Raw genomic sequence first — 277,038 nt, 5'->3', positions numbered from 1 at the left:
TAACTTCATCAGGAGAGATTACCCCCGATCATAATTCCCCACTACAAAGACTAAACACTAGTCTATATGATCCTCCTTAAGAACTTCCCTATGAATGGCATGCCGATATCTCAAACTGGCTATTTCTCATGGTCTGGCTGTGGCCATAAAAAATAACAAATGCCTTCAAAGTAGCAGCAGTATGAAAGGGATTCCTTTCAACCTCTGTCACTAATCTGGCAACCTGCTATGGTATTGAAATTTTTCTTCTATCACTTTGGGCAAATATACCCAGATGTCAAGAATTCTGCATCCATCTCTGAGCTGTCCTTTTTGAAATGTGGAAACGCCTAGATGCTTTGGATGCTAAAAAACCAAGCTCAATCAATCACAGCCCGTATTACAGTTTCTTTCATTCCTTCACCACTTTTTGGAGCCATGCCAAACAGTCAACTGCAAACTACATGCAGAAATGACGTTGTGTATCTCGTAGAGTGTTTGCTTCTACCTAGGTCTTAAATCAATGACAAAGTATTCACAAGGAAACAAGTATAAATTTTAGAATTAAAAATTAATAATAATAATAATAATAATCGTATGGCCTCAGGTACTGTGTGTAGACATTTTAATTTAATATAAATACATGAGGGCTGTAAATAAAGTAGTGGCGCTGTTGTCGATGCGTAGTGTGCATTTGATGGTCAACCAGTTGGAAGTGTTGTTGCTGTGTGGCATTGAAGTGAGTGTTGATTTCACCGCCCTAAAGCATGTTTTCAAAAGGTGATCAGCGTTCGTGGATTAAAATCGAGGTTGCCCGTGGCAAAAATGCATCAGAATGTTATCGAGGATTACAGTATGTGAAGATTGTGGCAGATATCAAATGACTCATTCTTAAACACCATAGCTCATAGTACACAAGAACCTCGTTTATCCGGATTAAGTGGGACCAGAACTGATCCGGATTATCGAAAATCCTGATAATCCGGAAAAACGAAAAAACAAATACAGTACACGTTATATAATCTATTAACATAAGTTGTACAATAATCCCTTTTTTCAATTTTTCAATTGTACAAAAAAATATAAGAACACTTTTTGTACATTTACAACTTTGTTTTATGCACTAAAATAATATGCAAGTTTTTTCTGTTTTACATTTGTATAGCGTTTGCGTGCAGCATGATCACGAAGACGTTTTACTAGCAGTTCTGCCGGTGTGGTTTCAATCAAGGATTCTAAATAGGCTATCAGTTTGTCCAGCTGCATTGTTGCCTCTCTGTAAGTCATTGTTTCTTCTGATGGAGCACGGTTTCATTTTCAAATTCACCATCAGTGAATTAATTGCATTCAGAAGAGCGTGCGTTCGAATCCCACCTCGGCAGTCCTGGGAATGGTTTTCCACGGTGTTCCGTTTTCAATTCCAGGTGAACGCCGGGATGGTACCATTGATAGATCGTGGTCCAGTTACTTCCAAATCCTGTCCTTAACTATCCATGGCTGAAAAGACATTCAAGAAGAGTCGATGCCGTAAAAGAAATACTCTTCAAGTAAAAATAATTTTTTAATGATATTCGATCTGGATTAATGAGGGCCGGATAAACGAGGTTCTTGTGTACTTCTATTGCACATCTACAAACGCGTGCATTGTGTAACAGCACAGGGATCCAAAGTGGAATGTAGAATATATTCACTATTAAAGTGTGGGACACACTATTTTTCGATAGCTGTACAATTTTCCTAATCATACACATGGGAAACCTAAAACTTGGTTACTACATTTATACAGTAATAGAAAGAGGCAAAACAACTGTGTATAATGATAAAAGTTTCAATTTCAGCTATTAAGCTCACAGGATCTATTACTACAGCCAGAAAAGTGATATCATAATGAAGTAAAAGAGGCAACTGTTGCTCCCACTATAATGAGAAAATATGGTCTCAAGAGAGGCTGGCGTCTCCGAAAACCGTAAAAGAGTAGTTAGTGGGACGTAAAACAAATATTATTTATTATCAAAAGAGGCAAGTGATTGTTTCCTATAATGATCTTTTATTTTATGTCAAGCTATTGATTCTGAATTCTAAGAACAAACAGTAATTAAGGAGGTAACATGCATAAAACATAGAACTACATCCCTGATGGGGCCTTGGCCTACCAAGCGACCAATGCACAGCCCAAAGAGGACTGCAGATGATGGGGTGATACACTGTCAATGCAACGAATCCTCTTGGCTGTTATTCTTGATTTTCTAGACCAGGGTCACCATCTCACTGTCAGATAGCTCCTCAATCTAATCATGTAGGTAGAGAGGCCCTGAAACCAACCCTCAGGTTCAGGTAAAAATCAGGGCTGGTGACAAGGGAGGGGGCAGAGGGAGCAAATGTCCAGGGGCCCAGGATCGAGAATTATTTATTTTAATTTGTTAGCCAAAATAGGACTACTTTAGTCAGGTTTATGGAGATTTTTCTTCTTTGTGTCAGCTCAATACTATTTCACCCTTTCAGAACGTAATTTTCTTTCTGCTTCTGGAATCATTTAAGTAAATTTAAATGCCAATAAGAATACAAACTTTTGTTGTTTAAAAGGTGACAAAACAAATCAAGGTAGAGCATGTGTCAGTGCGCAGCAGAGAAATACGATGTTAGCATTGTTGTTGTTACCAAGTTTGTACTATATTTTCTGCAGTAAATGTGAAAGAATATGAACTAATTTTGCAGCAGAAAGGTTACTTCACAAATGTACTACAATGCTTGCTTCGAAAGATACACAAAAAATACACCAATTTTGAACCACTATATTTGTGGGGTCAATACAAAGAAAACTGCACAAATTTTGCACTAAAATGACACCAAGGTGATTCCACAAATGCACCCAAATCCTTGGTGTAATTTTGGAACATTTTTGAAGCAAATTTGGCTTAACAGTGGTGTTGACAATAAAGAAGCTTCAAAGAAAAACTTTGGTGTATTTTTGGTGCAATCTTGGTGCAGAAATTGTCTTATTAATGTACTTCATTTCTGGTGTAACCGTGGTCTAAAATGTCACTTCTCTTGCACCAACTTTGTTGGTCTAAAAAGGGTGTAATTTAATGTGGAAAAAATATGTGGGGCAGATGAAGATCTAAGTTCTCTGCGAAACAAAAATTTCACCTTATTTACTTGACATGGCATAGGCCCAAAAAGCCATGTCAATATGTGGTGTAATTATGGTGCAGTTTTGGTTCATTTTTCATTGTGTAAAATCGGTGCATCCATTGTCGCTTTTGCATCAATTTAGCACCACAAATACACCACGTTTGCACTGATAAAAGTTTTGCATCAATTTTACATCATTATTACACCAATTTTTGGTGCAAACTCTGCCACCAGCGGCTGATAATCAAGTAAGTTTTGGTTATAAAATAAGGTGCAAATTCACAGTTCTGGTTTAAATTAAGTGGGGGGGGGGCACATCTCAGTTGCCTAGGGGCCTGTGAATTCTTGTCACCGGACCTGGTAAAAACCCCTGATCTGGCCAGGAATTGAACCCGTGGCCTCCAGATGAGAGGCAGACACTACCCCTAAACCGCAGGGCCCGCCATGTAAAAGCTCACAAGTTGCAAAATTAAAATAACTGAGTTAGCACTGGTTTCTAAGCCTCCATTACAATAGTCATCCTTATGTACACTTAGAACCAAGCAAAACCTTATACATCTATCAGTCTGCTTTCATCAAAATGACAAAAATCTGCATACCCAATAGAAAGTTGTGAATTCAGTCATGTGATGTGCCACTGCTTTGTTGTTAATGCTCATTGCTTTTGCTGGATAAAAGTGAGAATGAAAGTGAAATATTAATGAGTGTAGAGAACCAAGATTCAAGAAAAAGACATAATAGGCCTATCACAGCTAAAATCGGTGAAATCTCACAGCTTTGCAGTCACATATAGGTTTTCTACAATTTCAGGTTTAGATATTATGGTATGTAAAATGTTTTCTTGTATTTTACCAAATTTTTGTTTGAGAGGGTTAGACAGATTTTGAAAGTGAGGCAAAAGTTTTGTTAAGAACAAAGGGAGGGACCATGTTAACCACAAGTCTGTGTAAAAAAGCTTCAGTTAGACAATTGACTGGAAACTTAACGAGTAGAAAGCAAAAAAAAAAAAAAAAAAAAAAAAAAAAAAAAAAAAAAAAATCTAAAAATATCTATTTGCATTGTGGCTTATCAATCAGAAAATTTTACAATGGCTCGGTGACCACTCCCAACTTACGAGTATTATCGGCAATGTTCCGCAAGATATTTTTTGGAGAGTTTAATACTGGATTCCGTTCACCTGCATGTGATGTTTGCGGGTATTACAGGGTGTCCACCAAATCCAGATTTTAAAATTCCCTGACATTTCCCTGTTTTCCAGACATTAAAACCAGTTTTTTCCCTGACACAAAATGACAAAAAACAAAATTATAAAGGAAGCATCAGTAATATTAAAATACATTTTAAAAAAGCAATTAATGTGCATATTAAATTTCAAAACTTGGAAGTTTAATTTAGTCTAATTAAATTAAGTTTGTTTTAATGTACTACCATTACTGCTTCAGCGAAGAAATTTCTTCATAGCTACCAATGACTGTCGAGCTTCTGCCATCACCCTCCGCTTCTTTTCTTCTAATTCTTTCAGCAACAAAGCAGCCTTTCTCTTATTATTATTATTAATTTTTTTTTTGCAAAGAATCTTCTACTTCCAATGCTTCACATTTCTTCTTTGGATTTTGAACATACAAAGCATGAGCACTCCTGTTCTTATTAATGGAGACATTTTCAATTCCACCACGGTTTGGGATAGCATCATATATTATTCTTTGTGCTACAAGGGATACTTGTAGCATGTTCTCGACTATAATTTCCTTATTAAAAGGAAAACCATGTTCAAGTGAAGCATTTCCATGAAACAATATTAGTATCATTTTGAGAAATGAAGCCCACTTTACTGTTTTCAAGTTTACTGTTGGAAAAACAGTGCGAAGCCAAAAATGATCTAACCTCTAGTCTTTAGAAGTCAAAGAATTCACTTCTTCATTCAAAGTATCATTCTCACAAACAGAAGTGAACCCCCTTTGTACATAATCGGCTTCATTATCCGAGATCCATTTGTTTTCAAAGGCATTTAAAGCTATCCTTAGCAGCCTGCTGCTTACAGGCTACTTGGCTACACTTAGATCGAAACAAGAAAATCATTTAGTCGGTTTATATGCCAGCGGTGAGCAGACCCAGCCAACAGCTGGAAACTGCAGATGATGATGATGACTATGATATGCCAGCGGTGACCTTTCCTGTAACTTCTGGCATAAAGCTACCATTCCTCTTAGACAATCTGTGCGAAACACTAACATATCTCTATCATTTAATCCAGGAGTGCCATGAAGTGCTGGTTTAGCAGCAGAACCTATGTAAATTTTAGATGCAGGCAGAAGATTTTCTTTACTGTCTAAATTTGTTTTAGACATTGTCTGAAGACTGCAGCAACTCAGACTTAACAAACCTTGTCATGACATTTATCATCAATAAAAGATTCATAAAGGAGTGATGCAAATGGAAGATCTGTCCGATACTTTTAGCATTTCTTTTACTGCCATTTTATATGAATTGTGCACAGTATGGAAGCCACAAGATCCAATGTTCAACAAAATAGGAGCATCTAGATCATCATTTAATAAATTACCAAAATTCTGAAGGAACTTTTTATTAACATTTGGACCATCCATTGAAATTTGTAAGTTTTTTTTAGATAGAGTCCTTGCTGTGCTTACAAAAAAACCATTTAACAAATTTGAGGAGGTAGAGTGACCAAGAAGCATGGAATCAAGAAGTTCATACTTCATTAGTATCAGGATTGAAACTATGAACTACAAGATCCATTTGGTCCATCTGAGAAACTTTATTCAGTGACTCGTCAAACCCAATGGTGAAATGTATGCACTTACTCAAGAACTTGTTTATGGAAATAGAGAGCTAAACCATGAGTGATTCTATACGCAACTTTTGTTCTGTGCAGTTGAACTTTCGAAGTTGTTTCAGAGTCTGGAAACATTACTGGAAACAAACGTACACTAGCTTCACTGGCACGTAAAGCATGGTGTTGCAAGACAGTATGCATGCACCATATAATCTCAGCTTTGGTTACTTGCTCTCTTGAAAGATAATTCTGTAGACATCTCGTCTCTGGTGAACCTTCTTTAATGGAAGAAGAAGTGAAGTCATATGTGATAAAGTTCGTTGTGGCAGCTGTGGCAGGCAGAGGGCAACTTGTGCGTGGCCAGGTATTATCTACTGAGTTTAAGTTTCTTGTTACTTCACTATCCGAATGTTCCTTTTTAAAATAACTTGAAAGGGATGACGAGAACTGGCTGAACTTGACACTACTGGCATGATCTTTCCTCCCATGTGAGTTTTTAATGCCTGCTTCCCCATGTTGCTAACAGTAAATGATGTTTTTACATATTATGCAATATGCTGAAAATTTGTCTTGAGGCATGGATTTCAACCATGTTCTGAAAATACCATCAAGCAGCCACCTTTCATTAAACAAAGTTTTCCTTGGCTTTGATGAAGATATTGTTACCTGCAAAAAGAAGAAAGATCTTTTAAATAGTCCTAAATTCTGCACAGCTTTCTTCAAAACTGACAGTTCGTAAAACCTGTGAGCATTGCCTCATCTGTGCTGCCAGCACTCTACTGCTTCAATAACAGCTGATGCAATATAACTGCGGCACACAGCCCTCGTAAAATGTAATACCGTACTACAAAAATCACACGCGAATCACTAGTGAAAACAAATTCGCAAATCCTGCTAAGATATTTCATGCACGTCCTAACAATATCCGATACAAACATTATTAATAAGAATAAAAGAAATAAATTATTCACGACTAATGACTGGCATAGGAAGGATGTTATATGGCTGATCGAGACCACGGTGCCAATTTTTGCTGAGTCACATTCTTGCCACTTGTCATTCATGGACTCTACTGACGTATGATAGACTAACTATATACTAACCAACACATGGATGTAAATACAATTCCATCTACACTGAACACTATTAAACCTATACCACACACACAGAGTGAGGTAGCTTAACCACATGATGATATAGACAATACAATTGTCAGCCAGGTTTCGAAATTGCACTCAACCGATATAAATCAATATGAATGGCAGCTTGGGATTGGCTGGATAGAGACCGAATACATCCAAACATACTTCACAAACTCAAAATCTCTTAACCAACAAACAACCTTCATCCTTTTTTTTTTTTTACATTGCACTGACACAGATAGGTCTTATGGCGACGATGGGACAGGAAATTCCTAGGAATGGGAAGGAAGCAGCTGTGGTCTTAATTAAGGTACAGCCCCAGCATTTGCCTGGAGTGAAAATGAGAAACCACGGAAAACCATCTTCAGGGCTGCCGACAGTGGGATTCGAACCCACTATCTCCCGAATGCGAGCTCACAGCTGCGCGCTCCTAACCGCACGGCCAACTCGCCCGGTAACCTTCATCTCACAATGTGATGTCACTATTTCAAATCTTGCTCTGTATTCACAAAATTTCACATGATATTACAAGCTACTAGTCGTGCCTCAAAACTTCCGAACCCCTCATACGAAAGACAGGTTGGAAACTCAACGTAGCGCAGCCCATATGGTGTTACGATGCACTACACATTTACATAAGGCTTACCTACGTCAGCGCATTTAATAATAATAATAATAATAATAATAATAATAATAATAATAATAATGATCATGAGCACTCGAATGAGTATTTAAGAGAATTTCACACTTTTCTGCATTCAGTCAGTGTTTTGTGTCTGTTTTTACATTTTACGAGGTAGTAACTATCGCACAAGTCATTACATAGTAAACAAACACAGTCATCCGTTGGGTTGTGGAATTTTGTCTATATGCATATATTGTTGTGGAAGCCATGCATTTAAGCGACTAGAAAAACTGAGAATGCAATACAGGCCAAATTCATCAAGCTCGCCATTCCTCAACAACACAGAATATTCAATAGTAAGCAGATCAAAACATTGAAAATTCGATCAATCTATCATATAGGCCTAGCTATTGATATTATTGCTTACTTCACATTCGAGATCACACTTTATTAACTTTTCATTACGATTTATTCCTGGCATAAAAGACATGCCCTAGAGCAGGGATGGCGAACCTATGCCACGTGTGTCACTAGGTGACACGCGGACACGATTTCGGTGGCACGCCACATGAACATAATAATATTTTATATATACGTCTCGTACTACAGACAGTGCATATCTTACAGCGTTTCACGTGTAAGAAATAAATATCGAAAATCTAAATACTAGCTCCGTTCGGACGTGCAATATGGCAACAATGCTACACTGATAGGTCTGAAAATCAAGTGAGATAGTGTCGTTTTCTGGTGGTTTTGTATACGGACATCGCAAATATGTTTTCGGTGCCGAAAAAGAACCAGAAACTTAACAAAGGTGGTGACCGTATTTTTCAAGAACTCTGGCCAAGGGAATTCGGACTGTTAAAAAGGGGTGTTGCCTGTGTTCGAAAACAGTTGTATCCCCCACATTTTATGTAAAGCGCAATTTTGAGACTGGTCATTCAAATGTTTGTTCCATTTCAAGTGAAGAAAGAAGAGAGTTCGTTACACAAAATATCCAACATTACACAAACTAGTTCTTTTGTATCATCTTTCCGGCCAAGAAATAATATCAGTGCGGCTGTTTCTATCTGTTTCACTGCATAGTACAACATGCATGTGAAACAGATTTCTGGCGGTGAGTTGTTGAAAGAAAGTTTCTTATTGACGTCCGACACATCATTTGAAAACTTCCCTAACAAACAACTATTAATTAACAATGTTAAAGGAATCCCAGCCAGCTGAACTGCTGACAAGGATTGAATAATAAAAATGAGTGAAGTTTCGGAGCAGTTGAAAGCTAATTTGGGTAACTCCCACATATATGCAGGATTGTTTGATGAAAGCATGAATGTGACCTTACAAACAAGGATAGCTTTTTTTTTTTTTAGATTTCCTTATGGAAATGTGATGAGGGAGAAATTAGTTTAATTGTTGAGCGTACAAACTACAACATGGGAAGATAATGAAGCTAATGGGGGAAGTGAAGTCCATTCGCAATATTAGTACTTTAGATTTTTATATCTAATTAATTTTTAACAATTTGTTTTACGTCGCACCGACACAGATAGGACTTGTGGCGACGATGGGATAGGCTTACGAGTGGGTAGGAAACCGCCGCGGCCCCACGGATAATGCAATCAAATGTATTTACAAGATATATTTCACCCGTTATGCAAATATGTATAATAAATAAATAAATTACTCAATAAATGAATAAGTAACGTATTATGAAACATAATCGGGAAATTGAAAGGAAGTTGCGATTGGGGGGGTGGAAGTTGTAGACATTCCGTAATGGAAATGGAAAACAACAAGTGGCACAGTCAACAGATGAGAATAATAAACCAGAGTTAAAATGGCACACTAGTTGGAAAAGGTTCGCCATCCCTGCCCTAGAGTAATGTTATAAAAACTGAAAAATGTGTTTATATTACATGGATCTGGCAGAAGAATGAATTTCCAGAATTTTTCCTGAATTCCCTGACATTTCCAGGTTTTCCAGTTATTTATTGAATTTCCTGACATTTCCCTGTTTTCCAGGTTTTCCATACGGGTGGACACCCTGTATTATGCCACGTTAGACAGTAAGAAAAAGACTGGATCAGCTATTGGTGTACCAGGAGGTACACCCACCTCTTTCATTCAAAAGAAGTGCCTTGGAGAATGCCATCTGATATATGAAGTTTGCAACAACAAATACAAGTTGATATTTAGAAATTTCATGATCCGTATTGAAGTGGGATTACAATAATTGAAATTATTAGGGGTCCTCCTATTCAATACAAAGACATTTATTAATGTGAATAGATCATATGTCGTTCACATGAGGTACTACACTCATGCTCAGAAATTAAGGATAATGCTGACACATGGTGAAACAACGCTATGGTGGGCGGTTTGTGGTTTTAAATCACCTCGGGGTATGTTCATGTGGTGCATTTGACCTGCAGTCGTCGCACGGTGGCTCTGGCAGCAGTCCAAATACGCAGAGGTGTGTTGGTGCATGTCAGAGTACGGTGCAGCGAGTAAGTGTGCAGATGTTTTCAGATGTGCTAATGGTGACTGTGTGGTGAAAATGGCTCAACGAACACATATTGATGACGTTATGAGGGGTAGAATAATAGGGTGACTGGAGGCCGGTCAAACACAGCAGGTCGTAGCACGGGCCCTCCGTGTTCCACAAAGTGTGATCTCAAGATTATGGCAACGATTCCAGCAGACAGGAAACGTGTCCAGGCACTACAGTACAGGACGTCTGCAGTGAACAACACCACAAGAAGACCGATATCTCACCATCAGTGCCCGCAGATGGCCATGGAGTACTGCAGGTAGCTTTGCTCGGGACCTTGCCACAGCCACTGGAACACTTGTCTCCAGACACAGTCTACAGACGACTGAACAGACATGGTTTATTCGCCCGGAGACCTGCAGGGTGCATTCCACTGACCCCTGTTCACAGGAGAGCCCGTAAAGCCTGGTGTCAAGAACACAGTACATGGTCATTGGAACAGTGGTCCCAGGTTATGTTCACGGACGAGTCCAGGTATAGTTTGAACAGTGATTCTAGTAGGGTTCTCATCTGGCGTAAACCAGGAACCAGATACCAACCCTGTAATGTCCTTGAAAGGGACCTGTATGGAGGTAGTGGTTTGATAGTGTGGGGTGGGATTATGATTGGTGCACGTACACACCTGCATGTCTTCGACAGAGGAACTGTAACAGATCAGGTGTATCGGGACGTCATTTTGCACCAGTATGTCCGCCTTTTCAGGGGTGCAGTGAGTCCCACCTTCCTCCTAATGGATGATAACGGACGGCCCCACCAAGCTGCCATCGTGGAGGAGTACCGTGAAACAGAAGATATCCAGTGAATGGAGTGGCCTGCCTGTTCTCCAGACTTAAACTCCATCGAGCACGCCTGGGATGCTCTCGGTCGACGTATCGCTGCATGTCTTCAAACCCCTAGGACACTTCAGGAGCTCCGACAGGCACTGGTGCAAGAATGGGAGGCTATACCCCACCAGCTGCTCGACCACCTGATCCAGAGTATGCCAATCCGTTGTGTGGCCTGTACGTGCGCATGGTGATCATATCCCATATTGATGTCGGGGTACATGCGCAGGAAACAGTGGCGTTTTGTAGCACACGATCACCAATACCGTGGACTTGCAGATATGTTTCGATTGTGTTCACTATGTGCCTATGCTATTAGCACCAGTTTTGTGTAGTGCCATGCTGTATGGCACCACAATATGCAATTATCCTTATTTTATGAACATGAGTGTAGTTTCGGCACCTCACTTGCGCTATCATCAACCAACAAGTCAAATCAGGCAAACACAAACAACTTTAAAACACACTATAACACCTGCATAGATGAATATTAAATAAAATATGGTACACGATGATATTGCACTTTAGTATAAAATCCTTTTAAAAATGATGGTGACTCCATTGTTTTGTACACATGGTGATTTGTCCAGCTTGTATAAGTCTTTCGTTCTTTAATCTTGTGAAAATACGCTGCCGAGTTTTAATGTCATGTGAAGTTGACACTTTGTTTAATCTTTGGTTTGGTTCCGAAAAAATATAAACATGCACGTGATGGACTTGGTTAGACCCAAAGAATAAATTCTCCAGCTTCGTCTGCTGATCACACAGGCTGCTCAAGGTTCTAAAACTCCATATTGAAATGAGAATTTATTCTTTGGGTCTAACTAAGTCCATCACATGCATGTTTATATTTTTTCGGAACCAAACCAAAGATTAAACAGTGTCAACTTCACATGACATTAAAACTCTGCAGCGTATTTTCACAAGATTAAAGAATGAAAGACTTATACAAGCTGGACAAACCACCACGTGTACAAAACAACTGAGTCACCATCATTTTTAAAAGGATTTTACACTAAAGTGCAATATCATCGTGTACCATATTTTATTTAATATTCATATATGCAGGTGTTATAGTGTGTTTTAAAGTTGTTTGTGTTTGCCTGATTTGACTCGCTGGCTGATGATGCACAAGTTAGGTGTCGAAACTAGTACCTCATGTGAACGACATGTGATCTATTCACATTAATAAATGTCTTTGTATTGAATAGGAGGACCCCTAACAATTTCAGTAGTTTGGACTTTTTTTCTACAGATGTCTCTACAAAAAACTGATGTTATGCCCTCTGGTGTGAAGAGAAATTATTAAAATTGTTAAGTAATTTTTTTATTTTAAGGTTTACTACACTGAGTTGATTATTCTTTGTTTTTGGCATGTTAAAGTTGACAACACTTCGATCTTTTCCCGCCAACTTAAGATGTTGGCCAATAGAAAATTTTGTATATTTATTTATCAGCCAATCAAACTATGTGTAGTATTTATTTAATTACGCAATAAGAATTAGGGGTGTGTCGGGCCTTAGCCCAGCGCTCTCTAGAACCTTCCTCTCAGGTATAAAAGCTGGCACATTTTTGACCAGGTGGTCTTATTCATCGCTCCAGTCTAGTGTGTGTGTTTACAAAGGAGCAGTGCATCAGCTCAAGGTAATGGTAGTTCGGATTTTATTAAGTGATGGTTTTCGAAAGCTAGCTCGAGGGGAAGGTTTCCAGTCTTTACTAATGTAATTTAATTTTCTAAAATGTAACTTTCAAACAAATCAAAAGAACTTAACCAAAATCAGGAAATAGAACCCTCTTGGGTTCCCTATCAACTTGATTTTGAGGCGACTTGTAATTTAAATACTCTCTCCATCTAGCCACCTCGGTAGTATAGGCTTAGCCTCTGTAACTTCGGGCCAGAAGCCTAAATAGGGTTTTAAGATTTTTTAATTGCAAATTTCAAGGAGTGCAAGTGTCCGCCTCCACATCTTTTTGAATTTTGGGCCAGTAACTTTAACCTGTTGTTTTTTAACATCAAAAACTTCCTTTTAAGGTCTGTATTGAATCGAGATTCATATAATAACAAGAGGAAGCAATAAGATCTACCTATTCAATACTAAAAATTATGTGATAGATTCTACATATCTGTTAAATCGTCACAATTCGTTTATTCAAACTTATGGTACCGGTTTTGACAAAAATGTTTGTCATCATCAGCCTAGGAAAAAATTATACAAAGACATTCAAAAATACATTGAAATATGACTCTTCTAATAAAACCGTATTAGTAATTTAAAAATTATTCATGTTAAGGCTAAAATTGTTTTTACAAATATTAGCTGATAGTCATTATTACATTGGTAGTCATTTATATAGTGAGGTGTACACCATAACAATTATAATTAAAAAGAAAGACATGCTAAAAGATTTTTTGTACTATATACCTTGTGGTAAAATACATAATTATCAATTTTTTTTCAGTCATAAATAAGTATAATATTTGTATTCATTAAACAGCTTGATTCATTTTAAAAATAAGTAGGCATTGTAGTCATATCTGATAGGCTCAAAGAAGGAACCAGATACTTAATCAAAAATCGTTCCTCAAAAATGTATGCAATGGAAGTGTCTGGAACATTCAACTTGGACTTAACAGAAATTAAAATTGAAATGTAATTATGTCCAATATAAACAGAATAGACTGATTAAGTCTATAAATCAATGGTAACTTGGTGTTAACAAACAGAGAACTTATTAAGAGTTCTTTATAACGTTTTGTTTCACTTATATGTCCACTAGTGTTGTAATAAGATATGATGTAAGTTGATTGCTGTAAAATAAGCGAGGTTCTTGTTTAAAAAAAAAAAAAAAAAAAAGTGCGTCGAGGTCGAACCTACAAGAAGAAGAATAAGATGCGAATTAGTGTTACGAGAAAAGAGAAGGGGAAATTGTTTTAAATGAATAGAAGACTCACCTTGGGTGCCAAGTTGATGGTAGTTAAGTTAGAGAGGAACTGACAGACTAGGATGACAAGTAACAGACCGCCAGAGAGAGCGGGGTATACTAGGTAGGAGGAGGGGAAGGCATAGTAGAGGAAGGACCGTGGTCGGGAAGGCACGGGCAGTGGTAATATGCGAGCATATTATGTATTATTTGAAAGATTGATCGATTTTTGGGTAATTTAAGATAATTCAATATTGTAATAAGTGTATCAAACAAAATTGTTGGTTTTTCAGATAAGTCGTTAAGATTAAGATTTGGATTATAATATTGGTCAAGTAAAATGTAGCATTGTTCAGTTAAATCAAGTAAGGGGCCCTTATTTATTATTTGTGCTTATAGTCGTTTACATGTTGATCCACCGCAGAGAATTTTCTGTATTTGATTACATTTACGTGTTCCATGTATCTTGATTTTAAATGATCTACCGGTCTGTCCCAAGATATGTACTGTCACTGTCATTACAATGGAATCTATAGACACCTGGCTTTTCGAAAGGATTAGAAGCGTTGATTAAATTAGAGTTGTGCAAAATATAAGTTTCTATTGTTGGTTCTAAAGGAAATCTTAATGTTCTGCTTCTTAAATATGTTTGTAACTTTATGAATATTGCAATTGAAGGTGAAAGTTGAGAAAACTTTAGATTTAGTTGTTTCTTTAAGTAAATTGGATTTTGGGGACTGCCTGAACTCGCTTATTATACGTTCTATAAAATTCTTATTGTAACCATTGTGAAATGTGATATTATGTATAGTGTTTAATTCTTTATCAAGGTCTGATTTCGACATAGGAATAGTATAGGCACATTGTACTAGGCTACTGTAGGTGGCACCTTTATGATTAAGAGTATGTACTGTACCGGTTACGATCTGTACATAAGTAATTTTTGAGCATAAGTTACGTTTATTTACCACGCGTAATGTTCCGAGCGCATGTGGTTTGTTTACCAGCAGCAAGGACCAGCTAGCGAGTGTGTGACGACTGTGAGCTGTGACGTAGCCACAGGGGCTAGCTAGACCGCCCGCTCGTCTCAACACGTGTTACCAGCCTTGATTGGTATTTTCTGGATTCCACGTCACTTGTTCTAGAGAGTTCGATTGAGAAAATTTTGAAATTTCTATAATAATTGTGCTAGCGAGTCGAGCGATATGTCGTCTTGTTTGGGATCACTTAAACGTCCCAATGCTCGAGTTTCAAGCAAATCCATCGAGGGATTCGGGAGATATTCAATCAAACCGTATTATGACGTAGACATCCCGGATTGAATAAAAAGGGGACCTACTGTAGCCTATACACACAGTCTCAGCTGAGTAGTCAGCGGGGACACTCTTGCTGCTACTATCATCGTGGAACTCTGTCATTATACAAGTGTAGGAAGACGATTCTTCCAAGTTTTATAAAGTGGACTCATAAGACTTCGAGCGTTGTAGAAATTTTTCTAAGTCTTCGTAATTGAACTTAGAATATTTACAAGGGTTCATTAAATGGACTTGTATTATTTACGTGTCTCCGAAGCTGGAATTTTTCTAAGTGTTCAATGAATGGACTTGTATTATTTACGTGTCTTCGAAGCTGGAATTTTTCTAAGTGTTCACTGAATGGACTTGTATTATTTACGTGTCTTCGAAGTTGAAACTTTTCTAAGTGTTCACTGAATGGACTTGTATTATTTACGTGTCTTCGAAGTTGGAATTTTTCTAAGTGTTAATTGAATGGACTTGTATTATTTACGTGCCGTCGAGACTGAAACTTTTCTAAGTGTTTGGACTTGTATTATTTACGTGCCTTCGAAGCTGGAATTTTTCTAAGTGTTCATTAAATGGACTTGTATTATTTTCATGTGTTCGAGATCAGAACTTTTCTACGTGATCATTGAATGGACTTGTATTATTTACGAGTATTCGAGATTGGAAATTTTCCAAGTGTTCGTAAAATGGACTTGTGTTATTTACGTGGAATATTTGCAACTGTTGAGGAACTCATTCTTCTAATAGACAGTGATTGATTAACATTGCTAGTGATGAACTTTAACTTTCCAACGGCTTTGAACAAAGTTAGGATTTCACTTGCATTTACTCAAAGACTTGTACATTTGCCAGTGTTGGTTTAAAAGACTTATAAATTTCGTCAGTGAATTTATTTATGTGAATGGACTTTTGTTTTCGTCAGTGGTCACCCAAAGACTTTATGAATTTCACCAGTGATTAACTTTAAATATATTCAGACTTCCAAGTGAATGGACTTGTGTTTTTTCGTTTGAGTTTAGGCAAAGACTTGCACCTTCGCCAGTAATGAACTTTGAGTTTAACTATAATTTCACAAGAAGGGACTTGTATTTTTCGTTGCCAAACGTTATTCAGAGACAAAGATTTTCCTAGTGATGAACTCTAAAATTAATAATACCACTCATATCATTTTAGGAGTGTTGGAAGTCTTGATGTACAATTATCAAGATCTCTGCTTATAAGTTGATCATCCAAGGTGTTCATGGACTCAGTGCTACTAGTGACCTTGGGAACAATCCTCTCAGTCTCATTGGGCTGAGGTAGTACATGACTATCTACAACATCGCCTGGATCATCGGGGTTCAACCCGGGCCTCAGAGTTCGAGACATCTCTACTTGCCGTCAATCCAGACAGTCCAGCTGCCTCTGTCTGGAGTATCTGGAGTCCCTGGAATCTTCTGGAACGTGCTTTAACCAGCTTGGCTTGGTGAGCTGGAGAACCCAAGTCATACTATTGGAATACGAGGAAGACAGTCCATTTCTACTTAGAGGTGATATACAAACTCATGACTTATTTGAATAAACTCTTATACAATCAAAGTTTTTCTGTAGATAGGACCCTACCTCCTGTACCAAGCCCTAGCTACAATTAATCCAGTTTTTCGCCCTGAGAACTCTATTTCATGCTACTTTGAAATTTAATCTGAGAGTCAGGCTCTTTTACTGGTACAGTACGGAGTCTTGTTTGATTGTTGTCGCAGTATGCGTAGGTTTTCTGTAAACTTTATATTTGAATGAGGATGGAAGCCTAGTGATAGTAAGATCTAAAAAACTGATGGCATTATTGACTTCAAATTCTAGTGTAAATTTAATATCTGGGTCGATGATATTAAAGAGTGCTAAAGTACATTGGTCCAAAATAATAAATGTGTCATCTACATATCTGGACCAAAAGTGTATGTTATTAAATGTTGCATCTTTATCTATTTTTGTGTGTTCTAAAAAATTCAAATATATTTCTGCTAAAATACCGGAAGCTAGTGGGTCTATAAAATTCTTATTGTAACCATTGTGACTCATGGCTAGTCCATCTTGTTTATATACTATCTTGTTGAATGTAAAGTAGTTATTATTGATTAAAGAGCTTCAAAATGGACATAAAATCAGATATTTCTAGCTGGCTTAGTTGACTATGGGTGTATACATTTCGAGGGATAATGTGTAAAAGTTTTTCGGTTTGATGCTTATATACATGTTAGTGATACCAAACGAATGTATAGAATGGTATGGTTGAAGTTTAAAATTATCCAGTTGTTTAATGAGTTCTAACTAATGTATTCTTAATGGATTTATTTGACTGAAAGGTATAATGTTTTTAAAGAAATTGTTGGATGAATTGTGCTGCTTTTTATAAGGAACTTGGTCTAAAGTTTACAATTGGGTGTATAGGGACACCAGTTTTATGAATTTTAGGCTGTGCTTTGACGGTGGGTAATCCTGGGTTCATATTAAAAAGTTTATTTTTTCAATGTCGGTAAGAAGAAAGGATGTATTTTTGAGTGCCTGCTTAAGCTGACATTGAATGGCTTGGGTTGGGTCTTTTTTAATTACTGTAAAGATACTATCTGAGAAACACGTTTTTGTTTTAGAGGCGTAGTATATTTGGTCCATTATTACGGTGGTATTACCTTTATCTGCCTTTGTAACAATGATTTGTGTATTTTTCATTTTATTCTTGAGTTGAATGATCTTTTTTCTGTCTTCAAGTTGTGATTTAGTTATGTTCAGAGTAGGTGATACGAAGGTTTTCTTTAGTTGTTTCTTAACTTTGTGTCCAAGTTCATCCCGAGTGTCAGTCCACACTGTGAAAACGGTTTATATTATTTTAATCTAATGTAAAAATTTAGATTGTGCCTTGGAGAGGCTTGATGGTAATAAGTTTTGGAGAGTAGAATCCTAGAGAGTTAATTGTGTGGAGCAAAGATGCTCTTTTGAGATTTGTAACGAGAGCTTCTGGGGTTTTCTAATACTGTTACTTGAGCTGACAAGCTAACCTTTATCTATCCAATTGTTATTTGGTGTTGTTCACCTAAGAAACAAAATAATAAAATTTTAGAGTTTTAAATTAGACTTTGATCTTTTCTCTGTCCACCCATTCATGCCCGCACCTTCTTACACCTCTGTGCTCCACGGAAAGCCCGTAACAATTATAATAGGAGGACGCTATCCTGGGCATAGAAGCAAAGTGTAATTTAGAAAAAAAAACAAAAACCGTATTTTGATGAAAAAGAAGAATGTACCAAACAGAACATTTTTTGGTGAAAAATTGAGAATTTGGTTGGTTTAATAGTCTTATTTGTGAAAGAGAGACCAAAATCTCTATAAAAAGAAATCTATGGAAAGAATGCAGGAAGTGAGAAACAATAGGGTGGAATTCTGGTATATGAATATATCTCTAAGGCTATGGACCTACAGATATTTTTTATGTGGACAAAAAAGGAGTATTTTACATTGATGAAGTCAAGTACTGTTCAGGTACAAAATAAGGAAGGAATGATACATCATCAGTGATGGAAATGAGAAACTTCTCCCATTAATAATCAGAAGATTAAAAAGAAACTCTCTGTGATTTTGAACAACTATTAATATAGGCCTATCACTTTAATAAAACATTTGTGGAATAACATGTGCAATTATTTAATTAATGAATATTGTCTTAACATTTCACACACATTTTAAAATATTAAATGTTTGAATGATCAGTATGTTAAATTGTGTAATTGTGTAAATACTGTATATCTTGTAACACACTCATCTGAAAAAAAAAATTGCGTACCATGTATGAATCACATGAGTATAATGAAGGTTGACACAAAGTATCGCCATAAGCTGATGTGTCTTATTTCTGTGTAATGCTGAGTACTTACGTGGAAGTGCCACTAGGGGGCGTACGTGCTCCTCCCTCATTCATAGATACAAGACATCGAATAAGGCCTTAGTAGCAGTGTGAGCAGTATGAGCCACTGAGCTAAGATGAGTGAACATGCAACATGCCCTGATGGTTCATTTGATCAGCTAGATGAGTTTCAGAGAGGCTGCATCGTCAGAGTAAGAGAAGCACATTTGACATTTCGGCACACTGTTCACCAGTTGGACCATTCCGACTTTGCTGTGCATTGGTGCTGGACGGAGTGGGAACATGAGAGTATATGCACGTCGAGATGGTTCTGGCTGACTCTGGCAGACAATTAGCAGGGAGGATCGTTTCAACACGTGACAAGCTGTAAGCAGTCCACGGGCACAGCTCCGCACCATCCAGGGGCATGTCATGGCAGGTGGCCTGTGTTCACCCGTACCATATCCGGGCAGCTAGCAGAGCACAATCTGTCACTGCAGTGTCCTTTACGATGTCTACCATTACGACCTAAGCATTGCAGAGCACGTTTAAACTCTTACCAGGAACTGGCAGCATGGCAGCTTGTGGCTTAGAGACGACTGGTATTCAGCAGTGAATCACAGATATAGATGACCACTGAATTAAAGTATGGAGGTGTCCTGGCCAGAGCAGGGATCTATGCTTCATTGCTGAGTGGCACATCGCCTCGAGAGGTGTTATGGTGCGGGGTGCCATTTTCTACTATTCCCGCACTGCACTGGTGGTGACTGAAGGAACCACGACGATGCAGTGAGCTTGGCCTCACACAGCATGGGTATCTCTGGCCTGTCTTTGTGATGTCAACATACTTCCTTTGCCAGCAAGGTGTCCAGTCCTGTCACCCACTGAGAATTATTGGGACCAGTTGGAGGGCAACTTCAGCCAATGTCAACTGTGGTAGATTTGGAGGGTCAGTTGTGCCAGGATTTTCCTCAGGAGAACATACAACGTCTGTATGCCTCCATGCCCGACCATATCACTGCCTGTCTCCGTACTAAGGGTGGTTCAACATCATACTACATTCAACCTCAAAGTGTTTTTTTACACTGCAATAAACGCTTGGAGTGGTAATATTCTCAAGTTTTCTTCATATTACCATGTCCCTGAATTTACTTGTATACCCCTGTGATGGCTCTTTCATGATGTGCAATTTCTAGTAATAATGTTATTGTTTTTATGTTCCACTGACTACTTTTGATGGTTTTTGGAGACGTCGAGGTGTCTGAATTTCATCCTGCAGGGGTTCTTTCACATGCCAGTAAATCTACTGATACGAGGCTATTTGAGCACCTTCAAATACCACCAGACTGAGCCAGGATCAAACCTGCCAAGTTGAGGTCAGAAGGCCAATTCATGAAATGTTGATACATAATTTGCATTTGAAATTGAATAATTAAACTGACATTATCCACACTTCTGAAGACCATTTCTCTGGTTATAGCAGCTATTTCAGTAAATGACCTTTTATGTTCAACTACTATTACAAAACATCAAAGTATAACACCACTTGACATATTTCGAGTACTGTAATCAATTTTCACATAATCAATTTTAACATTAATAACATTAATAATTAAATATGGTGGTATTATCCCATTTCTACAGGGTGTATATAATATCATTTCGTGTGGTATACTGTCTCACCTCTATAGAGTAACACCAAAGTCAGGAAGACTAGGAAGGAGGATAAGAACATATCAAAGCATGAACATGAGAGGCTGGTGTGTGTGTGCACAGGCAGCAACAGTCTTGTCTAGAGAGAAGTGGAATGGGCAGTTAACTATAAGAGAGCTGATCTATGAAAGAGCAGGATGTAAGTAAATGAAGCCTGTCTTCCCTTTTTTTCTTTGTCTTTTCGTGTATCCATATTTGTCTTTGTCTCTCCTTTGTGTCACTAGGGGGTGGAGACGGACTTGTTGGGGTGCTGGGAGGGGGTGGATCTGAAAGCTCAGGAATTAGTGAGGGGAGAGTATTTTTTTTGCTAGTTGCTTTACGTCGCATCGACACAGATAGGTCTTATGGCGACGAGACAAGAAAGGCCTAGGAATGGAAAGGAAGCGGCCGTGGCTTTAATTAAGGTACAGCCCCAGCATTTGCCTGCTGTGAAAGTGGGAAACCATGGAAAACCATCTTCAGGGCTGTCGACAGTGGGGTTTGAACCCACTATCTCCTGGATGCGAGCTCACAGCTGCACGCTCCTAACCGCACGGCCAACTTGCCCGGCGGGGAGAGTATCTATGAGGATGTGGAGCTTGCCAATGTCTTTTAATGTTTGTCCTTATCTATACATTCCCTTGCACTGTCTGCACAGATCTGCCATTCCGTATGTTTCTATGCTCCCTGGTATCCTATTTTCAATCACTTGTTTGTTCCATTTACAATACTTGTATTTGACCTGTCATTGTGTTTCTCCTCTTTGTATGTTCCTAGCTTTTTGTCTAAGGTATTTGTTTGTGCACTTGACACTAAATACAGTACATATGATTTATTTTTACATTATAGTCTAAGTTAAAAGGAGAGGATTTTTTCTCCTCCTGATTCTTAAGTACCATGTAATTAAAATACTACAACTCTGCAAGAAGAAAACATGGTCATTTAGACAGATATACTTGAATTTTACCTTTCTTATACCTGGTGCATAGAAGGAAAATACGGTTCCTCTAAGGAGATACGTTCCAGACACCTTAACATGTAACAAGATATATGTATTCTATTTGAAAGCTATGTTGCCTATATGCTGATTTTATTTATATTTCTGATGTTTCTATGGAGGATTACAAAACTTTATACAGAACACAGAGAGGAAATGTAAAATGAAGTAACAGAAAGAAAATGAAAAATCAGTTTATTTATGTGAAACAATAATGTATCTCTTCTTGGGAGAACACAGCACAGGTTAATATAGGTATTTTCTAACATTATTTCCAGTTTCTTTCCATTAAAGTACTATGCAACAGTATGTGCATGCCTGGTTTGGTTATATCGGTATTTTTAAAGCATAAAAAAGTTCTAACAAGATAATTACTGGTTCTTATGATTGTAGTCTGGATTGGAGGAGTATTAGACAGACACTGTCACCAATCTAGTTATGTTACAATAAATAACAAAGGCCAACAGAGGCCAGTGATGCAGGTACTTGGTACAAGATTACATACATAGCTTAAATTTACAAGTCAAAACCTTTTTATATACATCTATAAACAACGAAGACAGGAAGATGAGACGGCTCTGTATGACCTTATGCAATTAAAATTATAAATTCTTGATATGTATTTAAAAGTGACATCCATCAAAAATTTACATTGAGTTACTAATCTCAAGAACAAGAAGACACAACCACCAAAACTAGCAACTTGGTTCATTTATCTCAGATTTAAATTCTTCAAAAGAAAATTCATTAAGATGTATTTTTTTCACTGCATGAAAGACTAAGACTTCAACATTTATATGAATCTTAAAAGTTCTTTGAGAAGATGTGAACCATTTGAGATCTATTAGGCCTTACAACAAGCAAATACATTTCTCTTCATGAAATAATGCAAATATTTTGTAGAATATTGTATGAATAATTTTATGTGCCTATCCTACAACATTTATCAGCCTAAGTGGTGTCAAATGAAAATGACTGCACATGGTAGCTGAAGCCATACTGATAGGTAGCCAAAGCCATATGATTAAAATTACAATGGATTGTTTTTATTGATAAACATATTTGTAAGAGAGTAAAAACTGCCAAAACATTTTAATTTAATTTAAACTGTTCCTAGGTTTCTTAAAGCATCTTTGGCCTTCTCTTAAATTTGATCGACTTTTAATAACAGGTACTTCTAACTCTCTAGGAATGTTATTCTATGTGAAGAATAAGAACTTCCAAGAGATCTAGGATGCTGTCAAACAGTTAATTCAGTACATTCAACTATCTGTTACAGTCCAGTTCTGCATGCACTGAGTCTTAATGCCCAATTATTTAAACTAGTCTAGAGATCAATACACTATATCACAAATAAATATAATTTAAGGATAACAACATCAGATGGAATAAAGATACATTTACGAATCTTTGCATACTTGGGTATTATTCATTTTACTCTATCTTTATAGCTTTTGGAATTTCTCACAACAGCAATATGAAAACCTACCATATGTTGTGTGAGAAAACTGTCGAGAATAACATTTGAATCACAACACGTAACATAATGCTGATTTGTGAAAATGAAGATGGTTTTGAGCATAACAGTTCAGTAAAATTGAGGTAACAAGACATTGTATATGTTAAATGTATATCCTACTCAAACTGCATTACAATATGAAAACTGGAAGCACCATTTAGCATTAAGAAGTACACATTTCTTTCCATTAATTCTTTCGAGTTGATGTATTCATGACAAGGGAACAGAAAGAGAACAGAAACTTACCAGATAGCTTGTGCTGATATGTCACATACTAAACAAAAATTAGATGAATACAAACTTTTCAGTATAATCTTTACAGGCTCCTACTCAGTAAATTGCTATTTGCCATCCATTTCCTTAGCATGCATATTTTGCTCTTGTTAGCTTTCAAACCAGACTTTTCACAGCAGTGATGATTTTAACTGGTAAGTATAAATCCAATATCTTATTAAAAGACTTTCAGATATAGCCTACAGTGAAATATCACTAACACATTTTTCATGGAAATGTGGTTCTTTCTTTAGGTGCCAACTATATTCTCTGGTTTTCATGCTTCGTATATTTCGGTTACACATTTCTCATTTTTTTAACACTTGTACATCCTATACTTGTCCCCAGTCATATACAAATTTACTTATACATTGAAGGATAGGTATTTACAAGGTTGAAAGATCGGTATTTACAAGGAGGATTGTCACTATCAGAAGACTGATGTGACAAAAATTTTGTTACATAAAACACTGTGCATCATAATTGCTTTGGATCAGGTATTTAGACAAATTAGGAAGAGAGACACTCTTACATATCATCCCCTATCTAGCAAACTAGTGAAAATGACAAAATAGCCAATTTGCAGTTAAAATCTAGATTTTACTATTTATGTAAGATCTATCCTCTGCAAAATCTCATATCTGCAGCTCGTCTTGTATGGCTAACACAAACAGCCAACCATAAAAATATAAAAATGGATTTTATCACAACTTGTTTCAGTTCTTGCAATAAATTGACAATATGCACTTTCATTAGTTCGCTAGAGGGAGGATAATATCTAAGATAATCTATTTCAGGTAATCAGTTTATCATATGTACATTACAGAGTTAACAACATATGCATTATGAATGGGAAAAAAGGAAAGGGTATGAGCACTACAGAGAGGCATAGTCATAGTTGAAAATCTAAGAAACGTTTTCTTGTGGTGAAAGAATTGGAGTAACGTTCCTTCAACTTTAAATATCGTTGTATCTGAAAGAAACGAGATAAAAAAGAAAAAACAATGGAAAATGGTTGGGATATATGGTTTGAAGAAAATAAGAATTCACGGTGGGAAATATGGTTTTTTTTTTTTTTTTTTTTTGCAAGGGGCTTTACGTCGCACCAACACAGATAGGTCTTACGGCGACGATGGGATAGGAAAGGCCTAGGAGTTGGAAGGAAGCGGCCGTGGCCTTAATTAAGGTACAGCCCCAGCATTTGCCTGGTGTGAAAATGGGAAACCACGGAAAACCATCTTCAGGGCTGCCGATAGTGGGATTCGAACCTACTATCTCCCGGATGCAAGCTCACAGCCGCGCGCCTCTACGCGCACGGCCAACTCGCCCGGTAATATGAATGTTTAAATGAGGGCCAACTGAAGTTGTTTGAACAATGTAGGGCTGATAACATCCCAAATGGTGGATCCCTGCTATGTGAAAAAGCTATTGAATCAGAATCTAGGCTAATATGAACGTTTTTGGGCCTCACCCGGCTACAAAAGTTCAAGCTAGAGGATGGTATTTGCAGCGCGCACGCGTGTGTATGTATGTATGTGTGTGGCTGCAAAACCTGCCACCTACATACATCCAGCAATGCTTAACACCCAGCTTTCTACATTACCAACAATCCAGTCAAATTATTATGTGGCCAATGCAATACGTTCAAAACCCATAACATGGATTCTCCGGTCCTTATTCACATCTGGCCCCAGTATACCACATTTGATAATTGTTTCACAGTTTAAATCCTTAAACATTTACCCCCATCTTCTCACCCTCTTGCCCTTAGAGATTACCAAGTTGGACCTCAACTGGTGCTCAGGTCTAGAAAAGCACTCAACCTTAATATCAGATAACAACTCCTTTTAATTCCATTCTCTTATCACACCTATTTACAATAACATCTCTTTGTCAATACAGATCACACTATTTATTCCTATTCCATCCTCTACTAGTGAACAGTGGATGAAAAATTTGGTAAGTCACTGCTCTCCATCTGTTTCTTATACTGTAAAAACCTTGTTAATTCTAAGTTGTTGGGACGCAAAAATCGGACTTCGAATTATGTGATTTTGAATTAACTGCCAACACGTACTTCGGAAATGCCAACCCTTGCGGCGTCACAATATATTCTATGACCCGTTACTGCATGCAATTAACCTTGATTCACAGTTTAAAGCTCTCAAATGCCTTGGAAAAAACTATTTCCAAAATGTATCCAACAAGGTGCATTTACAGTATTCAAATAATGCACTTGGATAACTCACCGGCAAACATAACCTCACGTAATGAAATCAAAAGAAAGAAAGAAAATACGATTCAAAGGCGACGATATATCTATACTGGCTCCCCTGTGCAAGTGCTTTATTCATTGGATTACTGTACTGTATGCATTTTACATGCCTTGTGCCTGCATGGAAAGTACCCGATGCCTTTAAAACATCGCGGCTTATCGAACTTTCCTATGACGAGGGGAGAAAGTCTCTCGCTTCTGTCTACATTACAACAACAGCACAGTGACTATACGTGTACGATTTCCCACCATGGCACTTCTAAGACCCATTAATGCATGCAATCACCTAGATTCTCAGTTTAAACTTTTCAAAGGCCGTGAAAAACACTATTCCAGAAATGTATCCAACAAGGTGTATTTACATTATTCAAATAATGCACTTGTATAAAACAATGGCAAACATAACCTCAAGCAACGAAAGGAAGAAAAACATGATTCAAAGGCGAAGAAAAATTATGCTGGCTCCCCTGTGCAAATTACTGTAATTGGATTACTGTAATGTTTGCATTTTTAGATGCCTTGTACTGGCAAAGAAATTGCCCGACGCCTTTAAAACATTGTGGCTTTTCGAACTTTCCTATGATGGGGAAGGAAGTCTCTCGCTTCCGTGTTAAAACCATGTCAGTTTGGCCGCAGCATTTAAAAAAATAAAACAAACAATGCAGTTTCATCGGCAATGACAATAATTTTTGGTGCGTATGAATTGATTATAGGCTATAAGCCACGCTTTTTCGCTAACTATCGGCATCGCCAGTGTTCGCGGATTCTACCTCTCCGCACACTGCCTGCTACGTGATATTGTGGCATGCCTTAAAACACCGAATAAAAATTAATTACGATTCCGCTCGAACGTAGCAGATATGAACCACACTGTAGACACGCCGAAGTAGGTGAAAGTGCACAAAGTTACCCCTACACGTTCCAGAAGACGCGTTCTTTCATGATGCGGAGAAATTTTGAATTTAAATTACACTGTAAAATACTATTTTTTTTTTCAAAATGTAAAGGCAGTTTCAAATTAAAAGTCTGAATTTCGGTAACGGGATGAACATTGTTCTTCGAATTACGAATTATCGAAGTTCTACTGTACATATATAAAGATTAAAAAGGATTTATTTTGATCGTGAAAGATGAAAGTTTTAATTACTGTGTTGGACAGAAAATACTTCATGGAGACCACTGTAAGTACTGAGGTGTTACTATGCATAAGGAAAGATTTTAACTGGTGTAATTACATTAACTAGGTTGTAAATTAAGGTTAGAGAACTCTTCATACAGTTATGAAGGTATTTAGGGGTTGTAATAAGAAAGTAAAGGAAAAGACATTAAGTCACCAGTAATTAGAGTATGGTTCCTCTGTATGGGACTCTCACCAGGAATGCTTGATTCAAGAACTGGAAACAATCCAAAGGAAAGTACCACTATTTGTTCAGAGTAATTTTCGACAAAAGAGTATTGTTACAAAAATGTTACAAACTTCAGGATGAAAAGACTTGGGAGTAAGGAGACCAGCAGTTTGATTAAGTGGTATGTTCTGTGTTATCAATGGAGATAGAATGGAATGACATTACTAGGTGAATAAACTTGAATGGAAGTTTTAAAAGAAGGATAGGTAAACAACTGACGAGGAATTTGCCGTCTGGGCATCTGGTGGTGACATGATGATGAAATATAGAAACAATGAAAATAGTAATTTCAGGAGCTACTGAATGAAGAGAACTCTGCAAACATTTTAAAGAAAATCAAGGCCTTGTACATCCTGTGACTTATGAAGAGGTAGAAAGGGCCATGAATAGAATGTATGAATTGTCCCTGTTCTAGTTTTAATGAGTGTGATTTCTACCAAGCGAGTGCCTTGGACAAGTTGAATTTGGGTTAGCCTCTAGCGACGAGGTCATATAACACCTGTGGTATTCCGTTTCTTTTTTTTTTTGCTATTTGCTTTACGTCGCACCGACACAGATAGGTCTTATGGCGACGATGGGACAGGGAAGGGCTAGGAGTGGGAAGAAAGCGGCCGTGGCCTTAATTAAGGTACAGCCCCAGCATTTGCCTGGTGTGAAAATGGGAAACCACGGAAAACCATCTTCAGGGCTGCCGACAGTGGGATTCGAACCTACTATCTCCCGAATACTGGATACTGGCCGCACTTAAGCAACTGCAGCTATCGAGCTCGGTCCGTTTCTTTTTAATGGCATGTATGTTTTATATATAAATGGGAATGAACAGCTGTTACTATGCCATGAATGAAGAAACCGTGTTTGTTTTAAAAGTTGATTACATTTATTAGTGAGGAAATTACATTCTTTCTAGACAGTTTTGTATGATGTCTTATGTAGCCAATGGCAAGTGACTTCCACTCTCTACGTCAAGCATGTGGGAAGTCGCATGAGAACAATCTCGCTCTTTATCTTGCTGTGCTAGCAAGAATAGTTAAGTAGCCACTCTGCTGATAAAATCCGATCCATGGGTAGTGGAACAAACACAGATTCTTTTCAGTTTTCAGATAATCAAAGAGAACGTTTCCTGCATTTTGGAGACACCATGGAAATATGATCTTCAAATGTTGAACTCATGGTGGAATGACAAACTGTGCCTTCATCTGTGAAATGGAAATGCCCAAGTTGATGTGATGCCTTAGCCTGATGATGAAACCCCACGGAGGTGTGGAGGACATCACAAATTGAACCACGACACCTTCCATCAGTAGAAATTTAACTTATTTGGGGGCAAATGCCTCGCCTGTTAACTTGATCTCGTTTTGTAGCTTGTAGTTTATTAGAATGTTCTGTACGAATGATAGATTTCTCTCTATTTTCGCCTTTTCTTAGTAGGTTGATGCAGATTTTCGTTGTATTTCATCAAGTGCAATATGCGTAATTGTGTTCACTGCCATTCGAGTCCTCAAGGATGGATATTTTCTTGATTCAATGTAATAACAATAATAATAATAATAATAATAATAATAATGATGTGATCTACTAATCTCATGCCCTTCTGCTAAATTAATGCGATTTAAAAGTGTGTTGAAGCCATGTTGAATTTTATTGGATGTTTGCACATATAAGGTTGTTTAAGTAGACACGTTTTTCTTTGCGTTTCCCTTTACTAGGAAAGCATAGCAAATAAATGTGGTAATAAGAATAAGATAATATGGAATTATTTACGCTTATGTTAAAGCAGAGATAATTACATGAAGTAATAACAAATGGAGATTTCGTTATGGAGCGACATTGAGATTTAGGATGTGCTCAGGATTGACTGTTATTACAGTCATTCATGCTATTGTAATATTAGAGATAGGCCATTGAGCCTTATTTGTGACTATGCAAAGCATTAATGAGCACACGTGAATTGGTGGTTGCAATTTATGATAGTTAGGTACTTATTTTGTACCCCATTATTTTGATATAATATTTGACGCCATTCTGAAATAGTTGGAAATACAAATCAGAAGCATGTTCTTTTGCTTCACCATTCATTCATTCATTCATTCATTCATTCATTTTCATGGCTTACTTCATGTAGTTTCTAAAGGATTTTAATGATTAGTCCAAATAAGTGACATATACCAGTCACAAATTAAGGTAGAAGCTTCCAGGGTAAATTAGAGACCATATTTTAGACTCATCAACTCTGACAAAACCTGTTGAGATATTATCCCCATGAATAACAATAACAATAACAATAATAATAATAATAATAATAATAATAATAATAATAATAATAATAATAATAATAATAATAATAATAATAATAATAATAATGGACACATATGTGTAAATAATTATGTAAATTAACAGGATCCTTAGTGTTTGATTCAGTAGTGAGTTGTAACTCTTTGTGCATGTTTCCTTTCCAGCACAATGTTATGTGACATCTTGTCAGTCATTTTCTGCAATGACTATCGTGTTGATTGTATTTTTGTGCACTGATGTATTGATTCTGTCCAGTGTTGTGAATTTTGATCTTCAGAAATTGAGAGATGATTAAATGCATCATTATTATTTTAAATTAGCTTTGCTTTCAGCAAACAGTTCCGGAGGGGTTATATGCCTGTACTACTCAGAAATTCAAAATCATGGTGCTCTTAGACAGTAAAATGTAAATTGATGATGATGATGATGCTTGATTTTTTAAGGGGCCTAACATCTAGGTCATCGGCCCCTGATGGTACAAAATGAGACGAAATGCAATGAAAAAATAAAATCCCAAATCCTCCACTGACCAGAATTCAAAGCGTGAGGACGAAAAATGAACGGAAGGATATGAATTTAAAACAACCAGTGGAGCTGAGCCGCAATGCCTGTCTCAGAAACTGACGGAAAACAATAGTAATACTGACCAAGGGACTGCTTCTATAGTTCAATACTGAATCGGTGATGCTTGTAAGCTAAAGGGGTCCAAAATATAGGTTATCGGCCTCTCATAATGGTACTTATCGCTTGGAAAATAGAACCATGGTATTTGTCATGGTACGGTACTAATCAAAAGTATCGTAGACTCACGGTATTCCACACATTATGGTACTACTCACGGGTTATGAAACTCGCACATGTAATACAGACCTATGGTGTTCCGCACATAGCAGCGCCATTTACAAGCAACGCAAATCTATGGTTTTCATCACATAAGTGTACTAACCACAGGGACTCATACTATCCCGTGGTGTTCCTTATATAGTGGGTAATAATAATAATAATAATAATAATAATAATAATAATAATTGTACCGGGCGGTACACCTCTATGTCGCAATTTTAAATCTTCCGCCAATAAAGTACTTCTCTACCGGAGAAACTCGGAACTTTAACAACTGAATTAATTCAACAGTTCCTCAGAAGATGCCACTGTGTGTATTTTGATTTGTTTTTGTTCTTTTGGTGGATCAAGAAGTGTGGACATTCTCTCATAGATGTCACTGCCTAAAAAAACTAGGATCATGTACCCTGGTGCGAAGGAATGAACTTTCTCCAAGAAATTTTGTATTCAAAAGTTTTTGTCTTCACTAAATTTTGTTCTTTCATTTGTGGGTTGGCAACATTAAGCTTTCTTTCTGCCAGTTTTGAATTTAGCCAATCAGTAATTTCTGTAATTTTCCTCCAATCATAGCTTTCTTCTTCGAATTTCCATGTGTAACTCTTAGCTACCCAATAAAGTTGAGTGGGTGTGTCTTTATTATTCATGAAAGGTCTTGAATCTTCCACGAGGGTTTAAAACTGCTGATTTTCTCGGCTCTTCGCCACTCGAACAACATCTAGCTCTGTGTGTGAATATGTAGCAGGGGGCAGGAAGCGCCCTTTCTTCTGGCAGCAGTTCTTCAACAAGGTAATGGTGGTTTAACATCTTTATTTCTTGCCAGCTCAGCAGTTTATCTCTCGGGGCAGGTCTGAAAACTTTAATATGTAAACTATCCTTTGAAACATGTAAATCTTTCCGGTCTTTTCATATAACTTTAACTGTAAATAGGGGATAGAGAGTGCCTTACCCTCTCAAGCTCCCCTTCATCTTGAATTTGAGGTGACTACGTTTTTGTAACCGTTCTTCTATTCCTTCTTAATGTGTTAAATTTATCCTGTATTCGTGTCACCTCCATAGTATGGGAATAGCCCCTGCTTATCGGCAAGCGCCACTTAGGTTTTAACAAGCTTCATGTAGGAGTGCAAGGTTACGCCTCCACTCATCTTGGTATTGTGGGGCCATTTAATTAATCTGTTCTTTTCCACGAAGGCCCAGTAGATTGGGTACGAGATACCCCTGTTTATATTTGTAAGTTGTGCCTTGATGGCAGTGAATTCTGAAGTCTAGGTAAAGCCTTTAATAGGCTTGAAAAATTGAGAGCGGGTTAGCTCTTTTCTCTTGTGGTAAACGTGCCTCAGAGAGGCTTGAGATTTAAAGGTGGGAGCAAACGCTCCATTGTCTTGAGGGAATTTCTGCCCTTTGGTAAGATGTCGATTGTAAGCTGAGTGCTCAGGAATTGTTAAAATTAGGGCTTGTGGCCCAGATTGTCAAAGTCTATCTAAATCTTGGCTTTCTTGATCTTGTACCTGATTTAACTTGTTGTTATTTGTTGTTTGTTCAAAGTCTATATCAATCTGTTAAGTTTGGCTGTTCTGAAAATATAACCTTTATTTAAATTTTAATTCATCTTTCAAACTTGTAGTTAGACCCATTCCAGCCCGCACCTTCTTTCACCTCTGCTGATCCACCAAAACCTCGGAATAATAATAATAATAATAATAATAATAATAATAATAATAATAATAATAATAATAATAATAATAATAATAATAATAATAATAATGTTATTTGTTTTACGTCCCACTAACAACTTTTTAAGGTCTTCGGAGATGTCGAGGTGCCGGAATTTAGTCCCGCAGGAGTTCTTTTACGTGCCAGTAAATCTACCGACACGGGGCTGTCTTATTTGAGCACCTTCCTGAGCCAGGATCGAACCTGCCAAGTTGGGGTTAGAAGGCCAGCGCCTTAACCGTCTGAGCCACTCAGCCTGGTTGGGTACTAATCATAGGCAAGCCAGAACCCTGATGTCGCTCATATAGTGCTACTAATCACAGGTACCGCAAAAGCCTGACCGCACGGTGCTCCTGTGTGCTACTAATCACAAACCTATTTGGTATCTAACATAGTGGTTCTATGCGCAAGTAATAGCGACCCATGGTGTTCCCTGCGTGGTGGTACTAATCACAAGTAGTTTCATGGTTCTAATCCAATCATCCCTTGGTCGCCCCTTTTGACAGGCAGAGGATACCGTGGGTGTATTCTTCGTCTGCGTCCCCCACCCACAGGGGGAAAATGTAAATTAAGGGAGTTTTTATCAGAGGGTTGAATGCAAAGAACAATAAAATTTAAATGATCAAATTAGTGATATGGGAGAATTAAGTTTCACTTGAAGTATCAATCTATTCTGAAGAGGGGGAAAATGAAGCAATTAATAAATCACTCTCTGAAGGTTTCAGATAATGAGAAGAAAGAAATCTACGGAAATTACAAGTGACTGCATTTTCAGAACTGCACTAACCTTATATGTAAAGAAAATGTATGTGAATTGCAAACATTCAATGGATCAGATATTGGAAACAGGCTTCATTTAGGCCACATTTGTGCAAATATCGTACATTTCATTAGTAAACATATGTAATCTTTCCTATAGAGGTATATCATTGATTACCGTTGTGATTTCAGCTTTTCAGATTGACGAAAGCACTAATCTAGCAAATAAATTGTGCTTAATTGTCTAGGTTCATTTAATCTACAATGGTTCACCGTGCAACAATTTTTATGATATAGTAGAGTTAAATACATTAACAGGAAAAGCCATTCCTGACAGTATTATGTCTTGTTTTGACATGAATTTTTGATTCCCATATCATCATCATCAATGTCCCACTCCAGCCGCCTGTGTGTGGTTAACAAGCCTCCTCCACTCCTTTCTGTCCTTCCACTTTTCCTGCTCCATTACTTCCACCACATCCAATCCAGCTTCTCTGTCCTTCCAAATCTGATCCATCCACCTTCTTCACAGTCTTTCAACTTGTCCCATTCCCCTTAATTCTCTTTCCAATTCCATTCTTGCTACCCGTTCCTTTCCCATTCTTTTCACATATCCGAACCATCTCAGTCTTGCTTTCTGTATGTTCTCTGTACTAACGGTTCTATATTTAGCTCTTCTCTGATTTTAATATTTTGAATTCTATCTCTTCTTGTCTTTCTAACCGATGTTCTTAAAAATTTCATTTCTACTGCTTGGATCTTACTATCTCGTCTCTTATTAGTTCCAGTATTTCTAGCCCGTTTGTTACAACTGGCATGAAATACTGTTTATATAATGTTAATTTCATTCCCTTGGGTCCCATAAAAGCTCTCTGACTTGATAAAATGTTGTACCTTTACTTAGTCCGTTATTAATTTCAGGGTTGATTTCATTACTTCCATTAATAATACTACCCAGATATCTAAACTGTTCTACATTCTCTAACCGTTCTCCATCTATGTTCACTTGGTTTCTCTTTTTCTCTTTTTTACAGTGCATGACTACAGTTTTCTTTTTACTCATTACCATTCCAAACTCCTTCAGATTTTCATTCCAAATGTCCAGTTTCCTTTGTACTTCCTTTTCTCCCTTTCCCCAAATCACCACATTGTCTGCAAATACCAAAGCATTCACTTCATTAACACCGATACTCTGTTTTACACGATTTATGATTTTATTCATCAATATAATAAACAGTAATGGCGACAGTGCACTTCCTTGCTTTGAGACTCTTTTTTGTATAAAATGTTTCAGAGTCACCACTCCCCACTTGTACACTGCTTTTCCTCTCATGATACAACATTTTTATCTTGTTAATTAATGATTTTGGTACATTCCTTTTCAGTAGGCATTCTCATACACGTTTTCTCTTAACTGTATCATAAGCTTTTTCCAAATCCATAAATATGAAGATGATTTCCTTGTTCCTTTCGAGATGTTTTCCAATTATCGTTCACACTGTAAATACCAAATCTATTGTTGATCTATTCGGTCTAAAGCCATAGGGCCGATTGCAGAAACGATGACTAGTTTTAAGCCTTAGGCATCGTCTACCTAAACAACGTCTAAATCATTCATGGTCTTCCATTGCATAAACAATGTTCAGTCGATGTTTAACTAGACATCCCTTAAAGTTTCAATTTTGGTTTGAAAATGGAGACTGAAGTATCTTTCATGTAACTCTTTGCTTGTCGCAACCAATGAAATTCGTCGGTGCGCGCGCCGAACGCCAGTCAGCTGTTTGTCTTCCTACACATTACTCAAATATGGCTGAGCTTGACTGGCCCACAGATAAGAGTATCGCTTTCGGTGCAAATTAAATCTCATAATATTATCGACACTAAAGCGACACGCCACCGTACGGGGAAATGTAGCTTTCATTATAATGTTGTTACAGTGAGTGTAATCTACTCATAAATACGGTAGCTTCGACGAAGGGAAGATGAAGCAATAGTAATGTGTAACCGAGTGTGTTGTACGGGCCATATAGATGTAGCTTGCATTCTGGAGACCGTAGATTCGAAACGCATCATCGACAGCCGTGAAGATTGTTTTCCGTAGTTTCCCCATTTTTACACCAGGCAAATACTAGGGCTATTATGGCCACGGCTCTTCTTCTCCAATCCTCTTTAAACGATAATCACAACCACTTGCCTTTTCCTATCTGATAGTTACCGAAAACCTATGCGATTATATATGTAAAAATCCCATACAACCTACTTTTTAGTTTTCACTATTATGCGTGTTTACTTGGCAGTAAATATAAGTGAATCTCTCCCGGTTGATGTATGTGACAGCCCTCAGACGATTGGGACACGTAATTGTGATATGTATGTAGTCGAAGTGACCTATAATTCCATGGAAATTACCCCATGTATATAATAAAATATATCGATTGCCAAGAATTGTATTCAAGTTGACAGTTACCGGCCTGTCACTTTGTCAGTCTCAAGAAACAAGTCTCTCGTAAAGCGGAACCTTATTTTTTTATTATCTCCCCGTGCATGTGAAACGAATTGCTGCGATTTAGCAGCGGGCGACCCACAGAGAGGCCGTCGGACTAACCTTTCTTCCCGGAATCGTCTCAACATGATAATACAAATTACATATTTCACGGTACATAACCTCTGATTGTGATTCACTCCTGTCATTTGAGGTTAAACAGTGCTCTCGGCAGTGTTTAAACATGACCGGTTGAACATCGGTTTTAGACAGTGTCTAAGTGATAAATAACGTCTCTGCAATGCGGCAGCCATACTTAGGCATTGTTTAACCGTAGACATCGTCTAAATGCCGTTTCTGCAATCGGCCCATAATGTTCTTCCTCTAACTGTGTTTCTATTATATCCCTACTTTCTCCATTACTTTTAACCCATGTACCTCTATAATTTTCACAATTCTTCCTATTTCCTTTTTTGAACAGTGGTACAATGCTTCCTTGTTGCCAATCTTCAGGTATCCTTTCACCATTCCATATGGCATTGAGGGCTCTGTATAGCCACTGTAGTCCAATGCTTCCTGCTGCCTTAATCATATCAGCATTGAATTTGTCTTTTCCACTTGCTTTACCTTTGGTCATTGCTTTCACTGCCCTTTCAAGTTCCAACCATGTTATCGAGTTCTCTTCTTCTTTATCCGTCTATTATTTCCATTTTCTTATGTCGTTCTTTCTCTGAGCAGTCATCCTCATTTTAAAGTTTTTCAAAATACTTTGCCATCACCTTCTGAAGACCCTTTTCGTTGTGTACTATGGATCTGTCTTCTCTCTCTAATGCCTTGATTTATTCTTTTCGATTTTAATACTCTGTATAATAGTTTCTCATTTCCTCGACTATCTTGCTCAATTTTGTTGGTAAACTCTCCCCAACATTTCTCCTTTTCTTCCTTGATACTCCTCTTTACTTGTAGTTTCAATCTTTTGTATTCCACATGTAACCTTTCTATATTATTTTCATCCCTCTGATATGTTTTTTGCTTTTCCTTATACAGTCGAACCTCCCTTCTGCGGACACCATCAGTTCCGAGGAAAAATGTCCGTTACGAGAGGTGTCCGCTAAAACAAGTTTGTAAAAATAATCGAACTTTTTAACGGCAAAGAACATCCACCTTAAATCTAAGCATATATATCTTTATTTTATTATTCTAAGTCATTTCTGTGTTAGTATTTCACAGAGAGTTATTATAAGTGATTTTACATCATTTACAAACATTACAGCTTCGTGAAGTAATCCTCATGTTTAACAGACAACTGAAATGCTACGGTATTTCTGTCTCACTAATTATCGCCTGTACTGTCTTTTCCTTCTCAAATTGACTACCTGAGCTCGACCTTATCAGCGACAATCCAAGTTATGAATAGAATGATGCAAGAATGGAAGAAAATTCCCAGGTAACTTGTGAGTTAACAGTCTCTGGCAGCATTTCTGAGCAATTAAGAATTCTCGAAATAGGCTTACACACCACTAGGTAGAACTGCATTCCGATGAACCTTCTCCCCCCTTGCACTCGAAATACTACAAACACTCAAAAGGGATTTCCTTATGTCTGAAGAATGGTTTTAAAAGAGAGGATGACATGTGGTCCGGCGTAATAAATTGTCCTGCAACGTGTAAAGTGTCCGCTTAAGTCAAGTAGGCGGGACAAATGGCGATGTCCACTGTCCGGAGTTCGAGGTGTCCGCTTAAATGAGGCCAATTTAACTTGTCTTATGTAAAATAAAATCGGTTCCCAGGAACATTGTCCGTATAGGGAGGTGTCCGCTGAATAAGGGTGTCCGTTAGGGCAGGTTCTACTGTACATTTCTTCCTTCTCCTTGTTCGTTTCTTTTATTTCTTTTTTCATTTTGTCTGTCCACCACCCTGTCTCCTTTCCCTTAACTTTTGGCTTCCCGCATACCTCAATGGCTGCTTCCACAAATGTCTGTCTTAAATTGTCCCACTCTTCTTCTCCACTTCGTATTTCTGTGTTAGGCAACTTCCTTTTTATACAATCTTGGAATGCTATTCTTTTATCCTCCTCTTTCAATTCCCAAATCCTGATCTTTGGTTTATTCTTCAGTACAATTTTAGGGATTTTTACTTGTTTTAATTCCACAATTAATAATCTATGATCACCTTCCATACTTTCACTGGGGATAATCTTCGTATTCATGATGTATCTTCCCCATTCTCGGTCTGTTGTTATAAAATCGATGAGCGTTCCATACTGTCCATCCCAACTATATCAGCTGATCTTATGGCTATTCCTCTACATAAACCATGTGTTCTTTATTATCAGGTTATTTCTGATACAAAAGTCCAACGGTTTCTCTCCATCTTCATTTCTATTGCCATACCCATGTGGGCCCAGAAAATTCTCATACCCCATTCTATCAGTTCCCACATGAACATTCAGATCACCCCAGTGAAAGTTTAATGGGGCTTATGGTTCCAATCTGTAGCTAGCTTCAGGTAGTTCCCGTCGGAAATTTTAGATGGCGCTGGAGGTCATTCACAACGTGTAGATAGTTGTAGCTAGGTTCTGTAGATGGCACCCAAGTAGGCATGAAATGAGCGATATTAATAATTAAAGGCAGTTTGCCTCAAAGTAAAGTATTTCAAGTCTAACCTCAATCAGTGGGCCCTTCTGACAAAGAATTGGGCCTATCACGTCAAGTATTATGATATAATATTGCTGAATTGCATTGAATCCGACTTTACCCAATCGATTAACCTTGTTCGAACTAATATTGATTTTAAGCGATAGTTCCCATGATGCTACAGTATTTGTTTTGTTTGCATTCCAAGTGCCCGTGTCCATATGCTTGTGCTGTAAATATTTGTTCCTATTGCTTGTTGATTATAAATATATCTGCACTAGTCCTCCTGAAATCCTGTATTTCCTGTTTGAGTACACCTCAGGGGCTGAAAGCTGAATGGTTCTACTAATGTATTTCTATATATTTTCTCTGCATTTAATTGTGTTATTTTTATTTTCATGTGGTACTTTGATATTGATGTGATACCCCATTCTCTTGCATATGGTGTGGTCTGCTGTCTTGCTTTTGAAGGGATTTCTGATTTGTTATAGTATCAGCTGTGTGTTCGGTGTGTCAATCATTCATTTGAAGTTAAAGCTGCTTTGAGGTGTGAGGTTATGTTCTCTATAACATAGTATGCCATATGAACTAGGGGTATCAGTTCATTATTTACAACATAGTAAGTATTTGAAAATAAAAACATATGAATTACAATGTATTGGGCATGGAAGTAGTAAAACTGCATTATAATTGACGGAAGGATTGGGAGGGAGGGAGGGAGCTGTAAGCATAACCGTCACTGTGCCGGATGTTGCTTCTCTGCGCTATCTGTTGATAATAACAGTAACGTATTGCACAAAATGCGCACTGTGGCGCGGTATCTCAAATTTCAGACTGAAATTACTAGTGCCTAGTGGCTTGGTACCGAAATTCATCATTGAGTTACGTCTCTATTCTATTCTCTTTGATTCAGATCTCCCATTATCATGATCCCATCTCCAACAATATGTGTTTCCAGTTCATTGAAGAACTCTTCTTTTTCTTCCACGCTACATCCTGTCTGTGGAGCATACACCTGTACTTTCTTCAGTAAGAAAGTCTTGGATCTGGATTAAAAATACTGTCGTGTGTTTGTAGAACTCGGAACAGACTTGTCTGTCTTGCTTCTTTTTTTTTTGCTAGTGGCTTTACGTCGTGCCGACACAGATAGGTCTTATGGCGACGATGGGATAGGAAAGGCCTAGGAGTTGGAAGGAAGCGCGGCCGTGGCCTTAATTAAGGTACAGCCCCAGAATTTGCCTGGTGTGAAACTGGGAAACCACGAAAAACCATCTTTAGGGCTGCCGACAGTGGGATTAGAACCCACTGTCTCCCGGATGCAAGCTCACAGCCGCGTGCCTCTGACCGCACGGCCAACTCGCCCAGTGTGTTGTTTCAATCAACTTGAAAACATGTGAACCAGCCGAAATAAAACCTAATGACAAATTATATACATAATGACATGAAATGCTTGGCACTTTAAGAAAGTTCTTGCATCTGGGTTAAAATACTGCTGTGAGTTTGTAGAACACGGAACAAACCTGTTGGTCTTGTTTCTTTTCTTTTTTTTGCTAGTTGCTTTACGTCGCACCGACACAATAGGTCTTATGGCGACGATGGGAGAGGAAAGGCCTAGGAATGGGAAGAAAGCGGCCGTGTCCTTAATTAAGGTACAGCCCCAGCATTTGCCTGGAGTGAAAATGGGAAACCACGAAAAACCATCTTCAGGACTGCCGACAGTGGGGTTTGAACCCACTATCTCCTGGATGTGAGCTCACAGCTGCGCGCTCCTAACTGCACGGCCAACTCGCCGGTGTGGCCTTGTTTCAATCTACTTGAAAATATATGAACTAGTTAAAATAGACACATTGACATGAAACGCTTGGCAATTTAAGAAAGTTCTTGGAACTGTGTTCAAATTACTGCCGTACATTTGTAGAACACGGAACAGACTTGTCTGTCTTGTTTCAATCAACTTGAAACTAGTTGAAATAAAACAGTTTGACAATGAAATATATGACAAATATAGATATTGCTTTAGATCACGTCGGTCCTGTTTCAATCAACTTGAAAACATGTGAACCAGTTGAAATAAAATCTAATGACAAATTATATACACAAAGACATGAAACGCTTGGCACTATAAGAAAGTTCTTGGATCTGGGTTAAAAATACTGCCGTGTGTTTGTAGAACACAGAACAGACTTGTTGGTCTTGTTTCAATCTACTTGAAAATATATGAACTATTTGAAATACAGTGGAAGCTCGATTATACGTTCTCGGAAACTACGTTTTTCCGTATTATCCGTTCAAATTACGAGGTCCCGCAAGCATCCTAATTAAATCACGTTGTAAAAATTCCGTATTATCCGTTCCTCGAAAAAACGATATCCCGTATCAACCGTTCAGAAATTTCAGTCCCATCAACGCTATATCCTCGATCATGCGTTTTTCAAGAAACTGTATCTCACGAAAGGACGGCTACGACATACTTGTGGATCTTGGTGTTAACGTCCAGTCATTGCGGTATTTTGAGGAAGCGGAAAAGCGATTGGCGGTGAACTTGCATAAGGGACCATCTTAGCATCACATTCGGGTGGTATTGTTTAGAGAATTGAAATCATAAAGCAGAGTGTCCACAACAATTGGAAGGAGACAGAGCGCATTTCGACAGCTCTACTTGAAGACGTAACGAGTTTCGTCAAATGCTCGTACTTGCAAAGCGTCTACATTATGTCCAGGGTTAGATGTTAACTACCCCCCCAGTGTATCGCCGAACAGGTTTTCGGCACTTCCCTCAGGGCACTGTATAGTCACTGAGCTTTCAGGCAGGAATCTATACTGCTCCTCCTAACTAACAAAAATTTAGTATTTTAATATTATCGTATACGATTACATTTGATTGAAATAATAACATTAAGTTATTTATTAGACCACCTAATCAATACAAAATCGTCTTGGATGATTTACATAAATTTGTTAACTAATAGTGGTACATGTTTCGCCTTCCCTGAAGGCATCATCAGCCATAGTCTTAACCTTAAATTAAAAATAAGCGTCTAAATAACATGTAATAATGAAATGAATTTTAAAATCTTGAAGAGATTTGAAGTAAAATAACATTAAAAATAACAATGATGGTTTAAAAATACAATGTGATGAGATATAATAGTGGAAGTATTAACAAAATTAACATAAGAAGGCTGCTAAAATAAGTGCAATGGATAAAACAACAGATTGTTATACAACAAGTAGTAAGATTGCATAAAAATAAATTTGATAGTCTGGCGGTTATAATTAGACGATGGCGAAAAATCGTATATAATCAAAGTAAAGAAGAGAGAATAAAAGTCAAAGTTAGTCGAGCGATCCGAAGTTAATCATGATCTTGAAGATAAAAGATGAAAGTCAGAGGCATATGGTGAGTTGTAGAACACGTTGAGGATATGAAGTTGTAGAATAGAAGTTGAAGAACAGTTTCAAATAGGATCTCTATGGACCATCTCAAAATTTGAAGTAATGCTCAAATGTTGTAAATTGTGAGTTTGTAGATATTCTAGTTGAAAAAGCATATAATAGTGGAATCATTTGACGGTGACAAAGATAGCTTGTAACGTTATGAGTTAGAAGTATTTGCAACAGTCGACTTCTTGCTACGTGTGTTATAAAGCCATGGGAGGTTTTGGGATTGCATATTACTGTTTTGGTCCTAATGTAAGACTAGGAATTTCATGTTATTCTGTTAAAATCGCAGTCGTTTTATTTGCGCACGTTACATGTAAAAACCTTTGCATCATTTCGCACTCGTACCGAGTCGGACAGCAGAGCGCGTTTTCCAGCTGAGCTCCAGGTCGCGAATAACCGTGAATTCGGAAGTTTTGATGATACTTTTTCTCTTTCCAATTTAATCGTGATTGGTGATGAACATAATTGAATATAATGCATTCGAAAACTTGAGAATCTATACTTACATTTGAAACAATATTCTCAAGTTCAACATAACCTTTAAAAGTCGATGTAGGTCGTAGGCCTAATTTGCGCGGTACAAGATTTCAACAAACTGACTACGAACAGTATACCGGTGATCAAATTGCAATGGAAGATTTAAAGAAAAAGGATTTTGCCATCATGTTGGGCGCTTTTGTATCCAATGTGCTTTATTTTATTAGATTAGAGAATTAAAAAATACTTGTGGTCGATTGTTTGGCTTGATGTTATTAGGTTTTTCGAATAGTTTGACCGATTAAAGTTGCTGGACTGAAAAGACGTTTTCAGAGAAAACCGACGAAGTTTCCCCGGTAAAACTGAATGTAAAGTTGCGAGAATTTTAAGTCGCGTACCGGTAATTAGTGTTTGAAGCCGGCCCCGTGGTCGAACTTGCCTGCCTCTCACATGGAGGACCCAGGTTCGATTCCCGGCCAGGTCAAGCATTTTTGCCTGGATATGAGGGCTGGTTCCAGGTTCACTCGTTCTACGATTACCTTTAATTGAGGCGCTATTTAATGGTGAGATGGCGACCCCGGTCTAGAGAGCCAGGAATAACGGCCGAGAGGATTCGTCACACTGACCATGCGTCGCCTCGTAATCTGCAGGCGTTCGGACCGAGCAGCGGTCGCTTGGTAGGCGGAAGGCCCATTGGGGGTGTAGTTTGGTTTGGTTTAGAGGTGTTTGTAAGATTTTAAGTATACATATTTCTTTTTTTTTTTTTTTTTTTTTTGTGATGTTTAGCCAAATTGTTCATGGTTCATTCATTCCCGAATTTTCCGTTTTCCTGTGTTGTACGGTTTTTTTACGAGGGTCCCTCCAAAAACGGAGGATCGAGGTTCCACTGTATACACACTGACATGAAATGCTTGGCACTTTAAGAAAGTTCTTGGATCTGGGTTAAAATTACTGCCATGTGTTTGTAGAACATGGAACAGACTTGTCAGTCTTGTTCAATCAACTTGAAAATATATGAATTAGTTGAAATAAAAACTTGCTTGACAATGAAACATATGACAAATATAGACATTGCTTTGCTCTAGGTCACGTAATCTTGCAGTGCTTTTGTATAGTGTGGTCTTGTTGGTTTTATGGAGAGCTGATGTTAAGATTAATTGGTAGATTAAATTAGCTGAGGGGCTGAGGGAATATCCTTCGTTATGGACCATCTGCTTTTGAAGCTGAAACTGTCATCTACTATTATTGTTGATGTAGAATTGATGATGGTATGGCCTTGGTTTATGGCACCGTGTCATTGAAGGTGGAAAAAGAAAAAGAAAGAAAAAGAAAATAAATGAGGAACTTATGTGTGTGTTCAGGTTTGATTTAAAGTGATTTGAATGGTACTTAGTCACCCTTGCTCCTGCTCGCATTGACCTACCGTTAGAAGAGTCGGATGCGCTCTGTTCGACTGTGTTTGTGTGTGTGGTGCTTATTGTTGGCTAGGAGACGGGGGCGGGGAGAGGGGAAGGCAGGGCGGTGGCTTGCTTGAGGAGTGGAGGGGGGTGTGCGAGAGTGGGGGGAGTGATACGTTGTCACACCGTTTTGCCTATGTATGTCTTGAGGATGAGGGGATGGATGGCCTCGTAAAGAATGTTTGTTTTTTCGGTGGATTCGTTCAGATTATGATTAAAATTGACTATTAATTACTCAAATAAAAACTATCCAAGAGGGATATGGAATCACTTGACAAGTTATTTTTTGACAAGAGTGCATTTTATGTCGTGTATGTGTAGGTATAGTGAAAGCTGTATCTACCGTATCAAATGAGAGGAGAATATTAAAAAGTGTGAAAAATACAAGAGAACCAATATAAAAACCTTTATAACTTGGGTTTATAAGATAACAACAGTGTAGGGAAAGGTGTGAAAAACACCAGATAACAAATATGAAAACATTTGCACTGGGGCCCATAAAAGTATCAACATTTTGTTGTAGATCACACCATTTCTAAAACAAATGTTAGTTGAATCCTAATATTTTGGACCAGTGGGTCATTAAACATTGTTTTCTGGTCACACTCATCGACCAGGTTACTCTGGACCATGTGCAAGAGAATAACCTTGGCTGCCATTTTGAATGCTAAACAACTTCGACCTACTTGAGTCGAAACTTGCAGGTGTGAGTTTAAATATTCACACCACCTCTACATGCTTAAAGATTCAGATGCCAGTACACTTCCTGAAGGATTTTAATTTTATCTTCATTAGTAAGCAATTTCAAGATCTTTTCTGTATCCATAACTAGATTATCACAAGACAAATATGTAGCATGCTAATCAACTTCACACGATTATGTTCCTAATCTGTACGTAGGCTATAACGCGATATTCACTACCATTTACTGTACCACTCAACACAGATTCAATTTCTAAATGGAATGCAAAATACAAGCACATACAGGTCACTTGGGTTATTCAGCAATCTCACTGCTAACCAGTAAGCAAAACTGAACTTTTCTGAGGCTAACGGCTTGTTCCCCGAAGGTGCAACTTACCTCGTGAAGTTCAGGAATTGATAGCCAATTCCTGTTACTGCGCAACTTTCCATGACCGGTCTCCTGTGGCGAGGGCTCTAATCTGTGTTTGAAATTATGGTCCTTTCACACACAATGGATGACTAACATTTTCAGGGCTAGGAAAAATGTGATCATACTGTGACCTTATCGGTCATGTACATATTTATTTATTAATTATTTGGCAGTGAAAAACCTTTGTAAAGCTCCCTCGTACTTGTTACAAAAAGTTGCATTTGGTTGCACATGCTTACACAACCTTTGTAACCTGCTAAACACCACTCCGTCTTAACTAAAAGGATACACAGATAGAGAGAGAGGGAAGAAAATCTCAAGCCAGAAAAATCGATAATGATACCGTCACCCGTTGAAAAAATGGCCGAACACGATGTTGCCAGCTCGCGAATCGCATTATTATGATGAGATTTCGAGACATGCATAGTATTTAATATGAGAAACCTCGGGATGTTATATGATTTAATTATAGACATCTGCCAAAATTCTAATTCTTTATAATATATTAACGTGTGGAAGAATACGCAATCGTTGCATTATATAACAAGCTAAGCGTCCCTTGTACGCAGCACCTTCATGGAAGACATTGTAGGGGCATTATTTTGATAATTAATTTTAAATAAATGGCCGAACATTTCAGGTTCCGCACATAACCAGACTACTTAAGAATCTGAGTCACACGTTTGAGTGTATTACCGATGTCATACGACACGTGGAACTATTAATTAAAAAAAAGTAGTGGGGACTATCCATTGTCTCTTGCATGGAAGGGGGAAAGTTTATAAAAGGAACCGCGATGATGACAACCCATCCACTTTACGCGAAGGATCCAAAGCAGAACCACGGTTTGATGGTGTTCTGATCTATTCAGTGTTTCAGACTGTAAATGTACAGTTTATATCTTCGAGAATATTGTAATTGTCTACAAACAACAGTATTTAAAAACAGGTTGAAATAATGTGATCGCAAGAACGGTATAATTGTAATTTTTTAAGTGATGCAACAAGTATTAATTTCATTATAGTGCTATTAATTGTATTGTGTGTGTTAAAGTGACGCAACAAGTCTTAATCTCATAAAACTGTTATAAGTGTAGAAGATAACCATTGGAATATGAACGTGCTCAGCGGGAGTAGCAACGGACATGAACCCGTGACCAACGTCAACACCATGGAAGCTTAAAAGGAAAGAATAAGGGTCTTACCCGGGACCCGAACCTTGGATTGTTACGACATGATGATAAGTACTAAAATGAAATAATTTTTTTAATAAATGCGCGGTTATTCATTATGCAGATCACGTAAATTAGGTTAGACATGTAAATTGCATGTATTTTTTTTAATTAGAAAGAGAACTTGTGAGTGGTCTTCATATTTATTTATGTTCATTTCATGGAATTTATAGTCTACTCCATGGGCTTAAATATATATATAATTAACGTAATGCATGTATTTGACGTGATGATAAAATATTAGTTAGTTTGAGAGTGCTTAGATTAGGTAAATGTAATAGATAGTGGATTTGTTTTTGGCACTGAGCCGAGCCGTAATTTTGTATAATTTATTTATGTGATATCCAAGCTTATTATGATAATGCATGGTGATTATGCTTGTAAAAGTGGATTATCGAATGTTAACATTAGGATAGCAAGGCACTCTTATTTTCATGTAATTCGCATGATGATATATTTGTAGATGGCTGTATTAATTATATGCGTAACTTGTGACATGCCTAGACATCGAACAGACGCCTTCCTATTGAGATTAGCGTTTTCCTTTAATGTCGAATAATTTCCCTTTCTGAATATGAGAATATCCTTATGGATATGTTTAAAATCCATATTTGATTTTATTGATTTGATTTTAAAATGTAGGAAAAACCTAGGCTGTATTCTGTAATCGGATGGAATCGAAGCTGGTCATTCTGAGTGGATGGATGTGAATATGAGACAATGAACAGTGGATTGATATTGTATTATATAATTGTGGCAGGACAGTGAATTTATAAGCCAGTGGAGCTTTGGAAATATGATATGAGAATATATAATGAAATAAGATTATTTAACAAATATGTGTTCCAAGGGAAACGATTTGCTTTCACCTTGAGATGTTGAAAGGATATTTCTGCCACACTGGGCCATTATTAGCGAGCGCTTTGACGTCCAGAGATTTACGATGAGGGGAGAGTGAAAAGGGTTTGGCTCTTGTAGAGGGTTACCGTATGCTGTATTGTTCGAGCTATTCCACTTAGAATGAAAGCTGTACAACACCGATTATTGTTTAAAGGGTTCTTTGACTTTTTCATGTATGATCTTATAATAATATTTAACTAACTGGAATGCCAGTATTATCATTTATTTGTTGACCATATGATTAATTAAGAAAGGCAGTTTTATTAGTCCCGTTTGTCGACGCCATCTTCGATATCATTGGTTCGAGTTTTGAGGCAACCATGGATTTTTGTTGTCACATTTTTTTTTTATATACAGCCAATTGCATGTGTATATTATTATTGATTATTTTTCATATTGTGTACATATTTTCCTTTTTTATACATTCTTTTAGTCGTGTTTCACTCTTTATGTGGATGACAAATCGAGTTTTATTTTCGTAATTATTGTCATTGGATCCATTGGGATGTGGGTTCGATTTCTGGACCCGACATCAGTCATTTTATTTTGATTAGGATTATAGCGACTAGCATTCATTTATTCTTTGTTTATTTTTGTAATATAATTAATTTAGCTAGGTGACCACTTCAAGTTATCTTCAATTTATTTTGTTGTATAAATAATTGCTTCTTCTGATAGTGAAGAAAGTTCGTAATGATAACCGTCGCATTTATAAGGATATTTCTGATTTTTTTTATTTGAAAAGTATGTTATACAAATGATGATGTAATATTTATCATCATGTCGGGAAGAAGATAGAAGTAAAGGAGAAATAAATTTTTTTTTTGACACTTTACAATTTGTATTTAGTCCATTGGACATTGCATATTCAACATTGATATACTATAAATATTCAGGATCAACCTTTAATTAATTTGATTTATCAAGGCTCAATAAATAGGTATTTAAACTTTTGTTTGCCTGTCATTTTGCCGAATAACATTGTATCCCAGGTTTCCTTCCGTTCATTTATGCCTTTAAGCTAGTTATGTGTTATTTTCTTTGATCTTCTGCCGCGAACGTACCATGGCCTTGGGAGGTCGGTGGCTTGATTCTTTGGAACGGAAGGGTGCAGTAGACCCTTGCACGGTCGGAAGAGCATTTGCTCACCCATCATTCTGAATTTTTTTGTTCCTTCCTGATGAGGTGACATTTGACTATAGACTAAAAAGGTCCCTTTCCATCAGGCGCTTTGGCGTATGGTGTTATATGGCGATATCCCGATTTTTTTGGGATTATCATGCAGTCATTTGGTTCTATGCGGCAAATGGCGCGGGGTGGAAAGGTAGCAATACTAAACAGTAAAAGCAAAAATTCGTGATACAAAAAATGAGGTATTTTTACATAGATTTAATAGGATGGGAATCCAGACTTCAAATTTATGACGTACTATGTGAGAAAACATGCTAATAAGGAACGCACTAATGAGGTTTACTGTACTTCTCAAACCAACTAGGGGCCGATGACCTTGATGTTGGGCCCCTTTAAACAACAAGCATCATAATCAAACCAACTACTATAGTCAAAGGATATGACAGTTTTAACTTCCTTACGGAAAAAGCTTGAAGATAACACATTAACACCAGTTAGTAGCCTCTTATTATATAAATTCCATCTTCTTATCTTATAACTGAACCTAACATTAACTGCGACATGTTAGAAACACATAGCAAGTTGGAACATCACTTCTCAAAATAAATACTCCAACAGAGAACAGTTGAAAAGGTATTCAAAACAGAGCCTTCCTGATTTCTGGTGTTGTGATAGGCCAAACATTTTAGCTAAATTTAATTCGGGATACACATGTTATGGCTGTGCGTGACTGCACCTCATTTCTAACAACTCATTAGTTGATACATTTAGAACATAGGATACCTTCACAAACGGTTCACTTCTAACACAAAGACTTCACCTGGTTGATAACATGGTAATTTCATATAGTTTGTAGAAGTTAAGAAAACTTCAGAACAGGGCCAGTGAAAACAAATTATTTTAACAAGAGGATGAGGCCTTTAATGAGAGTGCTAAAAAACAACCACCAACCAATCTCACTAAAGTTAATGACTAGGGTAATAAATCCTGAAAACCACACCTTTTCTACAAGAAGTCTTTAATATCGTTCCAGCAGAAAAGGTATCAAGAGTTACAGACTTCATTTCTCATTTAGAGCTACTGTAAAACATATGTTGTGTTTCTGGATGAGGAAATCGTTGAGAGTTGCTAGGAGTTACCTGGGAACTTTCAGCAGGCTCACCAGATTCGGACAGTTTCATGAACGTGAGCTCATTTCCACTCCACATTGAGTAGAGATGAGATCGTACTTCCTGAAAAGAAAGAAAAAAAGACTCAGCAATGAAATATTTTTTATTTTAGAGTATCTAACAGTCAGCAATGGTATGAGTACAAAAGGTTTACTGAATAACGTAGGCCTCCAAAATAAATATATATATATATACTGTATATCAGTCAGGAAAAATTATAGTCAATCTAGTGAGAGTGGAATAAAAATATAAGAACAAATTTAAAGAAACCTAAATCTGAATTGCATTTGGATAGGTAGAGACCCTGAAAAATAGTGAATAAGTTAATGGAAAAGCAGTGTAAAAAACTTTGTCAAAGCAAGTTAAAATTATTCAATTTTTGGATGCAGCGGTAAATAAACAAATGCCATTTATGCTAAAGCGATCATCATCATCGTTAACCAACTCCAGTTGCCCGGGTGTGGTATATGAACCCATTACATCTTTGTTTATCCATGAACCACTCTTCTCTCATAACCTTTTCCCAATCTTGTCCTCTTTCCTCGACATCTTTCTTTACGAAAGTGGTCCATTTTTCTCTGGGTCCGCCCACTGATCCTTTTTCTTTTACTTACCTTTCATATTCCCTTCCTGCAGTTCTGCTGGCACTCATCCTTTTTACATGGCCAAACCACTTCAGCCTTGCCTTCTGGAGCTTTTGTAGTCAGGAGTCTCCTGTTCCCACATCCTCTCAAATTTGTTCCTTCCTGACCTTGTCCATCCTAGTCTTCTGGATCATGGTGTTTAGGAACTTCATTTCTGCAGTTTCGAGTTTTGAGTTGTCGTGATTTATTAACGTGGTAGTTTCCAGACTATATGTAAGGATGAGGTTATAATAGGATTTATATAGTGTCATCCTAGCTTCCAGCAGACTTCTTTATCTCACAGTAATTTTCGTACTTGGTGGTAAAATTGTGTTGCTTTGCTAATTCGACTGTCCACCTCATATTTCACAAAGCCATCTTTTGATACTATACTACCCAAGTACTTCAAATTTAGAACTGTGAGAATATTCCCATAAGAAGAAATTGTATGTTCACTGTCCACATTAGAACACGGCATCCACAGTGCCTTCACACAATATTCAACAAATGCACTGCAGTCTCCTTTAATGCTCAGTAATGAATGAATAAATGAATGGAATAGAACACCCTTCTTTCCCGGTCATGGATGACCACCAACTAGGGAGAGAGTATTCATTTATTATATTTTAATTGTAAGTCAAAACAGAATGCAATATGAAATTTATTACATGTTTTCATTTATTGTAATCATAATTAATACATACAGTTAGTTTTTATAATACATAGTATTAAAGTTAATCCAACTGAGAAAAAGTTACAAAATTATTGAAGCATAATTTACTAATATACTGTATGTCACATAAATACTTCTTGGACGTATCTTTAATTAAGGATTACATAAACTTAGCCTTTCGCCTGCTCTTCACCTTTCTGGCCGTTGTTTTTCACAAGTGACCGAAGACAAAGGTAGCCTGAAAGTAGCACCTGACTGTCGAGATTCTTCAGAATTTTAGTACTGGTTGCTGTCTCGCTCACAGATGTTTTACTGTTGCTGGCAATACTCTTCACACCAAACAGTTTGTCCATGCTTGTAGTTATCACACAAGCATTGTACATCATCATTAGCCTGGTCAACTTTGCTTTACAGAGGCCACCCAGATTTCCAAACAACTGCCTGATCTCACCAATCTTTAGCACTAATTTAAGTTCATTAATGGCAGCAGTTATCCAAGGACCAAATACCGTATAATCTTGAATACCACCCACCACCGAATAAGACCCGCACCTTTAGTTTGAAAGAACAAAATTTAAAAAAAATGTGAAGTCAAAATTATTTACAATCTTTACTAACATACATCAAATGATTAGAAAATACAAATAAAAGTTAACAAAAATTTCCAGAACGATATCCAACGAGTTCCTTTGCGATCTTTAATGCCCTTAGCTGACACATTTCGGTTGACACACCATATCCCAATTCCTGCCTTTCTGTCACATATTTATAAAGTTTTTTTTCAATTTCTGGAAACTGCACACTTCGTCTACGAAAAGCTCTACGATCACCACTACATGTTAATAGTACATTTTTCTTCTTTCTCCAATCGCGAATACATGACTCGTCAATATCGTATTTCCTACCGGCGGCACGATTTCCAATAATTTTGCCTGGTGTGAAAATGGGAAGCCACGGTAAACCATCTTCAGGGTTGCCAATAGTGGGGTTTGAACCCAATATCTCCCGGATCCAGTTACCAAATAGTCTAGAAACATGCATACAAGCTAACTGAAATATTAGCAAACTACAAGCAGTGGGGATGAAGTTCTTAAGAACTATGATTCAGAAAACAAGGAGGGACAAAATAAGAAATGACTAGATAAGCCGTCTTGTCCAAGCGAAAATCCCGTTAGTGAGATCTGTGCTGAAGCCAGGCTGAAATGGTTTGGTCATGTCACAAAAATGGACTCACAAAGAAGAGCGAGTGTGTGGTTTGTGACGGAACCCGAAGGCAAAAGATGAAGAGGTTGGCCAATGAAGAGTTAGATTGATCAGATTAGAAATGATCTAGCTGGACGAGGTCTAGATTTGCAGCAGGTTATGGAAGAAGACATCTTCATGGACAGAAATAAATGGAGAGCGCTCATTCACTGCACCCGGAAAACTGCAGTTGGTTCAAGATGTTGATGGTGATCACCACCACCACCACCACCACCACAAACTGGTGTTAAATGTCAAATGATACCAAAATGGGATGATTTTATGACAAGCATTATCAGTTGTATATAGAACTTTTCACTTCCTAGCCCACCAGTAGTCTGCAGCAGAATGGAATTAGTCAGTTTGCCTAACTGAAAACCAATAATGCATAGTCTGTAAGATTCTGCTGTATTCAAAATTGTTAGGTACGGAGATCCACCTATTCAATACAAGAAGTAGTGATCATTAAAAAGTCATCACATATACATTTTTATTTGGGACCGGTTTCGGCAACAGGGTTTGCCATCATCACCCTATGAATTAAGACAAAGACATTGGACATAGAGCACATTACATTTCTTCAAATTATTAACAATACTTTTTTTAAATGTTTAAAAGGTTTCTTTCTATATTCAATCTGAATGATAAAAACCTTTGTACACATGTAAAGTAATTCAGTTCAGGCACGTACATTTAAAAAAAGTATTGTTAATAATTTTAAGGAATGTAATGTACGCTATGTCCAATGACTTTGTCTTAATTCCTAGGCTGATGATGGCATACCGTATTGCCGAAACCAGTCCCAAATAAAAATAAATATGTGATGACTTTGTAATTATCACTATTTCTTGTATTGAATAGGTGGATCACCATACCTAACAATTTTGAATGTAAATTTCGATTCAATACGGAACCTAAAAATGAAATTTTTGACACTAGATTGTGTTGTGTCATAAAGACACCAACCTTGTTACAACGTAACTGTTTTTTTTTTGTTAAAGGATTAACATCTCACTAACTCAGACTGGTTTTTGGCAATGATGGGGCAGGAAGAAAGCACCTGTGCTCTTAATTACAAAACAATCCCAGCACTTGCCTGGTGTGAAAATAGGAAACCATGGAAAACCATCTTCACGACTGTCAGGGGTGAGGTTTGAACGCATGATCTCCTGAATATCTTGTAATGATCTCCTGAATGCTGGCCTATAGCTACATGCATACCATGCAGCCAACTTGCTTGGTAAACCCTTGTTTATGGTGGTACTACTACTACTACTACTACTACTACTACTACTACTACTACTACTACTACTACTACTACAGCAACAACATAACTTACTGCTCCTCCTTCTGATCCAGTGGTTGATCGACTATGCAGAGAGTGGCTGGATGAAGAATCTGTTGAAGAGCTGCTCTTTCTCGATGCCAATGTTGCAGGATCAAGAGTAGGAGGATATAGGTCATACCCTCGATCACTTCCAGGGGTTTGAGTTTCTGGTTCACTCCATCTTCAAAAAGAAAAAAGAAAAAAAAAAAATTAAAATTCCAGATTATAAAATTTAATACTGTACAACAGGTTTATATTTGAAACAAAAACTTTACGTGTAAGAATGAGAAGTATGAGTGTGCCAGCTGGTTTGCTGAGTGTGCTGAAGAGGAGAATTGCTGCCCTGTCGAGTAGATCCGCTGGCATTTCTGTCTTCTACTGCTCCACCTTCTGAAGGAGGTCCATCATAAGAACAACTTGTAAGTGTTACCCCTGGAAAGACAATAACAAAACAGTTATTACAGATAAAGATAAAGAAACCTCCGCCTTATAATGACCATATACTGTATTTTCATTTTGATATTACGTATTTTTACATAAGAAGAAGAAGGAGAAGAAGAAGAAGAAGAAGAAGAAGAAGAAGAAGAAGTTATAGCGGAGGTGGTGTTATGTAATATATATATATTGAGCGATATTGAGAAAACAAAAATTTTTCAACAGCTGAAATTCTTTCCAGTTATAGCTCGTTATCTCTTCTTTACAAGAAAAATACAGTGAACCTCTCACAACCACAAATTTTGTACTTTTAAAAGAAAATTGTGTGTCTGCAGCTTTGTTGTAGGTGGTTACCAACCAGCACAAAATAACACAGAGATAGCAACATGTACTGCAATGCATTCGCTTGCTGAGGCCAAGATTTGTGCCTGTCGCCATATAAGTAGCCAACGAGCATGAAATGAGATACTATAGAGCACTTCGCCAATGTGCTGCCAGAAATGAAGCAAATGGGCACGCATGGATGACATATCGCCTGGACCACAATATTATAGACTGGTATGATTTGAGTTTATTGAGATGTTGAAAGGAATTGCAACAAAAAGGAAGGTATCATTTAGGAAATAAATCAGAAATCTACATATAAATGACAGAACATTTAAAATTATTACAGATTAGCTGCTGATATATTGAACTACCTAAAATGACTTCTAATGCCCGTCCCAGTCAATTTTTATTTTTTTCTTTGCAGCCAAATGAGAATTCAGTTTTTCCCCCCGAAAGTATCACGACAAGTTATCATCAGCATAAGTTGTAGTAGCAATCAATACGGAGATGAAGCTAATAGACTATGGAAGTTATCATCAACCAACAGGTTCTGAGGATTCTGAAAGGGACAAAACAGTATACATTGGAATTGACTACGTACAAGGAGATTATATTTTAAGTAATATATTATCCTGTTGAATTTCCTAGCTCTCTTCATCCTTGAGGCATACCACATCACAATATAGACATAAAAGTTGGATGCGTCATAATATTCTTCTTCACAACCTAAATATTACTGCTGGTTTGTACAAAGGAATGAGTTTGACTGTGGTAAAGCTAGACAAAAATATTGTTAGTGCAAAAATTCCGATGGGCTCAGATTCAGACATGAACAGATAGAACAAATATGGAAATTCTGACATAATAATCGTTCTTAAATGGAGGCAATTTCCTCTTAATTTAGCCTTCTCTGTCACAGTCAACAACACACAAAGGCACAAATTTTACGTAGGCTCGGGATAAATCTCTCCACTCCAGTGTTTACCCAAGAATAACTATACACTCAACTCTCGAGTAACTGGGATAATATAGGGTTAAGGCTTTCCAGATAAGTAAAATCGTGGTTAACCCGCAAAAAGTTAAAAATAGAATAGGCGTACTGAAAGTACAGTTAAAATGATAATAAATGATACTACTGTATTGTTTTCTATTAACTTACCCAATATATTGCATCACACTTAGCACAAGTAATAAATGGAAAAAATAAACACAGTACTTTTCGTTGAAACTTTTTTTTTTTTTTTGCTAGGGGCTTTACGTCGCACCGACACAGATAGGTCTTATGGCGACGATGGGATAGGAAAGGCCTAGGAGTTGGAAGGAAGCGGCCATGGCCTTAATTAAGGTACAGCCCCAGCATTTGCCTGGTGTGAAAATGGGAAACCACGGAAAACCATTTTCAGGGCTGCCGATAGTGGGATTCGAACCTACTATCTCCCGGATGCAAGCTCACAGCCGCGCGCCTCTACACGCACGGCCAACTCGCCTGGTTTCGTTGAAACTAATAAGGTAAAGAAAAATATTCAGACTACCTTTACTGTTTCTGAAAATAATCAGTCATGGTTTTCTACTTTTGTGCCGAGAAACACTTTCTTTATTTTGCTTTTCAAGTTTCTCACAACAAGTTTTTCGGTGATGAGAGCACCATCCTGGCCCTCGATGTACTCCAGCAATGATTCGATATTTGCCAAGGCAGCCATGTGCGTAACTATTTATTATGTTCGTGTGGCGCGAGCAGCTGTTTCCCCCTCCTCATCACTTTCATTTCCTGCTCCCTCCCTGCCCTTTACTTTGTCAACAATCTGTTTGCCTGTCTGCTCTTCGCAGCCTTGGTCGTTCTGGTCACAATCGAACAATGGACGAATATTGTCTTCGTCAACTTCCTTTCCATCTGGGACAGTTTTTACGGCTTCAGTAACTGTACTAACTGTATCGGCTTCATAAAATCCGAGAAATCTTCAGAAATATCAGAAATACGAGGGTCGAGTCATAAGTTATGGCCACTAATTGTTTTCTCGCAAACAGGAGACAACACGGAAAATCTAAGATATGCATTTGGAAATATAGGGCATATACTTATGCATAGTACCTGAAGACAAATTCTGACTGCAGGAGATTCTCGTAGGAAAGTGACAGAACACAGGCCATTAGACTAAGTACAAAGGACAGGTCCCCACTGGTTACAGACCTTCAAAATAATCACCCTAGGTTTCCACTGTGTGTTGCCAGCAGTGGGGCAGGCGCTGAGTACCATTCGCTGCATGTGTATCACTAACGTGTGACACCTCTCTCCGAAATGCTGTTACGATGTCCTTTTTGTTAGCAAACCGCTGTCCACGTAACGGCTTCTTGACTTTGGGGATTAGATCATAGTCACATGGGCTCAGATCAGGCGAATAAGGCAGGTGTGGAAGAACCTCCCATCGCCACCGCTGTAAGCGACGCTGAACAATGGCTGCTGTGTGAGCTGTCGCGTTATCGTGTAGGAGTATGGCGTTGTCCAAAAGATCTGGACACCACTGTTCTATAGAGCATGGCATGCACACCTAATGCTTCCAGCAGCTCTGCATGGCACTGGCGTGCATTTCTACCATGGAGAACTGCTATTTTAATATACGATCGTTGCTCCTGCTTGTTGACTTCCATTTTGTGACGCTCTCACTCACATACTGAACTTGGGGGCATGCTTAGACCCACACTGTTGTTTACATACACCATTTAGTGGCATCATACGCAAGTACATACCGTACGTTTCCAAGTGCATATGTTACATTTTCCGTGTTGTCTCCTGTTCGCGGAAAAAAAAAAATAGTTGCTATGACTTATGACTCGACCTACGCATCTGGGATGATGTTTTCCCAAGACCGCACATTTGTCAATGATTTTGTTTTTTCCCAAGCCAAATTAATCTCGTAAATATCATCGAGAATTGTAAATTTTTTCCAAAAAGTTTTGAGATCATTGCCCTCTTCAATTTCTTTTAAGTGCAGATATTATGCCCTGGTCCATAGGCTGGATTATTGCAGTGACATTGGGAGGCAAAATTTTTGCATAAATGTTGACATCTGCTGATTTTAAAACAGTTTGATTTGGGTGCGAGGGTACATTATCAAAAGAATGGCTTTTTCCCAGAGTCCATTTGACTTTATTTACGAAAACTTTGGGGATGAAGTTATTGTCAAACCACAGTTTAAAAATCTCACTATTCATCCAAGCAGACTTAGTTCTTGTATACAACAGGCAAACTTTTGGCCTCTGTACCTTTGAAAGAGCGAGGGTTTCTTGCTTTTCCAATGACGAGTAAAGGTAATTTATGAGTGCCCATTGCGTTCGCACAGGTCATAATTGTCATCCTTTCTTTAGATGCTTTATTGTCATGTTGAGACGATTCCGGGAAGAAAGGTTAGTCCGATGGCCTCTCAGTAGGTTTTCCGCTGCAAAATCGCAGCAATTCATTTGAAATGTACGGGGAGGTAGAGCTTAAAATACGATTTCGCTATTCAAGAGACTTGTTTCTTGAGACTGACAAAGGGGCAGTTCGATAACTGTCAACCTGACTACAATTCTTGTCAACCGATATATTTTATTACACATGGGATGATTTCCATGGAATTATAGGTCACTTTGACTACATACATGTCAGAATTACTTGTCTCAATCATCAGAGGGCTGTCACATAAATCAACTGGGAGGGATTCACTTATATTTACTGCCAAGTAAGCACACATAATAGTGACAACTAAAAAGTAGATTGTATGTGGATTTTTTAAAATTTGTCACGCTAATTCAGATAAGTTTTCGGCAACTATGAGATAAAACTCAGAAACAATATTAGGTTTTGGTCCACCCAATCAATACACATCACTTTACAAGTGAAAACTGCAGTATTTAATATAAAAACATATTAAATATATTTTGGGATATGTTTAGTTTCTATTTGAGACTTCATAAGCCATAAAATCACGTGGTAGATTACAAAAAATGTTCAGAAATTGAAAAAAAGGAAGAATCCAATGTCTTGTTAAGGACTATTTGAGATATGCAAAAGATACCGTATTTACTCGCGTATTAGACCCTTTTTTTCCCCACTTTTTTTTTGGCTATTTGCTATTTGCTTTAACGTCGCACTGACACAGATAGGTCTTATGGCGACGATGGGATAGGAAAGGCCTAGGAGTTGGAAGGAAGCGGCCGTGGCCTTAATTATGGTACAGCCCCGGCATTTGCTTGGTGAGAAAATGCGAAACCACGGAAAACCATCTTCAAGGCTGTCGACAGTGGGACTCGAACCCACTATCTCCCGATTACTGGATACTGGCCGCACTTAAGCGACTGCAGCTATCGAGCTCGGTTTTTCCCACTTTTACAGCCAAAAATAATAAAGGGGGATCCAACATGCGATAACATCAAAATTTTGTGCAGCGAACACATGACTTCTAGGTTATAAAGAGCTATAAATTGTATGTGTAAACATTCTATACTAATATTTAACAAAGAATGTATTTAAGTTATACTAGCTATTTTCGTCGGTAGGCAGTGTTTCTAAACGTAAAAAGACAAAAAAAAGTAAACACGAATTTTAGGCCTACGGTACGTATAAAAGTCCGTTTTAGTTACTCATATCACGTCATTCGTTACATCTCATTAGTTCCTCTGGTGAGGATGACGTCAGGAAGGGCATACGGCCGTAAAAACTTGCTACGAAGATTCGTCTCACTTCATACTCGATCCCGTAGAAGAAAGGGTATCGTGTTATCATATAATTAAATATCGATACAAAAGAACTTAATGGCCAGTAATTTGTCTCTGTCAGTTCAGCAATAGGCCAACCACACAGTAAACCTGATCACTGCTTTCATTTGAATTATCGCCTTGCGCCGCCAACTTCCCTGCCTTGCTACCGGCGTGTCGGCATTGTAAGTGACGTCATCTTCACTGCTATCTCTCGTCAGCCATATCTTCACTGCTATCTCTCGTCAGCCATGCTTCATTGTTCATTCTCTTCGAGCCATGCACTGCAATCAAGAGCATGCGAGGTCCTGTCTTTCTGAACCTTTTAAAAATAATTTCGTTACCGACTACAGAGTCTGAACAGTGTAAATCTATTCCCAGACGGTCTCTGATATTCCCAGTTGGTGTATATGTAGCAGAAGCCACTCCTTCCGAATAAAGCCGTACTGTAGAAGGCATGCCAAACCATCAGCTGATAACTAGCGTATGTTACAAGTTGTACTTCCGAATGTAATACATAGTAACTGTTAACATTCTTTTGATAACTGCAGCTGTTGAAAACACAGACCCTTATTTTTGAGTATATTTCATGCTTGTTCTCTACATTTATCACGTCAGGATTTGCGTAAACAGCTATCCATGAGATAAGACAGACCACATTGTTTAGGTTAGGTATATTATCGCCCTGATAGTGCCAAAAGTTTGACGGAAAAAATAAAAATAAATAACAGGAAAATATACACCATTTATGGATATGTACAGGTGTAGCGGTAATGAGTTTTATTATCATAATGTTTAATTTTGTATGTTCGTTGTCTCTTTTTTTATTAACGCATACCCTAGTATGTTTTGTTTGGTGTCTCCAAAAATCGTTTAAAGTACGTCGGGACATAAAATTATTATTATTTGTTAGGTACGTTGGCGAGTAAAACGATCATTTGAATTGGATAGCTTTTATCACGTTTTAAACGTACTTCTCTCCAAATATATACCTATAATGGCCCAAGTTACGAGATATTATACGACCACTTTGTTATTGATCTCGCCTGCTGTATAAATAGCAACAACCGCAAATATTTCTCAACTAAAGTAAACTAGTTTCCTCATCCCGAGGTGATACAGCTCTTTTTAGACACACGCCTAGTGGAGGGGAGTTACAAGTACCGCTTTTATTGCATATCAGCCTTCCTGCCATTCGTAAATCTCTGGCAGTACAGTACTGGGAATTGAAGTCAGACCCCCAAAAACAGCAACTAATTGTGCTAGCCATTATGCTGGCGGACATTATTAACTACAAAACAAAGACATTATAGCATGACTGATGCAAGCTTGCAATGTGCGGGTTGGACACGAAGCTAGGCATATTCATCTATTTGTGCGACGTCATCAGAGCTGCAGTAGACGTACGCTACAGAGGCTGACATTTCTTAACTACGAAACACAGATGTACCGCACGGATTCGACGCGTTTTTCATTGCGTAGGTCGTACGGACTAAACTAATCACAAATTTGTGCAATGTCATCAGAGCTGCAATAAGACTTGTACCCGCTTCGAAGTGGAATTGTCATCGTTCTCTGACGAATTATGTGTGCGCGCGTGCCACGCGCGCGCCCCATATTCATGGCTTAAATCTTATGAATATTCCATGTTTTTATATTAGTTTTCACTTGTAAAGTGATGTGTATTGATTGGGTGGACCAAAACCTAACATTATTTCTTAGTTTTAACTGTATCAATACGGATTTATATGATGAAGTTCGTAAACTGTACTAACTATGAGATAGGAAAAGGCAAGTGGTGGTGATGGTGGTGGTGACTATTGTTTAAAGAGGAGAACTGTGGAAGAAGAACCATGGCCATAATAACAGCCCTAGTATTTGCCTGGTGTAAAAATAGGGAAACTATCGAAAACAATCTTCAGGGCTGCCGATGATGCGTTTCGAACCTATGATCTCCAGAATGCAAGCTACATCTGTATGGCCCGTACAACTTATTCGGTTACGTTACACAGTACTATTGTTTCATCTTCCCTTTGCCGAAGCTATTTACGAGTATAGTACACTCACCATAACAACACTATAATCAAAACCACATTTCCTCCTGCGGTGGCGTCGCTTTAGTGTCAATAATATTATATTTAATTTCCACTGAAAGCGATATTCTTATCTGTGGGCAAGTCATGCTCATAGATATATCAGAGTAATGTGTAGGAAGACAACAGCTGACTAGCGTTCAGCGCGCGCACCGATGAATTTCATTGGTTGCGACAAGCAAAGAGTTACGTGAAAGATACTTCTATCTCCATTTTCTAACCAATATTGAAACGTTAAACGATGTTTAGTTAAACACCGGCTGAACATTGTTTATGCAATGGAAGACCGTGCACAACTTAGACGTTGTTTAGGTAGACGTTTAGGCTTAAAACTAGTCATTGTTTCTGCAATCGGCCAACTATGTTCCTCGCCCTTGTAAAGCAGTAAATCATTATTCATATGACTAAAAGCAGACTTTCCTCACTTACAAAATCTATTAAGCTATGAACTTGCTCGAATCTTTTTTGTTCCTTGATGTTGTAGTTGATTTCTTGTTGATTTACTGTAGTGTTCTGAGACATTGTTCCTTCTTGTATAATGACAACTAGGGATCTCCCCTGCTGGTATGCGGGCAATAGAAAGAACAAGGAAACAAGTCTAGAGATCTTTCTTTTCTTCAATTATACTGAATTCAACAATGGGACAGGAAAGGGCTAGGAGTGGGAAGGAAGCGGCCATGGCCTTAATTAAGGTACACCCCCAGCATTTGGCCGGTGTGAAAATGGGAAACCATAGAAAATCATCTTCAGAGCTGCCGACAGTGGGGTTTGAACTCAACATCTCCCAAATGCAGACTCACAGCTGCGCGCCCATAACCTCATGGCCAACTTGCTCTGTCAAGTGGAATTCTCAGGGCCAAAAGAGGAGAGGAAGACATAAGATGATATGGAGAAGATCAGTAGAGATATAGACTGAGCAGCTTGGGTAGACATGGAGAAAGTTGAAACACATGACACATCACAGAACCATGTGACATAACCTTATCTCAGCCCTATGCTTCACAACAGGAGTTTAAGGAATTAAGTCAAGTCAAGTTTGAGATTGGTGCACCCATTAATTTTTTAATAGAAGTTTAAACTCAAGTATTCAAACCTGTGAATCTGACAGTAGGTGGATCCTTGATGGATGCCACTCGATTTCTGAATGGCTCAGTAACAACAGCAGCCCAGTGGACACAGCTTGTGGAGTTGGTTACAGAAAACCAAGTGAGTTCATGTGGTATCCAGTCAAATACCTTTTCAAGATCTAGAAAAGACTGTCAATCTCTTCTCCAAATGCTTCTCTACCTGCAGACAGGCAGCATAGATTACATTATAGTTCCACGTCTCCTCATGAAGCCACACTGCTTTGGTGAGATGGTGACGATGCAGTGCAGACACGCGTTAATTACACGCTCAAGGATCTTCATCACATGACACAGAAAACAGATAGGACAGTAGTTTGAGTTATCATTGACATCACTTTTCCCTCTTCAGACAGGTGCTGTGATACTGGTCTGCCAGGTGGATGGGCTTTTCCTCTAAGAATTTACTGAAAAATGTTGCAAGCAATTCAGCTCTGTGTTGTCCCACTTTCTTCCACATTTTACCATAGCAACATTGAGTTCAGTTGCCTTGTCATTTTTCATGGCATGGATGACAACCTCCACGGCAGCTCTACAGGATGAACGGATGTGGGTATTCTTTGTAACAGATTGCATCAAAATAAATGCTTCCGTAGGTAGTTGGAGCAACTGTCCTTGTTCATCCGTAACGCGCAAAACATAAGCTATGTCTTGTGTAGAATGATGACGAGATTAACTAACCTGTACATGCGATTTGAATCCACAGGTCTGTCTAATTGCTTGTAAAGGTTGTTTTGCTGCAGATTTAAGTCAATGGTACCAGTTTTGATATTCATCCATCCTGGAATGGAGCCACTTCTTGAGCTTTACAGCATTCTGGACATTTTCATTTAACCATCACACCTGTATGTCTACAAAGGTTCTAACTTTGTGATTCCCAACACATACTGCAACATATGAAAAAGAAACTCACAATATGTAGTCCAATCTCTTGAAAATATTCCTATTCATGAAAGGCAATGAAAACTAAAATACAGAAGAAAATACAGAAGAGGATCAAGAAAATAGAGATGAAATAAGAGAGATCTGGTAACCCTAGCGAGGCTTCATACAAGTGAGCTATTGCACTGTACTGTAGGGAGGCTCATATCATCGCCATATATCTCTTTTATTTTATGTTAAGACTGGTTACAGAATTTTATTTTATATAGCCAGTCTTAACTTCAATTCTATTGTTTATTTTCTTCAATATATTTGTGTGATTTGCTTTAAGGCTAATGACCTTCAGTTAGGTCGAAACTAGTCCCTGAACATAAAAGTAATGTGAAACATTGTACAATTTGTATTGAAAAGGTGGACCTTAATAATAAAAGATATAAATACTATTGCAAACAGGGTATATGCAAGATGGGGTGAGAAACAATGCAACATGATGCATGTTCTCCTCCAACTTTAATTAACTAACAGTAGTAATGTACTGGACCAAATTTATTGGCTTACTATCCTCCTCATTATCACCCCAGTTACTTCCCTGAGTTTTGCATAAGAGGAGAGACTCACCCTGTGTATGTTATAGTGAAAATTGAAAAATCCGAGAAGGTTAACCGTTCCTAGTGATTGCCGAGGTTCACTACTCCTCTCAGTGTCATGCTGAATATACCAATCTCATATACTGAGATAATTAACAATCATTAGAAAGGGCAGACTACAGCCAGTATATGGCAACGTTTTCTACTAAGGTTTAGGGCATGCTGAAGGAACTAAGAATGACATTTAAGGGAAAAATTGAACTATTGTTATATTACTATTTTTTAAAAATATTTTAAAGCCTGATTTTATCGAATCAGTTTTATCAGTTTTATCAACTGAACAATGAATACATAAATGCAGTCCGAGACGGTGCAACTCACAGCAAGATTTCTCTCTTTGAGCAGGGCACCTGTAATCAGTCCAGACCTTAAGGGATTAATAGTGCTAAGGACGTCCGAAGCCTGCTGCAAGCAGAACAATAAAAGCAGGACTAGCTATGAACTCAGGGCATAGTTTGAAATGGCCGTACACTCTTAAACTGCAGGATAATGTAGCCCCTGTGAGGGGTCTCCACAGAAGTCAGGATGGTACCCAGTGCAGATACTGCAACAAGATTGAAATACACATGTTCTTGGCTCCTTCCAGTATGGAGATGATCTGAGGATTACTAGGCATCATCTGACCAAGAGAAAACTAGTGTCAGCCCTGGCCATCAAAAACAATGATGTCCACAAGGAAGTCCACTGTGTTGCAAAAAACGAAAGTGATCAGAGTTGATATCCTTGCAATTGATACCAACACAGATCAGCTACTGTTAGTGGGCAAGAAAAAGGATGATTTACAAGCCCAACAATAATTATTTCAAACATATGAACATCACAGGCTTGGAGCTTCTGGTGGCAGCAAGAAAACAGTTCTCAAATTCCTTTGTGATTTTTGTGCCTGCTTTGGTGTAAGTAAATAAGTTGTTGAGGATGCTAGTCTTTTGGCTGAAGGGCTTACTTTAGATTTTTAGAAATTATTTTCACACTTCACATCAGTAGACAATCTAAACTAGACTAAATGTTTTGTCTGTAACCATAATCATGCACTTTAATTAAGACTTCTTTGTATGGTATGCTGTTTTGCAACGGCAACCCATAAATTGGGAAATAATTGAATTAAACATATAAATTTAATCTCTGTTAGAGATTCTGAAATTTTAACTAAACAAATCATGACTATTATTTGGACAATTTCCAGTTTGGGTTTCAAAAAGAGGAGTCCACAAGAGACGCAGCCAGTTGTTTTCAGATCTTAGCAGAATGGCTAATTGACCTGAACCACACCCTAACAGGCGTTTTATTGTTTATGAGAAAGCATTTGACCGAGTAGCCAGGGACAAATTGTTTCCATTATTGGAGAAGATTGGCTGCCCCAGGAAAGAAATCAAACTGGTGGCAGATCTAGACAAGAGGCAAGCAGAAGTAGCCAGAACTGGTGATAGCTACTCAGACTCTGAAAGAATCTACAATAACGTCCGCTAAGGATGCATAATATTGAATAGGCGGAAACTTTAGCTTTTGTTTTATATTATATTGCTCTTCAATACGGAATAATATGAAATTTATTACCTATGATCAAGGATGCATACTGTCACTAGAATTTTTCAATATTATTACTCATGCAATCCTAAATGAGCTCTTGGAAGGAACAAGTATGGGTCTAAAAGTAGCAAGCCGAGTTGTACACACAATAAAATTTGCATTCGATCAAGTAACTAGCAGGGAGTACTTTTTTTTTTTTTGCTTTACGTCGCACCGACACAGATAGGTCTTATGGCGACGATGGGACAGGAAAGGCCTAGGAATGGGAAGGAAGTGGCCGTGGCCTTAATTAAGGTACAGCCCCAGCATTTGCCTGGTGTGAAAATGGGAAACCATGAAAAACCATCTTCAAGGTTGCCGACAGTGGGGATTGAACTTACTATCTCTCACATGCGAGCTTACAGCTGTGCGCCCCTAACCGCATGGCCAACTCGCCTGATAAGCAGGTAGTCCTAGTAGCCTCAAAAAGATGATAATAACTACTTTTACGGTTTTTGGAGACTCTTGAGGTGCTGGAATTTAATCTCACAGGAGTTCCTTTACATGCCAGTAAAGGCCACCACACACAGAAAGCTAAGCTAAGCTAAGCTAAGCTAAGCTAAGCTAAGCTAAGCTACGCGGTGTTGTGAAAAATATTGCTCCCAATGCATTTAAGTACGATGACACACACACACAGGCCGCTATACTAAGCTAAGCTAAGCTAAGCTAGACAGATCGCTCCTAGGCAGGCGATTTTCTTGGCTGTAGCTGGCCTGGCGCATGGACTTTTCATTTCTGAGCAGTTGGTCTGGCGGGCTATCGAGTGTGTTTAGTCGTGTCGTCTGAGTCTCTTCTGGTAGTACTTCGATATTTTAATACAATGGATAACGGGCCAAAAGAAGAACGACTAATTGAGGAGGTGAAAAGATATCCCTGCCTTTATGATACGTCATCAAATTGCTACAGAGACTTGATAAGAAAAAAAACTGTTGGCAGGAAATAAGTTCAGTACTTCAAATTGTTTGTAAGTAGGCTACCATTTATAAATTAGCTGTATAATCACAATTTTGACAGTTCTAATTGTTTGAGAAGAATACATTTTTTACATGGCTTTCCGCACATCATTTACAATTTAGCAGATACAGTTGAAGTGCTATTCTGCAACTGTAGGCCATATTCTTAAATATATCAACAGTTATTAAGAAGGTGAAAGGTAAAATAATAGCATATATATATATTTTTTTGCTATTGGCTTTACGTCGCACCGACACAGATGGGTCTTATGGCGACGATGGGACAGGAAAGGGCTAGGACTGGGAAGGAAGCGACCATGGCCTTAATTAAGGTACAGCCCCGGCATTTGCATGGTGTGAAAATGAGAAACCACGGAAAACCATCTTCAGGGCTGCCGACAGTGGGATTCAAACCCACTATCTCCCGAATACTGGATACTGGCCGCAGCTATCGAGCTCGGTAGCATATATTGTTTTAGGTAAAGAACTTAAAACCTTATGAAAAAGACTGAGAGGCTGTTTTAGGGAGGCGCTAACGAGACAAGGAGTAAAAGTGGATAGGAAGGGAAAAAATGAAGGAGTGGAAATTCCACAAACAAATGGAATTCCTTCTGCCTTATATTTCTACAAGAAGGTGAGCTGTCATTTTAACACAGTATAACTAATATTTAAAATATTTTTAAAATATTAGAAATTGATAAAATTACAAGTGAATGTACTGTATATGTTGAGTGTATAATTTAAAACGCATGTAATTCATTCAAGGTTATAAGACAATAAGAACGTCTCGATTTATGTTTTGGAGCTAAGACATAAACATTTCACTAATAAAATGAACAGCATGAATAACTGCGTGTGAAGCACAAGGACTAGGACAGTTCAATATGCTTATTTTCCATAACGAGGTCTCCATGTGTCATTTCTTAATATACGTTTGGATGTGTATTAACAGCTTAATTTTCCTCACAGCACACATTCAAACATTGACACGCAGGAAACATATCGACCTCAAGAGATAACTGAAGTGGCCACCCAGATGACTGTGAGAGTCCGGAATGTGATGACCTACACTTCTTATCACATATATCTGATTCATCATCTGTTCCGTCCGCCCCCACACCTACACAATCTCAGCCAATCGAACCCCTTCGAAAAAAAGAAAAATCATGCCACCAAGCAGTAGTGCAGAGAGAGTAACTGATTATTTACAACAGCGAGACAATGAAAAGTGCTGCCTAGCATAGTTTAGCTTAGCTTTTTATTCGTGTCATAGCACACCACAGCTTGGCATTGCTTAGCGTAGCCTTAAATCTACCGACACAAGGCTGACATGTTCGAACATCCTCAAATACCACTGGACTGAATCAGGATTGAACTTGCCAATGAAAAAGATTTTCATATGGATACGTGAAGTGTATCATGAAAACATACTTCATGCGCCCATAGAGAAATTATAACCTCCTTGCTATAAATTTACATGGGAATAGCCTTTCCAAAATTTAACTAAATGTGAGAAAATATAAAGTATCCTCCGTAATCAGTGATAAACTCTGCCATATCTAGAGGTGTATTACATTCTTACTTAATTTCATTATATAACATTAAAATTAAGCAGTCATTTACTTCAGCCTTTATTTCTAACGAATTAAAAACTGCTATCACCCATGTTATTTACGTATTTATAATGAAAATATATTCTCCTCTTTCACTTCTATTTTTTTTACGGACCAGCCGTCAACGGGTATTACTAATCGACTTCAACATCGCCTTTGAATGTTGATGAGAAAGCTCACAAGTGCACACAGCGAGAAAACTATACCAAAGATGATCGAATGCATTATTTGGCAAACGTTTGTTTTTTAATACAAACAGCGTCACCTAACCTAACTTAACTGTATATGTACCATGAAAACAAATATCAAGCATCAGTAAAAGAAATGATAACCTTCTGGCGATAAATTTACATGGGAATAGCCTTTCCGAAATGTTACCAGTGATGCGCTCTGTCATATCTTGAGGTGTATCACATTCTTACTTAATTTCAGTATATAGTATTAAAATTAAGCAATCATTTACTTTAGCCTTTATTTCTAACGTGTTAAACTCTGCTATCGACCACGTTATTTACCTATTTATTACGAAAACATGTTCTCCTCTTATAATTTTCTTTATGGAACAGCAGTCGACGGGTATTACTAGTCAACTCTGACATCACCTTTGAATGTTGACGAAAGAACTCGCAATTGCATGTGGCGAGAAAACTATACCGAAGATGATAGATTGCATTCTTTGGCAAACGTTTCAGGTTTCTTATTCAAACAGGGTCATTCAACCTAACTTAACCGTATATGCATCAAGAAAACGTGTATCAAGTGCCAGTAGAGGAAATGATAACCTCTTTGCTATAAATTTACATGGGAATAGCCTTCCCGAAATGTTACCAGATGCAAGAAAATATAATCTGACCTCTAAAACCAATGACGCACTCTGCCATATCTTGAGGTGTATCCCATTCTTACTTAATTTCAGTATATAGTATTAAAATTAAGCAGTCGTTTTTACTGCAGCCTTTATTTTTAACGAGTTAACAAATATTGGACATGTTATTTACGGATTTACTACAAAAACATGTTCTCCTCTTTCATCTCAATTTTTCTTTATGGAACAGCAGACGGCGGGTATTATTAATCAACTCCGACATCATCTTCACATGTCTACAAGAGAGCTCGCTTGTGGACATAGCGAGGACACTTGAAGATGATCGATCGCATGCAATATAAACATTGGGGTGCATAAATATCGGTAACGGAAAAAAAATGCACACGCTTAATTGCTCGCAATAACAGATGCGCCAGCAATAGGGATCTTGCTATAACCGAAGGATAATACGCAACTTAATATATGCATTTTCAAGAGAGATAAAAAAACTTTCGTTATAACGGGGTTTTTGTTATGTGCCGTACTCGCTATAGCAGACTTCTACTGTATTTGTTTGGTCAGTCAGATTATATGATGGTGAAATGTAAACAATTAACTCCACCCTGACAGGTCGTATTCAGGCATTTGAGATTTGATGTTGGATAAGGTGCCTGCTTAAGACCTGTTGGACAGATTGAATCACAAACGTGCAAGTACTTAATTGAGTTGGTGAAGAAATAATAATTCTTAACCAACAGTGCAAATACAACTTGTCTGGACTGGACGCTCGCAGTGATATGGAGGCTTCCTAGAGGACATAATGGAAGACAGGCTGTAGGGATAGAAACAGCAAGAAGATCACATCTCACTTTTATAGATTACTGTAGCAAGAAGTGAGAGTACAGACATTTGGGCAACAAAAGCAAAGGGCTCTCTTCCTTTAAAGTTGGAGAGCTATCATCAAGGGAGCAAATCAGTCAAATGGTTTTAAACATTGAGAATGAATGAATGAATGAATGAACAAACAGATATAAATTTATATAATAAAGTAATTACATTATAGTAATGAATATAGATAAGCGAAAATAAGGCTTAAATCCTTTTCAACAGAACTCAAGAGTGCACAAATTTGTAATGGTGGTTTCACCATTCACTGTTTTTATTGATCAGGGTTTCGTGACGCAAAAAAAGTTTGAGAATCACTGGACTTATGAATAAATCTTGTTCGTAAGAACACACACCACTGAAGAGAATGATTAATTACTCACACATCCAGCCAACCCATAACACAATCGTCACCACTTAATTACATGTAAGACGTTCTTTCAACTACAGCACTGTAAGTCTTCAGAGGCCCTGGAGTGCAGGGAATCTTCTCTGAAAACAGATTCATTAATGTGGTAGTAAATCTGCTACTATGGGGCTCTTAACCCTTTATAGGTTGCTGGTAAATATATTTACCACTTGGGTTGCCATAGAAACTGTTCAGATGATAATACCCTAAGTGGCAGCAACTGTCTGCTTTCTAGTCTAGTAACACTCTCTGGTAAGAATATTTACCACTTTATTCGAAACTCGCGCTTCACGGCTAGTTGAATTGTTCCACTTCCAGAAGTGGTAAATATGTTTACCAGAGAGCGCCACTTGAACTTAACTCGTGTAAGCATTGTGTTGACCGTAAAATACAGATTTTTAAGCGAGATACTAGATTTCCCTGATTTATATAGGGTAAAAATATATATATTTGAATATTTTGATTTTGTGAACATAGATTGTATAATTTGTGGTTAATTTAGAAATATTTTATCAAAATTATCATTGGTCTACACATGAAGTACCAAGAAAGACGAAATAATGTGCTCGTTTTGCATATTGATAACGTACTCATTTTCAATGCAATTGGTAATATGAATATCGGAAAATAGACTTCGGAGCTTCTAGTTATGTTTTACACATGCCTTTTCCTACAATATTTTGGCCAACATGTTATATTCACTAATATGAAAATATACAGCAAGAATGTAACCTTATGGATGTACGTTTTATCAGTCACAAGATGCATTAGCTTCCCAGATTATGAAAAATGGATTTATATCCAAACAACACTTCATGTGTATTTTGGAAAAACATTTAGTCCATCTGTATGGTATTCAGTTTCTCTGAGTTCAGGGGTGTTTACAGATAATAATAATAATAATAATAATAATAATAATAATAATAATAATAATAATAATAATAATAATAATAATAATAATAATATTTTAAAAATAAATTTGCAGGGTAATTATGCATGTAAGAATAACTGCCTCATGTAGTGGCTGACACTCCCATAGGGGAGCAGGTGACAAATCAGACTTTTATTGGGGGGATAAATCCCAAAATTCCCCTCACTCCCCTATGTAGGCCTACTTGCCTGCCTGAATGCATATTTAATTCTTCTTTCCAGTTCAGTCCTGGATATTACTGTTGTAATTACAAGTCTGAAAGATTTTGACTTCTTCATTTATTTACATTCAAACTGTGTAGGCTTTCTTATATAGAATTATGTTTAAAAATAATAAATGGAAGATGTAAAACATAGATGTAGCCTGTGTTCTAGGTCAGTCTTTTCTGCCCACGACCCCATGATTCTAGTGCAATTTTCAGAGCCAGTGTGACATTTATAATTATATGTACCTCTTGTTTCATGCTTCCCATCTCCATTTTGCACCTATTATTTGCAAAACACTGTGGAAAGTTGTCATGTACGCAAAGTGGTAAATATATTTACCAGTGCACACACAGTGGGAAAAAAATCCTAAATGCTCTCTGGTAAAAATACTTACCACCCCATATCGCATAATCAAAAAATGCACTGACTCAGATTTTGGTCAAAACCTAAACAGTAGACCCCAATGACATGGTATTTAACCAAATAAGTAATATATTTTGTTCCCCAGTGTTTTGCCCTACAAAGGGTTAAATGGAAACACACTGCCTGAATTTAATCATGTTAACTTGAACATATCAAGCGAATGCTTAACAAACCACACTATGAAGCTGGTCAGCTAATGTGACTGCTAACAACAATTACACATGTATGGCCTGGTATGAGAACCAAGAAAGTAATTTTCTGACTAGTAGAGAACAAAAGTGCATTTGCCATCTTGAGAGAGGAGTTTGCTATGCCACTATCTTTAAACTGTATACTTAAAACATACAAGTTCATGCAGTAAAACAACTTAAATAAAAAAGTTAATGGACAGAAGAGCAGCAAAAAATATTGTAGTTTTATGTATATATCCAGTACCTGGCAAGTGTTGACTGGGGTGGTAGAGTTGTGTGGAATGGCTGAAGCCTGGCCGGCAAGACAACAGCTGAATAACTTCTTGTAACTCTTCTTGACTAGCAAGAGAAGTATGCCAAACGGAATCTGGAGCAGAAGACAGTATTTCCCAACACTGCTATAGAAATAAAATCAATATTTAAATTGAAGCAAATACAAATCATCATGACTTTTTATATTATTTCATCATCACCACCAGTAGTCTCATACAAATTATAAAATAGTTATGAGTAAATAGAAAAAGTAATAACTACCGTGAAAGCATCAATCAATAAACGGTACAATGAATATTATTATTATTGTTATTATTACAAAATTTTGCTAGAAATAACAGTAGAAGTCCGCTATAGCGAGTATGGCATATAACGAGAACCCTGTTATAATGTCAGATTTTTTCTGTCCCTTCAAAGAAACCTATATCTAACTGTGTATTATCCTTCGGTTACAGCGAGAGCCTCAACACTGACACATCTGTTATTACAAGCGATTAAGCGTGCACAATATTTTCCGGTACCGATATTTATGCACCCAGCCATTATATCGTATGCGATCGATCATCTTCGGTATAGTTTCCTCGCTGCGTGCACTAGCAAGCTCTCTCGTCGGCATTCAAAGGCGATGTCGGAGTCTGTTAGTAATACCCGTTGACTGCTGTTCCGTAAAGAAAAGTGAAAGGGGAGAACATGATTTCGTAATAAGTGCGTTAAATAAAGTGTCCGACAGCAGTTGTTAAATTGAAATAATAAATATGGTAGTTCAACCTATTCAATACAAGGTCAAGTCCACACAATATCAGTTGAAGAGGCGATATAAAAATGACGGGGGGTAGGCACTGTTCAATTTAGACAAAGTGGAATGTAAGTTACTTAAAAAAAGTAATGCGTAATCTTCCGAGCATCAGCACGGCACACGCAATGTTTGACACTGTCACACAATGTTCACGAAAAGCAGAGAACAGTTAAATGAGCCAGACTGCATACACCCTCTGGCACAAAGTCACAACACAATCCAAATATGAAGATCTAAAGTCATGAAGAAGCCGAAGACGAGCAGCTCAACCGAAGTAACTTGCAAGCTTCAGAAGATCGGCGCGATGTTTACAACGTCAAGTGCTGTAGTTTCATACGCGACGGAGATTGAAGGATAGATTATTGATCAAGTATTTGCTTAGTTCACGAAAATGTACCTATATATATATATACTTATAATACGATTCAATGTAATTGAATACGTAATTATGATCTTGAAGATTTTTAGAACAGTTGACGAGAAAAAACAATAGTAAATAGAAAAAAATGGTAAAAAGCGCAATACCGGAAACAAATGAAAACGTGTATGCACAGTGCGCTATTTCTTTAATATAAAAATTCAGGTCGTGATTGAAGTAGTCAAAGTTGGCGGACGCAAGGCATGAAATTAAATTTGAAAGTGAGGGCCCAAAATGAAGGTGGCAATGCAGTTTTTTTTTAAATATGAAAAATTCAGGTCGTGATTGAAGTAGTCAAAGTTGGCGGACGCAAGGCATGAAATTGAATTTGAAAGTGAGGGCCCAAATGAAGGTGGCAATGCAGTTTTTATTTTTTTAATAGGGGTGAAGAGAAAAATAGGATAAATTAATAAAGAAAGAAGATTAGTGGATAAGAAAAGATTAAAAGGGTTTAAAGTTGAGAGATGGTGAGAAAGGATAAGATAGGGATGAAGGAGGGGTAGTTTAGGGTGGGTTACTGGAGGTATAAAATGTGGGTAGGAACTTTGTAAGGCATGGTTTTGAAATTTAGAATTTTTAAGAAGAATTAGGAAGTCAAACAGGATGTTGGGTTTTTCAGAAATGTCCTTTAAGTTGAAATTGGGGTTGAAGTATTGGTCAAGGTGAATAAATCAATTTTCAGTAGTGTTTAAGAGGGGGCCTTTGTTAATGATTTTAAGTATTATTATGTCTTTTTCAATATTGGTGAAATTGTGCTTGGAGTCATGTATATGTTGTCCTATGGCGGAGAATCTATTGTATTTAATGGCGTTGATATGTTCGGAGTATCTGACGTTGAAGTTGTGGCCTGTTTGATCGATGTACAAGGAGCTGCAGTTGTTACATTTGAATCTGTATACTCCAGATTTTGAAAAAGCATTCGATTTATTTAGTGATTTAGAGTTGTGTAATATATCAAAATTTCTGTTATTGGTTCTAAAGGAAATTTTCATGTTATGTTTTTAAAGAATAGTTATTTTATAAGCTTCTTGAGTGAAAGTGAAAGTGGAAAATGCAGTGGGTTTGGTTTTGTCTTTAAATAAAGTAGTTTTAGGACGGTGTTTGAATTTGTTGATGATACTGTTTATGAAGGAGATGTTATAGCCATTGAATTTAGCGATGTTACGGATGGTGTTTAATTCATTATTTAAATCTTTTTTAGACATAGGGGTGTTAAAGGCACGGAAAATTAGGCTGTTGTAAGTAGCACGTTTATGTGCTTGAGGGTGCGAAGAATCTTGTCGTATTGTAGTTGCAGTTTGGGTTGGTTTTCTGAAAATTTTGTAAGATAAAGAAGAAGGATGTCTAGTAATGGTTAAGTCTAGAAAATTAAGAGTTTTGTTGTGTTCTGATTCGAGGGTGAATTTAATGTTAGAGTCAATGTTGTTGAGGAGAAGTAGTGTAGAGGCTGCGTTGGTTGATTCTTTGTTTAAAATTACTAATGTGTCATCGACATATCTGGCCCAAAGGAGGATGTTAGAGAAATTACTATCATTATTAATTTTTGTGTTTTCTAAGAAGTCGAGGTAAATTTCAGCTAGAGTGCCTGAAGCTGGTGAGCCCATAGCTAAACCATCTTGCTGATAAATGGTGTTGTCAAAGGTAAAATAATTATTGTTGAGAACCAATTTTAAGATTGACATGAAGTCTTGAATTTCTAGTTTACTCAGATTACTGAATTTGTTTAAGTTGTTGTTTATTATGGGGAATAATTTGGAAATTGGAATACTAGGGTACATGTTTACGATGTCAAAAGAATGGAGAGAAAAGTTTGGTTGGATGTCAAAGTTCTTTAATTTGTCGATTAATTCAGAAGTGTTTTTGATAGATTTGTTAGATAAAAATTGAAAGCTTTTTAGTAAAAATGTTTGGATGAATTTAGAAGTATTGTATAAGGGACTGGGTCTGTAATTGATTATTGGAAGGATGGGAATGTTCGTTTTATGAATTTTTGGGAGGGCTTTGGCAGTGGGTAGGCCTGGGTTCATGTTTATTAATTTAGTTTTTTCTTGATCGGTGAGGAGAAAGGAAGTGTTTTTTAAGGTTTGTTTGAGTAAGCGTTGGATTTTATTGGTTGGGTAATTTTTACCATAGAAAAAGAAGAGTCATTGAAGAAATTTTTTGTTATAGCTATGTAGTCAGTTTTTTCCATTATGACGGTGGTGTTGCCTTTATCAGATTTGGTGATAATGAGGTTATTGTCATTGATTTTCTTTTTAAGATCTAAAATGAGTTTGTTGTCATTAATTAATTTATTAAAATTAATATTATTATTATTATTATTATTTTTAGGAGAACTGTTTTTGTTATTATTAATAATTTTGTGTGGCTATATCTATTATTTTACCTTTGACAACACCATTTATCAACAAGATGGTTTAGCTATGGGCTCACCAGCTTCAGGCATTCTAGCTGAAATTTACCTCGACTTCTTAGAAAACACAAAAATTAATAATGATACTAATTTCTCTAACATCCTCTTTTGGGCCAGATATGTCGATGACACGAAGAATCAACCAACGCAGCCTCTACACTACTTCTCCTCAACAACATGGACTCTAACATTAAATTCACCCTCAAATCAGAACACAACAAAACATGCATCAACACACATTTGCGTATTTGGACTGCTGCCAGCGTCACCGTGCGACCACCGCAGGTCAAATGCACCACATGATCATACCCTGAGGTGATTTAAAACTGCAAACCGCCCACCATCGTTGTTTCACCATGTATCAGCATTATCCTTAATTTCTGAGTAGTATGAGTGTATATATAGGTACATTTTCGTGAACTAAGCAAATACTTGATCAATAATCTATCCTTCAATCTCCGTCAGCGTATGAAACTACAGCACTTGACGTTGTAAACACCGCGCCGATCTTCTGAAGCTTGCGAGTTACTTTGGTTGTGCTGCTCGTCTTCGGCTTCTTCATGACTTTAGATCTTCATATTTATATTGTGTTGTGACTTTGTGCCTGATGGTGTATGCAGTCTGGCTCATTTAACTTTTCTCTGCTTTTCGTGAACATTGTGTGACAGTGCCAAACATTGCGTGTGCCGTGCTGACGCTCGGAAGATTACGCATTACTTCTTTTAAGTAACTTACATTCCACTTCGTCTAAATTGAACAGTGCCTACCCCCGTCATTTTTATATCGCCTCTTCAACTGATATTGTGTGGACTTGACCTTTAACTTCTTTCTTACTTATGCATTGTTTTTCGAGTTATAATCGGCTGATGATGACCCAGACTGGGGTCGAAACGGGTACCATTTCCATTTTTAATTAAATAAGAATGTAATCTCTACATCTCTTATTTACTTGTATTGAATAGGTTGAACTACCATATTTATTATTTCAATTTAACTGTGATAATTTTCAATACGGAACAATGACATTTTTATCTTTAAAAGCAGTTGTTAACTCGTTAAAAATAAAGGCTGAAGTAAACGATTGCTTAATTTTAATGCTAAATACTGCAGTTAAGTAGAATGGTATACACCTCAAGATATGGCAGAGTGCATCAATGATTTTCAGACGTTAGTTTATATTTTCACGTGTCAGGTTAAATTTCGGAAAAGCTATTATCATGTGAATTTATAGAGAGGTTATCACTTTTCTACCGGCGCTTGATATATGTTTTATGATACAAACGTGGTTAAATTAGGTTAGCTGATGCTGTACGAATAACAGAGCTGAAGTGTTTGCCACTGTTGTGACTCTCGTGTCGACGTGTGAAGGTGATGTTAGAATCAATTAGTAATACCTGTCAACTGCCGTTTCGCACAGAAAGTCAGAAATGAAAGAGGACATCATGTTTTCGTAATAAATATGTAAATAACGTGATCGATAGCAGTTGTTAAACCGTTAGAAATAAAGGCTAAGTAAAGGATGGCTTCATTTTAATACTCTACACTGAAATTCAGTAAGAATGCGATACACCTCAAGATATAACAGAGCGCATCACTGATTTCAGAGGTTAGATTGTATTTTCTTGCGTCTGGTTAAATTTCATTAAGGCTATTCCCATATAAATTTATAGCGAGAAGGTTATCACTTTTCTACTGGTGCTTGATATATCTTTTTATGGTACATATGTGGCTGTTAGGTTACATGACGCTGTTAGAATAAGTAAGCTGAAGCGTTTGCCACAAATGCGACCTTTGGTATAATTTTCTCGCTAAGTGTACATGCGAGCTCTCTTGTCGACATTCGAAGGTGATGTCAGAGTCGATTAGTAATACGTGTCGACTGCTATTCCATAAAGAAAGAAAGAAAGAAAGAAGAGAACATGTTTTTGTAACAAATACGTAAATAACGTGGTCAATAGCAGTTGTGAACTCGTTAGAAATAAAGGCTAAGTAAACAATCGCTTAATTTTAATCTACACTGAAATTAAGTTTAGTTTATATTTTCTTGCGTCGTGTTAAATTTTGGAGAGGCAATTCCCATGTAAATTTTTAGCGAGATGTTATCATTTCTCTACTGGCACTCGGAATATGTTTTCATGATATGTACAGTACAGTCTACTAAGTTCGGTGACGCTGTTTGAATAAGAAAACAAACATTTGCCATAAAATGTGATCGAACAGTATTGTTTCATAATACCAATATAAATGGTCCGTTATTGGACATTTAGCTGGAAAGTTTATAATGTCCAATAACGGACCATTTATATTGGTATTATAAATTTACTCATTCGGGACAAATATTTCAGGTTCCCTATGGAAATCAACATCTGTATCAGTATTGTTTTCTTGCCATGTACACTTGCGAGCTCTCTCGTTGACATTCGAAAGTGATGTCGGAGTCGATTTGTAATACCCGTTGACTGCCATTCTCTAAAAAGAAATTCAAAATGAAAGAGGATACCATGTTTTCGTAATCAATGTATAAATGACATGGCTGATAGCAGTTAACTCATTTGAAATAAAGGCTGAAGCAAATATTATATACTGAAATTAAGTAAGAATGTGATTCACCTCAAGATATGACAATACATCACTGATTTTAGAGGATAGTTTATATTTTCTTGCATCTAGTTAAATTTTGGAATATTCCCATGTAAATTCATAGCAAGGTGGTTATAATTTCACTATGTGCGCTTCAAATGTTTTCATGATGCTTATACGGTTAGGTTAAGTGACGTTTGAAGAAGAAAACTGAAACGTTTGCCACAGAGGCCTCTGGAGTGATACTACCATTTTTTTACATTGATGTTAAACATACACTTTCACGTAGTATTGGATTTCAAAAAATAAGAAACGAGTAAGCTGCTGTGTGGATATCATCCGCGAAAAACCAAGTTTTGAACAAACTGATAGCTGTTTCATACCAATTTTAATGTGTAATGTGTAAGGGAGAAAAGGAAGTACAAAGGAGACTGAACATTTGGAATGAAAATCTGAAGGAGTTTGGAATGGTAATTAGTAAACAGAAAACTGTAGTCATGCACTGTGAAAAAGAGAAACCAAGTGAACATAGATGGAGAACGGTTAGAGCATGTACAACAGTTTACATATCTGGGTAGCATTGTTAATGGAAGTAATGAAATCAACCCTGAAATTAATAACAGACTAAGTAAAGGTACAACATTTTATCATCAAGTCAGAGATCTTTTATGGGATGACAAAGTATCCAAGAGAACGAAATTAACATTATATAAACAGTATTTCATACCAATTGTAACATACAGACTAGAAACGCTGGTAACTAATACGAGACAAGATAGTAAGATCCAAGCAGTAGAAATGAAATTTTTAAGAACATCGGTTAAAAAGATAAGAAGAGATAGAATTCCAAATATTAAAATCAGAGAAGAGCTAAATATAGAACTGTTAGTACAGAACATACATAAAGCAAGACTGAGATGGTTCGGACATGTAAAAAGAATGGGAAAGGAACGGGTAGCAAGAAGGGAATTGGAAAGTGAAGTTAAGGGAAAGAGACCAGTTGGAAGACTGAGAAGAAGGTGGATGGATCAGATTTGGAAGGACATTAGAGAAGATGGATTGGATGTGGTGGAAGTAATGGGCCAGGAAAAGTGGAAGGGCAGAAAGGAGTGGAGGAGACTTGTTTAACCACACCTGGGCGACTGGAGTGGGACATTGATGATGATGATGAAGAAGATGGTTTTCCCCTGACTTTTACGAAAAAATCGGATATAACGACAATCCGCTATACAGAGTAAATTTTTTGCTGTTATGAATTCTCGCTATAATGGACTTCTACAGTAATTTGTAAACTAACTGGCACCACCCAGGGTGTAGAGCCAAATGTACTCCATACATCTGCCTTGGCATTGTGCTTCTCAGCAGCAGAATACTCGGCACCAGTTTTGGCGGAATTCTGCATGTTAGACAGACGGATGTAGCTCTGAATGAGACTGGACGCAGCATGAAAGGATGTCTGAGACCAACTCCTATCTGTAAAATATATCAAATCACGGGAATAGCACAACCACATATTCGGAGAAGAACAGCTGTGGAAAATGAGAAGAAGAAGAAGAAGAAGAAGAAGCGGGAATTTGATCCGACATATCTCCTGTACAGATACAAACGAGAGCTTCCAAAACTAAGATCAAGAAAGAGCTTCCTGCAGTCAATGATGGCTATTACATCATCACATAGAAAAACGTCAACTCCAACTATGGCGAGATTCGTTGCCTGAAGAGCACTGGGAAAATGTTAAGGTGATACCCATAGCAGGCTATCATTTGCTGTATACTATATGGAAGGCGTTAAGTAGGCTGAGAACTGGAGTGCCCTGATGCAAGGTGAATCTGCAGAAATGGGAATACATCACTGAAGAGAGCGTTGCGAGTGTGGTGACTTACAGGATCCACAACATCTGTTGATCTGCAGAAACCTGCCTGAAAGTTGCAGCATGAACGATTTAATTTCTGCTAATGATAAGGCCATCAAAACTGCTGAATTTTGGTCCTCACATTCCATTTAGTAATGTAGTTTATATACTTACAGATTTCTCTATTTAACTATGTAAAATTGATATCACGGACACGTACTGGGGGTACACCTTCATCGTCTAGTTGAACTGCGCACTTTCTAGAAGGCCATTTGTGCGGTGAATCCTAAACTATGTATCTGAAGATACTTGGACATTTGATCTTTAGATGCCTCTACTATCGGCCTATGTGTCCCCTCTGGCAGGATGACGGACAATTTTTAAGGGAATTTTCAATCGTGTTAAACCTTAAGTGTTCGTAATTTTTTGAAATGTGCTAAGGTTACTAGTACTTCTATGGCTTCTTCTTCCTTAAGTTATTAATCAATCAGGAATTTCTGTGTATATATTTCTAGCCATTTAAAATTAAGGGGTGTGGACGGACATTCTGCCTAGCTCGAGAGTTCTGGAACTTTCCCCTCCGAGTTGCTATAAAAGCTGGGCGCTTTAGGGCCATATTGTCATCTTCATCGCTCCGGTCTAGTGTGTGTGTGCAGCGTAATAGGAGGCAGAGGCAGCCTTGCCGTCGTCGGAAGGCCGAACAACTCAAGGTAATGGCAGGCATCTCTTAACATGTAATAGATCCAGACAGTTAACTTGAGGGGAAGGTCTGAAACTTCTTTTCTTAATGTAAAATTCTAAAGTTTCTGTTTAAATGCAAAATTTTCGGCAAGTCTGAGGACTCTGTTGAAATCCTTGCTCAGAAATATGTAAATTCAGGGAATAAAGAGTGTTCACCCTCTATTAATTCCCACTCAATTGGTATGGGGGTGACTTAAGTTTTTCTAAAACTCTAAATTCTGCAAACTATTTTGGTACTTAATATTTCGCATCTAGCCACCTCTCTGTAGTATAGGCTTGGCCTCTGCAACTTCGGGCCATAAGCTCATGTAGGATTTTAAGTGTCTTTCAAAAGGAGTGCAAGTGTTTTGCCTACTAGCATTTTGTTCATGGCCAATCGTTTTGAACCTTTTATTTTGTACATTAAGGCCATTTAGAATGGGCTCTCCTTGCCCCTGATTAAAGTGTCATTATTAATATACGAGTGTGTAACAGACTGTCAGGCAGAAATGACAGTAAACAGAGTTTTTAAAAAATTATCTCGTATAAAATTTGGCAAGAAATTTGTGCCTCTGACATGGTGGACTGTAGTCAATTTTGGAGCCCAGTCTTCTAGAATCTGAGTGGAGCAAACATGCCCTTGTCATAGTGTACCTTTAGAGCTACAAAGCTCATTCGTTGTTAACTATTGTGTCGATCTTCTCCATCGTACCTGATTTTTGACTTTAAGCCATTGTTATTGTGGGAGCTGATGAGCTCATATTTGTTATTTGTTGTTGGTTCAGATTTTCTAACCACCAAATTGAAAAAATAGAAAAGGAAAGAAATATAATTTCAAAATTTAGCACTTTAACGTATGCTCTGATCTTTTCTCTGTCCATCCATTCACACCAGCACCTTCTTACACCTTTGTGAATCACGGAAATCCCGTAACAACAATAATAATTATTAACTTCTGGCACTGGCAGTTGCTTCATAACAATTCTACATATGTTTACACATATATTTATCTTGCCATCCAGCAGGATCTGAAGGTTAGCAACAGTCCAGAATTTAATAAACACTACAAAATATAATGAATAACTATGAACTCTTAAAACTTGTAAATGATTTCTTACCAGGTGTAGTGGAACGGCTTCTATCTTGAGAACTGGTAGAAGGAACAGCTAACTTGGAAGTGGGATTAAGTCGGCCATGCCAAGCAGTATGACTCTCAGCCAATCTCGAGCTCTCCCAAGGCATGGACCAACGACGCATGGTGCTATCATTTGACTCCCCTCCCATTTCAGCAGCTGCAGCTTCCGACCAGCGGCGCTGCGGACCTTGCAAGGAACACAGGGGGAAGTGAAGAGGGCTACGAACAGGACGGTGAGACCCTGGAGTAGTAGGAGGAGGAACTGGAGAGTAGAGACGTGCAAAACATTGCTGGAGAACTCCCACACTGCAGTCTGGATCATGACGAGAAGGAGTGAGTTCACCAGTCTGACAGCAGTTGGAAGAGGCCATTGCTCCAAAAAATTCACAGCAAGCCACACAGAACTGATACTGAAGATTAATGAAAGTCATCAGACTTCCACACACAACCTGCTGAAATAAAAATATAAAGAATTGTTCAATAGGGGTTAATTTTAAAAGAGAATTTTGGTACATATCGTTGTTGTGCCTGCAAAAACCGCTATGTGATAAAGTTCAGCTTAGAACTTTGGTTGGTAAGATTATATCACTTAAGGTTCAATACTGTGTGAATATTGTCAAAAAATTCTCACTCTTGATGATATATATACTGTGGGTCAGTATTTCTCCTACAATACTATCACATGGTGGTTTTTTGCAGGTGCAACTGCAATTTATTATTATTAACAGCAGAGAGACAAATTTGTGAGAGGAATCATTTATTCTATAATCAAGAAAAGGTGTTCTGACACTTGAGAGAGAAATCCCAGAATGCTAACTGGTAATCACCCCACTTGTGTACAGTACTACTTAGGTCCATTATGAGAAAATCATTACTTTAGCTGCATGTACTAAGAGCAAGTGGCTAAAATATTGAGCAGTACTACTAAAAAATCAACAATGGAGTTACCAGTAAGATTTTGTTATATTCTGTAAGATAAGCTCAAGGAGTTTGGACTCCATTTCCTTTGCCAACGTCTTCATCCCAACTCAAATCTCTACTTTCTTTAAGGCAATCTGTAAATAGTTATAGAGGAAATGGAGCCTCTAGAACAGAGAATCTGAAACATATTCAGGAAAACATAATGTATTGAAAAATTAGATTTGTTATTTTTTCCTTAACCCTCTTCGAGCCAAGAGCTGATCTGGTCGGCTGCTCCCCATCAGCTGGAAGAGGCCAGAGCTCCGCCTCCACTCTACTACTGTAAAGTGCCAGGCCGTTTTCAGTGGAAATACATGTATTTAAAAATTCGCGTATATCTACCGGTGTATAGCAAATTCCGGCATGAAATTTTCTACATATCGACTACGTAGAATAAGAAACTGATTTGGAGTGATATAAAGTGTCAAAAACGTTTTATTGTTGATTTATAGTTGTCGATAACGTTTATTTTTAGGAAGAGAAAAATATTTTCGCAATTTCTCTCTCAATATCTACTTTGAAAAAATAATTTACGATACAAAAGAATATACGTAATTATGTATAATGTATTTCTAAATACAATTGTATAGAATAACTAATTTGAACGAGAAAAATAAAAACGTAAAAAATAAAAATTCAAACATATGTCACTAATAAAAACAAGACAATTTTACTCACCGATAAAATTCGCGTGTATGTATCGATGTTTGGCAAATACTGACAACAAATTTTCTACGTGCGGACAACAGAGTATTAAAATAATTCTGAATTATTAAATAAGTAAAAAATAGTAGTTGATATTATAGTTTTTGTTTTCACAAAAAAATAGTTTCTCGTTTTTGGTTGTAGTATATATTAGAAAAATAAGTTTACAACACAACAGAATTTACGAAATTAAGAAATGTATGGCACTAAAGCCGTGATTTTCTTTGACCTACTAAGCGACCGCTGCTCAGTTCGGTACCTGCAGTTTACGAGGTGAATCATGGTCAGTGAGACGGATCCTCTCAGTAATTATTCTTGGTTTTCCAGACCGGAGTCGCCCTCTCACCCTCAGATATCTCCTCAATTGCAATCATTTAGGGTCACTTAGATTGAGTGAACCTCGAACCAACCCTCAGGATTAGGCGAAAATTCTTGACCTGAACGGGAATCGAACCCATGACCTCCGGGTGAGAGGCAGGCACGCTACACTTGGCCCGCGGTGACCGGCATTTAGATAATGATAGATATGTGACTATAAGGTTTAGGAGAGAGCAAGTGAAAAGTAAATTGAAGTGTGATATGGGCGGAGAATCAGACGGTAGGGCATGTTTAGGTCCTTCAAGGAGACAGGAGGTTGAGGAATGTTATCGGGTTCATTGGGACAAATTTCCACAAAATGTTCCTCAGAGACATCATCATCATCATCATCATCATATTCGTTATCACTAGTTTCTTCTACCACCATATTCAGAGTAGCTTTAGTGGTGTTAGACACAATTAAACGTCTCTTCTTTAGCTGCAGTGATTCCGCGGACGTGTCCGGTATAATTTCGTCGCTACTCTCTGAACTAAATTCCCTATCGCTATACGATAAATCATCAGCGTTAACTTCGCACTGTTCTAAATACTGCATTAATTTATTGTCATCAACACCTGCTGAAAAATTATCACGTGAACAACATTTCCTGTCACAAATCCACTCACTGCAAGGAGCAATCTCTTACTGACCGGTTAGCGGTATTTGTAAACACAGGAAACGACTCTTGTGAAAGGTATAACACCCTCTTGGAATTGCCAAAGCAAGGCCAGTTAACACAATAACCTATAGCCCCTTTACTACAGGTTGTAACAAAAGTATGCACGTCACTGTAGGTTGCCTCAAAATTACGTATATCACAGAATTTTAAGCCGGCCAATGTAATCGGCTCTGGCAACTTCTGACTGGATTGTTAACGGCCGACCAGATCGGCTCTGGCAATTTAAAGGACAGATGCTCGCACTACCGCCTGGCACCAAGAGAGTTAAGCATTACTGGTAGACCATACCGTTTGCATGAGCAAAGCAAACATGTTCAAACATTATTTCTTTTTAATAAAAAACACACACACACACCCTCCCCCTTCATTATGGTTTGATACAAACAATGCAGAGTCAGGTCCTACATATACTATAGTCAAACCTACTACTCCTCTTCCCTCCACTAACTCTGGTGATGTAATGAAACAATGGGAAATTACAATGCGAATGTAATAACAGATGAAACAACTGACCAGATTGACAGTATTTGTTCAGAAATTAGTTCCTTTTTTCTGTACATCGATGAACACAATACCGGGGCTACAGCATCCAGCAGCGAAATATTTTGACATGTTTAAGAGAAGGGTTGGTAATCAACACTTCACCCACTCACAGAGCTCTAACCTGGCACAAAGGTTAAAGAGCAAGAAAGAGACAAGGTAAAAGAAATCATCATCATCATCATCATCATCATCATCATTTTCCAGCTCCATTTTCCTGGGTGTGGTGTAAAAGCGCTTACCACTTCTTCCTGTCAAAGTATAGTTTCTGCTCCCCTATGTCCTCCCTCTTGACATTCTTCTTGCTGACCTCCGATTTCACTGTATCTATCCATCAATTCCTTGGCCAATAAAAACAGGAAAATAGTTGTAAGAAATATTATGAACAGTGAATTGTACCTTAACTGCCTGGCACCAACAAACAAAGTTTAATATTTTTATGAAATATTTGGTCCTGTTAGTGAGATGACACTGATAATCCCTGAAGATGGTTTTCTGTGGTTTCCCATTTTTATACCGGCAAATGCTGAGGCTGTACCTTCAATCAATCAATCAATACTGATCTGCATTTAGGGCAGTCGCCCAGGTGGCAGATTCCCTATCTGTTGCTTTCCTAGCCTTATCCGAAATGATTTCAAAGAAATTGGAAATTTATTGAACATCTCCCTTGGTAAGTTATTCCAATCCCTAACTCCCCTTCCTATAAATGAATATTTGCCCCAATTTGTCCTCTTGAATTCCAACTTTATCTTCATATTGTGATCTTTCCTACTTTTATAGACGCCATTCAAACCTATTCGTCTACTAATGTCATTCCACGCCATCTCTCCGCTGACAGCTCGGAACATACCACTTAGTCGAGCAGCTCTTCTTCTTTCTCTCAATTCTTCCCAACCCAAACATTGCAACATTTTTGTAACGCTACTCTTTTGTCGGAAATCACCCAGAACAAATCGAGCTGCTTTTCTTTGGATTTTTTCCAGTTCTTGAATCAGGTAATCCTGGTGAGGGTCCCATACACTGGAACCATACTCTAGTTGGGGTCTTACCAGAGACTTATATGCACTCTCCTTTACATCCTTACTACAACCCCTAAACACCCTCATAACCATGTGCAGAGATCGGTACCCTTTATTTACAATCCCATTTATGTGATTACCCCAGTGAAGATCTTTCCTTATATTAACACCTAGATACTTACAATGATCCCCAAAAGGAACTTTCACCCCATCAACGCAGTAATTAAAACTGAGAGGACTTTTCCTATTTGTGAAACTCACAACCTGACTTTTAGCCCCGTTTATCAACATACCATTGCCAACTGTCCATCTCACAATATTTTCGAGGTCACGTTGCAGTTGCTCACAATCTTGAAACTTATTTATCACTCTATAGAGAATAACATCATCCGCAAAAAGCCTTACCTCCGATTCCACTCCTTTACTCATATCATTTATATATATAAGAAAACATAAAGGTCCGATAACACTGCCCTGAGGAACTCCCCTCTCAACTATTACAGGGTCAGACAAAGCTTCACCCACTCTAACTCTCTGAGATCTATTTTCTAGAAATATAGCAACCCATTCAGTCACTCTTTTGTCTAGTCCAATTGCACTCATTTTTGCCAGTAGTCTCCCATGATCCACCCTATCAAATGCTTTAGACATGTCAATCGCGATACAGTCCATTTGACCTCCAGAATCCAAGATATCTGCTATATCTTGCTGGAATCCTACAAGTTGAGCTTCAGTGGAATAACCTTTCCTAAAACCGAATTGCCTTCTATCGAACCAGTTATTAATTTCACAAACATGTCTAATATAATCAGAAAGAATGCCTTCCCAAAGCTTACATACAATGCATGTCAAACTTACTGGCCTGTAATTTTCAGCTTTATGTCTATCACCCTTTCCGTTATACACAGGAGCTACTATAGCAACTCTCCATTCATCTGGTATAGCTCCTTCGGTCAAACAATAATCAAATAAGTACTTCAGATATGGTACTATATCCCAACCCATTGTCTTTAGTATATCCCCAGAAATCTGATCAATTCCGGCCGCTTTTCTAGTTTTCAACTTTTGTATCTTATTGTAAATGTCATTGTTATCATATGTAAATTTTATTACTTCTTTGGCCTTAGTCTCTTCCTCTATCTCGACATTATCCTTGTAACCAACAATCTTTACATACTGCTGACTGAATACTTCTGCCTTTTGAAGATCCTCACATACACACTCCCCTTGTTCATTAATTATTCCTGGAATGTCCTTCTTGGAACCTGTTTCTGCCTTAAAATACCTATACATACCCTTCCATTTTTCACTAAAATTTGTATGACTGCCAATTATGCTTGCCATCATGTTATCCTTAGCTGCCTTCTTTGCTAGATTCAATTTTCTAGTAAGTTCCTTCAATTTCTCCTTACTTCCACACCCATTTCTAACTCTATTTCTTTCCAGTCTGCACCTCCTTCTTAGTCTCTTTATTTCTCTATTATAATAAGGTTGGTCTTTACCATTCCTTACCACCCTTAAAGGTACAAACCTGTTTCCGCATTCCTCAACAATTTCTTTAAACCCATCCCAGAGTCTGTTTACATTCTTATTTACCGTTTTCCACCGATCATAGTTACTTTTTAGAAACTGCCTCATACCTGCTTTATCAGCCATATGGTACTGCCTAACAGTCCTACTTTTAAGACCTTCTTTTCTATCACATTTATTTTTAACTACCACAAAAACAGCTTCATGATCACTAATACCATCTATTACTTCAGTTTCCCTATAGAGCTCATCTGGTTTTATCAGCACCACATCCAAAATATTTTTCCCTCTGGTTGGTTCCATCACTTTCTGAATCAGCTGTCCTTCCCATATTAACTTATTTGCCATTTGTTGGTCATGCTTCCTGTCGTTCGCATTTCCTTCCCAATTGACATCTGGCAAATTCAGATCTCCCGCTACAATCACATTTCTTTCCATGTCATTTCCCACATAGCTGACTATCCTATCAAATAATTCCGAATCCGCATCAGTGCTACCCTTTCCCGATCTGTACACTCCAAATATATCAAGTTGCCTGTTATCTTTAGAAATGAGCCTTACACCTAGAATTTCATGTGTCTCATCTGTAACTTTTTCGTAGCTTACAAATTCTTCTTTCACCAGAATGAAAACTCCCCCTCCCACCTTTCCTATCCTATCTCTACGATACACACTCCAGTGCCGTGAGAAAATTTCTGCATCCATTATATCATTTCTCAGCCATGATTCAACTCCTATTACAATATCTGGTAAATATATATCTATTAAATTACTTAATTCTATTCCTTTCTTTACAATACTTCTACAGTTCAACACTAACAATTTTATGTCATCCCTACTTGATTTCCAGTTCCCTGTTCCCTTATCACCGCTCCCTAGGCCATCCCGTTTCCCTGAATGTACCTCCCTATTACCCTTCCAAACAAATTTCCTAACTTATACGTACCACTGCGGTTTAAATGAAGGCCATCCGAGCGCAGATCCCTATCTCCTACCCACCCATTAGGATCTAGAAATTTCACTCCCAGTTTCCCACATACCCACTCCATAGTCTCATTTAAATCCCCAATCACCCTCCAGTCAGTATCCCTCCTACACAGTATTCCACTAATAACAATCTCCGCTTTCTTAAACTTCACCCGTGCTGCATTTACCAGATCCCACACATCTCCAACTATGTTGGTACTTATATCAGCTTGCCTTACGTTGTTGGTACCAACGTGAAACACTACCACCTTCTCCTTCCCCTCCTCCCTCTCTTCTACTTTCCTCAACATCTGCCTCAATCTAATTCCTGGATAACATTCTACCCTGGTTCCCTTTCCTCCACACACTTTCCCCACGTGTCTAACGATGGAATCCCCCATGACCAGAGCCTCAACCCTACCCACCTCATTTGATCCCCTCCCCTCCTGGTCAGCCCTATCTTTCCTGATAGCTGCAGAAGCTACTTCCTCCTCCCTTTTCTCCTTCCCATGACCCTGTTCCACCGGTCTTTTCCTATCCTCTACTCTACATTTCCCTTTCCTACCTTTTCCCTTCCTCCTACTTCTACGCATCTCAGCAACAGTTCCCTGTCCCTCATCTTCCCTCTGTTGTTCTACCTGGAGTGACTCGTACCGATTTCGCACAGACACCTGTCCTGCATTCTGATCCTGAATAGAGCCCTTGGCCTGCAATCTCCTTCCCCTTAGAACATTAGACCACCTGTCTTCTACAACTCCTCCCTTTCCTTCCCCTCCCTCTTGTACACCTACTGTAACCTGTACATTGTTTGAGGGAGTCCTATCTTCCTTCCTGTCTTCTGTGAGAATCCTAATTATCTCCCTCAAACTTTCCAACTCCTCCCTCATATCCCTCAATGCCTCACCACACCCACAATAAGTACACTTGCGCTCCTTAGCCATTCTTTACGGGGGGAAAATTTTAAATTAAAAATAAAATAACTTATTTGCAAAATAAATAAATAAATAAATAAATAAATAAATAAATAAATAAATAAATAAATGAACGGAGGGATATATTGTCTGGGATAGTACACAACAATAAGGTAATTAATATACGACTACACTACAATACCGGTACTACTTAGTCGTGCTCTATTTTTTTTTTATCCTACAACCCCTAACAGGATAAAAGCTGCTGTTAATTACTGAATATCGAAAGTAATACACAAGAACTACACAATTCCAAACTGCAATTAAGCCTATCCTAATTTCAACAATATTTTATTAAGAGTTTCTACGGATAGCTCTACTACACCAGTACCACACAAATATTTTACAATAATAAAATAAGCACACTCAATTCTAATAGGATATTACTCGTATACTACTGTACAGTACACTACAGTAATTTTTAAACTACTTTCAGACGTATCCTAATTACGATACCGGTACCGTACCGTATGTCACTACTAAGCACAACAGAAATGAAATTTGCAAGAACTACTGTACTCAAAGATTACCAACGAAGCTAAATGCTTAGACAAATTATTATTAGTATTACGGTCTAATAGATATACACGAAAGATAACACACGAATATAGCAGGCAAGATACGGCACTATCTAAATGTACTGTATCTATACTACAATGTATCTACACTACACTACACTGCGTTTGGTTAAATGCTTAATTATCAAAAGGTTTGCCGTACACGAAGAAAAACACGAATATAACTGGCAAGATACTATCTAATATATTATACCTTATCTTCACTACAATTCTACTGAAATGTGGTTATGTGATTATTACAGCTGGTGGATTAGTATTATTTTCCCTACTCCACGGGACGGAGAAAAAAAAAAGTGTCCTTAATTAGGCCTACTGAAAAATACGAGGTTGTCTACAATAATTTCTCAAATATTTCTATCAAAACTACTACTACTACTACTCCAGGGACTTGAACTGCAATTACTGGGATATATGAACTTTATTATTATTAGCTAACCGTTCACAAATACTGAAAGATCGAGGGAACGAAATATAAATTCCGGATACTAACTACCTACTCAGAAGTACAAATGAATGGAATACAAGGTCAGCTGATTTTTATTTATATTTACTTGACTACACTACACCCTTTGTTCACGACTGGAGCCAACAATGCAATATTTGAATATGAGGAGCGACAATAATCAATAACAATACGACTGTTAACTATTACCGTGTAATCTCTTTAACTTCTTTTTAAATGGAAGTTTGCAGGCGTATCGTGTTTTTTAATGTAGTAAATTATATCCTTCGCGATAGTTTGAACGGATATCTATACGAAATACCGGAGAAGTTGCTGCAGAAGTTACGGTACTATTCCTTACGATAATCTGCCTTTGTAAGTACAACCAACGAACCTACAGATATTTACAAATATTTTTAAAGTTAATATTGTTACCTAAAGTATTGCCTAAACCTAAATTCCAAACAAGGTGCACCTAGCTAGCCTACTTAACCTAGAAAACGTAATTTACTGAAGACCAACTGAATTACTTGTTACAAAACTTAAATAATTATTACTACTCCCAATTTCTACCAACAAGCACTAAACACCACTATATTCATTAACTCCATGGCCGCCACCTTCCCGATCTCAGCTCTTTCCCATCCCGTGTTGCCAAAAACCTTTGATGTGCTAGTGCACTGTTAAAAAAGAGGAAAAGTCTGTAAAATCCTCACCCCAGGCAGGTTGTAGTATTCCAAAATTTTAATAATATATGAGGAAGATACGAACAAAGCCCTTTCTAGCATGTGTCCAGACACAGAGGTGCCAACCTTTGAACTGGTTTTTCTGTAATCCCCCTCCCCTACCCTCCAAAAAATTTTGGAGTCAAATCCAAAGCACACTCATCCCTTCTGGGCAATGACACCCTCTTTGCCCTTCCTGACAACAATCTATTCTAAAACATATCCTATTACACAATAAATTTGCACATTACCAGTTAGTTCCATCATAAAACATTCTTTGTAGCTTGTTTCCCATGCAACAGCTGCTTTTGTGTGGGATTTTTCTTGTAGCATCCTTCTCCCTGTGAGGACATTTTTCACCTTATGAACATAAGTGTAGATGTGATTATTGTAGGCTTGAAGTCCTTCTGTTTTTTTCTATTAACACTGAAAACTCTTTCTGTGGGAGAGTTACTGTCAGGTACACTTAATACTCCAATATTACAAGATTACATTTTACAGTGAAGAATAGCAGAGTAGAGTTCTTTCATTCACAATGAATTTCAAGATGCTCACAGGTAGCAAAAGGAAGCGACGATTGAAAAGTATCATTGCCAACTCACAAGCACTGAAATGAAGATGGTTAAGTACTAATGCTCAAAAAGATTCATTTTTCCTTCTTTCCATATTTTTTTTCCGTAGAAACTATATTTTCATTATAATATCACTTTACAAGTGATGAAATTCATTTTTCGTCTGTATTGAAAGTATCATAAGATGTATATAGGAAAATATTTAATGAATAGGTAGAAATAAATATTAAATATTTTCCTATATACATCTTATAATATCGCTTTTCCGCAATAATTTACCCTTTGACCGTAATGCCGTAATCGTGAGGAGAAATCCGTAGTAATTATGGATAATCTGTAACAGTTGGCACCTCTGCAGACATAGCATCCAGCACAGGTAGAATATCCGTAAGAATTTTAAAGAACTTGAAGGCAAGGATGTTCACCGCACTGTTAGGAACCGCAGTGATTTGTTTTGGAGTTGTTCCGGAGGATTTTAAATAGAAGAGCCGTTCTTATTTTTAAAGGTGGTGATCCTCATGATTTTAAGGATTGGAGACCAATAACAATTTTCTCATTTATTCAGCAAATAATGGAATAAAATGCTTAGTAGTTTTTTTTTTAACTTGCATCAGAAAGTTTTTAATTCTTCTCTAGGGACACATGAACATGTCCCTCATAAATAGTTATTTTTCAGCAAAGGTAAAGCAATATTAACTGCTGCATTGCATTCTTGGACATATTTGAAGCATTCGATTCCATAGGTCACGAGCACATTACTAGATCATTAACTTCTTTGGATATACCTGAAAATCAAGATTTATAAACTTATTAATTAGTATTCACATTCCCTGCAGTTAACTGAAGAACATTTCAGTAAAACTAAATCAAGGGACTACTACAAAACCTTCAGAAAGCAGCTCCAAAAATATGAACCCCCGACCCTACTGATGAAGGATGAAGATGGTAAGCTGGCCCATAACATTAAAGACAATGCAGAAATTCTGGCTAAACATTTCAACAAGCTTTTAAATTGTGAGGAACCTACAGAACTCCTTCATTTGGACACCAACACCCCGATAAAAACATCACCAGAAAACATCAATCCCCCCACAATAAAGGAAGTCTACCAAGCTCTGAATAAATTAAAAAACTACAAAGCGCCAGGAGAAGATCAGACCTTTGCGGAAATCTGGAAATATGCAGGAACCTCAGCAAAAGTTGCCCTCCATCAACAACTTGTCTCTATCTGGATTAAAGAAGAACTACCAGAACACTGGACAGCAGCCCTCATTCATCCTCTGCACAAAAAAGGGGACAAAACCGACCCTAATAACTACAGGGGAATCTCTCTCCTAGACATAACATACAAAATATTTTCAATAATCATCCTTAATAGGATAAGTTTACAACTTGAGAAAGAACTAGGAGAATATCAAGGAGGTTTCAGACCCTGGAGGAGCTGTCCTGATCAGATCATGAGTCTTAAGTTGATAATGGACTATAACAGGAGAAGAAACAGAGATATGGTGATAACATTTGTAGATTTCAAGAAAGCTTATGATTGCATCCATAGAGAATCTCTGTTTAAAATTTTAAGACACCTTGGACTACACCCCAAATTAATAAACATGATAAAATTGACTCTCACCAATACCAAGTCAAAAGTGAAGTTTAGGGGGGAAACATCAGAGACATTTGAAATTAAAACTGGACTACGGCAGGGAGATGGGCTCTCACCACTATTATTTAACTGTGCTCTAGAAATGGTAATGAGGGAATGGTTTAGAAAATGTCCCCCCAAAATAAAGATTGGCCGAAAAATCAAAACAAATTGCCTGGGTTTTGCTGACGATTTAGCATTACTAGCAGTGGACATAAAAGAAGCAAAAACCCAGATATCAGAACTTAAAAACATTGCAAATAAAATTGGCCTCAAAATATCATTTGAAAAAACAGAAATTATGCCCCAAAAACCAACACAGCTAAAAGAAGTCACCATAAATGGTAATAAAATCAAAATAGTAACTCAGTTTAAATATCTTGGAGAAGTAATAACACATAACTTAAATGAAAAAATCTCAATCCAAGTAAGAACAAATAGATTAGCTAAAGCACAAAAATTAACATGGGATATCTACAAAAAGAAATGTCTATCAATAAATACAAAAATAAAACACTACAACACAGTTATAAAACCGGAAGCTACATATGCAGCAGAAACACTCTTTTACCTGAATAAACAATCAAAGACTGACAGACTTCAGAAAATTGAAAGGAGGATTGGAAGAACCTGTATCAACAAAAAATATCAGAAAGATGGACAGTGGCGGTTAATACCTAACAAAGTCGTGTACAAAGAGCTAGAACCCATTACAGATACTATGCGTAAGAGGAGACTGGGATTCTTTGGACATATCATGAGGATGCAGGACTCGAGACTTCTGAAACAACTAGTACAACACAATCTCGTCTCAAAAAATACCACAACAGGATATAAATGGATCAGAGAAGTAAGAGAGGATCTGAAGGAAATAGGCCTTACAACAGAAGACACCAAAAATAAGATAAAATTGAATACAAAACTCAAGAATACAAACCTCCGCTTTACCCTTACACAAAACAAACCAACAACACGCACATTTTCAACTGAGGAAAGGGCACGAAGATCGGAGCGTCTGAAGAAGTACTGGGAGGACCGCAAAGCCCGAACAATCCCTTCAAAGAGACCTGAACGACGGACTGACTAAAGTGATCCTATGTGGTCATAAAAGAAGAAGAAGAAGAAGAAGAAGAAGAAGAAGAAGAAGAAGAAGTATTCACATTCAAGTTCAAGTTGAAGTTAGCATAAACAAAACAAAGAAGATCACCTTGAACAGGGGCGTTCTTAAGGTAGCCCCATCTCACCAATACTGTTCAACATGGCTATTGATGGAATAATTAAAGAGTTTTCTGACCATGAGGTTGCTAAATTACTTGGTTTTTTCTGTAGGGGAAGGGCTAAGCAACCCGTGTTGCCTTGCATTTGCTGATGCCATAGCTTACTGGGAGCAATGAAAACTGCATTAGCTGCCTTATTCACCTAGCAGTAAACTGTTTAGCTTTGATAGGTCAAAATGTATCCAGCAAAAAGCAGTTTTATTTGCCAAAAAAATGGATGCCTCACATCTTCTGAAGGAACTACCATTGGCTGTTCCGTTATATATTCTGTAAGGAATACTGGCATCAGATACCTCAGCATAAATTTTTGCGATAAAATTTAGTTCATGAGGCTTCAGTTATGAAAAGTCTATAAACATCTACATCAATAAATTATGCAGTTCATCTTTGTTGAAACCTAATCAAAAGCTCTCTATTATGAATCGATATAGATGGCCTAGTATATTTCCTTTGCAGTGTGTGCTATTAACAAAGCTTAGACAATGTAAATAAGATACTAAGAGGAACAGTTAAAGAAGTCGTTGGACCTCCTCATGATAATGCAGATGGGATCATCTATCTCTCCAAAATATCTTCACAGTCTGGGTCTCGTCAAGGCTAAATGCAGCATCTACATCTTTTGTCAACTGCTGCATGGCAACGATGTTCATCTCCAGGACACTAAAGGCAAGAAGTCTGTGTTCAGCAATCTAAATATTGATGACTCTTAACAATAACCACTTGATGGGGAAATAAAAAAGGCCGTAAGGTAAAGGGCCTTAAAAGACGTGGCGTTCACATACGCTGAAAGGAAATGGAATCGCTGTGTATGTTGACCACCCGAAAACTAAGCAGTGGTTGAGAGTAATCGCATTCTTTGTTGGATTGGACAAACACACTTAAAATATCTGCCAACATTTTGGTGGTTCGTGCAGTACCTGTCAGATGCTAAAGTAGCTGGGGTACTAGACCCTACAATACGCTTTTAAACAGATATTTCTTACAAAATTTCAGCAAAATTGTCAAATTTTCAAAATTTCAGAGAAGTTAACAGGAAAGAGACCACAAGGAAGACCCTGAAAGAGGTGGACAGATTCAGTGTGGGAGTGCATAGAGAAGAGGGGAAGAAAACCAGAAGATGTACTTAAAAAAGGAGAAGAGCGGTGGAGAGACAGGCAACGATGGGGTTCCTGGATTCACAACCTGACCTGGGAAGCTGGAAACGGGAAATGAAGATGATGATGATGATGATGCTTGTTGTTTAAAGGGGCCTAACATCTAAGGTCATCGGCCCCTAATGGTACGAGATGGACGACATGAGATGATAATTAAAATATTAAAATGTATCCACTGACTAGTGCTTAAATTAAATGGTCATGAAAAATTATTATGAGATTAAAACAATCAGTGGATCTAATTCGCAAAGCCTTATTTTAAAAATAAAAGTACAGAAAATAGAGAATGGAGGTGATAATAGAATAAGGCATTGCCTGGAAGTACAGATATATTGTGACAGTTTCGATAGGCCTGATGGCACGACTTTAAGAGACCGAGTGGTATATCTTTAAGTTAGTGTTCTTTGCATTCGTATGGATTTCACCTGAGGACTTAGTACTCTTATAATTATTTGTTTGGTCATAATTTAAGCCATAAGACTTTATACTGGTGTTGGCAGTTGAGGAGTTGCATTCGTATGGATTTCACCTGAGGACTTAGTACTTTTATAATTATTTGTTTGGTCATAATTTAAGCCATAAGACTTCATACTGGTGTTGGCGGTTGAGGAATAAACCTGTGTGTGAGCGAAGAAAGAAAAAAGAAATAAACAGAAACGTGACTCGCAAATGTATGAGAAGCTTTGAAGACTCTGTCATCGGCTGTGCCCAACTTGGCAAACGACTAGTGTTATTATTAAATAGCGTGATGTAAAGAGAATGTTTATTTTGATGATAATGATAATAATAATAATAATAATGATAACATTTTTGATAATATCACCAGCAGAACAAATATTGGATGATATTAATATAGTTGTGAACTTGATGAGGCTTCTGGTATGTGCAAGTGCAATGTGCAATACTTCACTGACACACTCGGCGGTAGGTTACTGGGTCAATGAGTCACCAAGCGTCAGTCGTTCTCCACACATCGTTCAGTCGATGGACTTCATTCGCTAGCAGTCATTCTTTCTGCGGAATCTGGCGAAGTGAGACTTTGCTTCTCAGTAACTGTGTGCCCCGCAGACATATCATTTGGGCTATTCTAGTTGATAACGCACATAAAATAACAGACGTCAAGTTAAATCGAGATTACTTCAGTAGGTATTTTTTTTTTCTAACAATATTTTCAGGAATCGGTTGTGTGACAACTTTATTAATCCCTATTGTGCAAGTTTCAGCTCTAAATCAAGAAGAGGACAACTACAAATTCGACATGGAGATGTTACCTTGTACCATATGGGCTAGTGCAGATATGGAGGTTTAAACCCTGAGACGAAGCTGGCAGCAATGGGTTAAGAGGAAGTAACATGTAATTGCACCACCGAGGACAACCAGCCGTCCAGCATCATGAAGACATTAAAAGCTAAATCGACACAATAGTACAATAAATATCTGTTCTGTAGTGGGATAGTTAAGTAGTTAAAATTGGTAAATGGTCTTGCATTCTGGTATAGTATTGTAGTTATAGTATTTTGCCATGTAGCTGTATCAGCAGTTGATCACCACATACTTTGTTCTCGTTAGATAGATGTGATATAATATTGTACGGTACGTGTGACTTTTTGAATTATGGTCGGCGATCAGTTAGTAAAAATTCTTATTATTTCACTTTATAAATTCAATGTAGGCATAACTTGTGGAGAATCTCTGTCAACGTAACTTAGATTTTCTTGGATGAACAGTCGTCTCACTGAATCGGATTGCAATTTCAAATAGTGTCTGTTTGAATATAAATTGAGTGTGATCTTAAAACTTAAGTCTTGGAAATTATTCCATTCCTTTGAATCAAAACCCGTCAATGTGAATGCAGAGGAGAGACAGTTAAGTCGAGACACGAGAACCGATAGATAGCTTGAATCTTCGAAAATTCAAATATATTGTGTACGCGTAGGACTTGTTGCGTGATGCTATATTTACAAATTTGTGACATCCCGGGGCGGATCACAAATGTTTTGCTGTGTTACATGGGACATTATAGTAGATTTCGTGATTATTAACGTGGTAGTCCTGTGTCTTTGAGAGGGAATGAATTACAGTGTATAATGGATGTATTTCTTCGAGAGTAAAGTCACGCCATGATTATCAGAGATAATTATTGATGTAAATGGCAGTTACGTACTCTGATATTTTGGATATTTGTGTGATTTTGGATAATTAGAGTCTGCGTAAATTTGACTTTGACTACATCTTCGATTAGTTCTGCCTAATTATATTATATTCCGAATTTTCCGTAGTTTATTGTCACTTTAATATTCACGTTGATTCTATTTCTATATTGTCTCAGATGTTCTCTTAGTGTGTGGGCAGTGTCATTTTTAAAATATATATTTTAGCATCTAAGAATTATGTGGCATTATCTGGCATTAGATTTTGAGTTAGGCAGACCATCTGATGTGATATTTCCGGGATTAATTTTATTTATTTATTGAATTTAGTTAATCCAGTAAGGAACTGGTAAATGAACAGATAATTATTTTGTTGTGTCGATTAAGTTTTAGGAAAAATTATTGCATCGAATTATGTATAAATTAATAACAGTAAATTCAAACTTTGAGTGAATAACTGAGAATTGTTGTACAGAATTTAATTTTTCTTTTTCTCTTATAACATTTCAGATTGGATCATCAGAACCCAGATCTTTCACAGTTAGTTAAATAAAACTGTTCGCTTTAATAATAATTGAAATTAATCTGTAACTCTAATTTGTTAGGGTGAGATAGGGCAAAGATTCATGCACCACCCTATTTGACTTATTATGTACGTCAAGAGCAGCATTTAAGTTTTCTTAGCGATCATTTCCACCATCACTTGTTAAAAAGGATGACAATATGAGACTTTTATGTTAATAAACCATGCCATATGTGAATTTTATTCAGGATTTTCTTTATTACATGCCACAATATCAATCATTTCCCTATGCATGCCACATCCTTTGTTATTTCACTCAGGCGTCCTATTTGCAAAATGAGCACCCCTGAGGTGTCTCAGTGCTCTTCGACTGTTTGTCATCTCGCAGGATGAGGGAGATGGTACTCGGGAGTGTTAGCCTACGGCGCAGATCGACCAGGTCCACGCACTCCGTAAGAATGTGTACCACGGTAAGATGATCGCCACAAGTACACACCAGAGGGAGTTCTCCTTTTAATAAATGGGAGTGCATTAGTATAACGTGGCCGATCCGAAGACGACATAATATCACTGCTTCCCTCCGAGAAGCTTGAAGGGAAGTCCTCCATACCTTCGTTGTACCTTTTAACGCTCTCAGCTTATTTGGAAGTGGAGTGGCCTGCCACTCCATCTCCCAATGGTACATAACCAAATATCTCAGCTGAGAGCGAATATCACTTGCTGGAACCTTGTAACGGGGGCAGTGTAACTGCCTCCTTGGCAGCCGTATCTACTAACTCGTTTCCCTCTACACCCACGTGGTTTGGGAGCCACATAAACGTGATTCTGGTGCCGGCATCCGAACACCCAGCTAGCAAGTCCTGGATCCGCTGCACCAGAGTGTGCCGAGGAAAACAGGTAGAATAGACTGTAGCGAGCTCAAGGAGTCAGTACACAGAATAAAGTGTCGGCGCTCATCAGACAGTGCGTACTGCAGAGCTTCACAGATAGCATAGAGCTCTGCTGTGTACACACTACAGGTTTCCGGGAGAGCAAAAAGAATCCTATCAGTGACGACAACAAACACACAGCCCACTTTCGTGTCTGTTCTCAAACCATCCGTGTAAAAGACGTCTGAACCTGGATACCGGCCAACAATGGACAGGAAGAGCCTCCGATAAATCGAAGGGTCCATGTTTTCCTTTGGCCAGTGTGCAGATCCAGGATTATTTCAGGGCGTCGTATTATCCACGGGGGTACCCCACTTGGTTGTCTGACAAGGCAAGGAACCGAAGGTAAATCAAACAATCTGTGACTGCTATCCAAGCGTATTCCAACCAGCTGCGTTGCTCGAGGACAAGCAGCGTACAGCCGACGATGTCCATTGTTGAATACGCAAGGATAGCTTGGGTGGAGTGGCATCTGCCGCAAATTTGCAGCGTACGACAGAAGCATTTGCTGCCGCCTCAGGTGTAAAGGCGGCACACCAGATTCAGTGAGCAGGCTTGAAGACCTCGCTGTCATGGATGCTGTTCAGTAACGCAAGGACGCTTGGTCTTGCTGAGCCATATGCTGCACTGCCGTAGTCTAACCTGGATAAAATATGTGCCCTATAGAATCATAGGAGCACCGTGAGGTCAGCTCCCCAATTAGTGCTGCTAAGGAACTTCAAGATATTCTGCTTCTTGGTGCATTGCACTTTTAAGTGCCGCAAGTGTGAGTCCTTCAATAAGTTGCTATCGAAAAGGAGTCCGAGAAATCGGTAACTGTCAACTACGGGAAAGCTCAGGATGCGGGTGAAGAGTGCGTTGCCGACAAAAGTGGACAACAGAGGTCTTTGCGGTGGAAAACCGAAAGGCATGTTCTAAGGTCCACTGCTCCACTCTCCCAATAGCCTGCTATAATTGTTGCTCTGCGACTGCCATATTACCCGAGCTATAGTGCAGAGCAAAATCATCCACATATAGCGATGGTATTACTGCTGAACCAGCAGCAGTGACAATACCGTCTATGGCAATCGCAAACAGTGACACTAAGAACTGATCCCTGTGGGACTACATTTTCTTGAACGTGGTACTGCAAATATGCCCTCCCAACTCAGACACGGAATAGACGGAGGGACAAAAAATTTGCAATAAATACCGGCAAGTTACCTCGGAATCTCCACTGATGCAGGACTGAAAGGATACCATATCGCCGTGTGGTGTCACAGGCCTTTTCTAAGTCAAAGAAAACAGCCACCAAATGCTGTTTGTGGAGAAATGCAACCTGGATAGAACTCTCCAGGCGTACCAGGTGGTCAGTGGTCGAGCGAGTGGCTCGAAAACCACATTGGTACTCGGACAAAAGTCCTTGTTTCTCCAGACACCACACAAGTTAGCGATTTACCATCCTCTCAAATAGCTTACACAAGCAGTTAGTGAGACAAATAGGTCTATAGCTTCCTGGATACTTAAGATCTTTGTCAGGCTTGAGGACAGGAATGACTATGCCCTCTTGCCACTGCGACGGAAACTCACCCTCTATCCAGATTCGGTTGAACAATCGAAGGAGATCTAACAGACTATCCTCACTAAGGTGTTTCAACGACTGGTTATGGATACTGTCTGGTCCAGGAGACATGTCCTTGCAAAGCGCCAAGGCACTGCAGAGTTCCCACTCCGTAAAGGGTGCATTATAGTCCTCTGAAGCTTGATTGGCAAAACTAAGGTGATGACGTTCTGCCTCCCACTTCAAAGCGAGGAAATCACGATGGTAATTCCCGGAACCAGACACATCTGTGAAATGACTGGCTAGATGGTTAGCAACAGAGAGTGGTTCAGTGACGATACTGGCTGCAATGGAAATTCCTAGTAAAGAAGAGAATTCTTGGATACCCTAAATACGTCGAAGTTTAGTCCACACTTGAGATGATGGAGTATGCGAAGTCAATCAATCAATCAATCAATCAATCAATCAATCAATCAATCAATCAATCAATCAATCAATCAATCAATCAAATCAATCAATCAATCAATCAAACAATCAATCAATCCACCAATACTGATCTGCATTTAGGGCAGTCACCCAGGTGGCAGATTCCCTATCTGTTGTTTTCATAGCTTCTTACATTATTTCAATGATATTGGAAATGTATTGAACATCTCCCTTGGTAAGTTATTCCAACCCCTAACTCCCCTTCCTATAAATGAATATTTGCCACAATTTGTCCTCTTGTATTACAACTTTATCTTCATACTGTGTTATTTCCTACTTTTAAAGACGCCACTCAAACTTATTCGTCTACTAATATCCCATTTCTCCGCTTACAGCTCTGAACATACCACTCAGTTGACCAGCTAGTCTCCTTTCTCCCAGTTCTTCCCAGCCAAACTTTGCAACATTTTTGTAACGCTACTCTTTTGTCGGAAATCACCCACAACAAATTGAGCTGCTTTTCTTGGATTTTTTCCAATTCTTGAATCAAGTAATCCTGGTGAGGGTCCCATACACTAGAACCATACTCTAGTTGGGGTCTTACCAGAGACTTATAAGCCCTCTCCTTTACATCCTTACTACAATCCCTAAATACCCTCATAACCATGTGCAGAGATCTGTATCCTTTATTTACAATCCCATTTATGTGATTACCCCAACGAAGATCTTTCCTTATATTAACACCCAGATACTTACAATGATCCCCAAAAGGAACTTTCACCCCATCAATACAGTAATTAAAACTCAGAGGGCTTTTCCTATTTGTGAAACTCACAACCTGACTTTTAACCCCGTTTATCATCATAACATTGTCTACTCTCCATCCCACAACATTATCGAGGTCATTTTGCAGTAGCTCACAATCTTGTAACTTATTTATCAATCTGTAGAGAATAACATCATCCGCAAAAAACCCTACCGCTGATTTCGCTCCTTTACTCATATCATTTATATATATAAGTAAACATAAAGCTCCAATAATACTGCATTGAGAAATTCCCCTCTTAATTATTACAGGGTCAGATAAAGTTTCGTCTACTCTAATTCTCTGAGATCTATTTTCTAGAACTATAGCAACCCATTCAGTCACTGTTTTGTCTAGTCCAATTGCACTCATTTTTGCCAGTAGTCTCCCATGATCCACCCTACCGAATACTTTAGACAGGTCAATCGCGATACAGTCCATTTGACCTCCAGAATCCAAAATATCTACTATATCTTGCTGGAATCCTACAAGTTCAGCTTCAGTGGAATAACCTTTTCTAAAACCGAATTGCTTTCTATCGAACCAGTTATTAATTTCGCAAACATGTCTAATGTAATCAGAAAGAATGCCTTCCCAAAGCTTACATGCAACGCATGTCAAACTTACTGGCTTGTAATCTTCAGCTTTATGTCGTTCACCCCTTCCTTTATACACAGGGGCTACTATAGCAACTCTCCATTCATTTGGTATAGCTCCTTCAACCAAACAATAATTAAATAAGTACTTCAGATATGGTACTATATCCCAACCCATTGTCTTTAGTAAATCCCCAGAAATCTTATCAATTCCAGCCGCTTTTCTAGTTTTCAATTTTTGTATTGTAAATATCATAGTTATCATACGTAAATTTTAATACTTCTTTAGCATTAGTCACCTCCTCTATTTGGACATTTTCCTTGTAACCAACAATCTTTACATACTGCTGACTGAATACTTCTACCTTTTGAAGATCCTCACATACTCTCTCCTTGTTCATTAATTATTCCTGGAATGTCCTTCTTGGAACCCGTTTCTACCTTAAAATACCTATACATACACTTCCATTTTTCACTAAAATTTGTATGACTGCCAATTATGCTTGCCATCATGTTATCCTTAGCTGCCTTCTTTGCTAGATTCAATTTCCTAGTAAGTTCCTTCAATTTCTCCTTACTTCCACAGCCATTTCTAACCCTATTTCTTTCCAATCTGCACCTCCTTCTTAGTCTCTTTATTTCTCTATTATAATAAGGTGGGTCTTTATCATTCCTAAACACCTTTAAAGGTACAAACCAGTTTTCACATTCCTCAACAATTTCTTTAAACCCATCCCAGAGTCTGTTTACATTCTTATTTACCGTTTTCCACCAATCATAATTTAAAAAAAAACTGCCTCATGCCTGCTTTATCAGCCATATGGTACTGCCTATCGCATACCTAACGATCCATCTTTCACTAACGATACGTTGCATATTGAAAACTTCGCTTCGAAGAGGTTGAAGTAGCACTTAAAAGGCTGAAACCTAAAGCATCTGCAGGACCAGACCAAGTACCACCGTATGTGATAAAAGGTTGTTCAGATGTTCTTAAGCATCCACTTCTATTTATTTTTGATTTGATTATTAAAACATCCATATTTCCATCCGTCTGGAAGTTATCACGAGTGTGCCTCATACTTAAATCAGGAGATCCCACACTAATTAACAACTACCGGCCTATTTCTATTTTATCCGCGATAGCAAAAGTTTTCGAATTTACATTATGTAATCGACTAACAATATATTTAACACCTCTTATATCAGACAAACAACATGGTTTCCTTTCACGACGTTCCACAGTCACAAACTTGGTTAACTTCACTCAGCGAGAGTCCACAGAACTTGACATGGTTGGACAAATAGACGTAGTATTTACAGATTTCGCAAAAGCATTCGATAAAATTAATCACGATGCCCTGCTAAGTAAGTTAAACCTGTTCGGTTTCTCGAAACAACGGTTGCATTTTTTCTGTTCCTATCTGGGTGATAGAAAGCAGTTCGTTTCTTTCCAGAGACATTCTTCTCAGGAATACCCTGTAAATTCAGAAATAATTCAGGGGTTAAATTTAGGCCCTTTAGTTTTTCTCACATTCATCAATGACTTGCTTGAACAAGTGAAATATTCCAGCTGTCCGCTATACGCCGACGATTTCAAAGTGTTCAAAACCATTGAAAACAAACGACTGTAAACAGCTTCAGCTAGACTTGAAAAGTGTATTGGAGTGGGCGACTGAAAATAAACTGTACTTATATGCAGAAAAAAGTGTATCGATGTCGTTCAACAGAAGGAAAACTCCCGTCCACTACACCTACAAGGTAGGTGACAATGATTTACTATCGGTTTGCGAGATGAAAGGCCTTGGGGTTTTATTCAACCACGAGCTTACATTCAATTTGCATATACTGAAAGTGGTAGCTGAATCGTACAAGACCCTAGGATTCATTATCAGGAATATAAAACCCTTAAAAAACACACAAACTTGCATTCATCTGCTCAATACCATAATAAGACCAAAGTAGAATATGCCAGCATCGTTTGGAGCCCTAGGTGTCAATCATATTCTATCAGATTGAAAAATTACAAAAAAGTATTTTAAAAATATTTAAAATATAAAAAACTGGCTGCTATCCCCGTATGGTACCCTATAGTGATATTCTTTTAAATTTCGGAGTGGAGAGTTTAGAAATTTGCAGACGGAAGAATGCAGAAAAATTTCTTTTTAAAGTTGTAAACTATGCTATTGATAATCCTGAATTTCTGTCTTCTAAATTTCCATGTACCTCGCTTCAATTCCAGAAATCACGTAACATTTTAAAATGAAAAACCCAGAACGTGTACCCATGATAACTCGCCGGTAAACAGTATCTGTAGTATCTTCAACAGTGCCATTCAGAAAACTAATGAATGACCTTGACTTCAGTCTGCCATTGCGTAAGTTTGTAACTGAACCTCATCGCGCAATTGTATGAAGTCCTAAAAATAGCGAAAATTATAAGGTGACTTGACTTACGTGACTTATTTCCTCCTGGAGCACTTCCATCTGTTCCTATTGTTGGCTAACCTCTTCACTTCATTCCAATTTTTTCCCCACTGTTAGACATTCCTCTTAAATTGTACGTATATAGCTTAATTTATTTTGTCATTTTACTTTGCCATGTGTTGTTCCATCATATTAACATGAGGTCATTTAGTTTTTAGATTAGATAAAATTATAGAATATAGTTTACACAGATGTAAATATCACCACGTTAATTGTAGCTTATCTGCCGCAGTTGCCACTGCAATTGGGACACCAAGTCCTGTAGTGTAAAATAAATAAATAAATAAATAAATAAATAAATAAATAAATAAATAAATAAATAAATAAATAAATAAATAATAAATAAATAAATAAATAAATAAATAAATAAATAAATAAATAAATAAATAAATAAATAAATAAATAAATAAATAAATAAATAAATAAATAAATAAATAAATAAATAAATAAATAAATAAATAAATAAATAAATAAATAAATAAATAAATAAATAAATAAATAAATAAATAAATAAATAAATAAATAAATAAATAAATAAATAAATAAATAAATAAATAAATAAATAAATAAATAAATAAATAAATAAATAAATAAATAAATAAATAAATAAATAAATAAATAAATAAATAAATAAATAAATAAATAAATAAATAAATAAATAAATAAATAAATAAATAAATAAATAAATAAATAAATAAATAAATAAATAAATAAATAAATAAATAAATAAATAAATAAATAAATAAATAAATAAATAAATAAATAAATAAATAAATAAATAAATAAATAAATAAATAAATAAATAAATAAATAAATAAATAAATAAATAAATAAATAAATAAATAAATAAATAAATAAATAAATAAATAAATAAATAAATAAATAAATAAATAAATAAATAAATAAATAAATAAATAAATAAATAAATAAATAAATAAATAAATAAATAAATAAATAAATAAATAAATAAATAAATAAATAAATAAATAAATAAATAAATAAATAAATAAATAAATAAATAAATAAATAAATAAATAAATAAATAAATAAATAAATAAATAAATAAATAAATAAATAAATAAATAAATAAATAAATAAATAAATAAATAAATAAATAAATAAATAAATAAATAAATAAATAAATAAATAAATAAATAAATAAACAAACAAACAAACAAACAAATAAACAAACAAACAAACAAACAAACAAATAAACAAAGAAACAAACAAACAAACTCAATCTTCTGCTACAATCACATTTCTTTCCATGTTGTTTCCCACGTAGCCGATTATCTTATCAAATAATTCTGAATCCGTGTCAGCGCTGCCCTTTCCCGGTGTGTACACTCCAAAGACATCAAGTTGCCTATTATCTTTCGAAATGAGCCTTACACCTAGAATTTCATGTTTCTCATCATTAACATTTTTGTAGCTTACAAATTCTTCTTTCACCAGAATGAATACTCCCCCTCCCACCATTCCCATCCTATTTCTACGATCGGCACTCCAGTTCCGTGAGAAAATTTCTGCATCCATTATATCATTTCTCAGTCATGATTCAACTCCTATTACAATATCTGGTAAATATATATCTATTAAATTACTTAATTCTATTCCTTTGTTTACAATACTTCTACAGTTCAACACTAACATTTTTATGTCATCCCTACTTGACCTCCATATCTCTGTACCCTCATCACCGCTCCCTAGACAACCCCGTTTCCCTGAATGTACCTCCCTATTACTCTTCTAAACAAATTTCCTAACTTATACATACCGCTGCGGTTTAAGTGAAGACCATCTGAGCGCAAATCCCTATCTCCTACCCACCCTTTAGGGTCTAGAAATTTCACTCCCAGTTTCCCACATACCCACTCCATAATCTCATTTAAATCCCCAATCACCCTCCAGTCAGTATCCTTCCTACACAGTATTCCACTGATAACAATCTCCGCTTTCTTAAACTTCACCCATGCTGCATTTACCAGATCCCACACATCCGCAACTAGGTTGGTACTTATATTAGCTTGCCTTACGTTGTTGGTACCAACGTGAAACACTACCACCTTCTCCCTCCCCTCCTCCTTCTCTTCTTTCTCAGCATCTGCCTCAACCTAATTCCTGGATAACACTCTACCCTGGTCCCCTTTCCTCCACACACTTTCCCCACGTGTCTAACGTAGGAATCCCCCATGACCAGAGCCTCAACCCTACCCACCTCCTTTGATCCCCTCCCCTCCTGGTCAGCCCTATCTTTCCTGATAACTGCAGAAGCTACTTCCTCCTCCCTTTTCTCCCTCCCATGACCCTGTTCCACCTGTCGTTTCCTATCCTCTACTCTACATTGCCCTTTCCTACCTTTTCCCTTCCTCCTACTTCCACACATCTCAGCAACAGTTCCCTGTACCTCATCTTCCCTCTGTTGCTCTACCTGGAGTGGCTCGTACCGATTTCTCACACACACCTGTCCTGAATTCTGATCCTGAATAGAGCCCTTAGCCTGCAATCTCCTTCCCCTTATAACATTCGACCACCTGTCTTCTACAATTTCCCCCTTTCCTTCCCATCCCTCTTTTACACCTGCTGTAACCTGTACGTTGTTTGAGGGAGGCCTATCTTCCTTCCTATCTTCTGTGAGAATCCTAATTATCTCCCTCAAACTCTCCAACTCCTCCCTCATACCCCTCAATGTCTCGCCACACCCACAGTTCCTCCACTTGCACTCTTTAGCCATTCTTTACAGACAAAATGAAAAGATAAGAAAAAATAACTTGTTTTGTGAAGAAAAAAAAAAAAAAAGGAAAGGAATATTGTCTAGGATAGTACTCAAAGATCACACAACAATTAGGTAATTAATATACTACTACACTGTAATACTACTTAGTCGTAATCTATTTTTATTCTACAACACCCTAACAGATAAAAACTACTATTAATTACTGAATACCGAAAGGAATACACAAAAATCACACAATTCTACACTGCAGTTAAGCCTCTTCTAATTACAACAGCAGAATTTTAGTAAGAGAGTTTCTACAGATACCTCTACTATATTACACAAAAATTTTACAATAATAAAATAAGCACTCTAATTTCTAATAAGATATTACTCGTATTCTACTGCACAGTACACTACAATAATTTTAAACTACGTTTAGACGTATTCTAATTACAATACCGGTACCGTATGTCACTACTAAGCACGAACAAAAATTGAAATTGCAAGTTTGAAATTTGCACGAACTACTGTACTCAAAGATTATCAACAAAGATAAATGCTTAGACAGATTATTATTAATACTATGCTCTAATATATACACACACAAAGATACACACGAATATAGCAGTTAAGATACTGTACTATCTAAATATACCGTATCTGCACTACAATTCTAAACTGAAATGTGGTTATATGAATTTTACCGCTAGCGGATTACTATTATTTTCCCTACTATGCGGGACGGAGAATATAAGTGTACTTAAATGCCGAAAAGAAATATACGGAAAAAAAAAAATAGACGACATGTATCTCTCCCACGAACCTTTCTTACTTTGGCAAATAAGAACTCGCGTTTTAACGCGGAGTTTTTTAAATGCTACCAAGTTGGCCACAATAGGCTGCCTACGATAACGTTTATGAGCGCAACGGCGTTCTTTGATAGCTGCTGCAATTTCGTCGTTCCACCAAGGAACGAGTTTTCTGCGAGGAGGAGGGAATGGATTCCTCAGCAGCAGCAAGCATAACTTGTGTTATGTAAGTTATATCGCCGTCTATGGTCCACCTGGTCTCGTTAAAGACAGCTATTGATGTGAACTTTGGCCAATTAGCATGTTTAAGAATCCATCAAGGAGAAGCCTCGACAGATTTTTGTTTCAACAAAGTAAGAATAATGGGAAAATGGTCACTGTCACAAAGATCATCTTGTGTATTCCACCGAAACAGTAGAACAAACGTTCGGCTGCATAGACTTAAGTCTATGCGAGAGTATGTGCCGTAACGTACACTGAAATGAGTTGGTTCACCTGTGTTCAAAATACATAAATCCAGCTCTGTTACTAATGTTTCCAACTTCCTTCCCCTGGGGCAAGGCGTTTCAGAGCCCCATATGGGGTGATGAGCGTTAAAATCACCCAATAAGAGGAAGGGAGGTGGAAGCTGATCTATAAGATCAGTAACATCATTTATGTTAAGAGGCTGACCTGGTGGTAAATAAACGTTACACACTGTTGCTATGACAGGCAGCGGTATCTGCACCGCAACTGCTTCCAGTAGGGTTCTTTGCTCTTTGCTATAGGTATCAGAACGAACAAAAATACCCACGCCACTGGTGAGCATAATATCGTTCTGTCGAGTATAGTCTGAAATTTCTCAAGACTGTATGATGACCTGGTCTGAAGTTTGTCTCCTGAATACACACTATATTCGCCGCAAACTCACTAATGAGCTGACGCAGCTCAGCAAGATGCCTGTCATAACTGTTACAATTTCACTGTAACAGTGCCACAGTGTGGACTATAAAAAGAGTATTAGGTTATGAGCGACGAGATGCTCTTAAACCTAAACACTATCAATATCAACATCTACATCCGAAGATGTAGATGATAGCTCAAACATCCATCCCGTCATCGACAGACGGCGGGACTGCCGCCCAGAACTTTGCTTTCCGGTGGCGGGAAGTCCCCCTATGAGGGGAGCGCGCAGGTTTTGGAGCAGGCGTACCTGCTGGCGCAGACTCATACCCTCCAGACTGAGGGCATGATTTCCCATTCGCAGAAGAAGTGCGGGAGCGTCCGATAAGGGTGCTCCTCTTCTCCCCCTTCTTTTAGAGTTCAGACAGACTGGGAGATACTTTCCCAGTTCTGGTCGACGATGCCGCCTCTGCCGGTTTGGGCATAGCTTTTGCCGACCTCTTAGGGGGGGGATGAGACTTAGCCTTCCCCCACTGCTGTGCCGGCTTAGGACTGCCAGCCGGCACAGACTTTTTATTGGTAGAAGGTTGGTGGTCCCCCCCTTTGAGCTTTTACTCTTTGCGACTTTGCTCTCAGGAGCAACAGTCGCCTTGGACGTAGTGATTTCACGGGTAACGATGTCGTGAAAGACGAACCTGGGAGACTCTGAGCTATCATGCTGTAGTCTAGTGTACTGGCAGGTTTATTCATGGAATTAAACTTATTGCGCGCTTCCTGGTAGGAAAGACCATCCAGGGTCTTGATCTCCTGGATCTTCTTCTCACTCAGATATGTTGGGCAGTTCCAATCTCGAGGAGAAAGAAGACCAGAGCAGTTAGTGCACCTGTATGGAGTTGTGTACTCCTCCGTGCCGTGAGCTACTCTTCCACATGTACCACACACGTACTGATTCGAACAACGAGATACCATATGTCCGAATCTAGTGTACTGGCAGGTTTATTCATGGAATTAAACTTATGGCGCGCTTTCTGGTAGGAAAGACCATCCAGGGTCTTGATCTCCTGGATCTTCTTCTCACTCAGATATGTTGGACGATTCCGATCTCGAGGAGAAAGAAGACCTCACATCGCAGCGGTAAGTTGTTACCTTGACTTTGTCTGGTAACAGTGACAACTTGAAAGAGACAATGAAGGTACCAGTGGCAGCGTCTTCAGGTACCAGTGGCAACATCTTCACCGTTGACTTTGCGCGTAATGTGCCGGACGTGTCACGCCACGGTTCTTCATGTCTTCCATCAACTTTTCATCAGTGTTCAAAATGAGGTCGCTGTGGAAGATGACTCCGCGAACCAGATTCAAGGATTTGTGCTCCTCCACTTTGACGGGGATTTTGCCAAAGTGGTCGCACTTAAGCAACTGATTGGCTTGCAGTGCTGTAGGAGTCTTCAAAAGCAAACTACCGTTGCGCATTTTCTTGAGATCCTTAAGTTCGCCGTAGACGCCTTCAATGTGTCTATCAGCTTAAAATCATGCCCATCGGTTCTGGTAGCAACCAGAAACGAAGGGAAGCTGGATCCCATTCCTTCATGCGCGCATGTTCCCAGGGAGTTGAACCTCTCAAGGAGGCAAAAGTTAAAGACTTCGGTCGGGGACCACCTTGGGAAGGTCTAGTACGTTTGGAAGCCATACCTGAAATCACCCTCCCTGAATGCCACCCACTCCGATCAGGGGTCTCTGTAGCCGAACCCAGCAGCCAAGGCAATATTCACCTGGTCATAGCCGGTACTGCCCGGGGTCCGATGTTGGACAATGCCTAATACGGGATGACTGAGGCAATGAGCACTAGGACTCCCACCAGTCACCCGCAATAGCACGTACCTCATAGAGTATACAGAGCACTAAGTGTAGGAAAAAAAACAAAAACAAATAATAATAATATGCCCTTCTGGCATTTGGCTGTGCGGGGAACTGTGTTGTCAGGAAGATACTACTGCAATGGTACATGACGCTCTCACCCGCCGCTCCCTGGGTGGTTACTGCATGGGCTTTCTGGCGTAAATGCACATGTAAGAGGCCCACCCCCGAGCAGCATGCACATCAAGAATTTTGAATCAGCCTACAAGTTACCCTCAAAAAGCAATAAAAAATAAAGAGTCGCCTTCTACAACAGCCAGGGATTACCTGTGAATGTATTCAGCCCCTCCCATCCACAGGGGCTCCAACAAATTGTACCAAACCGCAATCCGTCTGTGCCTAGGTTGCCCCTTTTAGTCACCTCTTACGACAGGCAAGGGATACCGCAGGTGTATTCTACAAGTGCGTCCCCTGCCCGCAGGGGGTAAATGAAGATGATGATGATTTATTACAAAATTGTACAAAACTATTTTAATCCTCCTAGTCAATACGTCCAAGTAAGAAGATTTCAAGGCCATGGCTGGATCCTTTTTACTCCTAGCCTTTTCCTATCTTATTGTCACCATAAGACCTATCTGTGTTGGTGCGACGTGAAGCAACTTGTGAGAAAATAAAGTCAGGCCGCACAACATAACGCCGAGTATTTTTTTTAATGAACCGTGCATCCCCCTACTTCAGCCAGCACTACAACATACAACCAGAGATTTGGTCTTTTAGTGGGCTGTTGTTTAGTAGCAGTGGCTGTATGACCAAATATACTTGAAAAATATATTGTGGAAGATATCACTGTCAAGTGTAATCAAGGACTCTCTAAGCATTCTGCATCATCACATGTACTTGCTTCTTATTTCATTTTACTAATGTTTAGGTTTGTTTTTTAACTGAATTATAGTGTATTTATTCGTAATTTCTTTTCTGAATGTTATGTTTGTCAGACTTTCAAGGTTTTTATTGATAATTACAATTTGCTGGTTTTTTATCACCACTATACTATAAAATTATGTATCATATTATTTAGAATTAACGTTCCTTGTGGTCATACATTACTGAGTGTACTGATGTTCTTGCTGAAATATAGTAGTAGTGTATATTGGTTGATGAAAATCACTAAAATGGATGGATAGATACAATAACTTTCATTTGGGACCTGATCAACTTTTATGCAGGTAGGTATGCATATCGACATACTCCTCACCAGAATTTTTTATATATTATTCATTGGTAGATTTTAATTGCTGTGTGTTACGTTGCAATCAGACATATAGGGTATATTAAAACTTTAGTACTTATATAAACAGTTGATAAAACAAATTCTGTTTTACCGGGCGAGTTGGCCATGCAGTTAGGGGCGCGTGGCTGTGAGCTTGCATCCGGGAGATAGTGGGTTCGCATCCCACTGTTGGCAGCCCTGAAGATGGTTTTCCGTGGTTTTGCATTTTCACACCAGGCAAATGCTGGGGCTGCACCTTAATTAAGGCTATGACCGCTTCCTTCCAACTCCTAGGCCTTTCGCCTTTCCTATGCCATAAGACCTATCTGTGTCGGTGCAACGTAAAGCCACTAGAAAAAAAAAAAAAAAATCTGTTTTAAGATAAGCATACTAAGCATGCTTTCAAGTTTTTAAAGGTATAGTGGATGTTGATGGATATATTTTACACGATTCCACAGACATTTTAGTGGTCTCTATATCTGTTACCTGGAAAAGAGAAAATAATGACTATTGCTTCTGGTTAAACAGAATGCTGGTAGCTCACACACAAGGATGCATATGCTGCATAATTCTTCTATGAACTCCTATAATTATAACAATTAATGTAAACATTTTCTTTTTCAAGTAAGATGGATATAACCTCTCATTCTTTTTAGAAGTCATGTACAACAAATCATCTGTTGCATGTGACTTAAAGTATACTACAAATCAAAATTAAGCCTATATTCACAATACTTTTCATAACTGAAAACAAAATGAAAATAATGTACTCCTTGGAAAAATATTACTGTTACTTTATGTTTTCTAGAAGACTTTTCTTTTTCTCAATTTCAGCATCCTCCTTTTCTCTTTCAATTTTCACCTTTTTTCCCTAACTCTTTCAACTGCAATTCAACTTTCCCCTTCTCCATTCTCGTTTGTCCCTCTTCTGATCGCATTTCTTTTTTCTTTTGCAAATACGATTTTCGTCTTGAATGTCTGACTGAGATCAGCATACATCTATTGATAGTCTCATTCCTCAAACCACCAAGGTGTTTCATGCAATCACAAATAATTCCTTGGAACACAAGTGATTTTTCTAGAAGACTTTCAACTAGTCAATAGCAGTGGTCGAGTGTCTGCCTCCCGATCCCAAGATAGCGGTTTAAAGCATGGCAGGGGTAGTCTGAAATGTCAAGGGCAAAAGTCCAATCAACAATCCATGTTGTATAATGCTGATGTTCATTTGGTGTTCACCCATGAAAATTAATTAAAACTCAGCCATAGACGTCCAAGAAATTTGGTTTACTCTGCCATCAAGTAGGCCAAGAGTAAAACAGAATGTCAAAATTGATGAGCAGACAGCCAGATGGCATCAAATTAAACTGCCTGCACACAGTACCTGAGGTAATATTATTATAATAAAATAGAAAATGTTTATTGACAGAAAAACCTGTTTCAACAGATGAATTACTACTGGAAAATATCAAACAGATATTCAGAGTTCTCCATATTTCATATCTTCTCCTGAATGGCTGTAGTAAAATTTATCTAATCCTGTGTCATCTGTTCCTTCAGAAATTAAATAATTAATTTCCCTGAAGTACTCAGCTTCTTCAGGTCACAGAAAAACCTCTTGCTTGGCCTTTTCAGCATTTTTAACACACAGTCTGTTATGGCTGTGCAGATTTTCAACAGCAATGTCAATCCTTTTCATTGCAAAACTGGGTTTGAACTATCATTTCAGGGTCTAAGGCAGTGAAGCCTATGCTAAATGTGATTTTAAACAACTTTTCTCTCAGAGTTTTTCTAGCATGGTGAGAAGGAGATTTTTGAACTCCTTTTTATAAACAAGTTTTCCTTTTTTTAAGCATTTAACTTGTTTCAGTAAGCTTTTGGCAGAATAATCAATATCCACTTTTCTACTGAAACAAGGTTGACACTGCCTTTGCAAGTCAAAATTTATTCATTTTTGAGAAGAACTTGTTTCAGCTACTTTTTCAGACTTAACAAATCTCATCATTTGGTTCTTCATAAGTTCTTCAAGCAATGTAAAAAGATAAAAGACCACAGTCTTCTGACTGAAATCTTCTGAAGAGAGAGCTTTTTTTTAACAATCTGCTTTACATCGCACCGACTCAGATAGGTCTTATGGTGACAATAGGATATGAAACGAGGAGTGGGAAGGAAGCGGCTGTGGCCTTAACCTTAATTGAGGTACAGCCCCAGCATTTGCCTGGTGTGAAAATGGGAAATCATGGAAAATCATCTTCAGGACTGCCAACAGTGAGGTTTGAACCCACTATCTCCTGGATGCAAGCTCACAGCTGCGTGCCCCTAATGACATGGCCAACTCGCCCGGTGAAGAAAGGTTCAACATCTAACAAAATACTTCTGAAAGCACTTAGTTTTGCCTTAACTAGCAGATTCTTTACAGCTTCTCTAACGTACTGAAGATTTTTGTTGTATTTTTCACTGTATATTTCTACAAATTTCTCAACAGGGTCATATATTTTAAGAGGATGATAAACATAGTGCCCATTTTCCAACAGTCTTATTGCAGTGAACTTGAAAGTAAAAAATTAGTGTTAGTTTTTATTTCTGTGCATTTAGCATGCCGAGCAGGACTTTAGAAAGACTGTAGAGAGATGTGAAAAAGAGAAAAAGGACCCAATCAGTTTTCATGGCACCATTACTACTATGATAGGCCTGAATCTTGCAGTCAGTGACAATGTGATGAATGGTTTGGCGTGGAGCTCCGCAGTCATAATTTGGAGTAGGCAGCCTGCTCCATTTATACAGTGCACCTTTGCACCTGCCATGGCTCGTTCTGATTCTGACCAGGGTAGTCCAGGTCTTGCGTGGTAGCTGAAATCCACTTGGAAGTTTGGAACCTTAGAATATCTTATGCAGGTGCACTTCTGTTGCTGCTTGCCATCAACCGTTCCATTCTTCAAGAAGTTTAAAACCCTGGCAACCATATCAGCAGTGTCACACAGAGTTGGATGATGTAATTGTAGCCTCTTAAGATTAACAGTGGCTCGTCCCTATATACAGGTAGATTTATTTTACTTATTTTATGTGTCCAGGGGCCTGTTCCACGAACAAACTTTGTAACTTTTCAACTTTGCACTTTTCACTTTTCAATTCTTGCAAAGTGCAAAGTCTTTCTGTTCCACCATGAACTAGGTTGTACTTTTCAATTTTTTCGCAAAGTGAAAAGCCTTTGCGAATGAGTGATCCGATCAAGTTTATTCCATGAGCAAGCTGTATAGGCCTAATACTCTATGATTTTAATGCTTTATTTTCGCGGTGAACTTGGCGGTATAATTTTCGTACTGTTCAAGTTTTTATCATGGGAAAGAAAGGTTATTACAAGAAACTGGCTGTGCTGGAAGTTGTCAAAGAGAAACGTGATATCCTTTTTTGACAACTTTAAAGATAACCTCTCAAATGATGACACATCAATGTTAACGAGAGTAGGCTACCGTCAACACATCCACACACAGAACGAAATTCACCCTTTATTAGAAATCCCGTTGCTATATTGAGTGAATTATCAGGCCAACGTACTGTTAGGAAAAATTACATTTACTATAACATCTACGACTTTGGTAACTGTTCGCAAAAAAATGATTTTGATGTCCCATGCTTTGCTGCTACACCGTGCTGCTGGGCACCATTTACTAACCAATGTAAGCATATACGAATTTGTTCTTTTTCAGAAAGGAATTGACTTCTTTTTGTTGCATGTTTCAATAAATGATTGATCATTTCAAGAATATATAGTCAGCCTGTGTTGGGTTAATACGAAATCTCTCGCGATATTACGTCAAAGTGAGGTTATGAAAATTAGTTAGTTGCTAGTTGCTTTACGTCGCACCGACACAGATAGGTCTTATGGTGACGATGGGACAGGAAAGGGCTAGGAGTGGGAAGGAAGCGGCCGTGGCCTTAATTAAGGTACAGCCCCAGCATTTGCCTGGTGTGAAAATGGGAAACCACGGAAAACCATCTTCAGGGCTGCCGACAGTGGGGTTCGAACCTACTATCTCCCGAATACTGGATACTGGCCGCACTTAAGCGACTGCAGCTATCGAGCTCGGTGTTATGAAAATTAATCCTGTCTTTGTACGTTCTATTATTGTATTCTTCATCACTGTCCTCACTTGATGCTAACAAAAGTTCACGTCATAACGTGTTAATATCACTAAACCAAATTCTATGCCGAGAAACTAATGTACATACTTGTTCATTCACATATGAAAAGGGAATCATCTCTTTGCAAGATTTATGAAAACTTTTCACTTTATTTCTTTGCACTTTGCATTTCTGTACCAATGGAGGAACATAACAGGCTTGAAAAGTGAAAAGATTCCTAACTTTTCACTTTGCAAGCTAAATCTGAAAAGTGATGGTGGAACAAAATCTGAACTGAAAAGTGCAAAGTTGCAATGTTCGTTCGTGGAACAGGCCTCTGGATATCAATTTTACATAGACAAATAGAGAAATCTGTACGTATACAAACTACATTACTAAATGGAATGTGAGGACCAAAATTCAGCAGTCTTGATGGCCTTATCATTAGCGGAAATAAGATTGTTCACGACGCAACTTTCAGGCAGGTTTCTGCTAATCAACAGATGTTGTGGATCCTGTAAATCACCACACTCGCAACACTTGTCTTCAGTAATGTATCCTCATTTTTTCAGATTCACCTTGCATCGGGACACTCCAGTTCTCAGCCTACACAGATAGATTAGGTTTCCTGGAAACCTTGTGGAATTCTCTGATAAGGGCATAGATCAGCACATATTAGGTGGCATTATACCAGTCAGCAGTGGAAGCCAGTAAACTGGAGTAGATTTGATTATGCCAGATATTATGCGCATGTTAGTATTCAGTTGGGTGTCAACAAGCCTTCTATGATGACGATTTATCCAAACAGGTACATAATACTTGGCACTTGAGTACACCAAACCCAAAGCTGAAGATCACATGATGGTTGCTGAAGATCCCCAGGTAGTTCCACATAATTTATGGAGGATGTTGTTATGAGTCCTCATTTTCTTAGCTAAGTTCAGATGATGTTCCTTGAAGGACAGTTTTTCGGTCCAAGATATTTTGGGTTCCAATTAAGATGAAGAACTCTGCTGCTGAAACTGATGCTCAGTTTCATGTTCGCCAAGTTATTATTCAAATGAAAGCAAGACACCTCTGTTCTGTTCACAATGGGTTGAAGTTGCGAGATTTTGATGTAAGCCTCCAGCATAGAAGATATCCTGCTGACAACTCCAAAGGCTATGCTGTGGATTGAGGGACTCGACATTCAGTTGTGAAGCAAATGTAACCCTGCTCAGTTCATTGTTTCTCAACTGTAAATTAGTACATATTTGTTGTTAAATAATGGCTCCATTTAATGTACCGTCATTTGGGGTTATTTCGGACGCAGGAGGTAATTTCGGACAAAACGGTACTTTTTCGTTTCACGGTTGGTCACTCTGAATTTTCCAAGATAGAATTCCCGCGCTCGAATTTTTTGAATTCAAGACGAATTCCCGCGCCAATTTTAGCGCGTATATCCTGCGTTACTTACGAAATTATCACGTTAATAATGGTCGTTGTTGTCGGTTTCATTATAGCCTTGACAATTGGTACAGGAACTTCTTAGTGTACACAGGTATTAAAAGAGTCCAGCTGCTGTTCACTATTGTCTACCATTTGTTCTGTTGTGTTTGAAAGTATCCGTGAGGCTTCTACGAAGTTTATCTTTAAACACTTCGTTCTACACACATTTTTCTGTGAATCTGTGCAAGGCTGGGGTAATTTCGGACTATGCCGCGTGTATACAAGAGAAGATTAGGAGGACAGTTGTATTGCAACTACGAGAAAAGTAAACTCGATGCGGCAGTAAATGCCATTAAGGCTGGAAAAATGTCCTACCGCAAAGCCGCGGAGTATTTTCAGGTACCGCGATCGACCCTGGAGAATAAGGTGAACCGCACCAACCCCAAAGCAATCGGAGCACCACCTGTCCTGGACACTGAAGAGGAGGAAATGCTTGTACACGGGATCGTCCGAGCAGCACACTGGGGATATCCTCTCACTTCAAGTGATATTCGATACATTGTAAAGGGGTACCTTGACAGGATTGGAAGAAAGGAGAGGAGATTTACCCAGAATCTTCCAGGCGTCGAATGGGCAAGGTCTTTCTTAAAGAAGCACTCCAGCATTCTCTCCGTTCGTCTCTCAGAGAACATTAAGAGAGCTCGTGCGGAGGTTAGCTCGGAGTCCGTGCGCGAATTTTTCGTTAACGTGCAACCCACTCTGGAAAACATTCCACCGGAAAATGTCATAAACTATGACGAAACCAACTTAAGTGACGACCCTGGGAAGAAACACGTGATTGTTAGGAGAGGGATTAAGCATGCGGAGAGAGTAATGGACTTCTCCAAGACAAGTATTTCTGTCATGATGTGTGCAAGTGGGGATGGAAAACTACTACCCCCGTACGTTTTGTACAAGTCTGAGCATCTGTGGGATACCTGGCAAGAAGGTGGCCCTCCTGGCACCCGATACAACAGGAACAAAAGTGGATGGTTCGATCTACCGATTTTTGAAGACTGGTTCTTAACGGTGGCACTGCCGTATTTGAAACAGCTGGATGGACCAAAAGTCATGATTGGGGACAATTTATCGAGCCATGTGTCTCTCTCAGTTATTCAAGAATGTGAAAAGCACAACATTTCTTTTATCCTTCTCCCACCAAATAGCACACACATTCTACAACCTTTAGACGTGTGTTTTTTTGGGCCACTTAAGAAAGCCTGGAGGGATGTGCTGACGAACTGGAAGAAGTGTACACGTGGGCCTATATCTAGAGATGCTTTCCCATCTCTTCTGAAGGAGACGCTAGATAAGATAGAGGCGCGAAAAGCAGATAATATCAGAAGTGGCTTCCGCAGCACTGGATTAATTCCTCTTGACCCCCAGAGAGTCCTTAGAAGGTTTCCAGAAACATCAGATTCAAATGCAAAGGAATCGTCTTGGTTATCCACTTTCGAGACAGTACTATCTCAAGCTCGTTACGGCTCTGGTTCTACCGCATCATCTCGCCGTCGTAAACTGAATGTTCCTCCCGGAAAATCTATCGTGGGTGGTCACTTACGTGACAGTGAAACTGCTGTACAAAATCAGGAAGAAGTTCCACAGTTATTAGATGGCCAACCATGCAGTTCCACACTTGGACTAGAAAGTTTCGTCGTAGTGAACTACGATTACGAGTCTGGGAGCAAGAAACAAACTAGGCAATATGTTGGTGTGACGGTCAACATAGGAGCTCAGGACGTCGTCGTAAAATTCCTACGATCACACAGGGGAAGCAAGAAAATATTTGTGTTTCCGAGTGTCGAGGATAAGGACACAGTTCTGAAGGACCAGATTGCCAAAATTCTACCGGCACCAAAAGAGAAAAGGGGAATATTCACCTTTGATACAGACGTTGTGTAAATAATCCACAGGAATGACTAAATTGAATAGAAAGTAAACTATATTATATTTTGCGGCAAAGTTTTGTTTGTTTTGTTATGTAAATAAAGAATAATTCTGCTATATCATGCACATATATTTTTTTCGCAAATAACTGTCCGAAATAACCCCATACATGAGGTAATCGCGGACGGTAACTTAAAAACACTGCATGTCCGAATTTACCCCAACATATGGGGTAACTTCGGACACATTTTAATATTTTTTAAAACACGACGATGTGCGTTCTCGTGTTTCTTCCGGTGTTCATTTTATCTCTTAGATATGTACCTAGACGTAGAAATTAAAATAATATAAATTAAATTCGTTAATAAGGACCGTAACCAAAAAAATCGCTAAAAGTGTCCGAAATTACCCCAAATGACGGTATGCAAATTGCATATGCCAATATCAAGAAGGGATTTGCCATCTGAATGTTGGAGCGACGTACAACAAATACGAAAAAATTACTGGAAAGGAAGCACCTGTAGCAGAGGTGCCAACTATTACGGATTTCACCTCACGATTACGGAATTACGGTCAATGGGGAAATTATGACGGAAAAGCAGACATCACAAAAAAATAATTTTGAACGGTAAAAATAAAAGGAAAAATTTTCAATCCTTTCGAGCCTTTCTCCTAAATCGTCCTCGTTTCAATGCTTGTGAGTTGGCAACGATACTTATTCGATCGTGACTTCCTTTGCTACCCACAAGCGCTGTAAAATTCATTGTGAATGAAGGAGCTCAGGCGCTGCCCTTCTCCACTATAAATCCTTCAGTAATGTCGTATTTGCTGTGTTAAGTGTACCTGGAAAGAAGTAAGGCCTACATTAAGCACATCAGCACTGGAATCGCTTATGGTTCAGAGGACGAAAATACCATCACAGTGGGAAGGATGCTTAAAGAAAAACTACGCTGAAAAGCAGCTGCTGCGTGAGAAACAAGCTATCACAGAACTGACGGGTTATGTGCACATGTTATTGTGTAATATGGTATACTTTCGAATAGATTGCTAGAGGGAAGGACAAAGGGGGTGTCATTATCGACAAGGAAGGAGCATGCTTTGGACTCGACTTGAAATTCTTCTCGGGGGCGGAGGGCGATTACTGATAATCCACTTCAAAGGTTGGCACCTCTGCTGTAGCATTTATCCTGGAATTCCTTAGCAGGTGAAATGGGGAATCACTTCATCTGAGACTGTGTTGAGTAGACTCCCTTCCAGTTCTACTAACCCAGGGATGGCAAACGCTTTCCAACTAGAGTGCCATTTTAAGTCTGGTTTATTATTCTCGACTATCTACTGTGCCACTAGTTATTTTCTTTGCAATGGCTACAACCCAACAATCGCCCACCTCTGACTTCTATCCCTAATTCCAAATTATATTTCATAATATGTTGTTGTTGTTTGAGTCATCAGTTCATAGACTGGTTTGATACAGCTCTCCATGTTATTACATATATTACATATATATTGTAAAATAATACATTTGATTGCATGTTCCGTGGTTGTATTTTGCCAATACGCGAAAAATACACTTTAAATATGTACGTTTTAAGAATACCTAAAATTATTTGTAAAAAAAAAATAATAAGCACCTAATGTAACACACTTCATCATGAAGTATTATTAGATATAGAAATAAAAAATACTAACAATGCCAAAGGACTATCATTCTCAATTTTGGTGTGAAACTTCTTGCTCAATCTTAGTAGCCATGTCATTTATGTTACGTTCATAATTTGTTGTATTCAAAAACACACAAGAAGCACTCAGGTCTGAACCAAGACTTCACAATGTTCAATGTAGAAAATAGCTGCTCGCAGGCGCATGATAACCCAAACAAAGCAAGTTTCTTCACGGCCAAAAATGTTGTGGGAGGCTGTTTCACTGTTCAAGGCTTCTGGAGAGAGTATTCACTGTCAACAGCACATTTCATTTTCACGAATGTACTAATTTGTTCACTCACGTACTGCTTTCTTAAAATCCAGTCAACTCAATTTGAAAACTGTCAATTTCTAACCACTCAAAAAATTGACCTTAATATCACTCATTTTTGACATATGTGGTTTTGAAATAAAGTGCGATAGTTTCTCCAAATCTCGAAAGTGGGATAATCTCTTGGCAACTATTTGTCTTACAAAATTAATAAACAGTTACACACTAAGGCTCCCTTCACACACACTGGTTTTGAATGGCTGGTCAACCGGTCTGAGTTTCATTTTCACACCTGCTGGTTGAAACTGGGCCGGCCCCGTGGTATAGGGGTAGCGTACCCGCCTCTCGCCCGGAGACTCTGGGTTTGATTCCTGGCCAGGTCAGGGATTTTTCTCTTGACCTGAGGGCTGGTTCGAGGTCCACTCAGCCTACGTGATTAGAATTGAGGAGCTATCTGACGGTGAGATGGCGGCCCCAGTCTCGAAAGCCCAGAACAACGGCCGAGAGGATGCGTCGTGCTGACCACGTGGTCCCTCTTAATCTGCAGGCCTTCGGGCTGAGCAGCGGTTGCTGGGCAGGCCAAAGCCCTTTCAAGGGGGTTAAGTGCCATGGAGTTTGGTTTGGTTTTTTGGTTGAAACTGGACGTTCAGTCGTACGCCAACTCTTGTACAGTATGGATCATAGTCGTATTATTGTCATGTGGTTTTTGTATAGACGTTACTGAAAAACAAAAGGAATAGAATTTGTTGGGTTCATCCAATAAATGAAAAGAGGGACAAATCAGGTGCGTTTTATACGCTATTTGAAGATTTAAGAAAAGATGGAAAAAAGTTCTTTAACTATTTTTATATGTCCACTTCTATCTTCTATGATTTATGAGTGGTTAAAATATACTCTTTGGCATCAGTACACCAAGATGAGGAACTGCATTCAACCTGAGCAGATGCTGGCTATTGCAATAAGGTAAGTAACACCCTAGTTATTTGCTGAAAATTCTTTATTGACATAACATACAGAAAGTAAGAAATTCACTGTAGACATTTATTAACTCATCTCACAGAGAGGTAAAGTCTATATCTGTATTATATGAAGAAGTTGATAACGCCGGAGATGCACTGTCTGAGTGAATGATTTCAAATGCTGACGTAGACTGGTGTGGGCCACAAGATGTGTAGAATTGGCTTAACGACGAAAATTGCATTACATGTGATAAATATAATTTTTTATCCATATTGATGATATTTGATTGAAATAACAACAATAAGTTATTTTATTAAGTTGTCCACCTAATCAATACAATACATCTTGGCTTTGTTGAGTTACATTGACATATCAATGGTACATGTTTCGCCTTACATACAGGCGTCATCAGCCATGGGTTTAACCTTGAAATAAAAATCAGGCACCTGATTTACATAAAAATGAGATAAAACTAATATATAAAAAGCCTTGAAGAGACTTGAAAGAAAATTAACATTAACAATGTTGGTTTTAAAAACAATGCTATAAGTGAGAAGTTTATAATTGGTGAAAGTATTTACAATAGTAACATTGAAAAACTAATATTATAAGTAAAATGAACAGAGCAACAGTTTGTTATAAACAAATGGTAAAATAGCTATAAAATAATGTTGACCGACTAGAGGTTGGAACTAGATCATATTTAGGATGACGCTCAAAATCATATTTTTAAAACATAATGTTGAACAAAATAAAGTTGAAAGATGGTCAAGTGACTTGTAATTATTTGTTTACCTAAGTTAAAAGTCAATAGCATATGGTGATGATGTGGTTTGCTTTGATGAAAAAAGTACGAGGTTGTCGTTGAACGGTAATATATATGTTTATATTGGACCTCCATGGACCATCTCAATTGATATGATGTTATAACATATTAAAAATATGGTAGAAAAGGCAACGTGGCCATTGAATGTAGCTAACGTGTTGAATGTTGATTCAGAAGTGAAATCTGTAAAAGGAAACCAGAAGTGTGGCGTTAATTGTATGAAAAACTCATAATAAAATTTATAGGTGGAAATCGTATGCACTTACCATTTGATGGTGGTGAAGGTAACTTGTTATGTTATGAGCTAAAAGTTATTGACGACTGTCGAGGTCTCACTACATGTGTGTTGATTCATTACATCCCAACTCACATAAAAAAGCCACTTATCACAGTCTAATATATAGGGCATTAAAAATCCCTATGTATTCAAGTAATTAAAAAAAAGAATTACAATCAATTAAAGAAATAGTTAAATTCAATGGATTTAATATAGATATAATTAATAAAATCATCAACAAAACCAAATTAAAACTAGCTACAAATTTAACTCCATTAAAACCTGTCAAACCAAAATATGCTAAATTCATGTTCATTAATCATAGTATTCATCCAATTAGCAATTCCTTAACGAAGCAAGATGTAAAAATAGCCTATACAACAAAAAACACTAATCGAAACTTATTCTTTAATCATAACTATTAACGTTACAGATAATCGTTACTCTGGTTCAGGCATATACAGATTAAAGTGCTCTACTTGTAATTTTTCTTATGTTGACCAAACTGGCCGCAGCTTTTTAACTAGATACGTCGAACATTACAATGCACTAAGACACAATAAATTCTCTGCAATGGCCAACCACATGAGGGACACAGGGCATAAATTCATTACAATAGAACAGGATCTTCACATCCGCAAAAGAATCGAAAAAAGTAAACTCATGACAGAATACGAAAATTTATTTATATTCCTCGACCAGCAGTTTAACAAAGAAAAAAATTTAAACGATACCATTGGTAAAAAAAAAAGCCCCCTGTACGAACAGATTTTATTACTATTAAAAGAATCAATTCCCCTCACCAATATATTCTTAAAAATTTTCAACCGTACATTAATAAGCACGCCCGCTTCCACTATAACTAATACACTCCCCTCCCTTCACCCCACCGCTAGTGCCTCCCATTCAAGTACAACCAACCAATTATTGACACTGTTCGTAAGAAATGTCTTGCCATCCCACGTGAATCCAAGTCCTACTAGGTCAATGAACAAATTATCCCGTTTACTGGGCGGTGCAAGCTCAGACAGTATGTGAGAAATAAACCAAGGCCAGTAAGACTAAAGAATTTTGTTATTATTACCTCTTCTGGATTAGTAGTAGACTTCAAAATTTACCAGGGCACAACCACACCATTATCAGAGAGGCAATTGGGACTAGGGCCTTCAGTAGTTCTGCGACTAGTACAGGCTCTTCCACCTGGTAGTTATGTATATTTTGATCGCTTCTTCACAACTGTGGGACTGATGGATAAGTTGATAGAAAATCTGGAGGGTACAGGCACCATCTTGGTAAAGAGGTTGAAAGGAGTCAATTTCAGTTATGATTCAAAGCTTAGACAGGGTGACTATGAAGAATTTTGTAGAAATAATGAGAAGGTGATAGCTGTGAAATGGCGAGACAGCAAGTGTATTATTACCCTTTTGTCAACATGTAGTGGAGCAGAACCAGTGGCAAATGTGAAAAGATGATCTAAGAAAGAGGGAAAATATAATGAGGTACCATGTCCCTTTGTTGTACGCTGCTACAATCCATGTATGGGTGGTGTTGATATTTGTGACCAGCAAATGGAGTGCCACTGCACATGGATAACAACCAAGAAATGGACCCTCAAGGTATCCCTGCATTTTTTGGACCTTGCCTTGGTAAATGCATGGATGGAATATCGGGAGGATTGCAGAAAGGCTCATATTCCTGCCAAGGATATAATTTGGACTTGCTTGGGTTTTGAACAGCTGTCTCAGAAGCCCTAATTGCTGCACCAACCAAAAAATGTAGACATTCAACAGAAGATGACTGCTCCAGCACTGACGCATCGAGAACTAGAGTCGCAAAAATCCCTGATGTGGACAAGAGACTCTATGGCTATGACCAGTGGCCTGTAGTTGATGAATTAAATTCGGCAAGGTGCTGCTGCCAAAAGGACTGCAAAAGCTGAACTCGTACATGATGTACAAAGTGTAATGTATACTTGTGTTTGAACAAGGATTTTAACTGTTTTAAATCGTTCCGAACTATGAAATAGAACATTTGAACATGTACTGAGCTGAATTTCTTTTTGTATGTAATGAGTGAATTAAGTCCTGACACGCACAATTGTGTGGGCCCTTTTTTTTTTTTTTTTTTTTCGGATGTTAGTTTTTATTTTGTAAAATAAACTATCAATATGTGTATTGAGGAGCATTTTAGTCAGTTTTTGACATACAAACACAAAAATTCACACATCCAGTTTTCTTTCAGGTCTAAAAGGGATAATGCTTTTAATGCTGCTACTTCATCCGGCATGAACCGGCCGGTCAAAACTGATGTGCGTGAAGGGAGCCTAAGAATAATTACACGCTGCTGGCAACCACACACAACCCAAACTTCACTAATGGACTGATGTGGGTGAGCGAATGGCTTGCCGGCCGCATCTGACATTTATCTCACTTGACTTCCGGAGTGTTGCCATAATGCACTTCGGAATGGAACTAGAATTTATTTAGATTTTTGGTATTTATTTCTTGAACCTGAAACACTATGACTACACGATGCACGAGATATGCATAATCTATAGCACAAGACATATATAAAAACGTTAATATGTGCACATGGTGTCCCAGTGAAATCGTTTCCGTGTGTCACTAGGTGGCATAGGTTCGCCATCCCTGTACTAACCAATCATAAATTTGAGGAACAGCTAAGAACCGAACCAGGGCCAACTGAGAAGGAAGCTTTGTGTTCACTCCTGGACCATGATGGTGGAAGAAAACATTGAAATCTAATGAATCACAGAAAAGCAAATTGACATTTTTATACTACCTAACATGGTAAAAGTATAGTGATGGTATAGGTTCCACAATAAAGTTTGGGGTTGTTAATCCTGTTTTGTCCCTGAAAACAACTATCAATTTTTCTGCAACGAAGATTTACTACCAAAAGAACACATTTTAAGTACATATTACGTATATAGCAATTCTCACCTGATTACTATCTAGAATACGAGGTGTATCTACTTCTGTTTCTGTGGCAGTATTAATCTCCTGAAGTGCAGCAACCACCTGAGTCTTCACTGCTGAACTAGCCATTGCTGTTGCCTTCACCAACTCCTCCCATGTAGCATGACACTGTGAAGCTATCGCATGACAAGGAGATGAGGTGTCCTGCACCAATATCCCGAGTGATTGTGACAGCCGTGACCCTGCACTGCAGAGTCCATTCAGCATCTAACAATTAGAAAAGGTGTACAAATTAACAATTAACAACTGAGATTAATGAATAATTTCTTACAATATGAGCTTCCAATGACAATAAAAAACAAACAATTATAATATTATTTTGTAGTCTTATTATTAACTTTACTGGCCACACTGGAGGGGCTGCCTGGCTGAGGCGGTAAAGGCGTGCTCGGTTCGCCCGAAAGGACATGGGTTAGAATTCCCGTCAGGAAGTCGTAAAATTTAAGAAATGAGATTTCCACTTCCGGAGGTGCATATGGCCCTGAGGTTCACTCAGCCTACACCAAAGATGAGTACCAGGTTAATTCCTGGGGGCAAAGGCGGCCAGGCGTAGAGCTAACCACTCTACTCCATTACGTGCTGCAGTTAACAATGGTGGAAGCCTTTACCTTCCACTCCTCCAAGGGCCTTCATGGCCTGTACGGAGGTGACTTTGTCTTTGTCTTTTGGCCACACTGGACCATTTGAGTTGTTCCAAGTTCACTTTCTCTTTAAAGGTTGCACTGTTTGGTACTTGCGATCTGCCCAATACTTTTTAATTTGTTCCAATTGTAATTTTCTCAACACTTCTGAAATCTCAATAGCCTTTCTATGTTTCATATGTGCTGAAAATTTGTGAATCTTAAGGGGGACGGTAATTCAATTTTTGTTCTCTGCATCTGCTATCTCATCCACCTGCTTTGAGATCTGCTGAACTTTGTGGATCCTTTGTCCTCCTGTCTTCTTTCCAAGATTTCTCATCACTAGTTGTCATAAAAGCCTGTTTCCTGGTAGTCGCAAGATGTGAAAGAAATACGAGATTCTTTTCTCCTTCATTGTGCTGGTGATTGGATCAATCTCTCAATACATAGTTTCCTTGGGAAGGATTCTCCTGACTCCTTTGACCTGGTATTTTTTATTTATACAAGTTCTGATGATTCTTCTTTCAGTTTTGAGGGCTGATCGATTTTTCTTCTGTTTATAATTTGGAACAGAATTTCACAAGTGTAAATGGCTTCCGGGAGATTTATGGTTTAATAAGAGAAAATTTAAAAATAAAATAGCCTACTTCATTTTCTTGCACCAAGAACTTGCTGCCAAGAAAATAAAACCATGGGAAGTAAGAATAACTGTTGCCTTTTAAGCCAAAGAACAAATTTCAACATTTTCCTTACAATGACAAACAGACTTAACCTCATAGCCAAATATTCACAAGACTTTGTATCTACTAGCAAATAATACATACAGCAGTCATACCACACATACTGTATATGATAAAGAGATCACATTAATCAGAAAATACTTTACACATACACAATTTTTTGGCAATGTTTTATCTCTATAAGAGATTTTGCTATTGTTCCTGAACACATTTAGTGCATATGTTGCAGGATAGTTGTAACTTTAGCCTTTTAATAAAAAGTCTAGCCTTCATACAATCAGCTGCGTTTTCGTAGAAAAAACTGTTGATTACTCAATTAGACTGGAAATTTTTGGCCTTTTTATTATAAGCCTGATGCATTGCACCTTAATTGTACAATGTACAATAAGGCAAACACAATCTCCAGCCATTTTATTATTATCCTGATAAACCTAGCCAAATTGTAAAATGTTATTTCTCTTCTTGTTCATACGTCGCGTTTCACTAGTAAACGAGTTGTTTGGCCGATGACAATGAGTAACCGCTAAAACAATGTCGGGCATTGGAGCAAGCGTGTGTGATGCATTATTATTAAATCTGAATTAGACTAACGATAATTATTTATTTAAAGACGACGACTGTGATGGATTTAAAGAAGAGTTTTATGTAAAACTGGAAAAGTTTTATGAAAACAGATAGGATTTTTTGCAAACATCATGGACAAAGCAACGTGTTTTGGAGGTCATCCAGCAGGTTAAGAATGCAAAGACAGCCATCAATGAGGGAAGAAAAAGAACTTCATCTCATTACCATTTTAGTAATAAATACAATGTAATAGAAGTTAGCAAAGCTATCATGCATATTATACCAATTGAAGAATATTATGATCGATTATTAGCTGTTCAAAAGTCATGCGGTCATCGAGGGAGAGATAAAATGCTGAAGTTACAATTATCCTGCAACAAGTATATTCTTCATCTTAGTGTTATCTCTAGACCTGGGATTTTAAGGCAAATGCCTATTTTTTCCTTACAAAAGAACATGATATTTTTAAAATATGTCGACATTTCATGATAAATCCCTTACCTTAATAGAGTTTTATAGTGCCCTAAAATTTGGACCTTTAGAGCCTATTTTAGTGCCTAAAATGCCTATTTTCTACATTTAAAATAAAATTAAACATCTGTAATTTTTACAATCACACAGTGGACATCCCTGGAACAAGCAGAACAGCAGAGGGTGGGTTTTTCACAGAAATGTGCTCTTCCCAGACAAGTGTCACCAAAGGAATGCTGAGTGAAGGGTGGAGGTGGAGGATTAGCTCAAAAAAACAACGAGCAGGTAGTAAAGGATGTACTGCGTCGAGTGACGGGGTGAGGGGGAGGATTATCTAGGAAGAACAAGGAGCAGGTAGTAAGAAGGGACATACTGTGTCAAGTCGCCAGTGAAAGAACATCTGTTTAAGTGAATATAGTTCATCATGCCTAAAACAAAATCATCTTAGTGTGCGCTTATACAACAATGGCTTGTACAATTTCCAGGGATGACTTTTGATGGCAAGATTATTTTCTGCCAGTACTGCAATAAACAGGTATGTGCATAGATCTTAAATTTCATATTAATCTAAAACTAAGGTTTTGATATTGGCTCCTCTAATTAATTGTAGAGAACCTTGGTTCGATTTCCAGTACCGGCAGTAATTTAGAAATCTATAAGGTCTGGAACAGTGTTGACCCAGCATCGTGAGGACAAATGAGAAGCTACAGTGGGCAGGGGTCACGGAGGTAAGGCAATACGGCTGAGGGATGTATCGTGCTGATCACATGCCACCCAATATCTGCAGGCCATGAGCTGGGCAGCAACCGTTATTGAAAGACAAGGCCCTTCGGGGAGTGTAGTGTTCTTGTTCTTAATTAACTTTAGAGTAATAATGGCTTAATTTAAATAGTTCAAAAATACAAATTTTATTCAATAGCTCACCTTTTCTATTCCTCATCTTAGTCTTTAATTGACATCACTTTATTGTGTTTTAGATTTGACAGGAGAAAATAATGCCACCTTCAGTAGCATGCAGATACTGCCAGTCACAAAGTGAAAGCAGCCATGAGAAGTAACATTAGACAGACTCAAACTATATCTCCTACAACCCATAATGGTTTCTATGCTGATATGTGTAGAGCCCTAGTTGCAGCAAATATCCCCTGGAATGCTGTGCATAATCCAGTTTTCAGAGATTGTTTACAGAAATACACCAAGCAGCACATCCCATCAGCATCTACATTAAAGAAAAACTACTTAGATATTTGTTACAATGAGGTCATTCTGTCAATCAGGGAGGATATTGGGGAGTCTTGCATATGGTTTTGTGTGGACGAAACCGACTCTGTGGGCAGATACATTGCTAACCTTATAGTAGGAAAACTGGAACCCAATCAGGCATCTACCGCTCACCTTCTTTGCTCTAAACAGCTTGAGAAAGTCAATAGTCAAAGCATTGCATATTTCATCAACAAGGGGTTGCAATTGTTGTATCCTGGGAGTGTTGATTCTAAAGTCCTCCTTGTCTCTGATGCTGCTTCCTATATGATTGCCACTGCACCTCTTCTCAAAACTTTCTATCCTTCTTTAATTCATGTTACTTGCATGGCCCATGCCTTGCATAGACTCTCAGAAACAGTTAGGGCCGAGTTTCCTGCAGTAAATTCTTTCATTTCAACAATGAAGAAAGTGTTCTGTAAGGCTCCATCAAGAATGGTCATCTTTCGAGAGAAACTCTCCTCTATTCCCCTTCCACCACACCCAATCATCACCCGTTGGGGTTCCTGGATGGAAGCTGGCCTGTATTATGCAGAACATCTTGAGGAAATCATGACTGTGATAGACAATTTGTCTTTAACGGACAACTCTGCACGAGTGTTGTCTGTCAAAGAGCTGTTAAGTGATTGTTCCAGTGTTCAGAGAGACATTGCGTATATTGAGGCAAATTTTTCATTTTTTCCAGTCACCATTACAAAAATTACAAAATTACAAAAAGAAAACCGTCTCAAACAGCAATTTTCTGTAATTGAGAAAGCTGAGAATAACATACAAAGTGCTAGGGGCAAGGTAAGGGATAAAATAAGAGACAAATGGTCTGGTTTACTGCAAAAGAACCCAGGTTATTCAGTGCTAAAAAGGGTACATGAGGTAATGGATGGGGAAAGGTAGACTTACCAAGTGAAATTGAATTGAAAAATGTAGGTGAATTTTCCTATGCCCCTCTAACATCTGTGAGTGTAGAGCGCTCTTTTTCTGCTTTCAAAATGATTTTAACAGACAAAAGACACAGCCTGACTGTGGAAAATTTGAGAAGATTATTGTTATGTACTGTAAAGCAAACTACGAATGAAAGTACTGTAGGAATGTTCCTCACAAATAATAAACACATACTCTATTGGCGTTTACACCGTTATTGGATGCCTACAGTGCTGTAATTGTGTACAGTGATCTTAGTATTAAAGTTTTAGATCAGTACTGATAACGATATATCACATAATCCATAACTTTTTTGACACATGACTTTTTTATGTTGTTTTCGATAAATGTCTTTTTTATACTGTCTTAATTTTGCAGTTATTTTGGTTAAGAATAGGGATACCATGCTTGTAAAAAAGTATCACGTTACAGTTTAAGTGTATATCGTAATATCTTAAAGTCTATTTCCTACCTTCCACACATTTTATAAACATATTTTAAGTGCTTATTTTCTCTTTTAAAAGCCTATTTTAGGCGCCTAAAACTAATTTTCTTAGAGCCTAAAATCCCAGGTCTAGTTATCTCACAGGAGTCAAAACACTACTTTGTGCAGTGGTGGGCATCGTTGGGTTTCAAGTCAACGACCCTCATGTCAGCTTTTATTGTATCCTGCCAGTGCTTTTTAGTTGACCAGGCAGCTGGTAAGCGCAAATGTCAAAGTGGAGGGCAAGGTTGGCGATTGGTACTGCTCGTAGAACATGCCATACTATCCACGGCATCTTTCTGCATTTTTTCCATAATTGGCGTGATGCCCCTTTGCTGCTGAATTGTGTCATTCCTGACGTGATGGATTAAAGAGATGCACATTGTCCAGTGGAGCATTTACATCTCCAGAACATGAAATTGGCATTCAGTGCTTCTGCTGGGACCAACACTAAGCACCACACAGCACAACTGGACACACTGATGTTTGGTAGATCTTCAACCATAGGCATTTCTTTGTCGCAAAGTACGCCAGTGACCTCTCTACACCACATTTATCCTAGCTTGACCTCTATTGCTAATGGTGCGGCCACTCTACAGGCGAGAACCATGGTAACTGAAGCTGCCTTGGTTAAGATAAAATAACATGTCCTGACTGACTGACTCATCATCGCCCAGCCAAAACTACTGGACATAAAGAAATCAAATTTTGGGGATATATTTAAATATCAGTGAAGGTGCTACTAAGGAAGGATTCTTGGATATTCCGTCACTAATGGGGGTAAAGAGGAAGGTTAATTTTTAAATTATATTATATCTACACCTCAAAAACTTAATAGTTAAAAAACGTGAAAACTGGTATTTGGAATCTCCTTTAAAAATAAAGACACGTATTGTTTTTGTTTTCGGTAAATCCACTTAAGGTGGGTAAAAAGAAGTGAATAAGGGGGTTGAATTCCTTTTATGAGGATACTTACCGTATATCTCAAAAACTGAATGTTATAGACATGAAAATTGATACAGGGAATCTCCTTTAAAAATAAAGAAACTTGAATTTTTTGTTATCATCAGAAAATCCAGTTAAGGAGAAAATGAGTGAAAAATGGGGCAAATTTTTAAAATGAGTATATCTCAAAAACCTAACACGTTACAGACGTGAAAATTGGTATTGGAATCTCCTTTAAAAATAAAGAAACACATGTATGTATGTATGTTGGGTATTCAGCCCAAAAGATAGCCTAGGCGTCACTGAAGAGGCATACTAGGGAAATGAGGAGTGAGGTAGTTTCCCGTTGCTTTCCTTACTGAGCCAGAAGTTGCTATTACATATCAGTCTGCCAAGCCCACTGAAATGCATGCACCAACCGACCCTATGAGTGACATTTTCACACCATTCATAACGGGGACTGGCTGCATAAGAAATGGTATTACTAGCATAACACATACCTCGGTCACTTTCATACTGTCAAAGCCAAAGACAGTCAATGAAAGTAACAAATTTATTCTAGCCCATACCAGAAGACATAGTGTACTGTAAACATTACATCTCGCCAGCAAAGGCGTAAGAAACACATTTTCCCCAGGTAAATCCACTTACGTAAGGGGTAGGGGGGCGAGTTCTGAAAAAGGGGTTGCATCCTTTTTATGGGGATACATACAGTATATGTCAAAACTGAAGATGTTACAGATGTGGATATTGGTACTTGGAATCTCAATTAAAAATAAAGAAACACATATTGTTTACTGTTTCTCACATGTACAGTTTGATGTCGCATGTTCCATTATCTAGTTAGATCTGCCAGTAGCCAGGTCATCTTAGCCCCAAAAAGGCATAACCACAAACATAGTTTACAAAGAGGTAATGTGGTAAATGAAACTCAACTTTTGGTGAATTTTTATACTTTAGAGATTTTCAGATAATGTCTTAGTACAGTACCGAGGAACTATTACTTTGATCGAATTACAAAGTCCATGCGAGCGTAGTCGCGGGTAACAGGTAGTTATCTAAATGGGAGTTCTCAACTGATTACTACCTACAACTTTTTCTGTGGCAGTATTATTTTCCTGAAGTGGAGTAACCACCTGTGTCTTAACAGCTGAACTAGCCATTGCAGTTGCCTTCACCACCTCCTCCCAAGAAGCATGGCGGTGTGAAGCTGATCTTTAAGCAGAGACCATAGAGGGAGGGGCAGCTGTTCCATTCTTAAACTTGGAATTGCAACTGAACCTAGGCAGTCACTAGTAGCATGACAACATTAGCGTATAGAAGGGTCCTGGGTACACTCCGTTGCAGGGATTATTAGTATCTACACAAAAGTCCCTACAACGCACTGGCCTGTGGCGAATCTCCATCGAAAGCTATTCATATTAAACTAAATTTGAGGAGCGAGGACGATACAAACTATGAAATGCAAGCTGAGTAAATAAACTGTATTGAATGTAGAACAAAAATTACATTCTTGGACGTAAATGCCCCAAGACAGGATTCTCATCATTTTGTGCAGAAGATGATGCGAGTCTGAACACAGATCAACATTTACAGGTTAAATGTTGGTTCAATGTTAAGAACTATCCCTTATAACTTACAGAGAAAGGTTAGTCAGAGTCATGATTTATGTCCCAATCTGCGCACAGTTCCAGTGTTCACTACCCACTAGATTTCGTAGCACAAGTTGCGATGCTGACCTGTGTTAGCCATCTAGCACCATCACTCAACACATCAAACCTTTTACAAGTCATCATGGGCATATTGAGATTTATGCAATTAATATATTGAGAGGCATATATCTGGTCAGGGCATCCTGCTACGGTAATGGAGTAGACTCTACAACCAACTGAGATGTTTACCTGTTCGTTGAAATCCCAGTGAACTATCCTGCATGTTTCATTACACATGTGCCGCAGGATATGGCTCCAAGATTATAGCGAGTTTAATCTCCAAAACAATAAATAATAATGGTATTAGATTACCATCTCTTCAACAGTAACAGATTAAAAATAAAGACACCATGATGTCATACGTTTGTCCTGCAGGATTTCTTTCACATGCCCGGATCCATCTCAACATGCAGTTGTTCTATTTGAACATTCTCAAATATTCAGAATACAGCTGTTCCATTCTTCAACTTGGAACTCCAACTGAGCTTAGGTAGTGACTAGTAGCATGACATCAGCATATAGGAGAGTTCCAGGAACACACTGTTGCAAGTCCTGATAAACTGTAGCATACAGGGCTCGTATATTTTCTAGCTGATAAGCAAAACGATAAGGCCATATCTTACTGGTTTTTGGTGTGGCCCCTCCAAGTAGTTCCAGTTAACTTGTGTAAGATGTTAGTACTGGTAAACACTTTCTGTTTTGTACTGAAGCAGTGCTGTTTATGGATAGTGAGTGTCCTGTCCAGACCAACACCTAGATATTTTCAATTGGGACAATGTGCCCGCTGAACTCCTTTACATGAGACCCGAAATTTGCTATGCACCTGCTTGTTCCTGAGGTGGAAACAACAAAAATTTTTATTGGGATTACAAATTTACACCAAATGTTGCCTGCAGTGCTTCAACTGTAATACTGCCCAGGCTGGCTATCAGCTACCTTCCTTGCCATGGTGAAAGTATCACCCTTGGTGTCTTGCATTACTTGCTGGTTAGGCATAAAGGCAAACATTTCTTTTTCCTTCCCCTACACTCCCCAAGCATAGCTTCTAAACTGACTGGTGAAATATGCTTCTTTGATTGTGAATGTGTTAGACAGTCTTAGTACTCTAATAATTTCCGAGAAACAATTGTTTCTGTGTTGGCGCATACTTTGAATTAAGAGTAAGGCTCAAAACGGCATTAGTTGTACCATTTAATTCGAGAACTGCTACATGCATTCTTGTGTGATATATGGCACCCACACACACACTTAGGGCCATTTTCTCCAAATCGAGTTAAACCTGGTATAAATTAAACCTGTTTAACTTTAGTACCTAGTTTAAACTTGCGTCCATTTTCTCCACCAATTTCTGACACTCGTTTAGTTTAAACGAGCGAGCTGTCATTGGTGCTAACGTTGGCTGCACTGAAGGAATAGTCGAAGGCATGGTCGATTGGAATTGGCCAATCAGAGCCAAGTAATTCAATGACCGACATTTTTGTAATAGTATCAGCTGTTTGTGGCGAATTAATGCTATCATACGTAGTGAATAAAGAACAAATTCAGAGGGATATTAGATTTACTGATAAATAAATTGTTTACACTTGTGCGAAGTGTTGTCATATAATTTTACCTATTGCTGTCTACAATTTCTTGGAACGCACTTTTATTTCTTATTTTTCTCTGTCATGCTTTACCATGATGTCTGTATTGTCTTACGGAACACACGGGAACGTTGAAATATTAAAATCCTGGTTTTTCAGCAATAGGCATACGGTATTCCTTTCCTCAGAAAATCAACATGTGAATTTCAAGTAAACAAATTCCAAGCATGTTCGGGATCTATCTCCTATTAAAATCCATCGCCCTCGGCCTTGGATCCAGCAGACAGACCACTGAGGATGTATTATTTGGAGATGTATTACTTGATTCCATATTCGTTTATAACATAACCAAGTTCGCGATATGTCGTACTGTATCCATAATACTCTTCTCCCTATAGCATTAATATTTCTGGCAATAGTTACAATGAAACATTCTTAACTATAATTTATTCTATTACAAGTTTACTAGCAAGCATGAAACACTTTATTGTTTCTCTGATCCTATTATAAATATATAATCTAGCGATTAGAAATTGTATACCACCGCCTCTCCTACCGTGCCGGTCAACATTCTGATGGTAAAAATATTTTCGACAAACTGGATTTGAACCATCTAGTCACGGATTCGGACGATGCTGACCTTACGCTTTAGCGACCACAGCCACCTGGTACCGCATGAAGAGTGGCCGTATTACACGACTTATATAGGAATATTTTTATGCTTCACATTACAGTACTCATACCACCAACAGTATTTTACAATATATAATATTATAAGGAGACTGCAATTTAAGGTCTGTGGTCCCCCGTTGTTAATAAGAAAAATGCCTGCTGCATCATATCTTAAAGCAACCAGAATCATTGCTTCTAGTGAAATAGCATTATTTCGTGCAGTTGACGTTTTAAATGAATCCTTCTTCGATACTAGACAATCCTTGCTGTTCGCTTATGAATTATAATTCCACCAAAAAACTCCGTTACATCCAATTTTCCAAGATTGTAAACTTTTGTTGGAATGTGGCTTCTTAACCTCACTTGCACATCAAAATGATATCCTATTTAACCAAAGACGTCAATAAATTCTCCCATTTTTCTAATGCTAATACTAGGTTATAATTTTAGTACGTTTTCTAGTAAAGTGCTGCAGTACTGGTAGTCAAAACTAACCCTTCTACCAGGAAAATCACAGATATGTTAATAAAATGTCAAGAAAGTTGAATATAAACAGCAGTTTAAACCAACAATATAGAAGGTTTAACTTTGAACCAAGTTTAAACCAATATGGGGAAAATGAATGTTAGTTTAAACTCAGACTTAAACCGGATTAAAATAAACCTAGTTTAAAATCATTTGGGGAAAACGGCCCTTACTGTCTACTGCTTGGAGCATTTCACTAATCATATCCACGTAATCCTGTCTAATTTCCTCATCCTGGAGATTTTCTACCTTTACTCATATGCAGACAAATTTCACTTTCTCTATCCTAATCCTAGAGATGGCGCCTGCTGTCATTTCTTGATGGATACAGTACTTTTGCATCCATCTCTTGGCACAGGCCAGAGTAAAGTGTAGCTTCCACCGAAGTCCCAGTCTCGTCCATGGCTGTGACAATATGGAAGTTGCTGGGGTATGGGTAGTGCTGAGTAATGACATTCAGAGCACGACTAGTGCACCTGAGTGTTATGAAAGGTGCTGCTCATAGGGTCAGTCGTGCTGCAATAGTACTTTCTGACCCAGTGAGGAAAGCAATGGCAAACTACCTCACTCCTCATCTTGCCTAGTACGCCTCATTTTGGTGCTGCCATTGGTTTTTGGGGTTTCCTTATAACCGCATAACCTTTAGTGGTGTTATTTGAGGATCCAACCAGCCTCTGGGCTGATGACCTAACAGACAGACAATCCTAGAGATAGTGGACTGTATCATCAAGAAATCACCGGAATACCCGCACATTCTTAACAGATTTCCTGAATTCAAAGTCTGTTATGATGTAGTCCATTATAGACCTGGTACCTGTCCCATGTGTAGTGGTGAATTATGCAAGAAGAATGTATTTGTGACTGCTAATCACATACTAACACAGAAAACCAATAAATGCTTCCCATTCCTATTAGCTTCCATATCTACCCCACATTTACCCATCACGTTTTCATATCCTTCAGTTCGATTTCCTACTCTCGCATTGAAATCACCCATTAGCACTAACATATCCTTGCTGTTGACCCTTACCACAATGTCACTCAGTGCTTCATAAAACTCATCAACTTAATCCTCATCTGGACCCTCACATGGTGAACACATTGAGACAATTCTTGTCCTAATTCCTCCAACGGCCAAATCTACACACATCATTCACTCATTTACATGCCTAACGGAAATTATATTGCATGCAATAGTATTCCTGATGAACGGTCCTACCCAACACTCTGCCCTTCCCTTCTTAACAGCTGTTAAGAATACTTTAAATCTCCTGTCTCTTCCTCGTTATCTCTCGTTACTCGAACATCATTAACTCCTAACAAATCCAGACACATTCTCTTTGCTGACTCAGCTGGTTCTTCTTCCTTCATTCTATAAGCCCCATTAATATTGATAGCTCCCCACTGAATTCCATTTTGTTTGCCAAGTTGTTTCCAAAGGGTCCCTTGCATGTCAAATGGAGGTGGGACTCCGTTACTCCGATAGGTTTGAAGGTTGCTTAAAATGTTCCGAGCTCGGTAAACTCTGTGAAGCAGGATGCTACCCTACTGACATATAGTCCCAGTGAGGATCTCTAGGATCTCTCTTCTAATGGGTTAGAGACCACCGGGGGGGTTGTTTAGTTCTAGCCACCTGAGCATAAGGAGGGCCATGACTCAGAATATGTCCAAGATGTTCACTCCTATTCCATAGCAAGTGGTATCCCGACTTTCAGAACTGCTCACTAGGACTACAGTAACCCACACCACAAACCATGGCTTCCTTAAAAAACAAAAAACACCTTAGTTCTGACATCAAATATTTCACACCATGAATCTTGTCCATATTCATGTTTTAGATTAACTCAATTTCAACACCTCTGGATAAAGATACAAATGGATAACTACTTCACTATAGTTAGATTTGAAACCAGGAGAACATTCATCACTACCCTATAAAGATCAAAATACTGTATATATGCAAAACTTTGTGCCATAGAATAATCTGTGCCTTAATTTTAGAAGAAAAAAAGAACAATCAAATTGGCTTTGTGTTTTATTTACAATTCATACATAATTATGTACTCCAAACTGAATAAAATATACATTTGTTTTAAGAAACGTGCCAAAATCTTCACATGCAATTGCAAAGTATCCAGGACTATCTACAATAGCAATACAATTTTTATCAATTTAATGTTAATGTGGCAGCCTCCGTGGCTCAGGCGGCAGCGCGCCGGCTTCTTACTGCTGGACACCGTAGTTCAAATCCCGGTCACTCCACGTGAGATTGGTGCTGGACAAAGCGAAGGCGGGATAGGTTTTTCTCCGGGCACTCCGGTTTTCCCTGTCATCTTTCATTCCAGCAACACTCTCCATTAACATTTCATTTAATCTGTCAGTCATTTATCATCGCCCCAGAGGAGTGTGACAGGCTTCAGCAGCCGGCACATTTCCTATTCTCGCCGCTAGATAGGGGCTTCATTCATTCCATCCCTGACCCGGTCGAATGACTGGGAACAGGCTGTGGATTTTCATTTTCAATGTTAATGTGGGCAACAAAATATTAAAAGCAATACAATAATCGCATGTTCCCATACTTCTCTTCATCATCACATTTGTCATCTCCAGAAGAATCATATTTACAGAACATTTCTCAGTTCCATCAAGTGAATAGCATTGTCCAGCCCTGGTCTGTGTGAAACCACAGCACAGTGCTTCATTGCGACAACACACATATAGGAAACTACTGTTCTTTTATAACAATGGGAGTTCTGATAGCTCCCTGCGTGGTAGTTACAGATGGCAGTTATTATGGCAACTAGTACACTCCTTTCGTTTTAAGTCAATCCCAGCTAGATATACACTCTCTCTTTTCCTAATCTCTCTGTATTAAAGCCTGAGGCGGCCAGTCTGAGTTCCACTTTGCCAACTAGTATACCGTAGCACATGTGCCTAGGCTATATAACAGTTTCTGCTTTGAGCGATAGCATCATCATCATCATGATCATCATCATAATCATCTGTGTAGTGTACTTTTGAAATCAGCTAAGTATTTATAGTGCTATTGTGTTCGTGTTAAGTGTATCGTTATCAAGACTGGCAATTTCGTCTAATGTAAATTTCAGTTTTGTGTAGTATAGCATAAGAGAGAGAAAAGGAAACGGCAAGCATATAGTAGAGGCATGGCTGTTATTCATGGTCAAAATGTCAAAAACATATCAATGTAGATGCAATATGGTGTGCCTTACGGGAATATTTTGAGGCTGAAAGGGAAAATGGAGGCCCAGTAATAGATGTTAACAAAGTTTAGATAGAACAATTTTAACAATTAGTTTTACGGTGAAAAGGCACAGGCATGTCTCATGGCGACGATGGGATAGGAAAAGGTTACGTGTGTGAAGGAAGAAACAAGCTGTGGCCTTAATTAAGGTACAGCCCCAGCATTTGCCTGGTGTGTAAATGGGAAACCACGGAAAACCATCTGCAGGGCTGCCAACAGTGGCATTACAACCCACTATCTCCAGAATGTAAGTCCACAGCTGCGCGCCCCCTAATCGCATGGACATCTCGCTCAGTATGTAGAAAGAATAGCAGCAACTAATGATACCTAAAGCTAAAGTAATCAGAAAAGGGAAAGAAAAAGAGAAGAAAGAAACAGAGCCCTGGGAAGAAGGGGAAAGAAAGGGAGAGAATGTATCACGACCATCACACGATGAGTTATCAACACCAGGGAAAACTTGGCACAATGCCAAACGAGTGACCAATATACAAGATTTCTAACCACAAGCAATTTGATGGCATATATATGTTTAGCCCATGCTCTTTAAACTTGCTATTCCAAAGATTAAGTTTTTCCTGTATTTCTGATTCATGTTCTCCCGAGATCAAAACATTAGCTGCAAATATTAGTGTGCTTGGCTCTTTGCATGTTTATTGATGGATTTTATGATCCGATCCATGACAATGATGAATAAGAGTGGTGACAATTCACTTCCCTGCTGGACTCCTGTTTTGGGTTCAAACCACTGTGATATTCCATCCTCTGCTTGGACACAGCTAAAGCATTTTTGAAGTGCATCTTTATCAGTCAGGAAGTTTAGAACACCTAGGCCTACACCTTCTAAGCATTTCTAGATTATCTCCCTAAGCACAATGCCGTAGGCCTTCTGAATGTCCATGAAAACAATCACCAAGTTCTTACCATATTCCCACTGCTTTTCTATTACAATTCCGATAGCAAATATCAGGTCTGTAGTGTAGTCTGTTTGGATTATTAGTATCTACACAAAAGTTCACTAACATACTGGGCTGTAGTGTATCTCATCAAAAACTACTCATACTAAACTAAATTTGAAGAGTGAGGACAATATAGGCTATGCAATGCAAGTTGTGTAAATAAACTGCACTGAATGTAGAACAAAAAATAATCATACATTCTTGTAAGTAAATGCCTCAGACAGGTTTCTCATCATTTTGTGCAGAAGATAATGTGAGACTGAACACAGATCAACATTTACAGGTTAAATGTTGGCTCAATGTTAAGAACTATCCCTTATAACTCACAGAGAAAGGTTAGAGTCATGATATATGTCCCAATCTGCGCACGGTTCCAGTGTTTATTATCCACTAGATTTCATAGCACAAGTTGAGATGCTGACCTGTGTTAGCCATCTAACACCATCACTCAACACATCAAACCTTTTACAAGTCATCATGGGCATTCTCAGATTTATGCAATTAATATTTAAAGAGGTATATATCCAGCCAGGGCATCCTGCTATGGTAATGGAGTAGACCCTATAGCTGACTGAGATTTTGACCTGTTTGTTGCAATCCTAGTGTACTATCCTGCATGTCTCATTCCATATGCGCTGCAGGATATGGCTCGAAGATCACAGTAAATTTAATATTTTTCTGGAACAATAAATAATAATATTAGACTACCATTTCTTCAACAATAACAGATTAAAAATAAAGACACCACGATGTCATCATAATTTAGCCCTTTGGGATTTCTTTAACATGCCATGATCCAACTCGACATTCAGTTTTTCTCTTTCAACGTTCTCAAATGCTCCTGACTTCAGCTTGTATCAAAACAGTTATCTTAAAGAAAGATAGATGACCAACAGATTAAGCTTTTGAAGTCATTTAGCTTGAGAACAGCAAGTGCACAGAAAATTATAAAAATATAGGGATGGTTTCAATTTGATTCTGCAACAGCTCATCTAAGGCAGGCTGCTCTTATTTTAAAGTTTTTAGGATAGTATAACCATAGAAAATGTACGGCGTGTCCACTCTCCTGATCTCAACCCTTGTAAATTACCATGTTTAAAGTTAATCAAAACTGTATAGAAATCATACTTGCATGGTAAGGAAAAGGATATATATATATATATATATATTTTTTTTTGCTAGTTACTTTACGTCGTCGCACCGACACAGATAAGTCTTATGGCGATGATGGGACAGGAAAGGCCTAGTAATGGGAAGGAAGCGGCCATGGCCTTAAGGTACAGCCCCAGCTTTTTCCTGGTGTGAAAATGGGAAATCACGGAAAACCATCTTCAGGGCTGCCGACAATGGGGTTCGAACCCACTATATCCCGGGTGCGAGCTCACAATACTAAATACTGCATGACATGTTTAACATTTGGCAGTGATATAAATTAGGCTACTTACATAACTCTACTCATATTCAATTTCTGTAAAAGTATGAATGTATTGCTGCTATCTATTCAGACTTTGTACAACCTCAAACTGAAAACAAAAAAAAGAAATTACATTATTTTATGAATACTAGTAATGCAGAGTTCATACGTACGCTTCATTACTTACCGGTAATCTACTTTCACTCTCACTGTAGTACATCTCAACGTACTTAAATGTAAGCTTTGCTGAGATCAAGAAATTATTCCCTAGTAGACAAGCTTCCACTTTGAGCATGTTTTACTGTATTAGCCTTGTTCTGTAGGTACATGCTTCGAGTTCATAGGTGAAAATTGGGATGAAATAGGTATGAAACAAGGTCAGTTTTGCTTTCTGGGGTATTTGAAGTTAGAAACAGATTGTAACCAAGTTCCCTCCAGGAAAATGTTTGAATTTCTGCCCTTCCTGTTTTTAGTCATTTCAAGAGCTTTTGATTTACTGACATTTAGTCCATATTCTTTAAACTTGCCATTCTATAAATTTAGTTTCTCCTTTACCCCTGTACTCCAGATCAGAACATCCTCGGCAAATATTACAATCCTAGGCTCTTTGCAATGTTCTTTGATGGAGTTTATGATCGGACCAATGATGATGAACAGGAAAGGTGACAAGTCACATCCCTGTTGGACTCCACTTTTTGTTTCAAACCACTGATTTTCCAACCCCTACCTGGATACAGCTAAAGCATTTTTGATAGAGCATCTTTACTGCATCAATCAGGAAGTTTGGCACGCCTATACCCTCTAGGCATTCCTAGATTATCTCCCTAGGCACACTGTCGTACGCCTTCTCAATGTCCCTGAAAACCATCGCTAAGTTCTTACCGTATTCCCTTGGGCTTCTCTATCAGCATTCTGACGGCAAATATCAGGTCTGTAGTGTAGTCTGTACGGATTATTAGTATCTACACAAAAGTTCGCTAACATACTGGACTGTGGCGTATCTCATCAGAAATTATTCATATTAAACTAAATTTGATGATTCAGAACAATAAAAACTGTGCAATGCAAGTGCTGCAGTATATGGTCCCAAGATCACAGTGAGTTTAATATTTCTCAAAACAATAAACTGCACTGAATGTAGAACAAAAATTATTCATAAATTCTTGTAAGTAAATGCCTCAGACAGGTTTCTCATCATTTTGTGCAGAAGATAATGCGAGTCTGAACACAGATCAACATTTACAGGTTAAATGTTGGCTCAATGTTAAGAACCATCCCTTATAACTTACAGAGAAAGGTTAGTCAGAGTCATGATTTATGTCCCAATCTGTGCACGGTTCCAGTGTTCACTACCCACTAGATTTCGTAGCACAAGTTGAGATGCTGACCTGTGTTAACCATCTAGCACTATCACTCAACACATCAAACCTTTTACAAGTCATCATGGGCATATTGAGATTTATGCAATTAATATATTGAGAGGCATATATCTGGTCAGGGCATCCTGCTACGGTAATAGAATAGACTCTACAGCCAACTGAGATGTTGACCTGTTCGTTGAAATCCCAGTGTATTATCCTGCATGTCTCATTCCATATGTGCTGCAGTATATGGTCCCAAGATCACAGCGAGTTTAATATTTCTCAAAACAATAAATAATAATGGTATCAGATTACCGTCTCTTCAACTGTAAGAGATTAAAAAAGAGACACTATGATGCAGTTTTTAAATTTGAACTATTCTCAAATGCTACTGACTTCAGCTTGTAACAAAACAGTTATCTTAAGAAAAGACAGATGACTAACTGATAGAGCTTTTGAGGTTACGTAACTTGAGAATAGCATGTGCACATGTACAGAAAATTATAAAAACATAGCAATGGTTTCCTTTTTTTTTTGCTGGTTGCTTTACGTCGCACCGACACAGATAGGTCTTATGGCGACGATGGGACAGGGAAGGGCTAGGGGTGGGAAGGAAGCGGTCGTGGCCTTAATTAAGGTACAGCCCCAGCATTTGCCTGGTGTGAAAATGGGAAACCATGGAAAACCATGGAATGTTCATGAGTTTTACTCCAAAGGGTACTAATCATTCACAATACCGTACTTATTATTTTCAATTTCTCCCCTCTTCTCACTAATATGAAAGCCCTTCGTAGCACTGGGCCTAGTAAGTGACCGCTGCTCAGTCCACAGACCTGCAGATTACGAGGCGATGTATGGCCAGTGCGACAAATCTTTTCAGCCATTGTTCTTGGCTTTCTAGATTGGGGTCACCATCTCACCATAGCTCCTCAACTGTTATCACACAGCCTGAGTAGACTTTGAACAAGCCCTCAGATCCAGGTAAAAATCCCTGACCTGACTGGGAAACAAACTCAGAGCCTCCTCTTGAGAGGCAGGCATACTATACCCTAGACTGCAGGGCGGGTATTATGAATGAAAGCTTTGTATGATTTATATTGATTTTTTACTTAAAAGTATCGGTTACGTGAACGAATCGTATCCACAAAATTTCCTTGTAATTTTTGTGCTAAAGGGAGGATAATAATTGCTTTCACACAAATCAACAGTAAAATTTGAAGAATTTTATTTATTTATTTTGCTATTTGTTTTATGTCGCACCGACACAGATAGGTCTTTGACGACGATGCAGTAAATTAATACTATTATTACTAGAGAAATATACATACGTAACTGTGGCGACTATTTCGCTGTAGACACGACTCTCTTCTGTGGCATTCCGTTTCATCGTGCCATCTTTTGTTTCCTTCTCGAGGTCCAGGGCTTGCACCGACGAATGGAAGTGCGATGTCTGAATTCTCAATATCTTTGTACATCATGACTAGCGCGGGCAATTCAAACGTAACACAAAAATTATTTTTGTTAAAAGAAAAATAGCATGATCCCTGGACCAATAATTATATTAATTAATGAGTTATGGGCACAAGTCAACAACTCACCCCACCAAGTAACATGAAGCAAAGCGAAGCAAAGCAAAGCGAAGCAGTTCAAAGAAGTCAGGTGGGCAAAGACTGAACAAACAAAAGTGTTACATGAACAAAAGAAAAGAAATACTGAAGTGCAGTGATGTAGTAGAATTCATAGTCATAATGTAGCAAAAGTATTTCTGTATATATTTCTATAGTAATAATGGTATTTATTAATTTAAGGCTAATTTTAATCTTAATTTGCATAAAAGCAATTATTATTGTACCGGGCGGTACACGTCCACGACGCAAGTTCAAATCTTGCGCCAATTGAAACTCCTCTACAGGAGAAGCTCTGAACTTTACAACTGAACTAGTTCTATGGTTTATCAGAAGATGTCACAGTGTTTGTGATTTACTTTTGTTTTTCATGGATCAAGAAGTGTGGACATTCTCTAACAGATGTCTCTACAAAAATCTATGGCAATACACTCTGGTGTAATGGAATGAACTTTCTTGAAGAAATTTAGTATTCATAAGTTTTGTTTTTACTATATTTTGTTCTGTTATCTTTGGGTTGGCAACATTAATCCTTTCTATCCACCTGTTTTGAATTTAGCCAATCCCAAATTTCTTTAATTTATTTCCAACCAATCATGTATGTCTTCTTCGACATAGATATGTTGCTCTAAGCTATCCAATAAAAGCGAAAGGGTGTGTCAACTCATTCCTGAAAGGTCTCGAATTTTCCACGAGGGTATAAAAACTGCTGATTTTCTTGTCTCGGTGCCACTAGTATAACATCTAATTCAGTGTGTGGATATGTAGCAGGGGGTGGGAAGCGCCTTTCTTCTAGCAGCTGTTCTTCTACAAGGTAATGGCCTTTTAACATCTTCATTTCTTGCTAGCTCAGCAGTTTAACTCTCGGGGAGGGTTCGAAACCTTTAGTATGTAACCTACCTTTTAAAATGTAAATTCCTTTTCTGTCTATGTAAAATCTACAAATTTCTTTCAATGTAAAGCGGGGATAGAGAGTGCTTTACCCTCTAGAACTCCCCTTCATTTTGAAACTGAGGTGACTACGCTTTCATAACCGTTTCTTCTCTTCCTTTATGTATAAAGTTCTCATACGGGTCACCTCCCTAGCTTGGGATTAGCCCCTGTGTACCGGCCTAGAGCCACTTAGGTTTTAAAGGTGTATTTTGGAGTGCAAGTTCATGCCTCCAGTTCCTTCTGTACTTTGGGCCAGTAACTCATCCTGATGTTTTGTTTTTTTCATGCAAAGGCCCTGTAGGTTGGGTATTAGATACCCCTGTTTCACTGTATGTGTGCCTTGAGGGCAGTTAGGAGTAAGGGTTGTTGTGGCCTTTGATAAGGCTGGTAAAAAACGAGAGCAGGTCAGCTCTTTCTGGTATTTTGGAAAGTGCCTCTAGGAGGCCTGACATTGTTAAGCAGGAGCAAGAGCTCCAGGTACTGAAGGGGTTTTCTGCCCTTTGTTGAATTGTGGGTGTGAGGTGGGAGCTCAGACTTTGGGGCTTGTAGCCCAGAATTGTAAAGTTGCTGTGTACCTGATTTAACTGTTGTTATTTGTTGTACGCTCAAAATTCTATGTTACCATTGTTAGGTTTTGAAAATATAACCTTAATTGAAATTTTAATTCATCTTTCGAACTTGTAGTTAGACCCATTCCAGCCCGCACCTTCTTTCACCTCTGCTGATCCACCAAAAACACGGTAACAATTATCTTCCATTTACAACAAAAATAATGAAATTTCATGGACACGATTCGTTCACGTACCCTAAAATATCTTTTAAAATGCTAGAATTGCACAAATGGTATTACTTCAGTCCGGCTGTCATCTTATTTGTAATGTTATATTAAGTGGAAATTAATGAAATCTTACTTGGAGAGCATCTCAGAGGAGAGATGTGTTCACTGCGATGTCCAGGAACCCACCATCCTGCCCGAAGAAGTACATTTACTTTTATAACCTAATGAAGATTGTTGCACGCCATTTTCATTTCTGAAGTAGTTACTTGCATTCCTATTGGCCAATGTGAAGTGGCACGTGATCTCATTCCCGTCAATAATGTTAATCATAATCCGTTACCAACCCTGACCAATGGTCTTGTCCGGGTCCAGGTCCTATCCTAACCGTCCACACGGCATGAACCAGTCCAGACCAATCATGTTTCCACACGAAAGTAGAGGCCTAGGGCTGCTTCGTGGCTTCTACCCTGGCGACTTATTCCCCCAGACCCCCTTTGCTTGTCCCTATATCACTGGTCTTGTCCAGATCCTATCCTAACTCTCCGCACGGCAAGAACCACTCCAGACCAATGGTCTTGTCCAGGTCCTATCCTAACCGTCCGCACGGCAAGAACCAGTCCAGACCAATCGTGTTTCCCAATGAAACTAAAGGCCTAGGGCCGTTTCGCAGCTTCTAACCTGGGGGCTTATGCCCCCAGACCCCCTTTGCTTGTCCCTCCAGCTATCAAAGCACAACTCACTCATTTGTTCCTAAGTACAGAGGTTGTCAGCACTGAGCACCATTTTGACAACATCCTTCCTCAGAAGGCCGTGAGCATGTAAACAAACGGCAATCGTTTCGGTATAAGTCCAGGATCCGCCGGCACGGGCGAGCACGGGCTCCGCGGCTGCTGCTCGTGCGTCTATATGACGTCATGTATGACGTGTTTAGCGAGTTGATGTTTGCAAACATGGCGGATAATTCGAAGGAACCTGTAGCAGCCGCTAAATGTATGAATTAATGGTCTGATATATTTAGTTGTTTGAGACTGCGTAACACAATTCACAGCCACTAGATTGGCACTAGATTGGGTTAAAAATTGACTAGTTGGATAGTGAAATAGATATTAACGGCGCGATATGATGGAGCTGACTTGATTTCGCGAAAACTTTACGAATATTAAGTACGTCCGGCAAGTAGGAAAAGCACTGATCTGGTTTGGTTAAGTCCGGCTAGTGGCAAAACCATTGGTCTAGAGACAAGCAAAAGGGGGTCGGTGGGCATAAGCCCCCACGTTAGGGCCGCGAAGCGGCCAACAGCCCCTAGCATTCTTTACGAAAGCAATTGTGATTCACCGAAAAACACTTTTATTTGCTAGTTGCTTACGTCGCACTGACGCAGATAGGTGGGAATGGGAAGGAAGTGGCCGTGGCCTTAATTAAGGTACAGCCCCAGCATTTACCTGGTGTGAAAATGGGAAACCACGGAAAACCATATTCAGGGCTGCCGACAGCATTACTAATTTAGCGCGGTGATCCACCGAAAACCACTGGTAGTGACACGTTAGGTTAGGTTTGGTTAGGTGCGACAGCATTACTAATTTAGCGCGGTGATCCACCGAAATCCACTGATAGTGTCAGGTTAGGTTGTGATCCACCAAAAACCACTGGTAGTGACACGTTAGGTTAGGTTTGGTTAGGTGCGACAGCATTACTAATTTAGCGCGGTGATCCACCGAAATCCACTGATAGTGTCAGGTTAGGTTGTGATCCACCAAAAACCACTGATAGTGACAGGTTAGGTTGTGATCCACCAAAAACCACTGATAGTGACAGGTTAGGTTGTGATCCACCAAAAACCACTGGTAGTGACACGTTAGGTTAGGTTTGGTTAGGTGCGACAGCATTACTAATTTAGCGCGCTGATCCACCGAAATCCACTGATAGTGACAGGTTAGGTTGTGATCCACCAAAAACCACTGATAGTGACAGGTTAGGTTGTGATCCACCAAAAACCACTGGTAGTGACACGTTAGGTTAGGTTTGGTGCGACAGCATTACTAATTTAGCGCGGTGATCCACCGAAATCCACTGATAGTGACAGGTTAGGTTGTGATCCACCAAAAACCACTGATAGTGACAGGTTAGGTTGTGATCCACCAAAAACCACTGATAGTGACAGGTTAGCTTGCGATCCACCGAAAACCACTGATTGTGACAGGTTAGGTTTGGTTAGGTGCGACAGCATTACTAATTTAGCGGGGTGATCCACCGAAAACCACTGATAGTGACAGGTTAGGTTGTGATCCACCAAAAAGTACTGGTAGAGACACGTTAGGTTAGGTTTGGTTAGGTACGACAGCATTAATAATTTAGCGGGGTGATCCACCGAAAACCAAAGCTAGTGACAGGTTAGGTTAGGTTTGGTTAGGTGCGACAGCATTACTAATTTAGCGGCGTGATCCACCGAAAACCACTGATAGTGACACGTTCGGTTAGGTTTGGTTAGGTGCGACAGCATTACTAATTTAGCGGGGTGATCCACCGAAAACCACTGGTAGTGTCAGGTTAGGTTGTGATCCACCGAAAACCACTGATAGTGACAGGTTAGGTTGTGATCCACCGAAAACCACTGGTAGTGACACGTTAGGTTAGGTTCGGTTAGGTGCGACAGCATTGCTAATTGAGCGACTGTTGTTGAAAGTACACTTTTGGTGATGACATCACGAATAGGAAAGCAACACTATACACACGAGTATATTGCAACCACTGAGACAGGGTATGAATTTATGGGTACTCACCAAAAGTTGGCACAGAAGTAGACAGAAGATGGACTTCTTGTGTTTGCGTAGATGTACTCCCTCTTAAAATAATAATTACTAGTATGGATGCAGCACTGAATGGGAGTTTTAATTGTTTTGGCTAGTTCTACTTCGTCTTAAAACCATAATCACGACTATCACAGAACTGAACATACGACTCGACTGTTTATCTCTAGTTATACTTCCTCTTAAAACTATAATCACGACTATGACAGAGCTGGACACACAACTCGATTGTTTTTGTCTAGTTGTAGGCCTACTTCCTCTTAAGATAGCAATCAAGACTATAACATAGCTGGACACACTACCGGTTTGTTTTCGTCTACTTGTACTCCCTCTTCAAACAATAATCACACTGCTGGTAATGAAACTCGTGATTTGAGTTTGATGTATTTTTGTTCCTCGTAAAAGTTAAGTTGGCGACAGTTCAGAGAGAGACGACAGAGTCATCTTTTGGGGTAAATATTAATTACATTGCAATGCCATCTCTATTACTGGTAATGTACTATATGTATCTATATATACATCGTTTACGCTTCAAATTATCAAGTAACATGTTAGCTGAGTGGATAAGCTGATGGACTACGGAGTTGAAGATCGCTGGTTCAAGACGGCCTGTCACCAGGAATTTATAACAGGTAAGTAAAATTAGATTAGTATGCGAATATATAAGTGAAATAACTACGTATAAAATAGGTTAAATGGATGCCGGTGAAATACAGGCGGGGGCTGAAAGAAAGTGAAGGGAGAGGAAATACAAGGTGAAAGTTCTTCAGTATCTTTTAAGTTCTCCCCACCCGAAACCCCTCCTACCCAGGAGGTCCCGTAAGTATGTCGTCATAGCTGTGCCGGCGAATTCTGGCCTTGTTCCATCGTTTCGCGGGTGTTAAAATCTTGACAGCAAGGTTGAATTAATAATGCACAAATTAAAGACATTAAATGAACAGATGGATTACCTTGAGATAACTGAGCCATCCACTCAGACATTCAGAAACTTCTTTAGGTGTAGCAGTCACTTGCCCAACATTAGAAGTCTTCTCTGGAAATCCTGAGGGGACATTCCCAGGTGATTCAGCCAACATTTTCTGACTGAAAACATACCACATAAAGGCCTATGAGTATACTGAATTTTCCCTTGAGCTCCTTAAATTTAAAAGTTCATAAAAAAACTGCATGTGTACCTATCCTGAGCCTGCATTATAGAAACCAAGGTGCTCTGCTGATCTACATTAATTATCCCTCGTGATCTACCAAGTCCATAACAAGAGCTACGAGCTGGCGGGGGTTTACTACGACTGCATGTTAAACTTTGTTTCATGTTAGCCATTTTTCCAATATAATGCCACCTGCCAATGGATTCTTGGACATCATCATCATCATCACCATCTGAAATCAAATAAGCTATACAGGATAAATTATAATTTCATTTGTCAACTTAACCTGAACTGAAACTAATATATTCAACAAAATCACAGATTTCATTGTATAAATTTGATTTAATAGAACTGAGAATTCTACATACACTGATGACTGGCTCAAGAGCAAAGTTAATTACTTATTAAGGAGTGCAGATGAGTCACAATTGCACTATCGTTATCACTGTACATATGACGAAAAATTGTCGGGCAGCATCTGCAAAGAGTACGACGCCCGTTCTGTTAAAAGAGCGATAAACTTCCGAAAACTCGTGTTTATAAGCAGCTTGCACGCAGTCTTTAATGCACCAAATCCTTATGCGTTCTTTCTCACGATAAGCCACGGAAATAAAAAAAAAATTCACACTACAGTCGTACACACTCGTCGTAATTCAGCGCTTTGAAGAATCCGAACAATCTAATTATGAATCATCAAATCATATTCCACGCTAACCCGCGTAAACATCTAGCGGACCATTTATGTCAAAATCTCCATCCAGATTTCCATGCTGGCCTGTGATCGACTTGCAAGAAAAAAAAAAACAAACATTCATTTGCTCTCTTTACCAAAATCAGCTCTTCTGAGTTGTTTCTTGACATCCAATAGACTAACAATTACATTAACAATGACTTAAACGATACATTTTTATATGCTATCATTGTAAATCGGTAAACGTATTAATACAATTAAAATAACTTGCTATACATATTATAAAAATCATGATTTTCTTTCATCAAGTTGGATGCACTGAAGCAAAATGTTTGTATGCATTGCACCCAAGACACGAAGTAAGTCGTCATCGGAGGATGATGAAGAAATTCAAGAAAAAGGAATTCATTTTTGTACAAATAGATTTACTACAGTGTATATGCACAAAATGTCAAATTGATTATTTCCGAGCGATTCTATTTAACGAAAACAATTGAACGAATTTCCCCCCGTGTAGTTAACATTATCGCAAGTACGTTGGCAGCCTTGCTTTTCACTGCAAATGTGCAAAAAATCCATGGTTATTGCTTACTTTTACTCTTTGGTCGCTTTGGTCCTGAACACATCTATATACAGTGCAGTGTATGTGACAGGTGTTGGTCTTCGTTGTTCCGAAAGGCAGAGTATGGCTAGTAGCAAGAAAATAGATGAGGGCTTGGATCATGTAAAACAAGCAGAAAAGAGGTAGGCTGAAAGTTTGAAATTACACAAGTAGCTGGAGGATGGTATTCGCGTTATGTTCAGAACACTGTAAATTTTATCTGTATGGGTATCAGTGTATCAACATGTAGAGTTCGACTGTTGCTCGGTATAAGAAGCTACTTGTGTCGATAAGCAGTAAAACCCCGATGTCTCGTCTCGCTTGTCATGTATACTGTAAGCAGGGCAATAATGTTGCATGTGGGAACCTAACCATTACAGACGAATGGTGGTACATTAACACACACACTCTCCCTCTCTCTTAAAAATTGCCTCACCAGGTAGATCGGTATATGTATACACACACACCTACCTAAATAAATTCCTTATGTCAACTGCAAGCAGGTCAAAAGTCTGACATTTCTCACAAGTTGACCACCATAGTTTTAAAGACACGACTGAGCAAGTGGCTGTGCAGCTTGGGTCACGTAGCTTTCAGCTTGCATTCGGGAGATAAGTGGGTTCGAACCCCACTGTCGGCAACCCCGAATGTGGTTTTCCGTGGTTTCCCATTTTCACACCAGGCAATGCTGTATTTAAGTCCAGGGTCGCATCCTTGCCACTCCTAGTCCTTTCCTATCCCATTGTCGCCATAATACCTATCTGTGTCAGTGTGACGTAAAGCAGGTTGAAAAACTTTAATTGACATGCAGCATCCATCTGGCAATCTTTGTCATATTCTTGGTGAAGACAGCACCTCAACTTAAATCCTTAATGCAGAAAGAAACTTTTAATACTAGCGATCAGACCAAATCCCCTATACAGAACATGTGGTGCAGTAAACAGACTGAATTCATCAATATTTGACAAAACTTGTGAGACTCAGGAATTTAATACGTTCTTAATGCCATTAATGATAATTTCCAAATTCAGTTCTTATCGCCACATGTTACAGCGATAATACAAGCTATAGATCAAGGCATTATTACCTAGTTGTACTTCCTCTTAATACAATACTCACCACCAATTGTCACAATTGTCCTGTTGTAATCCCGCAATATATGGTAATAATGTTAATGTTCTTGCTTAGGTTTCTGGTCTAGGAGTCAAAACGATCATTTTCCAATACGCAAATGGAGGAGTAAGATAAAGATCCTGGTATTGATGTTCAACTGGCTAGCATGTTGCCCTAAACGATAAAAAACTAAGGTCAAGGCCAACAATATATATGTGTGTACAACAGAATATTAATTTATTGTGGAGTGAGAAGCTACCACTCTGGAGAGTGTTCAAAACAGATGGTTATATACGGAAATAGCCGCAACATTTACCAGATGTAAAATTTGGGTTGGAAGATTTCAGTAATTTTTAAGAGATGCTGATTTTAATAAGTAGATTATTTGTAGTTAATAGACAAGTTTCCCGGGCACTATTGGCGAGCCTCTTCCATTCTGTCTTACTGAGATACAATCTGTTGTTAATAACGTCCTCCAGTGTCCTTCCCCGATCTGCAGTGTCCATCTTTGTGATGTTCATCCAGTGGGTTCTTGGTCTTCCCACCATCCGTTTCGCTGCCACATGTCTCTCCAAGTTAACATATACTGTCCTTGGCTCCATCCTTATTACATGCCTAAACCACCTCAGTCTGGACATGCTGACCCTATCTAACAATGATGTCTCAATCCCAGCTTCCTTTCTAAACACATACCATTCCTTAACTTGTCCAGTTTGGTTTTTTGAATTGTGGACCTAAGGAACTTCATCTCAGATGCCTGCAACCTTGATGAGTCTCTCTTAGTGAGGGTGCAGGTTTCAATACCATAGGTTAAGATTGGTATGAATTACTGATTGAACATCACCAGCTTTGATTTTGTTGGTACTTTGGGATCCCAGAGGAGCGTTCGTTCTTGCTGGTAAAAGTGAGAGCTCTTTTGCACTCTATTTGCCACCTCCTTTGTGGCTAGTGTATCTCGAGATATTACACTGCTGAGGTATGTAAAGCTTTCCACACTTTCTAGTGGATGGTTTCCTAGTATGATGGTTCGCTGGTCATCCCTCTCTGTTTATTGCCATCACTACTGTTTTGAGTTCGCTTATCTTGAGATTGAACTCCTGGAACTTAACCTTCCATTAATTGAATCTCGACTTACTTATTCCTCAGTTTCTCCCCAGATCATATCATCATCAGCGAAGGCCATTGCATTTAGTTCACCAGAGGTTTTCTTGATGTTTTTCATTATGTCATGCATGATGGTGACGAACAATAATGGGGATAGTGCACTGCCTTGCTGAAGTCCACTTTCGGTCTTGAACCAGGATGAATGTCCGTCACTCAGTCGCACATAGCCGGTACAGTTCTCATGCAGCATCTGAACTTTCCTCACCAGTCACCTCCGGCACATTCCTTTTCCTCAGGTATTCCCATATCTTCTCTCTTGCAATGCTGTCATATGCCTTCTCAATGTCAAGGAAGACCATAAAGAGATCTTTGCTTTTTTCCCAATATTTTCCCAATAACATACGGACACTGAAGATTAGGTCTGTTGTGGACCTGTTAGCCTGAAGTCATACTGTTCCTATTCAAACTGTGGCTCTAAGATGATTCGCAATCTGCTCTCTAAGATTTTCTCAAGAATCTTAAGCCCATGAGAAAGGAGTGTTATTCCCCGGTAGTTGGAGCATTTTCGGCGATTTCCTTTCTTAAACGGGGATAATGACACCCTTGCTCCAATCAGTAGGTATCTTGCCATCTTTCCAAACTTCATTGAATACTCTATGTAGCCACTGTAAACATTGGACTCCTACTGTTTTAATCATGTCCGTGCTGACTTCATCGATTCCTGGGGATTTCCCTTGAGGCATCTTCTTAAGGGCTGCTTCTGTTTCTGCCCATGTAATGGGAGGTTCCTCTGTGCAGGTTTCAACAGCTGGTTCTTTTGTTCTCTGATCTGCTTCTGTCCTGTTAACAAATTGATTTCTCAGAACCTCTCTGATGTCCTCTTCTTTCCTGGCCAGATTTCCATTAGGATCCTCAATTGCTTTGAAGATTTCAACTGAATTCCTTTTGTTTTTGATCACTCTGAACATTAGTTTCATATTGCTTTTGCTGTCTTCCTTCAGTTTTTGAGTTAATTTCTCCCAGCACTTTATCTTCTCCTTTTCTACTACACTTCTAACTCTCAATTTCTTGTCCCGGTAAACATGCTCGAGGTCTGATCTTCCCCTCGTCCCTTACCTGTTCTGGCTTGGATTTCTCTCTGTCTCATTCTTTTGGTGCTCTGTTCCTCTCCTTTATTGAGGATCTTACTGTTTCATTTCACCAGGGTGTCTCTTTTTACCTTACTCTCACACTTGTCTTCCCGCAAACCTCTATTGATTCTTTTATCAAGGTGTTTTTAAATCTTGTCCACTCTACCTCACCACTCTCCACTTCTTCTGTAGGCAGTTGTCCTCTTATATGGTCCTGATAGTCGGTCCTTTTTCCAATTTGTTGTAGTTCACACACCTTAAGATTAAGGTAATTTCCTGGTTGTTATCTTTGGTACATTGTTTTTCAGTTCTGCTACTAATAACTGGTGGTCACTATTGAGGTTCTCACTTGGAATCAACTTGTCATCAGTCACAAGTCTACTTCTTTCTTTATCTGAAATGACATAGTCAGTGACCGTCTTGCTCCTTCCATCCCAGCTGTAGACTAATGGGTAATCTTGTGACTGACTCTTTTGTTGAACCAACTGTTTTTTACTACCAAACAGTTTCTTATGCAGAAGTCTAGGAGATGTTACCCTTCTGAATTTCTTCTCCCATAGCCATGTGGTCCCATCACCTTCTCATAGCCATTCCTTTCTGTCCCGAGCTGTGCGTTCAGGTCCTCGATGATTGCCCTCTCTTCACTGATTGTCTTTTCTAGGTCTCCGAGACACTTGTTCTTTTCATCTTGACTTCAACCTGTCTGAGGGGCATACACTTGCACCAGTATCAGTTTCTCTTTTCCAAGGTGAACTGTTGCCTTTATAATCCTCTCATTGATGTACTGGATCTCTGTAATACCATCTAACTCTTTAGACAATATCAATCTTACTCCAATTCTCATCTCTCTGTTGTTACCATTCCAGTAGGCCTAGAGGGTATAGTTTTTCCTCAACTCTTTCTTCCCTTTACCTTTCCATTTAGTTTCTCTCAGTCCTACGATTGAGATTTTCCTTCTCTCCATGATGTCCACTAACTCTTCACATTTCCCAGTCAAACTCAGGCCTACATTGATTGTACCTATTAAAGTGTGTTGTCTTCTCCAGGGTTGTTGCACAATCACAAGGCATGGCCTATCTTCAGGCTGTAAGCCATCATACCTGGCGTGGGTCTGCAGGTGCTGTTGTCTACTCAGAGTTCTTTGTTTGCATCCAAGGCTCATATAAGTGATGAAAGCGATTGCAGTTACTCTTCAACTGACTTCCTAGGCCTAACGTTTGAGATGATTTTCTGTCAGGGTTATCTTCCTTAGCCTTTAGCAGTCCCCTGCCACATCTGCAAGGCAGCAGCTTCCAGTTGTATTTATCTGTCATTTCCTACACAATGGCTTTAACAAGTCCCCTAAGGTTGAACTCCTCTGCCCATAGTCATTGGTTCTCCCTTAGTCAGGTTTACTGTCTACTGTTGCATACAGTAGCAGGATGTACCTGACCTGACACAGCTGACATTTTAATAAGATTGTAAATAGAAGAGTGTAGTTTTGAAATTATTTATGACAAACATTATAGGCCTATATCAATTAAGAGATGTTTAGAATTAAATGTGTTGTACAGGTTATAAGAGGACTTGTTAAGAATGTGAATGGTGTTTAATAATAATTAAAAGTAAATAGGTTCAAGAGATACTTGGTAGTTTGAGTAAACTGCTGAGGAAGAGAACCATGGCCCTCGCAACATGTACGGTGTATTATGTGATAATAAACAATTAAGTAATCCAATAAGTAACCAGGGGAACCTGGCCCCTTCAGAGCGCATCCCCAGGTGGCAGATAGGGGGTCCCTACAGTACGTAGGGCTGGTTGAAGTACCCAATACAGCCTGCGGACCAACAGGTAGCCCAAGTCCTGGGGGCTTTAAAATACTGGGACACCCTCTCTCCAGGGGTCATAAATATGGAGGGCCCTTTTCCTGGGTTATGGGTGAAGACCTCAACGGCATCTATGGCGGAGAAGATGGACTTCGGTATGGGGCAAACCCGTAGCGCCTGTACTCCAGAGGAGCGGCTACAAAAGGTGCCTGACTCCATGTTAGGGGCGGCCTAATTTGAACCTGGCAGAAGGTAATAAAATACTTTTGGGAATGGCAAACTCATCGTACAAACAGCCTATAAAATGGGTGCGAGTGAATCGAGGTCTCGGAAAATGCTAGGGCGTCATCCTGAAGTGACATGCAGTGTTCCCGTGCTCTGGGGGAACCGTTAGAAGTGGGCTACCAGACATCACAAGAATCGGTATCATGACTTTGAATGGCAAGGTAGAAGAAATGATAGAGTATATGGAGAAGAAAGACATAGCAGTGATGGGAATATGTGTATGTCTGTTCAGTCCGTCAGCGATTCCGCTGGTGGGATCCTCAACAGCTCTGCCATCAGTTGTCATAGATGGCCTAGGCATCACTGAAGAGGCGTACTAGGGAAATGAGGAGTGAGGTAGTTTCCCGTTGCTTTCCTCACCGAGCCAGAAGTTGCTATTACATATCAGTCTGCCAACCCCACTGAAATGCATGCACCAACCAACCCTATGAGCAATATTTTCATACCATTTATAGCAGGGACTGGCTGCAGAAGGAATGGCATTACTAGTATCACTCATACCTCAGTCACTTTCATTTTGTCAAAGCCAAGGATAAAGCTGAGACAGATCAATAAAAGTAACAAAATTGCTCTAGCCCATACCAGAAGACATAGTGCACTGTAAACACTAGGTCCCGCCAGCAAAGGCACTGATGGGAATAAGTGAGACAAAATGGAAGGGGAAAGGTCAAAAAGAATTGAAGAAAGGGTATAGATTATATTGGAGTGGAGGAAAGATGGCAACTAATGGTGTTGGTGTTATATTGAGAGAAGACCTAGCACAATATGTGGACAAAATTGACCAGATCAGTGACAGGATAATTAAAGTTAGACTTGGACTTGAGAGTGGAATCAAGCTTTTATACAGGTTTATGCACCTCAATCAGGGAATGCAGATGAGTTTCTAGAAGAACTGGAAAGTTGTATTGAAGACAAAGAGGTTGTAATAATGGGAGACATGAATGCATATGTTGGAACAGACAGACAGGGAAAAGAAGGGATAATTGGCCCCTATAGTTATGGAAACCAAGATGTAGAAGGAGATTTGGTAATAAGATTTTTGTAGAAGGTATGGATTATTTGTTGGCAATATGTGGTTTAGAAAAAAGAACTCGCAAGAAATAACTAGATATGGTTGGGGAGATAGAAAGACAAAGACAATGATTGATCTTATTCTGGTGGAGAAGGAGAAACGTAGACAACTGGAAAATGTGACAGCAATGCCAAGAGCAGATTTCAAAGAAGACCATAAAGTGGTGGTAGCCAAATTAAGACTTGGTAAAATAACGAAGTTAATAGAAAAAGGGGAAAGAAAATTAAAGGTATGGAAATTAAAAGAGAAAGAAATAAGGGAAAAGTTTCAAGAGGATCTGAAGAAAGAAATTCCCAAAGATGACGTGAACAGTGTGTATGAGGAATGGACATGTTTCAGAAATGGATTTGTAAAGTGTGCAGTAAACACCTGTGGAAGACTATCAGGGAGGAAAAACGAAAATGATAATCTTTGGTGGAACAGTAGGGTAAACGAAGCAGTTAAAGAGAAACAAATGGCTTGGAGGAAGTGGATAGGCAGCAATAGTACAGAGAATTGGTAGAAATATAAAGAAGCCAAAACGGTGTGTAAGAAAATATGTAGTACAAGACCAGAAATGGAAGAGCTGGAGAAGTTTCACAGAAACTTTACAGGAGGATATAAAGGGAAGTAAAAAGGTTTTGTATGGTTTGGTGAAGAATAGTTTACGAAATAGGGAAGATACAAAATTTGTAAAAACTGAAACAAGGCAGATATTGATGCAAAGAGATAACATACTGAAAAGATGGGAAGAATACTTCTCAGAATTGCTAAATATTAAATACAGCGAACTGGTAGATGAGGAGCAAGAAGAAACTATGGGGAAAAAAGAACAAGAAAAGGAGATATCGATGTTAGAAATAGTGGAAGCCATACAAAAGATGGAGCGGTAAAGCAGCAGGAGTGGATGAGGTAACTACGGAAATGATAAAAGCAGCAGGACCAACAGGGCTGATCAGCGGGTGATCTCAATTTACCAAATGTCAATTGGGAAGGTAATGCGAACGACAGGAAGCATGACCAACAAATGGCAAATAAGTTAATATGGGAAGGGCACCTGATTCAGAAAGTGATGGAACCAACTAGAGGGAAGAATATTCTGGATGTGGTGCTGGTAAAACCAGATGAGCTCTATAGAGAAACCGAAGTAATAGATGGTATTAGTGATCACGAAGCTGTTTTTGTGGTAATTAAAAATAAATGTGAAAGAAAGGAAGAGATTAAAATTAGGACTGTTAGGCAGTACCATATGGCTGATAAAACAGGCATGAGGGAGTTTTTAATAAGCAAATATGATCGCGGGAAAACGGTAAATAAAAATGTAAACAGACTCTGGGATGGGTTTAATGCAATTGTTGAGGAATGTGAAAATAGGTTTGTACCTTTAAAGGTGGTAAGGAATGGTAAAGATCCACTATATTATAACAGGGAAGTAAAGAGACTAAGGAGGTGCAGGTTGGAAAGAAATAGTTAGAAATGGCTGTGGAAGTAAGGAGAAATTGAAGGAACTTATTAGGAAATTGAATCTAGCAAAGAAGTCAGCTAAGGATAACATGATGGCAAGCATAATTGGTGGCCACACTAATTTTAGTGAAAAATGGAAGAGTATGTATAGGTACTTTAAGGCAGAAACAGGTTCTAAGAAGGACATTCCAGGAATAATTAATGAACAAGGGAAGTGTGTATGTGAGGATCTTTAAAAGGCAGAAGTATTCAGTCAGCAGTATGTAAAGATTGTTGGTTACAAGGATAATGTCCAGATAGAGGAGGTGACTAATACTAAAGAAGTATTAAAATTTACCTATGACAGCAATGACATTTACAGTAAGATACAAAAGTTGAAAACTAGAAAAGCTGCTGGAATTGATAAGGTTTTGGGGGATATATTAAAGACAATGGGTTGGGATATAGTACCATATCTGAAGTACTTGTTTGATTTTTGTTTGCATGAAGGAACTTTACCAAATGAATGGAGAGTTGCTATAGTAGCCCATGTATATAAAGGAAAGGGTGATAGGCATAAAGCTGAAAATTACAGGCCAGTCAGTTTGACATGCATTGTATGTAAGCTTTGGGAAAGCATTCTTTCTGATTATATAAGACATGTTTGCAAAATTAATAATTGGTTTGACAGAAGGCAGTTTGGATTTAGGAAAGGTTATTCCACTGAAGCCCAACTTGTAGGATTCCAGCAAGATATAGCAGATATCTTGGATTCAGGAGGTCAAATGGACTGTATCGCGATTGACCTGTCTAAAGCATTTGATAGGGTGGATCATGGGAGACTACTGGCAAAAATGAGTGCAATTGGACTCGACAAAAGAGTGACTGAATGGGTTGCTATATTTCTAGAAAATAGAACTCAGAGAATTAGAGTAGGTGAAGCTTTATCAGTCCCTGTAAAAATTAAGAGGGGAATTCCTCGAGGCAGTATTATTGGACCTTTATGTTTTCTTATATATATTGTAATGGTTGTCGAGTCCGCCATGCTAACTCGCTACGCGCTGGGGCCGTCACCCATCGCCCCACACCCCTTACGCTCGAGCGCGCCAATCCGCGAGCAACGCGAACTACGGAAACGACTGGAAGACGAATCTGGAGTCTTCTATTTCGCAAGGTCCCTCGATCCATCGAACATCCGGACTATTCCAGAAGGGCTGGCGCAGGTATAAAAGAGCAGTTACTTGCCTACAGAGTTAGTCAGTGAGAGCTGGTCAGTGAGAATTGGTGAGTGAGAGTTAGAGAGTGAGTGAGCGGAGAGCGCAGTCAGTGGTAGCCTGGGCTGAGATGTCAGCCTGTTGGAGCCGAGGACTCGTGCCTGTTCCCCTGACGTCGTATGTGTGTGTGCGTCCCTTGTGGCTGGCTGCTGGAGGAGAACCTGGAGTGTTCTGGAGCGGCGAAGAAGGGAACACCAGGAGACGACGTGTGAAGACTGCGGTGTTCAACGGGTTGAGTGAACAGCGAATACTATCCCGACCTGCGAGGCTGACGTGTAGGCTGTGGACCGTGACAGCGCTAACGAGTGTGACTGAGTGGCTGAGAGAGTGTACTGTAAATAATCGTATGTGTGTGTGTGTCATTGTAGATGGAACATAAGAGAAACTGAGAGAGAGCGCACGAACCGTGTAAGTGTGTAACCGCGTACGTGTGTAACTTGTGGCTCGGCTATTGTCTGTATGTGTGTAAATCTGTAGTTGTAGTGCTTAGTTAATAAATCTTAGAAATAGGTTGCTACCAGGTGCTGTACGCATTTATTCATTTATTTACCCTGCCAACACGTTACAATATCAATGATATGTGTAAAGAAGTGGAATCAGAGATAAGGCTTTTCGCAGGTGATGTTATTCTGTACAGAGTAATAAATAAGTTACAAGATTGTGAGCAACTGCAAAATGACCTCGATAATGTTGTGAGATGGACAGTATGCAATGGTATGTTGATAAATGGGGATAAAAGTCAGGTTGTGAGTTTCACAAATAGGAAAAGTCCTCTCAGTTTTAATTACTGCGTTGATGGGGTGAAAGTTCCCTGTGGGGATCATTGTAAATACCTAGGTATAAATATAAGGAAAGATCTTCATTGGGGTAATCACATAAATCTGTGGCTTGGTTCTAAAAGGGCCAATGTCAAAAAACCTGTTTTTGAGCTATGAGCATTTGAAGTTTTGCTTATAGTTTTACAATTATTTTTTTCAACAACTAACTTTAAATAACTTTATACTTTCTTTGTGGAAGTCACCTTATTAAACGCTAATGTTTTCTATCGTATTCTTTAAAAATTGCCAGGTCTCTAATATTTATTGGTAATCTAACATTATTGGCAAGGGCTTATTTAATTAAACGTTAACTGTTCGTTTACTACTTAACAGAGACATTGGCCCTTTTAACAAGTTGCAAGCCAGTATAAAACGCTTTTGTGTCAGTTAATATCTCAATTCCGATAAAAAATGACATTGGCCCTTTTAGAACCAAGCCACAGAAAGATGATTGTAAATAAAGGGTACAGATCTCTGCACATGGTTATGAGAGTATTTAGGGGTTGTAGTAAGGATGTAAAGGAGAGAGCATATTTGTCTCTGGTGAGACCTCAGCTTGAGTATGGTTCCAGTGTATGGGACCCTTACCAGGATTACTTGATTCAGGAACTGGAAAAAATCCAAAGAAAAGCAGCTCGATTTGTTCTGGGCGATTTCCGACAAAAGAGTAGCGTTACAAAAATGTTGCAAAGTTTGGGCTGGGAAGACTTGGTAGAAAGGAGATGAACTGTCAGTGGAGAGATGGCGTGGGAGGACATCAGTAGACGAATAAGTTTGGATGGTGTCTTTAAAAGTAGGAAAGATCACAATATGAAGATAAAGTTGGAATTCAAGAGGACAAATTGGGGCAAATATTCGTTTATAGGAAGGCGGGTTAGTGATTGGAATAACTTACCAAGGGAGATGTTCAATAAATTTCCAATTTCTTTGCAATCATTTAAGAAAAGACTAGGAAAACAACAGATAGGGAATCTGCCACCTGGGCGACTGCCCTAAATGCAGATCAGTAGTGATTGATTGAGGGCTACAGTGGCTGTATAGATTATTTAGAATAATCTGGAGGAAGAAAGAGATCCCAGAAGAGTGGGGAAAGGGTTTAATTATCCCGATATTTAAAAAAGATGTTAAAAAGGAATGTAATAACTACAGAGGGATCACCTTCATTGTCCATGTAGCTAAGATATTTGAGAGAGTATTGGAAGGAAGACTGAGGAGGAAGCTAGAAGGATAAATGGAAGAACAGTATGGTTTTAGGTAAGACAGATCAACATTTGACCTGATCTTTACATTAAGACATATGAAGAAAAGATGGGAATTTGGAAAAGACATAGTGATGACATTTATTGACATTGAGAAAGGTTATGACAGTGTGCTCAGACAGTCTGTATTGGACACATTAAGGAAAAAACATGTTAACAGATTGGAAGTGCAAATGATAAAAGCTATGTACAAAAATTGTGTTAGTAGTGTGAAGACTAGTATAGGAAAAACAAAATGGTTTAAAGTTGAAACTGGTCTCCGACAGGGAAGTGTACTATCCCCCATACTATTCATCATAGTCATGGATGAAATTCATAAGAACATTAAACAGGTATTGGGGAGACAGGCAACAAAAACCATGTTGTTTGCAGATGATATAGTGATATGGGGTGAGGATGAAACGGAAGTGCAAAAAACAAGTAGATGTGTGGAATCAAGAGATAGAAAAAATTGGGATGAAAGTAAGCACAGAGAAAAGTAAAACAATATTGATGACAAGGGGAAGGAAGGAAGAAAGGAAGAGGAAAGATAAAACTGAATGGAAAAATTCTGGAAGTGGTTAAAAGTTTCAAGTACTTGGGAAGTGTGATTACAAAAGATGGAAAGATAACCGAGGAAATTCGGAAAAGAATACAACAAGCAAACAGCTTCTACCAGAGTGTGAGGGGTATTTTGTGGAAGCAAGATGTCCTGAAGAAATGTAAGAAAGTATTATATTCAACCTGTTATGAACCCATACTAACCTAGCAGCTGGATCATGGACTACAACAATACGAGAGGAGAGTAGAATACAGGCAGTGGAGATGAAATTTCTAGGAGGTATCGATGGCAAGACCAGAAAGGATAGAATTAGAAATGAAGAGATAAGGAAAATGACAGGAATCTTGAAACTTCAAGACAAGATAGAAACAACAAAGCTAAAGTGGTATGGGCATATGATGAGAATGGGAGAAGAGAGTGTGCCAAAAAAAAGCTTTTTCAGAGAAGTTAACAGGAAAGAGACCATGAGGAAGACCTCGAAAGAGGTGGACAGATTCAGTGTGGGAATGCATAGAGAAGAGGGGAGGAAAACCAGATGTACTTAAGAAAGGAGAAGAGTGGTGGAGAGGCAGCGATGGAGGTCCTTGATTCACAACCCAAGCCGGGAAGCTGGAAATGGGAAATAAAGATGATGATGATGAAATAATTAAGTAACTTTAATTATTGATTAGGCTGATTTCAAATATAACTGTGAATTTATTGGAGAAGGGACAAATAACCATCAAGAGCGTCATATGTCCTCACTCTATACGAACACTGCGGAGAGGTTTGGAATTTAATCCAGGTTTTTGGCATGCAATGTAGTGAATAGAAATTGTATATCACCACCTTGCCTACCCTGCTGCCCAACATTCTGATAGTGAACGGTTCGGTTCACGTAACTATCAGCTTGCTTCAGGAGATAGTGTGTTCAAATCCCACTATCGGCAGACTTGAAGATGGTTTTTCTGTGGTTTCCCATTTTCACTCAAGGCAAATGCTAGTGCTGTACCTTTATTAAGGCTATGGTTGCTTCCTTCCCACTCCTAGCCCTTTCCTACCCCTTCGTCACCATAAGACCTATCTGTGTCAGTACAATGTAAAGCAGTTTCTTAACAAAAAAACCTAGCCTGCAAGATAATATTTTTTTCCTCTGGTAGAAGATTTAATACCGGGTGAGTTGGCCGTGCGGTTAGGAGCGTGCAGCTGTGAGCTCACATCCGGGAGATAGTGGGTTCGAACCCCACTGTCGGCAGCCCTGAAGATGGTTTTCCGTGGTTTTCCATTTTCATACCAGGCAAATGCTGGGGCTGTACCTTAATTAAGGCCACGGCTGTTTCCTTCCCATTCCGAGGCCTTTCCTGTCCTATCTGTGTCGGTGCAACGTAAAACAAATAGCAAAAAAAAAAAGATGATTTAATAGATGATCTTGTGTACCGGTAACTCAGGTGTGCTGAGTTCAAATCTGCAGATCCCTTATGAAGACCAACTTGAACCCTACAATGCTTCTTACCTGTGTTCTAGCTCCTGCGTACATATCTTGGACTAAGCACTCATACTTTCTTGGGACTCCTTTGTACTGCATGCATCTCCATATTTCCTGATAGAGCATCCAGTCAAAAGGTTTTTTTCAGGTGTATGAAAACCATATGAAGTTTTATCCTCTTCTCCCTATGCTTCTCCATGACCTGTCTAAGCACATAAATAGGCTTGGTGCCTCTGTGATTGGCACATTCCTGGATGTCCCAGCCAGCCTGAGTGGCTCAGACTGTTGAGGCGCTGGCCATCTGATCCCAACTTAGCAGGATCAAACCTGGCTCAGTCCAGTGGTATTTGAAGCTGCTTAAATAAGTTGCCTCGTGTCGTTAGATTTAATGGCATGTTAAAGAACTCCTGTAGGACAAAATTCCAGCACCAATCCCCCCCCTCCTTATGGGTTGGGGATGCAGACGAAGAATACACCTACGGTATCCCCTGCCTGTCGTAAGAGGCGACTAAATGGGGTGACAAGGGACGATGAAATTAGAGCCCTGAGAATACTTGTGATTAGTACCATTATATGCAGAATACCATGGGTCTAGGCATAGAATCTCAAGGATAATTTAATAAAAGCACCTATTCAATACTTTCCACGTTTAATGTGGTTTGATCTACATGAATTTATGTAGACTTATCAGGTCAGGTACATGTTTGGGCATCTTCAGCCTGTAGACAACCTTTAGGTCAAGGTTTGGGACCTTTTTAACCATATATAATATATAAACGTTAATAATCTCTATAGGCCTATATACAATACTGCAACAAGCGCAACTAAACAAAAAAAAGCGTGAAACAAAGGGACACATTCATCCTTAACGTTGCAGTATACAACACATCACGTCTATGTAATAATTTTGACGTCCCTTTAAACCAAGCTTAATAACAAACTGACCAGTAAATACAGGCTGACTCAAATCAGTTGAAGATTTTGAAGACTACAAGTATGATGCATATAACAGAGTATAAACCTCCAATGATCCATCCCTTAATAATGGCGTGGATCTCAAACGAAAACACAACAGAAAAATACCGCAAATTTAACAAATTTTACTATTTTCGTATGAACATTGAAACTTTGATAAATACACTAACAGTGTTTGGAAAAATCAAGAATCAGATGAGAATTAGACAAATCTTCCAATTTAATTGGCATATTTACTATGACTTGGACAAAATATTATGTTATTAACGTCTAGTCCATTAATGATACATTTTAATTGTCAAATTCTCTTGTTTACTTTTTAAGTAGTGACATTTTATCAATATTATGTAATTAACGGCTAGTCCATTAATGAGACATTTTAATTGTCAATTTTTCTTGTTTACTTGTTAATTGTTACGACATTTTATTGTGTAAAACATTTTTAATGTGCAAATTTATTGTAAATAGAACTTAATGAATGACAACCTTGAGACAATCATATGAAAGATGGCTGAAGATGATCGTTACAGTGAGCAAAACATGTCCCAATTAATGTTTGTATTGTATTGTCCCTTTAGGACAATAAACATTTTATGTATTGAATTGTGTGGATAATAAATACAAGAATTGTAAATACGCGTACGTCAGTCATGCCTCTAGGCCGTGCAGCTACTCTCGCCGGAAATCGCACTCCGCTCCCATAAAGTCGTCATTCCGGTACTGCCTACAGTTCAGTGGACATGACTAACCAATGGTGCCTAGCATGACAGTGACTCCTGTTTGCCGATAACAGAGATTTACAAAGGCTGTGCCAATTTATCATGTTTTTACACATTGCTAAAGGAGCGCTTTAATTTAACACGTTAAACTTTGGACTGAGATTACGTGAAAATAGAAGTTAATTAACATTTCAAGCAAGTTTAGAAAAAGTATCTTATCGCAGATTTTCGTTACAAGGGGATGTGCGATGGTAATTTATGTGTAATATATTCCTTAAAAATGGACTGTTCCTTATCTCGGGGTTTGTTAGAAGGGAGTTTAAATAACATTGTACTTATGGTGATTTGCCTGGGCCTTACGAAAATCTTCTTTAAAAGCGGGCACGTTAAAATGAGGTTCAACTGTACATTCGTCTCTTCTCACTCCACTTCGCAGTGGGCCAATACAGAATAAATTTTGATGCAGAGATACAAGCAATTTCCCATGCACTACAACAGTTATTAGGCAGAAACAATGATTACCACAAATTTGTTATCCTTACAGATTCAAAAGTAGCCATGCAAGCCGTCTCATCAAATAATGAATCTCAAAATAAAGAACTGAAGAAATTCTATGTATGAGAAAAACCCTCCAAAGACTCCACAAACAGATCTCATTTCAGTGGATTCCTTCTCATGTTGGAATAACAGGTAATGAAGAGGCAGACAGATTAGGCAAAAAAAAGGTACCACACTACATCAACCTGCCAATCAGACTGATTTTATGTCAGCAAAAAGGATTCTGAAAAACTATTAAAAACAGGCATAAAGAAATGGCAAAGAAAACAGCAGAAACCAAATTATGGAAGGATGAAAACCTACAACCTATTTTCCAGTCTTTGACCGGGTCAGGGATGTAATGAATGAAGCATATACGGTATAGGCTGTTGCCACTCCCAAAGTGATTTATGAATGACTGATAGATGCTATGAAATGATAATGGAGAGTGTTGCTGGAATGAAAGATGACAGGGAAAACCGGAATACCCAGAGAAAAACCTGTCCCGCCTCCAGTTTGTCCAGCACAAATCTTGCATGGAGTGACCGGGATTTGAACCACGGTATCCAACGGTGAGAAGCCAACGTGTTTCCATCTGAGCAACGGAGGAGCAAGAAGAGAAGCTATAGCCTTTTTCAGACTTAACACTGGCCACAACTGTCTTGCAGCTCATCTGAAACGAATCAACATCCTGAGATACGAAAAATGCACACTTTTCCATGACCCTGGGAGCAAAATGGATAAGGAACCCCTGCTTCATTGCAACAAACTTGTTGTGACAGCCAGAACTTCATAAAATCTCACTCGTCTATACTGGAACGCAAGGAAGCTGATGGATTGGAATCTAGGCTAGCCATAAGAAACAACAACACATTTGTTCATGGTGTGCGTTATTGTCATTCATATTGTTTTCAGAGGTGATACTTTTGTTCATAGCGTATATTATCACATCTCACTATTTTCACCCACCCAAGTACATGAGGCTGTTGGTCAAAGGTACCCCAAGCCTCCAGTATTAATTGATAACTACTTTTATTAATGTATAATTCAGTAATAATTCTTTTGTAACAAATGTTTTGAAATATACTTTTAGCCTCAAGACTTCTTTCCTAAAGTGGAGGCCAGATCATGAGGTTGCAGCTGATGAATACAGCAAAGCTGGTAAGTTTTATCTTCCCTTTGTATTGTACTTTTACAATACTTGTCTGTAAAATACAGTATACAGGGTCTCCCATATAAACTAAGACTGAACGCACGGTGTTTGTACTCTGTGCTACGGCAGTTGCCTCGGCCAAACTTATGTCGTGCGCGGCCGCTCTCCTTGAAGCGTGTATACAATCTTATATGAAATCTTACCTTATAAAAATTCTGGAAGTATCGTCCTTCCTGGGTTATATGGTATTGTATGTGGTTAACCACATTCTGGCTGACGTGAGTGAGTTCTGCCACTGTAATGTTTTTGATGTCGTATGTAATGTTTTCTTTCAGTTCCTCCAATATGTGAGGATTTGTTCGATATACTTTTTCTTTCAATTTACCCCACAAGTAAAAATCACAGACACTGTTAGATCTGGAAAGCGAAGGCGTAATTAGACCAGCACTGATCACTCTTATCTGCAAACACTTCCAGGATTGTAAGAAGGGAATCTTCTGCTGTATGAGCAGGGGCTGAATCTTGTTGAAACCAATCATACGATTTTTCTTCTTCCGTTAGCTGATGGAAGAACAGTGTCAAAATATCATCTTGGTACTTCTCTGCATTTACTGTCGCCCCGAAAAAAATTGGCCCAATTATTCATCTTGTGCCAAGGGCACACCAGACACCAATCTTCCTATTATAACGAGGGACTTCGTAAGCACCATTAGGATTTTCTGCACACCAATACCGAGGAGTTATGACTGCTCACATGACCATTAGTTGAAACCAGGCCTCATCCAAAAAAGAACACAAGCTGTGGGTCGAATAAACTATCGTTCACTGATTTATTTATATCCTGTCAAAAGCAGAGTTATGTATAAAGATGTACAAAAAATGTCTATAGGAAATAAATAAAAATAAATTGTGCACCAAAGGTTCATACTCTGGTGCACCAGAAATTAACAACGTCGAGTGCATTCCTTGTCCCCTTAAGCAGCTCTTTCTCGGTACATGTGGCAGGACAAAGATGACAATCTAGCAGATGGGTCGTAGTCTGCATTTCACCACGGCCTCACAAAACAGAATCCACAGAATATTCCCACTTGTGCAGATTGGTCTTGCACCTAATAACACTCGAGCACAGCCTATTTAGAGATCAAGTTGTCCAGTACTCCATATGTCCAGCTGGTAATTTTTCACAAGGTGTTTTCCATTGTCCAAGATGCTCAACCCTAGCTCGCCACAAAGTGAGTCTTGCGTGCTATTGTGTTCCTTTAAATTTCTGTGTGGTCTTCGAGAAACTTTTGTGTGAACTTATCCGTGGTGGTGCTGTTTGGAGTCCATGCAGTGGTTAAGCTTCAGATTTTAATGATGTGGTCTTCTCCTTATGGGCTTCTACCTCACATCTGATATCAGGAAGTGCGATGCCAGCAAGAGAGTACAATTTTTCTTGCAGGGTAGGTCTTAGACAGTCTGTGATGATGCAACACGTTTCATCGATTGCCACGTCTACTTCTTTGATATGGCAAGATCTGTGCCATACTGGGCTAGCGTACTCTGCTGCCGAGTAACATAATGCTAGTGCTGAGGTTCTCACTGTGCTCCCCAGGTTTTTCCAGTCAGCTTCTGTACCACATCATTCCTGGCAACCAATTTGTTTTTGGTTTTCAGACAATATTTTTTTGTAAGAAAGTGTGTGGTCTTAAGTAACCCCAAGATATTTTCAGGTCTTACAGTGTGCCAGCTTGATCCTTCGCCATGTAATGTTCAGGTATCTAGCAGCCTGTTTACTCTTCAAATGGAAAACACAAGTTTGAGTTTTTGCGGGATTTGGCTTCAGTTGACTATTCCTGTATCTCACTCTTGTGGCTGGATCAGCAGGTTTGAAACAATGGGCCCGTGTAAATCTGTATGGTTTGATGTGTAACAGCTTTGTAGCTCTGTGTGCAGAAGAAACCGAAACCCCTACTTGTGATAATTTTGTGAGTGATTTATTCGGAGACCAATGTCATCTGGCTTTTCCTCTTTTAAAACTGTTTGTCTGCGTGCATGTTCTTTATTGAGCACTGAACCAGTAGTTTCAAATTTATTTACATCATCATCTTCATCTTTCTTCCAATTATTGGGCCATGTGCCCCGTTACGGTCTTGCATTTTCCCTCCATCTCTTCATCGGACATCCTACAGATCTTTTTTCCCCCGAGTTGGTATCGAAGAATCTCTTTTGGCAATCTACCAGGTTCCGTCCTTTGTATATGACGTTTCCAGCTTTCCTGATAACTGAAGATGTAGTCAGTTATCGGTTGTACTTTCAATTCTTTTAGCACCTCTTCATTCCTTTTATGGTCCCAGTTTGTATCCACGAACCTACTATGCTGGCGTAGCAGGGGGAGAGTGATACTCCCAGGTGGCGGATAGGGAGTTCCTAACCGGCTTGCCGGCGGACTTGAGCGAAATAAAATAGCTCCCGCGAACCAAACACAAAACCCCCTGTGGGTGGGGGACGCAGACAAAGAATACACCCATGGTATCCGCTGCCTGTCAAAATAGGCGACTAAAAGGGGCGACCAAGGGATGATCGAATCAGAATCATGAGACTACTTGTAATTAGAACCACCATGCCGGGAACACCATGGGTCCCTTTTACTTGTGTGTAGTACCACTATGTTAAGTACATAATAGGTTTGTGATTAGTAGCGATAGTGTGTGCTTTCGGATTTTACAGTTCCTGTGATTAGCACCAATATGTGAGCAACATCATGGTTCTGCCTTGCCTCTGATTAGTACCCACTATGTGAGGAACACCACAGGATAGTACGAGTCCCTGTAGTTAGTACACTTATATTATGAACACCATACGTTTGTGTTGCCTGTAAATAGCACCGCAATGCGAGAAACACTATAGGTCTGTGTTACATGTGCGTATTATCTGTGAATAGGATCATAATGTGTGGAATACCGTGAGTGTACACTACTTTTGATTAGTGCCGCAACATGTCAAATACCACGATTCTACTTTCCTAGCGATAAGTACCATTATGAGGGGCTGATGACTTGGATTTTGGACCTCTTTAGACTACAAGCATCTACGATTTATTATTATGCTTTAGAAGCAGTCCCTTGGTCAGTAATACTATTGTTTAACGTTAGTTTCTGGAATGTGGGGCATTGTGGATCGGATTCACTGATTGTTTTAAATTCATATCCATTTATTCATTTTTCATCCTCACGTTTTGAATCCTGGTCAGTGGAGGATTCTGGACTTTCAAATTACCATTACATTTCATCTCATTTCGTACCATTAGGGGCCGATGACCTAGATGTTAGGCCCCTTTAAACTAGCATCATCATCAACCCTTTTTGTATCCCCTGCTGTACGATGCATGAATGTCATTTCTTGTGCTTTAATTCAAGACATAGTCTTGAGATCTTAACGTTGCAATGATAACATCCATGCCTCACATCCATAGCAAAGTGTTGGTTTAGCTAGGGTATTATAAAGGTGCAATCGAGTATGTTTCTGAACACATGATAGTTTCATGATGTTTATTATTCCTGTAGTTTTTGCGAATTTATTAATTTTTGCCGGTATATCTGATTCTTTTTGGTATGATAAGTTATACCCGAGATAATTGAACACATTTACTCTTTCCACTGTTGTATTATCTAAGCATATTTTGCTAGAAATCGGTTCTCTTCCCTTGAAGGCCATTATTTTTGTCTTTTCTGTTGAAATATCATATTAAAATCTGAGAAAACATTTTTTAGATTGAAAACTGATCTTTGTAGGTCATCTTCCGTCGTAGCCAGCAATGCAACATCATCAGCATATAATATGGCGTCTAGGTGTTCGAGGCGTCTATTTATTGATGTTGATCCATGGCATCCTTGTTTCCAAGTTTTCATTATTGCATTCATATATATTATAAAAAGTTTGAGGGGAGAGTCCGCAGCCTTGTCTTACACCCCCATTTATTGATTTCCACTTGGTCTGGTTCTTGTTCAGTTTTACAGAAATGAGATTGGATTTGTAGATGTTGTAGATATTGTTAATAATCTGTTGAGAGACATTGTCTTGTTTTAGAATTTCAGTTACATGAATCTGTGCTTGTGAAGGTGGTACTTCACTAGGAAATAGCTGAACAAATGCTCCGCATACCTGTGGAGCCAACTCGTACTTAAAATAAGTTTTACATATGTAAATATGGTGTTGCAATGATAACTGTCTCATCATATTAACAGCTGAGATTCAGACTGGTGACTGATGCTTGTGAGGTCGAACGTGTGCATGCTGCTTGCAACGTCAAGAACTATGCACACACCTCCAATACTGTCGCTTACGTATTGGAGAGTAAAAATGCCGCTTGAACGGTCTTAGTTTATATGGGAAGCCCTGTAGGTGTAAAATAAAATATCTCAGAGAGATCGTTGGTAAATATTGCTTTAAAGTTTTTAAAATTCTTTCATGTCAACCTCTCCTAGTCCCATAAAGGCAACAGGGTTGTTTCTTGATTTTTTCATCCCCATTTTTAATGTAGTCTTGTATTGGTAGAGAAACATAGAGTAGATGATAGGAAGAGGACGGTAGACTGGGGTCATGAGAGAGAGAGAGAGATGAGAGGAAGCCGTCACGGAAGTTAAGGCAGACCAGGAAAGGACGGAACCTAATGAGATTGGTGGGGTTGAGGCTCTGGTCATGGGTGACTATATTGTTAGGCATGTGGGGTACATGTGCGGGGAAAAGACAACCAGCATAGAGTGTTATTCAGGAATTAGCTTAACGCCGATGTTGAGGAAAGCAGAATGGAAGGAGAGGGGTAATGAGAAGGTGGAAATTTTCCACATTTGGTATCAACAACGTAGCGCAAGCAGGAATAGGTACTAGCATAGTTGGGAATGTATTGGATCTGGTTATGACAGCATGGGAGAAAACTATGCAATAGGGACTAGAGAGTGATTGCGGATTTAAATGAGACCATGGAGTGGGTATGTGCAAAATTGGGAGTGAGATTAATAGATCCTAATGAGTGAGTATGAGATAAGGATCTAGTTCATTGAACCGCAATGGTATGTATAAGTTACTTTTTTTTTTAATGAGTTACAGTAAGGTACAATTCGGGAAACCGGATGGACCAGGGAACAGTGATGAGAGTGTAGAGAGCTGGAAGTCAAGTAAGAATGACATAAATTTGTTAATGTTAAAGTGAAGTATTGTAAAGAAAGGAATATAATGTAATCTATATACATGTATATAACATAACATGTCGTGACTGATTCATCATCGCCGAGCCAAAATTACTGGACATAAAGAAATGAAATTTTGGGGATACATTTATATTAGAGTTTAGGTGCACATTAAAGGAAGATTTTTGGATATTCCATCACTAAGGCGGGTAAATTATTTTAATGAGTATATCTATATTTCAGAAACTTGAAGAGTTTACAGATGTAAAAATTGGTATTTGGAATCTCTTTTAAAAAATAAACATGTATTTTTTTTGTTTTCAGAAAATCCAATGAAGGGGGTGAAATAAAAGGTGAAAAGGGGGTTGAAAACCTTTTATGAAGATACTTATATCTCAAAATACAAAGGTGTTACAGACATGAAAATTGGTATTTGGAATCTCCTTTAAAAATAAGGAAACACATTTTTGGGGGAAAATCAACTTTGGACAAGGGGGTGAAAAAGGAGTTGAATTATTTTTGTGTGGATTCTCTTCTTAAGCCGTTGTCTCCAAACGCAGGTAGACGTTCCACACGGCCAGCTCCGATCTTGACGTTGCAGCCGTGCCATATGGATTTATTGGAATATCTCTCAGGATCTTTAATGCAGTGGTTTCCCGTTGCCTTCTGCATCCTAATGCCGTTGACGAAACTGGTTCCTCCACCTTTGGGAACAATTTCTTGTCCCCAGGACAGTAGAGTGCCCTTACCCATACCCGCTCATCCACTCTCAAAGAGACTGTTGGCACTTGGTATAGGGGATCTCCTTATAGCGGGAGGTAATCGGTCCCTTCATTCGTTAGCCGCCTACATATAAAATATTATTTTTATATGCAGTCGTTGCCCCCTCTCTACCACGGGGAGGTGAATGTCAGGATTTCACCGTCATTGAAACAAGGACCAAATGGCATATCCTTGTTTCTCTGGTTCTTTAGAGAGGTTTGTGTGGATACATATATCTTAAAAACTGAAGCTATTACAGCTCCTTGATAATCTAGAGAAATTAATTTCATTTTATGGGTCCGTATTGAACGTTGATTAAACCAAATTAAAATAAGTGAGTTAAATCTACGTTTTAAATACAAATTAAATAGTGTTTATTAAATAAACATTTAATGGGACTAGTTTCAACCTGTTTAAAGGTCATCTTCAGCCATATTGCGTGTAGAACAACATATTTGAAACACAGTTGTTTTAAAGATGGTCTTAAAACATAGAAGATTGACACTATGAAAAAATGTTTTTAGAATTTCTTTAAAACACTTTTGTTTACTTAGCTGTGAGAATATATGAGAAGAAGAAGTCTGTTAGTATTCTTCGTAGTATTCAAGAATGTAGATACAAGTCGAAATTCACAATCTTGATGAGGTATGGAATTGGGCATATATGCATTGATGTTGGGTACGTAAGATGAGCCACGATTTGACTAATTTCTCTTCAGTTCTTTCTTTCATTATTTTCATTTAATATTTTACATTCCTTAAATTTTGTTAATATTTCCTACATTTTTCTAATTTATTTTTCCTTTCTTTTATAGCAGCATTGGATAAGATTTCACTCCACCATTTCAATACAAAGAATAAGAATCTTTTAACTTAATTCAAGTGCCGTTTGACTTTCATGTTTTAAAGTCGTTAATCTCCATGGATAACTTCAATATTTTTACATTGTTCTCTTTATACACAGCTATATATCTGCCATCTTGTTCACTGCTACAATAGTTCCACAGATATCACTACTTAGATGGAAACTCGCTATATCTCTTTTAAACATTTTGCCCTAACTGGCACCCATCTTGTCTCGTCTGCCATCACTACCATGGAGACCACAAAGAAGATGTGCACTCTACTCTCTTTTCACGCGGTTGCCTAGGACACAGAGCCTGCCCATTTTGTCAGCCATCTTAAGAAGGGCAAATTTTGATACGATGTGTAGCGTCTGATCCAGAGTGGGCGGCTACACCCAGCGTCTGATCTCCATGTTAGGAGCGGCTGTATTCATACAGGATAAGGCAACGGGTTTGATAGCAGGTAGAGACCCTCCTTGGAGGCAGCTCTACCCAGGGAGTGGCGCCCCTGCCTATGCGAGTCCCAGAGCACGCTGACCCGGTGTGTAGTATCTGGTAAGGGTCCCAGCTCAGGGTTACGAGTGAAGACCTCAACGACATCAACGGCGGAGAGGGTGACCTTCGGTACGGCAGAGATGTTGGAAGAGGCAGCCCTATACATGGGGATTAATACGTGTACAACACACAAAGGGCACGACGGTTCCACATGTTAGTGGCGGTACCCCGACAGCGTCTGTTCCCCATGTTAGGGGCGGCTGAATCACAACTCACCAACACGTCTGGCAAGCGTGGTGTTTTATTGCCGAACACCTTCCATAAACTCCTATGACTTCGAATTTTCAAACGAAACTACCCCAGGTGAGTAGAGTGAAAGACTCAGAATCTCACACTGACAATACATCAGTCTGCCTCAAGGATTCTGGGGGAGGCACAAATTCGAAAAGAACGACTAAAAAAGTAAGAATAGCCACATACAACATAAGAACTATGAGACTAGCTGAAGACCTTGAAAGGCTAGAACAAGAACTGCATGACATAAAATGGGATATTCTGGGTATTTGTGAGACTCGCCTTCAAGGAGAAAAAGCTGAGACCCTTCCATCAGGTCATGTCATCTTACGTAATAACGGGGATGCTTCTACACATGGGGTTGCTATTCTTGTCAATAAAAATATCAAAGAATTCATACACAAGATGATTTGTGTCTCTTTCAGAGTGATATATATCGTCCTCAAATTGAATAGTAAATTCTCCATACAAGTCATACATGTCTATGCTCCAACGAGTACTTCTGACGAAGAGGCAGTGGAACAGCTGTATGAAGATATCACCAAAGCAAAAAATTCAGAAAAGACACAACTCTGTATCATCATTGGAGACTTCAATGCAAAAGTGGGTCAAAAGGAAATCGGAGACCCAGAGAACATTGGTACATATGGACTAGGCGATCGAAACGAAAGAGGAGAAAGATTGCTAGAATATCTCACAGCCGAAAATCTCTATTGCATGAATACTTTCTTTAAAAAGCCCATCCAACGAAAATGGACATGGAAGAGCCCCGATGGACAAACCAAGAATGAGATAGATTTTATCCTGACCAACAAGAAGAAATATTGTACAGATGTTACTGTTCTCAATAGATTTGATACAGGAAGCGACCATAGGCTAGTTCGAGCAACCTTTACATTTGACCTCAAACTTGAACGGTCCAAAATGACAAGGGGGTACACTTTTCCAAGAGTAGAGGACTTAGAAACACATCAATCATCATTTCAAAAAGCTCTTACCAAAAAACTTAACCCAACAGAAGATTTGAAATACTTGGACGTGAACGAACTTAATGAGAAAATTACAGTCAGTATTCAAAATGCAGCAAAGGAGATCCCATTGAAGAAAACTAATAAGAAGAGCCGACTTTCACTCAATACCATGCAGCTCATTAAGGACAGGAAGACAATGGACAGGGATACAGCAGAATACAAAAATCTTAACAAGACCATTCGCAAGGAAATAAGAAAAGATCTAAGGAAATTTAATAATAACATGATCATACAGACAATTGAAGAAAATAAAAACATGAAGATTTTAAAGAACAGCATCTCTACAGGAAGACCAAAAATTACAAAACTTAAGAACCAAAATGGAGAAATAGTCACAGATAGGCAAAAGATTACTGAAGTTATTAGAGATTTCTACTACAAGCTGTATACATCAATCATTAATAAACCATCCAGTGATGAACAACTAGCCCAGAATTATACACATGAAGTAACACCGGAAGTAACCACTGCTGAGATTGAAAGTGCTCTTAAACAACTAAGGAATAAAAAATCCCCTGGGGAGGATAAAATAACGAATGAAATGCTGAAATTAGGTGGAAGAGATCTGCTAGAAGCCGTGAGAATACTCATGAACAAGTGTATTAACTCTGGAAGAATACCAGAAAATTGGAAAAATGCTGAAGTGATACTTCTCTTCAAGAAAGGTGATAAGGAAAATTTAGAGAACTATCGTCCTGTGAGTTTATCACACCTTTATAAGCTCCTGACTAAAATTGTAACCAACCGCCTCACAAGAGAACTGGATTTTTATCAACCTGCCGAGCAAGCAGGATTTCGTAAAGGCTTCTCAACTGTTGAACACATCCAGACTATTCGTCTTCTTCTGGAGAAAACCACTGAGTACAACATCAAGATTCATCTGGCCTTCATTGATTATAAAAAGCTTTTGACTCAGTGGAGATCTGGGCAATCATGAAGGCACTTCAAAATGCCATGATAAACTCAAGGTATATAAAACTTCTGGAAAACATTTATGATCAAGCAACAATGGTAGTCAGAGTGGACGAAGATCTCATCACCAATAAAATCCCAGTTGGCAAAGGAGTTCGACAAGGTGACACAATCTCTCCAAAGCTGTTTACCCTTGCCTTGGAAGATGTATTCAAAACCCTTCATTGGGATAATAAAGGAATAAAAATCAACGGGGTATATTTGAACCACCTGCGTTTTGCCGATGACATTGTGCTCATAAGTGAAAATCTAGATGAGCTAGAAAGCATGATCCAAGAATTAAAAACTGCTTCTGCTAAGATTGGTTTGGAAATGAACATTAATAAAACGAAAATACTAAGCCCAGCGAGTCGACCACTTAAAACGGGAAACCAATATATAGAAGCTGTCGATGAGTACATCTATCTTGGACACAAGATAAAACTTGGAAAAGACAACCAACGTGCAGAAATTCCTCGCAGAATAGGTATGAGTTGGACTGCATTCCGAAAACTAAGATTCATCCTCACTAACAAGGATGTTCCAATTAACCTGAAGACCAAGGTTTATAATACGTGCGTGCTGCCAGTTACAACTTACGGTCTGGAAACGATGACTCTGACGAAGGAAAGTGCTCGCAAGCTTCAGCGAACACAACGAGCCATGGAGCGACAGATGCTAGGGATCAGCCTTAGGGATAAGATCCGTTCAGAGGACATCAGGAGAAGAACTAATGTAACAGACATCCTAGAGATAGTAGCAAAACTAAAATGGCAATGGGTAGGACACGTAGCTCGACAAGACTACAACAGGTGGACCTCTAGGATTGTTCACTGGAGACCATGGGGACACAAGAGAGGCATTGGAAGACCCCTGAAGAGATGGCTCGACGACATAAAGCTGTTGGCTGGAACACGCTGGTTCCAAGTGGCTCAAGACCGAAGACGATGGAAGCACATGGAAGAGGCCTATATCCAGCAGTGGATTGAAATAGGCTAGAAAAGAAGAAGAAGAAGATATAGAATTTCCTTTCCACTGCAATAATATTTTTGTTAAACTCTTATTTTAATTAGGACATTACTTTGCATATATGCTCAATTCTAAGTCTCATCAAGATTATAAATTATTGAAAGTGTAAAAGTGTATCTACACTTCACAGTGGTACGAAGAATATCAAAATACTTCTTCTTCTCTACTACAACATCAATGCATACTGTATATGCCCAGTTCCATACCTCATCAAGATTGTGAATTTCGACTTGTATCTACGTACTTGCGGCTTGTTGCCTGACACATCGCACGCTAGAATCACGCATTAGTTCCTCTTTAGCCTTCTGCTGGATATGTGGTGCATGAGGTCCGTTTTGAATCATGATCCCTCTAGAATTGCATTTACCGGGCGAGTTGGCCGTGCGCGTAGAGGCGCGCGGCTGTGAGCTTGCATCCGGGAGATAGTAGGTTCGAATCCCACTATCGGCAGCCCTGAAAATGGTTTTCCGTGGTTTCCCATTTTCACACCAGGCAAATGCTGGGGCTGTACCTTAATTAAGGCCACGGCCGCTTCCTTCCAACTCCTAGGCCTTTCCTATCCCATCGTCGCCATAAGACCTATCTGTGTCGGCGCGACGTAAAGCCCCTAGCAAAAAAAAAAAAAGAATTGCATTTGACCACCTGATGACATAGTGTCTTGTGAACTCATACTTCGTCAAACTACGGCCTCAGCCACTCACATGTTCTTTTTACTTCTGAGATTTAGAAACTTAAAACCATCTGGCAACCTGACAACTAGGCTACCGCTATATTTCAAGCAAGACTTATTTGATTCTTAAAGCTGACCAATTTAACTTGGTTTATCGCCTATATTCCAATGAGGAACTATTTTTAACAAACATTAAATAACGAACAGCTGTTCTCTTTTACCATATAACAATACTGGACACTGTTACTAATTTTATTTACATGAGTATTCTCACGTGATTGAACGTCTAAAAATTTTAATACTATAGGAATGCCAATACCCCAAATCTTATTAGGTGTATGAGCTGTTCAGACAGAAGTATTTTAAAAGATGTCTTTTGTTATTTTACACACAATTGTAACAAAAAACATCACTAGGTAATAGATATCACAGAACTGTAAATAGATCAATTTTACCTTAATCCTAAATTTTATATATGAGAGTATATATGAGAGTTTTTATACATTCAAAAATTTTGTACATATCAACGCTATTATGAATTGCCAATATGGTAGAAAGTTTATTTGTGTATTGACATGTATGTAATTTACTTGTGTTCTTGTTTTATCTAACTTTAGGCTGATGATGGCATAAATATGCCTAAACCGGTCCCTAATATTTATGAATAAAATGTGACATTTCAATGTATATCACATTTGAATTTGTATTGAACAGGTGGAAAATCATATACTTTCATCTCTTAATTGTATCTACGTTCTTGAATACTACGAAGAATACTAAAAGACTTCTTCTTCTCATATATTCCCACAGCTAGGTGAACAAAAGTGTTTTAAGGAAATTCTAAAAACATTTTTTTCATAGTGTCAAACTTCTATGTTTTAAGACCATGTTTAAAACAACTGTATTTCATATACATTGTTCTACACGCGATATGGTTGAAGATGACCTTTAAATAGGTCAAAACTAGTCCCATTAAATGTTTATTTAATAAACACTATTTAATTTATATTGAAAAGGTGGATTTAACTCACTTATTTTAATTTGGTTTGCTTCTTTATAAATAAACATATTTTTTGTTTATGGGAAATTCACTGGGGGCAGAGGGTGAAAGGAAGTGAAAAAATTGCATTTGTTTAATGGGGATACTTATACCTCAAAAACTGCAGGTTACAGATGTGAAAATTGGTGTTTGAAATCTCCTTTAAAAATAAAGAAATGTGTATATTTTTTTTTTTTTCCACCTGAGAGAAGACTGTTTCTCACGTGTTCAGTTCTATGTCGCATGGTCATCTTCGGCCCAAAAAGCAATAGCATGGACGTGGTTTACAAATAGTTTCTGGAGTAAATGAAACTCAATTTTTCAGTGATCTTTTATACTTTAGGGATTTTCAGATAAAATGTCTTAGTACAGTACTGAGGAACGATTACTTCTATCAAATTACGAAACCCATACGAGTGCAGCCGCAGGTAACTGTTAGTAGATCATCATCATAATCATTTCCCAACTCCAGTTTCCTGGGTGTCATGTACAAGTGCTTGCCATCTCCTGTCTTCATACATCTTCTGTTCCAGTACATCCTCCCATTTGTGTCCTCTCTCTTCCACATCTGATCTTACAGTCTCTATCCAGCATTTTCTTGGTCTTCCCTGTGTTCTTCCTATGAGATTAAGGTCAGAATATTTTCTGGCAGTTCTTTCCCTGTTCATTCTCATTATGTGCCCATACCACTGAGGTCAGCCTTTCTTTATGACACTGGTAATAGGAACCTCAATACCAGATAATTTCCTGTTCACTTCATTTTTTGATCTTTTCCTTTCAGGTAGTTTGGTTCATGGTTCTAATGAATCTCATTTCAGTTGTTTGGATTCTACTGAAGTCTTTGTTTAGTAAGGTACATGTCTCTAAACTATACGTGAGGATTGGTATGAAGTAAGTGTGGTACATGATTGTTTTAGCTTTTTGTTGTATTTTGCAGTCCCAGAGAAGATTTCTGATTTGACTGTAGAACTTTGATGCTTTTTGTGTCCTGCTGAGTATTTCGTGCCTAACAGTGTTTTATTTCGAGATTGAACTTCAGAGGTACTTTGAAGTGGGAACTGATTTGATTTTTACTCCAGCTTGTTTCTTCCCTGTTCATGGTCATTTCCACTGTCTTTGTTTTGTTCATATTTAGTCCAAAATTTTTGAATGTATTGTTCCATTCTTTAAGTTTCTTCTAGACTTCAGCTTCTGTCTTTCGGCCCATAAAAGCACATCGTCAGCCAATACCAGGGCGTTTGGTTCACTGTCCATTTTCTTGATAGATTTTATGACCTTGTCCAGTAGATATACAGTATATATTTAACAAATATTATAATAGGAGTTGAATCATGGTTCAGAAGTGATATTATGGATGTGGAAATTTTCTCATGGAACTGGAGTGTAGGTGGTAGTCAGGATTAGAATGGTAGTAAGAGAGAGAAAGAGAGCTACAAAAAGGTCAGGATGGGAAACGTGAAATTCTAGGTGCAAGGCCCATCTCTAAAGATAATAGGCATCTTGATGTTTTTTGGGATGTTCAGAACTGAAATGGGTGGTGCTGATGCAGATTTAATTGTTAAAATAAGGATCTGTGTGGGAAATGACATGATAAGGACCGTTATTGTAGTGGGTTTACTGAATTTTAACTGAGAACGTAATTCAAATGACAAAGTATGAACAGCAAAACGTAAATAAGTAAATTGTGGAAGGTCATTTGAATCAGAAAGTGATGTAACCAACTAGAGGGGAAAATATACTAGATGTGGTGCTGATAAAACCAGATAATGAAATGAAATGCCATGTGGCCTCCGGAGAGGCTTGGTGCAGGTCTTTTGATTTGACTCCCGTAGGCGACCTGTGCGTCGCGATGAGGATGAAATGTCGATGAAGACAGCACATACACCCTGTCCCCGTGCCAGGGAAATTAAGCAATTATGGTTAAAATTCCCGACCCTGCTGAGCATCAAACCCAGGACCCCTGTGCCCAAAGGCCAGTACGCTAACCATTTAGCCATAGAGTCGGGCATAAAACCAGATCTGCTGGGCTGAGTGGCTCAGTCCGCTGGTATTTGAAAGTGCTCAAATACGTTAGCCTTGTGTCGGTAAATTTACTGGCACGTTAAAGAACTTCTGCTGGACAAAATTCTGGCACCTTGGCATCTCTGAAAACTATAAAAGTAGTTAGTGGGACATAAAGCCAATAACATTATTATTTTAAACCAAATGAACTCAGTAGAGAAACTGAAGTGATCAAAGGTATAAGTGAAGCTGTTTTCTCGTGGTTAAATGCGATAGAAGAGAAAGTTGTAAAAGTAGGACTATTGGGCAATACCATATGGTTGATAAGACAGGTATGGGGGAGTTTGAAAAAAGTAATTATGATCACTGCAAAGTGGTGAATAAAAATGTAGACCACTTATGGTGGGGGTGGCTTTTGTTTGTTCGTTTTGTTTTAAGAGGAAGCACAACTAGGTAACCATCGCCGAATTGCCTATGGGATGGGTTTAAAGCAGTTGTGGAGGAGTGTAAAAACAGGTATGTCTGTACCTTTAAAGGTGGTAAGGAATAGTAAGGACCTACTTAAAACAGAAATATAGTTTAAGGAGGAGGTGTAGGTTAAAAAGAAATAGTTAGGAATGGTTGTGGAAGTACAGAAAGATTGAAGGAACTTACAAGGAAATTGAATTTACCAAAAAGTCAGCTTTGGTTAACATGATGGCAAATGTAATTGGCATTCATATGAATTTTTGGAGAAAGGTTCCAGGAAGGGTGTTCCAGGAATCGGTAATGAACAACGGGAGAGTGTATGAGTACTTACAGAAGGCAGAAATATTCAGTCAGTAGTATGATATACAGTAGTAGTCAGTAGGTGGATATAAGGATTATGTCCATATAGAGGAGGTGGCTAATACTGGCAAAATACTGAAATTTACGTATGAAAATAGACATTTATGTAAAGATAGAAAAGTTGAAAGCTAGAAAAGCAGCTGAGATTGATAAAAATTCTGGAGATATACAAAAGGTAATATAATAGACCCTGTGTATAAAGGAGAGGGTGATAAACGTAAAGCCGATTAATTACAGGCCAGTCAGCTTGATGTTTGTTGCATATAAGCTCTAGAAAAGCCTTCTTCTGATTGTATTAAAGACTTTTGCAAAATTGCTAACTGGTTTGAAAGAAGTTAATTCGGGTTTCAGAAAGGTCATTCCAGTCATGCTCAACTTACAGGATTCCAGCAGGATATAGCAGATAGTTTCAGGTAGTCAAATGGACTATCACTATTGACCTGTCCAAGGCTTTTGATAGGATAATCATGAGAGACTGCTGATGAAAATGAGGTCCATTGGACTAGACAGAAGAATGGTTGAATGGGTGGCTACATATCTAGAAAATAGAACTCAGGCGATTAGAGTTGAAGCATTATCTGATCCTGCAATTATTAAGAGAGGGGGAGGGGGGCTCCTTCAAGACATTTTTATATGACGTTTCATCATTATCATCATCATCATCATTTCCCATTATCCAGCTGTACCGGGTAGGGGCAAATATGGTTCCTCTCCACTTTCTTCGGTCTTTCCACCACTCCTCCTCCAACACTCTGTCCCAGTCCAGGTTTCTTTCTCTAATATTGCATTGGATTGTGTCCTTCCATCTCAATCGTGATCTTCCGCGGCCTCTCCTTCCTTGCATTTCCATTACCTTTTTTGGCATTCTTTCATCACTCGTTCGCTTTATGTGCCCAAACCATCTTAGTCGGCTCTTCTCTATTCTATCATTCATTTTTTCCACTCCAATTTCTTCCCTGATTTTCTCATCCCTTATTTTGTCTCTTCTGCTCTTCTGTATCATACTCCTCAAGAACTTCATATCGGCTGCCTGTATTTGACTCTCATCCTTCTTTGTCATTGTCCAAATTTCTGCTCCGTAACTTGTTATGGGTGCGTAATACATCTTGTGCATAGTTTCCTTTGCTTCCATTGGCACATCTTTGTCCCATAACATGTTTCTTACACTATGATAGAAACAGCTTCCAGCTTGAATCCTCTTACTAATTTCAGCATCTAGTCAAGCATTCTCCATTAATTCACTCCCCAGGTATTTGAACGTCTCCACTACTTCCAGGGGCTTCCCTTTCTTCTCTCCCCCCCCCCCCCCTACTCATAACAAGAGTTTTACTTTTTTCTACACTTATTTTCAATCCACGTTCTTCGATCTTCCCATTCACCACATCCAACTCTTCTTGAACCTTCATGTCGTCTTCTCCCCAAATCACAATATAATCTGCAAATAACAACATGTTCATTTCTCTTCCTCCATATGCTGCTTTTGCTGTTTTCATGATGTCATCCTTTACTATTGTAATCAGGATTGGTGATAGAACACTTCCCTGTCTCAGCCCACTAGTGATTTTGAACCAACTTGTCCTGCCAACTTGTGTTTGCACGCAACTTCAACATTCCTTGTACATTGTCATGATCATTTTTATTATTTCCTTTTTGTACCAGACTGTCCCAAACTTTAGTCCTGGAAACACTGTCATATGCCTTTTCAATGTCAGTGAATGTCATCACCATAACATTCCCATACTCCCATTGGTTTTCCATTAGTTGTCTCAATGAAAATGGGCTCTATTGTTGACCTTCCACTTCTGAAACCAAACTGATTTTCCTGTATCTGATTTTCAACCCTCAACCTTATCCTACTTTCCAGTATCCTCTCCATTATCTTAGCAACGTGGGATATCAGAGTACTGTAATTCCCTTGTAGTTCTTCAGTACTTTCTTATTGCCTTTCCTGAAAATTGGTATGATTATTCCTTTTTGCCAATCCTCAGAGACCTCCTTATTCTCCCAGACAATCCTGAGAACTCGGTATGTCCACTGCAAGCCTACAGCTCCAGCTGACTTTATCATCTCCACTGAAATTTCATCTGTTCCAGCAGTTTTTCCATTCCTCATCTTTCTTACTGCCATTTCAATTTCATTCATTGTAATTTCTTTATCCATTTCTTCATCAACTAATTGCCTTTCCTGGTGGTCCATTGAATGATTGTCATTATTTTTCATGTTCAGCAACTGAAAATACTCTCCCCATCTTTTTCTTATTTCTTCTGGCTTTGTTAATATTATGCCATCTTCATCCTTCACAAATCTGGTGTTTACTTGATCTCTTTTTGTTTCTTAAGATACCATACAATAATTTCTTGCTGCCCTGCATATCATCTCTCAATTTCTGTGTGAATAAGGTCCAGCATTTCCTCTTTTCTTCCTCCATTACTTTCTTGGCCAAATTCTTTGCCTCCACATATTTTCTTCTACTTTCTTCAGTCTTAAATGTTTTCTATGCCATTTTTTTTTCCTTCACTTTAATCTTTACCCTATCATTCCACCAGTGTGTCTCTTTGTCTTTCACATTTCCTGATGTTCTACCACATACCTTTCCTGCACATCCAATCAGTGCTTCCTTAAATCATTTCCATTCATCTTCAACATTCCCCATCTCTGTCTTGGGTACCAAGGGTATTATTTCCCTTTGAAATTATTCTTGTATGCTTTTCTCCTTCAACTTCCATACTTTAATTATTTTCTCTCTCCTTCATGTTTTTTTTTTTTTTTCAATCATTCCCACTTCCAGTTTTCCTATCACAAAATGCAAAAATCCACCAACAACTCGCCCTACATCTTCCTTTGCTTGCTTTCCATTCCAACTTGTGCATTTAGATCTCCCATCAATAGCACTTCCTTATCTTCTATCTGTCTTTCCACTTCCTCTATAAAGTCCTCTAGATGTTCATCTATGCAATCTGTTTGTGGGGCATACAACTGGAATAGATCTTTCATGCCATTTTCAAACTGGAGTTCTAAGTATGATGGCCATTCCATTTTTTGCCTCAGGTCCTCCACTGTAATACAGCCTGTATCCTTCTATCAGAGGAATCTCTCCCATACCCCTCTTATTGGTCTCATACAGTCCAAGTATGGCTATATCTTTTTCTTTCATGAAGTCAGACAGTTCTTCTGTCTTTCCCGTCAGTGTTAGAAGATTTGCTGTCACAATCTTGATGTAGTTTGGTGCTGGTTGCCCACTTCTCACAGTTCTCCCAACACCCGAAGAGCTACGCATCGCTTTTAGCAGGGGACGCCCTAACCTTTTCCGAGGCACCATATCTGCTTTATCCATATAGGCTATTATTACGATGGGCTCGCCACACCCAAAGGCATTTTATACCTACTGCCAGGTTCACAATTAGGCCGTCCCCAAAATGGAGACAGGCGCCTTTCGTAGCCGCTCCTCTGGAGTACAGAGGCTACAGGTTCGCCCCTTCCGGCATCTCCACCGTACCAAAGCCCACCTTCTCTGCCATAGATGCCATTGAGGTCTTCACTCGTAACCCTAAGCTGGGACTGATACCAGATGTTACACACCAGGTCAGTGTGCTCTGGGACTCACATAGGCAGGAGCGCCACTCCCTGGGTAGGGCTACCTCTGAAGAGGTTCCCTACCTGCTACCTTTGTTTCCTTATTTATGTAAATGATATGAATAAAGGACTGAAATCACAGATGAGGCACTTTGCAGATGATGTCATACTGTATACAGTTGTAAATAAATTACAGGTTTGTGAGTGACTGCAGGAAGACTTTGACAATGTTGTGAGATGGACAGCAGACGATGTGATATGAAGGGGGGGGGGATCAAATATAAACAGGATTTTATTTTTTATTTAAATTCATTTATTGGAAAAAACAAGACAATCGCTATTTTTCTCAGCATAGTTTCCTGCTTTGGAAATTCATTTGCCCCAACGTATGGGCAGCTTTTTGATGCCCTCATCGTAAAATGTCAGGGTCGTGTCACCAGCCAGTTGAGCATGAAGTCTTTCACACTCTTGTCATCTTAAAATCGTTGCCCTCCTAGAGCTTCTCTAAGTGGTCCGAACAAATTGAAATCACAGGAGGAAAAGTTCGTGCTGTAAGGAGGATGATCAAGTGTAGTCCAATACATTTCCTGTAGCTTGGAGACAGAGCTGCAGTACGGAGCTGCACATTGTCGTGGAGGAGGAAGACCTGTCGAATCGGTTGGTCTCGTCTTTTGCAGCGATATGTAACCCTTGCCTTGTTCAACAGCTCGCAGTAGTAAGCAGCATTGATTGTGCGTCGCTCATGCACCTCGATCGTCGTCAATAATGTCGTTAACTGCACGGATGTTTTCGTCCATAATGCTGGTCCGAGGACCTGATTTTCCATCCGTTCTCGTCCTTCCCCAAACTTTTTATGCCAGGCAAACATCCGTCCTTGACAATGTTTCATCACCGAACTGTGCAGTCAATCTCTGGCAAATTTCCGCCGCTGTACTCCTTTACGAGCAAGAAATTTTATAATTATGCGTTGCGCAGTGGAGGGGTGCACCTGTTGCTCCAACATCGTGAGCGTTACTGACGAAACGGCGGGAAATGTCTAACAGCACGCTCTCCTCACTCCTATCGATCCCGCCTAATCATAGCAGAAACGCAGGGCCAGTCGTACCAACTGTTGATGTTCAGGAACAAAAATCCCGTTTATATTTGATCGACCTTCGTAGTAAATGGGATGGAAAGTTAGGTTGTAAGTTTCATCAAGAGGAAAGGTACTTTCAGTTTTAATTGCTTTGTGGATGGGGTGAAATTACCTCACGGGGAATACTGTAAGTACTTAGAGGTTAATACAAGTAAAGATCTTCTTTGAGGTAATCTCATTAATGAGGTTGTAATTAAAGGTTACAGATCTCTTCCCGTGGTTATGAGGGTATTATGGGTTGTAGTAAGTATGTAAAAGAGACCAGTGTTCTCTTTAGGACCTTTTTAATGAGCACACCGCCCTGCCATTTTTACAGTCCGCCTGGCTAACATAGCCTAGATATATGCTAATTACATAATGAAACCTACAACCTGTTTCTAGTCTTTGACCGGGTCAGGGATGCAATGAATGAACCATATAGGCTATTATTACAATGACTGATAAATGCTATGAAATGATAATGGAGAGTGTTGCTGGAATGAAAGATGACAGGGAAAACCAGAGTACCCGGAGAAAAACCTGTCCCGCCTCCGCTTTGTCCAGCACAAATCTCACATGGAGTGACCGGGATTTGAACAACGGTATCCAGCGGTGAGAGGCCGACATGCTGCCATCTGAGCCACGGAGGCCCCTAATTACATAATATTAATACATATTTGAGTCGTTGGGTGCTCCAAATTAAAATGTAAATATTTTCAAACTGTTTATTTAATAATCTTCATTATTGTCTGCAAAATTGCATCAATTACATCAATGTTTAGCTTGACTTTCATGTAGTGTTGTGCACGAGTGGTGTATGGATTAGCGTGGAATCGCATGTGAGCACTCAATTCCGCATGACATTACCAACCCATACAGTATGCACTCCACAGCAACCGAATAATAAGCTCAGGAGTTGCATTATTATGAAGAAATAGTAGAACAGTAGAAGTTCAAAATACTCATATGCTTTGTTCATGATAATAACACTAAAATAGTTCAGTTTTGCAGTTAATGTTTACCTGTCTGATATTATTGTTAATGCCCTGAGGGGGATAAAATGAGATTTTATCATATTCATTTTTTTTTTTTTTTTTTTACATAGTATTCTCCATCCGGCTACACATTTCTGCCAACTGGCTGATGAAAATTTCCGGGGAGATCACTGGAGAAGGTGTATAAGTCTCTGGTAAGAAGAGTATGGTTCTCGTATATGGGGGTCTACACCAGCATACTTATCATAAGAACTGGAAAAGGTCCAGAGGGAAGCAGCATGATGTGTTCTGGTTGATTTCTGACAAAAGAATAGTGTCATGAAAATATTGCAAACTTAAGGCTGGGAAGACATAGGAATAAGGAGACAAGTTGATCAACAAAGTTGTATGTTCCGAGTGACATGTGCAGATAGCTGTGGAATGACGTTAGTAGACAATAAGCTTGAGTGAAGCTTTTACAGGTTGGAAATATCATAATATGAAGATGACTGGATGCTTGTACTCTCCCCAACATCCCTGCAACTTGCCCACCACACGCAATACTATCCTCCACTACAAAAGAGATGCAGTTTCCATACACGGCAGATGCCTCCCACCCTCGCTGGAGGATCTGCCATACAAGGGCTGCATCAGGCTAGCAATAGCCACATGAAAAAAGAGGTCACCCTGATAACTCATCTGCAAGGAACACTAGCATACTCGTATTCATGTTGTGAAGTGCCAAGATACTCTTGATCATTTGGCATGTGATTTGTTGATTAAAGATCAATGTGCTAGACCCAATGTTTTTTGTCTTAACAGTTTTCATGGCCCATTTGGAACAACGTAAACTTGTCACCACTGCTCATTGTTGTGGAGATGCACCTGATTCAACAGTATTAGTCTTATGCTTGAGTGGTCTTTACCTAAAGAACAGTCAGTCTTGACATGTCCTTGCTAAGATGATGCCTTCATTTCCACATTCCCGTAAAGATTTAAAAAAAAAAAAAAGTTTATATCTCAAATATAACCACAACTATTTGTGTTAGGGGAAGGAACCAATTATTGCGGTGTTTATAGTGGTTGTTACGGAATTTCCGTGGCTCATAGAGGAATAAGAAGCACCTGGGTTGAATGGATGGACAAGGAATTAACTAGAGCAGAATTTAACATAAATTTGTAAATTTTATTTCTTTTCTTTTCTAAAATTGAGAGAGAATCTGAATGAGAAACAAACAGTATTAATGAGCTCGTCTGCTCTAACAATACAGGGAACTTCGAAGTCCGAACATCAGGTACAAAACTTGCGATAATTACAAGGTAGCTTTTTACATAGAGAAGAGCATAATTGCTCCAGAAAGGTACAATACAGTATTTTACAAGAGCAAACCCTGCTCTTACCAGTTACATTACACAGGAGTCTGAGCTCCAAAATACCTTAGTCGAGCCTTTCAGAGGCACTCAGTTTTTGATGCACTGCAATTACACTAGGCAACCCACTTTAAAAGTGTTCATCAATTGCTCCACAATAACTTCAAGCACTGCTCCTAAAGGAATCCAAAACTCAGAAATAGTTGCAGAATAAACAGGGACATAAATGCCTATACTACATGGCCTTAATAGTAAAAAGAAAAGAGTTACACATAATCAGCCATAAACAAAAGGCAAGGAGGCGACACACCTGCACTCTTCATAAAAATTGCTAAAACCCTAAGTGGACATAGGGCCCAATGATACAGAGGCTAATCATATACTACAAGGTGCGACTAAAGGAGAAACATTTAATGCCAAGATGGGATTTACAAAATTTTGAGGTTGAAAACTTTTAGTCACCCAGTGCAAGGTTGAATGGGAAATGGTGGAGGGTCATCACTCTTGTTCCCTTACATTACTTATTTCCCAGTAGGGAATAGAAATGGTGTCCTCAGACTTCGCCGATACTCCTACATTAAAACCACCATTTACAAAATTACGTTAAAAGGAAAACGGTTGAAACCTTCCCTTCAAACTACCTGCAGGAGCTATCTCATATCTAGGTAAATTCTGCCTATTACCTTGTGTCGCTGGATCTTCCTCAAGCAGGTCTTACCCCTGCCTCCTAGGCTCCTGGAGTAAGTCAGACAAGATGGCCCTAAAGTGTCCTGCTTTTATAGTTCCATGAGGGGAAGCTTTCGGAACACTAAACTGATAGGCTGGATTCCTGTACAAACCCCCAGTTTTGATGGGCTAGAGAACCTGTGTACAAGCCTCTGATGGGTAGATTACAATAGAGGAGGAACCAGCAGAAGAACTTCGGTACTTAAAAACAATCCTCATAAAAAGGTTTACCAATAACAAAAATGAAATTTCCTAAGCTCTAGGTTAGTTTTTAGTCCATGAGAGTGCACTAGTAAATCAATGGTAGAGCCATCTAACAGAAGAAGGCGAAATTCCTTGGTAATTTACAAGTTTGAGTCCAGTGGCATAGATGGCCGTAGAGAAGGCACACATATTAAATAGCTGGGGAAGGTGTACCCCTGGTACAGTGGTCATCATCTAGCCTAATTGTAATGGTAGATATTAACCAATGGGTTTCACATATTCCCCTGTGTTCAATTCTGACTTTTGCCTTCTTGTGAAAATCCACAGCCTGTTTCCAGTCATTCGACCGGATCAGGAATGGAATGGATGAAGCCCCCATCTAGCAGCGAAGATAGGAGGAATTGTGCTGGCTGCCGCAGCCTGTCACACTCCTCTGGGGCAATTAATGAATGACAAATGAAATAATATTGGAGAGTGTTGCTGAAATGAATGATTACCTGGAGAAAAACCTGTCCCGCCTGTGCTTTTTCCAGCACAAATCTCACATAGAGTGACTGGGATTTGAACCACGGAACCCAGCGGTGAGAGGCCGGCGTACTGCCGCCTGAGCCACAGAGGCTACTTACCTTCTTGTGAAGAACAAACTTCTCTCTTTACTTATTTCAACAGTATTTCTACACCATAGAATCATTGGAAACTGAAACCCTTGGCACAGTCGAAGATTGAAATGTAATATATCCATTCAGGAGGATAACTTATGGTTGCTATTGCATATTTTTACAACATTATATGTAATGGTAGTAATGATATCTGACTGATGACTTCCTATTTTCTAAAACAATGTTATACTGGGGATTCTCTGGAAAAAAATTTGGAGAACAGAATGAAATTCGATGAGGTACTATCAATATTAATGTTGCCGTGTTTTTGTGGAGCGGGGAGGTGAAAGAAGGTGCGGGCATGAATGGGTCGATATAAGGCAATCAGAAGATTAATTTAAAACTTTAAAATTATAGCTGTATTTTCTTTCTCTGCTATCTTTGGTTTCTTTTCGGATGTTAAATATTAACAAACAATTTGCTAAGCGAAAACAAGATTTCAATTAACCAAACTAGCTCTTTAGTTTAGGTACAATGTAGGAAAAATCAGAATACTCAACAATTTGCCAATTAACAATATGAGCTTTAAGCTCCCAATTTACAAATATGACTTGAGCACTACTGCTGCATTCACTCTATAATCAAGGAGGCAGACCTCCCAATTTCTTTTACACCATAGTAAGAGCATCTTTGTTTTACGAGTTAATCTAGGAGACTACTCCCTGAACCTTATCACATTATAGCCTTCCAGAAGCACCATTCAACAGTTACATTACTAGAAAGAGAGTCTTTGCTCTATGGAACTTAGGAATCTATTTCCAGAAATTTCCAGGCCTATCGAAGGCACAACCTACATTTTGTGCTCCTTGAAAATTGAAATGAAAAAATCTAAAACCCTATTTGGGCTTATGGCCCAAAGTTACAGAGGCTAAGCCTATACTACTGAGGCTACTAGATGGGGTGAATATTTAAGTTACAAGGATCACAAACAGAAAAAGGTTACAAAATTGTAGTCACCTCGACATTAAGTTGATAGGGAACCCGAGAGGGTTGCTCACTCCCTATTCCCTGATTATGATTAAGTTCCTTTGGCTTGTTTGAAATTTACATTTTAGAAAATTGAAGTTGCATTATAAGATATTGGAAACCTTCCCCTCGAGCTAGCTGTCAAAAACTATCAGTTAAACCATGACTGCCATTGCCTTGAGCTGATGACTTCTCGACGATGGACGAGGCACCCGCACCTCCCTTTAGAATCGCACACACTAGACTGGAGTGATGAATAAATAAATATACAACAATTTTTATAGGCCAACATCTTAAGTTGGTGGGAAAAGATAGATGTGTTGTAAACTTTAATACACCAAAAACAAAGAATAACAAATTCAGTGTAGTAAACCTTAAAATAAAAACTTACTTTACAATTTTAATAGTCATTCTTCATACCAGAGGGCATAACGTAAGTTTGTAGTAGAGACGTTTGTAGGGAAATGGCCTAACTTCTTGTATTACCTAGTTGTTGCGAGTTTTAAGTCTATAATCCATCCTTTGTCATTTAATTGGTGAAATGATGTAGAATTAAATTCACCTGTCATTGAATAATATACCAATCGCAATGAATAACATACTGTTTAAGATGGCATTCTTCAAGGCGCTTCATTTGAACAAATGGGGCGGGTGTACCTTCTGGTACAGACCTCCCCCCCCCCCCCCCCCTCCTGCCAAAAGTCTTTCCTCACGGTGACAGTTTGAAATTTTGTTTGTTAGAAAAATTTGAAGTTGGATTTTAAAGACAGAAATTTTCTTGATGAAAGTTCATTTATAAGAAATTATGTCTAAAGCAAGTCTTGAAGTCTTCCTGAAGCTGTAGAAGTCCAGGATGTACAGTTCAAGCATGACTAATAGAATACCAAGTGAGATCACTCGTCGAGTTCAAGTGCTCTCCCGCAGAGCGGCGCTAGTGGAGCCTAACACCAACGCTACTCGGTCAGCTGATTTAATGGAAAAATCAAATATAACACACGAATAACACTGTCAGAGAGTTATAAATATTATCAGTCCGGATGAAGAAATATCTTTGAACTTTAATAAGAGAACACACGAAATAAAATGAAGCATTACGAAAAGCGAAAGCAATATTGTACTTTACATACTTAAAGAATCCTTTTTAAACAGAGCGAATTAAACATTCACCAGACTGTAAATAACACTGACACTTTTATCAAATAAATTAAATGAAGTAAATTACTCACCAAAACTAGTTTGAGGCCACTTTCGATAATTTACGAGTAGACTTAGCAGATTGTCGAGCTTGCATTTCTCTGTGGATTTCTCCTGCTCTGAAGAAGAATCGGCACTATAGTGGGAGACCAGTTTTGGAACAATGTCCAAAGTGTGTTCAATACTACAGCCAGCTTCTGATGGCACAACTGAAATCACCTCAATCTAGTCAAGACACTCGTAAAAATTATCGCCCCACATTAAACTGAATCTCTTCTCTTAGTTTAACCGCATCGAATATAACTATCCCGTACCGTTTATTCTCGTTCATTTCATCCTTAAAATAATCTGATATAGCACTTAAGCAATGAGGATTTACACCATAGAGACATTTAAGTCCTTTGCAGAGTTTCCTCAGATGGCTTTGTGGGGGAACAGGTAACAAATTATGCCTATATCCTATCCTCTAGGTGATATTATTCTAATAAACTCTCTAAAAGAAAATCACTACTGTACCTCATACCATTGGGAGATTTTACTTGACATTTCATTAATGCATTGTAATAATTTTCTGCATCTTACTAAGAAATTTACAATCTATACATTGAAATTCGGTGTTCTTAATCTGCCTATGTAGGAAATTAATCCTAGCTTTGACTGGGGAAAGACTGCATTTAGCTCACATGAAATTAAGTGTTGCATTCTTTAGTTGCTTTTTAAGAGATATTATCTTTTCAGCATCGGTAAGAGCACTAGACTGACCATGAATTTGACTACAACTAGGCTGACCTTGAACGTGAACTTCACCGCCTACTGTTGTCATCACTGCTTCACTCACTTCGTGATTCTCGTTCCTTATCCTCTTGATACTGTCCTCACTCCTTTTGCTATTGGGTGCCTTTCGCTATTTTACCTCAATTTAATTTAATTTATTTTGGAAAATTTGAAAATATGAGGCACCGCTCTTGGTTTTATTTTCCACCTCACACGAGAAAGTTCAACATTTTCACCATTCACAACGAAGCAGTACGTCTTTATAATTAAACCTGCCGAAAAATGGAGGTCACATATTCTGCTTTGGGCCGACAATTGCTTACCTTTCCACAGAATAACTCTAGCCCACTTCGCAAACAGATTATTTCCCTTTGGCGGTGTGAAATCTCGTCTACCATCACGCTTCCTTCCGTAACTAGATTTACAATCAGGTACGAAACTACGACATTTTCTCGAAATAATAGAAAACTAGTTGATTGCACACACAAAGCACTGCACAGATACTAACATGGACTTTCAGAAAATATTAAAACAAACTAATAGGCGTTAAAATTATCACCACAACTTCACACGCTCACTACACCTTTGCCGGCAATTGGGTGCACGTGTCGTTGCAGTTGGATCATTGAGACTGCACGCCACACTCCGGCAGGACCACCAACTACAATGTTAAGAGAGCGGAGTGGTCACACTTGGTATTCTAGTCGTCATGGTTCAAGATTGACGGCAAGAGCAGCCGCCGCAGCTGATACCCGCGTGGGGTCCCCCGAGCCCCCCGAACACCCTCAGATACATCTCTCCCGCTACCATGAGAGGGGTAGCCATGGTGATGGTCACCACAGACCAGATATAGAGACACTGCTCCAAGATGAAGTAGGCGGTTGGGTTACCGTACCTCAGTCCTTTCTAGCAAGGCTGGTGTTCCCACACACCGTTGTGAAGGAGACTGGGCCAGAGCAGGGTGGGCTCTTACTCCACACCAGCATCACTCGCCATTCGTTGAGACGTGGCCACAGATAACAGAGAGGGCACTGAAACTTGGCGACAGATTGTTTTTATGGAGAGCGAGAGTTCGTTTATTTTTCTGCAGGTTCAGATGAGAATAAGTGTGTGAATTGCAGGCTTAGTTTTGGAGGCAGGGGAAGGTAAATGACAGCTGGGCAATGGGCAAAAATGAACCTCACTAGAGGGGAAGGTTGTACAGGATTATATACATCAACAACATACTACCCTTAATGCACATGGGCATGACAGAAGGCCTCCCCATACCCCATACCTCTTAAAAGATGATTTAACTACTGACTTTTAAATTACTGAGCAGATGAGAAAGGAAATATAGCTGTGTTCTTACTGCCATAACTTAGTGGCCTACATTGCAAAAACAAGAGATTTCATACCTGTTTGACTTGAGTGGCTGGGTTGCTCACCAAAAATGTGACCGGTGTTAAGAAATCCGAAATGATATATGGCACGTGAAATCTGGGGGCAAACTTGCCTGCAGGTACGACATTCTTAACCACGACCTGATCTCCGACCTTTAAACTGGTAGGTCTCCTTCCAAGATCATATCTCTCTCTAACCTTCTCATGAGAAGCCTTAAAGTTACTTTTAGCTTTCTTCCACAGGTCCCTAATATTATCGGTATCTATTGTCTCTGGTAATATCTCATTGAGGGACCAAAGATTAGACAGTGGCATGTTGGGAACAAACTTGAAGATGAGAGAGAGGCAGGAGTGAACTTGTGGGACCCGTGCACGGTCGAATTTAGAGCAAAAGATAACCAATGCAGAAAGTATCTCACCTCTATCGAAGATTACGATTGACCCGCTCAGCCAGAAACAGTTGAGGGTAATAAGTGGAAGTGGTCAAGTGGGATATGGACAAATCAAAACAGAATTTTCAGAATAAGTTAGATGTGAAAGCCATTATTAGAAACTATATATTGACAAGGACCAAAGGAAGCAAAGATAGTATTAAGACAAGAAATGGTAGACTGAGCGGTAGCCAGCTTAGTCGGAAATAACCATGAAAATCTAGTGAAGCCGTCTACACATACAAGAATGAATTTATTCCCATTCCCCTTCGATTGAGGGGAAGGTCGGATGTAGTCTTTATACAAACATTCCATGGGGCGAGAGACTTGATGAGATGACAATAGCCCTAGTTTAGTAGACAAGGTGGGCTTACTAAGCAAGCAAGATTTACATGATTTAACCATTTCTCTGATTTTGCCATCCAGACTCTTCCAAATACACATTTCTCTGATCTTTTCTCTCGTTTTGAAGATGCCTAATTGCCCCCCTAATGGGGTCTCATGATAGTATTTGAAGATCATAGGCACAAAAACAACTGGAAGCAAGGGAACAGAAAGATTTGCAATAAATAGCATGGTATTTCACTGATCACGATACCAGGCAAGGTGTTAACAGCCATTTTGGAAAAGAGGGTATGATCAGTGGTGGAGAGTAAGTTAAGATGAAAACCAGTGTGATATCAGAACACAGGGGTTGTCAGGACCAGATTTTCATTTTCTGTCAAGTAATTGAAAATGCTTTGAGAGAATAGACAGTTAGGAATTATGTTTCATAAATCTGGAGCAGGTATATGACAGAGTAGTGAGGAAAAATATGTTATCCATTCTGATTGATATGGGATTAGGGGAATGAAAGACATTTAAGATGGTAATTGGGCCTCAGTGGAAATTGATGGTAGAATAAGTTGGTTCAAGGTTAGTTACAGGTGTTAGACAATGCTGTAATCTTCCACTTTTGTTGTTCTTAGTTTACATGGATCATTTACTATGCCTACCTGGTCAGCGTGATCATTATGGCATAAAGTTTTAATGGTCTGGCACCACAGTTAGCTGGTTTGAGCCCTGTTGGTGCAAAAAGTCTCACTGTCAGAATATTGGCTGCAGGGTAGGAGACATAGTGGTATAAAGTTTCTAATCACTAGATTGCATGCAAAAAGCATGGGTTCAGTTCCAAAACTCTCTACGCTATTCATATGGAGTGAGTGCGTATGATACTGTTGGTGGTATATTCGTCATATGGAGACTTTAAACCTTCAGCTGACCCCTTGGTGTTATTTTATAGGAGTAGGGTTTATGCCAATGCTGTGTTTCACTCTCTATATAATCAGCCAAAAAAAACACACACACACACTCTCTCTCTCTTTTAATGTAGTAAGTTCATAGTTCCCATCAGCATTATTCTACAAGAGAGGTCGTCTCCCAGATGAAACTATCATAATACCCATCTATTTTCAGGCAGAGTTTGCTGTACAGGAGTGAAACCTGGGTGAATTCAGGATATCTTATTCATAAGTTAGAACAAACTTGAAAGTAGCAAGAATGATCATTGGAACAAATAGGCGAGTGCAGTTGTAGGAGCATACTCAAAATGAGGAGATAAAGGGTTAGGAATGAAGTCAGTGGATGAAGCTGTGCACATAAACTTGCTTCAGAGTTGGGTCATGTGAGACAAATGGAGGAGGATAGATTACCTAGGAAGATAAAGGGCTTGGCCACGAAGTGCGAGAAAAGTAGAGGGAGACCAAGGTGAGCATGTTTAGACTCTGTTCATAATGTCTTTGAGATAAGCAGTATGGAACTATATGAGGTTGACATAACTACGTTAGTTGGAATGTGCAGATGTGTTGTTGATTCATGGAGGTTTTCTGACTGAATGCCGAAACTGTAATCTGTGTTATAATACAAGCAAAGTATTTGGTGAAGTATGAAAAATATATATATTTGATTATTTTTGTGAATAAGGAATATGTTACTTAATTGCCCATAGGCCCTATCCTTAGATTTCATCATATTTACACTTTACTCCTTTTGTTTACAGCTACTTGCTTCAAAAATGCTAAGTCATTTGAACAGTGTAAGGATTGCTTGTTGAAGGCAGCTGATTGTCACAAACAAAATCGATCGTATCCTTTTACTATTGTGTTTTGTACATTATGTAAATGTTATGAAATATATTTTTAATTGTGGTAAATAGAAATGATGTGTGAACAAGATGAGCATTATTTCTTTTAAATGGTTTATTTTTCAAATGTCTATTGATCTTTGTATATGATTTCATTATCAAACTTTTGCTATTCTTTACTGTAATATTAATTTTCTATGCGGTGTACATTATCCTTGCCAGTAGTAATATTATAGACTGCAGTCACCCCATATGCAAATCTGTTGCTAGGTCATGAGGAATTACAGGTTCTGTCGTATGCTTGTTGCCTTATGATTAACTTGCATAAAACATTGTAAAATATCTTTTCCAGCACTTCTTCAATAGCAGCTTTCTTGTGATTTCATCTTCAAGCATTTAGTTGCCTTTCCTGGTCGGCTGAACTGTATTTATCCTTTATGTATATTCCATTCCCCTTCCGAGCTTCGTATCTTTGAGATAATTCATACATTTTGTTATCCCCTTTCCATGCTGTACATGGTAAGAGGAGTTTGTTTGGCTCCAAGCTGTTTGCCTAACCGACACTGGCCTCGCGCCTGTGGGCGAGGTGATGACAGACCGTAGAATCCATGTGGCCATACTGCAACCTTGCTAGGATCTGGCAGATGGAATATTGTTTAGTTTCAATCCAAACTTGTCTGGCAGCTGTGAGCTTGCATCCGGGAGATAGTAGGTTCGAATCCCACTATCGGCAGCCCTGAAGATGGTTTTCCGTGGTTTCCCATTTTCACACCAGGCAAATGCTGGGGCTGTACCTTAATTAAGGCCACAGCCGCTTCCTTCCAACTCCTTGGCCTTTCCCATCCCATCGTCGCCATAAGACCTATCTGTGTCGGTGCGACGTAAAGCCCCTAGCAAAAAAAAAACTTGTCTGGTTATGGTTACAGGGGTTTACTGTTCAACAGTGTGGTTTTATATATTGTAATGTTTTATTAAGAATTGTATTAAATGTCTATTGTACCACTTCATTGCCCTGATTACTTAAAACGGAATGTTAAAGTCGTCATTTGCCGTGAATAACGCTAAAATTTTCGTATATCAAACGCCAGAAAATACGAGTTAAAAGATACAGACAAGTGGAATCAAAGTGGCCGTGACCGAGATGAATGTGTTAATTTCAAATTGTTAAAAAATCAACACAGAGAACAATCGAACACTGAATTGAATTAAGCCACGGTGAAGTACGAGAGACAGATTACGTGACGAAAATAAATTTTTAGGGGAAAATTCCAAAATTTATTGATAAAACCAAACATATTACAGAATCCTAATGCTGTGCATCTCAAATATGAGATCTCAAGCAAAATATACAGAAGGAGATAAGATATAGCTGAGTGTATACGAGGATTGCACTGGAGAAATACAAAAGTTTCTTTAGGAAACATTTTGAGAAAATGCTAAGATTTAAAGCATATTAACAATAAATAAGACAATTTTAAGCTACCATTAGTATCATTCAAATCTTTGTAGCAGATCTTTTGACGTCATATTAAACCTTTCAAAATGTAGTAATAGTACAAGAAGGCTTTGTAGCTAAGAAGATGATATTAACAATATCTTGGATGTATTTTTCATGCATGTGTCTGAGAACGTCATGATGGCTTGCTAAATCAGAGATGGGATTGGCATCTGATGGAATCCGGCCGACTCTTCGTGTGATTACAAGTCCAACTGCCGAGATGCGGAGATGACATAGCCATAGTCCAGAGATGAATGTTCCTGAGGAACAAAGAACAGCAACTATCCCAGCCCATAAACACATGCAGAATAAGATAAGTTTTACGAATTATCTTTAAAATTAAAATTAATTATGTTTTTCTGTCTTGTAGTAAGTTGTTGATTGTGATGTTGATAAGGAATAGGTCGTTATATCTTTGCGAAGTGCTTTAAATATGTAGTTTCAACGAGAGTGAATTAATAGTGATGATTTAAGGAAGGTTATAGGTAGTCTTCCGGTATATTTAAACACATCCAAGTGTAGGGAAAGAAGCATATGTCAATGAAGTGTTATGCTAAAAGTATTTCAGTTTATTCTCAAGAAGTTATACCAAAGATAGTATGTTTTGAGGAATATAAAGTACGACATAAGTTCATATCAAGTTATAGGTTACCGAGGTAATAGATATCGACAACTTATTGCCAAACGAAAGTCAATATAGGTTAAATATCGTAATGTTTTGACAAGTGAAATGCATATTGCTAGGAATATGTTAGTTGTTGATCCATGAAATATTAATTTTACTGAGTTGAGAAGTTAATCAAGTTGAGCGTTACATTGAATTGATTAAATAATATTTGCATATGCGGCGATATAAAGATATGATGAAAATATGAGGTAAGGAGTGTGAAATTAAGAAATATTATCGTGGATAATGTAGTTGAGGAATTATGATACATATGACGACGTATAAGGAAAGATTTTTATGTAAGGTTAATTAATGAAAAAGTAATGCAAATGTGGATCGAGGTTATAATAGATGCTTGTAATGATGTGCAATATGGAATAACATATCATATGAGTTTATGGCAATTTGATAATTGACTTATGCGTTAATAGATTATGGTCATCAAAAATAATTTCAAGTAACCTATAATTAAGAATCTGATGGCAACTTAAAAGAGAATTTCATATTATATCTTAGGTTTAAGTTTATTTAAGCTGAAATAGCAGATCATTAATGGCAGATATGATCTTAGTGTCCTCATCATGTTAACCTATCACTATTAAGGAATTAGGAAGTTGATCTATGGTATTCCTTGTCGACCTACAATCATAGACTGAATTTTATGAAGTGATATGACTTAAATACAACCTGTCAACAAACTTGTTGAAACTGTTTAGGGCAATTTTACCTATTTCTTAGAAAGCATTTTGAATATGTCTAGTCATGATTACAAATATTTTTAAAATATTATGATAGATAGTCATTGAAAGCTACAGAAATGAAACTGATCTTATTCTGCAAATATTTAGTCAAATAATTTGATCACATACATTGAAGATGAATGAAATATTTTCTCTTAAATATTCTTGGTAATCCTGAAGAAATTTTATTCTTATGGCATAATTTCATTACTTTCAAACATGTTAATTGAATTATTATTTTTTATATCAACATAAAGAATTCTAGAAGAAATGGATAAAGAAATTACATTGAATGAAATTGAAATGGCAGTAAGAAAGATGAAGAATGGAAAAACTGCTGGAATAGATGAAATTTCAGTGGAGATGATAAAGGCAACTGGAGCTGTAGGCCTGCAGTGGACATATTGGGTTCTCAGGAATGTCTGGGAGAATAAGGAGGTCCCTGAGGATTGGCAAAAAGGAATAATCATACCAATTTTCAAGAAAGGTGATAAGAAAGTTTTGAAGAACTACAGGGGAATTACTCTAATATCCCATGTTGCTAAGATAATGGAAAGGATACTGGAAAGTAGAATAAGGTTGAGGGTTGAGAATCAGATACAGGAAAATCAGTTTGGTTTCAGAAGTGGAAGGTCAACAATAGAGCCCATTTTCATTATAAGACAACTATTGGAAAAGCATGGGGAGTACGGGAATGATATGGTGATGACATTCATTGACATTGAAAAGGCATGTGACAGTGTCCCCAGGACGAAAGTTTGGAACAGTCTGGTGCAAAAAGGAATTGGAGAGGGATTAATAAAAATGATCATGGCATTGTATAAGGAATGTTGTAGTTGCGTGCAAACACAAGTGACATGTTGGTTCAGAATAACTAGTGGGCTGAGACAGGGAAGTGTTCTATCACCAATACTGTTTACAATAGTAATGGATGACATCATGAGAACAGCAAAAGAAGCATATGGAGGAAAAGAAATGAACATGATGTTATTTGTAGATGATATTGTGATTTGGGGAGAAGACGACAGGAAGGTTCAAGAACAGTTGAATGTGGTGAATGGGAAGATCGAAGAATGTGGATTGAAAATAAGTGTAGAAAAGAGTAAAACTCTTGTTATGACTAGAGGGGAGAAAGAAGGGAAAGGTCAGATTAGACTTGTAGACAAGCCCCTGGAAGTAGTGGAAACGTTTAAATACCTGGGGAGTGAATTAATGGAGAATGCTCGACTGGATGCTGAGATTAGTAAAAGGATTCAAGCTGGAAGTTGTTTCTATCATAGTGTAAGAAACATGTTATGGGACAAAGATGTGCCAACGGAAGCAAAGGATACTATGTACAAGATGTATTACGTACCCATAACAACTTACAGAGCAGAAACTTGGACAATGACAAAGAAGGATGAGAGTCGAATACAGGCAGCCGAAATGAAGTTCTTGAGGAGTATGATACAGAAGAGTAGAAGAGACAAAATAAGGGATGAGAAAATCCGGGAAGAAATTGGAGTGGAAAAAATGAATGATAGAATAGAGAAGAGCCGACTAAGATGGTTTGGGCACATAAAGCGAATGAGCGACGAAAGAATGCCAAAAAAGGTGATGGAAATGCAAATCCAAGGAAGGAGAGGCCGTGGACGACCACGATTGAGATGGAAGGATACCATCTAATGCAGCATTGTAGAAAGAAACCTGGACTGCGACACAGTGTTGGAGGAGGAGTGGTGGAAAGACCGAAGAAAGTGGAGAGGAACCATATTTGCCCCAACCCGGCTACAGTTTGATAAAGGGAAATGATGATGATGAAAGAATTCTAGGATTTTTATCCATCATTAAGAGGCATAGGAGATATGAATTGTAATTTATGCGAGGTCGAGATGATTTTCATCAAGTAATTTCAATCCAAACAAACTTCAAGGAGAGGAATTATTTTATTTACGAATTCAAGACCATGGAAAATGACAGTATATTTTATGATTGCGGACTAGAATGTCGAAATCAAGAGAATGATTATGAAACAATACTATCAGAGGAATATTAATGTAAATATGACTATAATATTAATATAAGGTAATCTCATTGTTGATAATGAGTTAATGAATTTACAGTTGATTCTTTGACACAAAGGTTCGATAAAATTTTAGATATCGCGAATGAAAATGAGATAGTAATACCAATATAAATGGTCCATTATTGGACATTATAAATTTTCCAGCTAACTTATTCCTGGTTGCCAGCATTTCGTCTCCATGTGCTAGATTGGGCTCGTCAGTTGATACCTAGCGCACCTGCCAAGACGCATGGCTAGTGCATACCATGGAGGCCACTGCATAGGCTACCTGAAGCCACCGGCAGTGCCAATGCACTTTGAGAGACTTTGTCTCACTACCAAAAATTGATGCTTACTCATTCGGGACAAATATTTCAGATTCCCTATGGGAATCAACATCTACTGTATATCATGAAAAAGAGATGACGGGCAATTCTCAGTTGAAGTCGCGTAAAAATAATCTTGTGTATAACATAATCCCTGAGATGTCCTCCAATGTTAGCAGCAGATTTTCTTGAATGCCAACATGGAATAAATGGAAGAGAGTAAGGATACCCAATAACCATGTAACAGCGCACTATTGCAAGAAGTTTAGACAGGAATGCAGGATTTCCTCGATGTCAAAGTACCTTTGAGATTTGAAGTTCCCAAATTGATGACAAAATGCATGTAAACTGGGTCAGTTTTAAATAATTTCAACAGAAATGTCACATTTTGATTGAAGAAAAAGTTGTGACTCATCCCCTTACATTAATGCAGGAAGGTGCAGATTTTGCTTGCTGAAGCAACCCCCATGCATCCACTGCTGGTACATCAAGGAAAGAGATGCAGACACAGACACGAGGTCTTGCAGTCAAGTGTAGTCCTCCAATATACTATTCTACTACTACCATAAATTGTAATATGAATTAATTATAGGCCTATTTAATTTTTTAAAGGAAAACATACTAATTAAATATATGTGTTAATATTCTTTGAATCACTATAACAACGATTTATTGTTGAACAGTATCTTCCTTATTCAATATGTACCGGGAGGTACACCTCAACTCCGCACATTCAAAAGAAGCGCCTTAATGAACTCTATCTATCCAACAAAATGTGAAACTGCTATTACAAGAAGTTGGGACTTGAAGTATTGACTAATTGTGTTGTTGTGAAGTTCTGGCGAGTGATGCACGTTTGTATTGAAGAAAAAGGGTGGATGGACACGTCAATCGTACAAGATTAGATAAGAATGGTTTGGGGTAATGTAGCAGGGTCCCTCCTTCAATGCCCGGCCCTTCTTGTGTTGGACAGTTTTCTTTTTTTTGCCGGTATATCATTATTTTGACATTACATGAATTGTACTTTTATTAGTTCATGTTTATTTCACTTCAGGTCATACTGTCAGTTCGTAACGGGGAGAATGTTTTCCAGTTTCTGTACGTCAAACTCACGTGTCCAACTTACCTTATTTGACTTTTCAGAAAAAATCTCTCGTCGGTATTTTACGCCAAATGACTATAACCCCAAATGAGTTTAACCAAATACAGTAGAGACAATACGCGACACTTCCGGATTTAGCCTTGTTAAATTGGGAGACAAGTCGTAAGTGGCGCGCCTAGTGGCATGACCTGAAAATTCGCGCTAAATTCAAATATCAATGGAAATGTATATACGGAAATGTATAAATTAATTACGTCTAGAAAGAGTTACTAAAATATTAACTTCAAAGTTGCTTAAGCAATTCTGGATAAATGAATGAAGAATTATTTAACAGGTTATTATTTAAAGACTGAAAATAGACATATAATCAAGATGTGAAATGGACTGCTGTGAAAGAGCTTGATCTTTCATTTATGCATTACTTTTTTAGCTTTAATATTCCTACCTGAACGTTCACGGATAGATTTGTCTTTTTTTCTCATTTAAAACCATTGTATCATCACATTAAAACACTTGTCAACAAAAATATCGACACATTCCTTATACACGAGTCACTGAATTTATATTTAAGAGCTGGACAATTTTCCTTTTAACTTGAAGCCTACTAGCAGAAAGAAAATCTATAAATTTAGCCTCAAAAACATTCAAACTTTTCCTATAAGCAATACTTGCCATAACGACATTACATTAGGGTAAAGCAAATTTGCATCATCATATTGTTTCAACAAAATATGTACATTTCTTAAATCACCCATATTTTCTTCAGTGCTTGACAACGCATTACAGCATTCCAAATGGGGTAACTTGGAACACAACCAGCCACACACATATGTATATGTATTTTCCTGAATTTAATCAAACCCACAGATCACACCTACAACAACACATCGGTATTGAAGGTTAACTGCTGCACTATACAGGGTGTCCGAGAAGTCCCCGTACCCCTAGTTTCATACGTTTCATATTACAGTGGAGTACTTACATATAAAAGCTATGAATCCAGGGAATCTGTATGTGCACCATCATGCCTTACACAGAGGTCTATCCGTCTCGCAAGTCCTCATTGACATCTTGCGGAGCATCTCAGGAGTTATGGAACGAAAGGCTTCCTCCACACTTTGGCGCAATTCTTCATTAGTCGTGTACCGACGTTGAGCCACATGGGACTTGGTTATTCCCCATAATGAGTTGTTTGGCGTCGTAAGGTCCGGGCTTCGTGGTGGCCATTTCAACAGGGCTGGAGATGTTGGTGAGCCACGGCCAATCCAGCAGCCTTGAAATTGTTCATCAAGGAACTCGCACACCTGAATAGCAAAATGTGTTGGAGCCCCATCCTGCTGTAACCACACATGACCCATGATTCCCTTGACTTGAAGCTGAGATATTAACCAAGATTGTAACATATGCACATAAGATTTTCCATTCACATACCCATCAAAAATATTCGGTCCGCACAAGTGACGTGATGTTATCCCGGCCTATTAGGAATATTTTTATGAGGATACTTATATCTGAAAAACGGAAGATGTTACAGAAGTGAAAATTGGTATTTGGAATCTCCTTTAAAAGAAACACTTTTTTCTTTTGTAGCTCCACTTACGCGGTGGTGGTGGAGGGATGCGAGTCTTGAAAAAGCGCTTGAATCCTTTTTTATGGGGAATATGTATATGTCAAAACTGAAGATGTTAGACTTGGAAATTGGTATTTGGAATCTCCTTAAAAAATAAACACATATTGTTTTGTTTTTGACTTGAGAGAGGACTGTTTCTCACAGGTACAGTTCGATGTCGCATGTTCCATAGTTAGCTCTGCCGGTAGCCCGGTAAATGAAACTCGGCTTTCGGTGAATTTTTATACTTTAGGGATTTTCAGAAAATGTCTCAGTGCAGTACCGAGGAACTATTATTTTTATCAATTAACAAAATCCACATGAGCGAAGCCACAGGTAACAGCTAGTTTATACACTGCCTGACAAAAGTAAAGCACGCAGCAGGAGTGGTTAAAAGTGAAACTATATATACTGAAAGACAATATTCCTTTATTAAACTGCTTACAATATGGAATGAAAGAGACGAGGCCGTTGACAGTTACAGGTGGAATGTTTGTACTAGGTCAGTAGGATGTTGCAGCTCCCCTGGCCGCAATGAATGCCCTTATGCGGTTCAGAATGGTGGCAAACAGCCTTTGGATCCTCTCAAGTTCGTCCTTAGTTGTTGCAGCTGTCCCTCCAGATCCCTCAGGTTGGTACTGGGACGGAGTCCCCTTCCAATGTCATCCCACACGCGTTCAATGATGGAGGATGGAGTGGTCCGGGGATCTTGCTGGCCACGGGAGGACCTCAACATGCTCAAGGCAGTCCATTGACACACATGCTGTGTGTGGACATGATATCCTATGGCTCCCCACACCATGATGCCAGAGATTACGCCTGGTGCATCTTTCCGCAATATGGGCGGGATTTGCCTTCGATGCCGACAGACTCGCACACGATGGTCATTGGAAATTATGGAGAATTGTGACTCATCACGGAACACGATGTGACGCCAGTCGTTCTCTGTCCATGCCTCCCGGGCAAGGTACCACTCCAAACGCAGGCATTGGTGTTTGGTGTCAACGGCACCTGACGCATGGGGCGGTAGGACCCCAATCCGGCGGATTCGAGTCATCACTGTGCGGGAACTTGCAGGATTTTGTGGCCTCCGGTACATGTTCGGCGGGTGCCGAAGTTGTTGGATCCCGCAGTGCTTGGCACACCATATGACGGGCCTCCCTTGGGGATGTGTTTCTTGGTCGACTGGAACCTGCACAACGTGATTGGGTGCCCTTATGTACCCATTGTGTCCAACATTGGTCCACTGTGACATCTGAATGGCCCACATGCCTGGCAATTGCACGATACGACAAACCAGCCTAATGCAGTCCCACAATATAGCCTCTGTCAGATGCTGTCAGTTGATGGATAGGCTATCTAACGCGTTTGTGAGGCATTGCGGGAGCTTCGTATTGCTTAACTGTCGGACTCACAGCAGTTGACTGGTAACAACTTATCGACAGGAGAGTGCCATCACGAATGCACTCTGGTGGGCTTTCTGCACATTACAGATCCTTGTAACGTCAATGATATGCATGTATACCGAAATAGGATAATATTGGACCACTCCTTTTTCCTTCAGGCAGTGTATATATAAGAAAACATAACGGTCCAATAATACTACCTTTTAATGATTACAGGATCAGATAAAGCTTCGCCTACTCTAATTCTCCAAGTTCTGTTTTCTAGGAATATAGCCACCCATTCAGTCACCCTTTTGTCTAGTCGAATTGCACTCTTTTTTGCCAAAATTCTCCCATGATCTACCCTATCAAATGCCGTAGATAGATCAATTGTGAATAAGTCCATTTGACTTCCTAAATCCAAGATATCTGCTATAACTTGCTGGAATCCTACAAGTTGAGCTTCAGTGGAATAACATTAACTAAACGCCTTCCGTCTAACTAGTTATTAATTTTGCAAACATGTCTAATAGAATCGGAAAGAATGCTTTCCCAAAGCTTACATGCAATGCATGTCAAACTGACTGGCCTGCAATTTTCAGCTTTATACACACGGGCTACTATAGCAAATCTCCATTCATTTAGTATAGCTCCTTCATGCAAACAATAATCAAATAAGTGCTTCAGATATAGTACTATATCCCAATCCATTGTCTTTAGTATTGCGCCGTTACGTGGTTATTGGGTATCCTAACTCTCTTCCATTTATTCCACGTTGGTGGTCAAAAAAATCTGCAGCTAACATTGGAGAACATCTCAGCGATTATGTTTTACACAAGATATTTTTTACATGACTTCAATTGAGAATTACCAGTCATCTCTTCTTCATTTGCGATATCTAAATTTAACGGACCTTTGTGTCATAAAGAATCAACTGTAAATTCATTAACTTGTTATCAACTATGAGATTATCTTATATTAATACTACAGTCTATAAATATTAATAATGATTTAAATTCTAAATTACTAATATTTATTCAGAATAATATAGTATACTTCAGATAAGTTAAATCAATTGTCGCCGGTGCGACGTAAAGCCCGTAGCTTTCTCTGAGAGTATTGTTTCGTAATCATTCGCTTCATCTCGACATTCTAGTCTGTAATCATAAAATATATTATCATCTTCCAAGGTCTTGAATTCATAAATAAAATAATTCCTCCCCTTGGAGTTTGTTTGGATTGAAATAACTTAATGAAAATCATCTTGACCTCGCATATATTACAGTTCATATCTCCTATGCCTCTTAATGAAAGATAAAAAAACAAAAATTCTTTATGTTGACATACAAAAAATTCATTTAACATGTTTGATAGTAATGAAATTACGCCATAAGAATAAAATTTCTTCAGGATTACCAAGAATATTTAAGAGAAAATATTTCATTCATCTTCAATGTATGCGATCAAATTATTTGACTAAAGATTTGCAGAATAAGATCAGTTTCATTTCTGTAGCTTTCAATGACTATCTATCATAATATTTAAAAAAATATTTGTAATCATGACTAGACATATTAAAAATGTTTTCTAAGAAATAGGTAAAATTACCCTAAATAGCTTCAAGTTTGTTGACAGGTTGTATTCAATTCATATCACTTCATAAAGTTCAGTCATATGATTGTAGGTTGATAATGAATACCGTAGATGAACTTCCTAATTCCTTAATAGTGATGGGTTAACATAATGAGGACACTAAGATCGTATCTGCCATCAATGATCTGTTATTTCAGCTTAAAAAAGCTTAAAACTAAAATATAATATGAAATTCTCTTTGAAGTTGCCATCAGATTCTTAATTATAGGTTACTTGAAATTATTTTTGTTGACCATGATCTATTATTAACGTATAAGTCCATTATCAAATTGCCATAAACTCATATGATAGGTTATTCCATATTACACATCATTACTAGCATCTATTATAACCTCTATCCATATTTGCGTTACTTTTTCATTAATTAACCTTACATAAAAATCTTTCCTTATACGTCGTCATATTTATCATAATTCCTCAACTACATTATCCAAGATAATATTATTCCTTAATCTCACATTCCTTACTTCATATTTTCATCATATCTTTATATCGCCGCATTTGCAAATATTATTTAATCAATTCAACGTAACGCTCAACTCGACTAACTTCTTAACTCAATAAAATTAATATTTCATGGGTCCACAACTAACATATTCTTAGCAATATGCATTTCACTTGTCTAAACATTACGATATTTAACCTATATTGACTTTCGTTTGGCAATAAGTTGTCGATATCTATTACCTCGGTAACCTATAACTTGATATGAACTTATGTCGTACTTTATATTCCTCAAAACATACTATCTTTGGTATAACTTCTTGAGAATAAACTGAAATACTGTTAGCATAGCACTTCATTGACGTATGCATCTTTCCCTACACTTGGATGTGTTTAAATATATCGGAACACTACCTGTAACCTTCCTTAAATCATCACTATTAATTCACCCGCGTTGAAACTACATATTTAAGGCACTTCTCGAAGATATAACGACCTATTCCTTATCAACATCACAATCAACAACTCACTACAAGACAGAAAAACTTAATTAATATCAATTTGAAAGATAATTCATAAAACTTATCTTATTCTGCATGTGTTTATGGGCTGGGACAGTTACTGCTTCGTCTTTCCTCGGGAACATTCATCTCTGGACTACAGCTCTGTCATCTCCACATCTCGGCAGTTGGACTTGTAATCACAGGAAGAGTCGGCCGGATTCCATCAGATGCCAATCACATCTCTGATTTAGTAAGCCATCATGACGTTCTCAGACACATGCATGAAAAATTTATCCAAAGATATTGTTAATACCACTTTCTTCTTAGTTACAAAGCATTCTTGTACCATTATTACGTTTTGAAAGGTATAATATGACTTCAAAAGATCTGCTACAAAGATTTCAATTATATTAATGGTACCTTATAATTGTCTTATTTATTGTTAATACGCTTTAAATCTTAGCATTTTCTCAAAATGTTTCCTAAAGAAACTTCCGTATTTCTTCAGTGCACTCTTAGTATACACTCAGCTATATCTTATCTCCTTCTGTATAGTTCGCTTGAGATCTCATATATTTGAGATGCACAGCATTAGGATTCTGTAATATGTTTGGTTTTGTTGATAAATTTTGGAATTTTCCTCTTAAAATTTATTTTCTTCACGTAATTTGTCTCTCATACTTCACCGTGGCTTAATTCAGTTCAGTGTTGGATTGTTCTCTGTGTTGATTTTTTAACAGTTTGAAATTAACACATTCATCTCGGTCACGGCCACTTTGATTCCACTTGTCTGTGTCTTTTAACTCGTATTTTCTGCCGTTTGATATACGAGAATTTTAGCATTATTCACGACAAATGACGACTTCAACATTCTGTTTTAAGTAATCAGGGCAATGAAATGGTATAGTATATCCCCAGAAATCTTATCAATTCCAGCTGCTTTTCTAGTTTTCTTTTGTATCTTATTGTGAACGTTGTTGTTATCATAGGTAAATTTTAAAACTTTAGTATTAGTCACCTCCTCTATCTGGACATTGTCATTGTAACCAAGAATCTTTACATGCTGCTAATTGAATACTTCTGCCGGGCTGAGTGGCTCAGACGGTTAAGGCGCTGGCCTTCTAACCCCAACTTGGCAGGTTCGATCCTGGCTCAGTCCGGTGGTATTTGAAGGTGCTCAAATATGACAGCCTCGTGTCGGTAGATTTACTGGCACGTAAAAGAACTCCTGCGGGACTAAATTCCGGCACCTCGGCATCTCCGAAGACCGTTAAAGTAGTTAGTGGGACGTAAAGCAAATAACATTATTATTATTATTATTATTATTATTATTATTATTATTATTATTATTATTATTATTATTATTATTATTATTATTATTTCTGAATACTTCTGCCTTCTGAGGATCCTCGCATACACACTCCCCTTGTTCATTAATGTTTCCTGGAATGTAATTCTTGGAACCTGTTTCTGCCTGAAAGTACCTAATTATACATGCTATCCCGGAGGTATGCCTGCTCTGTGCATTTAAATTAAGTGCCTTTTAGAAGGCCATCTGCAACTTGTACTTTAAACTGTGTGCTAGAAGAAGTTTGAACGTTTTTCGAGAGAGGTCTCTACTGTCAACCTAGGTGCTCCCTCTGATGAGAGGATGGACAATTAAATTTCAAGAGACATTTAGTACCGAGCTCGATAGCTGCAGTCGCTTAAGTGCGGCCAGTATCCAGTATTCGGGAGATAGTAGGTTCGAACCCCACTGTCGGCAGCCCTGAAAATGGTTTTCCATGGTTTCCCATTTTCACACCAGGCAAATGCTGGGGCTGTACCTTAATTAAGGCCACGGCCGCTTCCTTCCCACTCCTAGCCATTCCCTGTCCCATCGTCGCCATAAGACCTATCTGTGTCGGTGCGACGTAAAAAACTAGCAAAAAAAAAAGAAGGAAATTTTAGTAGTCATTAGTTGGTAAAACTGAATTGTTTGTAAATTGTTTTTGGTGTTCTAAAGTGATCAACACTCCTATCTCTTCCCGCCAACTTAATATTGTAGCCAATAGGGAATTTTTTACAGTTATTTAATTCACCCATGAGATAATTTTGATGTTATTTGATTGTCCAATGGAAATTGGGGGTGTGTCAGGGCTTCGGCCCAGGGATATCTGGAACCCATGTAAAAGCGGACATTTCGGGCCATGTTGTCTTTTGATCACTCCAATCAAGAGGTTTAGTGTGTGTTTGTAGTGGTGGCAGGGGAAGGGCTGCCTCATCCATCTCCGGGAGGTCCACCAGCTCAAGGTAATGGCAGACTCCGTGTAATCATGTAATAGTTTCTGAAAGATAGTTCAAGGGGAAGGTTTCCAATTATTTCGTAATGTAACTTCTATTTCTCGTTGTAAATTCTCAAACAAGTCTAAATAACTTAAGGTAACTTAGGGAATAAAGAGTGGAAACCCTCTTGTATTCCCCTTCAACTTGACATTGAGGTGACTATAATTTTGTAACCTTTAAAATCTATCTCGTAACTTTAAAAAAAATTCCTGTCAAGTCACCTTTGTAATATAGGTTTAGCCTCTGTAACGTCGGGCCATAAGCCCATGTAGGGTTTTAAGTATTTTCATGTGAATTTCAAGGAGTGCCAGGGTTCACCTCCTAACATTTTGATATTTGGCCAGTAAATTTAACCTTTTCCTTTTTAAGTAAGGCCAGGTAGAATGGGCACCTATTGCCCCTATTAAAGTTCACTGTTTTTCATTGTGTTTTCCTATGCAATTTCGACTGTTGAGCAAACAAGACAGTGTCTACTGTTGGTTTTTGTTAAATGTAGGTTGTGCCTTTAACAGGCTTGGAATTTGTAAATGTTGGAGAATAGTCTCCTAGAGAGTAATTGTGTGGGACAAAGGTGCTCTTTTTCTACTATTGTAAATTCTGGAACTTAGTCTCCTAGAGGAGTTATTGAATGGAGCAGTGATTGCTCTTGTTACATTGTAAATTGTGAGCTTTAAGCTCAGTCTGTAAAATTGTTGTCATTTGATTATCCTAGACTTTTCTAATATTGTTGCTCAAGCTCTTGAGCCTAACTTTTGTACCTGATTTTTGGTTATTGTCTAACCGTGTTTAAAATTTGAAAAGAAACAAAAATCTAAGAAAGAAATATAATCGCAAATCTTAAAGTTTTAAATTACTATTTAATCTTTTCTCTAATCAACCATTCATGCCTGCACCTTCTTACACCTCTGTCGACCGCAGTATCCCCATAACACATACCCTTCCATTTTTCACTTAAATATGTACGTGACTGCTAATTATGCTTGCCGTCATGTTATCCTTCGCTGACTTTTTGGATAGATTCAATTTTCTAGTAAGTGCCTTCAATTTCTCCTTACTTTCACAGCCATTTCTAACTCTAGTTGTAGCAAGCAATCATCCGCATTTTCCGTATTTTTGTTATACACCGTTAAAAGAAGTGAAAAACACAACGGTTCCACTTGATCGATACTGTTTAAACAATAACTGTTCAATTCTAGCTGTAGTCGTAACTCACTTAATATTAGTTTTTATCAATAAAATGTAACCGAAACCCTACATGTACCATATATTGGTAATTTCAGTTGTGACAGATGAGTACCTGATGTGGCCGCATAAGATAAATTTCCTCTTTTCCTTTGTGCATTGTTTTTGCTATATTAATATTAATAATTGTTGAAATAGCTATGTGTCCAAGAAACATTATCCAGCTTGGCCAGCTGGGTCAGACTTTCAAAATATTGCATGTTGAACTTCACCCTCTTTGCTTCTAGATTAGCACGTGTGTGGTTTGCCTTTTGTTTTAATATATACTTTATTTATCCTTGTCTTAAGTTATAACAGATGTGGTCACTGGAATGATGTTGGGATACTTTCTGCCACTGAAAGATAAACTGACTTTTTCGTAGTTGCATGAATAATGATGTAAGTATAGCAATTAGATTTTATTTTGACCCATTTTTCTATTTTTTATTCATTACATCTTGTTTTTTGCATGCAATTTAAAATTATTTTTGAATGAACTTTTGTATTTAAAAATTTCTTTTGTAGCATGGTAGATGATTACATTACAATGTATTTTGTGTTTGTGTCCTATCATATCGCCTTGCCATTGCAAAACCACAATAAGTGCAAATTTTTCGATTTTTGCTGTTTTAAACAAGTTGGTGTATTTTAGTGTAGTCTCAATGTAGAAGTGTGCAAATTGCCAATTTTATAACATTAGCTCCTTCAAGTAATTTGTTTCACATTAGAATATTTTTTTTAAAGTGTTCAGTGCAGAATATCTGCAGATGCATTGGAGAATTCCTTCCCCTTCAGTGCAAGATCACAGTATCTGCAATTGTTGTTTTTGCACAGGCTTTGTTTAGAATCTTCAACCCTTATTTCTCAATAACATGATTTTTGCATAGTCTTTCACTGGCATGGCGATGTGAATGTCATGTTTTATGTGGAACATTTTCTAGAAATGTAATAGAAGTAAGATATTATACTATTTATCCAGGAAATTAAGGGTACTGATTTTTATGATTGTAAATCAGGATATATGACCTCAATTCACTCTCAGATTGTTTCATGCTGCCAAGTAAGTATCATTTACTATATCCAGATATTATTAAACTATTGACTAGGTGTTATAAAACTATTGACTGGAACAACTTAAAATTCTTCTGTGAGTGTGAAGACATATTTGTGATTCCTGTTTAAAATATGAGAGGACCCTTTAATAACACAGGAATGAATCACTTTCTTGGAAACATGTTGGTTCTCAGTTCCTGTTAGATATGTTTCTATCTGAATTTCTTGATCTTACAGTACTATCATCACTTCTGTTGACCAGCCCATAGACACCAAAGGACATTCCTTCTGGTCTTTCACATGTGGTTTGATATTAAAACTGTTCAGTATTCTGCAGTCTGTGATATACATTATTTATGAATTAATTGGTTTGAAAAAGCCTTCTTCAATCTTGTGCATTGCTCGGATTGTTTTTCATGTATGGCCCCTCAGTAAATAAGTCTCAAGCTGTAGAATTGTGATAGTCACTAAAGAACTCCTCTTTGAGTGGGAGCTGAAGGGATTTTGTTCAGTGTGTAGACTGTCGGATAATCCGATGGTCAGTTAAAGAGACGGATAACATCGTTGCTGGGACAAAACCTCCCGTGTGATAATATTTCTGGAGATATACCGACCTGCAGCACATACATGAAGAGCAAGAATGCCTTGATAATATTCACACAATATTGAACTTTAGATGATAGAACCTTACCGGCCAAAGTTCTAAGCTAATGTATTTCACATAGGAGGTTTTGTGCTGGCAACGATGATAATCAAGACTTGAAAAATATAGGATCTCGTGGGGCAATCCTAGCCTTAGACTAGCAAGTAACTTGTGCAAGTTATTGTAGCAAATTGTTGCAAGGCACTTGCTGCTGGGTTTACATTTCGTGCAAGGATACTAAACAAGTTACTTGCACAAAGTTTTTCACAAGTAACTTGCAGATAATGTTTACATGTACTTGCAGTGCCACTCAACCAAAATAGCAACATGCAGGCAGATCATATGTGCTGCAGCTCTTAATTCTTATAAATAAAATAGGAAAAAGAAGAGAGAGGGAAAGATTTGGGGTTAAGGACTGGATACTCAGAAGACCACATTATGGAGCCTACAATAATCTGCTGCGAGAATTGAGAGTAGAGAATGTGGATAGCTTTCAAAATTTTTATAGAATGTCTACAAACGATCTGGAGTGTTTATTGACATTAATTAGAACAAAGTGAAAATGCGCTACCTGACGGTTTCTGCATGATTTTCTCCTAGAGATCAAACTCACAGTAAATGCTCCGCCCATTTCACACCCACGGTAAATGACAGAGAGATACAAATTTGTTCGGTAAAAACACTGCTAGTAAATATTATTTCACTTACTAATTCAACACTTTAAACTTTTTGCATTTTGTCAACTTTATATTCGGTGCATGTGTGCACATTTTATGTCATATTTTGGTATTGCTACCCACTGGCCTAAAATGTTCTATCGCCTGGGACCCAGAATTTTCCTTGTCTGAAAATGCAGCTGCTGCTTCAGTCAAACAGGTTATGAGAAGTCCCATCAGAGTGCTTCTACGTTACACGATAGTTTAAATATTAGCATGGTTGGGGACTTGCCCCAACGAAACTACCTCATCACCTAAATAAGACAGCGTAAAATTTCATAAAATGATAACTCAAAACCCAATGCACAGTACATTGACATCTCAACAAGCAGCTACAGTAATACATATTCTGTAATGGGAACAAAGAATCCATAACCTTACTCTCAGAAGCAAAACAAAACAAAAACAAACAGATAGGCTTATTTTTGCTAAAGGAACATATTTTGTCCAAACTCATTACTATGCTACTCTCCATGAATTTCATAGCAGAAAAATACGGCTCACAAAATAGCATCAGATTCTATCTATGCAAGTAACTTGCACAAGCTCACGACGGGTCCTTCACACTGCTAGCACGAGACTGGCTGCAAGCGTCTTACCGAAGAAACTGCTTACAGCTGCAGGTCAGCTTGCTGAGCAATTTAGACTTGCAATTGGTGCAGCAAGTTGCTTTGTGCAAGTAAATTGCTGCAATAACTTGGTAGTATCAACTTAGCCTTGGAGTTGGCAGTAGAAAATCAAATAAGAAAAAGCAGGACCATGTTTATTGCATTTGTAGATTTAGAAAAGGCTATTGATAATGTAGACTGGATTAAGAATTTTGAAATTGTTAAGAGGATTGGAATTAAGTACAGGGAACAAAGAGTCATTTATAATCTGTGTAGAAAACAAACTGCAGTGGTCAGAGTAGAGGGGTATGAAAGAGAAGCAACTCACTCCCCCCCCTCGAGGGAGTGAGGCATGGGTGTTGTTTGTCTTCCCTGCTTTTTAATTAAACCCGTATCCATAGCAAGAGTGTGTTGTCTAGTAAGAGCAAGTGGAATATGGTATCCTTCACTGCAAGCTACGGATGCTCTACCAGCATGAGAAAGTATCTTGCTTTTCTCTAAGGTTGTGTTATACTATTTTATTAGTAGAAGCACCTGTATATTTCAGGGGTAATTAATAGTAGTTATTATATTAAAAGACCAAGCTCGATAGCTACAGTCACTTAAGTGCGGCCAGTATCCAGTATTCGGAAGATAGTAGGTTCGAACCCCACTGTCAGTAGCCCTGAAGATGGTTTTCCGTGGTTTCCCATTTTCATACCAGGCAAATGCTGGGGCTAAATCTTAATTAAGGCCACGGCTGCTTCCTTCCCAGTCCTAGCCCTTTCCTGTCCCATCGTCGCCATACGACCTATCTGTGTCGGTGCGACGTAAAGCCAATAGCAAGAAAAAATTATATTAAAAGAAGAAATTACATCATTTGAAGTGGTGTGTTCAGATTGACTTCACAAGGGCGATGTGGAGCTGAACATCATATAAAAATATAGTACGAGGACATTTATCCTTCCACCAGGCGGGAATAAAACCAGGCCCCTACAATAACAAGTCAGTCATTTAATGGGAAGTCATTTTGCTGTTCAGCGATATCTTCGCTTAAGCCATTTCTGTACTTGTGAGAGTTATGCGGGTCGTAACAGTCTTGAATTCTGTCAGTGGGAGAATTGTAGCAGTATAGTAATACTTTTCATTTTGTCACACACACACTCTCTCTCTCTCTCTCTCTCTCTCTCTGACTTAGAAAATGTTCTTATGGAGCATGAGTGAAGTGAGATTTTATTTTTTACAGCATGCGAACATAGGAATCAACTATACATGTTGCATCGGCCGTGTAAACTTAGTGTAATGGTATTCTAATATATGCAATCTTGATCCATGGCTGTTCAGTGATTTAAAATACTTTAAATAAACAACTTAAGTGAATGCTCATGTTAAGTAACAATGATTTAGGAATGCAGAACAAGTAATATTTTGAGCCTTTTTAAATTTGTAAATACTGGCACAATATATTCATCGTATTTCATACAAGAGGATTTTTAAAGGAGGTCATCTTCTGCGACTGCCAATTTTTGTTACAAGTAACAAATTTAATCTTGATCCGTGGTGGAGTTGTTACATGTAACAAATTCCAGTAACAAGTTCCACCTTTCCACCATTTTAAATCTTACGATTTTCTTAGATTACAGTAACATTAATTTATTTTAAAAACAGTTTTTTGTTGGCACATGTTTCATTTTCCATGGAAAACCTCTTCAGCCATGTTCCTGAATGATAGTTAAAATATACACAAAACACAAGTAACATAGGCCTAGGTAAAACACAAAATCAAAATCTACTTGTCCTTGGTTAATAAAAGGTTTAAATGTCTTTAAACGTGTTGAGCGCAGTAGGAGGCCCGGAGTGAGTCAGCCAGGTGGGTTGTTAGATGATTTGGACACAACCATACCACAAGAGCTGGTTTCTGTCTTGAACACAGTTAGGCCCAGTCCATTTCATCTAGCAAAATAATTCCAGTTTCCATCACATCAAGGTTGAATGTTATGAGAACTTGCATAGCTACACACTACTGTTTTAGTTATTTATCAAGAACATTTTTTAGATCCCTTTATTTTAGGATGCCGGCCTCGTGATGTAGGGGTAGCATGCTTGCCTCGTACCCGGAGGCCCCGGGTTTGATTCCCGGCCAGGCCAGACCTGAGGGTTGGTTCGAGGTCCACTCAGCCTACGTGATTAGAATTGAGGAGCTATCTGACGGTGAGATGGCGGCCCTGGTCTAGAAAACCAAGAATAACGGCTGAGATAATTCGTCGTGCTGACCACACGACACCTCGCAATCTGCCGGCCTTTGGACTGAGCAGTGGTCGCTTGGTAGGTCAAGGCCCTTTAAGGGCTGTAGTGCCATGGGGGGGGGGGGGTGTATTTTGGGATAGTTTTTAAGTGGCTTATTATGGAAACATCTTTCACCTCAAGAGGTGCCAAACAGTGACTATGAAGAGAAAACCATTGACTCTTTAGATATTTAAACTTTTTATTAACCAAGGACAAGTTGTTTTTTATTTTGTGTTTTACCCATTTTACTTGTGTTTTGTGTACATTTTAAGTAACATTCAAGATCACGGCTGAAGATGTTTTCCTCGGAAAACTGAACATGTACCAACAAAAAATGTTTAAAAATAAATTAATGTTATTGTAATCTAAGAAATTCGTAAGATTTAAAGTGGTAGAAAGGTGGAACTTCCCAAAAACGTATAGGTTGGAATTTGTTATATATGCCAATTTTTGTCCGGTTGAATGTACATAAATGTCTGTTTTTATTTTATTTTTATAGGTATGTTAGTGTTACATTTTGTGTTTCCGACAGAATGAAAAACTGTAACGTATTAACTGAGTTGACACTGAAAAAAGAATGGCTTGCTTCTTAACAAATTATTGGTTCATTTCTGAGAAGAGTGTTTCTGCAATAAAGTCGTACAGTACCATAGGTTGATAAACTTAACCATAATAGGTATTTTATTTGATCCTGTATTGATTTGTCTGAATCTATTAAAGAAACTATTATAGTTTTATTTTGAGTCCACCTTGTCAGTACTCCTTATAATGATAGAAAATTATTAATTTAACATGAATGTGCCAAACAGGTGTCTTTAAATTCGTTGAGCGCAGTAGGAGGCCCAGTGTGAGTCAGCCATGAGCGGTGTCAAGACTGTAGTCTCTGTACTTATGTTGCCGTAGTTCCAAAGTTGAATATTCACAAAGTCTGGATTCTGTGTAAACTTGTCACATTATGAGAGAAGAGGTTTCCATATCATTTAAAAATGTTATATTCTCTGTTTTGTTTGTTTAATCTAGGTGTATAGACCAAGCCATTTTAGTGTGCAAGGATTTGGGTGACCTACGAGATGTCCCACAGATGGCCGAGCGAGCATGTACCCTCTATCAACAACATGGGTCTGCAGATTCAGGTGCAGCTGCCCTTGATAAGGCAGCCAAATTGTTAGAGCAACAACATCCTGAACAAGCTCTGAGACTGTACCAACGGGCATCTGATGTTGTAATGGTAAGACATGCTGGCAGTTTCCATAAACATAACTCATTAAATATTTACCGTATAGTTTTTTGAAAGTCTATGATTAGCATGTTTCTGTTTGCATTCATTTTCTTTCCTTTCCTTCTTTCTTTCTTTTTGGAAGTTAAGTGAATGAGGATTAGTGCGCAGTGTGGCTGATGACAGATGTTAATGTGTTCTGATTTGTCTCGCCAACCAACTAGTCAGTCATAGTTTTACAGTCTAAGAGAATAGCTTCTCAAAACACAAGAAACTTCTAAACAGTGTTGTTGCTCTTCCTTAGTAATATCAACTTGAGAGATCTGCAACCTTGGAACATTGGTTAAAACTAGCATTATTTTCAGTTACTCTCTTTCATCTCCAACCTAACCTCCTTTATTTTCTTTTTCAGCGGTATTAGGTTTATACAGCTTAATGCACATTTAACTTTTCCAATATAATGGCCCTTCTTTTTCTGTACCCAGTCCTCACTCATTCTAAGGCCTCCTTGTCCATCATCATTTTATGTTTTAGAGTAATTGTTTGTCCTTCTAAAACTAATTTGTCACCAGTCATCACAGAGTTGTTGTTCATGCATAGATTGAGACATTGAGTTCATCAGCCCCAAACACACAATCTAATACAATGAACTAATCTAATGGCTTTTGCTGATGACACCATGATCATGATGAGATTTATAACGTGCAACACCATGATCTGGCAGGAAACTAAGGAATAAGAACAGTTGAGACTAAATGAATGGAAGGATAAGTTCTGGGAATTCAATCTTCAAAATAAGCAGCACCAAAACAGTAGTAATTGCAGTAAGAGAGGAATGAATGACCAGCGACTATCATGCTAGAAAATCATCCACTGGAAAGTGTGGAAAACTGCCCATCTTGGCAGTGTAGTTTCTCAGGACATTCTAACCACAAAGGAGATGGCAAATAGAGTGTAGAAGAACTCTCACTTTTACCAGCAAGTAAGGAACACTTCTTTGGGACCCCAAAGTACCAAGAAAAGCAAAGCTGATGTTCAATCAATACTTTGTACTGATCTCAACCTATGGTATCGAAACACGCTCCCTTGCCAACAAGGATTCGTTAAGGTTACAGTTATGTGAGGAAACGTTCCTGAGGTCCACAGTTCAAAAAACAAAACTGGACAAATTAAGGAATGACACAGTGAGATAAGAAGCTGGGATTGAGACATTGTTTTGCACTTTTTCAACTGCAATAATACATACTTTTAATCTTTGCTAATAGCTAATACGTCCTCCTTAAGTTGCTTTAGATAATTTGGCATAGATTCTGCAAGCTTTGAGCACATATTTAAAAAAAATTCATTATCATGAAACTACACTGTAACTAGAGACTGTCATGTGTACTTTTGTAGAACAGTCAAGTTTCGTGGGTGTCCTTTTGCAAATAGCCCACATGTTTGCTATTGGATTAATGTCAAGGGAGTTCTTGGTCACTCTGAGATGCAAATATTGTTCTCACTAAAGAATTTCTTCACATTCTTTGAAATATGGCAAGGAGCCAAATCTTGCTGAAATATTCAGTCACCATTTAGAATCCACTTCTGCAGCTCACCAGCAATTGTCCTCTCCACTCTTTGTATGCATTGGTCAGATTCCTTCTTCCCATTGACTGGTGAAACATCCCCAAAACACCTTTTTTTCCTGGATAATTTTACAGCCTGTTGCAAATGTGCTGAAGTTGTTGGCTCATTCTTCGCTCAGGACACATAATGAGCCCTTTGCCCTTGCACTTCAGAGTGATTCTCATAAGAGAAAAACATGTTCTTCCAGTGTTCCATTGTTCAATCCGGATGACTATGTGTTCGGTGTTTTTCTTTTTTGGACTACTTGTTTAACGTTACACTTTGTTAAAAATGAAGCCATGTTTTCCAGTGTTGACTTAGTTAAATGTAACAAAGGTTTTTCAGTCTGTCAAACACACAGCAAATACAATGTAAATTAAAACACTATAAACATATCTGTAAAACACACACTAACATACAAAGAATGACATGTTTCGTTCTACAAGAACATCCTCAGATTCTATCAAATCACTTAAAAACAAGCTTGTATATGTACAGTATTGTTTACGTAGCATAAACTTGTCAATGATAGAGAGATTAGTGATAACATGAAACAGTAATGAGAAAATAAAATATATACAATTATTAATATAATGAAAAACTTACATATTTATCTAGATTGCCGATGTTAAGTCCGTTGTCACCAAACCCTATTTCAGGACAGTCCTGGGAAGGTAGCGGCCATGGCCTTAATTAAGGTATTACAGTCAAACCTCGTTAATTTGAATTAACCGCCAACTCGTAATTCAGAAATGCCAACCCTTGCGACGTCACAAAATATTCTAAGACCCGTTACCTTGATTCACAGTTTAAACCTTTCAACTGCCATGGAAAGAAAATATTTCTAAAAAGTATCCAACAAGGTGCATTTACAGTATACAAATAACGCACTTGGATAACTCACTGCCAAACATAACCTCATGCAATGAAATAAAAAAAAGAAAACTTGATTCAAAGACGAGGAGAAATCTATACTGACTCCCCTGTGCAGTGCTTTATTCATTGGATTACTGTACTGTATGCATTTTAGGTACCTTGTACTTGCACGGAAAGTACCCGATGCCCTTAAAATATCGTGGCTTATCAAACTTCCCTATGCATGCAGTCACCTTGATTCTCAGTTTAAACCATTCAAATGAAAATGAAATGATGGTGTATGGCTTGTAGTGCCGGGAGTGCCCGAGGATATGTTTGGCTTGCCAGGTGCAGGTCTTTTGATTTGACGCCCGTGGACAACCTGCGCATCATGATAATGAAATGATGATGAAGGCGACACATACACCCAACTCCCGTGCCAGCAAAATTAACCAATGATGGTTCAAATTCCCGACCCTGTTGGGAATCGAGCCCGGGATCCCTGTGACCAAAGGCCAATACGCTAACCATTTAGCCATGGAACTGGACAGTATTCAAATAATGCACTTGGATAAAACAATGGCAGACATAACCTCACACAATGAAAGGAGAAGAAAAACACGACTCAATGACTACAAATTATGCTGGCTCCCCTGTGCAAATGCTTTATCTCTTGGATTACTGTACTGTTTGATTTTTAGACACCTTCTACTTGCACGGAAAATGCCCGATGCCCTTATAACATCGTGGCTTTCTGAACTTTCCTATGACGAGAGAAGGAAGTCTCGCTTCCGTGTGCATTGCAACATTGCAACACAGTACAGTGACCCCCACCTTTGTACAATTTCCCGGCTGGCGCTTCTCTCCTTTAACCTTTTCACTGCCGAATTTTGATGACCAGGCAAACCCTCTGGGCATATTTTTTTTAAAGGAAGAAGCACTTTTACAGATAAATTTTTACTGATACTATTAATAGAATGCATATCATCCCCTTAGCCCTGCAGCCCAAATACGGGGTCGGGGATGAAGTGAGATTATATTTTACATTATGTTTTTATGGCTGGATGCCCTTCCTAATGCAAATTTCAGTTGAGAAGATAATGAATATGAAATGAATGATGGCGAATGAAACTGGGTAAGGAAGTCTCAGGAATCGTCTGTGGCTTATGAGTATGAACTGTCCCGGCATTAGCTTAGGAGTGCAAAAGGGAAACCACAAAAAAAAAAAAAACACCCACGTTCTCGGGACAGCTGACGGTGGGGTTCGGACCCACTCGCCTGCCGAATGCAGAGCTTGGCTCCATAGCTGTAGCATGTTAACCCCTCAGCGTCGCAGCCATTTAAATAGCTTCCTACCCCGCGGCCGGATGAGATTTCAACTACGCGGGACTGAAATACATCGATTCACTTAAAGCGTTACTACAAGTATAAGAGTAGCCCGATTTTCACGAAATTTGGAATTCCTTATGACAGAACAATGTACATGCAGATAATTACATAATTCTTTCACATTTCCTTAGTAATTTAGTTCCGTGTGATAGAGTTCGAAGCACTCTTTGAGATAGGGACTCAAGTCACACTCCTGGCAGCAGTACACTGAACGTCTTCTTTCCGCCGTGTTTTGAACACAGGATACAATGTCTCTGAGGTTTGGATTTCCAACTCTTGGGTGCTAATTTCCTGATAAAATGTCTTTCCTGCAACCTTGGAACTGTATTATCTGATGCGCGCCGGCCTTGAATATTTCGTTCCCTTCCCTCCGGAGCGTATTTTGTAAACAAACCTTTCACCAGCTGAACCTGATAAGGTAATTGCTCAATATTTGTCTCTGTGGCCTGTGTGAGTATTATTAGAGAATTTAGCAATCAGAATTCACCGTTGAAAACTTCTCTTTGACCTGTATAATTATCTATAATCTCTTACACGAAATTTCCAAGTACTGTTTCCTCCTCATCGTCACTCTCATCATTTACCACTGCTACATCATCTCTTTCATTATCACTGCTGGTTATACTGTCACTTCTACTTCCGATTAATCTTTCATCTGAATTATACAATATTTCAAGCACGTTACTGTCAGTCATACCACGGCTGAGCGCGGCGCGTCACACGGACTGGTGAAGCTGCAGCGAGACCGAAAGCAACAGGACGAAACTGAATGAAGGGAATAACATTTATGACAAAACAAACCAACTCGATACATTTTTCAGACAAAAGTTCGAGACAACGTCTTTCAGACGAGATATATACCATGAACAACTGGTTCTTGTATCGTATGACAGAAAGCAGCACTAACTGAAGCCTGCACAGAGCGCTCATGGAGAGTTACGAAAATATTACAAGCTGAGAAATAAAGACAAATATAATAAATAAACCGCACTCCCAGTGTACAAATAGAGCAAAGAACATCACACAAAAAGCCAAACTTCTCAGATCATCATTTCTTTATTTGATTCTGTGGGAAAGAAAGAAGCAAACAGACTTTAAAAAGCAAGAGATTAGTGTTCAGACTTACTTGACAAATAATTATCCTTGCAAAAACAACTACATTATAACGATTTTTCAATTCTTATTTACAACACTGATAAACCCGAAACTGTCTTCTTGGAAACAAAACAATTTGCACATCAGTAACTCCAAAACTCTTCGCGCTATAGCCGTAAATGTGAAACCATGTATGGGTCCATACCACGTATAGAGGTCGGCGGCTACGGAAGAAAAGAGGGTCTATACCACGTATAGAGGTCGGCGCTGAGGGGTTAACATACACTGCTTCACCGCTCAGTGATATTATTACTGATATATAATAAAAAATTGTTGATCCAAGAACTGGTATTATCAGTCATTTATATTTGGAGAAAAAATAATTTGTTTGTGGAGGGGATGGTAATTCCGCATGAGATTCATCATTACTGCTTTGTCTCGCACTTTCTTGTACTTCCATCTTCATTATCGAAATATAGCTCTATAGAATCGCTATTTATGAGGAAACATTCCATTTTTTCGTCAACAAGAGAATGTAAACTTCAAGACTCCATGATGGCTACACATTAGCGGGAAAGATGTTCCACTCCAACGAAGCTGAAATAACATCAGATCGCTTTCAAAACACGTGAAATGGAGTGGTATATCTACCGTACAGAACTTCTTTGAGTATTTCCATGAAATTTCAAAGCATGACACTATATCCCGTTCATTTATGAGATCGGTGAAGTACACACTGCACCAAAACGTATATATACGGGTTTGGCAGACGAGGTACGGCGTTCAGTAACGTATATATACGGGTTTGGTGTTGAATGGGTTAAAACCATAAGTCAGTTTGGGCTCAGCATTAAAAAAAAAAAAAAAAAAAACAGTATTAAGATTTCACTCGAACTTAGCAAATATGAAGCATTCTGTAGGCACGCTGAAGTGAGTGAAAGTGCGGAAAGCTACCCCTGCACGTCCCGGAAGACACGTTCTTTCATGATGAGAAATTTAGAATTTAAATTACTCTGTAAAAAATACTTTTTTTTTTCAAAATGTAAGGGCAGTTTTGAATTAAAAGTGTGAATATCGGTAATTGGACCGACATTGTTCTTTTAATAACGAATTATCCGTATTTCGAATTAAACAATTTAAATAACATGCAGAGCCGTACCTCATGTTTCCGGGAGTGAGAGCTGCTTCGAATTAGGCGAGATTTTGAATGAACAGACTTCGAATTATCGAGGTTCTATTGTAATTAAGGTACAGCCACCAGCGATGAGTATGTGCCCAAAAGAGAAGTTTCCTGCACATTTCTCTTGTTAGAAGGTGTTTCTTTACAGGTTTGCAGGCTTTCCTTCCAGCTGCCAGAAGTCTACAATGTATAGATTCACTCCCCTTTCCCCCAATTCGTAAGTCAAATCCACAGCAGTGAGCTGGGTTTGATTCCCTTCTTCTGAAGGGCCATTGACGTAGACGTTAGGCACCTTTAAATAACAAGCAACATCATCTTCTTCTGAAGAGAAAGTGTTCATCATTTGGCATTGTTTTCTTTTTTCCTGCCACAGTTTCCCTGTATCTTTGGTGAAATTAAACCAGTCTATTTATGCCAGTGAATAATTCTATTTATATTGCTACACAGACATCAAATTTAGCAGCTAACTCTCTCTGTCATGGAAGTATTCTGTGATAATGCTACAATTGCACTACACATCTTGGAAGTCTTATCCATCAAAGACATAGGTATTACTAATTGGTTACACAAGGAAACCTCAGAATTTCTCAGAAGTGAGACACATCAAAATACATACACTTTTAACCCAAAGCAACCATCACACATATAAATTACCAATGAATAACAGTGCAGAGAGTGCAGGATCTTAGTATAAGCAATGGGTAGCACACTGTTGTCAACCATTGGGAAAAATTATGAAAAACTCTCTGGTTTTGTGATAAATTTGCATGACACTATACTTTGGCAACCTACAAGATACCTCGTAGACTGCCAGTACGTCTGTCCCAGTACCATTTTGCACAACCTTTACATGGATACCAACCTGCATATATACGTATGATACTGTAATGTAATGACAGATGTACTGTATTGAGCCTATGTTACATTTCAGATAGAAGATAGTCCAAGGCAAGCTGCAGAATTCATGAGTAAAGTTGCTCGTATCATGGTGAAATTAAAAATGTAAGTAATAAATGTTTGTATTCTGTGCGATTCTTGTAGCATGAATTGTGTTTACTTGATAATTTTAATAATAATCAAAAACTACTAAGGCTGTTTATAATAGAAGGAACAATTAACTCTATGTAAGTGGAGATAGGGCAAGTAGTGAATGTAGGGAACTGTTGTTGAAAGAGCCGTGTTTATTGGCTGTTTATAATGGGAGGAATAATTAATTCTATGTAAGTTGAGAAGGGGCAAGTAGGAATTTTTTTTTTTTCTAGGGGCTTAACGTCGCACCGACACAGATAGGTCGTATGGCGATGATTGGATAGGAAAGGCCTAGGAGTTGGAAGGAAGTGGCCATGGCCTTAATTAAGGTACAGCCCCAGCATTTGCCTGGTGTGAAAATGGGAAACCACGGAAAACTATCTTCAGGGCTGCCGACAGTGGGATTCAAACCCACTCTCTCTCACGTTGAAGGAGACATGTTCCTTGAAGTGCTCCAAGCTTGACTCCATTCTCTGCTACCTTTTCATTTCTCTCTGTTCTTTTGTTTGATGCCCCCTTCACCTCTCCTTGTTTTCTTTTAATCTGAATTTAGATTCTTACTGTGTGATAGCTGTTACCATTAAATATCACTTAAGTTAATTTTTAATGACTTGACTAAATTCAAAACTTGCTATGAGCTCGGAAAGGTCCAGATATTTATTAATACAATTTGCTTTACATCGCACCGACACACATAGGCTTAACAGTGATGATGGGATAGGAAAGGGGCTGAGAGTGGCTAGGAAGTGGCCGTAGTCTTATTCAGGTAGAGCCTTGGTGTTTGTCTGGTGTGATAATGGTAAACCATAAAAAATCATCTTTAGGGCTTCCGACAGTGGGGTTCAAACCCACTATCTTCCGAATGCAAGCTGATAGCTGCGTGATCCAAACCACACAGGCACTTGTTCGCTGAAATGTGCACATACATAGCATAGTTGATTTGATGGGATCAAAGCCTGGTACAGGTGGTTAAAATGCCTCTGTGTGTGGAGATAGGGCAAGTAGTGAATGTAGGGAACTGTTGTTGAAAGAGCCGTGTTTATTGGCTGTTTATAATGGGAGGAATAATTAATTCTATGTAAGTTGAGAAGGGGCAAGTAGGAATTTTATTTTCTAGCACTCTTTACATCTCCTAAAATTAATAGTAATTGAAGAGACATTTAATTGTTTTTGTTGTTGTTACAACAGGTAGAAACAATAGCAGGAGATGCTTGTATTGCAGAGAGATAAGTTAGAAACGATCTCAGTGAATGAAGCAGTCTGAAGGAAATGGCGTCAGTTGATGAGGTTATGCAAGGTGCGTGAAGGAGAATTAATTACCTAGAACAACAGGCTTGGTAATAGAAAGCAACAGAAGTAAAGGGACATGTAGGGTACAGTTTCATGATTTCCATGTAACAGGTCTAAAAGTCGTAAAGGTCATAGTACTTGTTGCAAAGAAAGTGTTGTGGAGGCACGTAGTTCATTCAGGGCTTGTAAACTGAACACTAGAAGGCTTGCATCTATTACTAATATTATTTATTTTATTTAATTAAGAAGTTTTAAAAATTGTATTTAGAAAGCAAAAGACCATTGTTTATAAATATAGGTTTTTCTGCTATCATTCATATAGCATTGTACAATGTGTAGAGCTAGATCTACTGTATATCAATTTTAGCTGTAGAATAGAATGGAGTTATGAGAAAACATTCATCTGTAATGAACTGTTGATAATATTGATCATATTCATTCTTCCCAGAAAAAGGATGTAACCTGAATTTTAATTTCTATGTAGGTAAAATGTGGAGAAGAGAGAGAAAAAACTTATTTTTGTGACCTTTTCTCCAAATATTTTAGGTATGATCAAGCTGCAGATGCTGTGAGGAGAGAAATTGGCTTACACCAACAATCTGAGAACATTGCTGCCATTGGACGATTAGCTGTTGCACTTGTGCTGGTTCAGTTAGCCCGTGGAGATTACGTGGCTGCTGAGAAAGCATTCAAGGAATGGGGCAACTGCTGTGAAGCACCCGAAGTAAGTATTGCTTTATATAATGTGTTCATTTTCGTGCTTTCTCTCCTGATTTCAGAATAATCTATTTCATAAAGTTTTTACAAGTATGGCTGACTTTTATGCAATACAGTACCAGGTTCAAACAAAGATATCCATTCCATCTTTTTATTTACTTACATTGTTTTCTTATTTTTGGTACAGGATCTGTGGACCACTCGGGGTCAATATGGGACTTGCAGCAACATTTAGTTCCTACCGAAAATTTTGCCTAAGGATTCAAGTTGGTGGTCAAGTGGCTTGATGCCTGTGTTGGTGCAGCCCCTTCTTAATTACTTAGTGGGATTATGTCATTACTAATGAATGCCCTAGTATTCTTCCACGATTTTGAAACTGAAATTGACTTGCAGGAGTTCAATGGTGTTGTTACGGGCTACATTCTTCTTTCAACTAACACATGTATAAATATTCTCATATTGCAGTAGAAATGAGGTAAAAGGTAATAAAGATGACAGTGTGTGGGGATAGTAAAATTGCCCTCCTTATAAATGAAAGCACTACAGTGAGTCAGCTGTCATCACTGATAGTGTACTTGAGAACAACTCTTCCAGGTATGAATAAGACAGCAAGCATTTTTTGGGGGTATTATTGAATTACAGGATGTCACTGCTGAAGGTATTTTTAATTCATTGATGACATATTTGAGAATAATGGAAGTACGCTGTTTACCACCAGTCATCCAAAAATGCCAGGGAATTAAAAGTTATTTGGGAGATTTTGAAGCTGTAGTGGTAAAAATTGGGAGGATTTTAGATACAGCTTCCAGCTTCAGAGCTGTTTCAGCTGTCTGGAAAATTTTAGTGGTTTCAGTGGCTCATTTCAAAAGTGTCAAAGATGATTCCAAAAGAGACAAAACCAAACAAATCATATATGGAAGAATCCTTAAAAGCATTAATAATGTTAACTTTGTATTAGACCTTGCATTGACGTGTGATTTCCTTCAGGAGTTGCGGAACTTAGTGTTGAGTTGCAAACACGTAACGTTACAATAAAAAGATATGTAAACAAATTATGGTGTTTTCTGAAAGGAAGACAAAGCGTGGGCCATATTACACCGAAGCCTTGGAAGTGGAAGCACAGTTAATATTTAAAGGTGTGACTCTTGAAAATGGAGCAAGAAATAAAACAACTTGTATTGATGCTGTGAAGTTCTATGAATGTCTGGGTGAACGTAAGGAGAACTGCCTTTTAACTTCAGAAGACAGTGAAATGGGCGCGAGTTTTAGTTGCTACAATTTGGCCAAAAATCCCTGATGTAACTTACAGGGAAACAGAACTAAAAGCCGTGTGTAAACGTTTTAGCTCCATGACAGACAAATCCTAAGAGGTTTCCGAGAGTATCTTACAGAGACGAACTGCCCATTGTATCCACTTCCCTTTTAACACTGTTGGCAGCATCCAAATTTTGACAAGTGAATGTGAACGAGGCTTCTCACAAATGAAGTTGATCATGACTCCAGCAAGAGCATCATTGCATCTGAGCACAGTTAAAAATCGTACCTTCATCAAGTTAGTTGGCGATCCATTAATAATTTTTAAACCTATGGACTGTGTAAATTTGTGGTTTCTGAAAGGACGGCATCTGGCACTAACACAAAAAGGCAGGAAAGAAGGCAGTGATCATCTTCTACTGTTAGTGTGGAATTTATTGTAAGCTACATCATTCATTTCATCTCATTAACTTCTCTTTTTATAAAATTGATTAAAGTGGTCCAGTGTAGGCCATAAAATTAAATAATTAATTAATTAATAATAATAGTGCTAGTAAACGAAATGACCTATCTTCATGAGAAAGAAAAACATTCCAGTTCCTTATTGATACTGGAGGAGATTGCCTAAACAAATTGAGGTGTTGGAATTTTGTCCTGCAGGAGTTCTTAGTTCTAAAAGTAAATGGGGGTCCTTCATGGTTACATGCATGCTGAACATGACTAACAGGAAGAAAAAATGTTCCTTTATAAATGCTGGAATAGTATTTCATTTTAAAATTTCAGGCTGCCTATTGTAATACTAAACCCAGATTATTACAATTGCATATTATCACAGACATACCACCACAGGCTGTTAGATGGTTTCTACACTCATGTCTCTAGGGTCAATAGCGAAAGATGCCTCTGGAAGCGGACCCCACTCCTCTGCAGGATGTACACTAGGATGAAGAAGAATGAAATCTATCCCTAGCTTCTAACTTGAAATAGTCATGATGACAATCTGAAATGTTGAAAATATGAATTTAGAAGAATTTTATGTTCACTATTATGTTTGAATACATAATTTAATTACTGATGTAACCTTTTCTTTTTCTAGGTTCAAACTCTTGAAATGCTTCTTCAGGCTTTTGATGAGGAGGATCCTGAAGCAGCTCGTTCTGCACTGAATAGTCCTTTCATCAAGCATATGGATGTGGAATATTCTCGCTTGGCTCGAGATCTGCCTTTGCCAGAAGGGGTTGTGGCAGTACCGAAAGCAGCAGTGCGCGAAAATGCTGCTCCTTCATATGTCTCTCCTAATGCTCAGGCTACTCTATCTGCAGAAAAGGAGGTGAGCTTGTTCTTTATTGCTATCAGCTACAGGGTGGTGCAGGGAAATGGAAAATTTTGGACGTTAATGTTGTCAACACTGCAGTGCCGAAAGGTTTCCGGAACCAATGCGTAGTTGTTGAGAACTTATTATCATTTAATAATCTTGCAGCATTGTAGTGGTACAGAACGTGCTGTCATTGTGAGAGCGTATTACAGGCAGGGTGATAGTGTGACTGCTGCACAACAGTTATTTCGACAGCATGACCAGCTCGGACATTGTGGACGTGTGTCATCTGCTCATGCAATTATGATTGTGCAGAAATTAAGTCGACTGTCCACCTCATACTTTGCAAGGTTGTCTTTTGATACTGTACTACCCATGTACTTAAACGTTGGAACACTGTCCATTTTGGTGTCATTTATTCTGATTTGTGGTTTGTCATCTCCCCTCTGTAACTTCATCACCACCGTCTTGGCCTTGTTGATATTTAAATCATATCTCTTAAACTCTTGACTCCATTTCTGCAATTTTTTCTCCACATCATTTTCGGTTTCACTCCAGATCACCATGCTGTCTGCAAAGATGAAAGCTTGCAAGTCCTGCTGCTCCTACCTTTTTAGAGCCTTTATTATGGCATCTATCACAGTGATAAACAAGAGGGATGAGACTGTCATGAACTCCCAGCTCTTTTAGGCATTTCCAGTTATGCTCCCTTGGTATGCTATCATAAGCCTTTTCGATGTCTAGGAATAGTAGAAAAAGTGGTTTCCATTTTTTTCCCAGTGCTTTTCCATTAACATCCTGACAGCAGAGATAAGGTCTGTAGTTGTTCTTCCAGGCCTAAAAACCATATTGCTCCTCTTCCAATAATGGTTCTACAATTCCTCTTAATCTACTCTCTTATGATTTTTTCCAGAAGTTTTAGACCATGAGAGAGCAGAGTAATTCTGTGGTAGTTGATGCATTTCAGTCTACTCCCCTTCTTGAAAAGAGGTTCAATTATACCCTTCTTCCAGTCTTCTGGGATAGTGTTTTCCTGCTGTACTGTGTTAAGGAGTCTATATAATCACTGGACTGCTGGAGTTCCTGCTGCTCGCAACATATCTGTACTTAACTCATCCACTCCAACTGCTTTTCCTTTCCTCATACTTTTCATGGACTTTTCTATCTCCAGCCATGTAATTGGGGGTTTCTATGCTTCTACTCTCGTTACTACTACAGCGTTCCTCACTGTCTGATGTAGTGCTTGCTACTCCATTTAAGAGATTATCAAAACAGGTCTTAAATTCATTCCTGATTTCATCTTCTCACACTAAGGTTCCGTTGTCCCCTTCTGTTGCCTTTATATCCTCTTGTTCACACCTGTTCTTGACTACCTTGTACAATAATTTCCTATTTCCTCTGCTATCTAATTCCAATTTATCCACAAACTCAGTCCATGCTTTTTCCTTCTCTTCTCTTACTACCCTCGTAACTATGAGTTTCTTTGTTCTGTAAGTTCCTGTAGTCTATTAACTTACCTTACTTGGTCTTGGATAGTTTTTTGTTTTTCTTTATCTAGCATCTTTTTCGCTTGGTTACTTGCTTTAATGGCTGTTTTGACTTTGTCGTTCCACCAAGGTGTCTCTTTTTCCTTCCTGGTCGATCCTGTTAACCCACAGAGTTCTTTAGCTTCTCCCACAAATGTATCTTTAATAATTTTCCACTCTTCCTCTACTGTTGTTGTTTCTCCCTGTGGTAGGTTTTTGTTGTATTCTATTCTGATATTCTTCCTGGAACTGAGTTTTTTTCCTAATTTCCATATCTTTATTTTTCCTTTCTTCTTTGTTTTCTTCTGAATTTCATTTGTCATATGGTCCATGTCCATGATCAGCAATCTATGGTCGCTGCCCATACTTTCGCTGGGTATGACCTTGACATCAGTCAACCATTTCCTCCCACCTTTGTTTCATCATCATCATCATCATCATCATCATCATCATCATCATAATTTCCCATTATCCAGCTGTAGGTGGGTAGGGGCAAGTACGGTTCCTCTCCACTTTCTTCGGTCTTTCCACTACTCCTCCTCCAACACTGTGTCCCAGTCCAGGTTTCTTTCTCTAATACTGCGTTGGATTGCGTCCTTGCATCTCAATCGTGGTCGTCTGTGGCCTCTCCTTCCTTGCATTTGCATTTTCATCACTTGTTTTTTTTGTTTTGTTTTTTTTTGCATTCTTTCATCACTCATTCACTTTATGTGCCCAAACCATCTTAATTGGCTCTTCCCTATTCTATCATTCATTTTTTTTCCCTATTCTAATTTCTTTGTGGGTTTTCTCATTCCTTATTTTCTCTCTTCTATGTCATACTCCTCAAGAACTTCATTTCGGCTGCCTGTATTAGACTCTCATCTTTCTTTGTCATTGTCCAAGTTTCTGCTCCGTATGTAATACATTTTGTACATAGTTTCCTTTGCTTCCATTGGTACATCTTTGTCCTATAACATGTTTCTTACACTATGGTAGAAACAGCTTCCAGCTTGAATCTTCTTACTAATTTCAGCATCCAGTCGAGCATTCTCCATTAATTCACTTCCCAGGTATTTGAACTTCTCTACTACTTTCAGGGGCTTGTCTGCAAGTCTAATCTGACCTTTCCCTTCTTTCTCCCCTCTACTCGTAACAAGAGTTTTACTCTTTTCTACACTTATATACAATCCACATTCTTCGATCTTCCCATTCACCACATCTAATTGTTCTTGAACATTCATGTCGTCTTCTACCCAAATCACAATATCACCTTTGTTTGTGATGACATAATCCATCAAAGATTTATGTTTGCCATCCCATATTTTGTGGCTCTCCCGTTTTTTGAAGAAGGTGTTCTTAATGATCATGCCATTTCTTCTACAAAAATTAATCAGTCGTTCACCTTCTGTATTTCTGTTTCAAACCCATGTGGCCCAACGATATCCTCACAGCCTTGTCTGTTTGCTTCAACTTGTGCATTTAGGTCTCCAATAATGAAAACTTTTACTTCATCGATAACATCATCTAAGTCTTGAAGAATTTTTTTTAAAATCATCAACACTGTATCCAGTCTGTGGGGTGTACACTTGTACAATCACGTAATTTGTTGGCTCTAATTGTATAGATATTTTATGATCCTGTTGTTCTTGTAAGTAACTTCTGACACGGCATCCAAATCTTTTTTCAGTAAAAGTCCCACACCATTTTTGGCCTCCTTTTGCAGTCCACACCAATATAATTTGTAGCCACCTCTGAGAACCTTGCTATCTGTCTCTCTTCATTTCGTTTCACCGAACCCATCTCTATGAGTTCTTCGGTCTTACCAGTTAGGGTCAATATATTCATGGTCCCAATTCGTACTTTTATCTTCTTACAAATCCGTCTATAATCAGAACCATGCTGGCCGTCATAGCTGATAGATCTGCTCAACGACTGTGTCACGTCAGGTAATAACTTCATCCCAAGACTCTTTATGTTTGAAAGCAATAAAAATACGCTACCACTGGCTTGCTGGGTCTATCGTGGATCTTCGCGCAAGTATTTGGTTTTGCACTAGATGGTCAGTGTAAGTAAATACATTATTTAGATTTACTTTATCAGATCTATTTACTCTTTTACACTCGTACCTAAGAGGTACAGCTGGTTTGTCTCTGGTCTGCTGTTCCCAATATAACTGGTCTAATCATACTGGTGTTTAAATGTGTAAAGATGGGAAAAGGCGAACATCTTGGTGGATTGATGAAGTGAGAGCAGCTTGTAAACGTAAAAAGAAGGCTTATCAGAAATGGCTCAAAACAAGGGCTGAGGCAGACAAGGATTTGTACGTAGATGAAAGAAACAGAGTGAAACAAACAGTTGTTGAATCCAAAAAGAAGTCGTGGAAAGATTTTAGTAATAACCTGGAAAGGCTAGGTCAAGCAGCAGGTGAAACCTTTCTGGGCTGTAATAAAGAATCTTAGGAAGGGAGAGAAAAAGGAAATGAACAGTGTTTTGAGTAATTCAGGTGAACTCATAATAGATCCCAGGGAATCACTGGAGAGGTGGAGGGAATATTTTGAACATCTTCTCAATGTAAAAGGAAATCATCATGGTGGTGTTGCAAACAGCCAAGCTCATGGGAAGGAGGAAAATGATGTTGGTGAAATTATGCTTGAGGAAGTGGAAAGGATGGTAAATAAACCCTATTGTCATAAAGCAGCAGGAATAGATGAAATTAGACCTGAAATGGTTAAGTATAGTGGGGAGGCAGGGATGAAATGGCTTCATAGAGTAGTAAGATTATCATGGAGTGTTGGTAAGGTACCTTCAGATTAGACAAAAGCAGTAATTGCACCTATCTATAAGCAAGGGAACAGGAAGGATTGCAACAACTATCGAGGTATCTCATTGATTAGTATACCAGGCAAAGTATTCACTGGCATCTTGGAAGGTAGGGTGCGATCAGTCGTTGAGAGGAAGTTGGATGAAAACCAGTGTGGTTTCAGACCACAAAGAGGCTGTCAGGATCAGATTTTCAGTATGTGCCAGGTAATTGAAAAATGCTATGAAAGGAATAGGCAGTTGTGTTTGTTTCGTAGATCTAGAGAAAGCATATGACAGGGTATCAGGGTACTTACAGGGGTTAGACAAGGCTGTAATCGTTCACCTTTGCTGCTCGTAGTTTACATGGATCATCTGCTGAAAAGGTATAAAATGGCAGAGAGGGATTCAGTTAGGTGGAAATGTAGTAAGCAGTCTGGCCTATGCTGACGACTTGGTCTTAATGGTAGATTGTGCCGAAAGCCTGCAGTGTAATATCTTGGAACTTGAAAATAGGTGCAATGAGTATGGTATGAAAATTAGCCCCTCGAAGACTAAATTGATGTCAGTACGTAAGAAATTCAACAGAATTGAATGTGAGATTGGTGATACAAAGCTAGAACAGGTTGATAATTTCAAGTATTTAGGTTGTGTGTTTTCCCAGGATGGTAATATAGTAAGTGAGATTGAATCAAGTTGTCGTAAAGCTAATGCAGTGAGCTCGCTGTTGCGATCGGCAGTATTCTGTAAGAAGGAAGTCAGCTCCCAGATGAAACTATCTTTACATCGGTCTGTTTCAGACCAACTTTGCTTTACGGAAGTGAAAGCTGGGTGGACTCAGGATATCTTATTCATAAGTTAGAAGTAACAGACATGAAAGTAGCAAGAATGATGGCTGGTACAAACTGGTGGGAACATTGGCAGGAGGGTACTCGGAATGAGGAGATAAAGGCTAATTTAGGAATGAACTCGATGGATGAAGCTGTACGCATAAACCGGCTTCAGTGGTGGAGTGATGAGAGGCGAATGGAGGAGGATAGGTTACCTAGGAGAATAATGGACTCTGTCATGTAGGGTAAGAGAAGTAGAGGTAGACCAAGACGACAATGGTTAGACTCAGTTTCTAACGATTTAAAGATAAGAGGTGTAGAACTAAATGAGGCCACAACCCTAGTTGCAAATCGAGGATTGTGGCGACGTTTGGTAAATTCACAGAGGTTTGCAGACTGAACGTTGAAAGGCATAACAGTCTATAATGATAATGTATGTATGTACTCTATGTCATAGTTTCTGTCACATTCTCTCTTTTAGCCACGATTTTCCAAAAATGATAATCTTTTGTTCATGTTAATAGTAGTTCTGTTAACGTTCTATCCAGCCTGTTGGTTGGAATAAGAGTATTTCAAAATCACCTTTTACAATCTCTTTTAAATACTGTTATTGTATTTTAAAAAAGTAACTTTTATTTTATTTTTCAAGGAGTCAAAACCAACAGCAGCAGAAGGAGGAGGAGGTGGTGCAGGTGAATCAGTCTCTAAAGATCACTCTGATGATGAATATGAAGGTGGTTTATGCTGAGGCATACTATATGTAAGTATGTTGTTTTATGATTTTTGTAATGTCATACCATCTTTAGCTTGCATGAACGGATGTAGTGTTACTGCAAATACAGTGAAATTGTAATCGGATCACCATACATGGCATAGAAATTGCGTACAGCACATTTCGGTACATTATGCTAAGATCTTCATGGTGTAATATTTTCTAAGTCTGCTAGAAAAGAGAGGATGCTCCCTGCCTTAAATTAAGGTGCGAACAGAAGTGGTTTATGGACAGTAAAGTTCTGGAAATGGACTGGCCAGCCTATACCTGAGTACTATTGAACCTCTGGCATGAAACAGAGGCTGACTTAGCTCTAGATCCCAATGAGCCACATCTTAAACCATTCTAGCTGCAGCTGTTCAGGAAGAATGGATTGCCATTTCTCTAGAAATGTTCAGATGACTCGGTTATGGGAGACATATCAGGATAATGGGCTGGCCAGTCTAGGATTCGTATATCCCTTAAGACTTCCTGGTTTGATTTGCAATGTGCATCTTGCATTATCATGTTGGAACATGCCATTTAGTATGGTGATCATAAAGGGCATAAAAGGTGGTCTACCTCTCTTTCCACTTACTGGCAGGCAGTTATTGAACAACCACAAAATCAGTCCTAGTCTCATATGCAGTAACTCCCGACACCATAATCCCAGGGGTTGGAGAAATATGCCTCTTAAGAATCGGAGGTGGATTTTACCTGTCACCAGTTCTTCTATGGACATGCTCAAGATAGAAGTGAGACTCATTATGTAACACCAGAAAATGTTACTCATTAGCAATTTTTCTCTGGCTCTGCACCTTGCAGGTCTCTGCTGTTTGTGGTGTGGAGACAGAGGTGCACACTGCATGGGAAGCTGTGATCTCAGTACAGCTTGAAGCAGCCTGTTTCTGATGATTTGTGTTGATACTCTGCCTATAACTACTGCTCAGTTTTCAGCTGTTGTCATTCACATATTTGCTAGAACTGTTCTTACAATCCAGTGATCTTCTCTTGCTGTAGTCTGTCTGGAAGGATCTGTGATCTGTGTCTGGTCTTTTTGAATCCATCTCCTCAGCACTCATTTGTCAGTCATTGCACAACAGTCAACTCTTTTGACCATCAGTCTGTATGATGCTCCCATGTCCCTCATGTGAACTATGAAACCCTTCTCAAAATCAGAGAGATGACTGTAATTCAGTTGGCGGGTCATCTCGGACCATAATCTACCTCAAACATCATAATCTTATTACAATCATCATAATCATAATCATCTTCAGCAGCAGCATCGTTTATTCATACCATCTTGAGCTTGTGTGATATGCAGATATGCTGGGATAACAGTGAAATTGTTATCGGATCACCTACATGGCGCAGAAATTGCTTACAGCACATTTCAGTACATTATGTTAAGATCTTCATGGTGTAACACTTTCCACTTTTGCTAGTATATTTTGAATTAATAAAATTTAAAATGCCTACTTTATTTAATGTTAAACATATCATTTTAAATTACTTTACACAGGGCACCTATTGATTTTGGACATAATAAAGCATAAAATACATGTGTATTTTTTATATTTTCAGGTGCCGTTTTTGAAGATGTATATACTTCAGCCTTCAAGGTGATATGTGATACTGTGCATGCATTCTCGTGTTAAGTATTTAGTGTAAATTATGTAATATAATGACTTATTTGATTTATGGAGTTAAGCTTTGTAATTATTTTACAGTCCAATTTTTAAGATTGTTACTAGAATAATGAATGAGTTTATAACATCTTTATGAGAATCATATATATTGATGTGAGATATAGTTTGAATGAGTACTTACACAATTCTGTACAATGATTACTCTAGATTGACACATTCCATTTCAGGAAATAAATAATATCTCTTGTCACTTTTAAGATTTAATGGGCCAGTGACCTTGATGTTAGGCCCCTTTAAACAAAAAACAAGCCAAATATTTAATTGCCTATGTTTGTTGTGAATACCTTTTGTATTTCAGGCTTGCTACACTGCTGCTTCTCAAAGGTTGTAATTTTGGCAGTCTGCAGGAGATTCTCGAAAACAACGTAGGATGTACAGGGAATCATATGGATAGTATCAGTTTGAATTATTTTTCTGTATCTTGTTGAGAGTTCTACAGTCTTTCATCACCTGTAACTCGATCTGAGTATATATAAGTTCTTCCTGCATACATTGACCAGTTCAAAATCAGTTTACGGATGTGTTTACGATGACTAAACAGGCCAATCCTGGCATAAAACATACGCCCTCACAAATCACACTGAATGGATGGAGGACGGCGGGATTGTAATTGACATAGTTTTCTTGCTTGTCGCTTGGCCTCTTGATGTCCACGGCAGTCTTCTTCAAACAAGTTGACAGCGTTGGATGTAGTGTTCCGCCACTGTGAGCGGTCCACAACACATTCTTCCCATGTCTGTATATCTATACAGTTGTCTTCGTGATGTGTTTCAGCTGGTTCTTAAAACTCTTAAGAGGGGCTCCATGAGGTCTACTGCCGGAGCAAAGTTCACCATAAAGAATTAGGCGGGGAAGCCTGGTATCATCCATGCGGTGAACATGGCCAACCATCTCAGTTGATGAGCGATGATTGTTGCATCAATGCTACATATTTAGTTGCGCTTTGTCGAGAACTGCCATGTTGGTCACATAGTCCTCTCACTTAATATTCAAGATGAATCTCATTTTCTATTGGTGGAAGCGCTCAAGTTTTTTGATATCGTGGCAATAGTGTCCAAGTTTCACAGCCATACTGACTGTTGTAGTTCTGCAGGTGTTAAAGCAGGAGGTGCAGTGTCATTGGCATACTGCAGTTCTGTCATCCGGGTAACCAGAGTACGTCTTTGTGAGCGAAGTCTTGCCAGATTGAAAAGGTCTCTATCAAAATGAAATTTAATCTCCATGCCTAAGTTGTTTGCAGATGATTCATGCAGCATGGCAGCCATGTACAGTGCAAAGAGTGTAGGAGCAAGCACACAGCCTTGTTTCAATCCATAAGTGATTGGGAACGAATCTGATACTGAGTTACCATGAAGAACCTGTACAGACATGCCATCATGAAGAGCTTGAACCAATTCTACATAACATTCAGAATATCCAAAATGTCTCAATACTTTCCACATAGCAGATTTTGGTACTGAATCAAAAGCTTTTCCAGATCATTGAAAACTAAATACAGAGGCTGCTGCTGTTCTCTGCATTTTTCCTAGAGTTGTCTAGCACGGAAGAGATATTGAGACTCAGGCAAAATCCTCCCCGAGATAACCCGGAGCCGGTTTAATAGAATTCTTGCGAGAATTTTACCTGCAATTGACCAAAGCGATATACCATGGTAGTTCCCACATACACTGTGATCGCCTTTCTTGAAGATAGTGATGATGGTAGCATTCTTCAAGTCGTCAGGTACTTATAGAGTTTCCCAAATCAAGAGGATGAGTGTGAAAAATCTAGTCTTCAAGGGTATACCTCCATTTTGTATCAGTTCCAGAGGGATGTTATCAGGACCAGGAGCCTTTCTTGGTTTTAGTTGATTGAGTGCTTTGGTGAAGTCTCTGTATGTAGGTGAAACTTCCATCTATGGTTGTTGGGGATGCCGAGGGACATTACAAAAAAAGTCCTCAGCAGCATTGGAGCCACGATTTAGAAGTGAAGAGAAATGTTCCTTCCAACGCTCTAAAATTTCTCCATTATCAGTTAAAATGATGGAGTTGTCAGCAGTCTTCAATGACCCCAATGAATATCAAATTGGACCATATATCTCCTTTATGCCACCATAGAAGTTTTGCAGGTCACGGGCATCAGATAGTCTTTGCAGTTCTTCAGCTTTTTGTTGCCACCAGTTATTCTTCATTTCCCTAATTTGTGCCTGACATTTTCCTTTAAGTTCCAAGAAATGTGATTTCTTCACATTGAAAGACGGATCTTGAAGATACGATAGGTGGGCTTCCCGTTTGGCATTGATCGGACATTTGATTTCTTCATTATTTTCATCAAGCCAGTTCTCTCTTTTTTCTCTCACAAAACCAGTTTTTTCCTCAGCTGACTTAGTGATGACCTTCTGAAGCGTGGCCCATTCCTGATTTGTATTATCACTGCTGACTGGATGACTAGCCAGTTTGTTTGAGATTGCATTTCTGTAATCTGTAGCAATGAATTCAGTTTGAAGTTTAGAAGTATCAAATTTATTTCTAGGCAGGTTGTGGATGGATCTTTTTGGTTTGCAACAGATTGAGATTTTCAACCGGCAAAAAAGAAGCTTATGGATGTGCAGCAGTCATCTACATTCTTGCTGTCCTTGTAACAAGGACAACTTTTTTATCACATTGCCTGGTGATGATATAATCAAGGATGTGCCAGTGCTTTGAGCGAGTATGCATCCAAGTGGTCTTGTAGGGATTAGGCAGGCGGAACTAAGTATTAGTAATGAAGAGTTCATGTTCAGCACATAAGTCAAGGAGCAGTAGACCATTGGCATTACAGTTGCCAAGTCCACGTTTTCCCATCGCATTGCCCTATAATTGGTGATCTTTACCAACTCTGGTGTTGAAATTGCCAAGTAGTAAGAGTTTGTCTCTTGGTGGTACTTTGGTGATGGAGTGCTCAGCAGGTTATATAATTGGTCTTTAGCTTCTACATCAGCATCCAAGGTGGGAGCATAAGCAGAGGTGAGTGTCATAGATTTGGCACCAGAGAATGGGATTTGGAGAGTCATAATTCTTTCACTGACTGCGGTTGGAGTTAGCTGATAATCATTCACCAATGTGGTCTTCACAGCGAATTCCACACCATAAATGCAGTGTTCTCCCACATCTTTTCCCTTCCAGAAGATTGTGTAGCCTGAACTGAACTCTGTAAGTTTACTTTTGCTGGACAGTCGGGTTTCACTTAAGGCAGCAATATCAATGTTCATTTGTCCAAGGTCATGGGTGACAAGTGCTGTTCTTCTCTCAGGTCTGTTATTGTCTTTCAAATCAAGTAGGGTTTGAACATTCCAGTTTCCTATAATAAAGTTTTGGTAATCTTCGTTCTTCGACCGCATAAGGGGTGACCCTCCGGGTGTGGCCTCCCAGCCCAGCAGGCTCAGAGTGTGACTACCAGTGTTTAGCCCACATTTTCTAGGGCCTTTCCCATTCAGGGTGGGCAGCGGTGATCCTAAATAAGCCTGCCCAAAAACAGATGCAGGACCGAATTCCTGAGTAGTCATGGGATCTCAGAAAGACGACCATCCCACATCTGCTGCCAACGTCCAGCTCCGAACTAGAGGCTTCCAGTTGTGGCGATTAGTTACTTTAAGTTTCATACGTGGTATATAATAATCACCGTTGATGGAAAACAGGATGTTTCAAAGGCAATATTAATTATATGCCGCCGATTCCTCTAACAAAGATAAGCACACCAACATCTTATGGAAGCAAAAATTTGAAACGAGCAGAGTGACAGGAAGCTAGACTGGGAGGGAAAGGAATAGGTCCGTGGTAGGTACACACAATAAAGAAAAATGACCATTATTTGATAACGAGGATTAACAACTATATTAGATAAGTATAAATGACTTTGCGCAGTATACACACGTATAAAAGATCTGATAAATTAGAGATAACATAGACGAAGTCCATTTCCTTTCCTCCTTTTTAAGAGAACAAGAGTTACAATATTCACCTTGAAAGTGGAAGTACAACAGAAAGGACAGTGAAAGAAACACTAGCCAAGATAACAATTTTCAAAATTGTGCATACATTATTGCGTCCTTTATATTCTTTCTTGGAAACACACAAAGTTTTCAAGAAGGACATAACAATAACAGTATTATAATTGGCCACGTACAAAATATATCACCTCCAGGGTGTTTTATAAAAGCCTAACAGTTGAACTAAAAACATTAAAGTGAAAAAGGGGGGGGGATAAAAGTGATAGCTGGGGATAAGAGAGGAGAGTAAAAGTTCGAATCCGACAGCGTAACTTAATAAAAGTTTATCCACCCGTTGCTGTCATTATTAAATGCATTGAACAATTATATCCTCGATGGTCACTCTCAGTCCACATTAAAACTTTTCAAAACACAAGTCGTGAAAATATAAGTAAGCTACAGAAGGGAAATAAGAAATTCCAATAATGGAAAAACTGTTAAGGGACAGATCAAGGTCTCAAAAACTTGAGATTATGAACAGCATGCCTGAAGGGCAAATTTAGAGTTTGAGAGAATTGTATGCAGATTTTTAGCTCGCCCAGATCCCATATAGATGATATTAGAGTTCCAGTTGGACGGAAAAGATCTCATATCTCACGGGTAAGCTGCACGAGGTCAATAGCCCCTCAACTCATACATACTGTACAAAAGTCTATGCCAGGCTGACCAGACGAGCGAGGCTGTTCGTTATATATGCGAGAGGAAGCGGAGACTAGTTGGTTCCAGAAGTTTTGATGATGTTACAGATGACGTAGGTAGTACAAGGTAGATCGCAGAGAAATAGTCATTATACAATAAGTTACAGGAGCTGATGGAGAGACGGGAGATAGGTGAGCACACAATGTTCAGAAAATAACATCAAATAATGAATACATCGAGGCATAGATGATAGAAGCAGGTTAGCATATTAACGTAGAAATTGGATGATCATGTAGAAGTGTCGATACGAAGATTATGGCAGGAGCACGATTCATAGTTTCACCCGAAAACCTGCCTGCACCATCCTTATCCCATAACGTTGGACTTGAGTTGGAGTGACAGCAGGAAAAAGTGCCACAAGCGGGATTTGTTTAAGCTGGATCGCATCTTGCAAGGAAGTGACCCACACACTATGATCTTGGAACTATACCCTGCGGCACAAATGAAATGTGACATGCGGGTTCTAGTACTATGACTGCAATGGAATGCCGCAGACTCGAAATACCATTGAGTTGCGCCTTCACAGCCAGTCCGTCTGGTATGACTTCATCCACCTCCACGATCGATGAGAACCACAAAAAGGAGGTTCCTCCTCATCCGTTTATCCGTTGGGCCAGAGACACAGATGATGGATTCCAGTGTCATTCCCTACACTGAGGGGACCATCACCCCACCCAAAGGGGCTCATCCGCCCGAAGCCGTTGGCTCCTATGGGGTGTCGAGTTACTTACCGCCGCTCGACACTTTGCATTAGCTGTTTTTACAGCTGGTTGCCAAGCCAGCTAACCCTCCTCCTTTCCCATTCCGGACTTAGGACCAGACAATGGTGGAGTTTCTGCAGTCTTTAATTCAAGCCTAATAACATTTTAGGATAATGGATTGTTACTAATCAACATCTTCTTTCAAAATAATTTAGCCTGAGTTTATCTATCTACAGTGGAACCTTGATTCTCTGTTTTTGGAGGGACCACGAAAATAAAACGTACAACACAGGAAAACGGAAAATCTAGGAATGAATGGAAACCATCAACAATTTGGCTAAACATCACAAAAATGAAATATGTATAATTATAATCTTACAAACACTCCCAAACCAAACTAGAGCCCCAATGGGTTTGCCTGCCAAGTGATCACTGCTCAGCCCGAAGACCTGCAGATTACAAGGTGACGCAGGGTCAGTTTGACGAATCCTCTCGGCCGTTATTCCTGGCTCTCTAGACCGGGTCGCCATCTCACCATTAGATAGCTCCTCAAATAAAGGTAATCACATAGGCTGAGTGGACCAGGAACCAGCCCTAATATCAAGGTAAAAATGTCTGACCTGGCCAGGAATAGAACCCGGGCCTTCCGGATGAGAGGCAGGCAAGTTAGTTCGTGAAACCAGCATCAAACGTTAATTACTGGTACGTGAATTCAAAATCTCGATACTTTATGTTCAATTTTACAGGGGAAACTTCGTTATTTTCCCGTGAAAACTTCTTTCAGTTCAGCAACTCTGATTAGCCAAACTCTTCAAAAAAATACCGTATACTAACGCCAAGCCAAACGATAATGGACCACCGCCCAACATGATGGCAAAATCCCTTTTTTCTTAATCTTCCATTGTAATTTAATCTACGGTATGCTGTTCGTAGTCAGTTTCTGGAAATCTTGTACTGCATAAATTATGCCTACATCGACTTTTAAAGGTTATGTTGAACTCGAGATCATGGTTTCGAATGTAAGTACGGTATTGATTCTCAAAAGTTCTCGAATGAATTATATTAAATTCTGCCCATCACTAATCCAATCAAATTGGAAAGAGAAAGAAAAAAATCATCAAAACTTCAGAAATTAAGGTTATTCGTGACCTTGAGCTCAGTTGGAAAGTGTCCTCGCTGCACATGTCAGTACGAGTTGGAAATGATACAAACCATTTAAATGTAATGTGCGCAAATAAAACAATTGCGGTTTTTGACATTTTAACACGAAAACGTAAAATTCAGAGTCTTATACTAGGACCAAAACAGTAATAGCAATCCCAAGACCTCCCATGGCTTTTTATATGTAAGCTGCAACATCTGTTCTAGTCTCGTTAACATAATCGTTAGAGTTCATGGTTTATAGCATTTAAAAATCAGAGATTTAGCGTTTTGATTTTCAAATTTAGCATTTTGTAGCATCTAAATTTCTCAAATTTAGCGTTTTGTAGCAAATTGGTTAAAAATGGGCATAATTTGCTAATCGAAACAGACTTTTTTTTTTGCTATGGGCTTTACGTCGCACCGACACAGATAGGTCTTATGGCGACGATGGGATAGGAAAGGCCTAGGAGTTGGAAGGAAGCGGCCGTGGCCTTAATTAAGGTACAGCCCCAGCATTTGCCTGGTGTGAAAATGGGAAACCACGGAAAACCATTTTCAGAGCTGCCGATAGTGGGATTCGAACCTACTATCTCCCGGATGCAAGCTCACAGCCGCGCGCCTCTACGCGCACAACCAACTCGCCCGGTGAAACAGACTTTCAACCTATTAGGTCGTGTTACGCACATTTAGTATGGGCTGAAGAGATGTTAAGTACAGAACAAAAATGGCCAACCGGAAACCAGTGGGATTCCAGCCCACAACCTTTGAATTCTCTATAGAATATAAGACGAACATCAACATTAGACTGCAAGAAGTATTAACGCACGCACACGAATATGCCTATTTACAAATTTACAAACACAATTTCAAAGTGAAAAATACTATTCTGAACGTATTTATTTATCACAGTACAACACACCTACAAGGAACCGGAATTTCAATGATGAATGAAGTAGGCCTACAACATGCCAATTGTTTAAACGCTGTCCTCCTTCATTCGAGACTGCCTATGTTACAATTATCTTGTACTTGCAAAAAAAATTCTACATCGACACTGTTCGTGGAGGCCCAAATGATGCACAGCAGTGCTGCCGAGGCAAAGGAAGGACTTAAAAACATTTTTTTTCTTCAAGTCTTTGATTGCAAAGTCGGCACATCAATATAGGCCTATGTGTATCGCTTACATAAAAATGTCCCGATTTGCGACTCTCGGCATGCTGTTTGATCTTCACTTCCGCTTCTACCCATGGCTACCAGACAGTAAAATAAATCGCTACCGTACTTTAAAACAGTACCGGTAACTAGTGCTCAACACCAATGTCAAGAATAACCGACTATGATCAAGGGCAACACAAAAAGAATGAACGTGTGTGACTGAAAGTGTATTTGCTGTTTGATTGATTGTTCTTTGCAGCGCTCTTTGGCCAATGAAAGTTATTCCACACATTGAATGATTTAACCCTTTGGCTCACCATTACTTGTGAAAGGAAATATTCCCTTACATACAATTTATTTATTTTTTCGTCACTTTAACATAAATTTGACTAATCACATACATAAGAATACACAGAGCAAAGTGAGCTTTTAGCTCGTGTATAGTAACAGGAAACTAATGTTTTTGTTCATAAGTATTACTGGTTTCAAGGGAAGCAGATGAATTAGCAAGAAATATAGAGGCATAGGCATTGATTTCCTTAGTAACGTTATCCCAAAGCTGTGGGGGTTAGAAATTCATTCCCTACGTCCATTTCTTTTGGATTATTTCCCAACCCCCTCCTCACTATAGAGTGAATTTCAGAAACTGGTTTGCATGTTACAGAAACAGGTTTATTGTCAACAAGATCATAATTCCAAGTATCAGTTTACTAGACATTTCATCTGCTCTTGTTGCAGTCTGGTTTTGTCACGTAGTTTCAATTGGCACTATCATCTTGGAACTGAAATCAGAATCTTTCATCACTGTCAGTTGAAGAAGAAGAAAAGTATTTTTCACTCTCCAGAGAATCATTTCTACTTTCAACATCACTATTTTCAAGCCAGTTACGAATAACCTCATCCATGCTGCGCTTGGATGCCGCCATGATTGTTTACAATGAGCGGCAAACTGAGGTGCTTTTTATTTTCCGTACTTCAGCTCAGAGTTACTATGTACACAGAGAAAATAGCTTCAGGTATCATCTGACATCAATCGGGTAGGCTGCAAAACAAAACGGAATAAATCTCTCTGACCAGCTAACCGCGATAATGTTATAAATATTCCGTGCACCAGGACGAAAGTGTCCATCAAAGTATGTTACCGCCTTACGATCGCAGTGGGCGCCGTAATAATTCTTTCTCCTGAAATAAATAACAACATATATCTTATTTTTAAGAAAAATGCATCGTTTTTTAAATTTATATGTTTATTTCGTATAAAACCGAGCGTTTCGCATCTATTTCGCATAAATTGCATAATTTCGCATTTTGAACCAATTTGGCATTTTATCGCCAATTTAAAATCGCTAAAAACCACTCGTACAGGTTATATAAGATGAAGGCACATACACTGACAAAGTTTCGATGTATTTCGCATTTATCGCAAATTCTAAAAATTACAAACTCTAATAATCGGATATGATAATATAAAAATACTAGATTTGTGTTGAGAAGTTCAATTCCTGCCTACCTTTCACATCACAAGAGGTTGACGAGGGATTAAAATCACTCCGAAATGGCAAAGCTGCAGGACTAGATGGAATCTACCCAGAACTACTAAAAAACTGTGGTCCAGCTACAAGAAGATGGCTCGCTGCATTTTTCAGCTCCATACTTCAGTCAGGAAGACTTCCCCCAATCTTCAAGAAGTCAAAAATTATTGCCCTTCTGAAACCAGGAAAGGATCCAACTCTCCCACAAAGCTATCGACCTATAGCTCTACTCTGTGTCACCTACAAGTTATTAGAAAGACTGATACTAAACCGAATAGCACCAGCCATCGAAGCATTCCTTCCAGTTGAACAAGCAGGATTTCGACCCAGCCGTGACTGCAGTGACCAAGTACTGTCCTTGACCACATATTTGGAGGTTGGTTTTGAGAAGAAATTGAAAAGCATCTCTGTCTTCTTAGATCTTACAGCTGCATATGACACAGTATGGAGGGAAGGTCTTATGCTTAAACTGATTAAAGCTGTTCCTTGCTTAAAAATTACTACACTAATTGACAGAATGTTAAGCAACCGATTATTTCAAGTTCACTCAGAACACAACAGAAGTAAATTCCACAAAGTCAACAATGGTCTGCCTCAAGGGTCGGTTCTATCTCCTACTCTCTTCAACTTACACATCCACGACCTGCCTGAAACAGTGTCCCGAAAGTTCATATATGCGGACGATATTTGCCTTACAATTCAACGACCCAACTTCGCAGAAGCTGAAATAGATCTTAACCGAGGCCTTGAACTGTTGGATGACTACTTTCAAAGATGGTACCTTCATCCCAATCCACAGAAAACAGTGACATCTACATTCCATCTGAACAATGCAGAAGCAAACTACCATCCAAGGGTATTCTTCAAGGGTCATGAACTACAATATTGTGCCAATCCCAGTCACTTAGGAGTAACATTGGACAGGTCTCTTACGTACAAAAATCACCTGCAGAAAACCGCCAACAAACTAAAAAGTCGTAATAACATTCTCCAACGATTGGCTAGAACTTCTTGGGAAGCGGATGGAAACACATTAAGGACAACATCTCTGGCCTTAGTCTATTCTGCAGCAGAATACTGCTCTGGTGTCTGGCTTAACAGTGCTCACACACAGCTAGTAGATTCACAACTTCGTCAAACCATGCGAATCATAACTGGTACACTTCGTGCTACACCGACCCAGTGATTACCGGTTCTCAGCAATATACTACCTCCACATATCAGGAGACAGAAGGCCCTTTTTCAGCTATGGACCAGAATGCTAAAGAATGAACGTCTACCTGTTCATGAGGATATCAGACAGAAATGCACACGCCTGAAGTCTCGCCAGCCTGCTTGGAAGACAGCCGTGAAGATAACATCTAGCGAATTCAACCCCACCTCTAAATGGTTAACAGAGTGGTCTTTATCCCCACCTCGGGCAATAGTGGATATTAATAACCCATCCACAAAGCTGGCAGGCTTTAATCTGCCACGTTGCACCTGGAGTAGACTAAATCGCATGAGATGTGGAGTAGGTAGAACAGCATCTACTTTACACACCTGGGGCTGGTCAGTTTCTCCATACTGTGATTGTGGGGAGGTTCTACAAACAATGAAACATGTAGTGCAGGAATGTCCACTCCGTGCTTTCACTGACACCATGGAAGACCTCAGCTCAGCAACACCCGAACCAGTGAAGTGGGTGGCGGGTTTGGACATTCACATTTAGTGACATGTACATCACTCGCACTCAGTGTGTATTTATGAACTGTCATAGTTGATAGGTGGATAGCGATGTAAATATATTGTGTTTTCTTCTTGTTCTTTCAAACTTTGTAAATTGCTTTCTTTGACTGTATAGATATGATAATTTGTATTTACTTTGTACTCATCTTCCACTGGTTGTGTAAATAGTTTATAGGTTGTCATTATTCATCATACGCCAAATAAATAAATAAATAAATAATTCCTGCCTGAAAGCACAGTGACTATACAGTGCCTTGAGGAAAGTGCCAAATTTTTTTTGGCAGTACAATCGAAAATAGTAAAAATATAAACGTCTAACCCTGGTCATAATGTAGACACTTTATAAGTGCGAACATTTGATGAAACTCGTTCCGTCTTCAAGTAGAGCTGTTGAAATGCGCTGTGTCCCCTTACAGTTGTTGTGGCCATTATTATCAAAACCAAGGCTTCACAGGATAATAATAATAATAATAATCTGTTTCCCAGGCGTGACATATATTGTTCGAGCATTTTATCAAAAAGATCCATTTTAGTGTCAGACATGGATTATTTTTAAAATACAATGTGACACAATTACTTTTAGACGAACGTTTTAATTTTTCAAAGTGATTTTAGTATATGTATCTACTGTATTTTACTCAATATTTTTTGTGCTGTAATCATTATGCAACCATAGTATCAACACCTGTAAGTACCGTATTTCACGGCATAATTGTCGCACTTTTTATACCAAAATTTTCGAAAAAAAATTGTAGGGTGCGACCATTATACGATGAATATTTAATACCAGTATTTGTATTACTCAAAAAATGTATTTATAACTAAATTGTATTTGATACAAATTTAAGATGCACGTAATACTCGCGTTTATACATCAAAATAATTAAAATAGTCTAAAACAAAATTCATAATTTTTCGCAACAATTCGGCGAACGTTTTTCCAACCTGAAAATAAAAATGAACATATTAAGTTAATTTGTCATTAATTTGAGTATTAAAGTTAAAATACTACACTTGCAAAAAATTATCGCTTTGTTGTGAAATGCGGACTTACCGGTACGCAATTTATTCCAAATCTTCGGTGTCGCTATCGCAGGTTTCGCTATCTGATGCGCCGTCCTCGCCTCTGTTAATACCAGTATCAGATTCTTCGTCTCCCTGCCACACTGCGTCATCTTCGGAACCGTCTAGTGCATTCGAAATCCCAGTCCTTTTGAAGCTCTTGGAGACTAGTTCAGGTGGTATAAGATCCCAACTCTTCTTCACACACGAGCATAACAAGTCCAAGGGTGGACGCCTGATATTTCCGGCGGGCGTCAATTGCTGATCGCCGCTCATCATCCACTCGTTGTAAAATCGACGTAAGTGGTCTTTAAAGGGTTTATTAACACATACGTCTAGTGGCTGCAAAGCAGATGTTAGGCCACCAGGAATGACTATCTGTCGTGTCTTATTTGTAGTGAGAATTTGCTTCACTTCGTTCACGAGGTGACCTCAGAAACTATCTAAAACAAGCAGAGCTGGTTGTTTTAGTAGTGCACCAGGTCTTCTATTCCACACAATTTTAACCCAGTCCAGCATGAGTTCTACGTCCATCCAACCCTTTGGTTGCACTCGTACATGAATTCCACGGGGAAACTGTATATTCTTAGGCATCGTTTTCCTCTTGAAAATGATGTAAGGCGGCAACTTTCTCCCGTCAGCTGTAATGGCTAGCATTGCCGTGCATTGCAACTTCTCACTACCGCTGGTTTTCATTAATACACTCCGTGATCCTTTTAGCGCAATAGTGCTGTTGCGAGGCATATCAAAAAAGATTGGAGTCCGATCGGCATTACCGATTTGAGAAAGCAAGTACGAAGTTTCCTTGCGCAAACGTATGACAAATCGGTGAAAATTTACAATCTTGTCCGTGTAATCAGCAGGCAACTTTTGGCTTAGTGTTGTTCTCCTTCGCACTGACAGATTGTGTCGTCGCATGAACCCTTTAATCCACCCACGAGTCGCCTTAAACTGAGTTACCGGTATGTTGTGTTTGCGCGCTATCTCCTGTCCCTTAATTTGTAACATTTCATATGATACACTGCAGCCATTGTTACGTATTTCACTGACGTACCTAAACACTTCTTCGTCAGTTATAGGAAACTTCCCTGTTTTAGGACCTCTAAACGTGCGTCTAGAAGGGTTTGTGCTTTTTAGCTTGTTTTTTTACTTTCCGCCAGTCACGCACCAACTTTTCACTCACAGAAAATTTTCTTTCTGCAGCTCTGTTCCCGTGCTGTTCAGCGAAGGCAATTACGCTAAGCTTGAAGCCTGCAGAATAGTTTCTATATTTACCCATAATCGCTTATAAATGCTTCACACGTTAATGTTTTGCGATATAAATGACTTTCCATAATTGTTCACTATTAAAACAAATTATTTCTGCAAACACCCAAAACACAAATTAAAAACTTAAATTCTCACGCACACATGTCTACAGTAATCACGTAAATCTGAAACAAATAAATGCATCTGTGATCTGTCCATTCCAGAGCAGCCAATACTGTTAGGCAGCAAGGAAGCATGCAACAATTTATCAGTTTAGCTCGTTGGTTGCGACACACTACTGCGCTTGCGCAAAGCTCGCAAACCAGAGCTCTAGCTAGCGCGGTGTAGATCTACTGTATAGTTGACTGTATTCCGAGACGTCAGTAACAAACATTCATTTTTTTCAATTTCTTTTAAACATACGGTAATTAGGTTGATATTTCTTCCCAGTTATTGATGATTTTACATTACATTACTGACGAGTTTATAAAATAAAACTTTAATAGCATTGGATAATAATTATCTTGACTGCTTGGATAAAAGTTTTCATCCCATGCCCGGACACTTATGACGTAGTAGTAAGATAAGAGTCTAGCGATGACAACTGAGACATCGTAAATAATTCGGCTGAATAATTCCGTGGAAATCTGCGTTATCGTCTTGGATATCACTTCGTGCGCAATAACACAGGAGCCGGCCCCATGGTGTAGGGGTAGCGTGCTTGCCTCTTACACGGAGGCCTCGGGTTCAATTCACGGCCGGGTCAGGGAATTTTACCTGTATCTGAGGGCTGGTTCGAGGTCCATTCAACCTACCTAGCCGGTATTTCCTGGCGACGTTGCCGATAAGCGATAACTTACAGCCTTACGTATTTCAAATGGGAACTCATAATATGTAGGTGGTGAATAAATAGTACACTGTCTCGCGACCACGTTGTCAAACTGCCGATAGCCTACCGGTAAGCATAATATGTAGGCGGTGAATAAATAGTACACTGTCTCGCGACCACGTTGTCAAACTGCCGATAGTCTACCGGTAAGCCATGCGTCGTACATATACCGGTATTATTTATTTATACGTTGTGCAACATGTCGCAAACGTGACTGTGTTGCCAAATTGCCCATAAACCATACACGTATTTAAATTGCGCATTCATGTGCAACTTACGTTGCAGTTCCATTTACCTTTTAACCAGATTAGTGAACAAAATTTGGACGTGCAACAATTATGTAATTAAAGGTTTAAAGTCCGATTTTTTTAATTGAAAATAAAGGATGCGACGATTACGCGGTGGCGACGATTATGCCGTGAAATACGGTATTCATCAATAAGTTTTTTATACATTGTTAAGATTCCTCAGACCATGTGTGTTTTAAGATTGAACGAGGCTGGTGATGCCCAATAAATAGTGGGCGAAACATGTACCTTTAAAATTCTGGTAATTTCTATGTGTATTTGACCACACAGTAGTGGAATAAATTGTATTGAAATTACTCCTTGTGTAAACTTTGTGATTATTTTCAATACGGAATGACGAGATTAGTGGTATGCCCAATAAATAGTGGGCGAAACATGTACCTTTAAAATTCTGGTAATTTCTATGTGTATTTGACCACACAGTAGTGGAATAAATTGTATTGAAATTACTCCTTGTGTAAACTTTGTGATTATTTTCAATACGGAATGACGAGATTAGTGGTTTGTAACAACATAATCTAACCGAACATAACAAAACAGGAAAAGAAATGAATTAAATTCACCTCTACTATGTTTGGCTCCTTGGTTGAATGGTCAGCATAGTCGCCGTCGGTTCAGAGGGCCCCAGGTTCAATTCCCGGCCGGATCGGAGATTTAAACCTTAAATGGTTATTGCCCCTGGCTTGGGCCTGTGTAGTTGTACACACGATACCATCGTCCACTATGAAAGCATGCAGTTTCCTGTACACGGCAGATGCCGCCCACCCTCGTTGGAGGCTCTCTTACAAAGGCTGGACCAGGATAGGAATAGTCACATGGAATTATTACTTCTACTGCGTCACTTAAAGGACCAGGGTGCATGTCTGCTGGAGGGATCGGGAAGCGCTACAAGGCCCTATGAATTTGAATAGTCTTCTGTGCATATTTTCATCTGGCCTATATACTTCCACGGTTTACACAATATTTATGACTATTTATAGTTGTCGTTGTTTCTAGGTGCCCAGTGAAAGGCGATCGCATCTTAGTCAACATGTCCAGGGGGTTAAACATCAGGAAAATTTGCAAAGAAAATCAAATCTTAAACAAAGATTATTAACAACGGAATCTCTAAATAAGGGAAGCAAAGACGAATTCCATGCGGACCTATGCAGAACTCTTATGTCAGCAAATATTCCCTTCAACTCACTTGAAAATCCTTCTTTCAAAAGGTTTTTACTAAAAGATTGTCATCGGAACATTCCATCGGAATCAACTTTAAGAAAAAACTACCTGGACACTCTTTATGAAGACACAGTCAGGCGGATAAGGGAAGATATAGGAGATTCATACATCTGGATCTCTGTCGATGAGACTACTGACACTGTAGGTCGTTTTATCGCCCACTTGATAGTCGGAAAATTACATCCAGACATGCCATGTTCGCCATATTTGATCTGCAGCAGACAGTTAACTAAAACCAATCAGGAGACAGTTGCTCAGTTTGTAAATAAAGGTCTCAAGGTGCTTCTTACATTTACTGATGCAGCCGCCTATATGATTGCTGCTGTTAAGTTGCTGAAAGTATTTTACCCTGCTTTGATTCACGTCACTTGTCTTGCTCATGCTGTGAATCCCGTGGCTGAGCAGATACGTGCCGAATTTCCTTGGGTCAACAAGATGATCTCCTCCACTAAGAATTTTTTTTTAAAGGTTCCCACATGAATCCATTTGTTCCGCAATGGATTACCTGGTCTTCCACTGCCACCAGAACCCATCCTTATGCACTGGGGACTTGGCTTCAGGCCATTGTGTACTACAGCGAACATTTTGATGCAATCAGAAGGTTTGTTCTCGCCCTAAATGGAGATGCCATGTGCATCACTTTGGCCAAAAATGTTCTAAAGGATGTAACCATTTCTCAAGATATGGCCAACATCAGGTCCCATTATACTTTTTTGGTCCCTGTTATTTCTGCACTTGAGTTGTTTACGAACAATTGTTAGATGAGGTGAAAGAAAAAATCAGCTTAGCTCCAGGCCCCGCTGGGGATAGAAATTGGGACAAGCTTAATAAAGTACTACAGAAGAACCCAGGACTGTCAACGCTTTATGTTGTGGCTTATGTTTTGATTGGCAAAACTAACGTTGAATGTGACATCTCCCCACATCTTGTTCCAAAATTCAAATACAGCCCAGTAACCTCTGTTGACGTTGAGCGTACTTTCTTAGCCTACAACCTAGTGTTGTCAGACAAGCGGTGTAGTTTCACAACAGAAAATCTAGAAAAAGTGCTAGTGATTTACTGTGCATCAAATTATGGGCAGTAATGTGCTTGTAATTCAATGTTTTAATTATTTAGAGATAAAAACTCAAAAATGTGGTGAACCATTGTGTATGTGAAATATTGTATTAACATGTTATTGCCTTATTACTTGTATGCATTTAGAGTTATTATCAATTTAGAAAAATAAAAATGCTATTTTAATTGATAAAATGCATAAAATACATAAAATTGAAGCTGCCTCAAACATATTTTTAGAACTTATTTTTACATATTTAAGAGCCTATTTTAGGCACCTAAAATACAAGTTTTAGCACCTAAAAATTCGAGGTCTAGTAATTAGATAGTGTAAATGTTTTTTTGCTAGTTACTTTACGTCGTCGCACCGACACAGATAGGTCTTATGGCGACGATGGGATGGGAAAGGGCTAGGAGTGGGAAGGAAGCAGTCGTGGCCTTAATTAAGGTACAGCCCCAGCATTTGCCTGGTGTGAAAATGGGAAACCATGGAAAACCATTTTCAGGGCTGCCGACAGTGGGGTTCGAACCTACTATCTCCCGAATACTGGATACTGGCCACACTTAAGCGACTGCAGCTATCGAGCTCGGTGATTGGGTAAATGGAACTATATTATAGTTCAAACATTACGTTCTCAGAAGGAAACCATAATTCATATAATTTATTTCACATCATAGTTGTTAGAGCAACTTGATATTGGTATTACAAAGAGCTGTACCTTACTAAACTATTATATACCATATTTTCTAGCATAAATAATATTTTGACATAGTTTGCACACCCTGCATTTCTGCAGTGCAAACTGAAATCTATTGTTTTGAAAATTTTAGCATCTTTGTATTTTTTAAAATTATCCTGCTTTAAAAAGTTGATTAAAAATTAAAAATTACCAATGAATTTAAAAATTTATCATAGTTTTTATGTTATCAACTTGGAAGGTTTTTATTGCATAGAGCCAGAGTGATTGTAGTGCCCCCAGAAATTATTGGATTAAGCAGAAGTGATTTTTTTTTTTTCAGGGTATATTTTGGAGAATAATCTATATAGGCTTGCTTCATTTTAAGACCCTAATTCCAACTGTGGAAATCTTGCTACCTTCCTGTGTTACAGTCATATCCGATAGTTCATAATGGACACTCAATAGCCCTTTAGACACTCGGTAGTTCTTTAGTAATCATAGTAATCAGTTACTAGTACTTCATATGCATTGCTCCTTGCCCAAATTGTTAGCATAGTAGTCTCTGGTTCAGAGGGCTATGGGTTTGATTCCCAGCAGGGTTGAGAATTTTAACCCTATTTGGTTAATAGCTTTAGCTTGGGAGACTGGGTGCTTTTGTTCGGCTTAATACACATCCTCATTTACAACCTGTGACAATAAAGGTTGGCCGTTTCGTTTCACGGTCGTACCCGAGACACCAGGTTTCATCCTCAGTGACAATATAGTTCACGAAATTTGGTGTCACATCTGCCGTTTCGACAAAATCCTGTGAATCCTCTAAACGTGCCTGCTTCTGATCGTCAGTCAAGTGATGTGGCACAAGACAAGAACATGTTTTCCTCTTCCCTAACTTCTGGGTAACTATTTGTCGCACAGATTCATGGTTAATCTGCAGTTCATCTGCTATCACGCGCACAATCGCTGATCGTTCATGATTAATGTCCTCACCTTATCAATGTTTTTGTCACTGACGGCGGTCGCCGGTCTTCCGCTACAGGGGTTGTCAGAAGCACTTTCCCGGCCTCCTCGAAAACGGGCGAACCACTCATACACACGTTTCAAAGACAGTGCTTGATCTTCATAAACACGTACCAGCATCACATACGGTTCTTTTGGTGTCTTGCCAAGCTTAAAACAAAACTGTACATTGATCTTTTGGTCCTTCATGTTCCTGTTTGCCGTTCAGAACCAACGCACTAAACACGCACTGTGTCAAACAGGTCTTACACCGCACACACACGATGCTCACCTGAACAACCTTGGGAGCAGGTGGTCAAAACCTGCTGCTACGCAGGTACAGTGTTGTGTGTCGCCGGTATTGCCAGATCGACCGTTCTGACTTCATTCACCAAACTTTGTCACAGGTTGTATATACAATTAAGTACGCTACAGATTACCTCAGTAACACACAATATCCTTCTACATAGAGTTGGCATCAGCCATTAAATCCTTACAAAGTATTGGCCCCAGATACTTGGGGGGGAAAACACCAGGAAGAAGACTACTTTGCATGTATTATGTTGTGTTTAGCTGAGGCTGTGCTTGTGTTACGCAGTTTTGAAGCTTTGTTTGCTAATCCACGAGTACCTACTTTGAAGTCAGTCCATGAGGTAGGTAGCAGAATTAGTCATGTTATTTGAACCTGAGCCTTTGATTTATGGTGGATAAAAAATCTACACCCTTTTTGTTCGTAATTTCTTGAATGTAACATTTTTAGTGCAGAGTAGAAGGAAAAAGGCTTGGGAGTATTCCTCACAAGTCCCAGAAAATGGAGTGCAATATAATATTTGTTCCTGGTTTATTAATTTCAAAAGTAAAAATACATTGGGCATGATTCATTATTTATTGTGTTTACTCGTGTATTAGACCCCCCCCTTGGCTTTTCGAGACTAAGAAAATGAAGAGAAAAAAATCTCGCATATGAGACCCCCCAACGAAATTCATCAGAGAAGCAGCTTTGAAGCGGGTACAAGTCTTATTACAACTCTGATGACATCGCACAAATTTGTGAACAGTTTCGTCCATACGACCCACACAATGAAAACACTTGTCAAAGTCATGCAGTACATATGTGTTTCGTAGTTAAGAAATGTCGGCCCCTGTAGTGTAGGCCTACTGCAGCTCTAATGATGTCGCACAAATAGGCGAATAGTTTCGTGTCCAATCCGCGCATTGCAAGCATGTCTGTGTTTTGTAGTTAATGCCTGCCAGCATCATGGTTACCACAGTTAGCTGTTGATCACGGGAGTCTGAGTTCGATTCCCGGTACCGTACTGCCAGAGATTTACGAAAGCAGGAAAGTTGATATGCAGTAAAAATGGTACAAGTAACTCGCCTCCACTGCGGATGTGTCTAAAAAGAGCTGCACCACCTCGGGATAAAGAAACAAGTTTACTTTATTCAAGAAATATTCATGGTTGTTGCTATTAATATAGCAGGCGAGATCATTAACAAAGTGATCGTTTAATATCTTGTAACTCAGGCCAATATAGGTATTTCTTTGGAGAGAAGTAAGTTTAAAACTTGATAAAAACTATCCAATCATAACAATTGTTTTACTCCCCAACATACCTACTAAATAATAATTATTTTATGTTCCCACTTACTTTTAACGATTTTTGGAGACGCCAAACAGAACATACTAGGTATACGTTAATAAAAATTTAGAAACAACGAATGTATGAAAATAAACATCATGAAAAAGAATGCATTACCGCCACACCTGTAGATATCCATAAATGCAGCAAACCTTCCTGTTATTTATTTTTATTCTTTCCATCGTGGAACTTTTGGCACTATCAGAGTGATAGTATACCTAATGTAAACAATGCGGTCTCTCTTATGTCATTTACAGATGTTTAGGTAAATCTTGATGTGATGTACAGAACAAGCATGAAATATACTTAAAAATAAGGGTCCGGATTTCAACAGCCGCAGTTATCAAAAGAAGTTTCCAGTCACTATGTATTACATTCAGAAGCACAACTTGTAACCTATGTTAGTTTTCAGCTGGTGGTTTGGCACGCTTTCTACAGCACGGCTTTATTCGGAAGGAGTGACTTTTGCTACACATACACCAACTGGGAATATCAGAGATCATCTCCAGAAACAATTTGGGAATAGATTCAGGAAACTATTTTTAAAAGGTTCAAAAAGACGGAAACTCAAATGCTCTCTATTGCAGTGCATGGCTGACGTGGATGAGATGGCAGTTAAGATGACGTCACTTGGAATGACAACACGCCGGTAGTACGGAAGTAGGCGGTGCAAGACGATAATTCAAATGAAGGCAGTGATCAGGTTTACTCAGATTTACTGTGTGGTAGACCTGCTCAACTGTCCGCCTCCGTAGCGTAACATTTAGTGTTATTAGCTGCCATTCTCGGGGGCCAGGTTTGATTCCCGGTACTGCCAGAAATGTAAGAATGGGGAGGGCTGGTATGTGGTTGAACTGGTATATGCAGTTCACCTCCATTGGGGGTGTGCCTGAAAAGAGCTGCACCACCTCAGGACGAGGATAAGAGTTTACTTTACTGCTCAACTGACAGAGACAAATGATGGCCATTAAGTTATTTTGTATCAATATTGCATAATATGATAATATGATACCCTTATCCCTTTTCTCTACAGCGTCGAGTGTGATGCGAGACTAATCTTTGTAGCAAGCTTTTACGACTACATGCCCTTCCTGACATCAACCTCATCAGAGGGTTTAATGAGATGAAACGGATGATGTGATATGAGTAGTTAAAAGGGACTATATTTACTTTATCTGTAGGCCTAAAAGTCGTGATCACCCTTTATTGTCTTTTTACATTTAGAAATACTGACTTCTGATGAAAATAGCTAGTATAACTCAAATACATTCATAAGTTTGTTAAAGAATAGTGTAGAATGTTCACATGTACAATTTATAGCCCTTTATGGCCTAGAAGTCATGTGTTCACTGCACAAAATTTGTGGTTATTGCTTATTGGATCCCCCTTTACTTTTTCGCTGTAAAAGAGGGGAAAAAAGGAGGCCCAAATTAAAAAGAATTACATTTAATATACAAGGTTTGAGGTAAATAAATATATCTTACTAAGTTCAGGATTAGGTTCTTTTTTTTCAATATTTTTACATTTTTAAAAAATGCTATTTTTGTCAATTTCAATTAATATAATTATAGGGACACTGGTTTATCTCATTCACAATATTGCATCTGAATGTTCTTTTACTGTCAATGGCAACTTTCCTCACTCTAGTATTGTGTGTTTCCACTCTTGATGGAAACGACAGACCTCAAAATGATTTTACTATACTGTTAATAAAGTATTATCATACTATCGCACAAGGTCCTGGATAGTTTCCTGGGGGATGGGCATCCTCTCCTCTAATAGTGTAGGCTCATTTCATTCGGGGTATCAAAATTTTGATGTTGGGCATTTTGCCGAAGCATATTCTGTAGGTGGTCAATGGGAATGAGGTCTGGGCTACTTGCTGGTCAGTTTAGGGTTTGTAATCCAGTGTTGTGAAGAAATTCTGATACACTAGTGACATGGAGTTGGTCATTGTCACAAGCCAGTGAGAAATTTTCACTGATGAATAGAGCAAGTGGAGGTAGAAACCATGTACAAAGAAGAGTGGTAGGAGGAAATGACAAAATTGAGGTCAATGATCCACTGTCCAACCCAGGAACTCCCTGGACAAAGATGTAGTAAGAAGAAGAAATGGAGCAATGGGGATTACATTTTGTTAGCACTACCTCAGTATTTTTGGCGAGGACTGCAATAGTGTGATCTTCAAGATCTGAGGACCAGGAACCTATCATCCTTTGCAGTGTACTGTATGTACAGAGTTCATAGAATTGTATCAGAACATGCTGGACAATTCCAAATTATGTACCAATGACATGTTGATAATTGAATAATAGATGCGCCTCTGGTAACTTGAAAGCTTGAAAGATAAAGACGTTATTGTCTGTGGATGCAATAAAATCATCAATCTGTTAGGTTTGACAAGAAACATGGAGGGCATTTAGGATCTTCTGTCTCTTAAGTGGTGTGTTGAGGGCTGTCAGTGGAGAGCTGACATGGAATGACACTAGTAGATGAATAAGATTGAAAGCTGGAATTGAAGAGAACTAGGGGAAAATATTCGTTCACAGGAAAAAGAATTGGAATTATTTACCAGGGCATATGGTCAATAAGAATTATCTACCAGGGGATAAAATTATTTAACACTAGAACCGTTGGAGCAGTCAAAATGACCGCTGCACATTTTCCAAACTCAATTTTGACGACAGTTTTTATTGTAGGATATTGAGCTGCAGTTACATTACCTGATTAAGGGTCAGGAAAATCCATATTAAATGTAATTAATTTTGCAGCAATGGATGGGGCATTAATAACTGGTATACCTACTACTGCCAATTTTGACCGCTGTATTAATTATCATAATTAAATATAACATATTTCTCATTGAGATATAATCATGTATTTATAATTATCCTATCCACAATGGTAATGTTCAAAAACACAACAATGGAACTCTGATATATTACAAATTGTATGAGCATTATTTCCGCTGCGTCTCCAGTAGTGTTATCATTCGTCAGCTTGTCACAGTACAGTAAACGTGTGTCGTAAACCATCAGTTGCTGAGTCTGTTGCATGACATTCCTGAAGATATGCCTGATGTAAAATGTGGTCCAGATGTAAAGGACCTGAAAAAGAGGAAATGCCTACGAAAATTACTGAGAGTCAAGTGAAAACTCAGAAAGCAGTGATTCAGATCACACTGAAAACCAGATTGTTCAGGCTGAAGGTAAGTTGATATTAGTATTATTATAATTATCAGCATAACAAGTTTGGTGAAATTCCTTTATTTATGCCGTATTCAAAAGATAATGATGCCACGCATAGGCTGAGTATTCAAGAGTTTTCCATTATTCTATCACGTCCATAGAAAGTCACCCATAAAGCATGGTATCATATGGGATGCGACAACCAAGGTAAAAGCCTCCCGTGGCCAGATAATGCGCCATTAGGTACTCATGGCATGAGGTTTGGACTGTAGCAGACTAGGAAGATGACACCTGGTTGGATTGGTCACCACGCCCCCTTGACAGAAAATCCAGGACTTACTCCATATTCAAAGCGGCATGTTTCTGACAACAGTGTAACGAGTGCATGGTGTGTTTTTATTGATAAATAAATATTGAAACTCCCAAAGCAATGTACAGAAACAGAGGGAAAACGATAATAATGAGCAACCGTGTTTATCAAAAACAAAAATATAATAATTTCAATAGCGATCAAAATGTCCGCATCGGCGATTCTAGGTATATAAAATAGGCTATATTCCGGTGGTTCTAGTGTTAAGAAAAGAGTGGGTAAACAATTACCAAGCGGAGTGACCATGTATGTTAACACACTGTGGCTATGGAGCCAAGCTTTACATATCGGAGACTCGAGGGTTCAAACCCCACTGTCGGCTGTCGTGAGATTGGCTTTCTGTAGTTTCTTATTTTCACTTCTAGGCAAATGGTGGGACAGTTCCTATTCAGAGGCCAGAGCCAGTGATGGGCAGTCTTAAACGAGGTCTCGAGATTTTTCGAGACTAGCGCAGGCACTATTTCGAGAGATCTTCCCTTCCTTTCTCTCTTTCTCCCCGCACCTCCTTGACAAGACTTCGTTTGAACCTCACTCACTCCACTCCTCATTTACGCTTCATTTCCAGCTCTGCTCAGCTTGTTACAACACGAGGTAATTTCCATATGGCATATTTCATTTAAATATATTCTTCCCCCTAACTTAACTCTTTCTATCTTAGCTGTCATTTATTCAATGTCAACTGTACGGTCTACATTGAACTGCGAAATCCAACCACCTTTATTTACTATTGCGTATTAAGCCTCCACGTGCAACAATCTTCATCCTTCAAGAATCTAAAAACAGAAGAGCCTTTCTATCATCATGCTTCGCATCCATGTGTACTGAATTTATGGATATCTTGATAAGACAACGTGACTTCGGCTCAGTTGATCTTTGAATGGAACTGCGAGTGTAAGCTTGATAGTTACCTTCAGCAGTTTTCATATAGAAACGTGTGTGACAAATTTTATCAAAAGCCTAGGAAAGCACTGCATGTTGGCTTATGAGCTCCTTAATACCATTAACGAAAGTGAAGGCAGAATGCTAGTATTTAAACTGTTCACGAGTTATGTCAGGTGGACTTAGCTGAATAACCCGTACAATTTGTTAATAACTGTTATTAGGATGTAAACCTACCTGGATGCCTCACAATTGTTGTCGGCAGGGTAGCTTCTTGTGATTCAGACCAAGCCGGAGGTGTTCTGTGACTATTCCTCTTCACTTATGTGTTTTCAAGTGTCGGATCATCGCAGAAGTATTTCTGACGCTGTATTTTATTTTTGAATAATCAACACAGCGGGCAGTACTATGTGACATCTCTTCAAAACAACCGACATCCAAGGGCGCCCATACCTGGGGGCAAGGTTGGGCCGCCGCCCCCCCCCCCCCCCCCGGTAGCTTTCAGGGAAAGGCAAAAATCTAGTCTAGACAGGTTTCTTCCTTTCAAGAAAATGATTTAAAAGTCAGTATTACGTAGAAGCGGTCGTACCGTTCCCCACCAAGAGGCAGGGAACACCGTGGGTTCTTCTACCGCAGAATACAAGTCGCCATTTATCTTCCAAAATATTAAAAATACTACGTACCCCCAGGTCTGAGGCCCCCCCCCCCGCCCTACAAACTCTCATACGGGCGCTGATGCCGACATCAACGACTTACGTTGCGTTTCGGACATCGTCTTTCAAGTTGTCGCGTACAACTAGACACAATTTCACATTGCACCTTCATATATCGAAGTACCTAATTATGACGCGAATACTCTACCATTGTAAGGAATTCTTTCCTTCGTCACCAAAATATCGGTAAACACAAGCAGTGGTCATAATATGATAAATATGGGGTCAAATAACGATGTACACCTACAGTACCTGTCGAAAGAATTAAAGCAAACTGAAGTATTTGAGATTACACATTCCATTCATGCGAAATGGTGGTTGCATATGCAGCAGGGCGCATCTGGCCTCGTCTCGAGTTCGAATAATGCACACCTCTAGTATCCAGGCAGGTGTACTGTAGCCGTCAGTTTCTGTATTTAGCCTGTTCATTCGTGTACTTAGTGATGGGCAGTGCTCTCGCTCGAGACTCTCGAGACAGACGTCGCAGATTTCGAGACTCGCGAGAATCTCGAGACAGTGCGAGCTGTGCGATGTACTAGTAACTACGAGTGTAAACTTGACAGTATATCAGCAGTTATTGCTTGAAATAACGTTCTCATGTGGAAACATATGAGCCAATAAATTTTGTCAAAAGCCTGGAAAAGTACTGCATGTTTAACTATGAACCCCTTAATACCATTGACGAAAGTCAAAACAGAATGTCAGTATCTTAAACGGTTCACGACTTATTTGGGGTGGACATCTTAACTGAATAACCCTGCATAATTTGTGTAAAACTGTAGATAGGATGTACACCTACTTGGATACTAGAGACGTGTATTATTCGAACTTGAGACGGGGAAGATGTGTTTTGCTACATATGCAACTCCTATTACACATGAGTGGAACGTGTAATCTAAAATGCCCGACTTTGATCCAATTCTTTCAGCTGGGGTGATGGGCAACGCTCTCGAGACAGATTCTCGTGTGCTGCGAGCTGTGCGACGTCCCAGTAACTACGAGTGTAAGCTTGATAGTTATCATCAGCAGTTCTCATATGGAAACGTGTGCGACGATAAATTTTGTCAAAAGCCTAGATAAACACTGCATGTTGAACTATGAGCTTCTTAATACCATTAACGAAAGTGAAGACAGAATGCCAGTATCTTAAACTTTTCACGAGTTATTTCAGGTGGACTTCTTAGCTGAATAACCCGTATAATTTGGTAATAACTTATTAGGATGCAAACCTATTTGGATACCTCGCAATCGTTGTCAGCAGGGCAGCTTCTTGTGATTCAGACCGGGCCGGAGGTGTTGTGTGACGATTCCTCTTCATTGTCCGGCTCCATGGCTAAAAGGTTAGCGTGCTGGCCTTTGGTGACAGGGGTCCCGGGTTCGATTCCCGGCAGGGTCGGGAATTTTAACCATCATTAGTTAATTTGTCTGACACGGGGACTGGGTGTGTGTCGTCTTTATCATCATTTCATCCTCATCATGACGCGCAGGTCGCCTAAGGGAGTCAAATCGAAAGATCTGCACCTGACGAGCCGAACATGTCTTCAAACACTCCCGGCACTAAAAGCCATACGCCATTTCATTTCCTCTTCATTGCTATTATGCGTTTGTAAGTGCCGTTTCATCCCAGAAGTATTTCTGCCGATGTATTTTACTACTTTTGAACAAGCAACACAGCAGGCTGTGCTATGTGACATCTCTTCAAAATAACCGACGTGCACGACTTACGTTACGTTTCGTACATCGTCTTCACGTTGTCGCGTACAACTAGACACAATTTCACATTGTACCGTCATATATCTTAGTACCCAATTATGACGCGAACACTCTTATAACATTGTAAGGAATTATTTCCTTCGTCACCAAAATATCGGTAAACACAAGCGGTGATCATATGATATTGGATGTGGGGTCTGATAACGATGTAGACCTACCTATCGAAAGAACTGGAGCAAACTGAAGCATTTTAGATTACACACTCCACTCATGCGTAATGGTGGTTACATATGCAGCAAGGCGCATCTTGCCTCGTCTCAAGTTCGAATAATGCACGCCTCTAGTATCCAGGTCCGTGTACCTACAATAGCCGTCAGTTTCTGTACTTAAACCACTTATTCATGTACCTACCAGTGAATACAGTGCCGGAATGAGTCTCCTTTATAATGACGTTTCACTGCGTCAAAATAGACCTCGGTAGAAATGAACGCCCTAGTCGCTTGTTGACACGTATTTACGAAATGGAGAAGGTCCGTGGTTGGCTATTCGCATACTCAGCACAAACGACATTCAGCTCCGACTATCTGTAGGCCTACGACACGCTGCTCGCCGCACAATGCGGGAACAATGCTCTCGAGATCTCTCGAAATTTCCCGCGAGAAATAGTGCCTGCGCTAGTCTCGATAAATCCCGAGAAATGTCGAGACATCGTCTCAGACTGCCCATCACTACTTCATAGTATATCAGCAGCAGTTCTCATATGGAAACGTGTGTGAGACGATCAATGTCAAAAGTCTAGGTAAGCACTTCATTTTGAACTCAAACCAAACCAAACCAAACCCCATGGCACTACAGCCCTTGAAGGGCCTTGGTCTACCAAGCGACCGCTGCTCAACCCGAAGGCCTGCAGATTACGAGGTGTCGTGTGGTCAGCACGACGAATCCTCTCGGCCGTTATTCTTGGCTTCCTAGACCGGGGCCGCAATCTCACCGTCAGATAGCTCCTCAATTCTAATCACGTAGGCTGAGTGGACCTCGAACCAGCCCTCATGTCCAGGTAAAAATCCCTGACCTAGCCGGGAATCGAACCCGGGGCCTTCGGATAAGAGGCAGGCACGCTACCCCTACACCACGGAGCCGGCCTCACGTTGAACTATGAGTTCCTTAATACCATTAACGAAAGTGAAAATAGAATGTTAGTATTTTAAACTGTTCAGGAGTTATTTCAGGTGGACTTCTTGGCTGAATAACCCGTATAATTTGTTAATACCTGTAGATAGGATGTACATCTACCTGGATACCTTGCAATCGTTGTCGACAGGGTAGCTTCTTGTGAGTGCAAACCGGGCCAGAGGTGTTCTGTGACGATTCCTCTTTATTAATGTTATACGTTTTTAAGCGCCGGATCATACCAGAAGTATTTCTGCCGACATATTTACTTCTTTTGAACAAGCAACACAGCGGGCTGTGCTATGTGACATCTCTTCAAAATAACCGACGTCCACGACTTGCGTCGCGTTTCGGACATAGTCTTCCAAGTTGTCGCGTACAACTAGACACACACGTTGCACCGTCATATATCGAAGTACCTAATTATGATGCGAATACTCTCCGACATTGTAATGAATTATTTACTTCGTCACCAAAATATCGGTAAACACAAGCAGTGGTCATATGATATTGAATGTGAGGTTCGATAACGATGTACACCTATCTGCCGAAAGAATTGGAGCGAACTCAACATTTTAGATTACACATTCCACTTATGCGTAATGGTGGTTGCATAGGCAGCAAGGCGCATCTTGCCTCGTCTCGAGTTCGAACAATGCACGCCTCTAGCATCCAGGTACGTGTACCTACAGTATTCGTCAGTTTCTGTACTTAGCCTATTCATTCGTTTACCTACCAGTGCACACAATGCGCATCCTTTACAATGTCATATTGCGTCAAAATAGACACCCGTAGAAATGAACACACTAGTCCCTTGTTGACACATTTACGGAATGGAGAAGGCGCGTGGTTTGCTATTCGCATACTCGGCACAAACAGCATTCAGCTCCGACTACCTGTAAGCCTACGACACGCTGCTCGCCACACAATGCAGGGACAACGCTCTCGAGACCTCTCGAAATTTCTCGCGAGAAATATCGAGACTTCGTCTCAGACTGCTCATCACTACGTGTACTTACCACTGCATACAATGCCAGGACGCGTATCCTTTATGTTATATGGGCTAGTGAGAGGCTCCCGGTATATCAAGTATCACTTTACGTATGTGCCTAAAGATGTTGGGTACTGCGTCAAAATAGACCTCTCTAGAAATTAAATGAACGCCCTAGTAGCTTGTTGACACGTATTTACGGATGGAGAAGGTGCGTGGTTTGCTATTCGCATACTCTGCGAAAACAACATTCAGCTCCGGCTACCTATAGGCCTACGACACGCTGCAGCGACAACGGTCTCGAGATCTCTCGACATTTCTCGCGAGAAATAGTGTCTGCGCTAGTCTCGGGAAATCTCCAGATCTCGTCTCAGACTGCCCAACACTAGTCGACAGGGTAGCTTCTTGTGATGCAGACTGGGCCGGAGGTGTTCTGTGACTATTCCTCTTCATTTATATTCCGTGTTTTTAAGTGTCGGATCCTCCCAGAAGTATTTCTGCCGACGTATTTCACTTCTTTTGAATAAGCAACACAGCAGGCTGTGCTATGCGGCATCTCTTCAAAATAACCAAAATCCACGACTTACGTTGCGTTTCTGACATCGTCTTCAAGTTGTCGCGTTAAAGTAGACAATTTCACATTGCTCCGTCATATATCGAAGTACCTAATTATGACACGAATATTCGATAACATTGTAAGGAATTATTTCCTTAGTCACCAAAATATCGGTAAACAGAAGCAGTGGTCATATGTTATTGAATGTGGGGTCTGATAACGATGTACACCTACCTGTCGAAAGAATTGGAGCAAACTGAAACACATTCCACTCATGCGTAATTGGTGGTTGCACATGTAGCAAGGTGCATCTTGCCTTGTCTCGAGTTCGAATAATGCACGCCTCTAGTATCCAGGTACGTGTACCTACAGTAGCCGTCAGGTTCTGTACTTAAACCACTCATTCGTGTACCTACCAGTGCATACAATGCCAGAATAATTGTTATACTGCGTCAAAATAGACCTGGGTAGAAATGAACGCCCTAGTCGCTTGTTGATACGTATTTACGAAATTGAGAAGGCCCGTGGTTGGCTATTCGCATACTCGGCACAAACAACATTCAGCTCCGACTAACTGTAGGCCTTGGACACGCTGCTCGCCGCACAATGCGGGGACAACGCTCTCGAGATCTCTCGAAATTTCTCGCGAGAAATAGTGCCTACGCTAGTCTCGAGAAATCTTGAGACCTCGTCTCAGACTGCCCATCACTACTGAAAACTCTCCGATACCTTGCTGATGTGAAGTTCAAGTACCTATTCTGATGTCAGGGTCATCCGGATGAGTCAGTAGGCAGTTTGATCTTCTGTTCATAATGGATAGCATAAATGAATGTGCAAACACCAGGAAAAGTGGTTGGACGTCTATTTATCCTGGTCAACCCATAAGGCAGACAGCAGAACCTATAATTTAATTTGTCCCCGAGTTTTTGATTTATGGTTTGATATTTAGCACTCATTATTGATATGTTTGTTTCAAAAGCAAGTTGCCATTTGAGGAGCCACAAGACCTTTCAAGTCAGTCAAGCATCGGCTAGTTAAGTCTGTTTTTCTTCACTTCCAACGCTGATGTAAACAAAAGCACAAGATAGAAATTGAGCAGATTGGCCGATGTCCTTTATTACCTCTGTGCACCTTCACAGTAGTTAAATAAAAATTTTACTTTTGGCACTGCAAGTAATTAACGTATGTTTTTGGAGAGTGCATGTAACTTCTTCATTTCACAAAATGTTTTAAGTATTGATTATTTTAACCACGATGGTTCAATTTTGTCCATATTAACTTACATTCAATCTACGAAAAGCACTTTCCGCCTTGCCAATACTACACATTTTATTATATTACTTCCCATACATGTTTTGAGAGCTCAACTGTTACCTTCCTCAGCGGTATAAAATATCCAACAAAAATCCTTTGTACATGCTATTATAATCTGTCTTAATTCTACCCTATACCCTCCATGTTCAGCTTGTATCCTGATGTCAAGGTAATCTGGACAGAGTACAATGTACAGGCAGAATTACAACAGAAGTCCAACGATATTTGTTGAAGTTTTGTACTGCTGAGGAAGGGAGCAGTTAGGCTCTCGAAACATGTACAAGAGGTAATTTAATAAAATGTGAAGTATTGACAAGTATGTTAAACAGATAACAGTTTAAAGGATTCAGCATGCCAATTTCAACATCAGGATGGCGTACCTCATCTTGCTGCTGTTTTTGTTTATGTCTAGATGGCTACTCACCTTTGCTTCCACCTACTGCATGCAACTGGGATCATGTTTTAGCTTCAATGGTCACATAGTGGAATTGGTATTTATGATCTCCATCCTGCATATGGTTTACGTCCGAACTGGATCTATCTCTGAGAGTGCTATCCCGCACTGAAACTGAGCCACTATAGACAAGCCAACTTTTCGCCTCCAGAATTATCTCGAAATTTTCGTCACATGATCTTATATCATTTTTATTAATCAGCATATATAAAAATGCAAGAAAGTTCACTATTAAGGGATCGAGATGTGCAAGAAGATCACATACATGGATTATTGGAATTTTAAAGTGAGAACAGTAACCTACAGGATTTGACTTAAATAATGAAACTCTAGAAATTCTACACAGATATACTTTTGTCTTATACAAAAAATACTAAATTTCCCTGTACAGATAACTTTCATAAGTTTCTTCGTAGTTCCTGATCTTATATTGCAATAGCCTAAGAAACAAAACTAGCCAACAATCCTTTGTTAAGTTGAGCCAACCTGTCCTGATTTGATTTGACCTGACTATTTCATTGAGTGTGAAATTTCGTTCCAATGAAGTAATGATAAAGAGAAGTACCTTAAAATGCTTGGTTAAACAAGAAGTAATGGAACTGTGAAAAGGATCAGTATTTGTTTTGATATATCCAGAGATGCCAACCTTCCAAATGGTTGTCCATAGTGGCAGTGTGTGCTGCAGATAAGGAAAGATAATGTTCAACAAAAAACATGAGAAATAATACTCAGACAGTGTAACACTTACTTCGTAGCGTCTTGTATTGCCCTTCGATGCATCCACATCCCATGTTTTCATGGATTTCACATGATGTGGATGGTTATTGCGTCCTCCATGTTTAACTAAAAAAATCACACGTCTCATAAAACACGTGCCTTGGTAAAATTTCAATGGCCCAGGGCATGAAAAGCTTTTCCTATACTACTTTCAGGAATACTGATTTGTTGCAGATCATTTTTGTCCAGTCACTTGGCTCTTCATAGTTTTTACTTTTACAAATCTCGCTATTTTATTTAATGATGCTTTTCCCTTCACTTAAATGTTTGCACAATATGACATAAATCTGGAACAATAGCAGGCAACTCATTAATAAATCAAAGGTAACAGAACAGAAACTGAGCACATATGATGGGAACCTGTATCCATCAAAGAATGTTATTGTATGTTATACTCTGTCGAAGTTTGTAGACGTAGTTCTCTATCTAGTCATTTTTTTCATTAACCATTTTCTAATAGCAAGTTTCCTGTTTACAAAACTTTTTTTTATGTTCACGGCCACAATGAAGAATTTATAAAAGCATTTCGATTTCGTGAAATCTGCAATAATCAGCACCGCTTCCATATTGCTGTAGTATAAGTGAGAAAATCGTAGAAACTACGAAAAATCCGTAGCAGTTAGCATCTCTGTATATCCCTCAAAGTAAATGTCCACCTGGACAGTACTCGCCTTATTTTTGCCAGCAGGTCCAAACAAAATCATTAAGATTTTACACATCATTTTGAATCTACAGCCTTAATTACAACAGCTCAATGTATAAGACTGTTCACTCTTAAACTCATTATGTTCTTTACCTGGCAGTCCGATGGTAAGGATGTGTAAATTTATGCCATAAACCCAATATTTCCTTTGTTCATTGTCAATTAATGTCAAACCAGCTAACATAATCACCATTATTTCTCATTACATTAATCTTCTCTGCATTTACCCTCAGTGATCTATAGAGTAGTGATGGGCAGAATAAGACAAGGTCTCAAGACTAGCGCAGGCATTATTTCTCGCAATAAATTTTGAGAGATCTCAAGAGCGTTGTCCCTGCAGCGTGTTGTAGGCCTACAGGTAGACGGAGCTGAATGTTGTTTCTGCCGAGTATGCGAATAGCAAACCACGTGCCTTCTCCATTCTGTAAATATGTGTCAACAAGTGACTAGGGCGTTCATTTCTTTCATTTTGACCAAGATATATTTTAATGTAGTATAACAATTATAAAGGATACTCATTCTGGCATTGTATGTGGTAGTAAGTACACAAATGAATAGGCTAAGTACAGAAACTGACAGCTACTGTAGGTCCACCTACCTGGATACTAGAGGTGTGCATTATTCAAAATCGAGACGAGGCAAGATGCGCCGTGCTGCATATGCAACCACCATTGTGCATGAGTGGAATGTGTAATTGTGTCTAGTTGTACACGACAACTTGAAGACTATGTCTGAAACGCAACGTAAGTCATGATGTCAGTTATTTTGAAGAGATGCCACATAGCACAGTCCGCTGTGTTGTTTGTGCAAAAGAAGTAAAATACGTCGGCAGAAATACTTCTGGGGTGATCCAGCACGTAAAAACACACAGTAAAACCTTGTTAATTCGAAGTCGTTGGGAAGAAAAAATCGGACTAATTACATGATTTCGAATTAACCGCCAACGTGTAATGAAGAAATGCCAAACCTTGCGGTGTCACAATATATTCTAAGACCTGTTACTACATGCAAGTAACCTTTATTCACAGTTTAAACCTCTCAAATGCCATGAAAAAAAAGAAAAAAAGAAAGAAAAAAAAAAAAAAAAGAAAAAAAAAAAACTATTTCCAAAATGTATCCAACAAGGTGCATTTACAGTATTCAAATAAAAAATAAAATGGCGTATGGCCGGGAGTGTCCGAGGACAAGTTCGGCTCGCCAGATGCAGGTCTTTTGTTATGAAGCCGGTGAGGATGAAATGATGACGAAGGCGACACACACACCCAGCAAAATTAACCAATGATGGTTAAAATTCCTGACCCTGCCGGGAATCAAACTCGGGATGACAAAGGCCAGCACGCTAACCGTTTAGCCATGGAGCCGGACAGTATTCAAATAATGCACTTGGATAACTCACCGGTAAACATAACCTCACGCAATGAAATCAAAAGAAACAAAACATGATTCAAAGACGAGGAGAAATCTATGCTGGCTCCTCTGCGCAAGTGCTTTATTCATTGGATTACTGTACTGTATGCATTTTAGATGCCTTGTGCTTGCACGGTAAGTACCCGATGCCCTTAAAACATCACAGCTTATCGAACTTTCCTACAACGAGGGGAGAAAATCTCTCGCTTCCGTCCACATTACAACAGTACGGTACAGTGATTACAGACTTGTACGATTTCCTGCCATGGCTCCTCTAAGACTCATTAATGCATGCAATTACCTTGATTCTCAGTTTAAACTTTTCAAATGCCATGAAAAACACTATTTCAGAAATTTATCCAACAAGGTGCATTTACATTATTCAAATAGTGCACTTGGATAAAACAAACCTCACACAACAAAAGGAAGAAAAACATGATTCAAAGACGAGGAAAAAGTATGCTGGCTCCCCTGTGTGAATGATTTATCTTTTGGATTACTGTACTGTTTGCATTTTTAGATGCCTTGTACTTGCATGGGAAGTGCCCGATGCCCTTAAAACATCATGGCTTTTTGAACTTTCCTATGACGGCGGAAGGAAGTCTCACGCTTCCGTGTGCACTGCATAGCAACACAGTACATTTACCGGCTGGCAATTCTCTCCTTTAAGACTATAAGTCTGTTTGGCCTCAGCATTTAAAAAAATAAAACAAACAATGCAGTTTCATCTGGATTGACAATATTGTTTGGCACGTACGAATTGATTATAGGCTATACGCCACACTTTTTCGCCAACTGTCGGCATCGCTAGTGTTCGCGGATTCTACCTCTGCGCACATTGCCTGCTACGTGATATTGTGGCGTTCCTTAAAACGTCAAATACAAAATAATTACGATTCCGCTCGAACTTAGCAGATATGAAGCACACTGTAAACATGCCAAAATGGGTGAAAGTGCACAAAGTTACCCCTGCACGTTCCGGAAGACGCGTTCTTTCATGATGTGGAGAAATTTTGAATTTAAATTACTCTGTAAAATACTACTTTTTTCAAAATGTAAAGGCAGTCTCAAATTAAAAGCCTGAATTTCAATAAGGGGACAGACATTGTTCTTCGAATTACGGATGATATGTATTTCAAATCCAAGGAAGGAGAGGCCGTGGACGACCTCGATTGAGATGGAAGGATACCATCCAACGCAGCATTATAGAAAG

General features: G+C 38.6%; 2 protein-coding genes and 1 long non-coding RNA gene across 4 annotated transcripts; 2 read left to right on the top strand and 1 right to left on the bottom strand.

The window, feature by feature from the left end:
- Positions 1-18,937: 18,937 nt before the first annotated feature.
- LOC137501083 (uncharacterized) lies at positions 18,938-23,347 on the top strand. Its single transcript, XR_011018344.1, has 2 exons — positions 18,938-20,526; positions 20,842-23,347. It is a non-coding gene; the product is annotated as an uncharacterized lncRNA (long non-coding RNA).
- Positions 23,348-48,313: 24,966 nt separating this feature from the next.
- Positions 48,314-152,385, bottom strand: LOC136873684 (uncharacterized). 2 transcript variants are annotated; one of them, XM_067146799.2, is made up of 9 exons: positions 151,985-152,385; positions 151,644-151,848; positions 151,419-151,551; positions 126,803-127,045; positions 81,213-81,681; positions 71,287-71,409; positions 53,097-53,253; positions 52,834-53,002; positions 48,315-49,019 (listed from the first exon to the last, which is right to left on the bottom strand). In XM_067146799.2, exons 2-9 carry the CDS (start codon positions 151,787-151,789, stop codon positions 48,855-48,857), a joined length of 1,605 nt encoding a protein of 534 aa, XP_067002900.1. In that variant the 5' UTR covers positions 151,790-151,848; positions 151,985-152,385; the 3' UTR covers positions 48,315-48,854. The 2 variants fall into 2 exon arrangements, with proteins under 2 accessions (XP_067002901.1, XP_067002900.1); XM_067146800.2 differs by lacking the exons at positions 151,419-151,551; positions 151,644-151,848; positions 151,985-152,385 and adding an exon at positions 147,795-148,119 and having other exon boundaries at positions 48,314-49,019.
- Positions 152,386-152,926: 541 nt separating this feature from the next.
- On the top strand, positions 152,927-241,730 carry LOC136873683 (gamma-soluble NSF attachment protein). Its single transcript, XM_067146798.2, has 10 exons — positions 152,927-153,051; positions 169,521-169,588; positions 200,099-200,183; positions 216,742-216,759; positions 222,005-222,212; positions 229,256-229,326; positions 231,190-231,367; positions 233,711-233,944; positions 239,716-239,826; positions 241,402-241,730. Exons 1-9 carry the CDS (start codon positions 152,993-152,995, stop codon positions 239,812-239,814), a joined length of 1,020 nt encoding a protein of 339 aa, XP_067002899.1. The 5' UTR covers positions 152,927-152,992; the 3' UTR covers positions 239,815-239,826; positions 241,402-241,730.
- The last annotated feature ends 35,308 nt before the right edge of the window (positions 241,731-277,038 follow it).

The sequence above is a fragment of the Anabrus simplex genome, chromosome 5 (genome assembly GCF_040414725.1).
Source record: "Anabrus simplex isolate iqAnaSimp1 chromosome 5, ASM4041472v1, whole genome shotgun sequence".
Taxonomy (NCBI): Eukaryota; Metazoa; Arthropoda; class Insecta; order Orthoptera; family Tettigoniidae; genus Anabrus; species Anabrus simplex.
The sequence above is the reverse complement of the archived record's forward strand: the minus strand, read 5'-3'. Positions and strand labels throughout refer to the sequence as shown.

Coding starts and splice junctions, on each gene's coding strand:
- LOC136873684 (XM_067146799.2), bottom strand. CDS start 151,789: ATGGCTAACATGAAACAAAGTTTAACATGCAGTCGTAGTAAACCCCCG. Junction 151,552..151,643: donor ATAATGCAGGCTCAGGATAG/GTACACATGCAG, acceptor GTATGTTTTCAG/TCAGAAAATGTTGGCTGAAT. Junction 53,003..53,096: donor CATACTTCTCATTCTTACAC/GTAAAGTTTTTG, acceptor TTCTTTTTGAAG/ATGGAGTGAACCAGAAACTC.
- LOC136873683 (XM_067146798.2), top strand. CDS start 152,993: ATGGCTAGTAGCAAGAAAATAGATGAGGGCTTGGATCATGTAAAACAA. Junction 229,327..231,189: donor ATCATGGTGAAATTAAAAAT/GTAAGTAATAAA, acceptor CAAATATTTTAG/GTATGATCAAGCTGCAGATG. Junction 231,368..233,710: donor ACTGCTGTGAAGCACCCGAA/GTAAGTATTGCT, acceptor TTCTTTTTCTAG/GTTCAAACTCTTGAAATGCT.